At 45.8% G+C, this 288,358-nt stretch overlaps 1 protein-coding gene across 5 annotated transcripts; it reads right to left on the bottom strand.

Annotated features, from left to right (window-relative positions):
• Window positions 1-76,315: 76,315 nt before the first annotated feature.
• On the bottom strand, window positions 76,316-252,223 carry LOC141160946 (uncharacterized). Of its 5 annotated transcripts, none has more exons than XM_073645740.1 (9): window positions 252,099-252,223; window positions 246,507-246,577; window positions 217,466-217,525; window positions 192,929-192,985; window positions 184,553-184,612; window positions 161,932-161,991; window positions 131,961-132,020; window positions 103,894-104,056; window positions 76,316-77,100 (listed from the first exon to the last, which is right to left on the bottom strand). In XM_073645740.1, exons 2-9 carry the CDS (start codon window positions 246,559-246,561, stop codon window positions 76,992-76,994), a joined length of 624 nt encoding a protein of 207 aa, XP_073501841.1. In that variant the 5' UTR covers window positions 246,562-246,577; window positions 252,099-252,223; the 3' UTR covers window positions 76,316-76,991. The 5 variants fall into 5 exon arrangements, with proteins under 5 accessions (XP_073501841.1, XP_073501840.1, XP_073501843.1 ...); XM_073645739.1 differs by lacking the exon at window positions 252,099-252,223 and adding an exon at window positions 251,959-252,081; XM_073645742.1 differs by lacking the exon at window positions 252,099-252,223 and adding an exon at window positions 251,959-252,081 and having other exon boundaries at window positions 103,894-104,053.
• Between the last annotated feature and the right edge of the window lie 36,135 nt (window positions 252,224-288,358).

The following is a 288,358-nucleotide window of genomic DNA, read 5'->3' as shown; positions in this document are numbered from 1 at the left end:
TTTTACTGACCGCCCTGGGTCACGGACCGGGTCAGCTACCATGATATCCTCCAGCAACCAGAGGCCCAGCTGCCGAGTACCCCACGGCCCAGAGGGCGCGTCAGCCTTGGCGTCACAAACAGGATTCCGTGCCCATTGCCACCGGGTACTGTGTGCCGTAAGAGACTGTAATACTCACTGTGGTGAAGTTTTCCCGCCATTCCCGAGATTTCCCGCCATTGTCCGCCATCTTCCTGTCGCCGCGCGGGAAGAGGAGGGGCGTAACCGCGGGAATCGGAGAGGCGTAACCGCTGAAAGCGTGCGAAGCCCAGGACACGCCCCGCCCCTGACGTCGAACCAGGAAGCGTCAGGTCCTGGAAGGAGCCCAGAGGACGCTCTGACGTCAGACGTGAGCGACGCAAGGTCCTGGTAGAAGACCGTCGCCCGCAGAGCTGCAGCCTACCTGAAAAAGAAAGTGAAGAAGGTAGGCTCTGGTTCACTAGGGGGGCGCAACCATGGCCGACAACCAGCAAGCCGCCGGAGCACCGGTTAACGCTCCTGATGCCCAACCTGTGCCCGGCGCTGCACAGGCCGGAGTGGCCGCTCCACCAGCAGGGGTCGTGACTCCGTTGATACCCATGGCCCTGCCGTATATCCCTGGAGCAAAATGTCTTCCCCAGTATAATGGCAAACCGGACACCCTGTCCGGATTCAAGAGAAAAATATGCGGTGTGCTAGATATGTATTCTTTGACTGGCAAACAGAGAGCTGCTGTTGTGCTGGGACAATTGACTGGTGCCGCAGAGCGGGAAGTTAAAACCTGGCCAGCCGCAGACCAGGAATCAGTATCCATCATCTTTAGGAGACTGCAAACTGTGTTTGAAAACCGCACTGAGACAGATCTCCGGATGAGGTTCTACCACTGTGTCCATAAGCCTGAGGACAGTGTCCGGGACTAAAACCGGCGCTTACAGGAAGTCCAGCGGGCCCTGAAACACGTTAGTCCAGCCAGCATACAGAATGAAAATAAAATGCTGACAGAACAGTTCATCCGGGGGTTGAGGTCCCAGGAAGAGAGCAGAACTGTACGGTGGTGGGCCTTAGATCATCCAGATGCCACCTTTGACACCCTTAAGGACATGGCTATAAAGGGTCTGCAGCCCCTGGAAACATCAGACACTGCTATCCAGCGTTACCAGGGTGGGGCCACTCCAGTGCCTGCAGCACCCACTGCTCCTTCATTAATGGCTGAAACAAAGATGCAAACAGTGCCCCCTAGGGATCTGGACAGCCTACGCTCTGAAGTGGGCCAGTTAAGTAAAACCCTGGCCACTGTCCTGAGCACCCTGCAGCTACAGGAGGAGCCCAAGCCGGAAGGAAGGATACTACTCGCCGACAGCCCTGAGGATGTCCCCTGGATGAGAAGAAGAAGGAGGACAATGCCACCCCGGAGGACAGTGCCACCCCGTGGGAGGACCCACAACCAACGTCGCCCTCCAGGAGAGTTCGTCTGCTATCGCAGCCAGAAGGCAGGCCACACAGCGTGGAACTGTCCTTTAAACGAGCAAACCCTGGGGCCGAGGGCCGACACCCAGGAGTAAATCAAGCAGGCCCATCAAGCTGGTACCATCGGTTTGTGGGAGGAAGACCTTTCCTGTCCATTGTGCTGGATGGCATCGCGACACCTGCCCTGCTGGACACTGGATCTCAGGTAACCATCATGCCAGATGTCCTCTACTAAAGGTTCTGGTCCATAGACGAACTTCACCCGCAAGCTCCAAACCTTTCCGTGTATGCCTCCAATGGCCTTCCCCTTAACCTAGTCGGGGTTAAGGATGTGGCAGTAAAGGTGGGAAGAGTGGAACTGAAGGACCAGGGACTAATTGTAGTAGAGACTAATCCTGATGATACAGACTTGTACATGATACTTGGTGCTAATGTTGTTAGTAACTGTTTGGGAGAAGTTATTCTTGCTCCAACAGATGGCTGACACTGCCAAGCCAGGGCAGAGGAGGGTGCTCCAGAATGAGATCCGAGCCCTTATGTACCAGCAACAGGTAAAGCTAACAGGTGGTGAGATTGGTAATGTACGGGTGACGGACCCGATACCCATTGTGATTCCCCCGATGAGTGAAATGCTGATTTGGTGTAGGGCAGCAATAGGTCTCAAAGGACAGAACTATCAGGCGGTAGTGGAGCCCACTAGTTCGGAGCACAGACCTACACTCTTAACTGCCAGAGGGGTAGTGGATGTACGCAGTGGGAGGGTGCCCGCACGCCTCCTAAACTATGGAGAGGATGAAGTCAAATTACCACGATATGCCACTGTTGCTAGATTGTACACTGTAAATAACAGCGCTATCCACACAGTGGAGTCCTTAACCTCACCAGACAGAGTGGAGGATAAATACTCGGAAACCCAGGTGGCAGATTGGTGTCAACAGCTCCATGTTGGGACGGATGCCACTCCTGTCCACCAGAAACAGGGTGTACACAGGGTGGTTCAGGAATACGAAGGAGTATTCAGCAAACACCCACTTGATTTTTGGAGGATTAAAGGGGTACAACACCATATACCCACAGGTGACCATCCACCCATCAAAGAACGTTACAGGCCAATCCCACCAGCACACTACCAGAAAGCAAAGGAAATGTTGCATGACATGAAGAAGGCAGGGGTAATAAAAGATAGCTGTAGCCCCTGGGCAGCTCCTGTGGTCCTGGTCAGGAAAAAGGATGGAAGCATGAGGATCTGTGTAGATTACAGACAGATAAATAGCATAACACACAAAGATGCATACCCCTTGCCCCGTATAGAGGAATCCCTGGCTGCATTAAAGTCTGCAAATTACTTCTCTACCCTTGACCTCACTAGTGGGTACTGGCAAGTAGCAGTTGCTGAGGAGGACCGGGAGAAGACGGCCTTCAATACCCCGATGGGACTCTGCGAGTTCAACAGTATGCCGTTCGGACCCTGCAACGCCCCTGGAACGGTCCAGAGATTGATGGAGTGCTGTTTGGGACACCGTAACTTCGAGACCGTGCTGCTATACCTGGATGACGTGATAGTGTACTCCAAGACGTATGAGGACCATTTGAAGCACCTGGCGGAGGTATTTGAAGCATTGTCCCGGTATGGGATGAAATTGAAGCCTTCCAAGTGCCACCTGCTCAAACGGAAGGTTCAGTACCTGGGGCACATCGTCAGTCCAGAAGGAGTAGCACCAGACCTGGAGAAGGTCACTGCCATCTGGAAATGGCCGGAGCCGAAGAATCTCAAGGAGGTACGTCAGTTCCTGGGACTGGTCCGGTATTACCGGAGATTTGTGAAGGACTACACCAAGAAGGCAGTGCCTTTGCAAGATCTCCTGGTAGCAACAACAAAGGCAAGAACCCTCCCCTTCAAGTGGGGTAAAGAGCAGGCTGAGTCCTTTGCAGTGATGAAAGAGATCCTGACCGGCGAAAAAATCCTGGCCTACTCTGACTACAGCCAACCATTCCTGCTGTACACTGATGCCAGCAACGAGGGACTAGGAGCTCTGTTGAGTCATAAGCAGTATGGCAAGGAGAAGGTGATTGCCTATGCTAGCAGGAAGCTTCGCCCGACTGAGAGGAATCCGGAAAACTATAGCTCCTTCAAGTTGGAGCTCCTGGTCTTTGGTCTGGGCCATCACTGAACGATTCAAGCACTACTTGGCCTCCAGTAAGTTCACGGCTTACACTGACAACAACCCCCTGACACTTCTAGAGACAGCCAAGTTGGGAGCCATGGAACAGCGTTGGATGGCCCGGCTGTCAAATTATCAGTTCACCATCAAGTACCGGGCAGGCCACAAGAACGACAATGCCGATGCCCTATTCAGAATGTCTCACCTGTCGGACACTGAAGAAGAAGTGGATGACCTGGAAGAGATTGAGCTACCTGCCTTCCATAGGAATGGGATGGTCCACGAGCAGCGCACCTCCAGGAGGTATCGTGGTAAGACACTAAACCCTTTGCCTCATCACAGTTGGAAGGAGACCCAGGACAGCGACCCGGTTGTCAGCCGTATAAAAGAACTGATAACCCAGACAGGTTCCTCCCTGGAGAAGGACGCGTCTCCGCAAGCCAAGCAACTGTGGAATGAGAGAAGCCGGCTGTTCACCTATAGAGAGAAGCTGTGCCGAAGGTATGTCAACCCTAGGACCCATGAGATGGTATGGCAGATCGTAGTGCCCAGGACAGACATCCAGATGGTGTTGGAGGCCTACCACGATCAAGCAGGGCACTTTGGCTGGAAGAAGCTGGAGACTCTCCTGAAGAATCGGTTTGGTTGGGTTGGAATGCGGAGTTCCATAGAGAGGTGGTGCCGGGATTGTGGACCCTGTAGCCTCAGAAGAAAAGACTACAGCAGTCAGAAGGTACCCCTGCATCCATCAAGACAACCCAGCCCCTGGAGATCGTCGCCCTGGATCATGTCAACCTGTCACCCAGCAGCTCAGGCTACTCGTATGCCCTGACCATGGTGGATCACTACTCCCGGTTCCTGGTGGTAGCCCCCATCAAAGACCCAACGGCAGAAACTGCAGCAAGGACATTTCAAGCATACTTCTGCAGGCCCCATGGATACCCAGATAAGGTGCTAACGGATCAAGGCCCTGCCTTTGAAGCCGAGCTGTTCAAAGAGTTTTGCCATCTGTACAGGTGTAAGAAGCTCTGGACTACACCGTACCACCCCCAAACCAATGGGTTTTGTGAAAAGATGAATAACATAGTCATCGACCTGTTGAACACCTTACCTCTAGAAGAAAGAAACCAGTGGCCAGACAAGCTACCTGACCTGGTAGATCTGTGCAATCACATACCTGTGAGTTCCACCAATTGTACTCCAGCGTACCTCATGAGAGCAAGACCCGGAAAGTTGCCCATGGACCTGGAGCTTGGAGTGGTAGAGCCAGAAGCAGATATGACCACGGAAGACTGGGATGTGACCTGACAGGAGCAGTACAAGAGATTACAGGCCTGTGTCGAAGACAGTCTAAAGCCCCCGTCTCACATAGCGAGATCGCTAGCGAGATCGCTGCTGTGTCACGGTTTTGGTGATGCAACAGCGACCTCACCAGCGATGTCGCTATGTGTGACACTTTGCAACGATCAGGCCCCTGCTGTGAGGTCGCAGATCGCTGGAAAGTGTCCTGGACCATTTTTTGGTCGTTACTCTCCCGCTGGTCAACACACATCGCTGTGTGTGACCAGCGGGAGCAGCGATCAGGCTGGTAACTATGGTAAACATTGGGTCCCTAGGGGCACACGCGCACCTAGTAACCCGCTGTTTATCATGGTTACGAGCCTGCTAAAGTGAGCGGTAACCTCCCGCTCACTGTAGAAGAGTGGTAACCATGATAAACAACGGGTTACTAGGAGCGCGTGTGCCCCTAGTAACCCGATGTTTACCATAGCTACCAGCCAGCTCCTGCTTCAGCAGGCTTGTAACCAGGGGCAGGACATCGTGGAATGATTCTTTCCACGATGTCGCTGCTCCCCTGATCGTTGGTGAGCCTGCCTGTTTGACAGCTCACCAGCGGCCACATAGCGACGCAGCAACGATCCCTGACAGGTCGTATCGTTGTCGGGATCGTTGCAGCGTCGCTAAGTGTGACGGGGCCTTAAATAGGGTGAGAGATAAGCAGGAAGCACAGTACAACAAGAGTGCACCAGCTGAACCCTTGACACCTGGAGAAGTTGTGCTGAAACGAAAGAGAAGAAGCCACAAGCTTGACGACAAGTGGGAAAGGGAACCTTACACTGTGTTGAATTCCTGGTTCGACAAAAGGAAAACCTGTCTAATTAGCAAAGACGGAGGAAGAACAACTGCAACGGTATCAAGAGACCATCTGAAGTTGTGCCCAAGTCCGCTGAAGCCCCAGGAGGAAGTGCCTCTTATCGTACCGGAGGAGCCTAAAGAAGAAGTACTCCATACTGACTTAGGAGATTTCCCGGCAGATTGGCCTCAACTGGATGGAGCGGTAATAATACCTGTGCTACACTTCTACCAACAGCCAGAAGACTCTCCACAGCAAGTAAGACCTGTAAATGCCCCAGAAGAGCTTGCTCAGGAAGAATCCCCAGAAGAAGGATCACTGGTAGAAGCAGAGCCAGTAGGCCCAGTAAGCAGTGTACTTGCCAGTCCCGTAGAAAGGTCAACACAGTCTTGCAGTCCACTAACACATAGAGCGGAAAATAGCGCAAGCATCCACACTACACGCATTCCAGTACTACGTAGGTCATTGCGTAGCACCAAAGGCCAGACCCCTGTCAGGTATAAGGAGTAAGTTAAAAATACCTGTAGTATAAATAGTTACCCAGTAGGGTATTGCATAATGTTTATTGTATAAACTGAAAAATATATGTGTTTATTTGGTTACCCGTAAGGGTATATATAAAGGACTCGGTGGCTGAGGACTGTGAGGAGCCCAAAAACTGTCATGTACATAGTTGCACTCCCTGGAGTGCTTTTTAAGTGACCACAGAACAAAAACCCGTTTGGCGTGGCCGAAGATGTGGTCCTGCACCTGGATCACCTATGCCCTGTAGCCACGCCCAGGGCCTACGTTGAGGGTTTTCAGGTGGGTCCCTCCTGTTCTTTCATCGGTGAAATGCACACCAGGCTTACGGGACTCGCTGTAACTTTGTTGTTATTATTATACTTGTTGTTATTATAATGTTACCTGTAGCGTTCAAGGAAAGTGCCTCCCATAAAGGGAAGAAATGTTATTGTTTAACCTGTTTTGAAAAAAATGCTTCAGTCCAGGAGTACTGAGTTTTACTAGGGGGGAATGTGGCGCCCTGCTACGCATTGGTGCCACAGAACCCATAAGGGTGCATGGATGGACTTCTCCACAAGAGGCCCTCACACATTCACAAACCTCCACCCTACCACCTAAGACCAGCAGAGGGAGCCCTGATAGGGATATATAAAGGGAGGCAGGCAGCTCAGTTTCAGTTAGTCTCTCAGTCACAGAGAGGGACAGAGCTCAGAGTTGAGCAGAGAGCGTGCTGACGCTCAGAGAGCAGCGAAGAGGCAGCAAGCTGGCTGCAGTGCTTAGGCGAGCCAAGGCCTACAGCACGTGTGAAGGCCTAGTGAGGGCCTTGAGTGGGCCGAAGGTGAGAGGAGAAGGAAGAAGTAGCGAGGGGGCAGAGGAGCATACCAGGCTCACCCCAATATATATACCGGACACCGGGTCCACGCCTACAGGGACCCTTTACACTCAGTAGGAACCACCGGAACCCCTGGAGGACTACAGGTCCCAGATCTACCAAACGCTAACTACAGTACCAGGGCTAGGAGTCACGGAGGCCCCAGCGTCCAGGGAGAGTGATCTCCAAAGAGAAGGCCCTACCACCAGGTCAGCAGGTGCAAAGAGAGACAGTAACCAAGCTAGGCCTAGCTCCAGGCAGGTCAGAAGCTTAGAGAATAAAGCAACGGATCAGGAGGCCCTATACCCGCTCACTGGGGAGAGTCCAAAAGTGCGCCCTTCGCCTGGAGTACCCTGGACCATGCCTGCAACATCACCAGTAAAGGTACTGAAGCTTACCCCCGTGTGAGTGTCTGTCTTTCCTCCGGGACCGTCCTGCCGTCTCTCCCCTGCACCACCTTCCATTACACCCCACGCTGCCCTGGAGCTAGCTCTACCTGTGGAGAGCCCCACCATACCTGCTGCCATAACACCAGCTCCAGAGGACTGCTCCACAGCGGCGGCACCCCTTAGCCGCATTCCACAGGTGGCGTCACGAACTTTCCAAAACCCTTATAAATACCCCCTTTTTACTGACCGCCCTGGGTCACGGACCGCGCCAGCTACCGTGATATCCCCCAGCAACCAGAGGCCCGGCTGCCGAGTACAGCCCAGGGGGTGCGTCAATTACTCCTCACGGCCGACACACCTGGCTTGTTTGTTTTGCTAGAAGCTATTAGTACATACTGCTATATTCCAGCTAGTGGGCAACAGTGATGCTTTTAGTTTTTTTTCCATATTACCCACATAATGTATGAGGCATTACTTTTTTAGGGATATCCCATATACAGTTATATGAAAAAGTTTGGGCACCCCTATTAATCTTAAGCTTAATGTTTTATAAAAATTGGTGTTTTTGCAACAGCTATTTCAGTTTGATATATGTAATAACTGTTGGACACAGTAATGTTTCTGCCTTGAAATGAGGTTTATTGTACTAACAGAAAATGTGCAATCTGCATTCAAACAAAATTTGACAGGTGCATAAGTATGGGCACCTCACCAGAAAAGTGACAATAATATTTAGTAGATCCTCCTTTTGCAAAAATAACAGCCTCTAGTCGCTTCCTGTAGCTTTTAATGAGTTCCTGGATCCTGGATGAAGGTATTTTTGACCATTCCTGTTTACAAAACAATTCCAGTTCAGTTAAGTTTGATGGTCGCCGAGCATGGACAGCCCTCTTCAAATGATCCCACAGATGTTCAATGATATTCAGGTCTGGGGACTGGGATGGCCATTCCAGAACATTGTAATTGTTCCTCTGCATGAATGCCTGAGTAGATTTGGAGTGGTGTTTTGGATCATTGTCTTGCTGAAAGATCCATCCCCTGCGTAACTTCAACTTTATCACTGATTCTTGTACATTATTGTCAAGAATCTGCTGATACTGAGTGGAATCCATGCGTCCCTCAACTTTAACAAGATTCCCGGTGCCGGCATTGGCCACACAGCCCCAAAGCATGATGGAACCTCCACCAAATTTTACTGTGGGTAGCAAGTGTTTTTCTTGGAATGCTGTGTTTTTTTGCCGCCATGCATAACGCCTTTTTGTATGACCAAAAAACTCAATCTTGGTTTCATCAGTCCACAGGACCTTCTTCCAAAAAGAAATTGGCTTCTCCAAATGTGCTTTTGCATACCTCAGACGACTCTGTTTGTGGCGTGCTTGCAGAAACGGCTTCTTTCGCATCACTCTCCCATACAGCTTCTCCTTGTGCAAAGTGCGTTGTATAGTTGACCGATGCGCAGTGACACCATCTGCAGCAAGTTGATGCTGCAGCTCTCTGGACGTGGTCTGAGGATTGTCCTTGATTGATCTCACCATTCTTCTTCTCTGCCTTTCTGATGTTTTTCTTGGCCTGCCACTTCTGGCCTTAACAAGAACTGTCCCTGTGTTCTTCCATTTCCTTACTATGTTCCTCACAGTGGAAACTGACAAGTTAAATCTCTGAGACAGCTTTTTGTATCCTTCCCCTGAACAACTATGTTGAATAATCTTTCTTTTCAGATCATTTGACAGTTGTTTTGAAGAGCCCATGATGCCACTCTTCAGAGGAGATTCAAACAGGAGAACAACTTGCAAGTGGCCACTTTAAGTAGCTTTTCTCATGATTGCATACACCTGGCTATGAAGTTCTAAGCTCAATGAGGTTGCAAAACCAAAACAAGTGCTTTAGTAAGTCAGTAAAAAGTAGGTAGGAGTATTTAAAACAAGAAAATGATAAGGGTGCCCATACTTATGCACCTGTCAAATTTTGTTTGAATGCAGATTGCACTTTTTCTGTTAGTACAATAAACCTCATTTCAAGGCAGAAACATGACTGTGTCCAACAGTTATTACATATATCAAACTGAAATAGCTGTTGCAAAAACACCAATTTTAAGAAAACATTAAGCTTAAGATTAATAGGGGTGCCCAAACTTTTTCATATAACTGTAAGTATATTTGCCAACTTTCTAGAGGGATATTTAGCACATTCTGATGGGCAGAAAAGGGCAAGCATAACACACTGCACAATTTTTTTCTGTTATACATTTGACAATTTTGCACTGTCTGACCTATGCAATTTTACTCACAAATAGTGCATATGACCCTTTTCATCACATCCCAAAATGAATATATACCACACCCCTAAACTAACCCCAACCAGACATAAAAACTTCAGTTGCTTTATATAGTAAGTGAGGATACTGTATACAATAATAAGGATCAATACTTTGTATAATAAAGGACAATGCATTACATAATAAAGAAGAAACATAGCTATAAGTTGAGCAGAGGGTTGGGGTAAACACATCTGAATAAGATCCCAACCCAGGTTGTTTTAAGCCCTGTATATATTACTGCCATATAAGGTTGTATCCAGTTGCATATCGCTCATATAGAGCCCCCAAAGTACATACAGTGGGGCAAATAAGTATTTGATACACTGCTGATTTTGCAAGCTTTCCTATCTACAAAAAATAGAGAGGTCTGTAATTTTTATCATAGATACTCATCAACTGTGAGAGACAGAATCTTAAGAAAATCCAGAAAATCACATTGTAAAATTTTTATATCATTAATTTGCATTTTATTGCATGAAATAAGTATTTGATACCATAGAAAAACAGAACTTAATATTTGGTACAGAAACCTTTGTTTGTAATTACAGAGGTCAGACGTTTCCTGTAGTTCTTGACCAATTTTGCACACACTTCAGCTGGGATTTTGGCCCACAAGGCAAGATATTGTATGGAGCCCCAGACGGAGGAAGATTGACAGTCGTCTTGTGTGTCTTCCCTTTTCTAATAATTGTGCCAACAGTTGATGCCTTTTCATCAAGCTGATTGCCTATTGTCATGTAGCCCATCCCAGCCTTGTGCAGGTCTACAATTTTGTCCTGGGTGTCCTTAGACAGCTCTTTGGTCTTTGCCATGGTGGAGAGGTTGGAGTGTGATTGATTGAGTGTGTGGACAGGTGTCTTTTATACAGGTAATGAGTTCAATCAGATGCAATTAATACAGGTAATGAGTGCAGAGTAGGAGGGCTTCTTAAAGAAAAACTAACAGGTCTGTGAGAGCCAGAATTCTTGCTGGTTGATAGATGATCAAATACTTTTTTCATGCAATAAAATGCAATTTAATTAGTTTTATTTTTTGATTCCGTCACTCACAGTTGAAGTGTACCTGCGATAAAAATTACAGACCTCTCCATTCTTTGTAGGTGGGAAAACTTGCAAACTTGGTAGTGTGCTGCTGTCTGATTATACAGTAAAACAAAATCCTACTGACGGATTCCCTTTAATTGTACAGAAAAATGTTTTTGCTCAGTGCACATTTTTGTCCCCTCAGTCAACATGCCGTGCACCATCTCTTATCTTGACTAACAGTGCTTGCTTGCCCAGATCGAGTGCTGCCTGTTTTGAATCCCCGACCTCTGAATGTCCACACTGACACTGCAGGAGCCCAGCGAGAGCACACAGTGTATGTACAGGTGCACTCTCATTCCTCCCTCCTTTATGCAGCAGCTTATTCCAAACAATGGGAAGTGGCCATTGCAGTCAGGAGAGAGAGATAAGAACTCAGCCGCACTGACACTATGGGTATGCACATTCCTTGGGCTCCAGTATTGATTGTAGGAACATACTCACTCTGGGCAATCAAGAGAAGGAAAGGTGTGCGGCATACTAACTGAGGAGGCGGAACGGTGCGCAGAATGAATCCTCATTTGCATATGAAATAAAAAATCTTTTCTGAAAAACTAAATAAGTAAAATCTGTATAAGGCCTATATCCCTTATAAGTAATATAAGTAGTTTAAATTGAGCTTTTGCAGTGACAGACTGCACTTAAGAGTATTGTACAAACTCACTTATCTACATTGATAAACTAATTTCCTTGTTTGATCTGATTTCCACACTGAGTAAATTTTCCTGGGGCCATGGGCCAAGATGAAATTATCAGCTCCTTGGCTCCTGTTTTTAATAGACTTCTGTAGTAGCTGAACAAGTATCAGCACAGAGATACGATAGGTGTGTGTTGTGTTGTAACACTGTACTAAAAACCATAAACCTCAGTAAAGTGTTTGTCTGAGCACAGGTATTTGATAACTTATCTACAGGATCGGTCATCAATAACAGATCGGTGGGGTCTGACACCTGGCGCCCCCACTGATCAGCTGTTTTGATCCAGCAGCAGCCCAATGTAGACACATTGTATGGAGCCTCTACATTAAAAATGTAGCAGCCGTTGCCAGCTACTGCAGCGCACCTCCTGTTTTTATAGAAGCTGTGCTACAGTAGTTGACAGAAGATGGCAACACTGCACGGAGCTGCGCTCAACAGCTGCATTCAAAGTGTTAACATTCAGCAGCCCCTGGAACAAAACACAGCTGATCGGTGGGTGCCCAGGTGTCAGACCCCCACTGGTCTGCTATTCATGACCTATTATCGAATCCATATCTAAAAGCTGACAATGCTTGTACCAGGGGTGTACATACCATTGGTGCAACTTGAGTAGCTGCACAGGAGTCCAAGAGTTAAAGGGGCCCACTTGTACCTCCAAAACAGCAAGCAGCTTCTATTTCAGACACATAAAGGGTGCAATGTGATGAGCTATTGGACTGCCCATATACTGCTCATGCACATGAGCCCCCTTCTATATGTGTCCGCCCCTGACTAAAACTAAAATAAGACTATGAACTAGAGACTAGTGGTCTTATCTGGAGTTCTTGAGTTATTACTCAGATGCGCCCTCTTTAAATATTTTAAGACTTGTCGATCATATATTATAAAGGTCTTGTTGGATTCTAGCCAGTTGTAGTAGGAATCCCAGGTGTGGGTCAAGGAAAACACATCTTCTTGAACATGACAATCAGAATATGTCCCTGGATTAATGTCATATCTTTAGAAATCTAATACCCATCTCTTGTAATATTATATTTTCTAAAAAAAAAGACATCCAGTTTCTTCTTGAACGTGGTTAATTAATCAGCCATTATAGCATGGTGTGGTGGAGAGTTTCATAGTCTCAATATATTGTGATGGTGAATCCTTCTTCCTCTCCTAGAACATTGGTTGCAAACCTTTCTAATCTGGAGGCCAGATTCAGCTTGGTTTCCAAACCCATCCAGTGCCCGTTATCACAGTAGTAGCATTCAGCGCCTCCACCCTAGAGTGGTGACATCCAGAGCCACACATTTCACATTTAACGACAGCCATCCCATCTTAAACGTGGGTGGTATTCTTTCATCAATCATCCCCCACAGTGTTGCATACTGCTGTGTTATTTTAAAAGAACAGCGCAGTAGCGTTGCTATTTGCAAGAGACGCCTTTTAGATCCCTGCTTTTGATAGGGTCTCCTAGACCAGGCATTAATGCACTGAGATAGCAGATAGCCATGAGCTAAATCTCCCCCTAAGACATCTTTTTTCCCAAATAAATACCCTTAATTTTGAATCTATCTTGATGGTGCAATGCCTCCATTCTCATAATTACCTCGGTTTCCCTTCTCTGCACACAGCCCTCCAAACAATATAATGGCCCTCCACACAGTATAATGACCCTCCATATAATATAATGGCCTCCACACTCCATTCACACAGTATGATGACCCCCGCACAACTTTTCACACAGTATGATGGACCCCACACAACCCACCATACAGTATAATGGCCCTCCATACAGTATAATTATATGGCCCCCACTAACCCTCAAAACAGCAAATTACGCCCTCCAAACAGTATAATTGCACCCACACAGCCCTCCATACAGTATAATGGACTCCACACAACCCTCCGCACCGTATAATTGCCCTTATTCAGTATTATGGCCCCCACTAGCCATCCAAACACTATAATGCCCCCCACAAAGCCCTCCAAATAGTAAAATGGCCCTCACATAGCCGTTCAAATAGCATAATTGGCCCTACATAGCCCTCCAAATAGTAAAATTGACCCCCACACAGCCCTCCAAACAGCATAATTGGTCTCCACACAGCCTTCCAAGCAGTATAATGGCCACCACACAGTATGATAGCCCTGCGCATAGCCCTCCAAAGGGTGTAATGGTCCCACAAAATCCTGCAAATAGCATAAGAGCCCCCATATAGCCCTCAAAAAAGCATAATAGCATAATGGCACCACATAGCCCTCCAAATAGTACCATGGCCCCCCAAAATGTACTCATTGATTAAAAAAAGAACAACTCACCTCTCCCCATTCCCCCACATACAGGTGAGCTCACATTGTTCTAGCAAGTATCTCGGCCGTATATAAGCTATGAGAAAGTAACAGAAGATTTATATGTTTTTTTTTCTAAGATGACATACTACTTTATTAGTCAGTGGAAATTTCAATATGCTTTCCATTATGTAATACTGCAATTAGAAAACAGGAATATGACTCATTGTTTCTCATGTGATTATTTTGCCATTGTTTTAAATGGTCACTGCCGGTTCAACAACATTTGCATAAATCAATAGCACAAGGGAATATGAGAAACTTTGTAATCTATCTTATCAGATAAATATGTTTTTTTCCTTCACTTATGAGCCACTTCTCACATTCCCCTTGTCTCCCAATTTCATTATATACTCTGAAAAATAGGTGAAATCCATCTTGGTGAAAGTGAGAAGGACTACCAGCCCAAAGACGTGTGTCCTTACATGGTGTATTGAAGTCTATGGAAAAGGGAGGGTGAGAAGGAATGAGCAGCAGAGTGATAGACAGGCAGGGAAGCACACACAGATGTTCAGGAGTTAATCCCAAGCTCACTGCCTATACATGGCACCACAAGTCCCATACTATCTAACCGAACTGCTGCATTTTTGCACAGCATCACCTGCAATTAGACAGATAGCCCTGCCACATACAAAAGGCTGAAATGTTTCTTTAAAATCTCTGCCTGCCTGAATGATTGCTGAATAATAGTGTTCCCTACTAAAGACGAGTAATGGTAATGATTCTTGGCTCAAACTCTGTCAGAGTTTGAGCCAAGCATCAGTTTACTGTGGTCTAATTCTCCACAGGTGCGGAGAAGATGGAGAACTTAATTTGTCCATCTTCTCCATTGTCTGTGTCCACGTAAATCAGACTGCATGACATCCGAGTGCAGTCCGATGTTTTATATGCACCCATAGACTTGTATGGGTGCGTGTGATCTGATTTGCAGAGCCACCTGCAGCATACTGTGACTTTTTTTCTCATGCCAAATCGGTATGAGAGAAAAAACGTATACAGTATCTGCACTGCCCCATAGTATGACACTGGGCCAAGTGCTATCCAATAAAACATGAGATAGCACTTGTCCGATGTATACGCTCGTGTGAGTGAGCCCTATAGGTGTACGAGCTCTATTTTTTCATTTTTGAAGTACATATTGGGGGTTGTGGCTTCTTTCCGAGCATAGCACCCTTGTCCACTAGGCTTTAATTGTGAGCTACACCTGGCTTACTTTTCACTCCCCCCCTCATTCAGATGAGCACATTTAGTAGTTAGGTTAGGGATGTGCAGATAGAGCAGGGAGGCGGAGAATAGGGATGGCTTTTTCTTCTCATCACTGCACTCGCTGGTTATGCAGCAGGACAATGATCCAAAACACATCAGCAAGTCCACCTCTGAATGGCTTAAGAAAAACAAAATTAAGACTTTGGAGTGGCCTAGTCAAAGTCCTGACCTTAATCCAATTAATATGTTGTGGCATGACCTTAAAAAGGCAGTTCATGCTCGGAAACCCTCCAATGTGGCTGAATTACAAAAATTTTGATGAGTGGCCAAATTTCCTCCAGAGCGTTGTAAAAGACTCATTGCCAGTTATCGCAAACGCTTGATTGCAGTTGTTGCTGCTAAGGGTGGCCCAACCAGTTATTAGGTTTAGGGGGCAATCGCTTTTTCACACAGGGCCCTGTAGGTTTGGATTTCTTTTTCCCTTAATAATAAAGACCTTCATTTAAAAACTGCATTTTGTGTTTACTTGTGTTATCTTTGTATAATATTTAAATTTGTTTTATGATCTGAAAAATGTAAGTGTGACAAACATGCAAAAGAATAAGAAATCAGGAAGGGGGTAAACACTTTTTCACACCACTGTACATGTAGCCAATCGGTAGTCATTTAACGGCCGTAATCGGGCTGACTAAATGCTGCCTAAATGCCCGTTTACACTACCTGATAATCAGCAACGAGCTTTTCTAGGAACACGCGTTTCCCGATTATCCATCTGTCTAAATAGGTTGGCAATCACCCTATCAACAAACTAAATTCTATTTGAATGATTTTTAAGCCTGCTGCTTTGGGAAAAAGCCCAAGTTTCAGGCAATCCCTTCTGTTTTAACCTACACAGTACAGTCATGTTTGGAAGCTTGTGCTGCAGTGGACACTTTGTCACTTGATATATAATACTGGCTAATATCAACCGTCTTGCAAACAGTTAAACATTTTTGGTTAAAGTTTAGAGACACTGATGGATAATGTGTAATTTGTGAGATTAAGGAAATCACTGATGTTTGACTTTGCAAATTACAGAATCAAAGCTCATCATGAGGTCAGTATTTTACTAAGCAAATGGCTTGTGATGAATGTGTACTGTCACCTACAGACTCTCTGTCAAGGACAGACTGTATACTGCATGGCAAGTCATATGTTTATGCCTACCATGCCTATGTGAGGGGAATGCATATATATATGTCAGGAATCTATCCACATTATAGGTGATAAGTTTCTGATTACGCTGGATCCTGCATCGATCACAAGTATAGGTGGTCCGGATTTCTACTTTTGAACGCAGCTTGGTAGATCATCCACATTGACACTTGAACAGTGCTTGAACAGCGCTACTGCAGGAGGTGAGTATCCACTATTTTTATTCTGAAATGGGGGTCTGAAGTGATTAAGGGATTAAACAGTGGTTGTCCAGTAGAGGGCCACCATTTAATACATTGGAGGGCACAAATAAATCTCAGCAACTTTGCACACTTTTTCAGCAGCTGTTACGCCCTGTGCCGGAGGAGCTGGACTCTAATGATCGCTTCCCATGCATTGTTGAAAGCTCTCGGTTGTTGTAGAGCATTGCCGGTTATACACTCACGGTCAGGAATTGTGACTAAACAACCGCCACAAGGTGAAGAGATGAAAATGTGGGACCAAGAGGAAGGTACTGTATGTAAATGCAGGGAGCGTTGCTTAAAGTACCATTCCGGGGTATTTTTTTATTTCACCCTCAGATAGGTATCAGTAAAGCTTGTTCCCTGTGAACAGTAAAATACTTACTAGTGGCCGTCTTCTACTTTTTCTGGCTCTGCTCTGGTCCCTCTGCGCCATCTTGTGATCACAGTTGTGACTGACCGGAAGTCACTGTTAACGGTTCCACTGTCAGTATTCGGTCAGTTTTTTTTCTCCGGAGTGGGAGCCAAAACCAGGTGAGGAATAATCAGAGAAAAGGTATAATAGAAACAAGTCACCAATTCTGCATTTATCACCCACTCCTGGTTTTGGTTCCCACTCCTGAGAAAAAATACTGACCGAATACTGACCAAACACTGATAGTGGGGCCATGGCCTTACTGTAAGTCTATGAGAGCCTTGTTCTCTGGACCTACACTGATCCTCCTCCCTGATCCTCTCATGGTTGTATGCAACCAGGCTTGGACTGGCCCACAGGAGAATCCTCCAGTGGGCCACCACCCTCTTATATGAGCAGTACTTGGATAACGGAAAATAATGGGAAGCAAAAGAGCACAAAGTAGGGTCTTATTGGGTAACACAATAAAATATGAAAAGGGGAGTATTACGGTCACCTGATGTAGCTGCACATATGCAACATTTTTTTTATATGAAACAGCTGCTGCAGGACACGGGTCGAAGAGACCAAGGCATTTGTTGATCCAGGTGTGGTGTGTCTATGTCTGTGCTGCTGATGAAATCCTAGGACATCGGAAGATTTCTGCACTGGTCCAGGGGCAGCAGAGTGTGTTCTGCCCCTGGACCAGTGCAGAAATCTTCCGATGTCCTAGGATTTCATCAGCAGCGCAGACATAGACACACCACACCTGGATCAACATGAGCAGTACTTGGCACAATAAACTTGATTCACTACATAAAGACAAAGGCAGCATCTTATTAATTTAACAATTAACTCAGTTTATTGCTATAGAAATTTGTGAATGAGGGTATAGCCATATTTGCATGTAGCTGAAAAGTGGTGGAGTTGATGTTACTGGTGGGCCCTTGGCACCACAGTCCGACACTGTACCCAAGGTGGGAAGTCTTATTGCTTTACAAATAAGGTAGTATTTAGTCTCATCAGCTCATACAACTTAAGTCTACGTCTCAGCTGCCCAGTTTCTAATCTAATTTCCTTTTTGTCAATCTCATTTTCCGGTGACAGCTTCTTTTACTACTCCACATTTTTTCACAGCCGTAGTATGGAGTTGTCATTTCATTCTGGAAGAATGAACATGAACACCTGTGGATTTTTTCAGAAAAGGTGGAAAAGTTAAGCTTGACATTTGGGAAGCTCACAGCTACACGTCCTGTTTCTCTGATGGTGACAGTTCGGATGGCTTTTAGGATTTTTGGACTTTATTTTTACTTTTAACAAGAAATTACTTCTAATATGGCGTTAGGATTATATTCTGATATTCGATACATTTTCTTACATTTTTACGCTCTCTATTCTCATGAGATTCTAGAGCACCACCCAGTGGCAATACAAGTAATATACAGAACATCAATGGTATCCTAAAGGGACTGGGAATACAAGGGAAAGAAGTTAAGGGTGTAGGAGAGATATTGTCCCTTGACTTTATTTTATATCAGGGATTGTCCTACTTAAGTCGTAAGTTATAATGCTGGTATGTGCCATTACTTACTGATTAGTAGAGATCGGACTGCTGAGACAGTGACAATCAAATCACTAATCCTTCCCCACAACCTTATTGCAATCTGGCACAGTGCAGGTATTGCAACTCAGCCATGTTCACTCTATTGCGCCATTATTGTAATTCTCTTCTCATCAATTCGCAGATAAGTGCAGAAGTGACCGCTACACCTCTCTATTTCATGTACAGCGAGGGTGTCTTTGGCCAGACACCCCTTGATCTCTAGGTGATGGCATATCGTAGCGACATGCAAGTGACAAAAATTCTTAAGCAATTTTTGGCTGTGTAAGGTCACACAGGCTGAAGTGTTCCAGCAGTAAAAAAAAGTGTTCCACTGAGTGTGTGAAGTTAAAGGGAATGTGTCACGATTTTTATTTTTGTATTAATACAGGTGCATCTCACAAAATTAGAATATCATCAAAAAGTTAATTTATTTCAGTTCTTCAATACAAAAAGTGAAACTCTTATATTATATAGAGTCATTACAAACAGAGTGATCTATTTCAAGTGTTTATTTCTGGTAATGTTGATGATTATGGCTTACAGCCAATGAAAACACAAAAGTCATTATCTCAGTAAATTAGAATACTTTATAACAACAGCTTGAAAAATGTTTTTAAAATCCGAAATGTTGGCCTACTGAAACGTATGTTCAGTAAATGCCCTCAATACTTGGTCGGGGCTCCTTTTGCATCAATTACTGAATCAATGCGGCGTGGCATGGAGGCGATCAGCCTGTGGCACTGCTGAAGTGTTATGGAAGCCCAGGTTGCTTAACAGAGATAAACACTTGAAATAGATCACTCTGTTTGTAATGACTCTATATAATATATGAGTTTCACTTTTTGTATTGAAGAACTGAAATAAATTAACTTTTTGATGATATTCTAATTTAGTGAGAAGCACTTGTACCTCCACACTGTGACCAAACCACATATTGCCACCAAAGAGTGATCGATTACTACAATACTATCTACTGATCATTAATAAAAAAAAAAGCACAATACTAATATTACCATAAGTGCCATTATACACAGGAGCTCTGTACATAGTATACAGTGTATAGTGTCAGTGTACAAGTAATAGAGGGATTACCAGTGACATTATACACAGGAGCTCTGCACTTAGTGTCAGTGCACAGGTAATACAGGGATCATCAGTGACATTATACACAGGAACTCTGTTTATAGTGTACAGGTAATACAGTGATCACCAGTGACATTATACACAAGAGCGCTGTATATAGTGTCAGTGTATAGGTAATATGGGGATAACCAGTGATATTATACACAGAAGCTCTGCACTTAGTATCAGTGTACAAGCAATACAGTGATCACCAGTAACATTATACACAGTTATCTAGAGCGCATGCCCCAACTTCTACACTACGCAGCTGAATACAGACAAGCACCCACAATTAATACATAATTAGTTATTATGCAACCCACCATTCCAAATATAAATTGTAATCCACCACTGCGTCCCCACTAACTGTAAATAGCTGCTTTCCCCACCTAATAAATATATAAATTAATTAAAACCTGTACTCTTTCCCCAATTCATAACCAGTCACACGCCGTCATCCTCAACGCCCCCCTCTCCCAATTCATTATATTTACATGCCCCCCTCCACCCCAATTCATTTTGTCATGTCCTCTCTCTCTCTCTCTCACCCACACGTCTTCATCATTTACTCTCACGCACCCCCAATTCATCATCATTTGTTTTCCCCCACCCTCAATTCATTATCATTTTCTCTCCCCATCCCACCCTCAATTCATCATTATTTGGGCTCCCCCACCCTCAATTCATTATTTTCTCTCCCCCTCCACCACTCCCAATTCATCATTTGCCCCCCCCCACCCCCCATTCATCATTTGCTTTCCCCCTCCACTCCTAATTCATCATTAGTTCTCCCCACCCCCCACTCCCAGTTCATTATTTGCTCTCCCCACCCTCAAATCCCAGTTCATTATTTGCTCTCCCCACCCCCCACTCACAGTTCATCATATGCTCTTCCAGTTCATCAAATGCTCTCCCCACCCCCACTCCCATTTCATCATATGCTCTCCCCACCCCCACTGCCAATTTATCATGTGCTCTCCCCACCCCTCACTCCCAGTTCATTATGTGCTTTCCCCGTCCTCCACTCACAGTTCATCATATGCTCTCCCAGTTCATCAAATGCTCTCCCCACCCCCACTCCCAGTTCATCATGTGCTCTCCCCACCCTCAATCCCAGTTTATCCTATGCTCTCCCCACCCCCACTCTAAATTTATCATGTGCTCTCCCCACCCCTCACTCCCAGTTCCTCATGTGCTCTCACCGCCCACCACTCACAGTTCATCAAATGCTCTACCCACCCCCACTCCCAGTTCATCATGTTCTCTCACCACCCCCCACTCCCAGTTCATCATGTGCTTCTCCCCCAAGACCATTAAAATAATTCTATTAAAAATTTTCATACTTACCTCCCTTACGATCCCCTGCAGATCTACTTCTGGACTGACATCCTGGTGTTCGATGCCGGCGAGTATGCGATGATAGCGATGACATCATCACGTACGTGCCATCTCCAGTGCGTCACAGAAGAGGAGGAGGGAGTCCCTTGGAGTTGTGATGTACGGCTGACGCTCCCTGCGCTGAGATGTACAGTGCCAGCAGTGGCAAGCCAGCACGAGATAGCCCAGGGCCCGGTGAGCAGAATCACAAGAGAGGGGGCTGCGGACCGGATCCCTGCTCTTAACTGCTGTTCTCCAGGCCCCATATAGCAGTAAGGGCAGTGATGCGCTGATGGCGGCCTTGGCTGGCGCTGCGCTACTCACTGTATCACACATGATAGGATTAGATACACAGACTGTGTCACACATGATAGGATTACAAACAAATGAATACAGAAGTATTCTGTAAGCTCAAAGATGTATGCAAATATCAAATATATTACATTTTGACTGCATTACTGCTATATAGAATATATTTATAAAATTGAAGGTACCGAAAAAATGACACTACACTGTGATCATAAACTTCATGCTCCCTTATCCTTTTGCAAAACCCCTGAAGGGAGGAGTGATGTCACACACATCTGAACAGATGTCACCCACATTTATTGCAGTCATAATGCAAACTAGCAGCAAACTAGGTTTTCATAGCATATTTCGACAGCTGTCCCCCTACTGTTTAAAAGTTGAAAGCTTTTTGAATTGTTTTTCATATTCTATAATATTAAAAAATATTTATTTTTAAATTAAAACTTTTTTTTTTTTTTCGTTTTTTCAGTTGTTGAAAAAAAATATTTTCATAACACATTCCTTTTAATCTGCTACAGATGTTTCACTCTACATACAATGAAGGATTCCATCCATATTGTCAAGAGAAAGTCAATTTTACTGATGAACTTGAAGGAACTACCGTAATTCACAATTGGTAGCAGGTACATGACTTGTTAATCACATCTTCTGTTTTCAGCGGAGGCATGGGCTTAGCAGTAACATGTGACGGCACAAAGAAACATTTCAGTTACAGAATACGGCATAGATTACTTGGACCCTCCATTACAGCTATCTTTCCTTCCACACAGCAGCCAAGTTATGTCCCGGCCTGGCAAGTCCAGTCTTTCTTCACTAGCATTCCCAGGTCTGGCCTACATGTTACCTCAGCCACAAAACCACGTCTTTTGCTGTCTCAGGGTCCCCACAAATGTATCTTCTTGGGCTCCTGGTCATACCAACTGCAGCTGAGCTGTCATTTTTCTTTCCTCTACTTTCCAAGTCCTCAAGAATATCCTGGCCAAGTCTGGATCAAACTGCCCCTCAATCAGTTACTTCATGCTACTTCTCTTCTTTCTTCCACACACCCAATCTGCGGCTTATACTATCAGCTCCTCAAGTCTTCTCTCTTCAACTGTAACAACACCCAGGGGTCTATTTATATACTAAACCACTTTCTCTCCAGTTTTTTCTACATATTCAACTAATGCTCAATCATGCCTTTAATACCAACAATGAGTAGGAGATGGTGCAAAAACCTCAGTCTACAGTGCCCAGCATAGGAAACATCCACTACAGTTACAGTCTATTGTATACAGTATAATGTACACTGCAGTAACTCACTAATCAGGAAGCATTTCCCTTTTTGCACGCAAACTCCTTCCAATTACATAGATGGCCAGATGTAACTCTTAACTGCCCTGCAACCTATTCTCCTTTCGCATAAAAAAACTTACAATAAACCATAAAATTACCATAAAATCATCATACTTTGCATCAGTATAAAAGATAATGCATTGGTGTTATATAATCACATTCTCACGATTCCTCATCTTAGTGTGGTGAGTGGCAGCTCAGCCGTCCAATCTGGGGTAGGGACATACTGAGCTTTCACTATCGTGATAAATAGCTCAGCCATCCAATCTGAGGCTTGGGCGTGTTGAGCTGTCAGTTAGGTTAGTACAGTCCAGTCATCCAATCAAGACTGGGGAGTGCTGGGTTTCCTATAGGTGTCTCCAGTTTGGAATGATTCCCAGGCTATTTACCCTAGCTGGCTGGCTGTCTCTTATCTCTGCCAGTTGTAAATCTGATCAAGTGGTGTGTGTGTTTGCTCTGTGCTTTGAGTTGTAGTATTTTGATATCTGTTGACCGACCTTGGATTTGCCTCTGACAATCAGTTTGCCTAGTCCCTTTGTCTTGATCTGCTACCTTCCTGGAATTTTGACCCTGGACTTTGATCTGACTATGCCTTTGCCTCACCCCTCTGTTAATCTCCCCTCCGTACCCCTCCTGGCTTTTGAACTTAGACTACTTAACTTCCCCACCTCTCGGTATGTCTGTAAGTAGTGACTATCATCACATTACAACTGACCGTATGTGGCGCCCCTGAGGGTTCGACCGCCACAGGAATGCTGCACTACTTTAATGGAGTGTGGTGTTCCTCCTCTGAGGTAAGCCTAGTGTGATGGTAGTGACCTAGCCTTTTGCATCCAACACCATATTTCCACCAGAGGGAGCTAGTATGCACTAGGTGCTGCTCCCCTGGTTACAGGGATACTGGGGAACACAAAGTGGTAGGAACCAGTTAGTGGGTGCTGGTGGAGGAACAGTTAGTTAGTGACACTTCTAATTTCATATTTAATAGAATGCCATCTTTGATCTTGGTTCTGTTCTGTCCTGTCTTTGGTCCTTCAGTCTAGCCTTTGCTGGTCTGTCGGCTGTCACTGTGCTGTCAAAATACTGTGTGTAATGTGGCTCCCAAGCAAATGGGTCCCGGGGAGGATGCAGACGGAGCGGAGCACGCCACCTGTCCTCGCCTACCTGATCTATTCAGAGGGATTCCAGCTGCAAGAGGGGTACCGGCCCCCGACACCCGACCTCGTACTCTATGTCCAGGACGGGAAAGCCGGTTAGGCCCTGAGGATCCCGCCGGGCTTCGGATGGAGAGGAATTGCCACCCGAGCCCTACACCTGAGAGGAGCTCAGAGGGAGACCCGGCCTATCTACACACACACAGACGGGAAAGGGTAAAGTCTGTAGTGCAGGAACACTCTGGTGTAGGGATGCTACCTCACACTGGACTTCCTCGGAGGTAGTCGGACCCCCGTCCCTGGTGGCCGCAGGACTCCGCGAGGAGCAGGGAGAAGCCTTGCGCAGCTTGAGAGAACTGTGAGTAAAGCCTTGGAAGTTCATCCCTATGGCCTCCGGACTGTTCATTACGCGCCATACCACGCGACGCGGTGCCCGTACTCCCCGCACTACTAACCCCCCTCTATCCTGCCTTGCCTGCCCTGAGGCCGCGCTCCGCCTCTGGGGAGCAGCGAGAACTTTAGCCGCCATGACACTGGGCCTCAGCGGACTGTAGCGGCGCTGGTGGCCCCTTCACCAGACACCACAGGTGGCATAGTCGACAATTACCACTCAACCCGGAAAGCCCTAACATCATTTTTAATGTGACGGCCCTGGGCACGGAACGGGTCCAGGCCACGGCTGCATCCCCCTCAACATCTGACCTGGCTCTGAGTATCCCCCATCTTCCCAGGGCAGGGCTTGCGAGCGTCACACATACATTTGTCTATTTCACCAGTATGGATCCTCTTCATATGCTCTGAAACCAGGTGTCAAATCTGACGTAGATGATTCAGGATCTGGCTATGAAAAGAGTCTTGAATTGTTGCAATATCAGTTGTAGGGTCAGATAATTAGTTTAATGAAAACTCCCTATAGCTCTCCACTGCCAGCAACGGCTGTGACGTTGGTTCCTTCGAACATACAGTTGGTCTCTCCTGAACCTGTAATGGCCCTCCCTGATAAATTTTTGGGAGAGAAGAAACAGTTTAGGGTGTTCAAGGAGAGCTGTAGGCTATATTTTACCCTGCGACCTTGGTCTTCAGGAAATGAGTTCCAGCAGATGGGGATAATCATGTCCCTACTGCAAGGAGGCCCTCAGACCTGGGCATTTTCTTTGTCCCCACAAGCCCCAGAATAGTCTTCTGTTGACGTTTTTTTGACACCTTAGGTTTTATCTATAACTAATCCGACAGGATCAAGATTCTGAGACAAAGATCATGAACTTGGCACAAGGGGGCCGCACTGCTGAGGACTACTGTACCAAGTTCTGGCAATGGTCCACTGGAATAATGCAGCTCTCAGGTGCCAGTTCCGCAAAAGTTCATTCTGAGACTCTTAAGGACGCTTTTGTTCTTTATGATTCTCCTTGTTCTCTGGCGAAGACCATGACCCAGGCCATATGGATGGACTGCAGAATCCATGAGAGATGTGGTGAGCAGCAGAGTGCCTGTTATACTCCTCCGGAACACGTCCATTTACTGGAGATAGAGCCATTGGAGGTGGGAGTTGCCAGTTTTCGTGCTGTAGAGAAAAGACATAGACAAGGTCTTGGACTCTGTCTACACTGTGGTCTTGCATAACATTTTTTAAAGGACTGTCCAACTCGACTTCAAGCAAGCAAGCGATCGGGAAAATGCCTAAATCTGGTTGATTGTCAATGGAGTCACCCAGGCTTTCGGGTACCTTTTTTCCCTCAGATAAAGTACTGCTTAATATGATTTTGTCCTTCAAGAACCAGGTATTGCCAGCATTGGCTTTTATTGATTGCGGGTCTGAAGCTAACTTTATTGATTCGGACTAGTTCTGAAATTAGGATTAGCGATAGTTAGTCTGGAAAAACCTGTTCAAATTTTTGCTATTGACAATACACCGCTATTTCCGAACTTTATTAAACGGGTAACGGTGAAGTACATGCTTCAAGTGGGAGCACTTCACTCCTAATACATCTCCTGTTTTGCCTTGGATAATTTATCTGCTGTGGTGGTTCTGGGGCTTCCATGGCTGCTTCATCACAGTCCTGTTATTGACTGGTGTCAGAAGAAGATTGTTAAGTGGAGCCTCAATTGTCATAAGAAATGTCTCAGTATTCTGCCACCGATGTACGTGGGGCAATATGAGTCTGAGGGATGTGACACGGATCTCTGTATAAGCAGTGGCGGATAGCGTCAACTCACTGACCTGCGCTCCTGTTCCTCATGAACTGCACGTGGTAATCCGGAATGATGATGCAGTGATGAATTCAACAGATTTATTTACAGTTCTTGATGAGGTGAGATAAGGGAAGGTGAAGGATGAGGAAAGGGTAGAAATTGTAGGTATTAGAAGCGCCAGGTAAGGTGGTAACAAGAGAATTCTTTCTCCAGTCCTGCAGCATGTGTAGTCAAGATGGATGTGATGAAAAAGAAGGAGGTGAGGAGAAGGAGATAGGAGGAGTTACAGACCAAAGGAGTTTGTGGGTAAAACACAAGAATAATAAATGTTATAACATACAGTATTATAACAATGGCCAGTAGATGGCAGCAAAGTACAACAATACAATAATCCTGTAACATTAGGTAATACCAAAATGGCTGAAAGTCTTTCCAAACAAAAAGCTGGACAGCACACTCCCCGTCTGAAATCCCTGGATTTCACTATATTAACAGTCTTGAGGTGGAGGTGTTTTCCTGAAGTACTGAGGGATACCTCAACCTGAAAGACAAACAATGCATGCAATGCAACAATAACATATAACAAACGAGGTAGACGAATGTCTATAACAGTTCCTGAAGCAATCCAAAGGATGCCCATCTTCGGATTGGAGAAGCCACACTAGGCCAAACTGCCTCCAACCCAATTGTAATCCAGTGGTTACAGTTCTTGGAAAGTTCCTTGTGGACATAAGTAAGATGACCTCTGATATAGGCCTAATGAAAGATTTGTGGTCACCTTGCTTCGTGACTGTTACTTCCACCTTGTGCACCTTGCCATCTTCACTTGGAAAGGTTTTCGATATAAGCCCCATAGGCCATGCGTTTCTTTCTGCTTTCTGGTCTCTCATGAGAACAAGATCTCCTACTGTAAGCTAGGTTTAACTTGTTGCCATTTTCTCCGTCCTTGAAGAAGATTAAGGTAATTCCTCTTCCATCTACTCCAGAAACAGTTAGCCAGATGTTGCACGTATTTCCAACGCCTCTGATATTTGTTACCGGACACAGAGTCTTCAGGTGGATTAGGAACGGTTCCAAATTTCTGAGTGAGGAGAGTTGCTGGTGTAAGACTAGCAGGAGATTCTGAATCCGTAGATATGGGAACAAGTGGTCTTGAGTTTACAATAGCAGATACTTCTGCTTAGAAAGTGGTTAAGGTCTCATGAGTGAGTCTCGAGAGGTTTGAGTCCATCAACATAGACTCCAGTATCCGACGAGTGATGCCTATCATTCTTTCCCATGATCCGCCCATATGGGAAGTGTGAGGAGGGTTGAAGACCCATGAACAGCCATTGTTTGCCAAGAAATCCTGGACTGCTGTTGAATCTAATTGTAGTTCTGGACAGGCACCTACAAAGTTTGTTCCACAATCAGACCTTATTTGCTTGACTGGTCCTCATATGGCAAGGAGTCGTCTTAAGGCATTGATAAAACTGGAGGAATCCATTGATTCTATTACTTCTATGTGTATTGCTCGTACACTCATGCATGTGAACAACACTGCCCAATGTTTACTTTGTGCGTGTCCGCCTCTGGTCCTACGTGCAGTGACTTCCCACGGGCCAAAAACATCCAAACCAATATAGGTAAACGGTGGCTCTGTGCTTGTCCTATCAGCAGGCAAATCAGACATCTGTTGTTGTTGCAGTTTTCCTCTTGCCTTGCGACACTGAACACAAAGATGAATTAAATGGGAAACTTGTCTCTTTGCTCTCACAATCCAGAGGCCTGCAACTCTTAAGGCACCTTCAGTGAAGTGTCTGCCTTGGTGTTTGACCTTTTCATGGTAATGTCGTATTAGCAGAGTGGTGATGTGGTGATGGCCAGGAATGATTAGAGGATTCTTTTCTGCCTCCCCCAACTTGGCTTTGTTTAAACGACCACCAACTCTCAGTAAACCCTTCTTGTCAATTACGGGATTTAAGTCGACAATAGCGCTGTTTTTAGGGACATCTTGCTTTTTAAGCATACATTCCATTTCCTTGTGAAAAACATTCTGCTGCACATTACGTATCACAAACAGTTCACTCAGAGCAATGTCTTCTGCAGAGAGAGGCTTACCACAACACTCAGCGTTACTGTCCTTATTGCAGTAGCATTGTGCGATGTGGACTAACCTTGCAATAGCACGAACAAGCCTTGTCCATCTGGAGAAGCGATCAAATCGCCGACAGTCCAAGCCATCCTTTTCCTTGGAATTGGTGATGAGGGTGCTGACGTCAGGAAGGATCTCTGGGTCAACGTCTGGATCCTGAAGACTGAAGCTGTCTTCAACGGCAGTCTCTTCACACTGGCCGCAAAGGAACTCCGGTCCTGTTAACCAAGAAGAGTTTGCGAAGGCACCAACAGACACTGGCCTAGTAGCAGGGTCAGCTGGGTTAAGATGGGATGGAACATACTGCCATTTCTCAGGTTTAGAAGATTTCCTGATCCTTTCAAGGTGGTTACTGACATAGACATAGAAGTGCTTTGTCTGGTTGTATATGTAGCCCAGAACAACCTTGCTGTCTGTGTAGAATCTTGTGTCATCCACATGAATAGCTAGTTCATTCTGTATGAAGTCTGCAATCTCGATGGCTAGTACAGCTCCACAGAGCTCAAGTCTGGGTATGGTGTGTTCAGGTTTAGGAGCCAATTTAGCCTTTCCAAATAGAAATCCAACATGGGCTTCATTGTTAGAGTCTATAACCTTCAAATAGGCAACAGCTGCAATAGCTTCAGTAGAGGTGTCGGAGAATATATGGATCTCTTTCCTTTGACTCGTAGCAAGAGTTGCTGGAGTATAACAACGTGGTATGTGGATTTTATCTAAGGCACAAAGAGATTAGCTCCATGACTTCCACTTTAGTTGTTTGTCAGCAGGGAGTGGTGCGTCCCAGTCCTTAATAGACTCTGAGAGTCGCCTTAACAGAAGCTTGCCTTGTATAGTCAGGGGTGCAACAAACACGAGTGGATCGTATAGACTGTTCACCACTGACAGAACCCCACGCTTAGTAAATGGCTTTTCTGCACCACTAACCTGAAAGCTGAAGGAGTCCTTTAGCAAGTTTCATCTCAAGCCCTGACTTCTCTGTACTGGTGGGTTGTCTGAACCTAGATTCAAGTCTCTGAATTCTGAAGCATAATCATCAGAGTGAAAAGCCTTCATGACAACAGCACTGTTGGAGGCAATTTTATGCAATCTTAAATGAGCTTTAGAAAGCATACCTTGTGTCCGTTTGAGCAGATCTATGGCTTCTTCCGCTGTGGGCAGGAATTTGAGACCGTCGTCCACGTAGAAGTCCTTTTCAACAAACTGTTGGGCGTCCTTCCCGAATTCTGCTTCACCATCAGAGGCGGTCCTACGTAGGCCATATGTAGCAACTGCAGGAGAAGGGCTGTTTCCGAACACGTGCACCTTCATGCGGTATTCAACCATTTCCTTGCTGGTGTCATTGTCTCGGTGCCATAGAAAACGGAGATAATTTCTGTGATCTTGTCGCACGATGAAACAATGGAACATTTGTTCAATGTCAGCAGTAATGGCAACTGGCTCTTTTCTGAATCTCATGAGCACTCCCACCAGGTTATTAGTCAGGTTGGGACCAGTGAGGAGAACATCATTCAGAGATACACCATCATGTTTGGCGCTAGAATCGAGCACCACTCTGATTTGTTTAGGCTTTCTTGGATGGTATACGCCAAAGGAACGTAGATACCAGCATTCTTCATTGGCTTGCAAGGGTGGAGCTGGCTCTGCGTGGTCATTGCGAAATTTCTTCTCCATAAAGGCTACAGAATGGTCCTTCATTTCAGGCTTATTTCTCAATGTTCTCTGCAGTGAGGTGAACCTTGATAAGGCCTGTTCTCGGTTGTTAGGAAGCTTGGCCCTTGTAGCCTTGAAGGGTAAGGGAGCGACCCAACGGTCAGATTCGCTCTTGAAGAATCCACTGTCCATTATTTTAATAAATTCCTTGTCTTCTATGGATAAGGCGACCTTGTTGTCATCTTGTGTTGCGCGAAACACTGTTCTCCCTAAGTCGTCACCATAGGGAGTGGGAATGATGTCAGGCTCTTGGATGAAGTCAGAGAGCCTTTCTTTCACTTTGTAGTGATGAGACCATGGTTTGAAGTGAGTTGTGCGACCATTTTGAAGCACATACGTTTTAAAGGAGTTGACTTTGGATGCCTTGTGACTAGTGTTGAGCCACCCCCGTAGTGTTCGAGTTCGGTTTGGTTCGTCGAACACCCGTGTGTTCGCCGAACTGTTCGTCGAACTGTTCGTCGAACACCTTCGAACACCGTTAAAACCAATGGCAGGCAAACAAAAACACATAGAAACACATAGAAAACACCTTCAAAGGTGTCCAAAAGCTGACAAACTGCTCAGAAGACATAACTAACACATGGAAAAGTGACAAGTACATATAGTCATGCGAAAATAAAAGAGGTGGAGGAGTAAAAGGAGGGGGAGACACAGATATAGGCATGTCATGCCCTTCTAAAATCCAAAAAGTGAGAAGCCGACACGGCCAGTCCGCTCCTGCCCGTGCCACCTCCGTGTCGCCGGGTTTGTGCCAGAGCCGCGGTGAACCCTGACGGCCAGCCCCCCTCTCCCAATACTGGTGCCTGTCCGCTGGTGGGTCGAGCGAGCCCCCCTGTGGTGGAGGCAGCTCTAAGCTTTTTAATTTAAATTGTCTCTCTAATTTGAATGAATACACTTTAAATCCATTTACAAGGATCTATTGGAGGGCAAGTCTCATGCCAGCAGCCGCGGTAATTCCAGCTCCAGTAGCGTCCACTAAAGCTGCTGCAGTTAAAAAGCTTTTATAAGGATCGAGCTCGGCTGTCCACCGCAAGGCATCCTACTGCCAGTCCCAGCCCCTATGCCTTGGGGTGCCTCCTGATGCTCTTCACTAAGTATCCCATGGTCCCGAAGCATTTCCTTTGAAAAGATTAAGTGTCTAAACTACAGGTGGTGCAGCTTGCTTAACAGCCGGGATAATCCGCTCACTAGCAGACACTGCTACTAGGCACAAAGTATTTCCTGGGCTAGATGCAGTTAAAAATTTGTAATTAGATACTCTCGTTGGATGCTGAGAAAGCATTCCATAGAGTCTCCTGGCACGCCATATATGATTCTCTTAAAAAGCTTGGGGTAGGGGTCTAGGGGACCCTTTTATAGCCAAAATCACGGCCCTGTATCGCAATACGTCACCTAGGCTGAAGATAAATGGAACTGTAGCACCCTGAGGGCTCGGTTGCTACAGACGTATTGCACCTCACCCAGAGGTGTGATATCTCACTCTCAGGTAAGGATGGAGTGTGGATCAGGACCCGACACCTGCATGCATTACACCACATTGCCGTGGGGCAGGGCGACCAATATGCCCCTGAGATGGGCACGACAGTCCCTGTCCCTGGCTGGAGTGGGGGGAGGGAACACTGAGGAAGGGGAACCCTGTAGTGCAGGAGCAGGGAGGAAGCAGTTCCTGGGTGCATTGAGAAGGGAGTATAAAAGGTGGGCACCATCTTAGTTCAGTGCAGAGAAGTCTGAGCAGAAGTGGCAGGGAGCAGGGGTTCTGCATGAGCTCTGCTCCGGAGGCGGGCCTAGTAACAGAGGCCCAGGCCTGGAAGAGGGAGAAGGAAGGAAGAGGAGCGGAGAAGGCTCCAGGAACGAGGAATGAAGGGATCCCAGGGGTGCGGACGGGCGAGTCGCCACCGTACGCCCGAATCCACCTGCGTGGAGGGGTCAGGCCAAAGGGGGAGACCGGTCCCCGAACTAGTGGAGGCAGGAAACGACCCTCAGCTAGAAACCGGAGGCTCTGACATTTTATGTGGCGCAGCCCCTCGCTACACCCGCTAGGAAGGCACCACATAGGGTCAGGGAAACTGGCGCCAAGTTTACCAAGAGGAGGCCCGAGGCAGCCGGACAGAAGTGTTGGTAAGAAAGGCCAGACAAAGGACACACAAAGGGGGTCCTGTGAAGTGCTCCAAAGTTATCTGGGAGTTGTCTGAGCCCCTCACCTGGTGAGCACAGTACGACGTGGGCAGCCGTTACCTGCAGACGTGGTCTGGATAATAAGAACTGTGAGTAAAGGCTCTGAACTGCATCACTGACTCCGTGTCGTTACTGCTGCTGCCCTGCACCATCACCCCCATCCTCCGCATACACTGCCCTGAGGCTATACTCCTCCCGTGGGGAGTTATGCTACGCTCTGCTGCACCCACAACACCAGCCTCAGTGGTCTGCCCTGTAGCGGCGGTTCACTCTGACCGCAATCCACGGGTGGCGTAGTCGGACATTTAAACATGAAAACCACATAAATAGTTCCGCCACTGGTTTGACCGCCCTGAGCCACGGAACTGGGTCGCCGCCACGAAGACTACAACCACCAGCATCCACCAAAAAGGGTCCGGCTCCGGGTGTCCCAAGGCCCAGGGGGTGCGTCAGAACATTTTCATCACCTTTCACAATCACCAATGGGACAAGGCAGTGATGTCCTCTGTCCCCTCTCTTATACATCCTAGTGACGGAGCACCTGCTCTCATCAATTCGCCATAACCCCAATATTAGGTGGATTGAGGTGGGAGGCACCGAGTACAAGTGCTCTCTATTTGCTGATGATGTCCTAGTATATATCACTCAATCACATATATCCATCCATGCTGTTATGGCTGAAATAGATCACTTTGTTACATGGTAAAATTTTAAAATCAATGCAGCGAAGTCTGAGGCCCTCGATGTCTCCCTCCCCAAATCCATATAGGATTCCATCCAGTCCAACTTTCCCTTTGCCTGGCCCTCACAGGGTATCAAATACTTAGGAATTCCTATTCATAGAGACCTCTCCCATCTATGTTATCTTAATTTTGGGCCCTTTATTGAACAACTCCATACAGACCACGGTTGGCAAGTTAGAACTGTAAGATTCACTACGTGAACCACTGGTGTTTTGTGGAAAAGCACATGTACACTGCGTTCCAAATTATTATACAAAAAGTGTTTAGGAGTGATAAGGGAAGAATTTGTTTGTTTGTCAATTAAACTCATTGATGGTGATGTGTGTCAGGGCTCTTTATATCACTGTAAGCAATTGCAGACACCTGTGCTAATTAGTTTGGCAGGTGTGTCCAATGAAAGGCAAGACTACTTAAGAAGGCTCTCTCACATTATTAAGCAGCCTACATTTTCTGCCAAAATGGGAAAGAAAAAGGATGTGTCGGCTGCTGAGAAGCAACAAATTGTGGAGTGTTTAGGTCAAGGCATGACTACAATCAACATTGTGCGAATATCAGGATGAAGTGTCTTGGCAATCAAGAAGTATGTAGCTGATTCACAGTACACACGTGTGCGTGCTGATAAGGGCAAATTGAGGACTCTTTCCTACAGGCAATTACGTCAGGTTGAAAGAGCAGCGGCAAAAAAGCCTTGTCATAGCAGCAGACAAGTTTTTGAAGCTGCTTGTGCCTCCAACGTCCCCCGAACAACAAGATGCAGGGTCCTTCAGAGGTTTGCAGCTGTGCATGCGCCATCCTGTCGACCTCCTCTATCCACTTCACACAAGCAGAAACGGCTCCAGTGGGCCAAACATTACATGAAGACTGATTTCAAAACTGTTTTGTTCACGGATGAGTGCCGCGCAGCGCTCGATGGTCCAGATGGATGGAGTGGAGGATGGCTGGTTGATGGACACCCCACGCAAACACGGCTACAGCGCCAACAAGGAGGAGGTGGAGTAATGTTTTGGGCTGGAATCATGGGGAGAGAGATTGTCGGCCCCTTTAGGATCCCTGAAGGCGCTAAAGATGAACTCCATAATGTATGTGGATTTTCTCAAACAGCACTTCCTGCCATGGTTCAAGAAGAAGAACCGTGTATTTCACAGCAAGATCATTTTTCTGCATGATAATGCACCATCTCATGCTGCACATAAAACATCTGCATCTCTGGCTGATATGGGCATAAAAGGGGACAAACTTATGGTGTGACCCCCATGCTCCCCTGACCTCTACCCCATTCAGAACCTTTGGAGCATCATTAAAAGGAGTGTCTATGATGGCGGGAGGCAGTTCACATCTAAGCAACAGCTCTGGGAGGGTATTCTGTCCTCATGCAAAACAATTGAAGCAGAAACCATCCAAAACCTGACAAATTCAATGGACGAGAGAGTTCAGAAGCTCCTTTCGAACAAGGGGTCCTATGTGAAAATGTAACATCACCTAGAATAAAGTTTTCAGTTGAAAACTGTTTGATTTCAGTTTCTAACAACCTGCTAATGCTTATAATTTCAAAAATGACCATTTTTTTGGTCTTTATTAAAATGAAAAGGTTGATCGAAAAGTTTGGGGGATCTAAGAGTGTGGCAACCCAGTAGTCATGATTACTTCGAATTCTGACAATATGAGGGTCATGCTGCAGGTAGTGCAGCAAGAAGGCACTTATGTGCCTTGCGCATCTCGGAGCCCCAAAATTATTTTCCGGGCTAGATGCAGCTAAAAATTATTTTTAATTTTAAATCTGGTGAAGCTTTAGTATAGATGGCCTAATAGGATCAGTGCTGCACACTGCTACAAAGCCCAAATTATTTTCCAGTCAAGATACAGATAAACATGATTAGTAATTTGAAAGCTTAAAACGGTTGGTAGGGTGATTTTAACCAATCATCAAGCTTTTACTCTCCCCAGGATGACACAGGGGTAGAAAAGTCGTTTCGGATCCATGATTTGTTCATCTTTATGAACGTGAGTCTGTCTACATTATCAGTGGAGAGCCGCGTGCGCTTATCTGTCAGCACACCACCAGCAGCGCTGAACACACGTTCAGACAGAACGCTGGCTGCGGGGCATGACAAGATCTCCAAGGCGTAAGTGGCTAGCTCCGGCCATTTATCCAGATTGGAAGCCCAAAAAGAGCAAGGGTCCAGTGACACAGTCGTGGCTTCAATGTTTACTTGGAGATACTCCTGTACCATCGTCTCTAGGCGTTGACTATGTGTCAGACTTCTTGTCTCCTGTGGCCTTGCAAAGGATGGGCTAAAAAAGTGGTGAAATGATTCCGCAAAATTGATGTTACCAGCAGATACTGTGGTTCTGTTACGGTTTGAGTGCTGAACACTTGACGGTCCCACGGTTGGCAAGTTGGAACTGTGAGATTCACTACGTGCACCACTGGTATTTTGTGGAAAAGCACATGTAAGATTCTGCAACAGTCTCTGCTGATACTCCTGCATGCGTGCATCCCTTTCTATGGCAGGAATAATTTCGGCAAATTTACTTTTGTACCGGGGATCTAACAGTGTGGCAACCCAGTAGTCAGGATTATTTCTAATTCTCACAATTCGAGGGTCATGTTGCAGGTAGTGCAGCAAGAAGGCACTCATGTGTGTTGCGCATCCAGGAGCACCAAGTCCCTGTTGTGTTGGTGGCGAGGTAACAATCATGCTTCCTTCCTCTGTCCTCTCCCCCCAACCTCGCACAACAGAAATGTGATCAAGGTCTCCCTCATCTGATGAGTCTTCCATCAGTTCGTCCTCCACTTCTTCCTGGGCTCCTGCACCTTCCTCACTAGTTTGGCTGCTACCATGTGCCCTGGTAAAACCATCTCCCCCACCCTCACATGCCTGCCGCCTTGGTGCTGCCGACCGTCTGGACCTTGCAGATGTTAGCCCTTCCGCATACAACTCCTCCTCCTCTACTTCCTCCACCTCCTCTTGTGCCACCACCTGACTCCGAATTCTGTTTAACATGTGCTCCAGCATGTAAATCACCGGAATAGTCATGCTGATAATGGCATCGTCAGCACTAAACATCTTCGTCGCCATTTCAAAACTGTGCAGAAGGGTGCATAGGTCCCTGATCTGAGACCACTCCTCCAGTGTGATTTGCCCCACCTCTGAATCTCGTTGGCCCAGGCTATACGTCAGAACGTATTGCACCAGGGCTTGTCGGTGCTGCCACAGTCGCTGCAACATGTGCAGAGTTGAATTCCACCGGGTAGGCACATCGCATTTTAGCCGGTGAAGTGGCAGGCCCAACGACTTCTGTAGAGATGTAAGTCGCTGAGCTGCGGGATGCGAACGGCGGAAGTGAGCACACAGCGACCGTGCCCTCTGCAGAAGGCCATCTAGTCTGGGATAGTGGGCTAAAAATTGCTGGACAACCAGGTTCAACACGTGAGCCATACAAGGCACGTGTGTGACATTGCCCCGGCGAAGGGCCGCACCCAGGTTTGCAGCATTGTCGCACACGGCATTCCCTAGTTTCAGGTCCAGTGGAGACAACCATTCATGAAATTGGTTCTCCAGAGCTGACCACAACTCCTCAGCTGTGTGACTCACATTTCCCAGACATTTCAATGTAAAAACCGCCTGATGACGTTGAGCCCTACTGCCAGCATAGTAAGGAGGTGTGCAGGATCCCTTCTGCGCAGTTAGAAAGCTTGTGGCATGACCAGACAGGCTTTGGGTGCAGGTGGAAGACCGAGAGGAGGTTGAGGAGGCAGAAGCAGTGGAGGAACTTTGACATAAAGAGGATTGACGCACAACTCGTGGGGACGGCAAGACTTGGACAGCAGCCCCTTGTCCTGCTGTCACCATAGTTACCCAGTGCCCAGTCAGCGACATGTAACGCCCCTGTCCATGCCTACTCGTCCAAGTGTCTGTGGTGAAATGCACCCTGTCACACACAGAGTTTCTCAAAGAAGCGGTGATGTTGTGTGCGACATGCTGGTGGAGCGCAGGCACACCTTTCTTTGAGAAGTAGTGCCGACTGGGCATCTGGTACTGGGGCACTGCGACGGACATAAGGTCTCGAAAATCCTCTGTGTCCACCAGGCGGAAAGGCAGCATTTCTGTAGCCAAGAGCTTGCAGATGGTGAAATTCAACCTCTTAGCTTTCTCATGGCTAGGAGGAAATGGTCTTTTACTTGTCCACATCTGAGGGACCGAGGGCTGGCTATTGTGCTTAGACGGGGTTGATAAGGGTGTCCCCGGCAAACTGCCGGTCTGTGAGGAAGATGCAGGCGGACATGTTAGGTTGCCTTCATCCAAAGGTGGTGCTATCGATGTCGGACAGCGCTCAACACCAGCTGGTGTTACCACCTCCAGAGAAAATGATGACCTGCCAATCACGCTGGCTGTTGCGGGTAAAGAGGTGGCAGGTCTGCGCCCCAAAACAGGTGTGACTGCTGTCCCCCCAGTCACAGAGGATGAAGAGGCCGCGGATGCACAAGATATGGCAGACGGTGATTGGCCCGGCCGGCTAGGCCGCATTGTAGCACACTGAGCTTCCCACTGCAACTTATGCTTCATGTCCATGTGCCGGTTCATGCATGAAGTACTCAAACTATGTATTTTTTGGCCTCTACTTAGCTTTTGCTGACAAATGTTACAGATAACACGAGTTGGGTCATCTTTATCGATCTGAAAAAATGCCCAGGCTATGCAAGGCTTAGCACCCATGCGACCTGAAGAGCCACCACGACTTGTGGTGAGAGGCAGAGTTGTGTTTGAGGATGCAGTTGTTGACGTGCTTCCAGTACTACGTCTCTGTCCAGGAAGGCGCAACCTGACCTCGTCGTCACTAGCATCTTCCTCCACCTCCTCTGCTGACCTCATCTCTTGGCTGACTGTGGGTTGACAGTAAGTGGGATCTCCGACCTCATCATCATCACCCTGTGCGTTATCACACCCGTCGTCCTCAGAGCCAACCTGTTACTGCCCTGACAAAAAACTAAAGTTGTCGCTCCAATCAGGTATTTGAGTCTTATCATCGTCTTCCTCATTGTCTCCACCAACAGGAGTTACAGTTTGGGAATGAGGGTCTACATTATGGTCAGAACCTTCTGCGTCTGGTCCTGGATCCGACTCATAAAGATTCTGGGCATCAGTGCAGATCATTTCCTCGTCTGGATTCACAGAAGCGCTGGAGTCGACCTCTGATTCCCAGGCTATAGTATGAGTAAACAGCTCTGCAGACTCAACCATCTGTTCTACCTCATACTCAGACGGGCAGCTGGAGATTTGGGAGCTGTGAGGAAGCAGGTGCGATTTGGGTGACACCTTTGAGGACTGGAGTATTTGTGATGTTGAAGTTGATGTGGAGGAGAGCCCACTTAAAGGAGCACTTGATATCCGTTGAAGCACCTGCTGTTTTTGTGCCTCATCTGGAATTTGTAGCGATTGGCGTGGCCGTAAGAAAGGGATCTTATCACATTGTCCGCTAAAAGAAGTAGACATTTTAGTTTGGCTGGAAGATGGTCTTTCTTCTGCAGATGTTACTGTTGCTTTAACACCTACCCCACGGACACAACCTTTTTTCCCCTTCCCAACATGCCTATTCCCCTTTCCACCAGCAGCAGGCCTTTTTCCACTCATTTTGGTGGTTAACTAATTCACAACTCTGGAGTTGTTTGCACAAAAAAACAATGGATGGTAACCGAGCAGAGCTGAGTGGCCAAACTGTGGTATTAGGCCAAAACTATTGGCTGGGTTAGATGCAGAAAAAAATTATTTTGAATTTGCAACCTGATGGAGGTCAGTATAGATGGACTAATACAAATAGTCCCACACACTGCTAGAAGCCCAAATATTTTTTCAGAGGTACTGTAGATGCAGATAAAAATTATTTTTAATTTGCAACCTGATGGAGGTCAGTATAGATGGACTAATAGACCAAGTCCCACACACTGCTAGAAGCCCAAATATTTTTTCAGAGCTAGATGCAGAAAAAAATTATTTTTAATTTGCAACCTGATGGAGGTCAGTATAGATGGACTAATAGACCAAGTCCCACACACCGCTAGAAGCCCAACTATTTTTTCAGAGCTAGATGCAGAAAAAAATTATATTCAATTTGCAACCTGCTGGAGGTCAGTATAGAAGGACTAATAGAACAAGTCCCACACACTGCTAGAAGCCCAAATATTTTTTCAGAGCTAAATGAAGGAAAAAATTATTTTTAATTTGCAACCTGATGGAGGTCAGTATAGATGGACTAATAGACCAAGTCCCACACACTGCTAGAAGCCCAAATATTTTTTCAGAGCTAGATGCAGAAAAAAATTATATTCAGTTTGCAACCTGATGGAGGTCAGTATAGATGGACTAATAGAATGATGCTATGCCCAAAAGATTTTACTTCACTAGGTGCAGTAAAAAAATTGGTATTCTATACACAGGTGTTATATCTTGCAACACAGATAGGCTACTCCACTGACTAACACACTCTGCAATAGGCCAAAAAGGATTAGCTTTGCTAGATTCAGCCAAATGCTGTGAAAAAAACTTGCACAGCACTGGCACAGACCTGCCTGGCAAAAACTGATAGGAACTCATGTAACCTAGTCCTGAAAAGGACTCCAATTACAATTAGTCTTTACTCCCACAACCTATCTATTTAAGAGCACAGACCTCCCTGATAAAAGTCGTAGGAAATGCTGTAACCTAGTCCTTAAAAGGACTGCAATCACAACTATTCCCTACTCCCAAGCTATCTGTATATTTGTGCGAAAATTGGCTTGAAATTAACAAGGTATAGCGCACACAGCAACAGCGGTGCCGTCTAACACGCAGCTGCAGCAGTGAGAAAATGGTGGCGACGGGGAAAATGGCTTGGTCTTATAGGGCAAGGACATGTGACATACACTGCCAATGACACATGCCCTTGCTTGTGTGAAAAAAAGCACTTCGCTCCGTGTGTGCGCTGCTGATAGGCTGACAGATTGCACCTCCCCACTGCAAATGCGGGAAAGAGAAAAAAAAATGGAGATCTTCATTGTTCCTGCAGAGATCCATCCCCTGCCCCTCCCCCCACCCCGCTGTACACTCAAACTGCGTATTAACATTAATTTTCATCATTACTGAGAAAAAATCCAGTTATGATTTTGGTGCACGAACAGTTATCGAACATAACCTCGAACAGCCGAATTTTTCTCAAATTGTTCGTGTTCGCCGAACGGCTCGAACACCGCCCAAAACAGCTCGAATTTGAGATTGGCGAACAGTTCGAGTAGAACAACGCTCATCTCTACTTGTGACTCTTATCCAGACATACATTGCCCAAGATTACCCAGCCTAGGTCAAGTCTTTGGGCGTATGGAGCATCATCTGGACCATTGCATTGTTGGCGCACCTTGTGGACCCTTAGAATGTCTCTCCCCAGTAGGATTAAAATATCGGCATTCGTGTCCAGAGGAGGAATTTCGTTAGTTAGGTGCCTCAAGAGGGGATGATGAAGCGTGGCTTTCGGAGTGGGAATTTCTTCCTTGTTATCAGGTATCTGGTCACATTCAATTAAAGTTGGCAAGGGTATGTGCACATTCCCCTTGATTGAAGAGATAATGTACCCAGAGGCTCTCCTACCAGAAGCTTCAATACGACCAGAACAGGTGTTGAGGGTGTACGGAGCCGTTTGTCCTTTTACATTGAAGATCTCAAAAAGTTTTGGCTTTGCTAGAGACCTGTTACTTTGCTCATCTATTATGACATGCATTTTGGAGGCCTTGTCGGGTTGTCCTTCTGGATAGACATTCACCAGACATACTTTAGCGCAGCATTTAGGACCAGTCCCTTCTCCACATATTTCCATACATGAGGAGGAAACAGCAGTTGCAGCTGGATCAGGAACATGTGACTCCCCGTCATGCTTCTGAGCAGGATTGGGTGCTGCAGAAGGTTGTGAATTGTGTGGAGCTGGTGTGGGATGCATAGATGTAATGTGTTTGTCACTACTGCATTCGGTGCACTTAATGACAGCTTTACAGTCCTTAGCAAGGTGGTCTGAGGAGGCGCAACACTTGTAACATACCCCTAGCTCCTTGAGAGTATCTCTGCGTTCCTGCAAAGTCTTTGCCCTGAATCCACGGCATTCCTTAAGTGGGTGAGGTCTTTTGTGAATAGGGCACATATGGTTACTGTCCATAGCTTTAGGAGCAACAGCGTTTGTTTTGTTAAAAGAGGGTGCAGTAAGTAGAACGTCAGTCTTTTTCACGGATACTGTGCTCCTTAACTCTCTAGGTTTGGTGATATTGTTATCATACCTTGTAGATGATGATGATGATGATAAAGCTGGTAGAGTAGGTTCAGTGAAGTCAAAGCTGGGATCATTCTTCTTCCGAGCTTGATCACTGACAAACCTGGAAAAATAGGAAAAGGGAGGAAAAGACACATTATGCTGTCCTTTAAACCGTGAGCCGTTGTCTGCCCATTTATCCTGTATGCCCTTTGGCAACTTGAGAACTACTGGAGTCACGCCATGAGCAGTATCAAGGTAACTCAGTCCTGAAAGATGTGGGTCTAATTTTGCCAATTCTATTTCCTGTAGCAGGTCACTCAGGTCTTGCAGTTTTCGATTGTCCTTGTTAGATATTTTTGGGAAGGCTTGCAGTTTCTTAAATAAGGCACTCTATGGCTTCTGAGCTGCCGTAGGTTTGCTCCAGTCTCTCCCATGCTGCAATAAGACCTGCATCTGAATAGTCCACATGAACTGCCCTTATTGTCTTGATGCGCTCCGCTGATTCAGGACCTAACCAGTTGACAAGCAAATCTAGTTGTTCCTTGCCGGTGAGATTAAGGTCTTGGATTACTGCTTGAAAGGTCGATTTCCATGCTCTATAATTTTCGGCACAATCATCAAACTTTGAGAGACTGATGTTTATTAACTCCCTGCGAATCATATATCTGGCAAATTCAGACATGTCCGACCTCCCGGTCATAGTTGCAGGATTAACTTGTGGTATCCCTGGGGAATGTAAGTTCTCTGGCTTATATGACTGAGACGGATCAGGACGGAATGATGTGGCATGAGGGTTAAGTTGTGGTTTAGTGTCTATAGGGTCTGCTGGCTGCGGCCTAAATTGTAGGTTAGTGCTGGAAGTTACCTTGTCGGCAGTAGGTGGAGACATTTCTTGGCTTACGGGTGCATCCGTGTGGTGGATTGGAGGTGGCGCTGGTACAGATGGTAAATGTTTTAGCACATAGTCTGTAGTGCGATCAGCTGGGTCCTCAATTTCTCCTGGAATAAAGCAGTCCATATTAGCATCTTGACTTAGTGCTTGTTCAAGGACCTTCAGTTTAGCGAGGGCTGCTGCTTCTTCCCTTTCTGCTTGGAGTATTTTAATTGAGTTTCCATCTCAGCTTCCTGCTTTTTTTAATTGGGCTTCCATCTCAGCTTCCTGCTTTTTTAATTGGGCTTCCTGCTCTTTTAATTGGGCTTCCTGTTTTTTTAACTGGGCTCCCATCTCAGCTTCCTGCTTTTTTAATTGGGCTTCTACTTCAGCCTCCTTCCTAGCAAAGGAGCTTCTTACTCTAGCTTCCTCTGCAGATGCACGGATTTCCAGTATATTGTCAGACAATGTTGACTTCCTGGACTGAGCTGATCTGGAAGACCGAGATGTGATTTTGGTCGAGGTTGTACGATGTGACCTAACCTCTTGGAGGTGTGCGATGCGGAGTTCTGCCTTATCCTGGGCATCTCGCACTAATGCAGTCTTTTCTTGGAGAAGAGTCTCCCTTTCAGCCAGCTCAGCTGGGGCATCATCCATATCACAGTTACTCAGGAATGCAATGTACTTAACAGACAGTCTCTGGTAGCGATCATAGGCGGCAGATAAACTCTTCAATTTGGCGGTTAAATCTGCTGCGTCATTGTTAGCACATGGAAGAACTGCTAAATAGTGATCAACTCTGCCCCATAAATGATCTATGTTATCATGGAGCTCATCTCTGGCTGTCTCCACGTTCTCTCTGACCTTTTGTGTTGGCTTGGTTACACGTTTGGGTCATACATCCTGCTCTGCAGTGAGTGTGGACTCTGCTCCTGGAGCATCTGTGGTGTCAGGAACATGATGTGCTTCTCCCATAGAGGGATCCACTGTGCCCTTTGTAGACATGCTTTAGCTAAGATGGTGGACAGTCATAGACTTGCTAGCAGACATGCATATGCACACAGATGCTGAAGACTTAGGTCTCTTGTTACTATTCTGCCACCGATGTATGTGGGGCGAGATGTGTCTGAGGGATGTGGCACGGATCTCTGTATAAGCAATGGCATATAGCTTCAACTCACTGACCTGCGCTCCTGTTCCTCATGAACTGCACGTGGTAATCCGGAATGATGATGCAGTGATGAATTCAACAGATTTATTTACAGTTCTTGATGAGGTGAGATAAGGGAAGGTGAAGGATGAGGAAAGGGTAGGAATTGTAGGTATTAGAAGCGCCAGGTAAAGTGATAACAAGAGAATCCTTCCTCCTGCGGCATGTGTAGTCAAGATGGATGTGATGAAGAAGAAGGAAGTTCTGAGCAGGAGATAGGAGGAGTTACAGACCGAAGGGGTTTGTGGGTAAAACACAGGAATAATACATGTTATAACATACAGTATTATAACAACGGCCAGTAGATGGCAGCAAAGTACAACAATACAATAATCCTGTAACATTAGGTAATGTCCAAGATGGCTGAAAGTCTTTTCAAACCTAAAGCTGGACAGCACACTCAGATCAGTGCAAATTTGCCCCGCTAGTCAGGAGGGTCTGCCGGGGTACGTGAAAGGTTTTTGTGGGCCCCGGGTGAAAGAGTCTCAGTGGGCCCCTTTAACGCATACCACGATTCATGATGCACAGATACTGCAGAGAAATATATATACAGTATAGTACAATGCCGAAGATTTCACTTCTTACATTAAATGAGTGATATCTATTGTAAATTCTACAATAGCTCAGAAACCGGCGAATCGCTCCATACAGAATACTGGCCCCCATGTAATGCTCCATACAGGATACTGGCCCCCATATAACGCTCTATACAGGATACTGGCCCCCATAAAACACTCCATACAGGATACTGGGCCCCATATAACACTCTATACAGGATACTGGCCCCTATATAACGCTCCATACAGAATACTGGCCTCCATATAACGCTCCATGCAGGCTGTGCTCCCACATAATGCTCCATGCAGGCTGTTCCCACCACATAATGCCTCATGCAGGCTGTTCCCCCCATATAATGCCCCATGCAGGATGTCACCCCCCTAAAAATGTCCCATGCAGGATGTCACCCCCCTTATAATGCCCCATGCAGGATGTCACCCCCCTAAAATTGCCCCATGTAGGATGTCACCTCCCCCCTTTTAATGCCCCATGAAGGATGTCACACCCCCCCTCCCTTATAATTCCCCATGCAGGATGTCACATTCTCCCCTTTTAATGCCCCATGCAGGATTTCACCCCCCCTCCCTTATAATGCCCCATGCAGGATGTCACATCCCCCCTCGCTTATAATGCCCAATGCAGGATGTCACACACACACACCCTCCCTTATAATGCCCCATGCAGGATGTCACACCCCCATCTCCATTACAATGACCCATGCAGGATGTCACACACCTCCCTCCCTTATAATGCCCCATGCAGGATGTCACATCCCCCCCTCGCTTATAATGCCCCATGCAGGATGTCACACCCCCTCCCTTATAATGCCCCATGCAGGATGTCACATCCCCCCCTCGCTTATAATGCCCCATGCTGGATGTCACACACACACCCCCTCCCTTATAATGCCCCATGCAGGATGTCACACACCCCCTCTCCCTTATAATGCCCCATGCAGGATGTCACACACCCCCTCCCTTATAATGCCCCATGCAGGATGTCACATCCCCCCTTTTAATGCCCCATGCAGGATGTCACATTCCCCCCTCGTTTATAATGCCCCATGCAGGATGTCACACACACACCCCCTCCCTTATAATGCCCCATGCAGGATGTCACATCTCCCCCTCGCTTATAATGTCCCATGCAGGATGTCACATCCCCCCCTTTTAATGCCCCATGCAGGATGTCACACCCCCCTCCCTTATAATGCCCCATGCAGGATGTCACATCCCCCCCTCGCTTATAATGCCCCATGCAGGATGTCACACACACACCCCCTCCCTTATTATGCCCCATGCAGAATGTCACACCCCCCCCTCCCTTATAATGCCCCATGCAGGATGTCACATCCCCCCTTTTAATGCCTCATGTAGGATGTCACATCCCCCCCTCGCTTATAATGCCCCATGCAGGATGTCACACACACACCCCCTCCCTTACAATGCCCCATGCAGGATGTCACATCCCCCCCTTTTAATGCCCCATGCAGGATGTCACACCCCCCTCCCTTATAATGCCCCATGCAGGATGTCACATCCCCCCTCGCTTATAATGCCCCATGCAGGATGTCACATCCCCCCTTTTAATGCCCCATGCAGGATGTCACATCCCCCCTCGCTTATGATGCCCCATGCAGGATGTCACACACACACACCCTCCCTTACAATGCCCCATGCAGGATGTCACATCCCCCCTTTTAATGCCCCATGCAGGATGTCACACCCCCCTCCCTTATAATGCCCCATGCAGGATGTCACATCCCCCCCTCGCTTATAATGTCCCATGCAGGATGTCACACACACACCCCCTCCCTTATAATGCCCCATGCAGGATGTCACACCCCCCCCCTTATAATGCCCCATGCAGGATGTCACATCCCCCATTTTAATGCCCCATGCAGGATGTCACATCCCCCCCTCGCTTATAATGCCCCATGCAGGATGTCACACACACACCCCCTCCCTTATAATGCCCCATGCAGGATGTCACATCCCCCCCTCGCTTATAATGTCCCATGCAGGATGTCACACACACACCCCCTGCCTTATAATGCCCCATGCAGGATGTCACATCCCCCCCTCGCTTATAATGCCCCATGCAGGATGTCACATCCCACCTCCCTTATAATGCCCCATGCAGGATGTCACAGCCACCCCTCGCTCATAATGCCCCATGCAGGATGTCACACACCCCCTCCCTTATAATGCCACATGCAGGATGTCACATCCCCCCTCGCTTATAATGCCTCATGCAGGATGTCACACCCCCCCTCCCTTATAATGCCCCATACAGGATGTCACACACACACCCCCTCCCTTATACTGTAATGCCCCATGCAGAATGTCAAACCCTCCCACCCCACACCACTCCCCATATAATGCCCCATGCCTCCATGCAATAAAAAAAAATATCAAATACTCATCTCACTTCTCACCTGCTGCCGCTGCTCTGGGGTCCAGCGTCGCCGGCGTCTTCCCGCTCTGCGCTGTGACGGCTCAGGAGAGAGCGCGGTGTAGAGACGTCACCGCGCCCCCTGACCTGAGACGTCACAGTGCAGCAGCCGTGGAAGAGACCGGAGCTGCTGCGGAGGCATGGGGAGAGGTAAGTATTGTGCCGGCTGCCGGGGCCCAGAGCAAGCGCGGGGGGGAGCAGGTGCTGACGCTGGCACCGCACCGCTCACGGGTCCCATAGCGCGGCAGGGTGCCCGACAGCGAGTGGGCCCCCCCGCCTGCTCAGGGCCCAGGCACTTGCCCGGGTGCGCCTAGTGCTGACGCCGGCCCTGGTTGATTGCATAGTCTTTGGTGCTGCTATGTTAAACCAACAACCCTTTTTAGGGATAATTCAAATATATTCTATTCTGTAATAATATTGCTCATATCTGAAAATAATTTAGGGTTAGCTGGTGGGGTAGGTATTAGCGTATTAGAGACATTTAGGCACGTTTGATCGCGTTACAGACTTTGTTGCTGCCACGTACAAGAAAAAATACTTTCAGGGACAATTAAAATACACTCTATTCTCACATAATACTGCTCATATCTGAAAATAGTTTAAGATTATATATTATTATTATTATTAGTGCAGTACTAACCACATCCAGCAGGAGTAGAGGGCACTGTGAAATCTATTAATAGTGCAATACTGGGAATATCCAGCAGGTTGTAGTAGAGGTAATGTGCCAAAATGTCTCTAATATTATATAATAATTATAATAACCGTGGATACCTAAGGTCATCTACTGCCTGCACATGAGGTAAGTGGCATAGCGAATCAAAAATACTATACTACATTTCTAATTGGAGGTATTTGCTAATATTATTATTATTACACCTACTACATAATGGGATAGGATCTTGGAGATGGGAATACCCCTTTAATGTGGTCAGTTCTGCACCACTAATAGACTACATAGTGCCCTCTACTACCACCTGCTAGATGTTGTCAGTATTGCGCCACTAATAGACTACACAGTGCCCTCTACTACCACCTGCTGGATGTGGTCAGTATTGAACCACTAGTAGACTACACAGTGACTTCTACTACCACCTGCTGAATATGGTCATTACTGCACCGCTAATAGACTACACAGTGACCTCTTCTCCCATCTGTTGGATGTAGTCAGTACTGTGACATAGTGACTGCTTTTACCACCTTCTGAATATGGTCAGTATTGCACCACTAGTAGACTATACAGTGACCTCTACTACCACCTGCTGGATGTGGTCAGTTCTACACCACTAATAGACTACACAGTGCCCTCTACTACCACCTGCTGGATGTTCCCAGTACTGCACCACTAATAGACTACAGAGTGACCTCTATTACCACCTGCTGGATGTGGCCAGTATTGCACCGCTGGTAGACTACACAGTGACCTACTACCACCTGCTGGATGTGGTCAGTACTACACCACTGATAGACTACACCATCTACTCCCACCTGCTGGATATAGTAAGTTCTGCACCTCTAATAGGCTACACAGTAACCTCTACTACCATCTGCTGGATGATCTCAGTACTACACTACTAATATACTACACAGTGACCTCTACTACTACCTGCTGGATTATGTAAGCATTGTGCCACTAATAGACTACACAGTGACCCCTGCTACCACCTACTAGATATTCTCAGTATTGCTCCACTAATAGACTACAGAGTGACCTCTATTACCACCTGCTGGACGTGGTCAGTATTGCACCACTAGTAGATTACACAGTGACCTACTACCACCTGCTGGACAGGGGTGGGCTGGGCCGGGTGGCAGAGGGGCAATTGCCCCCAGGCCGGCTCTCCAGCAGCGGTTTTGGGCCACCTGGCCATCAGTCATCCCTTCGGCCGGATGGCCCAAACTGTGCAGCCTTACTACAATACTGCCGCGGCCACTCTCCTCTGCACGCGCCCTCCCATCAGGGCGCGCGGCCTGCTGGGAGGGCGGCAAGCGGCCTCCTGGGAGAGTGCGCGGCCTGCTGGGAGAGCGGCACGTGGCCTGCTGGGAGAGTGCGCGGCCTGCTGGGAGAAGAGTGGCTGCGGCGTTAGTGAAAGGAGGATGGTTCGTGGACCCACAGGTAAGTAGGGATCAGAGTTGGAATGGTAGAGGTGAGTATCTATTTATTTTTTTAATATGGGGCCATTATACTGTGAGGAGCACTATGCGGGGCCATATATACAGTACGGACACTATGCGGGGTCATGTACACAGTACAGAGCACTATGTGGGGCCGTGTATACAGTACGGAGCACTATGCGGGGCCATATATACAGTACGGAGCACTATGTGGGGCCATATATACAGTACATAGCACTATGCGGGGCCATGTAAACAGTACAGAGCACTATGTGGGGCCATATATACAGTACGGAGCACTATGTGGGGCCATATATACAGTATGGAGCACTATGTGGGGCCATATATACAGTACGGAGCACTATGCGGGGCCATATATACAGTACGGAGCACTATGCGGGGCCATGTAAACAGTACAGAGCACTATGTGGGGCCATATATACAGTACGGAGCACTATGTGGGGCCATATATACAGTATGGAGCACTATGTGGGGCCATATATACAGTACGGAGCACTATGCGGGGCCATATATACAGTACGGAGCACTATGCTGGGCCATGTATTCAGTACGGAGCGCTATGATGGGCCATATCTACAGTACGGAGCACTATGCGTCGCCGTGTATACAGTACGGAGCACTAAGCGGGGCTGTGTATACAGTACGGAGCACTATGCGAGGCTGTGTATACAGTACAGAGCACTATGCGGGGTTGTGTATACAGTATGGGCAGTATGCGGGGCCATGTATACAGTACGGAGCACTATGCGGGGTCATGTATACAGTACGGAGCACTATGCGGGGCCATTATACAGTACGGAGCACTATGTGGGGCCATTATACAATACGGAGCACTATGCGGGGCCATATATACAGTACAGAGCACTATGCGGGGCCATATATACAGTACAGAGCACCATGTGGGGCCATATATACAGTACGGAGAACCATGTGGGGCCATATATACAGTACGGAGCACTATGTGGGGCCACGTATGCAGTACGTAGCACTATGCGGGGCCCATTATTCTGTATGGAGGACTATGTGGAGCCATTATACTGTATAGAGGACTATGTGGGGCCATTATTCTGTATGGAGGACTATGTGGGGACATTATTCTATATAGAGGACTATGTGGGGCCCTGTATACTGTATGAAGGACTATGTGGGGCCATTATTCGGCATGGAGGACTATGAGGGGCCATTATTCTATATGGAGGACTATGTGGGGCCATTATATTGTATGGAGGACTATGTGAGGCCCATTATTCTGTATGGAGGACTATGTGGGCCCATTATACTGTATGAAGATACTGTATGGAGGTCTATGTGGGCCCATTATACTGTATGGAGCACTATGTGGGCCCATTATACTGTATGGAGGTACTGTATGGAGGACTATGTGGGGCCGTTATACTGTATGGAGGACTATGTGGGGCCCTGTATACTGTATGGAGGACTATATGGGGACATTCTACTGTATGGAGGACTATGTGGGGCCCATTATTCTGTATGGAGGACTATGTGGGGTCCATTATTCTGTATGGAGGACTATGTGGGGTCCATTATTCTGTATGGAGGACAATGTGGAGCCATTATTCTGTATGGAGGTACTGTATGGAGGACTATGTGGGCCCATTATACTGTATGGAGCACTATGTGGGGCCATTATTCTGTATGGAGGCCTATGCGGGGCCATTATACTGTATGGATGACTATGTGGGGCCCATTATTCTGTATAGAGGACTATGTGGGGCCCTGTATACTGTATGAAGGACTATGTGGAGCCATTATACTGTATAGAGTACTATGTGGGGCCCTGTATACTGTATGGAGGACTATGCGGAGCCATTATTCTGTATGGAGGACTATGCGGGGCTATTATTCTGTATGGAGGACTATGTGGGGCCATTATACTGTATGGAGGACTATGTGGGGCCCATTATTCTGTATGGAGGACTATGTGGGGCCATTATACTGTATGGAGGACAATGTGGGGCCCTGTATACTGTATGGAGGACTATGTGGAGCCATTATTCTGTATGGAGGTACTGTATGGAGGACTATGTGGGACAATTATACTGTATGGAGCACTATGTGGGGCCATTATTCTGTATGGAGGACTATGCGGGGCCATTATACTGTATGGATGACTATGTGGGGCCCATTATTCTGTATAGAGGACTATGTGGGGCCCTGTATACTGTATGAAGGACTATGTGGAGCCATTATACTGTATAGAGGACTATGTGGAGTCCTGTATACTGTATGGAGGACTATGTGGGGCCATTATACTGTATAGAGTACTATGTGGGGCCCTGTATACTGTATGGAGGACTATGCGGAGCCATTATTCTGTATGGAGGACTATGCGGGGCTATTATTCTGTATGGAAGACTATGTGGGGCCATTATACTGTATGGAGGACTATGTGGGGCCCATTATTCTGTATGGAGGACTATGTGGGGCCATTATACTGTATGGAGGACTATGTGGGGCCCTGTATACTGTATGGAGGACTATGTGGGGACATTATTCTGTATGGAGGACTATGTGGAGCCATTATTCTGTATAGAGGTACTGTATGGAGGACTATGTGGGCCCATTATACTGTATGGAGCACTATGTGGGGCCATTATTCTGTATGGAGGACTATGCGGGGCCATTATACTGTATGGATGACTATGTGGGGCCCATTATTCTGTATAGAGGACTATGTGGGGCCCTGTATACTGTATGAAGGACTATGTGGAGCCATTATACTGTATGGAGGACTATGTGGGGCCCTGTATACTGTATGGAGGACTATGTGGGGACATTATATTGTATGGAGGACTATGTGGGACCCATTATACTGTATGGAGGACTCTTTGTGGCCATTATACTGTATGGATGACTCTGTGGGGCCATTATACTGCATGGGGGACTCTTTGTGGGTGACCATTACACTGTATGGAGGGCTGTGTGAAGATTACAGTTGGAGAATCATACTGTGATGGGGGTCACCATTCTTTGTTGGTGGGATTGAGGGAGAGGGGTACAATAGGGTCATCATACTGTGAGTGTGAAGGAATTCACTGTGGGGGTGTCATACTTGGTTTGGGGGCACTTTTGTTTGCATCATACATTATTATCTTTATCATTCAAGGATTTTTATCCTGTGTTCAATTGCATATTTAAATTAGGCCTTAAGGCCATATGCTTTTTACTGCTTTTACATAACACATTATAATATTCCACTATAATTTTTAAATTAATAGTTATATTTGATAAAGAAAAACTTCCTTAATTGTAGACACTTTTTTAATAAATATTAAGGTTGGTCCGTGACTTTGTCCAATCTTTGAACTTTGACCCTCTGTGTATTTGAATTTGACATCCCTGGCTTTAAATGGAACCTGTCACGTCCTATCTACTTTCTACACTGCCCCCATAGTGTTGTTAGTGATACAATGTGCATCACTAACACGCTTTTTTCATTACAATCGGTGGTATGATAATGATTTTATAACCTTATATATACTTTGTCCTACCTGCTCGTTTTCAGTCATAGGGGTGTGATTCGCTCATTCAGTCATGGGCGGCACCGCATTCAGTCACTGCCCACATGTTTGAATATTGCTCCTGGCAAGCGCTATTATTGTGGGGCGCATGCGCATTTCTACATGTCCAGTGCTGGTCCCACTCCTGCGCAGTGAGGCTGTGCCGCTGCTCATGGGCCACTGCAGTATGCTTGCCCCCTAGGCCAATATTTGCCATCCAGCCCCTGCTGCTGGATGTGGTCAGTACTACAGCACTGATAGAATACACCGTCTACTCCCACCTGCTGGATGTGGTAAGTTCTGCACCTCTAATAGGCTACACAGTAACCTCTACTACCACCTGCTGGATGATGTCAGTACTGCACTATTTATATAATACACAATGACCTCTACTACCACCTGCTGGATGATGTCAGTACTGTGAAATAGTGACCTCTATTACCACCTGCTTCATGATGTCAGTACTGTGACATAGTGACATGTATTACCACCTGCTGAATGTGGTCAGTTATGCACCACTAGTAGACTACACAGTGCCCTCTACTACCCCCTGCTGAATGTGGTCAGTACTGCACCACTAGTAGACTACACAGTGCCCTCTACTACCCCCTGCTGAATGTGGTCAGTACTGCACCACTAGTAGACTACGCAGTGATCTACTACCACTTGCTGGATGTGGTCAGTACTACACCACTGATAGACTATACCGTCTACTCCCACCTGCTGGATGTGGAGTATTGCACCTCTAATAAGCTACACAGTGACCTCTACTACCACCTGCTGGATGTTGTCAGTACTGCACGAATAATATACTACACAATGACCTCTACCACCACCTGCTGGATTATGTCAGTATTGCGCCACTAATAGACTACACAGTGACCTCTACTACCACCTGCTGGGTGATGTCAATACTCTGACATAATGACCTCTATTACCACCTGCTGGATGTGGTCAGTATTACACCGCTAATAGACTACACAGTGACCTCTTCGCCCTCCTGCTGGATGTGATCAGTACTGTACCACTAGTAGAATACACAGTGACCTACTACCACCTGCTGGATGTGGTCAGTACTACACCACTAATAGACTTCACAGTCTACTTCCACCTGCTGGATGTGGTAAGTACTGCACTTGTAATAGGCTACACAGTTTCCAATACTACCACCTGCTGGATATTACCAGTACTGCACCACTAATAGACTATACAGTGTCCTCTACTGCCACCTGTTGGATGTAGTTAGTAGTGCACCACTACTACCACCTGCTGAATGTGGTCAGTACTACACCTCTAATAGACTAAACACAGTGACCTCTACTTCCTCCTGCTGGATGTGGTCAGTACTGCACCTTTAAGGTTCCCAGTACTGCACCACACAGCTCGCACTACTGCACCACTAATAGACTACACAGTGTCCTCTACTCCCTCCAGCTGAATGTGGTCAGTACTGCACCAATAATAGACTACACATTAACCTCTGCTTCCACCTGCTGGATGATGTCAATACTGCACCACTAATAGACTAGATGGTGAACTATATTCCCACCACTTGGATGTGGTCAGTACTGCACTACTAGTAGACTACACATTGACCTCTAATACCACCTGCTGGATTATGTCAGTACTGTGACATAGTGACCTCTATTACCATCTGCTGAATGATGTCAGTATTGTGACATAGTGACCTCTATTACCACCTGCTGAATGTGGTCAGTTCTGCACCACTAGTAGACTACACAGTTCCCTTTGCTACCACCTGCTGGATGTGGTCAGTATTGTGCCACTAATAGACTGCACAGTGCCCTCTACTACCACCTGCTGGATGTGGTCAGTATTAATCCACTAGTAGACTATACAGTGACCTCTTCTCCCTCCTGCTGGATGTGATCAGTACTGCATCACTAGCAGACTACACAGTGATCTACTACCACCTGCTGGATGTGGTCAGTACTACAGTCATGGCCAAAAGTTTTGAGAATGACACCAAAATTATATTTTCACATGATCTGCTGGCCTCTGGTTTTTATTAGTGTTTGTCTGATGTTTATATCACATACAGAAATATAATTGCAATCATATTATGAGTACCAATAGGTTATATTGACAGCTAGAATGATTTAATGCAGCAAGTCAATATTTGCAGTGTTGCCCCTTCTTCTTCAAGACCTCTGTAATTCTCCCTGGCATGCTCTCAATCAACTTTTGGACCAAATCCTGACTGATAGCAGTCCATTCTTGCATAATCAATGCTTGCATTTTGCCAGAATTTGTTGGTTTTTGTTTGTCCACCAGTCTCTTGATGATTGACCACAAGTTCTCAATGGGATTAAGATCTGGGGAGTTTCCAGGCCATGGACCCAAAATTTCTATGTTTTGTTCCATGAGCCATTTTGTTATCACCTTTGCTTTATGGCAAGGTGCTCCATCATGCTGGAAAGGGCATTGTTGGGCGCCAAACTGCTCTTGGACGGTTGGGAGAAGTTGCTCTTGGAGGACATTCTGGTACCATTCTTTATTCATGGCTGTGTTTTTAGGCAAGACTGTGAGTGAGCCGATTCCCTTGGCTGAGAAGCAACCCCACACATGAATGGTTTCAGGATGCTTTACAGTTGGCATGAGACAAGACTGGTTGTAGCGCTCACCTCTTCTTCTCCGAATAAGCTGTTTTCCAGATGTCCCAAACAATCGAAAAGGGGATTCATCAGAGAAAATGACTTTGCCCCAGTCCTCAGCAGTCCACTCCCTGTACCTTTTGCAGAATATCAGTCGGTCCCTGATGTTTTTTCTGGAGAGAAGTGGCTTCTTTGCTGCCCTCCTTGAAACCAGCCCTTGCTCAAAGAGTCTCCGCCTCACAGTGCGTGCAGAAGCACTCACACCAGCCTGCTGCCTTTCCTGAGCAAGCTCGGCACTGCTGGTAGTCCGATCCCGCAGCTGAAACAGTTTTAAGATACGGTCCTGGCGCTTGCTGATCTTTCTTGAGCGCCCTGGAGCCTTTTTGACAACAATGGAAGCTCTCTCCTTGAAGTTCTTGATGATGCGATAGATTGTTGACTGAGGTGCAATCTTTGTAGCTGCGATACTCTTCCCTGTTAGGCCATTTTTGTGCAGTGCAATGATGGCTGCATGTGTTTCTTTAGAGATAACCATGGTTAACTGAAGAGAAACAATGATACCAAGAACCAGCCTCCTTTTAAAGTGTCCAGTGATGTCATTCTTACTTAATCATGACTGATTGATCGTCAGCCCTGTCCTCATCAACACCCACACCTGTGTTAATGGATCAATCACTAAAACGATGTTAGCTGCTCCTTTTAAGGCAGGACTGCAATGATGTTGAAATGTGTTTTGGGGGTTAGAGTTCATTTTCTGGCAAATATTGACTTTGCAAGTACAGTAATTGCTGTTAAGCTGATCACTCTTTGACATTCAGGAGTATATGCAAATTGCCATTACAAAAATGAAGCAGTAAACTTTGGAAAAATTACTATTTGTCTCATTCTCAATACTTTTGGCCATGACTGTACACCACTTATAGACTACACCATCTACTCCCACCTGCTGGATATGGTAAGTACTGCCCTCTAATAGGCTACACAGTAACCTCTACTACCACCTGCTTAATGTTGTCAGGACTGCACTACTAATTTACTACTCAATGACCTCTACTACCACCTGCTAGATTATGTCAGTATTGAGCCACTAATAGACTACACAGTGACCTCTACTACCACCTGCTGGGCGATGTCAGTACTCTGACATAGTGACCTCTATTACCACCTGCTGGATGTGGTCAGTATTACACCGTTAATAAACTACACAGTGACCTCTTCGCCCTCCTGCTGGATGTGATCAGTACTGTACCACTAGTAGAATACACAGTGACCTACTACCATCTGCTGGATGTGGTCAGTACTACACCACTGATAGACTTTACAGTCTAATTCCACCTGCTGGATGTGGTAAGTACTGCACCTATAATAGGCTACACAGTTACCAATACTACCACCTGCTGGATATTACCAGTACTGCACCACCAATAGACTATACAGTGTCCTCTACTGCCACCTGTTGGATGTAGTCAGTAGTGCACCACTACTACCACCTGCTGAATGTGGTCAGTACTACATCACTAATAGACTAAACACAGTGACCTCTACTTCCTTCTGCTGGATGTGGTCAGTACTGCACCTTTAATGTTCCAGTACTGCATCACACAGTTCGCACTACTGAACCACTAATGGACTACACAGTGGCCTCTACTTCCTCCTGCTGAATGTTGTCAGTACTGCACCAATAATAGACTACACATTAACCTCTACTTCCACCTGCCGGATGATGTCAATACTGCACCACTAGTAGACTAAATGGTGACCTCTACTCCCCCTATTGGATGTGATCAGTACTGCACTACTAGTAGACTACACATTGACTTCTACTACCACCTGCTGGATTATGTCAGTATTGTGCCACTAATAGACTACACAGTGACCTTTACTACCACCTGCTGAATGAAGTCAGTACTGTGACATAGTGACCTCTATTACCACCTGCTGAATGTGGTCAGTTCTGCACCACTAATAGACTACACAGTGCCCTCTTCTACCACCTGCTGGATGTGGTCAGTATTGCGCCACTAATAGACTGCACAGTGCCCTCTACTACCACCTGCTGGATGTGGTCAGTATTAATCCACTAGTAGACTATACAGTGACCTCTTCTCCCTCCTGCTGGATGTGATCAGTACTGCACCACTAGTAGACTACACAGTGATCTACTACCACCTGCTGGATGTGGTCAGTACGGCGTGGGGTCCTCCCCATTTTTAACAACCAGCCAAGCTAATGCAGATGGCTGGGGCTGGTGTTCTCAAACTATTTCTGATAAACAGCCAAAATAAAGCTAACAGCTGGAGGCTGCAGCCCACATCTGTCAGCTTTACCTGTGCTGGTTATCAAAAATAGGGGGATCCCACATTTTTTTTGTTTGTTTATTTTACACACTGCGCCAGAGCTTAATGTACATGTATTTTTTAAATAAATAAATAATTGAAAAAAATGGCATGGGGTCCCCCTTAAATTTCCTAACCAGCTGAGGGAAAGCCAATAATGGGTTTGTGTTATTATTCTGGGAAGGGGCCAATATCCATGAAGCTTCCCAAGCTATTAATATCAGCTCACAGCTGTCTGCGTTGCCTTTACTGGTTAGTAAAGGAGGGACCCCCCAAAAAAATGATGTGGGGTCCCCATAATATTACTAACTAGCAAAGGATAAATGGACAGCTGCAGGCTGATATCCATTATATGCGCCAAATCTGGCACTTAGCCTTGGCTCTGCCCTCTTGCCCTGATGCAGTCGCAAGTGGGGTAATAGTTTTGGGGTTGATGTCAGCTGTTTTATGTCCTTTGACTCCAAGCCTAGGGTTACTTCTTAGACGGGGTTGTTGGGGTGGACTCTCCTGACTCGGTAGGGTACTGCCTCCCAGGGATAGTCCAGCTTACTTTTGGGCCATTTGGCTCGTACCAGTACATGGTCTGCTGGCTGGAGCAGTTTTTCCTGTGTTGGGGACCTGCCTGGACGATCCAGTTCTCAAAAGTTTTCCTCCAACAGTCGTCTCATTGTCTGAAGTCAGTGTCTACGCTCTCGGACCCAAGTATTCAGACTACTCCCTGGGTAGTTGTTTCTGGGTCCAGTTCCAATACGGTAATTTCTCGGCCACTCCAACCGAAAAACAGTATGTATGGTGTGTACGTGGTAGTTGCATGGATTCGATTTTTGTACACTTATATCAGTTCCGAGATAAATTTGGGCCGCCTCAGCTCTCTATCTTTCGTACCATTTGCAGTAAGTTTCTCTCAAAGTGCTCACAGGCTCAATTCCCTTCAAGGTGGTATGGTATTGTCTGAGACTTATCAATGCCGTAGAGGCAGTGCAACTCTTCCATTACCTTTCCTTGGAAGCCGGCCCCTTGATCCGAAAGTATCCTCTTCGGGTAGCCATACACACGAAAGAAATCCCGACACATGGCCTTGGCCACCGCCTCAGCTGTCTGGTCCCTGATTGGAGTCACCACTGTGAACTTAGTGAAGTGATCGGTCATCACCTAACAATATTCGTAGCCATTATGAGATGTCCCGATCATCAGATAGTCGACCATTAACAGTTCCAGGGGCGCGGAGGTCCGGATTACTTAGATAGGGGCTCTCTGCTCTGGGAGTTTGGTCAGCTCACACTCTCAACATCTTCGGCAGGTCTCTTCCACCGTTTGACATAGTTGAGGCCAATATACTTGCTGCTGCAGCCAGCAGAAGGTCTTCTCAGTACCAAAGTGGGCGCCTTTCTCGTGGGCTTCTTTGGCCAGGCTTACCGCCATCCCTTCTGTAATCACCACTTGCCAGGTGATGCCAAACTCGCTAGGTAGTTGGATTCTTCGGTATAACAAGCCATTATTCATGAAAAGCCTTTCCCACTGCCCCAGGATCTGCAAGGCACTTGCGGTCAAGACCATTCTTGCCTCCCTGTTGGGTTTCTGTCTTAGGGTGACCCATTTCCATAGCTCTGCTAATTCTGTATCAGACTGTTGTAGTTGCACTCACTCATCCCTTGGGCGTCCCAGGATCTGAGTGGGTTTGGACTCCTCTCCTGATTCTTAGGCAGCTACTACGGCTGCCACAAAACTATTAAAGTCTGGGGTTTCATCACTTTGCAGCTCTCTGTCCGCATCCCTCTTCGGGTCCTCCTGAGTCACCTGGAACTGCACATCTGCATGTGTGTTCTCAGACTTTGTCCAAGTAAAGTACAAGATCTCTTATCAGTCATTCTCGCAACCTACCACTGTTCCAGTGCACCCAACTTTGCATTCTCCAGGTGGGCGAGGGGGTTGTCACCGGTTGGTACGTGTACTTCTGATCCCGACAGGTACTCCGCAAACTTTTCAGCCTTAGCCCACACCAGCGCCAGCTATTCCAACTTGAATGATCTGAAATTATTGAGGTTCTTCTTCGAGTCCTTCAGTGATTGACTAGCGTAGGTGATCGCCCTTTCGCTCCCTTTCTGCACATGAGCCAGTGTTACGGATCCGGGAGGTGGAACCTCTGTGCTACTGTGCAAGGAGGGACCCAGAGGGGCGTAACTAAGTATCAACTCGGACCGACCCTGGTCGTATGGCGGCTAACGACTCCGTGACCAGGGAGGGACCTTAGCCGAGGGACGAGGTGCTACTCTGGGGACGACCTTGTAAGGGAGCAGGTGACTCCCACGGTACAGATGGCAGAAACTGACCGGAATAGCAGGTAGGCACAGCAGGCAGGCACAGCAGGCAGGCTGGCGAGCAGATGCCTCCAGGTAGGCTATCAGGTAGACACGACAAGTGATGGCAGGAGTCTCTAGGTGGACAGGCAGGTGGTCACGGCAAGTGACAGCAGGAGTCTCTAGGTAGACTGGCAGGTGGTCACGGCAAGTGCTTCCAGGTGAGCAGGCAGGCACGGCAAGTAACAGGCAGGCAACAGGCAAGTGCTCCCAGGTGAGCGGGCTGGCAGGCATGGCAGGTAGCAGGCAGGCAACAGGCAAGTGCTCCCAGGTGGGCGGGCTGGCAGGCACGGCAGGTAACAGGCAGGTAACAGGCAAGTAACAGGCTGGCGGGCAAGACTGGTAGTCAGGCTAGCAGCGGGACCTGAGGGCTGAAGCAGAGATCAGAAACACTGTGCAACAACTTTTGCTCGGACACCTCCATTATGGAGGAGGTGCCTAATATATGGGAGGACCCTCGGCTATTGGCCGGGGACTCCTTAGGACTGCACGCGTGGCCTCTTTAAGAGGGAGGGAGCGCGCGCCCTAAGCACAGTGCCCGGGGAGCTGAGCGCGCCCGCAGCAGGAAGAGGAGCGCTGGCGAATGCAGAGCGGGGAGCGTGGAGGTGAGTGGGACGGTGTCTCTGCCTGACACCGAAGTCATCATTGAGTTGAGTGAACATCCCTTGGTACCACTGTAGATCTTCTACCTGCCCCACTTGAATTCCATTATTGTTCCAAGAGATTGCTGCCAGTTCGAACTTCACCCTTACTCCCCTTTGTAATGAGAGACACCGACAGAGTCCACGGTTCCACTTTCACAGGAGTCAGTTGTATGGTGTTGAACCTTGAGAGATCTTCCGGCATTACGTACGATGGTTAACCCTAAACTTGTTCCACTTAGGTTGATACAGTGCTTGGGCATTCACCTTTGATGCACGGTGGCTAGGGTGTGGACAACCAACAATCCCAGAGTCACTACCCCCCCTCTGTGAGTTCAATTTGTACTTCCACCCCTTCCAACGACACATGAGCCAATACTGGCATGGTGAGTACGGTCTGTCCTACCTGTAAGGTCACCATTAGTGATGAGCGAGCACTAAAATGCTCGTTGCTTGGGTCGAGCAAATCGAAATGCTTGTGTGCTCGACCCGAGTAACGATCGCAATATAAGTCAATGGGAAACTCAAGCATTTTTCCAACAGCCCCACCTAGAGGTCTGGAGGGGGCCTAAAAATTGGTCAAATTGATATAAACAGTGCTCAAGTGACATGGGAACAAAATGGGGAAGACGCTTGAAAGCATCTCTGACTCTCAAGTCACTGCTGTGAACAATGTTGTCAGAGTATTACGCCATTTTTATGGACTCACAATAAAACATACAAAAACAAAGCCAAAATGGATTTTCATGGAAAAAATGTTAAGAAACATTCTTTCCAGGGTAACGACTTATATATAAGGCAAAATAAATAACCAAAAAGAAAAATGCTCCTCTACACCTTGGGCTATGTTCACATGTAGTATTTTTGATGCATTTTTGCACTTTTGCATTTCTTTCAATGATGAAAAATACATTCACCAGTAAAAGTAATTTTAACATTTTACTACCTTATCTGGCCATTTGGTGTGTGAGACATGATCAGACACATCCAGAATGAACATTCATTTCCAGCTGATAATACCATCTAGCACCTGTCCCTATTTAAAAGGTAGCTAACAGCGTTATCAATAGGGAATAGATTTTTTTTTAGCATGGAGTATAATACAATAATCCCTGACTAGATGCCTGTAAGACGCTATCCCTACTGCTATAGGTCACCCCACCCGTGCATGAATGTCAGATAAGAGAGGTAATATTGTACAATAAAAAATTGATTTTAACTGGCCCCAAAAAGTTTTTTTTGGATGTGGCAGCAACAAACTGTGAAGAGAAGCAAGCAACCCTGCCTGCTTTCATGAATTTGTGATTAAAGATTACCGTTAAAAAATATGAATCGGCCAACGAGTGCATGGAAAATATAAATCAAGTAATGCACTGTGGAAGAGATATAGTCGACGACAATGAACAACATTCATCTCCAGCTGATGATACCTTGTGACGCGCCCCCCTGGGCCGTGGGGTACTCGGTGCCGGGCCGGTCGTTGCTAGGGGAGATGTCACAGTGGCGGTGACCCGGTCCGTGACCCAGGGTGGTCAATAAAAGGAGATATTTACAGGGGATTTATAGTTTTATATACAGTTCGTGACGCCACTTGCGGTATGCGGCTAAAGGGAGCCGCCGCTGCGGAGCAGATCCTCTGGAGCTGTTGTTAATGCAGCAGAGTTGGTTCGGCTCTCCACAGGTAAAGCTTAGCTCCAGGGCAGTGTAGATGTTGCTGTTATGGAAGTAGCACTCATGGTGCAGTGTAGTGCAGGGGATGGCGCAGTTAATAATTAGTCCACAACTTAATGGCGGTTTCCTCTTATCTTTACTTGCGGTAGTTAGGCAGACCGGGGCATGGGTACTAGCTGGTAGTAGAGGTCCGGGCGGCCTGGAAGCAAGTTGGGGGATCCACCTAGCCAGGTGTAGTTGTAGGCTTTCCCTTTGCGCTACCTCTTTGGCCCTGCTGCGTATAGCTATTCTGCTGCCTTCGTCCCTGAGTAAAACGTCTTTGTGCTCACCCATATGGCAGGCAGCTCAGGCCTTCCTGGAGTGTCACTCCCACGTGGCGGTGCTGGGCCGTATCATGCTGCTGAGCCTCTGGGTGTCTGATGGGGCTAGGAGACCAGCAGTCTCCTGCCCTCCGGTTTCTGCTGCTGGGCTTTCGGTGCCCCACAACCTCGGACTCCGGTGTCCGGTTCTTCTGCGCGTTCCTCTGGGGTGAACTGCCATGCAGCTCCACTCCCTAGGTCTTTCCTCGTCGACGTCCTGACTTCAACTCCTCTCTGCTCTCCTCACACTAACTAACCCCGCCTCCAGATCCCAGTTGCTAAGGGGAGGAGCTCCCCTTGCTAGTCTGGAGCCAGGAAAGTGTTGCATGCTAGCAAAACCTGATTAGGGGACCCCTCCTTGCTTCCAGGCATGGCATCACCCCCTTGTGAGGGAGGCAATGCCACTGTGGCAACCGGACTCCTGGGGTGCCACATTCCCCCCTAGTTAACTTCAGTACTCCCGGACTAAGGATACCTTTTAAAATTAACAAGTAACAATAACAATTCACATTACAAACAGTTTACAAAATCTCAAAAGGCAAAAACTACAAAAACCCAAGCAAAAATGTACAGCAGTCACTGCGGCGCTTAGTCTTTACGCCACAATCCGGGGATAGTCTTTTTCCGGATAATTAAAATTTGGCTGGTGGGAACCGCATCAACTCACTTTGTGTATCGTCCCTGGCCGTGGCTTCAGGGCACTCTTTCGGTGGGCCTGATCTTCAGCTACACCTGCGGTTTATTTTCAAGGCCACTTACTAACTATTCAATATTATACTATTCAAGTATTATTATTTAATAATACTATTCAATATTGTCCTGACCACACCTAGTCCTGTGGTCCTATTGTCCATAAATTTAACAAATATATATATCCAGCATTATTTAATGATTGCAACTATATATAACATACACTTTTATTCTCTTACACTTTAGTTCCTCCAGCGGGCAGGGAGCTGACCTTTAGTACTCCGGGTTGATCTACGTAATACATTTGTTGTCACTGACCTACCCTGGTCCCTAGTGTCTACCCCTGGTGTGGTGGGTTCAGTGTGAACTGCACTACGGGTAGTCTGAGATAACACCGGTAGGCTGGGTAATCTCCTACGAATTCTTTGACTCACCCTGGGTATGACAGGTTCACTGCTAGCAGAGGGTAGATTCTCCTGATCTGCTGCTGATGAAGCATCTGTCTCTGGGGCTGACTGGGCTTCCAGATGTTCTGGAGCCTCTGCAGCTTCCGGTGAGGCTGCTTGGAGAAACGTCAGGACCGGTACCACAATTGCTCTGTTCACCTGCGTCCAAGACCAGGGAAATGCTCCAAGGAGTGTCTGGACCGTTTCTTCCACCTCTTCTGTGGGCTGAGGGCTGTCTTGGTCTTCTTCTTTGTGTTTCAACTGTTCAGGACATATCTTCAAGTGGTCTCTTGAGAATGCCGCTGAAGTTTCTCCTCCATCTTTACTGATGAGGCAAACTTTGGTGTTATCGTAATTCGAGGGTAGGATGGTGTATGGCTCAACCTCCCACTGGTCATCTAATTTATGGACTCGTCTCTTCCTCTTGAGTACCTGTTCTCCAGGTGATAAGGAAACTGCAGGTGCGTGCTGATTGTAAGTTTTCTCCTGCTTCTGTCTCGCCTGGGACAAACTTCTCTCCACACATTCTTGCACCTTGCGGTATTGTTGCTGCCGCTCTGTATCCCAATCTGCATCTGGTGATGCCGTCTCTGGTGTTAAGACTCCCATGTCTAAGTTGATGGGTAGCTTACCAGGTCTTGCTCTCATCAGGTAAGCGGGTGTACAATTGGTGGAGTTCACCGGGATGTGGTTATATAGGTCCACCAAATCTGGTAACTTCTCTGGCCACACGCTACGTTCTTCAAGGGGCAAAGTCTTCAAAAGGTCTATTACCACCTGGTTCATCTTCTCACACAACCCGTTTTTCTGGGGATGATACGGCGTCGTCCTGATTTTCTTGCAGCCGTACAAGTTACAGAATTCATGGAATACTTCTGCTTCAAAGGCAGGACCTTGGTTGGTCAACACTCGTTCAGGGTAACCGTGCGGGCGACAAAAGTGTTGTTGAAACGCTTTGGCTGCCGTCTGAGCCGTCTGATCTTTCACTGGCACTACTACAAGGAATCGGGAGAAGTGGTCTACTATGGTTAAATCGTAGACATAGCCTGACCGGCTTGGTACTAGCTTCACGTGGTCCAAGGCTACCAACCAGTTCAAGTGGTTGTTTGGGGATTATGGGCTGCAGGGGAGCTCTCTGGCTGTCACGGTCTTTCCGTCTCAGGTTGCTGGTACGCTTCTAAGACCATTGGCGCATCCCGCCTCGGGACTACCACCTGCCAGACCAGTTTGTGTGTCCGGGAGTTGATACTTCTTCGACACAGCTTTCCCTTGTAGATGAACAGTTTGCCATTCTCCTTCCACAACTGTTGGGTCTCCTGTGGAGCATCTGGATCAGGGTGCGAGTCAGCTTGTGTAAGCAACTCCTTTACCAGGCGGACAGCCGGGTCGCTAGCTTGCGTCTCTGCCCATCCATGATGGGGCAATGGGTTGAACGTGGCCTCTCTGCTGGCGGAGCACTTGTCCCTCACACAGTGGGAGCACTGGGTCACCCCATGACGATGGAAAGCAGGTAGCTCTATCTCCTCCAGATCTTCCGGGTCTTCTCCCCCATCTGGCAAGTTGGGCATCCTGGACAGCGCATCAGCATTAGCGTTTTTATGCCCCGCCCGATACTTGATGGTAAACTCGTAGTTAGACAGTCGGGCCATCCATCATTGTTCTAGGGCACCAAGCTTCGCAGTCTCCAGGTGCGTCAGCGGGTTGTTGTCTGTGAAGACTGTAAATCTGGAGGAGGCGAGGTAGTGTTTGAAGCGCTCTGTTACAGCCCAGACTATGGCTAAAAACTCCAACTTGAAGGAACTATAGTTGTTGGGGTTCCTTTCCGTAGGACGGAGCTTCCTGATGGCGTAGGCTATCACTCTCTCTCTGCCCTGCTGTACCTGGGACAGCACCACTCCCAATCCCACGTTGCTGGCATCCGTATGGAGTACAAATGGTTGGCCATAGTCGGGGTAGGCCAGGACTTCATCTCCAGTAAGAGCCATTTTCAGTCGAGTGAAAAAGATTCATCTTCTGGTTTACCCCATTTGAACGGAGGTTTCAGGTTCTTGGCCTTCTTGGACTGGCCCATTAAGAGGTCCTGCATGGGTGCCGCTATCTTGGTGAAACCCTTGATGAATCTCCTGTAGTAGCCCACCAGCCCGAGGAACTGCCGCACTTCCTTGATAGTGGAGGGTCTTGGCCAGTCCTTGATCATGGTAACTTTTTCAGGGTCTGGTGCTACACCTTCGGCGCTTACCACATGACCTAGGTACTGCACCTTGGGCTTCAACAGGTGGCACTTGGACGGCTTTACTTTCAGGCCAAAACCAAAAAGGGCTTCGAACACCTCGGCCAGGTGCTCCAGGTGGTCTTCATATGTCTTTGAGTAGACGATTACGTTGTCTAGGTACAGCAGGATGGTTTCGAAGTTTTTGTGTCCTAGTCAACACTCCATTAACCGCTGGAAGGTTCCTGGGGTGTTGCAGAGCCCGAATGGCATGCAGTTGAACTCGCTGAGGCCCATTGGTGTTGTAAACGCTGTCTTTTCTCTGTCCGCCTCTGCCACAGGAACCTGCCAGTACCCACTGGTGAGATCCAAAGTGGAGAAATAGTTAGCTGATCTCAATGCTGCTAATGATTCCTCAATTCTGGGTAATAGGTAGGCGTCCTTATGTGTAATGCGGTTAATCTGCCTGTAATCAACACACATCCTCTTTGTACCATCCTTCTTTCTAACAAGAACTAATGGAGCTGCCCAGGGGCTACAACTATCTCTGATCACCCCAGCCTCCTTCATCTCCCGTAACATTCCTTTGGCACATTGATAGTGAGCTGGGGGTACAGGCCGTACAACTCTTTAATGGGCGGATGATCTCCTGTGGGGATATGATGTTGGACCCCTTTTACCTGCCCAAAGTCTAGTGGGTGTTTGCTGAAGACTCGCTCATATTCTTGGACTACCCGGTATACTCCATGTATTTGGTGCAAAGGCGTGGAGTCAGTGCCTACTTGTAGCTTCTGACACGAATCCTCCATCTGCCCCTTGGAGCCATATTAACATTTCACTCCTAGGGGGCATTTCAATGGGGAATGGATCACTCATTCTGACACTGCCGACTTCTCCACCAGACAGTTCTACCTGTTGTCTTTTCATCAAGGCTCTGATTTCCTTCTGCAGAACTCGCTGCTGACTAGAACTGGCAGTCTCTGCGACCTGTTGCAAAAAAACAATAATTTCTCCAAGACAATTTTCTATCACATTGGTGCCTAAGGTTATCATAGGATGACTTTCTCGGCGATCAATATCAACAATAATCATTCCTTGTGATGGCAGTTCTACTCGGCCAACTTTTATAGTCACCTCTTTATACCGCACCTGAGGCAAGGGCTGACCATTGCTGGCATAGATACTAAGATGTTCATCTGGACGGCGGGTAATGTCTGAATCAGTCCAGAATTGTTTATAAAGGATATATGGCATCGTTGTCACCTGGGACCCAGTGTCCAGCAGTGCATTCATCGGGATGCCATCAAGCACGACAGGCAGGACCAGTCGTCCTCCCACGTACTTGTCTCGCCAGCTTTGTGGGCCTGGTCGTCTTACTCCTGGGGGTTGGCCCTCTGCCCCAGGAGTTGCTCATTTAAATTACAGAATTGTGCGAAGTGCCCCGCCTTTTGACAGCGGCGGCAGATGGGTTGTCCGTCCTGGTCGTAGCGATCACTGTTCCTCCCTCTGGTCGGTGGAATTCTTCTCTGCCGTCACCACGGGACGTCATCTGGACTGGAAGCCAGCTGGATTCTTTCCTTTGGAGACACTTGCATGGCCTGCATGGTTTTGGTTAACGCAGCCACACTTTTGGTCAGCTCCTGGACCTGAAGGCGTAGGTCTGCAGACGGGTCATTATCTAGAGTCTGCGCGTCAGCCTCCACAGATGCTGGGGGAAAGGACGCCACCTCCTGGTGGTATGTGATAGCTGGACGCCGGAGGGATGCAGTGCCGCCTGGGGTTGGTTCTCGTAGCACCCAGATGACTCGGTCTTTAAATTGCGCAAAGTCCAGATCAGGGTTTTGCAGAGCCATAATGCACAGCTGTGTCCGGTGAGCATTAGACAGGAGCCCCTCAATAAACTGCTGTTAGCAATCTGTCCTCATCTCGCACACTGTCGGGGTCTACCTGTTTAATGGCCCGCAGAGCTTCCTGCAGGTTTAGAGCATAGTCCCGTACACTGTCCTGAACCCTTTGTTTGCACCCATAGAACTTCATCTTAATTTCTGCTGCGATACGGGTGTCAAAGGTATCCTTCAACCGGGCCAGTATTTCCTTGACAGTGCCTTTGTCCCTGCCCGGCCAGGACTTCACCTCTCTCTGGGCTGCACCGATTAGCTGGCCTATGAGGATGCTGACTTTTTGCTCCTCAGACAGGGGGTACACTTTAAACAAACTGCGCAGTCTCTCCTCAAAGTCGTTCAGGGTGTGCGACTCCCCTGAGTACTGGGGCAACCACGCCGCCCCTGGTACATACGGCATTGATAAAGGCATTACAGTGGCGGCGGCCGAGGCCGTGGCTGAATCCTCTCCTCGGTTGGGCATCCTCCCCCCCCCCTAGTGAACCTCAGCCAGGTCCTGGGCGTCTGCTGACGTACCAGTATTCTGCTCTGCAGGTGGAAGGATCTCTTACCCGGTGGTTCCAGATCGGGGCCTCCTGCTTCCCCTTGCTGACGGCAAATGATGTGATAACACAGTTCAGTACAGTCTATGGCACACAGGACCTGGTTATACCGGGCTTCGTGAATCCTGTTCATGACGCTAAGTTGACGCGCCCCCCTGGGCCGTGGGGTACTCGGTGCCGGACCAGTCGTTGCTAGGGGAGATGTCACAGTGGCGGTGACCCGGTCCGTGACCCAGGGCGGTCAATAAAAGGAGATATTTACTGGGGATTTATAGTTTTTATATACAGTTTGTGACGCCACCTGTGGTATGCGGCTAAAGGGAGTCGCCGCTGCGGAGCAGATCCTCTGGAGCTGTTGTTAATGCAGCAGAGTTGGTTTGGCTCTCCACAGGTAGAGCTTAGCTCCAGGGCAGTGTAGATGTTGCTGTTATGGAAGTAGCACTCGTGGTGCAGTGTAGTGCAGGGCATGGCACAGTTAATAATTAGTCCACAACTTAATGGCGGTTTCCTCTTATCTTTACTTGCGGTGGTTAGGCAGACCGGGGCACGGGTACTAGCTGGTAGTAGAGGTCCGGGTGGCCTGGAAGCAAGTTGGGGGATCCACCTAGCCAGGTGGAGTTGTAGGCCTTCCCTTTGCGCTACCTCTTTGGCCCTGCTGCGTATAGCTATTCTGCGGCCCTCGTCCCTGAGTAAAACGTCTTTGTGCTTACTCGTATGGCAGGCAGCTCGGGCCTTCCTGAAGTGTCGCTCCCACGTGACGGTGCTCGGCCGTATCGTGCTGCTGAGCCTCCGGGCGTCTGATGGGGCAAGGAGACCTGCAGTCTCCTGCCCTCTGGTTTCTGCTGCTGGGCTTTCGGTGCCCCACAACCTCGGACTCCGGTGTCCGGATCTTCTGCGCGTTCCTCTGAGGTGAACTGCCATGCAGCTCCATTCCCTAGGTCTTTCCTCATCGACGTCCTGACTTCAACTCCTCTCTGCTCTCCTCACACTAACTAACCCCGCCTCCAGATCCCAGTTGCTAAGGGGAGGAGCTCCCCTTGCTGGTCTGGAGCCAGGAAAGTGTTGCATGCTAGCAAAACCTGATTAGGGGACCCCTCCTTGCTTCCAGGCATGGCATCACCCCCTTGTGAGGGAGGCAATGCCACTGTGGCAACCGGACTCCTGGGGTGCCACACTTGCATCTCTCCCTATTGTAAATGCAGCTAACAGTGGTATCAATAGGGAATAGAATAGATTTTGTTTGTTCTTGTTTTTTTGCAGCAGCAGTACGCAGTATAATGCAATAATACCTGGCTGGAGTGGTGTAATACGCTATCCATACTGCAATAGCTCACCCGTAAACGAATTTCAGATAACATATGTAATATTGTAGAATATAGAATCGATTTGAATTGGCCTTCCCATTATTAAGGAGTATGTCTCCTATACTGTTATTGCGTATATGTTATAATACCCCACTAAAAACCATCTCTGACAAAATGCTAGCAGCCAGGACCTCCAAGGCATAGAGAGACAGTTCATGCCACATGTCCAGCTTGGATACCCAATAGTTGTAAGGCAAAGAGGAATCACGGAGGACATTAGTATGGTCGCCAAGATAGTCCTTCAGCATCTTCCAAAACTTTTCCCTCCTTGTCAGAGTAACCCGTGCATCAGGGCTTGGACGCTGGGAGGGTCTGAGAAAACTGTCCCAAACCTTTGACGGCGTTTCCCTGCCTCTGCTGCATCTGCTTTGTTTCTCCCTCGCCTGTACTCCTTGGTTGTCCAAGAAACTGTGACCTCTGCCGCCAGTGTTTTCAGATGGGATTTTTTTAAATAATTCTTCAACAAGCGCCATCTGGTACTGCAGCATACAACATAGGAGTGGGTCTCCTATACTGTTATTGCATATGCAGCAAGTTCAAGGCCTGCCAAAAATTAGGACGCACTGCAATACCACTCTCAATAGATGTAGTGAAGGGCCTCAGTACTTTTTTTTTCCCTTATTAAGGAGTGGGTCTCCTATACTGTTATTGCGTATGCAGCAAGTTCAAGGGCTGCCAAAAATTAGGACGCACTCCAATACCAATTTTAAGAGAGGTAGTGGAGGGCCTCAGTAAAAAATTTATTTTCCATTATTAAGGAGTGGGTCTCCTATACTGTTATTACATATGCAGCAAGGTCAAGGGCTGCCAAAAATTAGGACACAGTACAATACCAATTGGAAGAAATGTAGTGAAGAGTCTCATAAAAGAAAAAAAACTAAATTATTAAGGAGTGGGTCTCCTATACTATTATTGCCTATGCAGTAAGTTCAAGGGCTGTCAAAATTTAGGACGCACTCCAATACCAATTTAAAGAGTTGTAGTGGAGGTCCTCATTTAAAAAAATGTTCTCATTATAAAGGTGTGGGTCTCTTATACTGTTATTGAGTATGCAGTGAGTGGCAGGGCTGCCAAAAATTAGGACGCACTCCAATACCCCTTTGAAGAGACATAGAGGAGGGCCTCATTTAACAAAATGTTCCCATTATAAAGGTGTGGGTCTCCTATACTGGTAATGCCCAAGCACTATGTGCATGGGCTTAAAAACATTTACCCATGGGGGGTATGCATGAACATACTGTATAACATACAGAATGTTAGAGGTAGGTCTCTAAAAATATTTCCTACGGGCATCATAAACACCCTTAAAAAAAATATGTAGGTGTTGCATGATGGTCACCCTGTTGATATGGTGGTGGAGGATGAGGAGAAGGAGAAGGAGGAGGGTGACATAAAATAGACAAAGTCTTGAAGCGTATACCCATGTCTGGGTGTGAAGAGGTGCATGGGAATAGACTCCCCCCAAAAATCACTGGATTTGACTATCTGTTCCGCTGCTATCATCCGGCGTTGTTGAGAAGTCTGGCCCAATCCAGCCCTTGTTCATTTTGATAAGAGTCATCCTGTCAGCATTTTCAGTTGGCAAGCAGATGTGTCTATCAGTTATAATACCCCCAACTGCACTAAAAACCCGCTCTGGCAAAACGCTAGAAGCAGGGCAGGCCTGGACCTCCAAGGCGTAGAGAGCCAGTTCTTGCCATGTGTCCAGCTTGGATACCCAATAGTTATAAGGCACAGAGGAATCACGGAGGAGGCTGGTACGGTCGGCAAGGTACTCCTTCAGCATCTTCCAAAACTTTTCTCCCCTTGTCAGATTACCTCGCGCTTCAGGGCCTGGGGGCGCTGGGAGAGCCTGAGAAAACTGTCCCAGACCTTTGACAGTGTTCCCCTGCCTCTGCTGCATCATATTTGTGTCTCCATTGCCTGTACTCCTTGGTTGTCCAACAAACTGTGACCTCTGCCGCCAGCGTTTTCAGATGGGGATTTTTTATAATAATTCTTCAACAAGGGCCTTCTGGCATTGCAACATTTTATTAGACTTCTCTGCCACGGGAAGAAGAGATAGAAAGTTCTCCTTGTTGCGTGGTTCTAGAGGTGTGACCAACCAGTAATTAGTGTTGGCCAAAATGCGTACAACGCGAGGGTCACGGGAAAGGCAGCAGAACATATAGTTAGCCATGTTTGCCAGACTGCCAACAGCCAAGACTTCCCTGTCCTGACCACGAGGACACTGTTCATGCTCTCCTCCTCGTTCTCACTCTCTTCAGGCCATCCACACTGAACAGACAGTATGAATGTTGCATGGGTAGTATTGTCTGTAGCACAGGAAACCAGCTTCTGTTCCTCCTCCTCCTCCTTTTCCTCCTTCTCCTCATTATCACCCAATCCGCATTGAGAAGAGATGAGGCTGGGCTGTGTAGCATCACTCTGTATAGTTCCTTGCTCCATCTCATCATGCTCCGCCTGCAATGCCTCTTCTTTAATTGTGAGCAGTGAGCGTTTCAGTAGACAGAGAAGCAGGATGATGATGCTAATTATGGTGTCCAGGAAAATCCATTTTGGCTTCGTTTTTGTATGTTTTATTGTGAGTCCGTAAAAGTGGCATAAATAATGCTCTGACAACATTGTTCACAGCAGTGACCTGGGAGTCAGAGATGCTTCCAGGCATCTTTCCCATGCTGTTCCCATGTCATTTGAGCACTGTTTCCATCGATTTGGCCAATTCTTAGGCCCCCTCCAGACTTCCGGGGGGTGGGGGCGCCATAAAAATGTTCGAGTTTCCCATTGACTTATATTGGGCTTGTTGCTCGGGTCGAGCACCCGAGTATTACGCTTTGTTCAACCCGAGCAATGAGCACCCAAGCATTTTAGTGCTCGCTCATCACTAGTTTCTGGCAATCACAGTTTAAAGTTTGAGGCACAACTCCAATATCTCATTAATTGGAAGGGATACAGACCAGAGGAGAGATCCTGGGTTCCAGCCAGAGCTGTTAAGACTGATCACCTGGGCCTTCCATTCTAGGTTTCCTGGGAAAGTTGAGGGTCCTCTGGCCCCCCACCTAGAAGAGGTGGTACTATCACGATTCCTCCTCTGTGTGGTGAGTGGCAGCTCAGCCGTCCAATCAGGGGCATGCTGAGCTGTCAGTATCATGATAGACAGCTCAGCCATCCAATCTGAGGTTTGGGCGTGCTAAGCTGTCAGTGTGGTGAGTACAGTCCAGTCGCCCAATCAGGGCTGGGGCGTGCTGCGTTTCCTGTAGGTGTCTCCTGTTCAGAATGATTCCCAGGCTATTTAGCTGGCTCTTATCTCTGCCAGTTGTAGCCCTGCTCAAGTGGGCTGTGTGTTTGCGCTGTGCTTTTAGTTCTAGTATTTTGACCTTTGTTGACCGACCTTGAATTTGCCTTTGACCATCAATTTGCCTAGCCCCTTTGTCTTGATCTGCTTCCTTCTTGGAATCCTGACACTGGACTGTGAACGGACTACGTCTTTGCCTTACCCCTCTGTTTAAGACATACCCTCCTGGCTTTTGACCTCAGACTCCTTGACTCCTCCATCTCACGGTATGTCTATGAGTAGTAACTAGTGTCACAAACAGTATATCATGCAGCAACAGACAAATACAGCATTACATCATAGGGCAAATCTCTTCAAGGGGTGCCTGCTATCTACCACTGCTTAACACTACCACAAGCTAACAGACCAGATGTCTTCACACACGCCCCCTCAAAATATACAGTGCCTACAAGTAGTATTCAACCCCCTGCAGATTTAGCTGGTTTGATAAGATGCAAATAAGTTAGAGCCTTCAAACTGCAAACGAGAGTAGGTTTTATGAACAGAAGCATAAATCTTACAAACCAAAAAGTTATGTTGCTCAGTTGAATTTTATTAAATTTTAAACATAAAAGTGTGGGTCAATTATTATACAACCCCTATGTTTAATATTTTGTGGAATAACCCTTGTTTGCAATTACAGCTAATAATCGTCTTTTATAAGACATGATCAGGCCGGCACAGGTCTGTGGAGTTATCTTGGCCCACTCCTCCATGCAGATCTTCTCCAAGTTATCTAGGTTCTTTGGGTGTCTCATGTGGACTTTATTCTTGAGCTCCTTCCACAAGTTTTCAATTGGGTTAAGGTCAGGAGACTGACTAGGCCACTCCAACACCATGACTTTTTCCCTCTTGAACCAGGCCTTGGTTTTCTTGGCTGTGTGCTTTGGGTCATTGTCTTGTTGGAAGATGAAATTACGACCCATCTTAAGATCCTTGATGGAGGAGCGGAGGTTCTTGGCCAAAATCTTCAGGTAGGCCGTGCTATCCATCTTCCCATGGATGCGGACCAGATGGCCAGGCCCCTTGGCAGAGAAACAGCCCCACAGCATGATGCTGCCACCACCATGCTTGACTGTAGGGATGGTATTCTTGGGGTCGTATGCAGTGCCATCCAGTCTCCAAACGTCACGTGTGTGGTTGGCACCAAAGATCTCGATCTTTGTCTCATCAGACCATAGAACCTTGAACCAGTCTGTCTCAGAGTCCTCCAAGTGATCATGAGCAAACTGTAAACGAGCCTTGACATGACGCTTTGAAAGTAAAGGTACCTTACGGGCTCGTCTGGAACGGAGACCATTGCGGTGGAGTACGTTACTTATGGTATTGACTGAAACCAATGTCCCCACTGCCATGAGATCTTCCCGGAGCTCCTTCCTTGTTGTCCTTGGGTTAGCCTTGACTCTTCGGACAAGCCTGGCCTCGGCACGGGAGGACACTTTCAAAGGCTGTCCTGGCCATGGAAGGCTAACAGTAGTTCCATAAGCCTTCCACTTACGGATGATGCTCCCAACAGTGGAGACAGGTAGGCCCAACTCCTTGGAAAGGGTTTTGTACCCCTTGCCAGCCTTGTGACCCTCCACGATCTTGTCTCTGATGGCCTTGGAATGCTCCTTTGTCTTTCCCATGTTGACCATGTCTGAGTGCTGTTCACAAGTTTGGGGAGGGTCTTAAATAGTCAGAAAAGGCTGGCAAAAGAGATCTTTAATCCACACATGTGAAGCTCATTATTCTTGGTGCCTGAACTACTTCTTAATACTTTTGGGGGACCAAACAGAATTCTTGTGGTTTGAGGGGTTGAATAATAAATGACACTCTGAATTAACTTTTAACGTTTTTTAAAAAAAAAAAAAAAAAATTTGCTGCAGTGCATTTCCCACTTCCAGGCTGATCTACAGTACAAATGTCACAATGCCAAGTTAATTGCGCATGTGTCAACCAGCTAAATCTGCAGGGGGTTGAATACTACTTGTAGGCACTGTATATATATATACTTAATCTGAGTCATAAGTATTCCTCAGTTTACTTCTGCAGAGTTTTTTTTCTTCTTTCTTTGGTTGTATATCAAGTCTTCTATTCTGGTAACTTGTCTTGTAGCTAGAAATTGCATGTTGTGTAGGTATCCTAAATTATGAAAGTTGGACTGAACTTTTTGTTCATAATAAATCAGCTGAGAGGAGTAGTGATGACGAGTTGTTTGTGAATGAACTGAGACAAAGAGCCGACTCCCTGCTGTGAACAATAGTAGCTGGCACCCTAGTGAGACCCACTAAATTCTCTTAATGGCTCTCACTGGGCATAAAACTATGATGTTCCGTGGACAAATCCCTGCTCTTCTGTGGCTCTTTTTGGTGAGCAAAGACAACTGAGCCATATCACCAAAAGAGCTGGACTGCCTATCACTAGAGAGGAGCTCAGAGGAAGGAAAGAATGAGTTATGAAGTCTCCTGTCCGAACCAACTCTCTTGCGGATTCTCATTTAATGGGGTTGCCTGATAAAAATAAGCAACTTTATAATTCACCTCTCTCTTCTCAAGAATGAAGGGACTTTTATCTCTATTGTGTACTGCTCTTTGTCTAGGTTACGGACCACCCTGCAGTTTTAGAGCAGCCTGCTACCTGGGCAAGGTGGCACTTGAAGGCTCTGTGCTTTTTTTAGCTTAGAGCCTGCTTGTGTTATGCTCAACCTGGCTGGATCTGATCAGCCTTAGTGTTCCTGCGTTTTTCCCATGCTGCACAAGCAAAGATGCTTCTGCTATCAACATGGGAGAACACTCAGTTTGGATAAGTGGTGCATCCATGCTGCTGGCCTGAACTGTAAATCTTTTAATGGAATCTGTCACCGCATTTGACCTATCTAAACTATTAATATGGGCATAAAGGTCATAGACAGCTGAAAAAGTCCTGCCTTGTTGTTGAGAAAACATCTTTCATCACTTTATAAAATTGGCCTCTTCCAGGCTCTGGGGAGTACGCTGCCTGGAAGATAACTCTGCCTCCAGAGCTTGTTTTACATGATGGGGGAGTTACCAGTCTGATGTGTAATGGCCGCTCTCTGCTCTCCTGATCTCACTGCAGACCTGTGTATTATTATACCTGACACATCTGCAGGGTCCTCTCAGCTCCAGCTTCCAGCTCACAGGCAGACAGGGTGTAGTATTGTTACAATACAGCAGAGCTGTGAGAGCTGCAGTAAATGTGTTTGCAAGAAGACAAATTTCATTTCCCCTGTTCTGTGTTAGTTACTTGTCTCACACTGGTAACTCCGCATTCATGTAATACAAGATCTGGAGGCAAAGTTACCAGTGTGAGACAAGTAACTAACGCTGAACAGGAGAAATTAAATCTGTCTTCTTGCAAACACATTTTTTGCTTCTCTCTCAGCTCTGCTGTATTGCAACAATGTTGCAACCCTCTCTGCCTGTGAGATGGAAGCTGAGAGGAAGCTGCAGATGTGTCAGGTATAATCACACACAGCTCTGCAGTGAGAGCAGGCGAGCAGAGAGCGGCCATTAAATATCACACTGGTAACTCCCCCTTCATGTAAAACAAGCTCTGGAGGCAGAGTTATCTTCCAGGCAGTGTCCTCCCCAGAGCCTGGAAGAAGTCATTTATAAAAAGTGATAAAAGATGATTTCTCAACAAGACATTAGATATGAGGCATATAGGTAGGACTTTTTTCAGTATTCTATAACCTGTATGCCCATATTAATAGTTTAGATAGGTCACATGTGGTGACAGATTTCTTTTAAGTGCGCACCACCTCTGGCAAGCAGGGGCTCAGAGGGAGGGAATCAGTGCAATTCTGAAGAATGAGCTGAGGCAAACCCTTTATCTCATTCTACAGCCTGTACAACACACAGGCAATAGAAGTCAAATGGTGCAATATTTTGAATGAAATTCAAATGCAAAAATGATTTTCAGCCAACAATACATGCAAAAAAAGTAAAGACAACTTTCACCAGGAGTCTATATTCTTTAATTATAATCCTTAAATTACTTCATAATTAATCTAAGTATTTGCAAAATTCTCCTTCATCAATATTTTGAAGCGATTTAGCCAGTGATTTAAATTTTCCAAAGAACATATAAAGTAAACTAAACAAAGAAATTTCACAATGCATTTACTTAGCTAAACCGATCACATATTCTTAAGAGCTCATACAAAGTGACTATTTTTATCATGATTTCATGTCTCCTGAAACATCAGAAAGGCTTCTGGAAAATGGCCCCATCTCTGCCAAAAACTCCCAGAAAGCAGTGCTTCTGCAAGATTCCATGTGTTTAGATGGAGCCCTTGTGTGATATTCTGGCTCAAAAATCTGGCAAGTATAATTTATATATTGACCCATACAATAACATAAAAATCTTTAGGCTAGTTCTACACGGATTCTTCAGCCACGACACAGATCACGAGGCCAAAGATCGCTCTATGCTGCTGCTACATAGCAGCTTAATAATGCAGGCTTTTTCCAACTTGTAACAATTGTAGCACCATGTGCGACCCCATTCACCTGTATAATGAAGCAGTATAGTAGCGACACAGGGCGATCTTTGGCCACGTGACTTGTATTGTTGCCAAAATTGACATATATCCACAGCTTTACATTCTTGTAGAAACTGTATTTATTCTTCATTTCTTCAAATCCTTTTGAATTTTGATATGTGATGATTGCAGCTGGGACAGTAATGGTCAACATCCTTACAGCCATCCACAATGAAAGGAATCAGGCAGCATCCTAACCAGCAACTACGAAGAAAACAGAATAAGATAATACATAAATCCATCGTTCACTGAGGCGAGGGTTCATTCCGCTGATGGTTTCAACATGTTACATATTGTTGATCAGACACACAGTGATGTTGTTATAGGGTGCTGCTACTTCACTGAAACACAGTAAAAAAATCCAAGTATGATGGATTGGTGAAAAATATTCAATTCTGCAATTGTTTTTTGAGTTTTGTTTTTATGGCGTTTATTATACTGTAAAAATTATCTAGAAACCTGATTGTCAAGGTCAATCCAATTACGGAGATACCAAACATGCATACATTTTTTTTCTATTTGGCCATGTTCACACGATCAGTATTTGTAAGGCAAAACCAGGAGTGGTTGAAAAATTCATAAGTGGTGACGTGTTTCTATTATACTTTTCCTCTGATTGTTCCACTCATGATTTTGACTTACAAATACTGATATAAAATACTGACCAAATACTGAACGTGTAAATGTAGCCTTTAAATTATGAAAAAAAAATTCAGCTTATTATAAAAAAACAAGTTTTTGCTTTGTGTCTCTATTTACCAAGGCCCATAATATTTTTATTTTTCTATTGATGAGGCTAAGTGAGATCTTGTTTTTTAGGGAGGTGAGGAGACCAAAGCCAGCACCTGCAGCAGTACAGGGAGCACCAACAGCAACAAAACCGGGAGCAGCTCTGACAACAGCAGCAGCAGATTGATTTACTCACAGGGGCGATTCGTGGCATGGCAGCAGCTCCGACCCCAATGTCGGTTGATGATTTCTCTGTCCGGAAGGCGGTGAGGAGAGCCTTGCAGAAAATGACTCCGGGTGACGACAAAGAGGCCTTTTTAACCGTTTTTGAAAGGGTCGCCGATAGGGAGAAACTCCCGCCAGAGCAGTGGGCGCCATACTTAACAGGGGAGCCACAAAAAGCCTAATATCATTTGGCCTTACAGGATGCTAAAGAATATGAAAAATTGAAAACAGAAATTTTGGCGCGCTTGGGGGTGATAATGTCTGTCAGGGCACAATGGGTCCACCACTAGGCATATCACCATGACAAACTCCCTCACTCCCAAATGTTTTATCTGCTGCACCTCGTCCAAAATTGGTTACAGCCGAAGTCCTCTACCCCAGAGCAGATGGTGGTGCAAGTTGTAATGGACCAGTTCGTGCACTCCTGATGCAGACTTGGGTTGCCCAGGGAGATCCCCGGAGCGCCAATAACTTGGTTGGACTGGCTGAAAGGTATCAGGGGTTTGACGGGTCCATGGAGAGGCAACCCATTCCATACTGGGGAGTGGAGGATAAAAAGAGGGTGGGGCATCCAAAGTTCAAGGGGGTGGCAGAGGTCATGCCAAGGTCCTCATAGGAGGATGCAATTTGCTGAAGATGTCACAGCCCAGGTCATATAGCTGCCATTGGTCCCCTGACCAATGAGCAAATGGACTGTAGCATGGGACGCTGGTGTTCATTCTACACATATACAGCTTGCAGTGTAGACTGTTCGGCAAGGGGCCCCAAACTTGTTCTGTAAAAGTGAATGGCCTGCAAATGACTGGACTACTAGACTCAGGGAGTTTGGTGACCCTCGTGAGGGCCACACTCCCTCTCCAATAGATTTTTGGGAAGAAGATTGGCGTCCGCTGCATTCACGAGGATGCTAAAGACTATCAAGTGGCCAGAGTGGTCATTAAGACAACCTGAGGAACTGAGTCCCATGAGGTCGGCGTGGTCCAGGATTTACTGCATCCAATTATCATAGATCGGGACTTTGTGTTGTTTTGGGACTTGCGGAGGAGGGGCGGAGACCTAGATCGCTCTGGTAAGAAACGGATTGGCCCTAAAAAAGTCTCAACAACCCCATAGTCTGACAAGTTTCCCTTCTGTGAAGTGGATGAAGAGGAGAAGATAGTATCCTCACATGAGGCAGAAATTACTGAGATAGGAGTAACCAGAGAAATTTTGAGTTCACGCAGCATAGGGACCTATCTCTAAAAGAAGCGTTCAATAAGGTAACGGTTATAAATGGCATAGCACAGGAGTCGGGGGCTGACACTAGGCTTCCCTATTTCATATTGAGTGGGGACTTGTTGTACCGGTTACTAAGGTGAGGGAGGAGATAGTGGAGCAATTGTTGGTACCAGGACCCTTTAGACAAAGGGTGTTGGACAGAAAGGACCCATTCACATGTCTTGGGTGGCCATCTGGGGGTGGACAAAACTCAAGAACGGGTCATGCGGTGGTACTATTGGCCCAGATGTCACAGTGAAATCCTAAAGATATTGCAAGTCATGTCCCACCTGCCAGTTAACCGCTACCACCTCTCCCTTCCGAAATCCTCTTGTTGCTGCTATCCATCAAGGCAGGGCAACAGAGAAACCAAGTTGGAACTCCCTGTTGGCTGGACAGACCAGAAGGTGACACTAAAGATGTCACCATGGCAGAGACACTGTCACCGGCCAAGAAACAACAGTGCCGAGAACTGCTTCAGTGGCACCGGGACCTGTTTTCGGAGTTGCCAAGACATACTCAGGTTGGTGAACATGGAATCCTAACGGAACCAAATGTACAGGTCAACCAAAAGCCGCACAGAATCCCGAAGCCCACCACAAGGTGACTTTGAAGGAGGGGGCTAAATTTGACCAGTATCCGATACCCTTTGATGATGAACTCATAGAGCAGCTAGGGTCAGCCAGATACATCACCTCCCTGGACCTAAGAAAAGATTACTGGCAAATCCTTCTCTCAAAGTGCCAAGAAGAAGATGGCCTCTTTTATAACTGATGGCTGCTTCCAGTATACCAGAAGCCCAGTCGGGCAGCAAGGAGACCCAACTACTTTCCAGAGAGCCATAGACCGGCTCTTAGCCCCTCACAAAAAGTATGCCGCAGTTTACCTCAACGATATTGTGATATTCAGCCCAGATTGGGGAAGTCATCTGCACAAGGTCGAGGCCGTGCAGGATGTGCTGAGAAAAGGGGGGGGGGGGGGTTACTATAAACCCAAAGAAGTGTGCCATCAGGAAAAAGAAGGGAAAATACCTGGGGTACAGTAAAGCCGCAAGTGAATAAAGTGGAGGCAGTCCGAAATTGGTCGAAACCGGTCTCCAAGGAACAGCTTTGGGCATTTCTGGGAATGGTGAGATATTATCAGCAGTGTATCCCGAATGTCACCATGATAGCCACACCCCTGACCAACCTTCTTAAGGGCACAAAGATGTCAATGGCCAAATAGCCTCTTGAACAGAGATGGCGTTCTAAGAGTGGAAACTCAGGGCTACAGCTCTTCATCTTTCATGTGGAACACAGGCCTGGGAAGGTGCACAGTAACACAGATTACCTGTTTAGACTTCCCTGTGTGGTGACTGAAGGTGCTATAACCTACGGCTTTGAGTAGAGGGGGGATATGTGACAAAGTCACTGGCAAAGTACTGCAGGGGAAATATGTAGCACTGATTTTGTTAGCTCCAGTAATATAAACATAGAAAATGTTTCAGCACACAAAGTAAAGAGAGGGGTTAATCAGTTATGTTTAGTGCTAGGGTGATTAAACACCTGTAGAGAGGGAGGAGGTCAGAGGATAAATGTCCAGCCTTGTAGTGCATTTGGTGTGGGGTGGGCCTGGAGGTACAAGTTCTGGAGCTGTATTGCCTTGTGAAGGAAAGCTAAACCATGGCTTGTTTGTTCCTGAAGCGGGCGGTTACCCGTAGCAACAAGAACTGTGCCATATGTTATGTTTTGTTTTTCATGTTAGGCCAGGAAGGCCATGTTTGTTTTGCTAACATTGACGTGGTTTATGCCTTACTCTTAATAAACCACAATGGAAGATTTAAAGAGACAGTGTTCCTGTGTCTACCTCTATGTGCAGCCGAGTGAGGCGATCCACCACAAAACATATATGCACTAACGTTCAAAGTTTGGGGTCATTTAGAAATGTCATTATTTTTGAAAGAAAAGCACATTTTTTTTCAATGAAGCTAACATTAAATGAATCAGAAATGCACGCTATACATTGTTAATGTGGTAAATTACTATTCTAGCTGCAAACGTCTTGTTTTTATTGCAATATCTACATAGGTGTATAGAGGCCCATTTACAACAACCACCACTCCAGGGTTTTAATGGTACATTGTGTTTGCTAACTGTGTAAGAAGGCTAATGGACGTTTAGAACACCCTAGAAAAACCCTTGCACAAGTATGTTAGCCCAGCTGAAAACAGTTTGATTTGAGAAGCTATAAAATTGACCTTCCTTTGAGCTAGTTGAGAATCTGGAGCATTACATTTGTTTGTTCTATGAAACTCTCAAAATGGCCAGAAAAAGAGAACTTTCATGTGAAACTTGACAGTCTATTCTTGTTCTTAGAAATGAAGGCTATTCCATGCGAGAAATTGCCAAGAAACTGAAGATTTCCTACAGCGGTGTGTACTACTCCCCTCAGAGGAGAGCACAAACAGGCACTAACCAGAGTAGAAAGAAGTGTGAGGCCCCACTGCACAATTGAGCAACAAGACAAGTACATTAGAGTCTCTAGTTTGAGAAATTGACGCCTCACAGCTCCTCAACTGGCAGCTTCATTAAATAGTACACGCAAAATGCCAGTGTCAACGTCTACAGTGAAGAGGCGACTCCGGGATGCTGGCCTTCAGGGCAAAGTGGCAAAGAAAAAGCCATATCTGAGACTGGCTAATAAAAGGAAAAGATTAATATGGGCAAAAGAACACAGACATTGGACAGAGGAAGATTGGAAAAAAAGTTTTATGGACAGACGAATCAAAGTTTGAGGTGTTTGGATCGCACAGAAGAACATTTGTGGGACACAGAACAACTGAAAAGATGCTGGAAGAGTGCCTGACGCCATCTGTCAAGCATGGTGGAGGAAATGTGATGGTCTGGGGTTGCTTTGGTGCTGGTAAAGTGGGAGATTTGTACAAGGTGAATGTGATTTTGAATAAGGAAGGCTATCACTCCATTTTGCAACGCCATGCCATACCCTGTGGACAGCGCTTGATTGGAGCCAATTTCATCCTACAACAGGACAATGACCCAAAGAACACCTCCAAATTATGCATGAACTATTTAGGGAAGAAGCAGGCAGCTGGTATTCTATCTGTAATGGAGTGGCCATCGCAGTCACCAGATCTCAACCCCATTGAGCTGTTGTGGGAGCAGCTTGACCATATGGTACGCAAAAAGTGCCCATCAAGCCAATCCAACTTGTGGGAGGGGCTTCAGGAAGCATGGGGTGAAATTTCTCAAGATTACCTCAGCAAATTAACAGCTAGAATGCCAAAGGTCTGCAATGTTGTAATTGCTGCAAAGGAAGCATTATTTGATGAAAGCAAAGTTTGAAGGAGAAAATTATTCTTTCCAATAAAAATCATTTCTAACCTTGTCAATGTCTGGACTAAATTTTCTAATCATTTTGAAACTCATTTGATAAATAAAAGTATGAGTTTTCATGGAAAGCACAAAATTGTCTGTGTGACCCCAAACTTTTGAATGATTATATTATATTATAATATATATATATATATATATATATATATATATATATATATATATATATACACACTGCTCAAAAAAATAAAGGGAACACTTAAACAACAGAATATAACTCCAAGTAAATCAAACTTCTGTTAAATCAAACTGTCCACTTAGGAAGCAACACTGATTGACAATCAATTTCACATGCTGTTGTGCAAATGGAATAGACAATAGATGGAAATTATTGCCAGTTATCAAGACACCCTCAATAAAAGGAGTGGTTCTGCAGGTGGGGACCACAGACCACATCTCAGTACCAATGCTTTCTGGCTGATGTTTTGGTCACTTTTGAATGTTGGTTGTGCTTTCACACTCGTGGTAGCATGAGACAGACTCTACAACCAACAGAAGTTGCTAAGGTAGTGCAGCTCATCCAGGATGGCACATCAATGCGAGCAGTGGCAAGAAGGTTTACTGTGTCTGTCAGCGTAGTGACCAGAAGCTGGAGGTGCTACCAGGAGACAGGCCAGTACACCAAGAGACGTGGAGGGTGCTGTAAGAGGGCAACAACCCAGCAGCAGGACCGCTACCTCCTCCTTTGTGCAAGGAGGAACAGGAGGAGCACTGCCAGAGCCCTGCAAAATGACCTCCAGCAGGCCACAAATGTGCATGTGTCTGCACTCCATGAGGGTGGTATGAGGGCCTGAAGTCCACAAATGGGGGTTGTGCTCACAGCCCAACACCGTGCAGGACGCTTGGCATTTGCCACAGAACACCAGGATTGGCAAAATGACCACTGGCGCCCTATGTTCTTCACAGATGAAAGCAGGTTCACATTGAGCACATGTGACAGACGTGACAAAGTCTGGATACGCCGTGGAGAGCGATCTGCTGCCTGCAACATCCTTCAGCATGACCGGTTTGGCAGTGGGTCAGTAATGGTGTGGAGTGGTATTTCTTTGTAGAGCCGCACAGCCCTCCATGTGCTTGCCAGAGGTAGCCTGACTGCCATTAGGTACCGAGATGAGATCCTCAGACCCCTTGTGAGACCATATGCTGGTGTGGTTGGCCCTGGGTTTCTCCTAATGCAGGACAATGCCAGACCTCATGTGGCTGGAGTGTGTCAGAAGTTCCTGCAAGATGAAGGCATTGAAACTATGGACTGGCCCGCCCGTTCCCCAGACCTGAATCCGATTGAGCACATCTGGGGCATCATGTCTCGCTCCATTCACCAACGTCACGTTGCACCACAGACTGTCCAGGAGTTGGCGGATGCTTTAGTCCAGGTCTGGGAGGAGATCCCGCAGGAGACCATCCGCAACCTCATCAGGAGCATGCCCAGGTGGTGTAGGGAGGTCATATAGGCACATGGAGGCCACACACAATACTGAGCCTCATTTTGACTTGTTTTAAGGACATTACATCAAAGTTGGATCAGCCTGTAGTGTGTTTTTCCACTTTAATTTTGGGGATGACTCCAAATCCAGGCCTCCATTGGTTAATAAATTTGATTGCCATTGATGATTTTTGTGTGATTTTGTTGTCAGTAGAGATGAGCGGTGTTCGACTAGAACTGTACGCCAATCTCAAATTCGAGCTGTTTTGGGTGGTGTTCGAGTTGTTCGACGAACCCGAACGATTTGCAAAAAATTCGGCTGTTCGAGGTTATGTTCGATAACTGTTCGTGCACCAAAAGCGTGTCCTGCATGTCTGGCGCTATTTAGAGCACCAATCATGCAGGGATTGTCTGCCACTCACTATAATGCCACAGCCATGGTGGTTGTGGCATTACAGTGATTGCCCAAATCGATGGGAACAGTGCTCACAGTGAAACATGAAAAGCCGGCAATTCATCAGCGGCATATACTGGTACCCGACAATTTAGAACAGAAAGAATAGAGAATCACACATAGATTAGATAGACAGAAACATGTCAGCCACATATATACGAAGTACAGTGACAGTGTTGCTTACTGTACTTGTCATTTAGTGTAAAGGATTTATTAAAAAATATAATAGTGTTTTCGTGCACCGTCTCTTTAAAAAAGCCGGCCGGCAATTCAGCAGCGGTACCCGACAATTTATAACAGACAGAATAGAGCTTCACACATAGATTAGATAGATAGAAACATGTCAGTCACATATATATGAAGTACTGTGACAGTGTTGCTTACTGTACTTGTCATTTACTGCAAAGGATTTATTAAAAAAAATAATAGTGTTTTCATGCACCGTCTCTTTGAAAAAGTCGGCCGGCAATTCAGCATCTGTACCCGACAATTTATAACAGACAGAATAGAGCTTCACACATAGATTAGATAGATAGAAACATGTCAGTCACATATATAATAAGTAAAGTGACAGTGTTGGTTACTGTACTTGTCATTTAGTATTAAAATAAAGGATTTATTATTAAAAAAAATTGGCGTGGGGTTCCCCGTAATTTTAGTCTCTAGCGGAGGTTAAGCAGACAGCTGGGGCAGATGTTTGAAGCCTGGGAAGGGGGTAATACCCACGGAGCTTCCCAGGCTACTAATATCAGCCCCCAGCTGAATACCTAGCCTTTACTAGCTATTAAAATGGAGGACCCCCCCCAAAAAAATGACGTGGGGTCCCCCCTAATTTAATAGCTAGCAAAGGCTAGGCAGACAGCTGGGGGCTGATATTAATAGCCCAGGAAGGGAGCCATGAATATTGGCCCCCTCCCAGGCTAGAAACACCAGCCGTCAGCCGCCCCAGAAATGGCGCATCCATAGGATGCGCCAATTCTGGCACTTAGCCTCGCTCTTCCACGCTGCCCTGGTGCGGTGGCAGGGGGTAATAGGGTTGGGGTTGATGTCAGCTTATAATGCCAGCTGACATCAAGCCCAGGTTAGTAATGGAGAGGCGTCTATAAGACACCCCCATTACTAACCCCATAGTCAAAGTTAAAAGAAAACACAAACACCCAGAATAAAGTCCTTTAATTGAAATAAAGACACATTCCTTTATTGTTCTAAATTAAACCATACTTACCGTCACGCCCATTCCAGCTGAAGCCAACGATCTCCTGCAATAAAAGAAAAATAATAAAGCAACCTGATCCTTACCTTTCCATGGTTCCCACGACAGCTTCAGCTCTGCTACATCGAGATAACAGGCTGGACCGCAGCAGAACGCTGCCATCCAGCCTGTCATCCCGCAGACACTGAGAAGCGCAGGCATGCTTGCGCTCCTCAGTGTCTCGCTGTGACGGCATAAAGATGAGACAAGCTCATGTCCAATGAACTCGGCGCACCTCATGCACGTCACTGACAGCGTGGGAGAATTCTCCTGCACTCAGCACTTCAGCGTGAGAATTCTCCCACGCTGTCAGTGACGTGCATGAGGTCAGCTGAGTTCATTGGACATGAATGAGCTCACCTCATGCACGTCACTGACAGCGTGGGAGAATTCTCACTCTGTAGCGCTGAGTGCAGGAGAATTTTCCCACGCTGTCAGTGACGTGCATGAGGTGAGCTGAGATCATTGGACATGAATGAGCTCACCTCATGCACGTCACTGACAGCGTGGGAAAATTCTCCTGCACTCAGCGCTTCAGCGTGAGAATTTTCCCACGCTGTCAGTGACGTGCATGAGGTGAGCTCATTCATGTCCAATGAACTCAGCTGACCTCATGTACGTCACTGACAGCGTGGGAGAATTTTCACGCTGAAGTGCTGAGTGCAGGAGAATTCTCCCACGCTGTCAGTGACGTGCATGAGGTGCGCCGAGTTCATTGGACATGAGCTTGTCTCATCTTTATGCCGTCACAGCGAGACAATGAGGAGCGCAAGCATGCCTGCGCTTCTGAGTGTCCGCGGGATGACAGGCTGGATGGCAGCGTTCTGCTGCGGTCCAGCCTGTCATCTCGATGTAGCAGAGCTGAAGCTGTCGTGGGAACCATGGAAAGGTAAGGATGAGGTTGCTTAATTATTTTACTTTTATTGCAGAAGACATTGGCTTCAGCTGGAATGGGCGTGACGGTAAGTATGGTTTAATTTAGAACAATAAAGAATTGTGTGTTTATTTCAATTAAAGGACTTTATTCTGGGTGTTGTGTTTTTTTAAATACTTTACTAGAAATTCATGGTGGTCATGTCTAATATTGGCGTGACCCCATGAATTTCGGGCTTAGGGCCAGCTGATAATGCCAAGCTGGCCTTAACCCCTTTATTACCCAGTGAGCCACCGCACCAGGGCCCTGGATGAGTTGGGTACAGCGCCAGAAGATGGCGCTTCTATGAACGCGCCATTTTCTGGGGCGGCTGCGGACTGCAATTTGCAGCGGGTGGGGCCCAGAAAGCTTGGGCCTCCCTGCGCTGCGGATTCCAGCTCCCAGCTGCCTAGTTGTACCTGGCTGGGCACAAAAATAGGGCGAAGCCCCACGCATTTTTTTTTTAATTATTTCATGAAATTCATGGAATAATTAAGAAAAAAAGGGCTTCCCTATATTGTTGTGTCCAACCAGGTACAAATAGGCAGCTGGTGGTTGGGGGCAGCCCGTCCCTGCCTGCTGTACCTGGCTGGACACAAATATAGTGCGAAGCCCCACGTCAATTTTTTTTTAATTATTTCATGAAATAATTTTTTTAAAAAAGGGCTTCCCTATATTGTTGTGTCTGGCCAGGTACAAATAGGCAGCTGGTGGTTGGGGGCAGCCCGTTCCTGCCTGCTGTACCTGACTGGACACAAATATAGGGCGAAGCCCCACGTCAATTTTTTTTTAATTATTTCAGGAAATTCATGAAATAATGAAAAAAAAATTGATGTGGGGCTTCGCCCTATATTTGTGTCCAGTCAGGTACAGCAGGCAGGAACGGGCTGCTCCCAACCACCAGCTGCCTATTTGTACCTAGCCGGACACAACAATATAGGGAAGCCCTTTTTTTCTTAATTATTCCATGAATTTCATGAATTTAAAAAAAAAATACGTGGAGCTTCGCCCTATTTTTGTGTCCAGCCTGCGCTTCTCAGTGTGTGCGGCATGGCAAGCTGGATGGCAGCGTTCTGCTGCGGTCCAGCCTGTCATCTCGATGTAGCAGAGCTGGAGCTGTCCTGGGAACCATGGAAAGGTAAGGATGAGGTTGCTTTATTATTTTTCTTTTATTGCAGGAGATCGTTGGCTTCAGCTGGAATGGGCGTGATGGTAAGTATGGTTTAATTTAGAACAATAAAGAATTGTGTCTTTATTTCAATTAAAGGACTTTATTCTGGGTGTTTGTGTTTTTTTTTTAACTTTGACTATGGGGTTAGTAATGGGGGTGTCTTATAGACGCCTCTCCATTACTAACCTGGGCTTGATGTCAGCTCGCATTATAAGCTGACATCAACCCCAACCCTATTACCCCCTGCCACCGCACCAGGGAAGCGTGGAAGAGCGAGGCTAAGTGCCAGAATTGGCGCATCCTATGGATGCGCCATTTCTGGGGCGGCTGACGGCTGGTGTTTCTAGCCTGGGAGGGGGCCAATATTCATGGCTCCCTTCCTGGGCTATTAATATCAGCCCCCAGCTGTCTGCCTAGCCTTTGCTAGCTATTAAATTAGGGGGGACCCCACGTCATTTTTTTGGGGGGGGTCCTCCATTTTAATAGCTAGTAAAGGCTAGGTATTCAGCTGGGGGCTGATATTAGTAGCCTGGGAAGCTCCGTGGGTATTACCCCCTTCCCAGGCTTCAAACATCTGCCCCAGCTGTCTGCTTAACCTCCGCTAGAGACTAAAATTACGGGGAACCCCACGCCAATTTTTTTTAAAAATAAATCCTTTATTTTAATACTAAATGACAAGTACAGTAACCAACACTGTCACTGTACTTATTATATATGTGACTGACATGTTTCTATCTATCTAATCTATGTGTGATGCTCTATTCTGTCTGTTATAAATTGTCGGGTACAGATGCTGAATTGCCGGCCGGCTTTTTTAAAGAGACGGTGCATGAAAACACTATTATTTTTTTTAATAAATCCTTTGCAGTAAATGACAAGTACAGTAAGCAACACTGTCACAGTACTTCATATATATGTGACTGACATGTTTCTATCTATCTAATCTATGTGTGAAGCTCTATTCTGTCTGTTATAAATTGTCGGGTACCGCTGCTGAATTGCCGGCGGCTTTTTTAAAGAGACGGTGCACGAAAACACTATTATATTTTTTAATAAATCCTTTACACTAAATAACAAGTACAGTAAGCAACACTGTCACTGTGCTTCTTATATGTGTGACTGACATGTTTCTATCTATCTAATCTATGTGTGATTCTCTATTCCTTCTATTCTAAATTGTTGGGTACAGATGCTGAATTGCCAGCCGGCTTTTTTAAAGAGACGGTGCATGAAAACACTATTATTTTTTTTAATAAATTCTTTGCAGTAAATGACAAGTACAGTAAGCAACACTGTCACAGTACTTCATATATATGTGACTGACATGTTTCTATCTATCTAATCTATGTGTGAAGCTCTATTCTGTCTGTTATAAATTGTCGGGTACCGCTGCTGAATTGCCGGCCGGCTTTTTTAAAGAGACGGTGCACGAAAACACTATTATATTTTTTAATAAATCCTTTACACTAAATGACAAGTACAGTAAGCAACACTGTCACTGTACTTCATATATATGTGACTGACATGTTTCTATCTATCTAATCTATGTGTGATGCTCTATTCCTTCATGTCTAAATTGTCGGGTACCGGTGTATGCCGCTGCTGAATTGCCGGCCGGCTTTTTTAAAGAAAGCGTCTTCTGAGCAGTTTGTCAGCTTTTGGACACCTTTGAAGGTGTTTTCTATGTGTTCCTATGTGTTTTTGTTTGCCTGCCATTGGTTTTAACGGTGTTCGACGGTGTTCTAAGGTGTTCGACGAACAGTTCGACGAACAGTTCCTCGAACATCCCGGTGTTCGACGAACCGAACCGAACCCGAACACTACGGGGGTGGCTCAACACTAGTTGTCAGCACATTCAACTTTGTGCAGAACAAAGTATTTAATGAGAATATTTCATTCATTCAGATCTAGGATGTGTTATTTCAGTGTTCCCTTTATTTTTTTGAGCAGTGTGTATATATATATTTATATATATATAGATCCACCTGATTCTGAGATTGTTTTTTCGTGACATATTGTACTTCATGATAGAGATAGAATGTCTTCTATATGACTTGCGTTACTTTGTAAAAAAATCAGAAATTTGGCGAAAATTTAGAAAATTTTGCAATTTTCAATTTTTGAGTTTTCATGCTCTTAAATCAGGGAGTTATGTCACACAAAATAGTTAATAAATAACATTTCTCACATGTCTACTTTACATCAGCACAATTTTGGAACTGAAAATTTTTTATTGTTAGGAAGTTATAAGGGTTAAAAGTTGACCAGCGATTTCTCATTTTTTCAACAAAATTTACAAAACCATTTTTTAGGGACCACATCACATTTGAAGTGACTTTCAGGGGCCTTTATGACAGAAAATACCCAAAAGTGACACCATTCTAAAAATTGCACCCCTCAAGGTGCTTAAAACCACATTCAAGAAGTTTATTAACCCTTCAGGTGCTTCACAGGAATTTTTGGAATGTGGAAGAAAACAAGGAACATTTAACTTTTTTTGAATAACATGGCGATGACAGATAGCACTCGTCTGATTTTTATGGTCATGTGCATGAGCCCTTACTGAGATAGACAACAGATGGTGCTTGTAAAGTTCTATGGAGAACTGTAAATGTTGTTTAAGGAAAACTTACAATAGAATGTCTGTGTCTGCCTCTAATTCCTCCCTCCATAGAATTTTAAAAGCACCCACTGCCCACTCCTGAGGCAATGTCTTTCTTCATTGAATACAGATTGTATCCCTAAACTGAGAGTGACTGATCAGTCCACAAGATGAAATAGCAAATTTCTATAATAAAATATATCACAGAGTTGTTTATTTTCATGTGCACTGTTGGCTTATGAAATAAAATTTAAAACGATAGATGTTCCCGACCTTTGATGTATGGGTACGTCATGGGGATCAAGAGGTACAGGAGCTGTGCCTACATGATCATCGCCAGGAGCTCAGCTTAAGCTATAGCAGAGACCTGGCTGTCACTGCCAAGAACCTTGCCCGCACCACCCTGGGGCATTTAATCCCCTAAATGCCGCAATTGATATTGAGCTAAGAGTTTAAAAAGCCTGGGAGAGGGAGGAGTCTCCCCCCTCCACCGTGATGTTATGGAAAGGGCCAAATTGTTACCAAGGCAACCTGGGTCAGCCAGCTACAGTAAGCCTGTTAGACCATGCCAGGTCTAAGAGGCTTCTGTCAGTGCAGGAATCATAGGTATAATGCATTGCACTGCTGGTGCACTGCAATGCATCATACCAGCGATCAGACTAATAAAAGTTAAAGTACCATAGAGGGACTAAGTAAAAAAATATATATATATTTTTTAAAAAATCACAAAATAGAGAACAAAAAATGAAAAAATATTATACCAATAAATACACATTTTTATGCAAATAAAAAAATAAACAAAAAAGTACACATATTTGGTATCTCCGCATCCGAAAGACCCGACCTATAAAACTGTTACAATAGTTAACCCCTTCAGTGAATGTGGCAAAAAACTATGCTTTTTCATCATACCGCCAAACAAAAAGTGTAATAAAACACGATCAAAAAGTTGAATGGAAATAATAATGGTATCACTGAAAATGCCATCTTGTCTCGCAAAACACAAGCTGCCATACAGCTCCATCAGTGGAGAAATAAAAAAGTTATAGCTCTCAGAATACAGCGATGCAAAAATAATTCATTTTCCAATAAAATAATTTTTATTGTGTAAAAGAGGCAAAACATAAAAAAAATAAATAAATAAACGTGGTATCGCGGTAATTGTACTGACCCTAAGTATAAAGCTGCCGTATGACTTTTACCAGACGGTGAACGGCATAAAGAAAAAAAAATAAAATACAAAACAATTCTTAAATTGCCGGATTTTGTTCATTCTGTCTCCCAAAATCAGAAAAGAGAGCGAGCAAAAAATGTTATCTGCCTGAAAAGAGTACCAATAAAAATGCCAACTCATCCCGCAAAAAACAAGCCTTCACATGACTCTCTCTGCAGACATAGACAACCCCTGGCAAAAATTATGGAATCACCGGGCTCGGAGGATGTTCATTCAGTTGTTTAATGTTGTTGAAAAAAAGCAGATCACAGACATAGCACAAAACTAAAGTCATTTCAAATGGCAACTTTATGGCTTTAAGAAACACTGAAAGAAATCAAGAAAAAAAATGTGGTACTCAATAAAGGTAATTTTTTTCAGACCAAGCAGAGGGAAAAAATTATGGAATCACTCAATTCTGAGGAAAAAAATATGGAATCATGAAAAACAAACACACATAAGAACACTCCAATACATCACTAGTATTTTGCTGCACCACCTCTGGCTTTAATAACAGCTTGCAGTCTCTGAGGCATGGACTTAATGAGTGACAAACAGTACTCTTCATCAATCTGGCTCCAACTTTCTCTGATTGCTGTTGCCAGATCAGCTTTGCCGGTTGGAGCCTTGTCATGGACCATTTTCTTCAACTTCCACCAAAGATTTTCAATTGGATTGAGATCCGGGCTATTTTCAGGCCATGACATTGACCTTATGTGTCTTCTTTCAAGGAATGTTTTCACAGTTTTTGCTCTATGGCCGGATGCATTATCATCTTGAAAAATGATGTCATCATCCCCAAACATCCTTTCAATTGATGGGATGAGAAAACTGTCCAAATATCTCTTCATGCAGTCATCTTTATAAATCTCATTGGAACGGCACAAAACAAAAGTTCCAGCATCATCACCTTGCCCAATGCAGATTCGCGATTCATTACTGAATATGACTTTCATCCAGTCATGCACAGTCCAGGATTGCTTTTCCTTAACCCATTGTAACCTTGTTTTTTTCTGTTTAGGTGTTAATGATGGCTTATGTTTAGCTTTTCTGTATGTAAATCCCATTTCCTTTCGGCGGTTTCTTACAGTTCGGTCACAGACATTGACTCCAGTTTCCTCCCATTCGTTCCTCATTTGTTTTGTTGTGCATTTCCTGTTTTGGAGACATATTGTTTAAGTTTCCAGTCTTGACGCTTTGATGTCTTCCTTGGTCTACCAGTATGTTTGCCTTTAACAACCTTCCCATGTTGTTTGTATTTGGTCCAGATTTTAGACACAGCTGACTGTGAACAACCAACATCTTTTGCAACATTGCGTGCTGATTTACCTTCTTTTAAGAGTTAGATAATCCTCTACTTTGTTTCAATTGACATCTCTCGTGTTGGAGCCATGATTCATGTCAGTCCATTGGTGCAACAGCTCTCCAAGGTGTGATCACTCCTTTTTAGATGCAGACTAATGAGCAGGTCTAATTTGATGCAGGTGTTAGGTTTGGAAATGAAAATTTACAGGGTGATTCCATAATTTTTTCCTCAGAATTGAGTGATTCCTTAATTTTTTCCCTCTGATTGGTCTGAAAAGAATTACCCTTACTGAGTACCACATTTTTTTTCTTGATTTCTTTCAGTGTTTCTTAAAGCCATAAAGTTGCCATTTGAAATGACTTTAGTTTTGTGCCATGTCTGTGATCTGCTTTTTTTCAACAAGATTAAACAACTGAATGAACATCCTCCGAGCCTGGTGATTCCATAATTTTTGCCAGGGGTTGTACAAAAATTATAGCTCTCAAAATATGGGGGTGCAAAAACTTGTTTTTGCAATAAAAAGCGTTTTTTAGCATGTGATAGCAAACAAACATAAAAAATTATATAAATTTGGTATCGCTTTAATCACACCGACTGGAAGAATAAAGCTATCTAATCATCTATACTGCACGAGGAACTTTGTAAAAACTATATAGAACCAATTTTTGACCTGCTGTTGATTTATTCATCTGCCTACCAAAGAGTGCAGTAAGGTTTGGCTCACATTGATCCTGCGTTCTACGCTGAGCACTTACACTGGGATTTCCGTGTAAATCTCTGAAATACATGATCTAGATGGAACCCCTGACGGAAGATTCTCTATAAGGAAGTAGATGGAGACACTGGATTCTGTCTGTCCTATGATTCGGTGGTGTTTGTCATATTAAGTGTGCATAAAAGTGCCATCGGCCACAGTTTTTTGCACCTCCAAAAAGGACACAGCTGAACAGAGGGCAGACAGAGTCCAGAGTAACTCTGCTGCCTCATTATAGTGAATGGATCTGTCGGGGGTTTCATCTGAATCATGTCATTCGGAGATTTAAATGGAAAATGTTATGTATAATGTTCCCAGCAAAAGCTTCAACTCAATCCACAAAAAAAGCAAGTCCTTATACAGGTCTGTCATCTGTTAACAGAAATATAGAGGTCTTCCACATTTAGGTCATCCAATTTAGGAAACACCCCAATTACAATTTAAAGACATAGAGATGGGCCTCAGTAACGACATGTTCCTAGAAAGGAGCAGTTCTGCTATTCAGCTATAGGGTATACAGTGAGTACAACGGCTTCCAAAATTTAGGAAAAACACCAATAACAATTTAAAGACACAGAGGTGGGCCTCAGTAACGACATGTTCCTAAAAAGGAGCAGTTCTGCTATCCAGTTATAAGGTATGCAGTGAGTACAACGGCTACCAAAATTTAGGAAAAACCCCAATAACAATTTATAGACACATAGAGGTGGGCCTCAGTAACGACATGTTCCCATTAGAAAGGAGTGGGTCTGCTATCCAGTTATAGGGTATGCAGTGAGTCCAAAGGCTGCCAAAATTTGGGAAAAACCCCAATAACAATTTAAAGACACATAGAGGTGGGCCTCAGTAACGACATGTTCCTAGAAAGGAGCGGTTCTGCTATACCGTTATAGGGTATGCAGTGAGTACAATAGCTGCCAAAATTTGGGAAAAACACCAATAACAATTTAAAGCCACATAGTGGTGGGCCTCAGTAATGACATGTTCTCAGAAAGGAGCAGTTTTGCTATCCAGTTATAGGGTATGCAGTTAGTACAACAGCTGCCAAAGTTTAGGAAAAAACCCCAATAACAATTTAAAGACAGATAGAGGTGGGCCACAGTAATGACATGTTCCTATTAGAAAAGAGTGGGTCTCCCATACTGTTCTTGAGTATTCAGTGACTGCAACGGCTGCCAAAAATTTGGAGGCACTCCAATGCCCCTTGCAAGAGACATAGATATGGTGATATGGTAGATATGGTGGTGATATGGTGGTGGAGGATGAGGAGAAGGCGGAGGACAAGAGCAAATAGACAAAATCAGGAAGCGTATACCCATGTCTTGGTGTGAAGACAGAGGTGCATTGGAATAGAGTTAGACCTTCCAAAAAAATACACTGTATTTGAGTTTATGTTATGCTGCTATCATTTGGTGGTTTTGAGAAGTTTGGCCCAATCCAGCCCTTGTTCATTTTTATAAGAGTCAGTCTGTCAGCATTTTCAGTTGACAGGCGGATGCACCTATCAGTTATAATTCCACCAGCAGCACTAAAAACCCGCTCTGACAAAACGCTAGCAGCACGGCAGGCCAGGACCTTCAAGGCGTAGAGAGCCAGTTCATGCTACATTTACAGCTTGGATATCCAATAATTATAAGGCACAGAGGAATCACGGAGGACGTTGGTACGGTCAGCAAGGTACTCCCTCAGCATCTTATGAAACTTTTCCCTCCTTGTGAGAGTACCTCGCCTATCAGGGCCTGTGCGATGGGAGGGTCTAAGAAAACTGTCCCAAACTTTGACAGTGTTCCCCTGCCTCTGCTGTATTGGATTTGTGTCTCTCTTGCCTGCACTCCTTGGTTGTCCAATGAACTGTGACCTCTGCCGCCAGCGTTTTCAGATGTGAATTTTTTTAATAATTCTGCAACAAAGGCCTTCTTGTACTGCCCCATTTTATTAGGCCTGTCCGGCGTGGGAATAAGAGACATAAAGTTCTCCTTGTAGCTTGGGTCTAGAAGTGTCACCAACCAGTAATGACTGTCACCCAATATTTGGACAACGCGAGGGTCAACGGAAAGGCAGTGTAGCATAAACTTAGCTTAGTGTGCCAGACTGCTAACAGGCAAGACTGACCATGCTCTCCTCCTAATCCTCCTCCTCCCTGTCCTCAGGCCATCCACGCTGAACAGACGGTATGACAGTTGTGCAGGTAGTACTGTCTATAGTGCAGGAAACAAGCTCCTGTTCTTCCTCCTCCTCCTCGTCCTCATTGTTACCCAATCCACGTTGGGATGAGATGAGGCTGAGCTGTGTGGTATCACCCTGTATGGTTCCTTGCTCTATCTCATCGTGCTCTGCCTGCAGTGCATCCTCTTTAATTGTGAGCAGAAAACGTTTCAAAAGACAGAGAAGCGGGATGGTGACTCTAATTATGGCGTCATCGCCGCTCACCATCTTGGTGGAGTCCTCAAAGATGTCTACTTCTGAGGTCTTATGTGTGGAGTCTGACCTGAATACCGACGGCCTTGTTGATGCTGGTAGTCAACAACTGCCCTCTTCTGCTCACAAATCCTTCCAAACATCTACAATATAGAGTTCTAATGCGTGGGGACATCGCACACCAGTCGGTGAGCTGGAAGCTGCAAACGCTGCTAAAGCACGGTAAGGGCGGCGGAAGCTGTAGCTGATTTTCTAAAGTGGGCACACACGCAGCATACTTTGTCAAGCAGATCTGGCAGATTTGGGTAGGTTTTGAGAAACCGCTGAACCACGGGGTTAAGAACATTGGCCAGGCATGGTACGTGTGTGAGCTCTCCTCGCTTCAGAGCCGCCACCAGGTTCCGGCCATTGTAACACATGACCATGCCTGGCTGTAGGTTCAGCGGTGTCAGCCACAGATCTGCCTGCTCTTTCAGAGCTGTCCACAACTCTTCAGCATTGTGCGGTTTGTCACCTAAACATATTAGCTTCAGTACAGCCTGTTGCCACTTGGCTGAGGCAGTGCTGCAGTGCTTCCAGCTTGTGACTGATGTGGTAATTTTGGAGATGGAGGCTGAAGAGGAGGAGGTGCAGGAGCTGTAGAATGTGGGGGCAACAGTTTGACCCAGGGCCCGCAATCCTCGGCGTCGGGAGGACGTGTTCCATCCCAAGGTCCAACTGGGTCCCGGCTTCCACTATATAAACCCAGTGTGCCGTCAGTGAGATATACCATCCCTTCCCACAAGCACTTTTCCACGTGTCCGTGGTTAGGTGGACTTTCCCATTAGCACTGCTAATGTTGTGGAACACGTGCTCGTGTAATGCGTGGACGGCACTCCGTGAGAAAGAGTGGAGGCTGGGGATCGAGTACCAAGGGACGGCCACCGCCATCAGGTTGCGGAAAGCTTTCGTCTCCATGAGCCTAAAAGGCAACATTTCGAATGCAAGCATTCGTGAAATGTGTGAATTTAGTAGTGTGGCCTGTGGAGCGTTGGCTGCGTATTTGCACTTGCATTCCAATAACTGAGGTAGGGACAACTGAACGCTGCGCTGTGACAAGGATGTGGACGTGGTTGCTGATTCTGCTAGTTGCGAGTGTGCAATGACAGGTGCAGGGCGGGAGGCATCTTTGCATGCGCCATGGACAGGGGATTAGTGTGCACGTACAACAGCGGAAGAAGCAGTGGTGTCATCCGCAGACACTGTTTCTGGACCATGGGGTTCGGCCCACTTAGTCGGGTGCTTTGCTGCCATGTGCCTAATCATGCTGGTGGTGATCAGGCTGCTAGTTTTGCTACCCCTGTTGATGCTGGCCTGGCAGGTGATGCAAATGGCCTTTTTGAGGTTATCGGCAGAGTCTTTAAAAAACAACCAGACTCGGGAAGACCTAACAGTTGTACTGGCAACTTCTGTCGTGTTGGTGTTACGGGGAGCGCTTTCCCGCCTGCGGCCACCACACTGCTTCTTGATGCCTGTTGTGGCTCTACACCTCCTTCCCCCCCATGTGCTGCTGTCCTTGCTCTGCATGTCCCCCTGCCAGGTTGGGTCAGTTACTATATCATCCACCACCTCGTCTTCCACTTCCGCACCCTGGTACTCCTCTTGACTTTCTGGCAATTGTGTCTCATCATCATCCACTTCTTGCGACACTAATTGCACTTTCCCATCATTGCCTTCGTGTGACCGTGGCTGCTCAAATATTTGGGCATCGCTACAAGTGTTCTCCTCTTCACCCACTTGAAGCTGGCCGGGCGAGAGGCCCGAATCTATAAATGAAAAAGTGAACAGCTCGTTTCAGTGTCCAAGTGTGGGATCAGTTGTCACCGGGCACTCGGCATGGTGGGAGGAAGGCGGAGTAGGGTGAGGAAGGAATATGCGATCCAGACTCACGGCTACTGAGACTTGACCGTATGGAAGACAGGGTGGTGGTGGCAAAGTGACTGGAAGCATTATCTGCTATCCAACCAACAACCTTTTGACACTGCTCTGTGTTCAATAGTGGTGTTCTGCGGTCCCCTGGTAATTAGGACAGGAAGGTCGAGCGACAAGATGTGGGTGTTTGTGGCACAATTTTAGCTTTCCCACGGCCTCGACCTCTGCATGCATCATCACCATCACGTCCACTTCCCCGTCTCTTGCCACGCACCTTGCCCATTTTAAATGGAGGTCAATATTTTCCACGTTCACTACAAATGGCTGGATTTGAACCACAGTTATATGTGATACGTCTTACGGAGAACCACGGTTTTAAATAGTGGGCCTGTAGTTTACTAATACTATTCGTCACAGCGACCTTGTGTGAATAGCTTCACTGACACACTGCAACAAAATGGAAATGGAAGCCAGAAATGGCTGATTTTGGAACGCAGTTATATGTGATACGTCTGACGGAGAACCACGGTTTTAAAAAGCGAGCCTGTAGTCTACTAATACTATTCTTCACAGCGACCTCTTCACTGAGACACTGCAACAAAATAGAAATGGAGGCCAATATTTTCCATGTTCAGTTCAAATTTCTGGATTTTTATTACTATAATATGGAAAAGATCTGGCTGTATTCTGCAGTGCTAACAAGCAAATGGAGCAGAAAAATTGTGTACTCTAGATTGCTTTTTAAGCAAATCATCAGGATTAAGATAAAAAAAAAATTAGCCTTGGCCCCTGATACCTGGGGCTATGTCTTCAAATATCTGTAACAGCAGGATCAGTCAAAACATGCAATGGACCCTCTTGTGCAGTGTGCACTGCAGTCTGCCACATACACTGCCTGCCTTGCTTTTTAAGCAAATAACCAGGATTAAGATAAAAAACATTAGCCCAGGCCCATGATATCTGGGGCTATGTCTACAAATATCTGTAACAACAGCAGCAGCAGACAGAACATAATATGGACCCTCTTGTACTATATGCACTGCAGTCTGCTACAAACCCTGCCTGCCTGCCTAACTCCTGCTATCACCACTGAAAATATGCAGCAGCATTAGTTCAGATGGATATATAGATATGCTGTGGAATACCTATACTAACTATAAACAAGCAAATCTCTCCCTGACTCAGCAGCAGCTCTCTCTACTCTGCCTGTTTCCGGGGTAGACTGTGACGAGCATAGTGGCACCAGGTCTTATATAGACCCGATGACGCTATGCGGCCAGACAATCACTGTAATGCCCACAACCAACATGGCTACAGCATTACAGTGCGTGGCAAGCAATCCCTGCATGTTCATTGGCTCTCTATAGAGTGCCAAGTATGCACGGCGGGGACCTGAGCTCCCGCCTGAGCAACCTGGAAATACTCCCGAGCTTGTCGAGCAGCGTGATGCTCGCGCGAGTACCGAGTAGTGGCGAGCACGTTCACTCATCACTATATCTGATATGATATCAGAATAAACTGTTCCTGTTTTAGGTCAATTAGGATTACCATAATTTTTAATATTTGACAAATGCCAGAATAATGAGAAAGAGAGAATGTTTTAAGGCATTTTTATTACTTACTGCAAAGTCAAAAGTTTACATACATTTCATTAGTATTTGGTACCATTGCCCTTAAACTGAATGATTTGGGATATCCTTCCACAAGCTTCTCACAATAGTTGGTTGGAATTTGGGCCCATTCCTCCTGAGAAAACTGGTGTAACTGATCCAGGATTGTAGGTCTCCTTGCTCGCACCTGCCTTTTCAGCTTTGCCCATACATTTTCAATAGGATTGAGATCAGGGCTTTGTGATGGCCACTCCAAAACAGTGACTTTGTTATCCTTAAGTCACTTTGTTACCATTTTGGCAGCATGCTTCGAGTCATTGTCCATTTGGTAGACCCATTTCCGCCCAAGCGTTAACTTCCTGGCTGATGTCTTGAGATGTTGCTTCAGTATTGCCACATAATCTTCTTTTCTCATGATGCCATCTATTTTGTGAAGTGCACCAGTCCCTCCTGCAGCAAAACAACCCCACAACATGATCCTGCCACCCCCACAGTTGGGATGGTGTTCTTAGGCTTCCAAGCTTTTTTTCCTCCAAATGTAACGATGATTATTATGACCAAAAAGTTCAATTTTAGTTTCATCAGACATGTCTCCAAAAATTAAGAATTTGTTCCTGTGTGCATTTGCTAACATTAATCTGGCTTTTTTATGTCTCTTTTGGAGTAATGGCTTCTTCCTGGCAGAGTGGCCCTTCAGCCCATGTTGATACAGTACTCGTTTCACTGTGGATATTGACACAAGCTTACCAGCTTCAGCCATCATCTTCACAAGGTCTTTTGCTTTAGTCCTTGGGTTGATATGCACATGTCAGACCAAAGCACGTTCATCTCTGGGACACAGAACCTGTCTCCTTTCTGAGCGGTATGATGGCTGGTCATTCCCATCTTGTTTGTACTTGCGTATAATTGTCTGTACAGATGAACAAAGCACCTTCAGGTATCTTGAAATTGTACTCAAAGATGAGCCAGACTTGTGCAAGTCCACAATTCTCTTCCTGATATCTTGGCTGATTTCTTTAGACTTTTCCCATGATGATACACAAAGAAGCAGTGCGTTTCAGGTGTGCATTAAAATATATCCACAGGTGTGTCTCTAATTAACTCAGATGTTGCTATACTAATGAAATGTATGTAAACTTTTGACTTTGCAGTAAGTAACAAAAATGCCTTAAAACATTTTCTCTCTCTCATTATTCTGGCATTTGGCAAATATTAAAAATTATGGTAATCGTAATTGACCTAAAACGGAAAAGGTTTATTGTGATTTCATGTCAGATATTGAGAAAAACATGCATACGTTTCTTTTTATATAGTGTATGTAAATTACTGGTTTCAACTGTATATGAGGTATTGCCATGTTCAGCAGACATTTTGTCTCCAGTTTTACTCATTTTCTCATGTGAAAATATAAAATCTAGGGCTAAAACTCAATTTTTGCGATAAAAATGTAATAATTTTTTTCTTCACTGGCATGAAATTCTGTGACACACCCGTGGTGACAATATGATCACTGCACCCTAGACAAATTCATTAAGAGGTGTAGTTTATAAAATGAAGTCAGTTATGGGGGTTCTGCTATTCTGGCGCCTCTGAGGCTCTTCCAGTGGGTCATGGCACCTGCTAACCAATACAGCCAAATCTGCACTACAATATGGCGCTCCTTCCTTTCTGAGCTTTCCACTGTGTCTGTGTGTTTTCAATTAGATGTAGAGGTATTGGATCACTTGGGAGAAAATGCAAAAAAAAATCTGTGAGGTACATTTTTTCCTATCAGCCCTTATAAAAATTAAAAACTTGGGGCTAAAACAACATTTTTGTGGTAAAAATTTAATTATTCTTTTTTCACCACCTAATGGTATAAAATTCTGTGAGGCACATGTGGTGTCAATATGCTGACTGCACTCCTAGATGAATTCATTGAGAGGTATAGTTTGTAAAATGGGGTAACTTGGGTCACTTATAGGGGGTTCTGCTGTTCTGGCACCTTAGGGTCTCTGCCAATATGACATGAGAACCTCAAACAATTCCAGGAAAATTTGAACTCCAGTTTGGCACTCCTTCCCTTCTGAACTTTCCACTGTGCCTCAAAAGTAGTTTTCTATCACATATGGGGTATTGGCGTACTCAGGAGAAATTACGTAACAAATTTTATGGACCATTTTCTCCTTTTATCCCTTTTAAAAGTAAAAATTTGGGGTCAAAGCAAAATTTTAGTGGAAATAATGGTAATTTTCCATTGACTCAACCCAATGTTATACAATTCTGTGAATCGCCTGAGGGCTAAAAACGCTCACAACACTCCTAGATGAATTCCTCAAGAAGTGTAGTTTCCAAAATGGTTTCTACTGTTTTGGCAGGTCAGGGGCTCTTCAAATGTGAGATGGCATCCACAATCTATTCCAGCCTAAATTGCGTTCCAGAATTCAATAGCGCTCCTTCCCTTCCGAGCCCTGCCATGTGCCCAAACAGTAGTTTTCCACCACATATACGGTATTGGTGTACTCAGGAGAAAACGCACTACATAGTTTTGAGTCCATTTTCCCTGTTACCCATGTAAAAAGGAAAAATCTGGGGCTAAAGCAATATTTTTGTGGGAAAATTGTATTTTTATTTTCACGGCTCATTGTTCTAAAATTCTATGAAGCACCTTTGAGTACAAGGTGCTCAACACACCTCTAGATAAGTTCCTTAAGGGGTGTAGTTTCCAAAATGTGGTCACTTATGGGGGATTCACGCAGTTTAGGCACATCAGGAGCTCTGCAAACGCGACTTGGTGTCTGGTATCTGTTCCATACAATTTTGCACTCCAAAAGTCAAATGGTGCTCCTTCCCTTCCAAGCCCTGCCATGCGCCCAAAAAGTAGTTTTCTGCCAAATATGGGGTATCGGTGCACTCAGGAGAAATTACACAACAAAATGCATGTCCATTTTTTCTTGTTACCCTTTTGAAAATGCTTAATTTGGGGCTAAGTCAATTTTTTGGTTGGAAAAAGTAAAACTTTAATTATTTCCTTGCATATTGCTTTAATTCTGGTGTAGCCCCCAAAAGGTTAATAAACTTCTTGAATGTATTTGAGCACTTTGAGTGGCATAGTTTTTAAAATAGTGTTACTTTTGGGTATTTTCTCTCCTATAGGCCCTTCAAAGTCATTGCAAATGGGATGTGATCCCTAAAACATTGGTTTTGTAAATTTTGTTGGAAAAATGAGAAATTGCTGCTAAATTTTTAACCCTTATAACTTCCTAGCGAAAAAAAATTATGTTTCAAAAATTATGCTGATGTGAAGTAGACATGTGGTAAATGTTATTTATTATTTATTTTGTGTGGTATAACTCCTTGGTTTAAGGGCATACAAATTCAAAGATTGAAAATTGCAAAATTTTCAAATTTTTTGTCAAACTTTTGATATTTTCATAAGCAAACACAAATCATATCGACCTAAATTTACCACTAATATGAAGTAAAACATGTCACAAAAAAATAGTCTCAGAATCACTGGGATATGTTGAAGTGTTCTAGAGTTATTACCTCAGAAAGTGACACTAGTCAGAATTGAAAAAATTGGCCTGGTCAGGAAGGTGAAAACAGGCTGGGGGGTGAAGGGGTTAAAGGAGTATTTTAGCCTAAAAATGCTATCACCTACAAATATCAGAACTTTTGTCCCATATTGTCCCATTGCCACAAGACTATGGGCAGGAGGAATTGAATTGTGTGGCCAGTAACACATGTGACTTGCCTCTTTAATAAAGTCTGTGACATGGACCAAGAAACAGTATCTATCAGCTATCGTCTGGTACTTTCAGTGTCAGAGACGTCAATAAAGAGACCGGGCGCATGCACATCCAACTGCTTTATTCAACTCCTCCTGCTTGCGGTCTTGCAGTCTGAGGAGAACTAGAAGTCCGTCATTCTGGCAACCAGTGGTGCAACCTACACTAATCTAACAGTCATCGTCTATCTATTGGATAAGTGATAACATATTTAGTCTGGAATACCCTTTAAAGGGTGCATGTCATGTCCCGTCTACTTTGTAAACTGCTCCCACTGCGTTGTTAGTGATGCAATGTGTAGAATTCAAATGCGTGAGCGGCGCCAACCGTGACTGAATGAGAGGATCACACCTCTATGACTAAACAAGCAGGTATGATATAAGTGTATAAAGTGCTGTATACTCATTATATTAGTGCCAATTTCAATGAAAAAAGCGTGTTAGTGATGCACATTGCATCACTAACAACGCAGTGGGGGCAATTTACATAGTACACAGGACATGACAGGTTCCCTTTAAAAGGAACTTTTTTATCATTCTCTTTTTTATATTATCCAGGGAGGATTAATTATTTAGTCCATTTCATTTTAGTACTACTTACCCAAGTAAAATTAGACAGCCAAAGATAAGCCACGTCAAGAGCCCTGATGTATGTTCTGTACGTGTCACTATGCTCTGGTGACACACAGGACAGGAGCATCTTACTGGCGTATCAGCAAATGATGTTCCGATGATCACATTTGGAGTGACAGGAGCTGTAACTGCTGTGAGGGAAAAGATGAAAAAATATAAATATGAAAGAATGATACTAGGATAATTGCAAGAACACAGAGCTGGCTCCAGCCACCATCGCATTATATTAGTAAGGAAACAACTGTAGGAAAAGCTTCTTCAATGGTCATAAGGAAGAACAGAAAAGAGCGAATGAACACCCCAAAGTGTGTGGACCTAAGTAAGAGAACAAATCCATCATAATCCAGTAGAAACCAAAATGGTACTGATGAAAAAGATCCTGAACTCGATAAATCAAGCATACATTTCAGGGTGCAGCAGGATCCTTAGTCAACTAAAAGAGAAGGGTGCATATACTCTAAGCTAGTGTGTTTTCAATATTCACTAAAAAGGAACCTAATTAACAAAAGACGTCAGGGCGATTTGTATATCAGGCCGAGCTACCTGTGAATGTATACACACAACAAGCGCCCCTGCCTATGAGCAAAACTACACTGCTCAAAAAAATAAAGGGAACACTCAAATAACACATCCTAGATCTGAAAGAATGAAATATTCTCATTGAATACTTTGTTCTGTACAAAGTTGAATGTGCTGACAACAAAATCACACAAAAATCATCAATGGAAATAAAATTTATTAACCAATGGAAGCCTGGATTTGGAGTCACCCCCAAAATTACAGGCTGATCCAACTTTGATGTAATGTCCTTAAAACAAGTCAAAATGAGGCTCAGTATTGTGTGTGGCCTCCACGTGCGTGTATGACCTCCCTACAATGCCTGGACATGCTCCTGATGAGGTTGCGGATGGTCTCCTGTGGGATATCCTCCCAGACCTGGACTAAAGCATCCGCCAACTCCTGGACAGTCTGTGGTGCAACGTGACGTTGGTGGATGGAGCAAGACATGATGTCCCAGATGTGCTCAATCGGATTCAGGTCTGGGGAACGGGCGGGCCAGTCCATAGCTTCAATGCCTTCATCTTGCACGAACTTCTGGCACACTCCAGCCACATGAGGTCTGGCATTGTCCTGCATTAGGAGAAACCCAGGGCCAACCACACCAGCATATGGTCTCCCAAGGGGTCTGAGGATCTCATCTTGGTACCTAATGGCAGTCAGGCTACCTCTGGCGAGCACATGGAGGGCTGTGCGGCCCTCCAAAGAAATGTCACCCCATACCATTACTGACCCAGTGCCAAACCGGTCATGCTGAAGGATGTTGCAGGCAGCAGATCGCTCTCCACGGCGTCTCCAGATTCTGTCACGTCAGTCACATGTGCTCAGTGTGAACCTGCTTTCATCTGTGAAGAGCACAGGGCGCCAGTGGCGACTTTGCCAATCCTGGTGTTCTGTGTCAAGCATCCTGCACGGTGTTGGGCTGTGAGCACAACCCCCATCTGTGGACGTCGGGCCCTCATACCACCCTCATGGAGTCAGTTTCTAATCATTTGTGCAGACACATGCACATTTGTGGCCTGCTGGAGGTCATTTTGCAGGGCTCTGGCAGTGCTCCTCCTGTTCCTCCTTGCACAAAGGCGGAGGTAGCGGTCCTGCTGCAGGGTTGTTTCCCTCCTACGGCCCCCTCCACGTCTCCTGGTGTACTGGCCTGTCTCCTGGTAGCGCCTCCAGCCTCTGGACACTACGCTGACAGACACAGCAAAACTTCTTGTCACAGCTCGCATTCATCTTGGATGAGCTGCACTACCTGAGCAACTTCTGTCGGTTGATAGTCCATCTCATGCTACCACGAGTGTGAAAGCACAACCAACATTCAAAAGTTACCAAAACATCAGCCAGAAAGCATTGGTACTGAGATGTGGTCTGTGGTCCCCACCTGCAGAACCACTCCTTTTTTGAGGGTGTCTTGATAATTGCCAATAATCTCCATCTAATTATTATTATTATTATTTATTATTATAGCGCCATTTATTCCATGGCGCTTTACATGTGAAAAAGGGGTATAATACAAGAACAATTACAAAATTGAACACAATGTGACAGCGACTGGTACAGGAGGAGCGAGGACCCTGCCCGCGAGGGCTCACAATCAACAAGGGATGGGTGAGGATACAGTAGGTGAGGGTAGAGCTGGTCGTGCAGCGGTATAGTGGAGCGGTGGTTACTGCAGGTTGTAGGCTTGTCGGAAGAGGTGGGTCTTCAGGTTCCTTTTGAAGGTTTCCACGGTAGGTGAGAGTCTGATATGTTGGGGTAGGGAGTTCCAGAGTAGGGGGGAAGCACGGGAGAAATCTTGTATGCGATTGTGGGAGGAGGAGATAAGAGGGGAGTAGAGAAGGAGATCTTGTGAGGATCGGAGGTTGCGTGCAGGTAAGCACCGGGAGACTAGGTCACAGATATATGGGGGAGACAGGTTGTGGATGGCTTTGTATACCATGGTTAGGGTTTTGAACTGGAGTCTCTGAACAATGGGGAGCCAGTGAAGAGATTGACAGAGAGGAGAGGCCAGGGAATAGCGGGGGGACAGGTTGATTAGTCGAGCAGCAGAGTTTAGGATAGATTGGAGGGGTGCGAGAGTGTTAGAGGGGAGGCCACAGAGCAGGAGGTTGCAGTAGTCAAGGCGGGAGATGATGAGCGCGTGCACTAGTGTTTTTGCAGATTCATGGTTGAGGAATGTGCGGATCTGGGAGATATTTTTGAGTTGGAGTCGGCAGGAAGTGGAAAGGGCTTGGATATGTGGTTTGAAGGAGAGTTCAGAGTCCAGGGTTACCCCAAGGCAGCGAGCTTGAGGGACTGGGGAGAGTGGGCAGCCATTGACATTGATAGATAGGTCAGTTGCGTTGGGTTGAATGAGATGGCGGAAAGATTATGAATTCTGTTTTGTCCATGTTAAGTTTTAGAAATCTGGCAGAGAAGATTTAATGTCTATTGTCTATTCCATTTGCACAACAGCATGTGAAATTGATTGTCAATCAGTGTTGCTTCCTAAGTGGACAGTTTGATTTCACAGCAGTTTGATTTACTTGGAGTTATATTCTGTTGCTTAAGTGTTCCCTTTATTTTTTTGAGCAATGTATGTATTCCAGAATTAAATAAACTGATGTCTGAGTGATTTCTACAACTATCTGAGCGATATGTAAAACTATGCTCCAAATTACAAGGAAAATTACAAGGAGCAATTGTCTAAAGTGTAAATTGTGTATTAACATCATAATGTAAAATGCCAGAGAAGACTCGCTTTTCTCAACCCTTGAAGACAAATAAAAGATTGTCCAAGCCGAGTGCTCATATGCATGGGAGTCTGGAGAGACAGCTATCTTCTACAAGGACATTCAGCTGACAGTTATCTTGTGTATAGGTAACTTAACATATTTAACCCCTTTACAACCCAAGGTGGTTTGCACGTTAATGACCAGGCCAATTTTTACAATTCTGACCACTGTCACTTTATGAGGTAATTACTCTGGAACGCTTCAACGGATCCCCCTGATTCTGAGACTGTTTTTTCGTGACATATTGTACTTCATGATTGTGGTAACATTTCTTCGATATCACTTGCGTTTATTTGTGAAAAAAACGGAAATTTGGCGAAAATTTTGAAAACTTTGCAATTTTCAAAATTTGAATTTTTATGCCCTTAAATCAGAGAGATATGTCACACAAAAGAGTTAATAAATAACATTTCCCACATGTCTACTTTACATCAGCACAATTTTGGAACCAAAATTTTTTTTTGTTAGGGAGTTATAAGGGTTAAAAGTTGACCAGCGATTTCTCATTTTTCCAACAAAATTTACAAAACCATTTTTTAGAGACCACATCACATTTGAAGTCACTTTGAGAGGTCTTTATGACAGAAAATACCCAAAAGTGACACCATTCTAAATACTGCACCCCTCAAGGTGCTCAAAACCACATTCAAGAATTTTCTTAACCCTTCAGGTGCTTCACAGGAAGGAGCGCCATTTGACTTTTTGATTGTAAAATTTGCTTGAATAATTAGCGGACGTCATGTTGCGTTTGGAGAGCCCTTGATGTGCCTAAACAGTGGAGCTCCCCCACAACTGACCCCATTTTGGAAACTAGACCCCCAAGGCACCTATCTAGATGCATAGTGAGAACTTGGAACCCCTAGGTGCTTCACAAATTGATTCGTAAAAATGAAAAAGTTTTTTTTTTTCCACTTTTTCATTTTTACGAATCAATTTGTGAAGCACCTGAGGGTTCCAAGTGCTCACTATGCATCTAGATAGGTGCCTTGGGGGGTCTAGTTTCCAAAATGGGGTCACTTGTGGGGGAGCTCCACTGTTTAGGCACATCAGGGGCTCTCCAAACGCAGCATGGTGTCCGCTAACAATTTGAGCAGATTTTCCATTCAATTTGTTAGCAGACACCATGTCGCGTTTGGAGAGCCCCTGATGTGCCTAAACAGTGGAGCTCCCCCACAAGTGACCCCATTTTGGAAACTATACCCCTCAAGGATTTTATTAAGGGGCATAGCGAACATTTTGAGCCCAAAGTTACGACACAGAATTTGATAACATTAGGTCATCATATTGAATAAGTTGTCATTACTCTTGAGCGCAAGTGCTCGCTACTTGAGTTTGCATCGGGTACTCAGGTATGCACCATGTATCACGGGTGCTCAAGTGAAATGCTCGAGTCCCCGCCCGCATGTTTCACGGTTATTAGACACCCCCAAAAAAACATGCGGGGATCGCTCGTGCATGGCAGGCAATCCCCGCAAGGTTTTTTTGGCAGCGCAGCATAAGGGGCGGAGACTTCAGCATGTCACTCAAATACCCACGATACTCAATGCATACCCGAGCACCCGATGCAAACTCAAGTAGCGAGCACTTGCGCTCAACACTAGTCGCCATATCGTCATCTTTTTTTTTTTTTTTTTTCTTTTTACATTGGAAAAAAAAAACAACCCCAACCCTAACATTAGCACAACCCCAACCCCAGCCCTAGCGTTTATTTTTTACGACGTTCCTCATGCGGTATAAGTGATGAGATTACTTTAATCTTCGGGTCGGTGTGATTACAGCGATACCAGAATCATATCGGGTTTTTATGATTGACAGCTGTCACACACTAAAAGACACATATTTTGTAAAATCTAGTTTTTGCATCGCCATATTTTGGCAGACAGAGTCATGTGATGGCTTGGTTTTTGCGGGATGAGTTGACGTTTTTATTGGTGCCATTTTCAGGCACGTGACATTTTTTGATCGCTTTCTATTCCTATTTTTGGGAGGCAGAATAAACAAAAACCAACAATTCAGGAATTGTGTTTTTTTACATTTTTTTATTCTGTTCCGCGTGTAGTAAAATTGATAAGGTAGCTTTATTCTTCGGGTCAGTACGTTTACAGCGGTACCACATTTATATATTTTTTCTATGTTTTGGCGCTTTTACACAGTAAAAGCTATTTTATAGAAAAAATTATTTTTTTGCATTGCTTTATTCTGAGAGCTCTAACTTTTTGATTTTTCGGATTATGGAGCTGTATGGCAGCTTGTTTTTTGCGGGATGAGATGACGTTTTCAGCGGTACCATTTTTATTTATATTCGTCTTTTTGATCGCATGTTATTCCATTTTTTGTTTGGCGGTATGATGATAAAGCATTGTTTTTTTGTTTTTTTTTACCGTGTTCACTGAAGGGGTTAACTAGTGGAACAGTTTTCTAGGTCAGGTCGTTACGGACGCGGTGATACCAAATATGTGTACTTTTATTGTTTGTTTGGTTTTTTTTCATAATAATATTTATTGATGGGTACATTATATTTTTATTTTTAGTGGATTATTTTTTTTATTTTTTTTTAATATTTTTACAATTTTTTTTTTTTTTTCACTTTCAGACAGTTTTTTTACTTTTTTACTTTGTCCCACTATGGGACTTTCACTTTTTTTATTCTGACCGCCTGCATGGCACAGGAATGCAGCACCATCCCTGTGCCATGCAGGCTGTCAGCGCTGGACAGGGAGAAGATAGTTTGGAGATGCACTGCGCATGTCCAAACAATCTTCCTGCTGTCTGGTGACACGGATGTTGTCATGACGACATCGGGTCATCATGGCAACACCCGGGAAGCCGCGGCAGACAGCGCTGGACGCCGGTAGAGGAGGTGAGTATCGGCGATCACCTCCCCTTGCCTTCGATCGCAGCATTGCGGGGGTTAATGTGCTGGGAGTGGTGCAGGACCGCTCCCTGCACATAGTATCGGGTGTCAGCTGTGACAATCAGCTGACACCCGGCAGCGATCACGCACGCACAGCCTGTGTGCGCGCGCGATCGCCATGACGTACTAATACGGGTCAGGCTCTTAAAGCCCAGGGCACAGACGCGTATTAGTACGTCATGGGCTTTAAAGGGGTTAAAGAAGTACTCACATTAAAATTTTTATCCTCTTCATATATTGCAGTCATCATATTATATAGCACTGTGTACTTACAAGTGCTCATTTTGCCTTTCTACCCAGTTAATTCTTCTCTTTTCCATTAGGTCTATGACATCTTGTGATTAAAAATGGACTAACTGAATCCTTCTAAACTCTATGCAGAAGGCATGAAGTCGCTTTTCCCTGTAGGAGTCATCATTGCAAAAGTCTCAAGCAAGGGAAGGAGTGAGCATCTGGGTCAGGAGTAGTGTTGAGCATTCCGATACTGAAATATCGGGTATCGGCCGATATTCGCGGTATCGGAATTCCGATACTTAATTCCGATACTTTTACAATATCGAATACCGGAATCGGAAGTTCCCATAATGCCTGCGCTCTGCAGTGTCTGTGAAGGATGACAAGTTGGATGGCAGCGCGATCCAGCCTGTCATCAGAATGCCATCCCAGCGGGGGAGAATTCTCCTGATTGTTTAAAAGCCGGCGCGTGGTAAAAAGCCGCCGGCTTTTAAACAATCACACAGCCCCATACTGCTTCCCCGCAGCCTCCCACCCCGATCCTCCGCTCCCATCGCCACCTCCAATCCCAATCGTAAATTAAGACCGGGCGGGGAGCGCAGCACCAAGGAGCGAAGGACCCGGGCAGGGAAGCCGGCAGTGAAAAGACTTCACCGCCGGCTTTCCCGTTCTGTGCTGCGCTTTCCCGCCGGTTATTTCAAATGAACAGCTGAGGTATCAGGTGATGCTGATCAGCTGTTCATTTGAAGTAGCCGCAGTGCCCTCAGAGGGTTCATGTGAGTTCATGCTTGACTGCATGAACTCACATGAACTTTCCCACGGCCGCACAGGTCAGCCTCACCTCCCAGGCCATCAGACCGGTCATGATTAGAGTGTGTGCGGGTGTCTGTGCGTGTGTGTGCGGGGTGTGTGTGCGGGGTGTGTGTGCGGGGTGTGTGTGCGGGGTGTGTGTGCGGGGTGTCTGTGCGATGTTTGTGCGGGTGTGCGCGGTGTCTGTGCGTGCAGGCAGACATAGGCCGATGTGACACTACTACTCCCATTGGCCTATGTCTGTCCCCCGTCCACTCGTGCCAGCAGGATCAGCTCGATGGGAGCAGTAGTTCCCATCAGCCTGATCCTGCTATTTAAATTGCCCTACTGTGCCCCAATAAATTTTAAATACATGTCATTGGTGGCCAGTGGTTACCTACAATAAATTAGTTCATACATTACCTGTCCCCGCCGATCGCCACCTAAAATAAAGTAAAAAATAAAAAAATACACCTATACTCACCTAGACACCTAATTCCCCGAAGCCATCGATCTCCTGTAATAAAATATAAAATAATAAACCACAACCTTATCCTTACCCCTCCGTAGTAGTCCACGAGTGTCCCACGAAGATCTCCAGTTCAGAGCAGCCACATAGAATGTGACCGCTCTGAACCGCTGCCGCCGCTAGAATGACGGGGCCGTAAGGGTTCACCGGAGTTCAGGCAGCGCTGCTCCGGTTAGCTCCTTTACGGCCCTGCTGTATCGTGAGAAATTCCCACGGTACAGCAGTGCCGTAAAGGAGGTCTCCGGAGCTGCGCTGACTGAATGCACTCCGGTGACCTCAGTCAGTGGCTCCCGCTGCCGGAAGCGGACGTGTTCCTGGCAGCGTGAGCTAACAGCAGCCATGCACAGCTGTCACCATCTCCAGATGTGACAGCTGTGCATGGGAGATCAGCGCAGGAACGTGGACAGGTAACTATTATTTTTAGCAAACTAAGAATTAAATAAAATGGTGTGTTTTATTTCAAATAAATTATTTTTTTCTGGGTGTAGTGTGTTTTTTCTTTTTAACACTTTGTAGGTTAGTAATGGGGGTGTCTTAAAGACGCCTCTCCATTACTAACCTGGGCTTGATGTCAGCTGGCATTATAAGCTGACATCAACCCCAACCCTATTACCCCCTGCCACCGCACCAGGGCAGCGTGGAAGAGCGAGGCTAAGTGCCAGAATTGGCGCATCCTATGGATGCGCCATTTCTGGGGCGGCTGACGGCTGGTGTTTCTAGCCTGGGAGGGGGCCATTATTCATGGCACCCTTCCTGGGCTATTAATATCAGCCCACAGCTGTCTGCCTAGCCTTTGCTAGCTATTAAAATAGGGGGGACCCCACGTCATTTTTTTTGGGGGGGTCCCCCATTTTAATAGCTAGTAAAGGCTAGGTATTCAGCTGGGGGCTGATATTAGTAGCCTGGGAAGCTCCGTGGGTTTTACCCCCTTCCCAGGCTTCAAACATCTGCCCCAGCCGTCTGCTTAACCTCCGCTAGAGACTAAAATTATGGGGGATCCCACGCCATTTTTTTTTTAAATAAATCCTTTATTTTAACACTAAATGACATTTGAGGAGTTAATAAAGATGCAGTCCCTAAATTATTATTTATTTTTTAATTAATTTTTCCCAAAACTTTTGACGTGGGCTTCGCCATATTTTTGTATGCCAGCCAGGTACAGCATCCAGCTTCTATGAACGCGGCATTTTCCGGGGCGGCTACGGACTGCAATTTTCAGCGGGGGGGGGGGGGGGGGGCAGAAAGCTTGGGCCTCCCTGCGCTGCAGATTCCATCCCCCAGCTGCCTAGTTGTACCTGGCTGGACACAAAAATAGGGAGAAGCTCCACGTTTTTTTTTTTTTTAATTATTTCATGAAATTCATGGAATAACTAAGAAAAAAAGGGCTTCCCTATATTGTTGTGTCCAACCAGGTACAAATAGGCAGCTGGTGGTTGGGGACAGCCCGTTCCTGCCTGCTGTACCTGGCTGGACACAAATATAGTGCAAAGCCCCACGTCAATTTTTTTTTAATTATTTCAGGAAATTCATGAAATAATTAAAAAAAATTTATGTGGGGCTTAGCCCTATATTTGTGTCCAGTCAGGTACAGCAGGCAGGAACGGGCTGCCCCCAACCACCAGCTGCCTATTTGTACCTAGCCGGACACAACAATATAGGGAAGCCCTTTTTTTCTTAATTATTCCATGAATTTCATGAAATAATTTAAAAAAAAAATACGTGGGGCTTCGCCCTATTTTTTTGTCCAGCCAGGTACAACTAGGCAGCTGGGGGCTGGAATCCGCAGCGCAGGGAGGCCCAAGCTTTCTGGGCCCCACCCGCTGCAAATTGCAGTCCGCAGCCGCCCCGGAAAATGCCGCGTTCATAGAAGCGCCATCTTCTGGCGCTGTACCCAACTCATCCAGGGCCCTGGTGCGGTGGCTCACTGGGTAATAAAGGGGTTAAGGCCAGCTTGGCATTATCAGCTGGCCCTAAGCCCGAAATTCATGGGGTCACGCCAATATTAGACATGACCACCATGAATTTCTAGTAAAGTATTTAAAAAAAACACAAACACCCAGAAAAAAGTCCTTTAATTGAAATAAAGACACAATTCTTTATTGTTCTAAATTAAACCATACTTACAGTCACGCCCATTCCAGCTGAAGCCAACGATCTCCTTCAATAAAAGAAAAATAATAAAGCAACCTCATCCTTACCTTTCCATGGTTCCCACGACAGCTTCAGCTCTGCTACATCGAGATGACAGGCTGGACCGCAGCAGAAAGCTGCCATCCAGCCTGTCATCCCGCAGACACTGAGAAGCACAGGCATGCTTGCGCTCCTTAGTGTCAGGCTGTGACGGCATCCAGATGAGCCGAGGTCATGTCCAATGAACTCAGCTCACCTCATGCACGTCACTGACAGCGTGGGAAAATTCTCCTGCACTCAGCGCTTCAGCGTGAGAATTCTCTCACGCTGTCAGTGACCTACATGAGGTGAGGTCATGTCCAATGAACTCAGCTCACCTCATGCATGTCACTGACAGCGTGGGAAAATTCTCCTGCACTCAGCGCTTCAGCGTGAGAATTTTCCCACGCTGTCAGTGACGTGCATGAGGTGCGCCGAGTTCATTGGACATGACCTCGGCTCATCTGGATGCCGTCACAGCCAGACACTGAGGAGCGCAAGCATGCCTGCGCTTCTCAGTGTCTGCGGGATGATAGGTTGGATGGCAGCGTTCTGCTGCGGTCCAGCCTGTCATCTCGATGTAGCAGAGCTGAAGCTGTCCTGGGAACCATGGAAAGGTAAGGATGATGTTGCTTTATTATTTTACTTTTATTGCAGGAGATCGTTGGCTTCAGCTGGAATGGGCGTGACTGTAAGTATGGTTTAATTTAGAACAATAAAGAATTGTGTGTTTATTTCAATTAAAGGACTTTTTTCTGGGTGTTTGTGTTTTTTTTAAATACTTTACTAGAAATTCATGGTGGTCATGTCTAATATTGGCGTGACCCCATGAATTTCGGGCTTAGGGCCAGCTGATAATGCCAAGCTGGCCTTAACCCCTTTATTACCCAGTGAGCCACCGCACCAGGGCCCTGGATGAGTTGGGTACAGCGCCAGAAGATGGCGCTTCTATGAACGCGCCATTTTCCGGGGCGGCTGCGGACTGCAATTTGCAGCGGGTGGGGCCCAGAAAGCTTGGGCCTCCCTGCGCTGCAGATTCCAGCCCCCAGCTGCCTAGTTGTACCTGGCTGGACACAAAAATAGGGCGAAGCTCCACGTATTTTTTTTTTAAATTCATGAAATTCATGGAATAATTAAGAAAAAAAGGGCTTCCCTATATTGTTGTGTCCGGCTAGGTACAAATAGGCAGCTGGTGGTTGGGGGCAGCCCGTTCCTGCCTGCTGTACCTGACTGGACACAAATATAGGGCGAAGCCCCACATCAATTTTTTTTAATTATTTCATGAATTTCCTGAAATAATTAAAAAAAAATTGACGTGGGTCTTCGCACTATATTTGTGTCCAGCCAGTTACAGCAGGCAGGAACGGGCTGCCCCCAACCACCAGCTGCCTATTTGTACCTGGTTGGACACAACAATATAGGGAAGCCCTTTTTTTCTTAATTATTTTATGAATTTCATGAAATAATTAAAAAAAAAAAATACGTGAAGCTTCTCCCTATTTTTGTGTCCAGCCAGGTACAACTAGGCAGCTGGGGGCTGGAATCCGCAGCGCAGGGAGGCCCAAGCTTTCTGGCCCCCCCCCGCTGAAAATTGCAGTCCGCAGCCACCCCGGAAAATGACACGTTCATAGAAGCTGGATGCTGTACCTGGCTGGCATACAAAAATATGGCGAAGCCCACGTCAAAAGTTTTGGGAAAAATTAATTAAAAAATAAATAATAATTTAGGGACTGCATCTTTATTAACTCCTCAAATGTCATTTAGTGTTAAAATAAAGGATTTATTTTAAAAAAAATTGATGTGGGGCTTCGCCCTATATTTGTGTCCAGCCAGGTACAGCAGGCAGGAACGGGCTGCCCCCAACCACCAGCTGCCTATTTGTACCTGGCCGGACACAACAATATAGGGAAGCCCTTTTTTAAAAAAATTATTTCATGAAATAATTAAAAAAAAATTGACGTGGGGCTTCGCACTATATTTGTGTCCAGCCAGGTACAGCAGGCAGGAATGGGCTGCCCCCAACGACCAGCTGCCTATTTGTACCTGGTTGGACACAACAATATAGGGAAGCCCTTTTTTTCTTAATTATTCCATGAATTTCATGAAATAATTAAAAAAAAAAATGCGTGGGGCTTCGCCCTATTTTTATGCCCAGCCAGGTACAACTAGGCAGCTGGGGGTTGGAATCCGCAGCGCAGGGAGACCCAAGCTTTCTGGGCCACCCCCGCTGCAAATTGCAGTCCGCAGCCGCCCCAGAAAATGGCGCGTTCATAGAAGCGCCATCTTCTGGCGCTGTACCCAACTCATCCAGGGCCCTGGTGCGGTGGCTCACTGGGTAATAAAGGGGTTAAGGCCAGCTTGGCATTATCAGCTGGCCCTAAGCCCGAAATTCATGGGGTCACGCCAATATTAGACATGACCGCCATGAATTTCTAGTAAAGTATTTAAAAAAAACACAAACACCCAGAAAAAAGTCCTTTAATTGAAATAAAGACACAATTCTTTATTGTTCTAAATTAAACCATACTTACCGTCACACCCATTCCAGCTGAAGCCAACGATCTCCTTCAATAAAAGAAAAATAATAAAGCAACCTCATCCTTACCTTTCCATGGTTCCCACGACAGCTTCAGCTCTGCTACATCGAGATGACAGGCTGGACCGCAGCAGAACGCTGCCATCCAGCCTGTCATCCCGCAGACACTGAGAAGCACAGGCATGCTTGCGCTCCTCAGTGTCAGGCTGTGACGGCATCCAGATGAGCCGAGGTCATGTCCAATGAACTCGGCTCACCTCATGCACGTCACTGACAGCGTGGGAAAATTCTCACGCTGAAGCGCTGAGTGAAGGAGAATTTTCCCACGCTGTCAGTGACGTGCATGAGGTGAGCCGAGTTCATTGGACATGACCTCGGCTCATCTGGATGCCGTCACAGCCAGACACTGAGGAGCGCAAGCATGCCTGCACTTCTCAGTGTCTGCGGGATGATAGGCTGGATGGCAGCGTTCTGCTGCGGTCCAGCCTGTCATCTCGATGTAGCAGAGCTGAAGCTGTCCTGGGAACCATGGAAAGCTAAGGATGATGTTGCTTTATTATTTTACTTTTATTGCAGGAGATCGTTGGCTTCAGCTGGAATGGGCGTGACTGTAAGTATGGTTTAATTTAGAACAATAAAGAATTGTGTGTTTATTTCAATTAAAGGACTTTTTTCTGGGTGTTTGTGTTTTTTTTAAATACTTTACTAGAAATTCATGGTGGTCATGTCTAATATTGGCGTGACCCCATGAATTTCGGGCTTAGGGCCAGCTGATAATGCCAAGCTGGCCTTAACCCCTTTATTACCCAGTGAGCCACCGCACCAGGGCCCTGGATGAGTTGGGTACAGCGCCAGAAGATGGCGCTTCTATGAACGCGCCATTTTCCGGGGCGGCTGCGGACTGCAATTTGCAGCGGGTGGGGCCCAGAAAGCTTGGGCCTCCCTACGCTGCAGATTCCAGCCCCCAGCTGCCTAGTTGTACCTGGCTGGACACAAAAATAGGGCGAAGCTCCACGTATTTTTTTTTTAAATTCATGAAATTCATGGAATAATTAAGAAAAAAAGGGCTTCCCTATATTGTTGTGTCCGGCTAGGTACAAATAGGCAGCTGGTGGTTGGGGGCAGCCCGTTCCTGCCTGCTGTACCTGACTGGACACAAATATAGGGCGAAGCCCCACATCAATTTTTTTTAATTATTTCATGAATTTCCTGAAATAATTTAAAAAAAATTTACGTGGGTCTTCGCACTATATTTGTGTCCAGCCAGGTACAGCAGGCAGGCCCCCAACCGCCAGCTGCCTATTTGTACCTGGTTGGACACAACAATATAGGGAAGCCCTTTTTTTCTTAATTATTTCATGAATTTCATGAAATAATTTAAAAAAAAAAATACGTGAAGCTTCTCCCTATTTTTGTGTCCAGCCAGGTACAACTAGGCAGCTGGGGGCTGGAATCCGCAGCGCAGGGAGGCCCAAGCTTTCTGCCCCCCCCCCCCCCCCCGCTGAAAATTGCAGTCCGCAGCCACCCCGGAAAATGACGCGTTCATAGAAGCTGGATGCTGTACCTGGCTGGCATATAAAAATATGGCGAAGCCCACGTCAAAAGTTTTGGGAAAAATTAATTAAAAAATAAATAATAATTTAGGGACTGCATCTTTATTAACTCCTCAAATGTCATTTAGTGTTAAAATAAAGGATTTATTTTAAAAAAAATTGATGTGGGGCTTCGCCCTATATTTGTGTCCAGCCAGGTACAGCAGGCAGGAACGGGCTGCCCCCAACCACCAGCTGCCTATTTGTACGTGGCCGGACACAACAATATAGGGAAGCCCTTTTTTAAAAAAATTATTTCATGAAATAATTAAAAAAAAATTGACGTGGGGCTTCGCACTATATTTGTGTCCAGCCAGGTACAGCAGGCAGGAATGGGCTGCCCCCAACCACCAGCTGCCTATTTGTACCTGGTTGGACACAACAATATAGGGAAGCCCTTTTTTTCTTAATTATTCCATGAACTTCATGAAATAATTTAAAAAAAAAATGCGTGGGGCTTCGCCCTATTTTTATGCCCAGCCAGGTACAACTAGGCAGCTGGGGGTTGGAATCCGCAGCGCAGGGACACCCAAGCTTTCTGGGCCACCCCCGCTGCAAATTGCAGTCCGCAGCCGCCCCAGAAAATGGCGCGTTCATAGAAGCGCCATCTTCTGGCGCTGTACCCAACTCATCCAGGGCCCTGGTGCGGTGGCTCACTGGGTAATAAAGGGGTTAAGGCCAGCTTGGCATTATCAGCTGGCCCTAAGCCCGAAATTCATGGGGTCACGCCAATATTAGACATGACCACCATGAATTTCTAGTAAAGTATTTAAAAAAAACACAAACACCCAGAAAAAAGTCCTTTAATTGAAATAAAGACACAATTCTTTATTGTTCTAAATTAAACCATACTTACAGTCACGCCCATTCCAGCTGAAGCCAACGATCTCCTTCAATAAAAGAAAAATAATAAAGCAACCTCATCCTTACCTTTCCATGGTTCCCACGACAGCTTCAGCTCTGCTACATCGAGATGACAGGCTGGACCGCAGCAGAACGCTGCCATCCAGCCTGTCATCCCGCAGACACTGAGAAGCACAGGCATGCTCCTCAGTGTCAGGCTGTGACGGCATAAAGATGAGCCGAGGTCATGTCCAATGAACTCAGCTCACCTCATGCATGTCACTGACAGCGTGGGAAAATTCTCCTGCACTCAGCGCTTCAGCGTGAGAATTTTCCCACGCTGTCAGTGACGTGCATGAGGTGCGCCGAGTTCATTGGACATGAACTCGGCTCATCTTTATGCCGTCACAGAGAGACACTGAGGAGCGCAAGCATGCCTGCGCTTCTCAGTGTCTGTGGGATGACAGGCTGGATGGCAGCGTTCTGCTGCGGTCCAGCCTGTCATCTCGATGTAGCAGAGCTGAAGCTGTCGTGGGAGCCATGGAAAGGTAAGGATGATGTTGCTTTATTATTTTACTTTTATTGCAGGAGATCGTTGGCTTCAGCTGGAATGGGCGTGACTGTAAGTATGGTTTAATTTAGAACAATAAAGAATTGTGTGTTTATTTCAATTAAAGGACTTTTTTCTGGGTGTTTGTGTTTTTTTTAAATACTTTACTAGAAATTCATGGTGGTCATGTCTAATATTGGCGTGACCCCATGAATTTCGGGCTTAGGGCCAGCTGATAATGCCAAGCTGGCCTTAACCCCTTTATTACCCAGTGAGCCACCGCACCAGGGCCCTGGATGAGTTGGGTACAGCGCCAGAAGATGGCGCTTCTATGAACGCGCCATTTTCCGGGGCGGCTGCGGACTGCAATTTGCAGCGGGTGGGGCCCAGAAAGCTTGGTGTTGCAATTTCCAAGTTAAGGAGTGTAATTCCCTATTAGGTTTCACTATTGATTTATTGCTTGTTTTAAATGGGACTTTAAAGAAACCCGATGATTCAGTATCTGATATCCTAAAATAGTTTTTCACATTCATCAAGCAAATTAGCCAACAGGGAAACATGTGGCAAAATAAAAAAAGAATGTACACTCTGTGCACAATTATTGGGCAATATGTATTTTTGATGATTAACAGTGATGAGCGAGAACTAAAATGCTCGGGTACTCATTGCTCGAGTCAAGCAAATTGGAATGCTCGAGTGCTCGACCTAAGCAACGAGCCCAATGTAAGTCTATGGGAAACTCAAGCATTTTTCTGCCCCTCCCCCCCCCAGAGGTCTGCAGAGGGCCTAAAAATTGCCCAAATCGATGGGAACAGCACAGGGAAGACCCCTAGAATCATCTCTGACTCCCAGGTCACTGCTGTCAACAATGTTGTCAGAGGTATTACGCCACTTTTACGGACTCACAATAAAACATACAAAAACAAAACGAAAATGGATTTTCCAGGGGAAAATGTTAAGGGACATCCTTTCCAGGGCAATGACTGGAAGGCACTATAAGGCAAAATAAATAACCAAAAACAAAAATACTCCTCCACACCTTGGGCTATGTTCACACGTAGTGTTTCTGCACTTTTGCATTGCTATCAACAGTGAAAAATACATTCAACAGTAAATGTCATTTTAACATTTTGCTACCTTATCTGGCCATGTGGTATGCGAGACATGATCAGACACATCCCGTTTCATTTATGAAGGAGGGACTCTGAAAGACACAAAGCCTATTTTTATAGGGCTATCAGGCGGCCCTTACTATTCTTAAAGGGCCATCAGTTGGCCCTTGCTATTGTTAGAGAGCCATCAGCCGGCTAAGCTTTGTTGTTCCCATTATTAACAAGCGGGTCTCCTATACTTTTATTGCGTATGCAGTGACTGCAAGGGCTGCCAAAAATTTGGACGCATCCGAATACCCCTTTGGAGAGACATAGAGGAGGGCCTCAGTAAAAAAAAAAATTTCCATTGTAAAGGAGTGGGTCTCCTATAGTGGTAATGCCCATGCAGTGACCACAAGGGCTGCCAAAATTTGGGAAAAACCCCATTACCATTTTAAAGACACATAGAAGTGGGCCTCAGTAATGACATGTTCCTAGAAAGGAGCAATACTGCAATACAGTTATAGGGTATGCAGTGAGTACAACGGCTGCCAAAATTTGGGAAAAACCCCAATAACAATTTAAAGACGCATATAGGTGGGCATCAGTAACGACATGTTCCCATTAGAAAGGAGCGGGTCTGCTATCCAGTTATAGGGTATGCAGTGAGTACAACAGCTGCCAAAATTTGGGAAAAACCTAAATAACAATTTAAAGACATGTAGAGGTGGGCCTCAGTAACGACATGTTCTTATTAGAAAGGAGTGGGTCTCCCATACTGTTCTTGCATATGCAGTGACTGCAACTGCTGCCAAAAATTCAGAGGCACTCCAATGCTCCTTGCAAGAGACGTAAAGGAGGGCCTCCTGAAAAAAATGTTCCCATTATTAGGAAGTGGGTCTCCCATACTGTTGGCCTATGCAGTGAATGCAACGGCTGCCAAAAATTTGGAGGCACTCCAATGCCCCTTGCAAGAGATGTAGAGGAAGGCCTCCTGAAAAAAATGTTACCATTATTCGGAAATGGGTCTCCCATACTGTTTGCCTATGCAGTGAAAGCAACGGCTGCCAAAAATGTGGAGGCACTCCAATGCCCCTTGCAAGAGACGTAGATATGGTGATATGATAGATATGGCGGTGATATGGTGGCTGAGGATGAAGATGAGGAGAAGGAGGATGACAAGAGCAAATAGACAAAATCAGGAAGCGTATACCCATGTCTGGGTGTGAAGACAGAGGTACATGGGAATAGAGTTAGACCTCCCAAAAAAAAGACACTGTATTTGCGTTTATGTTACGCTGCTATCATTCGGTTATAATTCCACCAGCAGCACTAAAAACTCGCTCTGACAAAACGCTAGTGGCAGGGCAAGCCAGGACCTTCAAGGCGTAGAGAGACAGTTCATGCCACATGTCCAGCTTGGATACTCAATAATTATAAGGCACAGAGGAATCACGGAGGACGTTGGTACGGTCAGCAAGGTACTCCCTCACCATCTTCTGAAACTTTAGAATGTGGGGGCAACCTTGATTGACCCAGGGCCCGCAATCCTCAGCGTCGGGAGGACATGTTCCGCTCCAAGGTCCGACTGGGTCCCGGCTCCCACTATATTAACCTAGTGTGCCGTCAGCGAGAGCTATCGTCCCTGGCCACAAGCACTTGTCCACGTGTCCGGGGTTAGGTGGACTTTCCCAGTAACTGAGTTGTTGAAGGCATAGCTAATGTTGTGGGACACATGCTCGTGTAATGCGGGAATGTCACATCAGGAGAAATAGTGGCGGCAGGGGACCGAGTACCGAGGGATGACCGCCGCCATCAGGTTGTGGAAAGCTTCTGTCTCCACGAGCCTAAAAGGCAACATCTCGTGCACAAGCATTCGCGAAATGTGTGAATTTAGAAGTGTGGCCTGTGGGGCGTTTGCTGTGTATTTGCGCATGCATTCCAAAGACTGGGGTAGGGACAACTGAACACTGCGCTGGGACAAGGACGTGGACGTGCTTGCTGATGGTGCTAGTTGACAGTGTGCAATGACACGTGAAGGGCGGGAGGCATCTTCGCATGCGCCATGGACAGGGGATTGGCGTGCACGCACAACAGCGGAAGAAGCAGTTGTGTCACCCGCAGACACTGTTTCTGGACCCTGGGGTTCAGCCCACTTAGTCGGGTGCTTTGCTACCATGTGCCTGATCATGCTGGTGGTAGTCAGGCTGCTAGTTTTGCTACCCCTGCTGATGCTGGCCTAGCAGGAGGTGCAAGTAGCCTTTTTCGGGTTATATGCAGAGTCTTTAAAAAACAACCAGACTCAGGAAGACCTAACAGTTGTACTGGTAACTTCCGTCATTATTGTCATTATGGGAAATGCTTTTCCGCCTTGTGTCTGCGGCCACCACACTGGTTGTTCCTGCCTGTTGTGATGCTACGTCTCCCTCCCCCTGTGTGCTGCTGTCCTCGCTCTACATGGCCCCCTACCAGGTTGGGTCAGTTACTATATAATCGACCACCTCGTCTTCCACTTCTGCACCCTGGTCCTCATCCTGACTTTCTGGCAATTGTGTCTCATCACCATCCACCTCTTGTGACAGTAATTGCACTTTCCCACTCTTGCCTTCATGTGACCATGGCTGCTCAAATATTTGGGCATCGCTACACGCATTCTCCTCTTGACTGCTTGAAGCTGGCCGGGCAAGAGGCCCGAATCTACAAATGGAAAAGTGAACAGCTCTTTTGAGTGTCCAAGTGTGGGATCAGTTGTCTCTTGGCATTCAGCATGGTGGGAGGAAGGAGAATCAGGGTGAGGAATATGCGTCCAGATTCACGGCTACTGAGACTTGACCATGTGGTGGTGGTGGTGGTGGTGGCAAAGTGACTGGAAGCATTATCTGCTATCCAACCAACAACCTTTTGACACTGCTCTGGGTTCAATTGTAGTGGTATGCGGTCCCCTAGTAATTGGGACAGGAAGGTCGAGCGACAAGATGTGGGTGTTTGTTATTATTATTATTATTATTATTTATTATTATAGCGCCATTTATTCCATGGCACTTTACATGTGACTTTGTGGCACAATTTCAGCTTGCCCACAGCCTTGGCCTCAGCCTCTGCACGCACCATCACCATCACGTTCACTTCCCCGTCCCTTGCCACGCACCTTGCCCATTTTAAATGGAGGACAATATTTTCCATGTTCAGTACAAATGGCTGGATTTGAAACGCAGTTATATGCGATACGTCTGACGGAGAACCACGGTTTTAAATTGCAGGCCTGTAGTTTACTAATACTATTCTTTACAGCAACCCCACGTGAATAGCTTCGCTGACACACTGCAGCAAAATGGAAATGGAAGCCAGAAATTGCTGATTTTGGAATGCAGTTATATGTGATACGTCTGACGGAGAATCATGTTTTTAAATTACAGGCCTGTAGTTTATTAATACTATTTTTCACAGTGACCTAATTTGAATAGCTTCGCTGACACACTGCAACAAAATGGAAATGGAAGCTAGAAATGGCTGGATTTGGAATGCAGTTATATGCGATACGTCTGATGGAGAACCACGGTTTTAAATTGCAGGCCTGTAGTTTACTAATACTGTTCTTCACAGCGACCTCGCATGAATAGCTTCGCTGACACACTGCAACAAAATGGAAATGGTGGCCAATATTTCCCACGTTAACTACAAATTTCTAGATTTTATCGCTGTCATATGGAAAAGATCTGGCTGTATTCTGCAGTGCTAACAAGCAAATGGATCAGAAAAATTGTGTACTCTGGAATGCTTTTTAAGCAAATAATCAGAATTAAAAAAAAAATAGCCCTGGCCCCTGACACCTGGGGCTATGTCTACAAATATCTGTAATAGCAGTATCAGTCAGAACGTGCTATGGATCCTCTTGCACTATATGCACTGCAGTCTGCCACACACACTGCCTGCCTGCCTAACTCCTGCTATCACCATTGAATATATGCAGCTGGATTAGTCGTCAGAAGGACTGTTAGTTCAGATGGATATATATTGTAGGGATTTGTACTCACTGAGCCGCGTTGGAGGTAGGCACAGGTTCACACAGTGATTCAGTCCATGGGTTCAAACAAACTGGTGGTTTATTTAGTGTCCATACACCAGTGAGGAAACAAAAGTAATAGCCTTTTCCTGGCACAAGAAGGAATAACAGAACAAAGCTCAAAATAACAAGTCCATGCAGCCGTTTAAACAAAGTGCTTTTTCTCTGCCTCCAGCAGACTCTGAGAAGCACATGCAAGGTCTGCTCACCTTGCCCAACAAACACAGACAGACTGAGACAGGCGCAGCTGTCTTAAATCAGCCTTCCAAGACCTGGACTGGAGGTACGTGAGCAGCTGTCCCCCCCCCAGCTCTTTCAGCTGCTCGTAAAACCCGGCCCTGTAATCCAGACCCATTAAATTCCTCTCAGCACTGTGTGTGCTGGAGCCTGCTTCTCTGGGTCCTACATCACCGAAGATTGGCACTTCGGGGACACATACCTCCCGTCCACGGCCTGTCTGGCAGCCACCTTACATACCCTCCCCTCTGCCCAAAGCCGGGGGCTTGGCACCTTCTGTCACCATACAATAAACCCTTGACAAGGCATCAGCATTCTCATGTTGTTTCCCAGGCCTACGCTCTACCCGAAAAACTAAAATCTTGTAGAGCCAGGAACCACCTAGTCACTCCTGCATTGTTCCCCTTCTTTTCTCGCATCCACCTCAGTGGGGCATGGTCTGACACTAACCTGAACCTTCTACCTAACAGGTAATACCTCAGAGTGTCTAACGCCCACTTAATGGCCTAACATTCTTTTTCTACAATGGAGTAGTTCTTCTCACAAGTGGAGAGCTTCCGACTGAGGTATATTACAGGGTGTTCTTCTCCGTTAATCTCCTGGGACAAGACTGCTCCCAGCCCGACATCTGATGCATCCGTCTGGACCACAAACTCCTTGGAGAAATTGGGCGCTACCAAGACTGGCTGTTTACAGAGGACCAGTTTCAATTCCTGGAAGGCCGCTTCTGCTTCCGGGGACCACTTGGCCATAGCAGACTTTGTCCCTTTCAGAATATCCGTCAGCGGGGCTGCTATCAGGGCAAAGTTAGGGACAAATCTTTGATAGTAGCCCACAATGCCTAGAAACGCCCTGACCTGCTTCTTCGAGAGGGGCTGTGGCCAGTTCAAGATCGCCTCAACCATTATTTATTTGTGGTTTTATTTCCTCTCCACCAACCACGTACCCTAGGTACTTAGCTTCCTCCATCCCCATAGCACATTTCTTCAGGTTGATAGTAAAGCCCGCCTTCCTTAGGGCATCAAGTATGGCTTGAACTTTGTCCAGATGACTTTCCCAGTCCTGGCTGAATATGACGATGTCATCTAGGTAGGCCGCTGCATACTTTTTGTGGGGTGCTAAGATACGGTCCATGGCTCTCTGGAAGGTGGCCGGAGCTCCCTGTAACCCAAACGGCATCCTGATGTATTGATAACATCCGTCTGGCGTCGAGAAGGCTGTCTTCTCCTTGGCCTCTTTGGACAGGGGAATTTGCCAATATCCTTTGGTGAGGTCCAGAGTGGTGATGTACCGAGCGTGTCCTAACCTTTCGATAAGCTCATCTACCCTAGGCATTGGGTAGGCGTCGAACTTCGAGACCTCGTTCAGCTTCCTATAGTCGTTGCAAAATCGCCATTCCCCATCTGCTTTCGGCACTAAGACTATAGGACTGGACCATCCACTTTTGGACTCTTCAATGACTCCCAGGTTAAGCATCCGCCTCACTTCTTTTGAGATCACCTCTCTGCGGGCCTCGGGGATCCGGTATGGTTTTAGATTGACGCGAACATGAGGCTCTGTGAGAACCTCATGTTCTATAACCTGAGTGACTCCTGGCAACTCCGAAAACAGGTCTTTATTTCACTGTAGCAACTCTTTGCACTGTTGCTTTTGGGCACGTGACAGTGACTCTGCCACCTTGACCTCTTTCACATCGGCCTCAGCCCCAGCCACTATACAGAGAGCTTCCAGGGGCTCTCTATCTTGCCATGGCTTAATCAAGTTAACATGGTAAATTTGGTAGGGCTTCTTCTTCCCCGGTTGGTGGATTTTATAGTTGTCTTCCCCCACTTTCTCTACCACCTCATAGGGGCCCTGCCACTTGGCCATGAACTTGCTCTCCACAGTGGGCACTAGCACAAGCACTCGATCTCCTGGGTTGAACGATCTCACCCTGGCCGACCTATTATACACCCTAGACTATGCCTCTTGTGCCTTGAGGAGGTGCTCCCTCACAATGGGCATCACGTGGGCAATCCTCTCTTGCATCTGGGCAACGTTCTCCACCACGCTCCTATAGGGAGTGGTCTCAGCTTCCCAGGACTCTTTCGCCACATTCAGGAGTCCATAGAGAAGTTCAAATGGGGAGAAACCTGTGGAAGCTTGGGGAACTTCCCTGATGGCAAACAACAGATAGGGAAGCAGACAGTCCCAGTCTCGGCCATCCTTTTCCACTGCTTTCCTCAACATTGCTTTCAAGGTTTTGTTAAACCTCTCGACCAGTCCGTCCGTCTGGAGATGGTACATGGAGGTTCTCAGTTGTGCAATCTGCAATGTCTTGCACAATTCCCTCATGACCTTCGACATAAATGGAGTTCCTTGGTCTGTTAGGATCTCCTTAGGCAACCCCGTTCTTGAAAACATGTGGACTAATTCCCGGGCTATACACCAGTCAGAGGAGTTTCGTAGTGGTACGGCCTCCGGATACCGTGTAGCATAATCTAATACCACCAGGATATACTGATGCCCTCGGGCGGACTTGACCAGAGGCCCCACTAGATCCATTGCTATGCGTTCGAATGGAACCTCGATGACGGGTAGGGGCACTAGGGCACTGCGGAAGTGGGCCACTGGGGAGGTTATCTGGCATGTGGGGCAGGAACGACAATAACTCTTTATTTCTCTATAGCAACCTGGCCAGTAGAATCTCTGGAGGATCCATTCTTGAGTCTTGTTTGCACCCAGGTGACCACCCAACACATGAGAATGAGCCATGAGTCTATAGGGCCTAACACCCTGCGTCTATAGGGCCCTGGCACCAGCAACTGTTCTATTACCTCACCCCTTGGCTTGGTTACTCTGTACAGAAAATCCCAATTCACAGCAAAATGAGGGAACCGAGTGTCAGCCCCTGGTTCCTGAGGCACCCCATTTAACACAGTAACATTTTCAAAGGCCCCTTTCAGAGATAAATCCCTGAGTTGGGCAGTTCCAAAGTTTCCCTCGGACACCTCCAGCTCAGGGATATTGGCCTCAGGGGATGTTGCCTCATCCTCATCGCCCACAAACACACACATAAGAAACTCATCTACCATGTTCTGCGGGTAAGTTTCCTTAGGGGCGATCTGGCTGTATTCCGAGCATCCAGGTGTTCCCGCTTTCCCCCATATTTCCCAGAATAATGCAAAGTCACGTCCAATTATTATCGGATGCAATAGGTCCTTAACGACCACCACTTCATGAGATGTGGTGCCACAGTCCGTATTTACATCCACCTGGGCCACAGGATAGTTCTTAGCGTCCTCATGGATACACCGGACACCCACCACCGTCCCAGGAAGCAGTCGATTAGGGAGTGTGGCCCTTATCAGGGTCACCAAACTTCCTGAGTCCAATAGTCCAGAGACTTGTGCCCCGTTTACTGACACTGAGCATGCCTGAGGGCCCTCGCCATGTTGAGGAACCGCGCTGCAGGCGGGGTAGGCAAAATAGGAGCAACGCCGGCCCATGTTGCAGTCCATTGGCTCAGAGTTTATGAGACACCGGGCGGCAATATGGCCAGGGGTATGACATCTCCAACAAACTACATTATGAGGTGGAACCTTGGGCAGCAACTCAGACCCCTCCTGAACTCTAGGACGCCCCCCAGGTGTGGCTCTATCTCCCTTCTTTTGGGTGTCGGCCGCCTTTTGGGAACCCCAGTATTGAGAGGCTACGACCCTTTGTTTTCCCAACGGACTCTCAACCGCCTTGTATCTTTCCACCAACCAAGTCATCGGCATTATGGGGATTTCCCTGGGCAACCCAGGATTTCACCGACTTCAGGAGCGAATGTATAAACCTGTCTATAACGACCTTCTCCACCATCTGTGCTGGGGAGGAAGATTCAGGTTGCAACCACTTTTGGACCAGGTGTAGGAGGTCGAACATCTGGGACCGGGGAGGTTTGTCACTGCAATAGGCCCAGTGGTGCACCCGTTGCGCCCTGACAGTCAGAGTCACTCCCAAGCGTGCCAAAATCTCAGTTTCAACTTAGCGTACTCTTTCACGTCCTGCAAGGCCAAGTCATAATAGGCCTTCTGCGGCTCGCCTGTCAAATATGGCTTTGTAACGGGTCTGGGAGGTGGAACCTCTGAGCAACGATACAAAGGGGCAGTCCTTGTAAGGAAGCGGGTGGCTCCCAGGGTAGGCGGGCAGGTAGTCACGGCAAGTGACGGGGACAGTCTCTGGGTAGAAGGGCAGGAGGTCACGGCAAGTGACGGGGACAGTCTCTGCGTAGAAGGGCAGGAGGTCACGGCAAGTGACGGGGACAGTCTCTGGGTAGAAGGGCAGGAGGTCACGGCAAGTGACGGGAACAGTCTCTGGACAGGCGGGTGGTCACGGCAAGTGACAGCTAAGCCTCCAGATAGGCTAGCAGGCGGGTAGCAGGTGGACGCTCCCAGGTGAGCGGGCAAGAGTCTCTGGACAGGCAGGTGGTCACAGCAAGTGATGGCTAAGCCTCCAGGTAGACTAGCAGGCAGGTAGCAGGTGGACGCTCCCAGGTGAGCGGGCAAGAGTCTCTGGACAGGCAGGTGGTCACAGCAGGTGACGGCAGAGCCTCCAGGTAGGCTAGCAGGCAGGTAGCAGGCGGACGCTCCCAGGTGAGCGGGTAAGAGTCTCTGGACAGGCAGGTGGTCACAGCACGTGACAGCAGAGCCTCCAGGTAGGCTAGCAGGCAGGTAGCAGATGAGCGCTCCCAGGTGAGCGGGTAAGAGTCTCTGGACAGGCAGGTGGTCACAGCACGTGACGGCAGAGCCTCCAGGTAGGCTAGCAGGCAGGTAGCAGATGAGCTCTCCCAGGTGAGCGGGCAATCAGATCCATAGACAGACTGGCAGGGCTGGTAGGCAGACTGTCGGACCGCAGAAATGCAAGTAGATAGACAAGTATCAGGCAGGTATCAAGCAGGAATCTGGCAGGTAACTGGCAGGTATCTGGTAACGGGACCTGAGGGCTGAAGCAGAGTGATAGACTATGCAACAACATTGCTCGGGCACCTCCATTTTGGAGGTGGTGCCTTATATATGGTGAGGTCCTCCGGCCATTGGCCGGGGACTCCTTAGGATGGCGCGCGCGGCCCCTTTAAGAGAGGGGGAGCGCGTGCGCGCGCGCCCTAAGCACAGTGGCCGGGAAGCAGCGCGCGCTGCCAGCAGAGCGGGAGGAAGACGCTGGGCACGGAGCGGAGAGGTGAGAGGAACAGCGTCCCTGCCTAGCAGGAGGCAGGGACGCCGATGCTACAGGCTTCAGTACCTCCGCCCACTGCTCTGGAGGCAATTTCTCCCTCTCTGCCACCCTCTCAAAGACCGTCAGGAACGCCTCAACGTCATCACCCGGGGTCTTCTTTTGTAATGCTCTTCTTACCGTCTTCCTGACGTGTGAGTCATCACCTGGATCTAAGGATGTGGCTGTCGTCCTGCCACGGATCTGCTCTGCCAAGATTTCCATTTGTCTTTGCTGCTGTTGGATCTGCTGCATCATAAGTTTATTTGTTTCCTGCTGCTGCTCCCGTTGCTGATGCAGCTGCTCCCGATGCCGCTGCTGCATGCTCTGCTGGCTCTGGTGGTACTGCTGCTGGAACTGCGCCTGCTGGGCCTGCTGTTGCTGAAGTTGCTGCTGGTGCTGCGCTTGTTGCGCCTGCTGTGCCTGCAACAGATGTTTAAGCAGGTCCTCCATTTTGTCAGGCGACACTTGCTGGCTTATGGCCGACTTCACCCAGGACATATACGTCTTCTTGTAGCATTCACACTGCCGCTTGGGATCTGTGCCTGTGCTTCTAGCACCAGTTGTAGGGATTTGTACTCACTGAGCCGCGTTGGAGGTAGGCACAGGTTCACACAGTGATGCAGTCCACAGGTTCAAACAAACTGGTGGTTTATTTAGTGTCCATACACCAGTGAGGAAACAAAAGTAACAGCCTTTTCCTGGCACAAAAAGAAATAACAGAACAAAGCTCAAAATAACAATCCATGCAGCACGGCCTCAGCCATTTAAACAAAGTGCTTTTCTCTGCCTCCTGCAGAGTCTAGGGAAGGAGCACATGCAAGGTCAGCTCACCTTGCCCAACACACACAGACAGACTGAGACAGGCGCAGCTGTCTTATATCAGCCTTCCAAGACCTGGACTGGAGGTAAGTGAGCAGCTGTCCACCCCCCAGCTCTTTCAGCTGCTCGTAAAACCTGGCCCTGTAATCCGGGCCCATTAAATTCCTCTCAGCACTATATGTGCTGGAGCCTGCTTCTCCGGGTCCTACATCACCGAAGCTTGGCACTTCGGGGACACATACCCCCGTCCACGACCTGTCCGACAGCCACCTTACAATATATATATTGTGGAATACCTATACTAACTATAAACAAGCAAATCTCTTCCTGACTCAGCAGCAACTCTCCTTACTCTGCCTGTTTCCGGGGTAGAGTGTGATGAGCATAGCGCCACCAGGTCTTATATAAACCTGATGACGGTGTGCGGCCAGCCAATCACTGTAATGCCCACAACCAACATGGCTACAGCATTACAGTGCATGGCAAGAAATCCCTGCATGTTCATGGTCTCTTTAAAGAGCGCCAAACATGCAGGGAGGGGACCCAAGCTCCCACCCGAGCAACCCGGAAATACTCGCCGAGCGCCAAGCATGTCGAGCCAAGTGATGCTCCGGCGAGTACCGAGTAGTGGTGAGCACGTTCGTTCATCACTAATTGTAATCTATTTTGTAGTTATCGGTTTTGTATATAACATTAATAAAAAACTATTTACTGTAACTTTTAAAAGGAACCTGTCACATGAAAGAACACTATTAACCTGCAGATATGGGGTTAATCTGCAGAATAATTACATTCTGAACCTGTCAAGTGCCCAAACTTAGAGCTCCGCTCAGCATTAGGGCCGGCTGTCAGTCAGTGCCGGGGGCACAGTTACAGCCACCACTCCCTATACACAGAGGGGTGACTGAACCGTGGCTGAAACTCAAACTCTGCTGGGAGGAATAAATTTCATTTCCTCCTGGCAGAGGAGCTCTAACTGCCAACGCCGGGCAGGTTCAGAACGCAAATTAACCCTATATCTGCAGGTTAATAGCATTTTTCACGTGACAGGTTCCATTTGAAGAAAACATTCATGTATGTACAGGTAATTATTGCACTATACCTGATGGTTGTACCCCTCCAACTCCATATGATGGTGTGGGTGGATAAGCTCCTCCAATGCCTATATAGAAAACCAAAATGAAAGTTTAGCAGAATCTTATAACAATCTAAACTTAATGGAGAATTCATTTCTAAATTATCAGCACATATAACCTCTCAGCACCGCTAAGAAATATAACAGATTGGTCGTTCGGATCATCCATGTTTGCAAAAAACAAATATATAGAAGATTAATTTATTCCTGTAAAATTGTAGGATAATTTCTTACATTTAATATGTGACACCCAATCTTACTGAATCTAAAAACCAACCTTTACCAATCACAACCTGCAGGGTCTGGTGTAAATGTTGACACATTATGCAGCAACAGTAGCATCTTAAAGGGGTTTCTGGCTTAAGAAATGCTGCTCCTGATTTGATTTGTTTTTAAGAATTAAACTTTTTATCTCACCCTCCCCAGGTCCAGCTCTGAGTCTCTGCCAGCTGCTGCTCCTGGTGTCTGTTATTGTCTGCTGCGCTGATGTCACATTGTCAGCCCTGCAGGCTGTCAGTAGCTCTGCCCGAGTTATTGGCATGTACACTATTGATTTGATATCAGCACTGCAGACAATGACAGACATCGGAGATTCAGCACTGCGCCCAGGGAGGGTGAGTAAAGCTCTGTTTGTTTTCGTTCCACATTAATGTCTATGGATTTAGAATCAGATGTTAAAAGAGCTCCTGTAGATATAATATGTAGGTGCTCAAATATTTCTACCCATATAGTATATATTAACCTATGTGCAAAAGTACAGACCAATAGATATTGTGTGTTAGCAATCACAACATGCACTATTCTGGTCCATTTTTGGTATGGGGCAGAATAGTGAATGAATGAATGAATGAATGAATATACATATATATATATATATATATATATATATATATCCTCCATCTTTGTATGTACTGTATGTCTCTCATCCTGGTATATATATATCCTGGTATTTTTGTCCCTCATCCTGGCCTAATCCGGGTATATATACCCCCCATCCTGGTTTGTATCCTTTATCTTGGGCCCCATTCTGATATATATATCCCACATCCTTGTATATGTCCCCTGTTCTGCCACTGTTCTTTAATGTATAGAAAAAAAAATAAACCATTATACTCACCAGGGACGTACATAGAATTCATGGGGCCCCATAGCAGAAGTATAATGTACTCCCCATAGTCCTCCATATAGTATAATGCACCACTTATTGTCATCCATACAGTATAATGCACCCTCCATAGTCCTCCCTAGAGTATAATGCACCTCTCATAGTCATCCATATAGTACAATGCGCTCCCCATAGTCCTTCATATAGTGTAGTCCAAGGATGCACATCTAGCTGAAGTATTTTCTGGTGTCAGCAGACCCCTCACCCACCGGGTCCAGTCGCTGCGGCGACCGCGGTAGTTACGCTGTGCCCCTCCATCTCCATATCATGGTGCAATTTGATAAGCTCCTCTAAAAACTATGTCACATATAAGTATGAAGGATGACAAGGGATACTTCTCTACTTACTGCCGCAGTACAGTCTTCTGCACACATCTCTGCTGGGAGCATCATCCTTGTCCTTATATAAATACATTTTAGAGCTCACTATTGGTTTATTGCTTGATTTAACTGTAACTTTCTAGAAGCCTTCTAGAATCATCCCCCTTTTTGTCCCATTAAAAATAAAACAATTAAAATAATACACATATTTAGTATCCCTGCTTTCAGAAAAACCTGATCTATCAAAATATGAAGTAAATTAATCTAATCTGTAAATGGTGTAACAAGAAAGAAAATAAAAAAGCCAGAATTAGGCTATGTGCCCACGATGCAGAAATGCTCCGGATTTTTCCTGAGCGTTTCTGCATCTCCCTGGCAGAAAAAAACGCATGCGGATTGTACATGAGGATTGTACATGCGGATTGTACATGAGGATTGTACATGCGTTTTCCTGCCAGGGACATGCGGAAATGAAGCGTTCTTCACATGCATTTCCGCATGCGGGTTGACAAGCGCTTTCCAAGTGATTTTAGCATCACTTGGAAAGTGCTTGTCAACTTGGTCACACTATATAAATCCATGCAAACAGCATGGATTTATATAGTGTGACCGTAAAAGAATGTCAAAAAATAAAAAAATAAATCTATACTTACCTTCTGATGGCCCTCGGAGTCTTGCTTCGCTCCGTTCTCCCTTGTCAGCAGATCGCGGTATACTGAAGGACCTGCCGACGTCAGCATCGCGTGACCCGTCACATGACTATGACGTCAGCGCAGGTCCTTCAGTCCACCGTGGTCTGCCGGCAAGGGAGGACGAGGCAGCGGGGGCCGCCAGAAGTTAAGTATAACATTTATTTTTTATTTTATTCTATTTTTCACAGGTTCTATGGTACCCGGGTCCGGAGGAGAGTCTCCTGTCTTCTAGACCCGGGTACCATCCACACATTGAAACGCATGGAATGCGCATCTACAGATGCAGTGATGCGGAATCCATGCGTTTCAATGCAAGTCAATGGCGGTGAAAATGCAGTGCTTCCGCCAAATAATTGGTAGTGCTGCGTTTTTTTCCGCAATGATAATCCGCAGCGGAAATTTCCGCAGCATGTGCACAGCACATGCGGATTATCATTGGGGAACATGGCAGGCCTTCAACCATGCGGTTTTTAAGCGTTTCTGCAGCGTTTTTGCCGCTGCGGAAACGCTTAAAAAACGCATAATGGGCACACAGCCTTAAGGTTTTTTTGGTCACCGCAACATTGCAATAACAGGCGATCAAAACATCGTATCTTTCCCCTAAAATGGTGTCAATAAAAACTTCAGATCTGGGTACAAAAAAAAATAAGCCCTCACCCAGGCCCTGGTCACAAAACATGAGACTGTTATGAGTCTTAGAAAACAGCGACAAATGTAAAAACTTTTTTTCATACAAATTTCAGATTTTCCCCCCCCCTCTTTAAATAAAAAATAAACTAGACATTTTTTGTATATGCGTACTCAAGCTGACCTGTGGAATCATATTACCAGGTCACTTTTACTATATAGAGAACATGGTAAATAAAAAAATAAAAAAACTATTGCAGAATTGCATTTTTTTTGCAATTTCACCACATTTGGATTTTTTTTCCGTTATCCAGTACACTATAAGGTAAATCAATGGTGTCATTTAAAAGTACAACACGACCTGCACAAAACCAGCCCTCATATGGCTATATTGATGGAAAATTAAAAAAGTTATGGCTTTTTGAAGAAAAGGAGGAAAAAATGAAAACATTTAAAATTGCCCAGGAGAAAAGGTGTTAATGGTTGTCTGAATAATGTTCTGCCACAATGAAAGTGTAGCGCCCCGAGGGTTCAGTCGCTACAGAGGTATTGCATCTCAACCAGATGTGCGATACCTCACTTCCAGGTAAGGATGGAGTGTGGATCGGGACCCTGACACCTGCATGCATTGCACCACATTTCCGGGGGCAGGGTGACCGATATGCTCCAAGTAGAGCATGACAGTCCCTGTCCCTGGCTGGAGTGGGGGGAGGGAACACCGAGGAAGGGGGAACCCTGTAGTGCATAGGAGGGAGAGAGCAGTTCCTGGGTGCACTGAGAGGAAGGTATAAAAGGTGGGCACCATCTTAGTTCAGTGTGCAGTCAGAGACAAGAAGTGACAGAGTAAAAGTCTCTGCATGGGGCTCTGCTCCGGAGGCGGGCCTAGCCTGTGAGGCCCAGCCAGCACTGAAAGACAAAGAGGAGACGAAGTTCAGTCAGTAAGAGGAGAGGACAGGGAGCAGAGGCTCAGACCGAGCTCTGCTCCGCAGGCAGGCCTGGGAGAGGCCGGGGCCTGGAGGAAGGAGAAGGAAGGAAGAGGAGTGGAGAAGGCTCCAGGAACAAGGAACGAAGGGACCCCAGGAGTGTGGACCAGCGATTCGCCACCGCACGCCCGAATCTACCTGTGTAGGGGGGTCAGGCCAAAGGGGGAGACGGGTCCCCGAAGCTAGTGGAGGCGGGGAACTACCCTCAGCTAGAAACCGGAGGCTGTGACATTTTATGTGGCGCAGCCCCTCGCTACACCTGCTAGGAAGGCACCACATAGGGTCAGGGAAACGGCACTAAGGTTTACCAGAGAAGGCCCGAGGCAGCCGGACAGAAGTGAGGTCACTGGCGGGGTATGACGGGCCAGAGAAAGGACACACAAAGGGGGTCCTGTGAAACGCTCCAAAGTTATCTGGGAGTAGGCCGAGCCCCTCACCTGGTGAACACAGTGCGACGTGGGACGTTATGACCAGCTGTAGTAACGTGGATAAAGAACTGTGAGTAAATACCCTGGACTGCATTACAGGGCTCCGTATCGTTACTGATGCTCCCGCGCGCCATCACCCCCAACATCCACACTTGCTGCCCTGAGGCTATACTCCTCCCGTGGGGAGTTATACTATCCTCTGCTGCACCCACAACACCAGCCTCAGCGGTCTGCCCTTCAGCGGCGGTTCACTTTGACCGCAATCCACGGGTGGCGTAGTCGGACATTCAGCATTTAGACTGCCATTTGGTTTGACCGCCCTGGGCACGGACCGGGTCCCCGCCACGCAAGGACTACAACCCCCAGCATCCACCACGGGTCCAGTTCCGGGTATCCCCACACACACGGCCCAGGGGGCGCGTCAAATGCACTTAGGCAAGGACATCATCAAGATCAGCTGCTGGCAACTCCCTTTGCAATTCCTGGCCAATGATGTCCTAGATCTGCTCAATGGGAGACAAGTCTGGAGATGCTACAAGCCATGCTACCACATTTGGGCTGCTCGAGCTGCTCACAGTAGCATGAGTAATATGCAACCAGGGATTGTCATGTTGAAAAACGGCTCCTGGGACACTTTAGAGACAAGGTGAACTGTTAGTGCACCTGGAATGATGACTACAGGGGTCTGGTTCATTATGCCACCTCACACCATAATACCAGGAGTAGGACCAGTGTGACATTCTCTCATTAACGACTCTTCATAGCATTGTCCACATGGTCTCATTAAGTTCAAAGAATGGCATATAGAGATCAATTCTGTATTGCAAGCAAAATTAGTCATAACATAAACATACCAAATGTTAGTCATCAAACAGTGTCTACTCAAACCATCAGAAAGATTTTGTACGACATGAGCCAGATTCTCAGTTACAGGTTTTTCATTGTCCCGCACATTGACCTGTGACTCAAAAAGCCGTCATGGTGCAGAGCAAGATGGAAATGAGGGCTTTCCTTTTCAGAAAAGAGTCCCACTTTTGTTTTTTATGCAATTTTAGTCGAAGATTGGTCTGGAGATTATATGTGCAGTTACATGAAGAGGTTTTTACGAGTAAATGTGAAAGTGTTCCAAAAGATGGTTTTCAACACGACAATACCAGGCCGCATGTTGCTCCTGCTACAGACTTATCACCCATTGAGAACATCTAGGATGTCGTTAGTTGGCAATTGCAAAGGGAGCTTCCAGCAGTCAAGAAGTCAGCAGTCAGTCAAGCAGACAACAATCAATAACCTCATTGATAGCATGGCGAGGTGTCAGTGTGGGTATTTTTGTGTGTGGCGCTCCTACTCAATACTGAAAAAATAGAGATGTTTTGAAAAAAATGTTTGTATTTCTTTATAATTTGCATTAGAGATGAGCGGAATGATCCGAGGAGGATTGACTTTCAGTTGAACTTCCTGAAATTTGCAGATCCCTGTGAATTTAAACATTCTGTGATTTGATTCAACATGATCAGTCCCCAAGAAATGTCTGATGCCATTTCACACGCTACTAACGACTCATTGAGCAGTCTAATGACATCAGGCGTGGCTGCACGGACTTCCACACAAACCCCTGCAGCTATCACATGCTGTAGCCTAGCCAATCAGGGCGGACTATTAAACTCTGTTTAAAGGATTGGGCCAGTCAAGCAGCACCACTTTAGGCTTTTCAAGTGCAAGGACAGGAGGTCAAGGTGCACAGTTCATTTCACATTAAAACTTTTTCATTTCCTAATCTGAATCATCTTGAAAATGGGAATGCAATTCCATTCTGTGAATCATAATCCAAACATTCAAGTGATATATTGAAGTGCTGTAGCTCTTCAGTCACTCAGTGTGACTGAATTGATTGAGATGTGATATACTGCTGTAACAGCACCTAAGAACACCATTGTTCTTTTTCTCCTCACACTGCAAACAAAGAGGATAGTAATGAACCCTTCAGTCCTAATTTTACTACTAAACAAAAATCTTGAGTCCAAGGCTTGTGTGTCACAGAAATTGTGAATCCTGCATTTTGAGATGGGCCAACCATAATTGTCATTCTACATTGTAAAGATAAATCTCCATAATTCAGAAACTTAAACACAAATATTTACCAGTCAAAGTGTGAGAATTGTAAAAATATATTTTTGGGGTTTTTGAACACTTTTTTTGTTGTTGAAGTCCAATATTAGATTTATACATGGCATCAAAATACCTAGGAGGCCTCAGAGTGTTGTTCATTAATATTGTGATTTGCAAATGGATTTTTTGGGGAAAATTTTGCAAACCTAGCAAATTTGAATTTCAAACGATCCATCCTACCCTGTTTGCATATCATTAGCATTTTAGGTCATCCATTTGGTTAATATAGCTTTCCAGGGAAGGATGGCACACAGTTGGGAGCCAGTCCTGCTCTCCCCTTATCTATTTGAACATCTGCTGACACATAGTGAGATGACCTACAAGAGATAGATACTGTCCCGATTGAGTACACCTGGTCGCAGTGGGATGGCTTTTATGCATTGTTGATCAAAATAGTCTTAACTAATTTCTCTATTTTATTTATATGTACCATTAATATTCACTTACTACAGTGCATTTGCTCATTTTGTTTTTATCTTAGGCTCTGTCTGTTAAACACTGTGTATACACGCCTATACACATGGTCAAAATTGTTGGTACCCCTCGTTTAATGAAAGAAAAACCCACAATAGTCACAGAAATAACTTAAATCTGACAAAAGTAATAATAAATTAAAAATCTATGAAAATGAACAAATGAAAGTCAGACATTGCTTTTCAACCCTGCTTTCACAGATTTTTTTTAAAAAAATTAACTCATGAAATAGGCCTGGACAGAAATTATGGTACCCCTGAAAATAATGTGACAAAAGGGACATGTTAAATCAAGTTGTGTCCACTAATTAGCATCACAGGTGTCTACAATCTTGCACCACACTCAACATGGACCAGAGGAAGCAAAGGAAAGAGTTGTCTCAGAAGAATAGAAAGAAAATTATAGACAAGCATGTTAAAGGTAAAAGTTATAAGACCATCTCCAAGCAGCTTGATATTCCTGTGACTACAGTTGCACATATTATTCAGAAATTTAAGATCCATGGTACTGTAGCCAACCTCCCTGGACCTGGCCGCAGGAGGAAAATTGATGACAAATCAAAAGACGGATAATATGAATGGTAACAAAAGAGCCCAGCATAACTTCTAAAGAGATTAAAGGTGAACTTTAAGTTCAAGGAACATCAGTGTCAGATCGCACCATCCGTCATTGTTTGATCCAAAGTGGACTTCATGGGAGATTCAAAAACAATCATAAAAAAGCCAGACTGGAATTTGCCAAACTACATGTTGACAAGCCACAAAGCTTCTGATAGAATGTCCTATGGACAGATGAGACAAAAATGGAAGTTTTTGGCAAGGCACATCAGCTCTATGTTTACAGATGAAAAATTAAGCATATCAAGAAAAGAACACTGTCCCTACTGTGAAACATGGAGGAGGCTCTGTTATGTTCTGGGGCTGCTTTGCTGCATCTGGCACAGGGTGTCTTGAATCTGCGCAGGGTACAATGAAATCTCAAGACTATCAAGGGATTCTAGAGAGAAATGTGTTGCCCAGTGTCAGAAAGCTTGGTCTCAGTCGCAGGTCATGAGTCTTGCAACAGGATAATTACCCAAAACACACAGCTAAAAACACCCAAGAATGACTAAGGGGAAAACATTGGACCATTCTTAAGTGGCCTTCAAGAAAAAAAGGCAACCTTCAAACACTAGACAACTGGAGCAGTTTGCTCATAAGGAGTGGGCCAAAATACCTGTCGAGAGTTGCAGAAGTCTCATTGACAGTTACAGGAATCATTTGATTGCAGTGTTTGCCTCAAAAAGTTGTTCAACAAAATATTAAGTTAAGAGTGCTATCATTTCTGTCCAGGCATATTTCATGAGTTTAATTTTTCTAAAAATTCTGTGGAAGCAGGGTTGAAAAGCAATGCCTGACTTTGATTTGTTCATTTTCCTAAATTTTTTATTTATTATTACTTTTGTCAGATTCAAGTTATTTCTGTGACCATTGTGGGTTTTTCTTTCATTAAACGAGGGATACCAACAATTTTGACCACATGTGTATACATTGCACTTATACCAACATATTCTCTGGCTCATTTTTTCTTTTATATCGTTAGCATAGTTTTGCCTCTATACAAGCCACTAGTGCGGCCACACTTACAACATTGTCTACAATTTTGGACTCCCGTGTATAAAAAGGGCAAAGCTAAACTAGAGCGAGTGCAGAGAAGAGTGACCAAGGTTATCAAAGGGAATCTGTCACTAGAGATGAGCATTGTTCGACTAGAACTGTTCGCCAATCTCAAATTCGAGCTGTTTCGGGCGGTGTTCGAGCCGTTCGGCGAACACGAACGATTTGAAAAAAATTCGGCTGTTCGAGGTTATGTTCGATAACTGTTCGTGCACCAAAATCATAACTGGATTTTTTCTCAGTAATGATGAAAATTAATGTTAATACGCAGTTTGAGTGTACAGCGGGGCGGGGGGAGGGGCAGGGGATGGATCTCTGCAGGAATAATGAAGATCTCCATTATTTTTTCTCTTTCCCGCATTTACAGTGGGGAGGTGCAATCTGTCAGCCTATCAGCAGCGCACACACGGAGCGAAGTGCTTTTTTTCACACAAGCAAGGGCATGTGTCATTGGCAGTGTATGTCACATGTCCTTGCCCTATAAGACCCAGCCATTTTCCCCGTCGCCACCATTTTCTCACTGCTGCAGCTGCGTGTTAGACGGCACCGCTGTTGCTGTGTGCGCTATACTTTGTTAATTTCAAGCCAATTTTCGCACAAATCTACAGATAGCTTAGGAGTAGGGAATAGTTGTGATTTCAGTCCTTTTAAGGACTAGGTTACAGCATTTCCTACGACTTTTATCAGGCAGGTCTGTGCTCTTAAATAGATAGGTTGGGAGTAAAGACTAATTGTAATTGCAGTCCTTTTCAGGACAAAGTTACATCAGTTCCTATCAGTTTTTGCCAGGCAGGTCTGTGCCAGTGCTGTGCAAGTTTTTTTCACAGCATTTGGCTAAATCTAGCAAAGCTAATCCTTTTTGGCCTATTGCAGAGTGTGTTAGTCAGTGGAGTAGCCTATCTGTGTTGCAAGCTACACCACCTGTGTATAGAATAACAATTTTTTTACTGCACCTAGTGAAGTAAAACCTTTTGGGCATAGCATCATTCCATTAGTCCATCTATACTGACCTCCATCAAATTGCAAATTGAATATAATTTTTTCCTGCATCTAGCTCTGAAAAAATATTTGGGCTTCTAGCAGTGTGTGGGACTTGGTCTATTAGTCCATCTATACTGACCTCCATCAGGTTGCAAATTGAATATAATTTTTTTCTGCATCTAGCTCTGAAAAAATATTTGGGCTTCTAGCAGTGTGTGGGACTTGTTCTATTAGTCCATCTATACTGACCTCCATCAGGTTGCAAATTGAATATAATTTTTTTCTGCATCTAGCTCTGAAAAAATATTTGGGCTTCTAGCAGTGTGTGGGACTTGTTCTATTAGTCCATCTATACTGACCTCCACCAGGTTGCAAATTGAATATAATTTTTTTCTGCATCTAGCTCTGAAAAAATATTTGGGCTTCTAGCAGTGTGTGGGACTTGTTCTATTAGTCCATCTATACTGACCTCCATCAGGTTGCAAATTAAAAATATTTTTTATCTGCATCTAGCTCTGAAAAAATATTTGGGCTTCTAGCAGTGTGTGGGACTTGTTCTATTAGTCCATCTATACTGACCTCCATCAGGTTGCAAATTCAATATAATTTTTTTCTGCATCTAGCTCTGAAAAAATGTTTGGGCTTCTAGCAGTGTGTGGGACTTGGTCTATTAGTCCATCTATACTGACCTCCATCAGGTTGCAAATTAAAAATAATTTTTATCTGCATCTAGCTCTGAAAAAATATTTGGGCTTCTAGCAGTGTGTGGGACTTGGTCTATTAGTCCATCTATACTGATCTCTATCAGGTTGCAAATTGAATATAATTTTTTTCTGCATCTAGCTCTGAAAAAATGTTTGGGCTTCTAGCAGTGTGTGGGACTCGGTCTATTAGTCCATCTATACTGACCTCCATCCGGTTGCAAATTAAAAATAATTTTTATCTGCATCTAGCTCTGAAAAAATATTTGGGCTTCTAGCAGTGTGTGGGACTTGGTCTATTAGTCCATCTATACTGACCTCCATCAGGTTGCAAATTGAATATAATTTTTTTCTGCATCTAGCTCTGAAAAAATATTTGGGCTTCTAGCAGTGTGTGGGACTTGTTCTATTAGTCCATCTATACTGACCTCCATCAGGTTGCAAATTGAATATAATTTTTTTCTGCATCTAGCTCTGAAAAAATATTTGGGCTTCTAGCAGTGTGTGGGACTTGGTCTATTAGTCCATCTATACTGACCTCCATCCGGTTGCAAATTAAAAATGATTTTTTTCTGCATCTAGCTCTGAAAAAATATTTGGGCTTCTAGCAGTGTGTGGGACTTGTTCTATTAGTCCATCTATACTGACCTCCACCAGGTTGCAAATTGAATATAATTTTTTTCTACATCTAGCTCTGAAAAAATATTTGGGCTTCTAGCAGTGTGTGGGACTTGTTCTATTAGTCCATCTATACTGACCTCCATCAGGTTGCAAATTAAAAATAATTTTTATCTGCATCTAGCTCTGAAAAAATATTTGGGCTTCTAGCAGTGTGTGGGACTTGGTCTATTAGTCCATCTATACTGACCTCCATCAGGTTGCAAATTCAATATAATTTTTTTCTGCATCTAGCTCTGAAAAAATATTTGGGCTTCTAGCAGTGTGTGGGACTTGGTCTATTAGTCCATCTATACTGACCTCCATCAGGTTGCAAATTAAAAATAATTTTTATCTGCATCTAGCTCTGAAAAAATATTTGGGCTTCTAGCAGTGTGTGGGACTTGGTCTATTAGTCCATCTATACTGACCTCCATCAGGTTGCAAATTCAATATAATTTTTTTCTGCATCTAGCTCTGAAAAAATATTTGGGCTTCTAGCAGTGTGTGGGACTTGTTCTATTAGTCCATCTATACTGACCTCCACCAGGTTGCAAATTGAAAATATTTTTTTTCTGCATCTAGCTCTGAAAAAACATTTGGGCTTCTAGCAGTGTGTGGGACTTGGTCTATTAGTCCATCTATACTGACCTCCATCAGGTTGCAAATTAAAAATAATTTTAATCTGCATCTAGCTCTGAAAAAATATTTGGGCTTCTAGCAGTGTGTGGGACTTTGTCTGTTAGTCCATCTATACTGACCTCCATCAGGTTGCAAATTGAATATAATTTTTTTCTGCATCTAACCCAGCCAATAGTTTTGGCCTAATACCACAGTTTGGCCACTCAGCTCTGCTCGGTTCCCATCCATTTTTTTTTTTGTGCAAACAACTCCAGAGTTGTGAATTAGTTAACCACCAAAATGAGTGGAAAAAGGCCTGCTGCTGGTGGAAAGGGGAATAGGCGTGTTGGGAAGGGGAAAAAAGGTTGTGTCCGTGGGGTAGGTGCAGAAGAAAGACCATCTTCCAGCCAAACTAAAATGTCTACTTCTTTTAGCGGACAATGTGATAAGATCCCTTTCTTACGGCCACGCCAATCGCTACAAATTCCAGATGAGGCACAAAAACAGCAGGTGCTCAGAGGTGTCACCCCAATCGCACTTGCTTCCTCACAGCTCCCAAATCTCCAGCTGCCCGTCTGAGTATGAGGTAGAACAGATGGTTGAGTCTGCAGAGCTGTTTACTCATACTATAGCCTGGGAATCAGAGGTCGGCTCCAGCGCTTCTGTGAATCCAGACGAGGAAATGATCTGCACTGATGCCCAGAATCTTTATGAGTCGGATCCAGGACCAGACGCAGAAGGTTCTGATCATAATGTAGACCCTCATTCCCAAACTGTAACTCCTGTTGGTGGAGACAATGAGGAAGACGATGATGAGACTCAAATACCTGATTGGAGCGACAACTTTAGTTTTTTGTCAGGGCAGGAACAGGTTGGCTCTGAGGACGACGGGTGTGATAACACACAGGGTGATGATGATGAGGTTGGAGATCCCACTTACTGTCAACCCACAGTCAGCCAAGAGATGAGGTCAGCAGAGGAGGTGGAGGAGAATGCTAGTGACGACGAGGTCAGGTTGCGCCTTCCTGGACAGAGACATAGTACTGGAAGCACGTCAACAACTGCATCCTCAAACACAACTCAGCCTCTCACCACAAGTCGTGGTGGCTCTTCAGGTCGCATGGGTGCTAAGCCTTGCATAGCCTGGGCATTTTTTCAGATCGATAAAGATGACCCAACTCATGTTATCTGTAACATTTGTCAGCAAAAGCTAAGTAGAGGCCAAAGAATACATAGTTTGAGTACTTCATGCATGAACCGGCACATGGACATGAAGCATAAGTTGCAGTGGGAAGCTCACTGTGCTACAATGCGGCCTAGCTGGCCGGGTCAGCCACCGTCTGCCACATCTTGTGCATCCGCGGCCTCTTCATCCTCTGTGACTGGGGGGACAGCAGTCACACCTGTTTTGGGACGCAGACCTGCCACCTCTTTACCCGCAACAGCCAGCGTGATTGGCAGGTCATCATTTTCTTTGGAGGTGGTAACACCAGCTGATGTTGAGCGCTGTCCGACATCGATAGCACCACCTTTGGATCAAGGCAACCTAACATGTCCGCCTGCATCTTCCTCACAGACCGGCAGTTTGCCGGGGACACCCTTAGCAACCCCGTCTAAGCACAACAGCCAGCCCTCAGTCCCTCAGATGTGGACAAGTAAAAGACCATTTCCTCCTAGCCATGAGAAAGCTAAGAGGTTGAATTTCACCATCTGCAAGCTCTTGGCTACAGAAATGCTGCCTTTCCACCTGGTGGACACAGAGGATTTTCGAGACCTTATGTCCGTCACAGTGCCCCAGTACCAGATGCCCAGTCGGCACTACTTCTCAAAGAAAGGTGTGCCTGCGCTCCACCAGCATGTCGCACACAACATCACCGCTTCTTTGAGAAACTCTGTGTGTGACAGGGTGCATTTCACCACAGACACTTGGACGAGTAGGCATGGACAGGGGCGTTACATGTCGCTGACTGGGCACTGGGTAACTATGGTGACAGCAGGACAAGGGGCTGCTGTCCAAGTCTTACCGTCCCCACGAGTTGTGCGTCAATCCTCTTTATCTCAAAGTTCCTCCACTGCTTCTGCCTCCTCAACCTCCTCTCGGTCCTCCACCTGCACCCAAAGCCTGTCTGGTCATGCCACAAGCTTTCTAACTGCGCAGAAGGGATCCTGCACACCGCCTTACTATGCTGGCAGTAGGGCTCAATGTCATCAGGCGGTTTTTACTTTGAAATATCTGGGAAATATGAGTCACACAGCTGAGAAGTTGTGGTCAGCTCTGGAGAACCAATTTCATGAATGGTTGTCTCTACTGGACCTGAAACCAGGGAAGGCCGTGTGCGACAATGCTGCAAACGCTTCTTGCTGCACTACCTGCAACATGACCCTCGAATTGTGAGAATTAGAAATAATCCTGAGTACTGGGTTGCCACACTGTTAGATCCCCGGTACAAAAGTAAATTTGCAGAAATGATTCCTGCCATAGAAAGGGATGCACGCATGCAGGAGTATCAGCAGGGACTGTTGCAGAATCTTACATGTGCTTTTCCACAAAACACCAGTGGTGCACGTAGTGAATCTCACAGTTCCAACTTGCCAACCGTGGGACCGTCGAGTGTTCAGCACTCAAACCGTAACAGAAACACAGTATCTGCTGGTAACATCAATTTTGCGGAATCATTTCACCACTTCTTTAGCCCATCCTTTGCAAGGCCACAGGAGACAAGAAGTCTGACACATAGTCAACGCCTAAAGACGATGGTACAGGAGTATCTCCAAGTAAACATTGAAGCCATGACTGTGTCACTGGACCCTTGCTCTTTTTGGGCTTCCAATCTGGATAAATGGCCGGAGCTAGCCACTTACGCCTTGGAGATCTTGTCATGCCCCGCAGCGAGCGTTCTGTCTGAACATGTGTTCAGCGCTGCTGGTGGTGTGCTGACAGATAAGCGCACGCGGCTCTCCACTGATAATGTAGACAGACTCACGTTCATAAAGATGAACAAATCATGGATCCGAAGCGACTTTTCTACCCCTGTGTCATCCTGGGGAGAGTAAAAGCTTGATGATTGGTTAAAATCACCTCACCAACCATTTTAAGCTTTCAAATTACTAATCATGTTTATCTGCATCTTGGCTGGAAAATAATTTGGGCTTTGTAGCAGTGTGCAGTACTGATTCTATTAGGCCATCTATGCTAAGCTCCACCAGATTTAAAATTACTAATCATGTTTATCTGTATCTTGGCTGGAAAATAATTTGGGCTTTGTAGCAGTGTGCAGTACTGATTCTATTAGGCCATCTATACTAAGCTCCACCAGATTTAAAATTACTAATCATGTTTTTCTGTATCTTGGCTGGAAAATTATTTGGGCTTTGTAGCAGTGTGCAGTACTGATTCTATTAGGCCATCTATACTAAGCTCCACCAGATTTAAAATTACTAATCATGTTTTTCTGTATCTTGGCTAGAAAATAATTTGGGCTTTGTAGCAGTGTGCAGCACTGATTCTATTAGGCCATCTATACTAAGCTCCACCAGATTTAAAATTACTAATCATGTTTATCTGTATCTTGGCTGGAAAATAATTTGGGCTTTGTAGCAGTGTGCAGTACTGATTCTATTAGGCCATCTATACTAAGCTCCACCAGATTTAAAATTAATAATAATTTTTAGCTGCATCTAGCCCGGAAAATAATTTTGGGGCTCCGAGATGCGCAAGACACATAAGTGTCTTCTTGCTGCACTACCTGCAACATGACCCTCAGATTGTCAGAATTCGAAGTAATCCTGACTACTGGGTTGCCACACGCTTAGATCCCCCACACTCTTCGATCAACCTTTTCATTTTAATAAAGACCAAAAAAATGGTCATTTTTGAAATTATAAGCATTAGCAGGTTATTAGAAACTGAAATCAAACAGTTTTCAACTCAAAACTTTATTCTAAGTGATGTTACATTTGCACATAGGACCCCTTGTTCGAAAGGAGCTTCTGAACTCTCTCGTCCATTGAATTTGTCAGGTTTTGGATGGTTTCTGCTTCAATTGTTTTGCATGAGGACAGAATACCCTCCCAGAGCTGTTGCTTAGATGTGAACTGCCTCCTGCCATCATAGACACTCCTTTTGATGATGCTCAAGAGGTTCTGAATGGGGTAGAGGTCAGGGCAGCATGGGGGGTCACACCATAAGTTTGTCCCCTTTTATGCCCATATCAGCCAGAGATGCAGATGTGTTATGTGCAGCATGAGACGGTGCATTATCATGCATGAAAATGATCTTGCTGTGGAATACACGGTTCTTCTTCTTGAACCATGGCAGGAAGTGCTGTTTGAGAAACTCCACATACATTATGGAGTTCATCTTTACCCCTTCAGGAATCCTAAAAGGGCCGACAATCTCTCTCCCCATGATTCCAGCTCAAAACATTACTCCACCTCCTCCTTGTTGGCGCTGTAGCCGTGTTTGCGTGGGGTGTCCATCAACCAGCCATCCTCCGCTCCATCCATCTGGACCATCGAGCGTTGCACGGCACTCATCCGTGAACAAAACAGTTTTGAAATCAGTCTTCATGCAATGTTTGGCCCACTGGAGCCGTTTCTGCTTGTGTGCAGTGGATAGCGGAGGTCGACAGGATGGCGTACGCACAGCTGCAAGCCTCTGAAGGACCCTGCATCTTGTTGTTCGGGGGACGTTGGAGGCACCAGCAGCTTCAAAAACTTGTCTGCTGCTATGACAAGGCTTTTTTGCCGCTGCTCTTTTAACCTGACGTAATTGCCTATAGGAAAGAGTCCTCAATTTGCCCTTATCAGCACGCACACGTGTGTACTGTGAATCAGCTACATACTTCTTGATTGCCAAGACACTTCATCCTGATCATCGCACAATGTTGATTGTAGTCATGCCTTGACCTAAACACTCCACAATTTGTTGCTTCTCAGCAGCCGACACATCCTTTTTCTTTCCCATTTTGGCAGAAAATGTAGGCTGCTTAATAATGTGGGACAGCCTTCTTAAGTAGTCTTGCCTTTCATTGGACACACCTGCCAAACTAATTAGCACAGGTGTCTGCAATTGCTTACAGTGATATAAAGAGCCCTGACACACATCACCATCAATGAGTTTAACTGACAAACAAACAAATTCTTCCCTTATCACTCCTAAACACTTTTTGCATAATAATTTGGAACACAGTGTACATGTGCTTTTCCACAAAACACCAGTGGTTCACGTAGTGAATCTTACAGTTCTAACTTGCCAACCGTGGTCTGTATGGAGTTGTTCAATAAAGGGCCCAAAATTAAGATAACATAGACGGGAGAGGTCTCTATGAATAGGAATTCCTAAGTATTTGATACCCTGTGAGGGCCAGGCAAAGGGAAAGTTGGACTGGATGGAATCCTGTATGGATTTGGGGAGGGAGACATCGAGGGCCTCAGACTTCGCTGCATTGATTTTAAAATTTGACCATGTAACAAAGTGATCTATTTCAGCCATAACAGCAGGGATGGATATATGTGATTGAGTGATATATACTAGGACATCATCAGCAAATAGAGAGCACTTGTACTCGGTGCCTCCCACCTCAATCCACCTAATATTGGGGTTATGGCGAATTGATGAGAGCAGGTGCTCCGTCACTAGGATGTATAAGAGAGGGGACAGAGGACATCCCTGCCTTGTCCAATTGGTGATTATGAAAGGTGATGAAAATGTTCTGCTGCACCCCCTGGGCCTTGGGACACCCGGAGCCGACCCCTTTTTGGTGGATGCTGGTGGTTGTAGTCTCTGTGGCGGCGACCCGGTTCCGTGGCTCAGGGCGGTCAAACCAGTGGCGGTACTATTTATGTGGTTTTGATGTTTAAATGTCCGACTACGCCACCCGTGGATTGCGGTCAGAGTGAACCGCCGCTGCAGGGCAGACCACTGAGGCTGGTGTTGTGGGTGCAGCAGAGCGTAGCATAACTCCCCACGGGAGGAGTATAGCCTCAGGGCAGTGTATGCGGAGGATGGGGGTGATGGTGCAGGGCAGCAGCAGTAACGACACAGTGTCAGTGATGCAGTCCAGGGCCTTTACGCACAGTTCTTATTATCCAGACCACTTCTGCAGGTAACGGCTGCCCACGTCGTACTGTGCTCACCAGGTGAGGGGCTCAGACAACTCCCAGATAACTTTGGATCGCTTCACAGAACCCCCTTTGTGTGTCCTTTGTCTGGCCTTTCTTACCAACCCTTCTGTCCGGCTGCCTCGGGCCTCCTCTTGGTAAACTTGGCACCAGTTTCCCTGACCCTATGTGGTGCCTTCCTAGCGGGTGTAGCGAGGGGCTGCGCCACATAAAATGTCACAGCCTCCGGTTTCTAGCTGAGGGTCGTTTCCCGCCTCCACTAGTTTCGGGGACCGGTCTCCCCCTTTGGCCTGACCCCTCCACGCAGGTGGATTCGGGCGTGCGGTGGCGACTCGCCCGTCCGCACCCCTGGGATCCCTTCGATCCTCGTTCCTGGAGTCTTCTCACCTCCTCTTCCTTCCTTCTCCCTCTTCCAGGCCTGGGCCTCTGTTACTAGGCCCGCTTCCGGAGCAGAGCTCATGCAGAGCCCCTGCTCCCTGTCACTTCTGCTCAGACTTCTCTGCACTGAACTAAGAAGGTGCCCACCTTTTATACTCCCTTCTCAATGCACCCAGGAACTGCTTCCTCCCTGCTCCTGCACTACAGGGTTCCCCTTCCTCAGTGTTCCCTCCCCCCAGTCCAGCCAGGGACAGGGACTGTCGTGCCCATCTCAGGGGCATATTGGTCGCGCTGCCCCACGGCAATGTGGTGTAAAGCATGCAGGTGTCGGGTCCTGATCCACACTCCATCCTTACCTGAGAGTGAGATATCACACCTCTGGGTGAGGTGCAATACCTCTGTAGCAACCGAGCCCTCAGGGTGCTACAGTTCCATTTATCGTCAGCCTAGGTGACGTATTGCGATACAGGGCCATGATTTTGGCTATAAAAGGGTCCCATAGACCCCTACCCCAAGCTTTTTAAGAGAATAATATATGGCATGCCAGGAGACTCTATGGAATACTTTCTCAGCATCCAACGAGAGTATCTAATTACAAATTTTTAACTGCATCTAGCCCAGGAAATACTTTGTGCCTAGTAGCAGTGTCTTTTAGTCAGCGGATTATCCCGGCTGTTAAGCAAGCTACACCACCTGTAGTTTGGACACTTAAGTTTTTCAAAGGAAATGCTTCAGGACCACGGGATACTCAGTGAAGAGCATCAGGAGGCACCCCAAGGCATAGGGGCTGGGACTGGCGGTAGGATGCCTTGCGGTGGACAGCCGAGCTCGATCCTTATAAAAGCTTTTTAACTGCAGCAGTTTTAGTGGACGCTACTGGAGCCGGAATTACGCGGCTGCTGGCATGAGACTTGCCCTCCAATAGATCCTTGTAAAAGGATTTAAAGTGTATTCATTCAAATTAGAGAGACAATTTAAATTAAAAAGTTTAGAGCTGCCTCCACCACAGGGGGGGCTCGCTCGACCCACCAGCGGATAGGCACCAGTATTGGGAGAGGGGGGCTGGCCGTCAGGGTCCACCGTGGCTCTGGCACAAACCCGGCGACACGGAGGTGGCGACGGCAGGAACGGACTGGCCGTGTCGGCTTCTCACTTTTTGGTTTTAGAAGGGCATGACATGCCTATATCTGTGTCTCCCCCTCCTTTTACTCCTCCACCTCTTTTCTTTTCGCATGACTATATGTACTTGTCACTTTTCCATGTGTTAGTTATGTCTTCTGAGCAGTTTTTCAGCTTTTGGACACCTTTGAAGGTGTTTTCTATGTGTTTCTATGTGTTTTTGTTTGCCTGCCATTGGTTTTAACGGTGTTCGAAGGTGTTCGACGAACAGTTCGGCGAACACACGGGTGTTCGACGAACCGAACCGAACTCGAACACTACGGGGGTGGCTCAACACTATCTGTCACCCCCTGGGACTTATCTGACCTCTAATATGGGCATTCAGGTGAAATGTAAATCTATACATACCTGTATGTCCCATATTAGAGGTTTGCTTTCTTTGAAATTTAAATTGATTTATTAATTCAGTTTTCACATGGTTCCCATCCGAGGGATGCAAAGAAATCCCCACCTATCTACTCAATTTCCATATTCCCCCCTCACCTGCACGTCACAGGGCCCTGTGATGTGCACTCTTCTGTGTTCACATAATAACACGAGGCACGCTTTTTTGCTCCCGGCCCCGTTTTTCCCTGCAGTGGTCTAGTGCGCAGGCGCCGGGGAGTCACTGTGACATCAGGAGCAAAAGCAGGGGCCGCGGCTGTGGCATAGTCCTGGCATGAGGAGCAGCGACTATTCCAGCAGCTCATCTCACCATGTGAGGGTGCATGGCAGTGACGGTGAGATCAGTGCTGGCAGCAGAATGGAACACAGCGCTGGAGCAGAGGGAAGGAAGGTGAGAAGAGTTGTTTCTTTTTTGGTGTGCAGCGTGATGGGGATGGGGATGGAGGTGCCATGCATACCAGGATGAGGGGGGCCATGCATACCAGGATGAGGGATGAGGGGTGCCATGCATACCAGGATGAGGGGTGCCATGCATGCCAGGAAGAGGGATGAGGGGTGCCATGCATACCAGGAATAGGGATGAGGGGTGCCATGCATACCAGGATGAGGACTGCCATGCATACCAGGATGAGGGGTGCCAAGCATACCAGGATCAGGGGTGCCATGCATACCAGGATGAGAGATGAAGGGTGCCATGCTTACCAGAATGGGGGATGAGGGGTGCCATGCGTACCAGGATGAGGGGTGTCATGCATACCAGAATGAGGCATGCCATGCATACCAGGATGAGGAGTGACATGCATACGAGGATGAGGGGTGCCATGCATACTAGGAAGAGGGATGAGGAGTACCATGCATACCAGGATGAGGGGTGCCATGCATGCTAAGATGAGGGCTGCCATGCATACCAGGTTGGGGAATGTCATGCATACCAGGATGAAAGAGCCATGCATACCAGAAAGAGGGATGAGGGGTGCCAGGCATACCAGGATGAGGGGTGCCATGCATATCAGGAAGAGGGATGAGGGGTACCATGCATGCCAGGATGAGGGGTGCCATGCATACCAGGATGAGGGGTGCCATGCATACCAGGATGAGGGGTGCCATGCATGCTAAGATGAGTGGTGCCATACATACCAGGATGGGGAATGCCATGCATACCAGGATGAAAGAGCCATGCATACCAGGATGAGGGGGGCCATGCATACCAGAAAGAGGGATGAGGGGTGCCATGCATAACAGGATGAGGGGTGCCATGCATACCAGGAAGAGGGATGAGGTGTACCATGCATACTAGGATGAGGGGTGCCATGCATACCAGGATGAGGGGTGCCATGCATACCAGGATGGGGTGTGCCATGCATGCCAGGATGAGGGAGCCGCGCATACCAGGATGAAGGGGGACATGCATACCAGGAAGAGGGATGAGGGGTGCCATGCATACCAGGATGAGGGGTGCCATGCATACCAGGATGGGGTGTGCCATGCATGCTAGGATGAGGGAGCTGCGCATACCAGGATGAAGGGGGACATGCATACCAGGAAGAGGGATGAGGTGTACCATGCATACCAGGATGAGGGGTGCCATGCATACCAGGATGGGGTGTGCCATGCATGCCAGGATGAGGGAGCCGCGCATACCAGGATGAGGGGTACCATGCATGCCAGGATGAGGGGTGCCATGCATACCAGGATGAGGGGTGCCATGCATGCTAAGATGAGTGGTGCCATACATACCAGGATGGGGAATGCCATGCATACCAGGATGAAAGAGCCATGCATACCAGGATGAGGGGGGCCATGCATACCAGAAAGAGGGATGAGGGGTGCCATGCATAACAGGATGAGGGGTGCCATGCATACCAGGAAGAGGGATGAGGTGTACCATGCATACCAGGATGAGGGCTGCCATGCATACCAGGATGAGGGGTGCCATGCATACCAGGATGGGGTGTGCCATGCATGCCAGGATGAGGGAGCCACGCATACCAGGATGAAGGGGGACATGCATACCAGGAAGAGGGATGAGGGGTGCCATGCATACCAGGATGAGGGGTGCCATGCATACCAGGATGAGGGGTGCCATGCATACCAGGATGGGGTGTGCCATGCATGCCAGGATGAGGGAGCCGCGCATACCAGGATGAAGGGGGACATGCATACCAGGAAGAGGGATGAGGTGTACCATGCATACCAGGATGAGGGGTGCCATGCATACCAGGATGAGGGGTGCCATGCATACCAGGATGGGGTGTGCCATGCATGCCAGGATGAGGGAGCCGCGCATACCAGGATGAGGGGGCCATGCATACCAAGATGGGGATGGGAGCCACGTATAACAGGAAGGAGGGGGCCATTGTTATAAGAATTGTAATAAATTTTTTGCTTATTTTAATAATCATTATTATATACACTTTTAGAAGGTATATATATATATATATATATATATATATATATATATAAATATATATATATAAATAAATATATATATATATATATTAGACTCAGTCTTATATGAACTAATTATTATCTCTAAGTGAACATCTGTGGATTTGTAGTAGAATTCCTTTCGAGTTAGCTTGTGTCTTCCCTCACTCGTTAAAATGCAATAATTAGAAGTTACAGACAGATTATCTGATTATCTGACCTTCACATAACAGCTGCATTCTTCTGTTAATTCTATTTTCCTGTACTAGAATAATTATTATGACACGCCTTTATTTTTACCTATATAACTGCCATGGAATGAAATGAGGGTAGACATTATGATTAAGCTAATGATTGTTGGCTTTCATTCTGTCTCCATGCTGCATGATCAATAAATAACAAATTATCTTACAAATTCAGGTGTGGACGATTTCTAATTGGTAAGGAAGAAAATTCCACTGACAGCCATATATACCAGAATGGGGGATATTAACAGAATTGGGGGACATTACCCCTATAATAGTGTCAGCAGCAGTCCCCCTCCCCCTTAACAGTGCATCATGACCACATTTTTTGCTTACATTTTTTCTATTTTTCTCCTCTAAAACCTAGGTGCGTCTTATGGTCAGGTGCATCTTATAGTGCGAAAACTATGGTAATTTTTTTCTCTCCTCATGCCATCTATTTTGTGAAGTGCACCAGTCCCTCCTGCAGCAAAACAACAAAACAGTGTTTCACAGTTGGGATGGTGTTCTAAGGCTTCCAAGCTTCTCCCTTTTTCCTCCAAACGTAATGATGGTCATTATGCCCAAAAAGTAACATTTTAGTTTCATTAGACCACAGGACATGTCTACAAAAAATATGGTCTTTGTTCCTGTGTGAATTTGCAAACATTAATCTGGCCTTTTTATGCTTCTTTTGGAGTAATGGCTTCTTCCTGACAGAGTGGCCCTTCAGTCCATGTTGATACAGTACTCGTTTAACTGTGGTTATTGACACAATCTTACCAGCTTCCGCCATCATCTTCACAAGGTCTTTAGCTTTTGTCCTTGAGTTGATATGCACATGTCAGATCAAAGCACGTTCATCTCTGGGACACAGAACCCGTCTCCTTCCTGAGCGTTATGATGGCTGGACATTCCCATCTTGTTTGTACTTGTGTATAATTGTTTGTACAGAAGAACGAGGCACCTTCAAGTATCTTGAAATTGTACTCAAGTATGAGCCAAACTTGTGCAAGTCCACAATTCTCTTCCTGATATTTGGCTGATTTCTTTAGACTTTCCCATGATGCTACACAAAGAAGCAGTGTGTTTCAGGTGTGCATTAAAATACATCCACAGGTGTGTCTCTAATTACCTCAGATGTTGCCAAAAAAACTATCAGAAGCTTCTAAACACATGACATCATCATATGGGCAGTCCAGAATTGTTTAAAGGCGTAGTAATTTTAGTGTATGTAAACTTTTGACTTTGCAGTAAGTAATAAAAATGCCTTAAAACATTCTCTCTCTCTCATTATTCTGGCATTTGGCAAATATTAAAAATTATGGTAATCCTAATTGACCTAAAACGGGAAAGGTTTATTCTGATTTCATGTCAGATATTGAGCAAAACACGCATATGTGTCTTTTTACATAGTGTATGTAAACTTCTGGTTTAAACTGTACATACACAAATACTGATGCAGCCCGGTTATTTTCATTAATGTACATAAGATAACAGACAAATCTCAGTAGATACACATATATTGAATTATTAACAGATCAGATTAACCCCGTCAGTACCCTCGATAGTTGTAGTAGTCTTGCAGCAACATTTTTTTTTCCTCTGGTAGAGCTGATTACAATTACAAGTATGTTACAGCCATCACCAGCTGTTAATAGCAGGCTTAGGAGCTGTTCAGTCATCAGAACAGTAAATGTAAAGTACATGCAGCCAAACATTTGTAATATAAACTACTTAAAGGGGTATTCCCATCTCCAGGATCCTATCCCAATATGTAGTAGGTGTAATAATAATAAATATTAGCAAATATTAGCAAATATCTCCAATTAGAAACGAAGTTTGTTTTTTTTTATTTGCTATGTCTCTTTCCTCATGTGCAGCCACTGCAGGACCTTAGGTATCCACGGTTACGACTACTAGCAACTAGCTAACTATCTCTCACTATATCAGTGGACGTAACTATGGATACGTAAGGTCCTGCAATTGATAAAATGGAACTACATTTCTTATTGGAGGTATTTGCTAATATTATTCTTATTACGCCTACTACATATTGGGATAGGATCCTGGAGATGGGAATACCCTTTTAAATGTTTTAGTAAAATACGGCATCTAGTAGTAAGGTTAAGTACAGTAGATCTGTAATATCAGTGCAAGATTAGATTAAACTCAGCTCAACAAAATGAGCAAATGCACTGCAGTAAGTAAATAATAGTAATAGTAAATTTAGAAAACATAGGATACTTAGTTAACACTATTTTGATCATTTGATATTTTCTCATTTGGTTTTTATCCTAGGTTATGTTTGATAATGGCCACAGTGTGAATGTACACCTATACATTGCACTTATACCAACCCGTGCTCCAGCTCATTTCTTTGGTTTAAGTAGAAAGAGTGAGTGACCAATAAAGATCTTTTAGGAGCTTGTTTCCTTCCATCCAATGACAGTTACAAAGGTCCAGTGATGGTTGGATTGAGCCTGTTGTAGTGATCAAAGATCCTGGATGATGGATACAATGTCCGTGGATAATGGCTAGAGTACTGAGTACTGTAAGTATTTTGAACTGTGTGAGGGAATATTGCATTTGTGACCAGGGCTGTGGAGTCGGTAAGCCAAACCTCCGACTCCGAAATTTCCATGACACCGACTCAAACTCCATGACTCCGACTCCCTCATACATGGCTCATGTTTAAGTGATAAATTTACTGTAGCACAGATTCATCTCAGCTAAAAGTCTAGACCCTTAGATCAGGAATAGGACAGACATTTATAGGACATTTCATAACTTTCCAAAATTCTTATGAAAAAATATTCCCCACAAACTGCATTGAACTACTGTACCCAATTTATTATATCTCCTTTAAAGCCTGGGGCGTACTAGTACGCCCTAGGCCATCACCCCCCGATTCAGTGAGGGCTCTGGTGCTGAGCCCGCACTGAACAAGGCACATGTCAGCTGTTTCTTACAGCTGACATGTGCCCCCAACAGCTGCGGGTAGAATCACGATCCACCCGCAGCTGTTAACCAGTTAAATGCCGCTGTCAATCTCTGTTGTTGTCATGTCTTGCTTGCTATGAGCGCCACCTTGTGGTCGGCGCTCATAGCACATGAGCATTTCTAATGCATACAGTCGATATGCTCATCGCCTGTATGCAGTAGAAGCAATCAGAAAACTGCTGCTTCTAGTCTCCTATGGAAACTATTGAAGCATGCAGAAAGTGTAAAAAAAATGTTTTTAAAAATAAAAAAAAAAATAAAAAAAAATATAAAAGTTTAAATCACCCATCTTGCACCCCATTCAAACTAAAATAATATAAAAATAAAAACATACGGTACTCATATTTGGTATTGCGGCATTCAGAATCTATCAGAATAAAAAAAGAATTAATCCGATCGGTAAATGGCGTGATGCATAAAAAATTCTAAACGCAACCTTGGAATAAAATTCAATAACCGGCCATCAAAACATCACATCTGCCCCAAAATGGTATCAATAAAAACATCAGCTCATCGTGCAAAAAATAAGCCCTCACCCGGCCCCAGATCCCAAAAAATGGAAACGCTACAGGTCTTGGAAAATGGCATCATTTCTTTTTTTATTCAGCAAACTTTGGATTTTTTTTTCACCACTTAAAAAACAACCTATACATGTCTGGTGTCTACAAACTCATAATGACCTGGAGAATCATAATGGCAGGTCTGGTTTAGCATTCAGTGAACGTGGTAAAAAAAAAAAAAAAAACAACAACAGTGGAATTGCATTTTTTTCGCAATTTCACCACACTTGGAATTTTTTTCCTGTTTTCCAGTATACAATATGGTAAAACCAGTGATGGCATTTAAAAGTACGACTCATCCCGCAAAAAATTAGCCCTCACATGGCCATATTGACCGAAAAATAAAAAGGCTATGGCTCTGGGAAGAAGGGAAGCAAAAAATGAAAACGGAAAAACCCAAGGTTAAGGGGATATATTTTAGGAGTCAGAGTCGGTCCATTTTATGCCGACTCCGACTCCACCAAAGTGGGCTATGACTCCACGACTCCGACTCCAACTCCACAGCCCTATTTGTGACTGTCCTGAGAGAAGACAGCCAGCAGCCCAAAAAGGAGAGGAAAAATATTCACTTATATTGAGTGTAACCTTGAGAGGAGATAGAAGACAGGGAAGAAGGGTGAATGTATGCTGCCTAAAGTAGCAATAACAGTCATAGTCCAGGTAAGCGGACCTGAAAGACAATGGAAGCGCATGCTGCGTGAAGTGGCTACTAAAGCCAAAGCCAGGTGAGTGCAGCCTGTAAGCAACAGAGAAACAGGTATCTGCACTAGTATCACGCCACTCGGTCCAAGGAAAACAAAATCGGACATGTGCCCTGCACATCCCCAAAGAATGACATGGGTACGAGTGCTATCCTTGAAAACCATAGCACTTGTCTGATATAATCGGTCATGTGGACGGGCCCAGAAGGTGAAGGACTGTAGTGCAGAAAGTGACATGATAAGAATAGTCACAAATAGTGGTGTGAGAGGATGTCTCATGGGGGAACTATGAAAGTGGTCATGTACAGGTGTTCAAGTAATAATGTGAGCTGTGGAAAATAGAGATATCTGAGACGGTACAAACATATTTTTGGGAAAAGTTCTGCTCTTGTGCAATGATAAAAATACTAGTGCCTCCATATTGGATCACTGAAAATAAAGCCATGTTGAACTGTTCCAATCATTTGTTTTTATGTCAGACAGAAAGTGTTTGCTTGATACACATTACACAGGGTGCAATGACATCTGGTCTGCCTGTGCCCCCCTTACACCAGGCCAGCAGTAAGGTTCCATATAACTGAAATGCTATGTCAATAAAAAAAAAAAAGCCACAGCATGATGGAGCCTGTTCATGTTTCATGCTCTCCATAGTTCTGACAGTATAAATTTTTTGACATGTTCACTTTATGTTTTGTCAAAATTTTGGGTGTCTACATGGAGGGAATTTTTTTCTGAGCATGGGGAGCACCATATTGGTTTCTTCAAATATTTTTTCTTTTGAAGCCACAAACAGTAGTATACTACAGGACGAGTGTCTACAACCCCATAGTAGGGAGCTATCAACCTTATCCTTGCCCCATCATAGATTACTCTTATATACAACTTTTGGTTCTTTGTTTGGAATTACACTTTTTTTATGCCTTTTTAGACCCAATGACAATCTTATTTGTATCCAATTTTTGCTAGTACTAACTCTAGCCACACTGGACTACTACGTATGTGTGATACTGCAATCTTATTTGTCTGACTTGTAAATTTAACATTTATTTATTTTACTCTATACAGCGCCATTAATTCCACAGCGCTTTACAGACATTATTGGCACTGTCCCCATTGGGGCTCACAATCTATATTCCCTATCAGTATGTCTTTGGAATGTGGGAGGAAACTGGAGAACCCGGAGGAAGCCCACCAAAACACAGGGAGAACATACAAACTCCTTACAGATGTTGTCCTTGGTTGGATTTGAACCCAGGACCCCAGCGCTGCAAGACTGCAGTGTTAATCACTGAGCCACCATGCTGCCCTTAAAATGTGTTTTTGTCTTGACAGATTGCCTTTAAGTGTTTCTATGTTACATGATTAGTGTTAATATATGCAAGTCTGCTAATTTATGCAAGTTTGTTCTTGTCTTTTGTCTAAAATGCTGAGCGTTATTTTTCTTTGTTGATGCTTTTCTAATAAAATGAAGATTTTTTTTTGCTGGGGCAATGGAGTGTTGGGAGTTTTTTTTCTATCTATCACATACTCCAGTGAAAATGCAAATGCCATGGGGGAGGGATACTCTGAAACTGTGGCCAATTGGCAACAAGTTAATCTTATATGCAAGATTTTATGCTACTAATTGTAATATTACAAACTATTGTGGGTTTAACTGTTTTGCATATGTGTTTAATAAAAAAAAAGATTTACTCTCCTAAAGGAAATCAATCATGTATGTACAGGAATTTATTGAACTATACCTGTAGGCAATTGCCTACAACAATTGCCCTCCAACTCCATGTTGTGGCGGGAGGGGTTGAGTTCCTGCAAAACCTATATATATATAAAAAAAAAAACTTTAACAGAACCTTGCAACAAACTAAATTAAACGGGGCATCAATTTCTCAACTATAAACACATAAAACCTAGCAGCACTGCCAAGAATTATAATGGACTGGTTGCATGGAATGTTCTTGTCTGCAAACACTGATATAGAAACTTTATTTATACCTGAAACATTGCTGGATAACTTTTTACATTCAATATATGCCACCTTTCCTAATGAATCCACAAAAATATCCTTTACTAACGGCAACCTGCAGCACATGGTGTAAACGTAGACTCATGCAGCAACAACGGTATCATAGTAATGTTAAGGCTATACAGCAACGTTGGCCATGACACCAGTTGTGCAACCGAAGTTAATTAGGTGTTGCTGATAGATCATAGCATATCATAAATTAATATGTTTGCAAAGTGACCCCAATGGTACTGCGACTGCTACAAGTAAGTTGTAAAAAATCTGAAGTGGTTGGACTTCTTGCAACTTGCTTCTCAAGGGCACAGTACTTTTGGGGTCAAAATTTAACTTGTATTACATTGCAATATAGCAGTGAAACCTAGCGAACTTAGGTTTCATGGCCAAAGTCACTATGTAGCCCTGTCGCTCGACCAATCTAAAATTTTCCTCATTTTGAGCCCCGAATTACAAAATGGCCACATCAGCAGGCTCTTTAGAGAGTGGCTCATGATATCATCAATAAACGAGTCCATTTCCATGATGAATGTACTGTATATTAAAGCTACAACAATTGCAAAACCAATACCCTAATTTACATCTAGCTCTTTTCATATATGCTATAGCACATTGCTACAACTCCAAGATATTATCTTTGTTTCCTGAACAAGAATGGAACTCAGAGATTAGAATTTGGTAAGAGCCTTATTACAAGGAATTACAAATGATTCCATGTCATATTGAACTATACTAACTGTGGCACTACTCCAAAGAAATGGCACTAGTTTTCTCCCAGGTCATACCACAAAAATGTAATAAATGTCTTATCAATGTGATCCTTCCTCTTAGACCTGCATCTTTCTCTGAACTGGGGTCCCCTAATCTCCCATTCCAACTGATGTCCTGGCTGCAGTAACAAGCGAGGTGGCCAGTCCACACAACACAAAAATAAGTCAAAAGCTAGAGATTCCACAATTTGCACCAAAATGCATTAAAATTTGGTTCATTTTCCACCAAAGTTGAGGTACATTTACAATAGTAAATCCAGCATTTAAGTTTAATACAATGCACATTCTTATGGTTCATCACATCCCATTACTAATTGTCATACTGCAAACTATTTTGTGTTAGGGCTCATAAAGATGAGCGTATTTTTGTCCAGGGTGATGTCTACTGTATGTGTGTAAGAGACAGAAAACGTACATCTGACTGACCTATATTTACCTAAGAACAATTACAAATGAGCGATTTTCCACATGGACTGATAGACTGTTTGGGTAATATTGCAGCATGCACTGTTCTGGTAGTTTTCTCTTTTAGAGAGCAGAATAGTGCATTAATCCGCTGGCCCAATGTTAACAATGGCTGTCTGGAACTGGCCTTATACTGTTTGTATGTTTGATGATATTTGATTTACCTCACCCCCCACTCCAAAAAAAAAAACGAGAAAAAAAAACATACTGTATGTACAAGTAATTATTGCACTGTACCTATGGTTTGTGGTCCTCCAATTCCATATGATGGTGCAGTTTGATAAGCTCCTCCAACACCTATATAAAATATAAATACAAAGGCTTTAAGAGGTTTATACAACATGGGATACTTAGTCTAATAAGCAAGGAGATTGCAGTTTATCCATATTTTCAGTTGTTTCACAGAAAAATCTTTAAATGAGGTGTGTCCAAACTTTTGGTCTGTACTGTATATATATATATATATATATATATATATATATGTATATATATATTTATATATACTAGCTATTGAACCCGTTCTACGCCCGGTGACGAGCATATGGTGTGTGTGGTACCCCGCATCCTGGTATGCATGGTCCCCTCACCCCCTCAATCCTGGTATGCGTGGTCCCCTCACCCCCCAATCCTGGCATGCATGGTCCCCTCACCCCCCAGTCCTGGTATGCATGGTCCCCTCACCCCCCAATCCTGGTATGCATGGCACCCCATCCCTCTTCCTGGTATGTATGGTACCCCTCATCCCTATCCTGGTATGTATGGTACCCCTCATCCTGGTGTGCATGGCACCCCATCCCTCATCCTGGTATGCATGGTACCCTTCATCCCTATTCTGGTATGTATGTCACCCCTCATCCCCCAATCCTGGTATGTATGGCCTTCTCATCCCCCAATCCTGGCATGCATGGTACCCCTCATCTCTATCCTGGCATGCATGGCATCCCTCATCCCTATCCTGGTATGCATGGCACCCCATCCCTTATCCTGGTATGCATGGTATCCCTCATCCCTATTCTTGTAAACATGGTACCCCTCATCCTGGTATGCATGGTGCCCCTCATCCCTATTCTGGTATGCATGGCACCCCTCACCCCCAATCCTGGTATGTATGGTCCCCTCATCCCCCAATCCTGGTATGTGTGGTCCCCTCATCCCCCAATCCTGGTATGCGTGGTCCCCTCACCCCCCAATCCTGGTATACATGGTCCCATCACCCCCAATCCTGGTATGCATGATCCCCCCAATCCTGGCATGGCACCCCATCCCTCATCCTGGTATGTATGGTACCCCTCATCCCTATCCTGGTATGTATGGTGCCCCTCATCCTGGTATGCATGGCACTCCATCCCTCATCCTGGTATGCATGGTACCCCTCATCCTGGCATGCATGGCACCCCATCCCTCATCCTGGTATGCATGGTCCCCTCACCCCCCAATCCTGGTATGCATGGCACCCCTCACCCCCCAATTCTGGTATGCATGGTGCCCTCACCCCCCAATCCTGGTATGTGTGGTACCTCACATCCTGGTATGCATGGTCCCCTCACCCCCCCCAATCCTGGTATGCGTGGTCCCCTCACCCCCAAATCCTGGTATGCATGATCCCCTCACCCCCCAATCCTGGTATGCATGGTCCCCTCACCCCCTATTGGCATGGCACCCCATCCCTCATCCTGGTATGTATGGTACCCCTCATCCCTATCCTAATATGTATGGCAGCCCTCATCTCCTAATCCTGGTATGTATGGCCTCCTCATCCCCCAATCCTGGTATGCATGGCACCCAAATCCTCATCCTAGTATGCATGACACCCCTCATCCCTATCCTGGTATGCATGGCACTCCATCCCTTATCCTGGTATGCATGGCACCCCATCCCTCATCCTGGTATGCATAGTACCCCTCATCCCTATTCTGGTATCCATGGCACCCCTCACACCTCAATCTTGGTATGCATGGTCCCCTCACCCCCCAATCCTGGTATGCATTGTCCCCTCACCCCCCAATCCTGGTATGCATGGCCCCCTCATCCCCCAATCCTGGTATGTGTGGTACCCCTCATTCTGGTATGCATGGTCCCCTCACCCCCCCAATCCCGGTGCGTGGTCCCCTCACCACCCAGTCCTGGTATGAATGGTCCCCTCACCCCTCAGTTGTAGTATGCATGGTCCCCTCACCCCCCAATCCTGGTATGCATAATCCCCTCACCCCCTAATCCTGGTATGCATGGTCCCCTTACCACCAAATAATGGTATGTGTGGTACCCCTCATCCTGGTATGCATGGTCCCCTCACCCCCCAATCCTGGTATGCATGGTCCCCTCACCCCCCAATCCTGGTATGCATGGTCCCCTCACCCCCCTATCCTGGTATGCATGGTCCCCTCATTCCCCAATCCTGGTATGTGTGGTACCCCTCATCCTGGTATGCATGATCCCCTCACCCCACAATCCTGGTATGCATGGTCCCCTCACCCCCCAATCCTGGTATGCATGATCCCCTCACCCCACAATCCTGGTATGCATGGCACCCCTCACCCCCAAATCCTGGTATGCATCGTCCCCTCACCCCCCCAATCCTGGTATGTCTGGTACCCCTCCATCCTGGTATGCATGGTCCCCTCACTCCCCAATCCTGGTATGTGTGGCCCCCTCACCCCCAACCCTGGTATGTATGGCACCCCTAATCCCTTTCACGCTGCACACACATGCAAAAAAATAAACACTTATACTCACCTTTCTTCCCTGTGCTCCAGCGCTGCTGTGTCCAGTTCTGCCAGAGGCCGGGGGAGGAGTGTGGCACCGGAGTACGCGAGTGCCTATACCGCGCTGTCTGGCGCCATTTTGCTGATGGCACACTGCAAATGTGTCTTCAGTAAAATGGCGCCGGATAGCGCTATGCGCATGCGCCGATTCCGACGCCTCACTCCTGCCTTGGTCTTCGGCGAAGAGAGGCGCCGCGGCAACGCTCCTCTCGGTCAGGTAAGTATGTAAGTATGGTGCCGGAGATCGCGGTATTAGTTCAGTGTCTACGCATACTGTGATCTCCGACGCCATACACACTCCTCTTAACTGTATAATGGCTCCATGCGTGCTTCTGTCTGGAGCCAGACTGCGTGTCGCGCTTAAGCAGTCTATAAAGGCTTCAGACAGACATACGCATCCCTGGTTATATTATATATATATATATATATATATATATATATATACTGTACAGACCAAAAGTTTGGACACACCTTCTCATTTAAAGATTTTTCTGTATTTTCATGACTATGAAAATTGTACATTCACACTGAAGGTATGAAAACTATGAATTAACACATGTGGAATTATATACTTAACAAAAAAGTGTGAAACAACTGAAAATATGTCTTATATTCTAGGTTCTTCAAAGTAGCCACCTTTTGCTTTGATGATTGCTTTGCACACACTTGGCATTCTCTTGATGAGCTTCAAGAGGTAGCCACCGGAAATGGTCTTCCAACAATCTTGAAGGAGTTCCCAGAGATGCTTAGCACTTGTTGGCCCTTTTGCCTTCACTCTGTGGTCCAGCTCACCCCAAACCATCTCGATTGGGTTCAGGTCTGGTGACTGTGGAGGCCAGGTCATCTGGCGTAGCACCCCATCACTCTCCTCCTTGGTCAAATAGCCCTTACACAGCCTGGAGGTGTATTTGAGGTCATTGTCCTGTTGAAAAATAAATGATGGTCCAACTAAATGCAAACCGGATGGAATAGCATGCAGCTGCAAGATGCTGTGGTAGCCATGCGGGTTCAGTATGCCTTCAATTTTGAATAAATCCCCAACAGTGTCACCAGCAAAGCACCCCCACACCATCACACCTCCTCCTCCATGCTTCATGGTGGGAACCAGGCATGTAGAGTCCATCCGTTCACCTTTTCTGCGTCGCACAAAGACACGGTGGTTGGAACCAAAGATCTCAAATTTGGACTCATCACACCAAAGCACAGATTTCCACTGGTCTAATGTCCATTCCTTGTGTTCTTTAGCCCAAACAAGTCTCTTCTGCTTGTTACCTGTCCTTAGCAGTGGTTTCCTAGCAGCTATTTTACCATGAAGGCCTGCTGCACAAAGTCTCCTCTTAACAGTTGTTGAAGAGATGTGTCTGCTGCTAGAACTCTGTGTGGCATTGACCTGGTCTATAATCTGAGCTGCTGTTAACCTGCGATTTCTGAGGCTGGTGACTCAGATAAACTTATCCTCAGAAGCGGAGGTGACTCTTGGTCTTCCTTTCCTGGGGCGGTCCACATGTGAGCCAGTTTCTTTGTAGCGCTTGATGGTTTTTGCAACTGCATTTGGGGACACTTTCAACGTTTTCCCAATTTTTCGCACTGACTGACCTTCATTTCTTAAAGTAATGATGGCCACTCATTTTTCTTTACTTAGCTGCTTTTCTATTGCCATAATACAAATTCTAACAGTCTATTCAGTAGGACTATCAGCTGTGTATCCATCTGACTTCTGCACAACACAACTGATGGTCCCGACCCCATTTATAAGGCAAGAAATCCCACTTATTAAACCTGACAGGGCACACCTGTTAAGTGAAGACCATTTCCGGTGACTACCTCTTGAAGCTCATCAAGAGAATGCAAAGAGTGTGCAAAGCAGTCATCAAAGCAAAAGGTGGCTACTTTGAAGAACCTAGAATATAAAACATATTTTTCAGTTGTTTCACACTTTTTTGTCAAGTATATAATTCCACATGTGTTAATTCATAGTTTTGATGCCTTCAGTGTGAATGTACAATTTTCATAGTCAGGAAAATACAGAAAAATCTTTAAATGAGAAGGTGTGTCCAAACTTTTGGTCTGTACTGTATATATATGCAGTACATATACTGTACATATTTTTAATTTTACTTTTTTTTTAAACCCAGGTCATTGGTATGAGTGACATTTTATTTTATTATTATTTTATTTTTAGTCTTTTTGTTGGTGTGAATATTACAATTATAAATTTATATAATTTTTACAACTTTTGCATTTTTGTTAAATAATTGTATATTTTTTGGTTGCCATATTCTGAGACTCATAACTTTTTTATTTTTCTTTATATTGAGCTGAATGAAAGCTTGTTTTTCTAAGACAAACTTTGCGTTTATGGTACAATTTTGAGTTACATTTGATGATTTGATTACTTTTTCTTTTAGTTTTTGGTCGGATGGATGAACAAAAAATCTATAACTGTTTTTTAATTTTATATTTTACAACATTCACTGTGTATTATAATTGACATATTGAATTTGATTTGAAATTCGATACGAATACAGTCATATCTAAATTATTTTACTGCTTATTATTTACTGCTGTTATACAAGCAGATCTCTTTTGTAAAAAAAAACATTTTATTCTCAGAGCCATAACTTTTTCAAATATGTGCCTTTATTTGGACATTTTTTTCTTCACAAATAACTACCTTATTTTTCGGACTATAAGACACACTTTTTTACTCCAAAAATTTGGAGGAAAGTGTGGGGGGGTGCGTCTTGTAGTCCAAATGTGGTGTATATATATACATACAGGTGTATCTCACTTAATTATAATATCATCAAAAAGTTAATTTATTTCAGTTCTTCAATATAAAAAGTGAAACTCATATATTATATAGAGTCATTGCAAACAGAGTGATCTATTTCAAGTGTTTATTTCTGTTAATGTTGATGATTATTGCTTACAGCCAATGAAAACACAAAAGTCATTATCTCAGTAAATTAGAATACTTTATAACAACAGCTTGAAAAATGTTTTTAAAATCCGAAATGTTGGCCTACTGAAATGTATGGCTTAAATAATTAATTAATGGATCAGACTTTTGTGGATGTGGCAATACCAAATATGTTAGTACATGTTCATTTCTTTATTTCTTTATTTTTGTGTTGTGAAAAAGGATGGGGAGATTCAAACTTTAATGTTTCTTATATATATATTATAGGTTTTAAAACATTTTTAAATTATTTTTTTACCTCTTTTGTCCCTGTAGGGACTTCTGTGATCCTTTAATCGCTTATACTATAGACTGATACACATCAGTATTGCAGTATATGGTGAAATGTACAACTTCCTATGAAAACCCAACCGCACACATTTGTGTCATGGAGATGGCCAATGAAAAACAAAATTGGCATGCCTTCAGGATCGTGACAATGGGGTTGTCAGTGATTGACAGCTGTTAAGTCAGGTGCTGGCTTCATAACACAGTATCTGCCATTTATGGAAAAGACTGATCTCTTGAACCTGCTCTATACACCCTCACCTGACACGCAGACGGGTACTAGAGCTACTTTTACATTGCATGGATGATTTTAGTCCATAAAATGGACCACAGTAGTGCATGCTGCTACCTTTTCCACGCAGACTATCAATTTGCATTAAAAATTAGCCATCAGCACTACCACACTGGCTGTAATGGGTCTGTGTTTTCTACGTGTGCTTTCCATGGTGCACACGAAAAAGCACATGGACCGATTATATGCTCATCTGAACAAACCCTCATAATAATATAGTGCTATTTCTTATGGCTTGAACATGGGAACACAAATGTTGAAGCTACAAGATATTGTGTACTAGTGCTATGCATATTTGCTTAATAAAAAAATGTATTTACTACAAAACAGTTCACAAGATTTTGCTCCAGCCGCCAAGTCTGTAGTCTGTGGCCACTGGACCCGAGCACTGCCAACTTCCTACTACTTGCATCCATCCTCTTTTGACTAGTAGGCACAAAATAACAAGAGAATGAGAGCCTACTAGTGATGAGCGAGCTTGCTCGCCACTATTCGGTACTCGCCCAAGCATCTCAGTGCTCGAGATGCTCAGTGCTCGGCGAGTAATTTTGAAATGCTCGAACGGGAGCTTGAGTCCCTGCCCTGCATGTTTGGCGCAGTTTAAACAGCAAATTAACATGCAGGGATTGCCTGCCAGTCACTGTAATGCCGCAGTCATGTTGGTTGTGGCATTACAGTGATTGGCTGGCCGCATAGCGTCATCAGTTCTTTATAAGACCCTATTCTTGTCACAGTATACCAGTCAAGCAGGCAGAGTAGGGAGAGGTGCTGCTGAATGAGGGGGATAATTGACGGTTGTTTTAGTGAGATATTCCACAGCATTACAAATCTACACCAACAGTCATTCTAAGGACGAATTCTGATGCATATTAATACTGGTGATAGCAGGAGTTAGGCAGGCAGAGTTTGTGGAGAGAGTATACAAGAGAATAGGGTCCATTGCACGTTCTTTCTGCTGGTGTTACTCATATCCATAGCCCTAGATATCAGGTCTAATAATCTTTTTGCTCTTAATCCTGATTATTTTGTTGAAAAGCAATATAATACACAATTTTTACTGCTCCGTTTGCTTGTTAGCAGCATACAGCCAGATTTGGTTGATTTTAATAGCATTGCTGTATTATGGAAGCAGAGAAACTTGTCCATCATCAGACGTGATCCTAGATTACTGTGGTAATAATCCTGACATTTTTTGGGACAAATATTCTAATCCATTTAAAGTCTGCCTGTTGTGTGTTTAAACCTATTCACACTTGGTCGTTGACCAATACCATATCTATTTGGCCACTGCCTAAAACCGTGGTTATCAGACGTGATCCTACATTACTGCGGTAATAACCCTGACATTTTGGGGAATGTGACAAATATTATACTCCATTTAAAATGGGCAAGGCGCGTAGCAAGGGACAGGGAAGTGAACGTGATGGTGATGATGCACGCAGACGCCGAGGCAATGGCCAAGATGAAATTGTGCCTGCTGAGGGAGCATAACAAGCACCCACATCATGTCACCCTACCTACCTGTCCCACCATCTAGGGGGCCGCGGAACACCACTTTTGAAGCCAGAGCAGTGTGAAAATGTTGTTGGTTGGAAACCAGATGCTTCCAGTCAGTTTGCCACCACCACTACCCTGTCTTCCACATGGTCCAGTCTCAGTAGCAGTGAGTGAGGACCAGATATTCCTCACCCTGATCCTCCTTCCTCCCACCTTGTCGAGTGCCCAGGGACAAGTGAGCCCACACTTGGACTCTTCGAAGAGCTGTTCACTTTTCCATTTATAGATTCGGGCCTCTCGCCAAGCCAGCTTGAAGTGGGGCATAAGGAGATCACATGTAGCAATGCCCAACCATTTGAGCAGCCACGGTCACACAAAGGCAATGGTGGGAAAGTGCAATTACTGTCACAAGAGGTGGATGATTATGATGAGACACAATTGCCAGAAAGTCAGGAGGAGGCCTAGGGTGCGTACGTGGAAGACGAGGTGGTGGACGATGAAGTCATTGACACAACCTGGCAAGGAGGACAGCAGTACAGAGGGGGAGGAAGGCATAGCACCACAACAGGCAGTAGCAAGCCACGGGGGCTTGTTCCTGCCAAGGGGTGGCAACAGACACAAGGCAGGCAACTGTTCCCCAGAACAACAACACAAGGGAAGTTGCCAGTCCAACTGTTAGGTCTTCCAGAGTCTGGCTCTTTTTTAAAGACTGTCCAGTTAACCCCAAAAAGGCCATTTGCAACATCTGCCAAGCCAGCATCAGCAGGGGCAGCAAAACTACCAACCTGACCACCACCAGCATGCTCAGACACATGACAGCAAAGCACCCAATGAATGCCAGGGTCCAGAAACAGTGTCTGTGGGTGACACCACTACCTGTTCCGCTGTTGTGCGTGCACTTCAATCCCCTGTCCATGGCACAGGCAAAGATGTCTCCCACCCTGCATCTGTCGTTGCACCCTTGCAATCACCACCACGTCAAGCACATCCACGTCCATGTCACAGAGCACCGTTCAGTTGTCCCTACCCCTTCCTTTGAACGTAAGCGCAAATACGCAACCAACTCCCCACAGTCCACAATACTAACCTGCCACATTTCTCGACTGCTTGCAGTCTCTCATGGAGACGAAAGCTTTACGTACCTGCATGGAGGCGGCCTTCCCTTGTTACTCGGTCCCCAGTTGCCACTATTTCTTCCGGTGTGCCGTCCCCGCCTTACACAAGCACGTGTCCCAGAACAATAGCCGTGCCCTCACCAACACAGTTACTGGGAAGGTCCACCTAAACACAGACACATGAACAAGTGTTTATGGCCAGAGACAGTACATCTCACTGGCGGCACACTTGGTTAATATTGTGGAAGCCGGGATCCAGTCGGATCCGGAGACGGAAGACGTCCTCCCAACGCCGAGGATTGTGGGCCCTGGGTCAATCAAGGTTGCCCCCACATTCTACAGCTCCTGCACCTTGTCCTCCTCCTCTTCAGCGTCCATCTCCGAAATGACCACATCAGTCGGAATCTGGAAACACTGCAGCACTGCCTCGGCCAAGCGGCAACAGGTTGTGCTGAAGCTAATATGCTTAGGTGACAAACTACACACCGCTGCAGAGTTGTTGAAAGCTGTAACAGAGCAGGCAGATCTGTGGCTGTCACTGCTGAATCTAAAGCCAGGCATTGTGTGTGACAATGGCCGGAGCCTAGTGGTGGCTCTGAGGCTTGTCAACCTCGCACATGTACCATGCCTGTCCCATGTGCTCAACCTGCCTGGAACGGCCTGAGCTGCTTGTGAAAGTATGCCACATGTGTGCCCAGTTCAGAAAGTCAGCTATAGCTTCCACCGCCCTCAACGTGCTTCAGCAGCGTTTGCAGCTTCTAGCTCACCAACTGGTGTGCGATGTCACCACACGTTGGAACTCAACCTTGCATATGCTGGAAGGATTTGTGAGCAGCAGAGGGCAGTTGTTGAGTACCAGCTTCAACACGCCCGTCGATAGTCATTTCAGCCTCCGCACATAAGAGCTGATGGGTGGGCGTGGATGTTTGACATCTGTGCCGTCCTCCAAAACTTTGAGGACTCCACCAAGATGGTGAGCAGCGATGACGCAATAATTAGTGTCACCATCCTGCTTCTCTGTCTACTGAAACGCTCGCTGCTCACAATTAAAGAGGAGGCAAAATAGGCAGAGCACGATGAGATGGAGCAAGGAACTATACAGGGTGATGCTACAAAGCCTAGCCTCATCTCATCTCAACGTGGATTAGGTGATAATGAGGAGGAGGAAGAGGAGGAGGTGGAGGAACAGGAGCTGGTTTCCTGCGCTAGAGACGGTACTAACCACACAACATTCATATCGTCTGTTCAGCGTGGATGGCCTGAGGAGAGGGAGAACGAGGAGAAGGACCAGGAGGAGGATGAGGAGGACAGCATAGACAATTCATTCTATTGGTCAGGACAGGGAAGTCTTGGCTGTTGGCAGTCTGGCACACATGGCTGACTTTATATTCTGCTGCCTTTTCCGTGACTCTCGCATTGTACGCATTTTGGCCAACACTAATTACTGGTTGGTCACACTTCTAGACCCATGCTACAAGGAGAACTTTCTAGCTCTCCTTGCCTAATAAAATGTTGCAGTACCAAAAGGCCCTTGTTGAAGAATTATTAAAAAATTTCCATCTGAAAACACTGGTGGCAGAGGTCATAGTTTGTTGGACAACCAAGGAGTACAGGTGAGGGAAACACAAACACCATGCAGCAGAGGCAGAGAAACACTGTCAAAGGTCTTGGACAGTTTTCTCAGACCCTCCCAGCACCCAGGCCCTGATGTGCGGTGTACTCTGACAAGGAGGGAAAAGTTTTGGAAGATGCTGAAGGAGAACCTTGCTGACCATACCAATGTCTTCCGTGATTCCTCTGTGCCTTATAACTATCGGGTATCCAGGCTGGACACGTGGCATGAACGGGCTCTCTATGCCTTGGAAGTTCTGGTCTGCCCTGCCGCTAGCGTTTTGTCAGAGTGGGTTTTTATTGCTGCCGGGGGTATTATAACTGATAGGCGCATCCGCCTGTCAACTGAAAATGCTGACAGGCTGACTCTGACAAGGGCTGGATAGGGCCAAACTTCTCGATACCACCAGATGATAGCAGCGGAACATAAAGTCAAATCCAGTGGTTTTTTTGGGGGGGTCTATTCCCATGAGCTTCTTCACACCCAGACATGGGTATACGCTTCTTGATTTTGTCTGTTTTATGTCACTCTCCTCCTTCTCCTTCTCCTCTTCCTCCACCACATCAACAGGGTGACCAGCATGCAGCACCCACATAATTTTTTTAAGGGTGTTTATGATGCCCATAAGAACTATTTTTCGAGGCCTACCTCCAACATTCTGCATGTTATACAGTATGTTCATGTATACAGTATGTTCATGTATACCCCCATGGGTAAATGTTTTTCAGCCCATGCACTTAGTGCATGAGCAGTACCAGTATGGGAGACCCACTCCTTTATAATGGGAACATTTTTTTTAATGAGGTCTTCCATTATATTTCTTCAAAGGTTTATTGGAGCGCGTCCTAATTTTTGGCAGCCCTTGAACTCGCTGTATATGCAATAACAGTATAGGAGACCCACTCCTTAGTAATGGAAAATACATTATTAACTGAGGCCCTCCACTATGTCTCTTCAAATTGGTATTAGAGCGCGTCATCATTTTTGACACCCCTTGAACTTGCTGCATACGCAATAACAGTAAAGGAGACCCACTCCTTAAGAAGGGAAAAAAAGTGCTGAGGCCCTTCACTACATCTATAGTGGTATTGGAGTGTGGCCTAATTTTGAGAAGCCCTTGAACTTTCTGCATAAGCAATAACAGTATAGGAGACCCACTTCTATGTTGTATGTTGCAGTACCAGATGGCCCTTGTTGAAGAATTATTAAAAAACATCCCATCTAACAACGCTGGTGGCAGAGGTCACAGTTTCTTGGACAATCAAGGAGTACAGACGAGGGAGAAACAATGCAAGTGCAGCAGAGGCAGGGGAATGCGGTCAAAGGTTTGGGACAGTTTTCTCAGACCCTCCCAGTGCCCAGGCCCTGATGTGTGGGTTACTCTGACAAGGAGGGAAAAGTTTAGGAAGATGCTGAAGGACTACCTTGGCGACCGTGCCTGTGTCCTCCATGATTCCTCTGTGCCTTAAAACTATTGGGTATCCAAGCTGGACACGTGGCATAAACTGTCTCTCTTCGCCTTAGAGGTCCTAGCTGCTAGAATTTTGTCAGAGATGGTTTTTAGTGCTACCGGGGGTATTATAACATATCAGCAATAACAGTATAGGAGACCCACTCCTTAATAATGGGAAGGCCAATTCAAATCGATTCTATATTCTACAATATTACCTCTCTTATCTGAAATTAGTTTACGGGAGAGCTATCGCTTTATGGATAGCGTATTACACCAATCCAGTCAGGTATTATTGCCTTATACTGCTGCTGCAAAAAAGAGAAAATTTAAAATCTATTCTATTCCCTATTGATACCGCTGTTAGATGGGTCGTGGCTGGGTCTTCCAGCATGACAATGACCCGAAATACACAGCCAGGGCATCAAAGGAGTAGCTCCTTAAGAAGCATTCCAAGGCCCTGGAGTGGCCTAGCTAGTCTCCAGACCTTAACCCAATAGAAAATCTTTGGAGGGAGCTAAAATTCAATATTGCCCAGCAACAGCCCCAAAACCTGAAAGATCTGGAGAAGATCTGTATGGAGGAGTGGGCCAAAAATAGGAATTAGTCCTACCAGTAATTGTGTTTCCAGCAGTCCATCATGACAGCACGGCAGGAGGTAAGTTGTACTCATCCTCTAGGGACAGGAAACACACAAGTGGTTTAAAAGTCCTCCCTCCATCTCACCCTCAGTGTTTGTACCAAGCACTACACCAGGATGGATGCAACTCAATTTTATTAAATGTCTACCAAAATGTTACTTCACATTGGCATTTATAGATCACACAATTACCAGTAGGACTAATTCCTATTTTCCCAGGACATCTCTCATGACAGCACGACAGGAGAAATACCAAATAAATGCCTTTTCAGGGTGGGACTATTGCCTGAAGGACTTTGACCAAAAGCTAACTGTTGGCCTGATAGTACATCTAGTTTGTAGGGTCTACAAAATGTGGTTAGGCTAGACCAGGTTGCAGCGCTGCATATCTGATCCACCAATTCTTCAGCTCTCTCTGCCCAAGATACAGAGATTGCTATTGTCGAGTGAGCATTAATATTAGCTCAGGGTTCTTTCCCTTCTAACTCGTATGCCAGTGCTATTGCTAATGTTATCCATCTGGCTATAGTCATTTTAGAGGCTTTCTTGCCTCTACTTTTTTATCCACGTTGAAGGAATAGATTTGAGTAATTTCTCCAAGGTTCCGTAATTTTCACATAATGAACCACGGATCTATTAACATCCAGATTATGGAATAGTCTCTCTTTGTCATTCTTTGGAGATTGGCAGAAGGATTGTAAAATTACTTCTTGGTTTAGGTTTGCATGAGATACTACCATTGGGAGAAAGGATCCAATCGGAGAACTATCCTATTGTCTAGAATTCTCAGATAAGGATCACTTACTGACAGTGCCTGAATTTCCCCAACTCGTTTTGCCGAGGTGACTGCCACTAAAAATGCTGTTTTCATAGAAAGTATTTTAATGCTGGATTCGTCTAATGGCTCAAAGGGAGACTTACATAGCGCAGAGAGCACTAGGTTTAAATCCCACGGAGGGATTTGTTTTCTAATTGTGGGTCTTAGGCGGGTAAATTGCAACCCAAGGGTGGTCAACCAGTGGGAAATCCAGGAAGACACTGAGAGCAGAGATCTGTACTCTCAGAGTACTAGGCCTTAGTCCTTTCTCAAACCCGCGTTGGAGGAAATCTAATATTTTAGCGATATGTGGATTGGCTGTCCCTGAAACAGGCTCTCCTACAAAAGAACAGAATTTTTTTCATACTTTGCTTACATAGTTGTTTTTTACCGCATCTGAAAGACCCTTAGAGCTTAGGATCTGCCTCTCAGGATCCAAGCTTTGAGATGAAGGCAGTGTCTGTCCTGATGCAAAAGAGGACCCTGAAAGAGAAGGTCTTGTCTGTCTGGAAGAAAGAATGGATCCTCTAGAGCCATCTGGTGAAGAAGCGGAAACCAGCTCCTTTTCGGCCAGTAGGGGGCCAAGAGGATTATTGTGGCCTTATCTTCTTGAATCTTTTGCAGGATTGATGGTATAAGAGGGATTGGCGGAAATGCCTATAGAAGACATGCTTTCCAATTTTGGGATAAGGTGTCCACCCTTTCTGGGTTGTCTCCTGGATTCATAGAGAAGAATCTTGGTAGTTTTGAATTCCTTCCGGTTGCAGATTTATGCAGGGGGTACCCCACTTCTGGATCAGGAGTTGAAAAATGTCCTCGTTAAGTTCCCATTCGGAGGGCTCTAACTTTTACCTGCTGAGGAAATATGCTATTTTGTTTTTTGAGACTTTCAGATATACCGTTGAAATAGAGATGACCGTCTCTTCTGCCCACTGGAAGATTTTTTCCACTAATTTTTGCAGGAGTCTGCCCTTCGGACTTCCCTGTCGACAGAGAAAGGAGACAGCTGTCACATTGTCCGTGAAGACTCTTATATGTTGTCCTTTGACTATATCCTGACACTGCTGGAGTGACTCCCAGACTGATCTTAGTTCCCTGTAGTTGGATGATCTGGTCTTCACATCCGGAGGCCATCTGCCCTGAAGGTAACGTCCTTCTACCTCTGCTCCCCAGCCACTCTGGCTTGCGTTGGAGGTAATGCATATGAAAGGAGACTGAACCCAATAAACATCTTTCTGGAGATTTGACCGGCATGTCCACCATGATAGGGAAGCCTTTAGAGCTACTGGTAATCTCATCTTTTTGTCTAGACCTGAAGGATGTTTGTTCCAAACTGACAAGATTGCCCCCTGTAGGTGTCTTGAGTGGGCCTGAGCCCATTGAATGCTTCGAATACAGGAAGTCATAACGCCCAGGATTCTCATGGCATATCGGATTGAGACTGATTTTGTCCTTTGGAAAGCCTGGAACCTGGTTCTGAAGTCTTCTTCCTTTACCATGGGTAGGGATGATCTCATCTGATGTGAATCCAGAAGTACTCCCAGAAAAACTTTCCTGGTGTCTAGATACAAGTAAGATTTTGCCCAGTTGATGTGCCACCCCAGATTTTCCAAAGTGGCGATGGTATGGGTCTGTTGTTGAATTAGAAGGGCAGTTGAATCTGCCACCAAAAGAGATTGTCCAGGTATGGGATTATGATAATGCCCTTTTGTTTTAAAAGGGCTGCCATCTCTGTCATTATCTTTGTGAATATACGAGGTGCCGTGGATAGGCTGAATGGTAGACAAGTAAACTGCATGTGATGGACTATACCATTTATTTCTAGGGCGAACTTCAGATACTGTTGATGAGAGGGATGAATGGGTACATGGTAATATGCATTTTCTATATCTAAAGTGCACATTCCCCGATATGTAATAGGCTGGTTACGTACTGCCATAGTCTTTTGGTTGCGAGGGAAGATCGAGGCCAAGTCAGTTTTTTGAGGGAAGCTGAGAAAAGTCTATTCTGTAGCCCTCTTTTATGGATCGCAAGATCCATTGATTGCCTGTTATGGATTGCCAATTTTTTAGAAAGTACAATGGGACAGAAGAAAACTGGGTGGATCTACCCCTACCCCCTTTGGGATAACTCCACCTTCCCGTTTTGCCTTTACCCCTATAATCCTGTCTGAGGGATTGTCTGAGTTTATGAAAGGACTGGTATCTTTTGGATCTATCCTCCGGGGATCCTTTTTAGTTGTCTTAGGCTCTTCCAAGGATTTCATCTAATATAGGCCCAAAGACGTGGGAGTCTGAAAATGGGATGGAGCAAAGTTTATTTTTGGAATGACTATCCCCAGACCAGGCTTTCAACCAGATAGCTCTTCTAGCTGAGTTGGATAATATGTTCGTATTGTAGGAAACCGGAATTTGCGGCCGGCGGGGACAGCATGGCACCGAGAGCCCTTCACAGAGGGAAGCAGCATTGTCAGGAGCCTCCTGACACTACCACTGACTGGACTGAGGGACAACCATCCAGTGAGGTATCAGTCTGGAGCCACTTAACAGAGGGAAGGGAAGAGATCAGTCCCCTCCGCTCCCTCTGAGCTCCCAAGGTAAATGCTCGCGCTGCTGTGCTGATCTTGCGTCCTGTCCTGCTAGGGACAGGAAAAACACTGAGGGTGAGGTGGAGAGGGGGGGGCTTTTAAACCTCTTGTGTGTTTCCTGTCCCTACAGGATGAATGGGACTTACCTCCTGTCATGCTGTCATGAGGGACATCCTGGGAAATCCCTGCTGCAGAGTGTGCAAACTTGGTCAAGTACTACAGGAAAAGTCTGACCTCTGTAATTGCAAACAAAGGATTCTGAACCAAATATTAAGCTTTGTTTATCAATTGTATCAAATACTTATTTCATGCAGTAAAATGCTAATTATTTATGTAAAAATCATATAATGTGATTTTCTGGATTTTTTTTAAATTCTGTCTCTCACAGTTGAAGTGAACCTATGATAAAAAATTACAGACCTCTCCATTCTTTGTAGGTGGGAAAACTTGCAAAATCGGAAGTGTATCAAATACTTATTTTCCCCACTGTAGCTGGTGTGGTGCCATGCTGTGCATCGGTGCCACAGAACCCAGAAGGGTGCATGGATGGACTTCTCCACAAGAGGCCCTCACACATTCACACACCTCCACCCTACCACCTCTGACCACCAGAGGGAGCCCGTTAGGGACATATATGAAGGGAGGGTGGAGCTAGGCAGCTCAGTTAGTTGGAGTTCAGTGTTCAGAGAGGAACACAGCTCAGAGTGAGCAGAGAGCATGCCGACGCTCAGAGAGCGGTGAAGACGCAGCACGCCAGCTGCCGAGTAGTGAGGGCCCCGAGTGTAGTCAACGGCGAGGAAAAAAAGAGAGTGGAGCTAAGGGGGCAGAGGAGCCTAGTAAGCTCACCCCGTTATACAAACCGGACACCGGGTCCGAGCCTACAGGGACCCTTTAGACCCAGTAGGGATAACCGGAACCCCAGGAGGACTACAAGTCCCTGGCAAACCTGAAGCTAGACACCTACAGGACCAGGAACCACGAAGGCCCCGACGTCCAGGGAAAGTGGTTACCAACCAGAGGTCCTACTTCTGAGCAACAGGTGAAGTAAAGCAGGACGCATAGTCTAGGCTCAGTTGCAGGCTGGCCAGGAACATACACAGAGACAGACACGGATCAGGAGGCCCTATACCCTCTCACTGGGGCAAAGTCCAAAATTGCGCCCTTCACCTGGAGTACCCTGGACCGTACCTAACAACAGCACCAGTAAAGGTAACGAAGCAAATCCCCTGTCTCTGTCCGTTACTTCTGCTGCGCCATCGCTCCCCCCTGCACCACAATGCCCAGTGCAACCTGCATCGTTTTCACTGCCCTAAGGCCTGCTCCACCTGTGGGGAGCCGTTCCATCTCAAGCTGCCCTAACACCTGCCTCAGAGGACTGTCGCAGCGCTGGTGATCCTCACCAGACACCACAGGTGGCGTCACGACAAATCCCCTATAAATATCCCCTTTTTGCACTGACCGCCCTGGGTCACGGACCGGGCCAGCCACCGTGATCTTCCCCGAAGGCAGCCATAAGGCCCGGCTGCCGAGTACCCCACGGCCCTGGGGGCGAGTCACTGGCATCTGCTTGTAACAAAAATGGCAGGAGTGAGCTCTATTCGCTGCTGTTAACCATTTAGATGGCATTGTCAATGACTGACAGCAGGATTTAATTAACACGATTGCTGGGAGCTGATGGGTTACCAATACAGACTGCTGATGGCTGCCATCTTAGTTCACCTGTGCAGCTCAGTCACAGGCTAAGCTTCAAAGGAGAACCATAAGTACTCCATATACTGCAGAATGGTAGTATTGCAGTATATTGTATAAGTGACCAAACAATCACAGGTTTCCGTTCCCTATGGAACTTAAAAAATGAAGTAAAAAAAGAGTGTTTTAGAAATATAAACAGTTATATATTTATATTATTTTTACATATTTTTATATAATTAGATATTTATAAAAAAAAAGCTTAAATTACCACACTTTCCCCATTCAAAAATAAAGAAACTAAAAGATGAAAAAAATTTAACATATTTGGTATTGTCATATCCAAAAATTTGCAATCTATCAAAATATAAAAGTAATTAAACCATATGGTAAACATCAAAAAAAGAAAAAACAAAAAACAAAATTCCAGAATTGCAGTTTGATCGTTTCACATCCCTAAAAATACAAGAAAAAGCAATCAAAATGTTATACAGTATGTACCCCAATATGATATGAATAAAAACTACAGCTAAGAATACAAAAAACTAGCCCTCATCCAGCTCCATTGGAGGAAAAATAAAAAGTTACGGGTCTCATCAAATGGTAACACAAACAATTTTTTTGTTGTAACGTTCAGAATTTTTTAATACTAAAATGAAAAAAAAAAACTATAAGTTTGGTGAGGTTGTATATGTACCAACCTGGAGAATCACGTAAGCAGGTTATTTTTATTGAACAAATGAACGCCGAAAATACAAAGCCAAAAAACGAATGCCGGAATTCTTTTTTTTCACCATTTCACCTTACTTTGAATATTTTGTCCCATTTTCAATTCATTATGTGGTAAAATAAATGACATTGCATGATACTATTTTACATGTAGCATTTGCACACAGCTATACAAAACTTCTGGGAATAAATAACCTGTGTTGAATGCCATCATGTTCACAGAATCAAGCATACATACCTAACATAGCAATGTCATTCTATCTCTTCCCCCACCCTTGTGAAACCTGTTCGAATCTCTCATTTCAAACTTGAAAGAATGGAAAACCATATAAAAACATATAGATATCCAGGTAGAAAATAATCTTGCATTCCCGTATTTAACGTGCCCCACGTCTTTCAGGTTACTTTTACAAATAAGCTGTCATGTTTGTACATGAGAAATATCAATATTTCTGGCCATTATATGACAATTATCCTGCTGTTTTCCCCAGTTTTCTCCTCTACAAGCTCTATCTTTGATTTTCAGTTGCCTCTTACCTAGTGGGGGAAACTAACTGCTCATATATCCATCACACAACACACATAGGGAGAAGGAATCCTGATCTTATTTCTCTGTAACACACCAATGGAAGCAGCAGCAGCTTATTAAAGCAGTACTGAGCTATGTGGCTGTGAATTCAACATTAAAGTATAATATATTTGCTGAAAGCTGCAGCATGATCTGCCTGTGTCTGCCTGGTCTCTCACTGTGCCGAGTGTGCCACTGATTTCTTCTCCCTCTTTCTTCATCGTGTCACGGGTGTGGCAGAAGTGACAGACAGTCGCCCTGCAGCTGGTTGCAGGAGATCTCTACGTTTGTCATTACAGACATCTTCTTGAGGCTGTCTCTAGGACCCAGTGGCTACCTCTCTCTGGCTAATTAATTCCCTGGCCTGGGTGTATAAATACCTGGTGTGTTCTAGAGGGAGGTGCTGGTGATATACATTACTACTTGTGAAGGCTTTAGCTAGAGCAGTACTTTGTCCTCTCTGGAGCTTGAGGACGTTTTTGCATTTGTCTGAAGTCATCTAAAGCTAAGCTATTTCCCCCTGTTTGTCCTTCCTTGTTGTCTATAGTGTTTAGTGGAGATCGACTAGTGCTCATCTCCTCCCTTCCCTAACCTTAGCCAAACGCCAGGGAAAGAAAGGGCGAGGTATGCGTGCAGCGATTGGTTAAGAGCCAATACAGGGACCTTAAGGGAGACAGGGTGACGCTAGATCAACCTAAGAGGTCTCCATTTCTCCCCTTTTCCTAGAGTCGGGGCTCCCTTTCCCTCTTCCCTTTGTGTTGCACTAAGTCTTTCTCACACCTTGCGTGACACATAGGCTTCAATATGCTGTTCAATCACACACCTTACACTGCTGGCAGTCTGTCAAGACAGTATTATTTTTTTCCACAGTAGTTGGTGAGTTCAGTAGGCAGTTGAGAGTGGAAAAAATGGCTCATACATGGAGAAAGAAGCTAATTACTGTGATAACATGTATTAATAAGTTTCTTATCTTTATCTGTACTATTGATTGATGCAAAGTGTTTTGAACCTATAGTGACCATTTGATATCACCTTTATTCCTGGCAGCTACTGGAGGAAGAGGACAAGTTGAAATTTTTATGAGCCCTTTCTATTATTCAGCATTGTGATAAGTTAATAAGGCACAATATATCACAAATCAGCTCAACAGCAAAGGCCTCTCTTTTCAGGGAGCCCCACTATGCAGACATTATTCAATCTATTGTGGTTTTCCACATCTTGTCTTCTGGCTTGAAGGGTTTCTTCTTTTTGTTGCAGTTTGTAGAGTTCAAGTTTTCCTGTAAATGGTCAATTTTTGCCATCTGCTAGACCTGAAAAGCTGCTAAAGCCATTATAATTTTGACAGTATCTGGGGCATCCACAACAGACAGCTCTTCCTTCCACAAATATTTGATCAGCATGGATCATAGTGTCTGCAGTTGTTTTAAGAATTGTAGTCTGTATAGTAATAAGTCTAGTCCCATTCGGATCGCTGATGCAAACTCCAGACCACAGAGTAATAAAGCAGCTGCTCCATCACATTCTCACAGGACCCACTTGATTGCAGCCCCACAAGATCACAATTATTTGAGCTTATGGTCTCGCTTACACCACCGTATAAATCGGACGAGTGCTATCTGATCTTTTATTGGATAAAAGACCAGACCAATGTTATTCATTGGGGCAGTGCTGATGATCGATTTTTTTCTCTGACAGAATCTGTATGTGAAGAAAATCACAGTATGTTGAGATTTCACTCTGAGATCGGATGGGTGTGAGAAAAAAAATTGGATGCAGTACACAGTAAAGCATCCCATTTTTACCGATACTTTACAATTCTGTAACAGGAAACTGTAAATGGTCCTGTAAATGATTAATAACTGCAGTGCGGAGTAACAAAAAGGATTACATATAGACAGCACATGGATGAGAAGTGAAAAAAAAATCCTCCAACTTTTCTTGATGCAGATCGGACAGATTTTTTATACGCTCATGTGACCCTTTCATATTTTCTTTGTTTTATATTGTGCCCTGCTTCAATTTATCTTCTACACCTGTGAGCTGATGAACTTGTTAGTTTATCTCATGTGGTCAGGTGACCTGATTGTCCCAACCTGGGTTCTCCAAGCATCTTCATGGGTTCAGTGTTGGGCAGTGAATCAACTCTGTATTCCTCCGGTTGGAGCCACAGTTCTTTTGTTGTTATCCTGTAGAGTCTCTGGAAACAGAGGCATAGCCCTCTTTTCAAAGTCTATAGCTCTTATTCAGGCCATTATCCACAGGTTTGGGGGGGAGGTGGGAGGAGGTCATCTCTCATTGTTCCAGTGCTCAAATAACATGCATATTTTGTTCCTTAATGTTTACAGAACAACAAGCCGCAAGGACTGATACAATAGGTAGTCAGCAGGCATTAACCAAATTAACAAACATCAATTGTTCAATTAACCTGCGCCTTTGTCCCTCAAGGATGTTGGAGGAAGAAAAAGAAATGCCACACATGGGGATCTCTAAACAAATAACATGATTTTATTACTACATTTAATGAACCAAAACACACAAGCAAAAAAGATTAAAAACAATTAAAACCAGAAACAGTACAAACAAGTCAAATACCCCATAATAGGATTATGACAACCCTACAACACCCAGCTGAACAGACCACAGGCTAAGAAATAATCACAGAGAAGGAATAAATGTTGTCATAATAACAGATGAAAACACAATCCCAAGTTAATAATACAGAGCTGAGAGCCACATGTAAACCATAAGAGAAAATATCTCCAAAGTGCAAGTGCATGGGGAAGGAAAGAGACCTGAATGGCCAAAAGCTGCCAAAATATGGACTAATAAGAGAGGGAAATGGTGTAATCTCACTAAATTATGCATATGCAGCGTAACATGTAAACTTCCCAGCACTATTGCCAATAACGGTGAAGCTAAGGAGTGAAGCAAAACCTGCTCAATGAAGACAAGCACCAGCCCTGGGATGAGCTGATGACAATGCAACAAATACTATGCCTGAGTCTGCAACACAAGATCATGGGTGGGTGGAGGAAGGAGGCCCCACGTGTATCGCCATCAAGATGGTTTCATCAGGGGAAAGAAAGTGTCCCTCAAGGATAGCAGAACAATAAGCTTCAGGGACAGATACAATAGGTAGTCAACAAGCATTCAACAAATCAACAATCAATTCAAGAGTCAAAGTTCAGGCTCATATGAACAATGGCTTATGTCTCTTGACCTACTGAAAAATACATCTGGCATAATTAAGAATAAAGGCTGTGTCATCACAAAGCCATAAAGAGTATTTTATATGGTCAATATAGATGGAGAGCATGTGTCCCAGTGACAGCTCAGATTTGCTCTGCTGTGCCACTAGGCTGATTTAGTATCAGTAATTGTCCCCAATGAATCACAAGTCTGGACAGGCTGAAGAAGTGACCCAACATGCTCCAGTACACTTCGCTCATCACAGGACTCGAGTGTCACAGGATGTAGGACACAATTGGAGCAATATTAAACGGGGCACAGCAGTGTTTCTTCACTTTCACTCATTCAAGGCAATTTTGAAACATGAGATAAATAAAAAAGGATACTTGTTTTGCAAAGATTTGCTATGAGACAGCATTGCATCCATGTAACAAGTACATGTTAACATTTACATAAATACAGTAAGGTACAAATTGGTTTATTATTTGTGCACTGCATTACATTTTATTTGAGCAAAGAATATCATGTTATCTGTGTTCGTTATGGCATAATATTTAGATGATCATTTGAATACAGTGTGGTATATTATCTGGGTACAATATGATATTTTGGGGAACTGATTTCTATTATTTGGGTACAATATAGTATAATTATTGCATACCTGGGTTCTGTGCCCCTCCAACTGCATATGGTGGTGAAGTCTGATAACCTACTCCAACTCCTGTATAAAAAATAAAAGTGAATATTGAAGACTAGACAAAAAAGGGTTACTTATACTGACATAACATGTTTAGGGATTCTGCAAATTCCCATTGAAAGTCTCCGGATTATCCTAGGAAGGAATGCAGCACAGCCTCAAAACATTAAAATGTACACAGCTCAAAAAATAAAGGGAACACTCAAATAGCACATCCTAGATCTGAATGAATGAAATATTCTCATTGAATACTTTGTTCTGTACAAAGTTGAATGTGCTGACAACAAAATCACATCACAGAAATGGAATAACTTCATGGGTACATAAAAATATCTAACATCAAAGAAAAACCCATTAAAAAATAACCTTTAATAGATAATAGTAAAATATTGCCTTGAGGCACACATCAAATCCTACATGACGCAGAAATAGGCATATAAATGATATTAGAAAAATGATCCAATGCTGTCAATGTAAATAGATACTCAAAATATTAAGCAATAGGCTATAACGTCTAACAAGGCGACATGCAGACTAAGGAGAGACCCAAAGGTTAGATGTCTCTCAGAGAAGCCTATCCTAATATAACAGTCATGGATCACAGTAGCAAGATAAACCACTAGGAGTACAACTAATAGATATTACTCGTCTACTGTAGTTCCAAAAAGATTCCCGGTAAAGATGGTGCTAGAAACATAAATAATGGTTCTTAAATCCCCTCATTCATCTCAATATACCATCTAATACTGTCATGTGGATATACCTACTCATTTGCTGCATTTAGCAAGACAGTTACCAGGCAGGAATAGTACTCCAAAATGACAATATAAATGAATAATTCCCCAAACTGAGGCACAACGGCAGGTACCCTCGCAAAATAAGTCATAAGATAAGAAGCATGTACAGATAATGCAATACCTCCTATCAATTTATATACTTTAGATAAAGTGCATGAAGGGTTAAAGTGCATAAAGGGTTACTCATCTCAATGTGCAGAGATCCTGCCTCCCCAGTATACTCGACGCGTTTCCCCGTATGGTTCCAGGTTCATCAGGAGAAAAAATAGGATAGAAATATTGTAGGGTATCCTGCTGATGATTTGCAGTCTATCCTAAGCTGCCACTTGCCCTCTTTATATACCCCATCAAACATGATTGATCCATGCTTACTTCCCTAATCAAGTGGTAAAACCTCCATTGGTACAATCATGAAAAATTGTCTCCTCCTAGTGCAGCCCGCATGTCAATCGGGCCCACATCCACTAAAGGTCTTAGGAGTGTACTGCACTCCAATAACACATCCTAGATCTGAATGAATGAAATATTCTCATTGAACACTTTGTTCTGTACAAAGTTGAATGTGCTGACAACAAAATCATACAAAAATCATCAATGGAAATCAAATTTATTAACCAATGGATTTCGAGTTACTCCCAAAATTAAAGTGTAAAAACACATTACAGGCTGATCCAACTTTGATGTAATGTCCTTAAAACAAGTCAAAATGAGGCTCAGTATTGTGTGTGGCCTCCACGTGTCTGTATGACCTCCCTACAACGCCTGGGCATGCTCCTGATGAGGTTGCGGATGGTCTCCTATGGGATCTCCTCCCAGACCTGGACTAAAGCATCCGCCAACTCCTGGACAGTCTGTGGTGCAACGTGACGTTGGTGGATGGAGCGAGACATGATGTCACAGATGTGCTCAATCAGATTCAGGTCTGGGGAACGGGCGGGCCAGTCCATAGCTTCAATGCCTTCATCTTGCAGGAACTGCTGACACACTCCAGCCGCATGAGGTCTGGCATTGTCCTGCATTAGGAGGAACCCAGGGCCAACCGCACCAGCATATGGTCTCACAAGGGGTCTGAGGATCTCATCTCGGTACCTAATGGCAGTCAGGCTACCTCTGGCGAGCACATGGAGGGCTGTGCGGCCCTCCAAAGAAATGCCACCCCACACCATTACTGACCCACTGCCAAACCGGTCATGCTGAAGGATGTTGCAGGCAGCAGATCGCTCTCCACGGCATCTCCAGACTCTATCACGTCTGCCACATGTGCTCAGTGTGAACCTGCTTTCATCTGTGAAGAGCACAGGGCGCCAGTGGCGACTTTGCCAATCCTGGTGTTCTGTGTCAAGCATCCTGCACGGTGTTGGGCTGTGAGCACAACCCCCATCTGTGGACATCGGGCCCTCATACCACCCTCATGGAGTTGGTTTCTAACCGTTTGAGCAGACACATGCACATTTGTGGCCTGCTGGAGGTCATTTTGTAGGGCTCTGGCAGTGCTCCTCCTGTTCCTCCTTGCACAAAGGCAGAGGTAACGGTCCTGCTGCTGGGTTGTTGCCTCCTATGGCCCCCTCCACGTCACCTGGTGTACTGGCCTGTCTCCTGGTAGCACCTCCAGCCTCTGGACACTACGCTGACAGACACAGCAAACCTTATTGCCACAGCTCGCATTGATGTGCCATCCTGGATGAGCTGCACTACCTGAGCAAGTTCTGTGGGTTGTAGAGTCCGTCTCATGCTACCACAAGTGTGAAAGCACAACCAACATTCAAAAGTGACCAAAACATCAGCCAGAAAGCATTGGTCTGTGGTCCCCACCTGCAGAACCACTCCTTTATTGAGGGTGTCTTGATAATTGCCGATAATTTCCATCTATTGTCTATTCCATTTGCACAACAGCATGTGAAATTGATTGTCAATCAGTGTTGCTTCCTAAGTGGACAGTTTGATTTCACAGAAGTTTGATTTACTTGGAGTTAAATTATGTTGTTTAAGTGTTCTCTTTATTTTTTTGAGTAGTGTATAAATCATCGGGTCAACCTGTAAGTTTGACCTCTATAGTGGGCAAGTAGACTTTAGTTGGGCACAAGAACATAAAGATGAACACTGTCATAAAGGAACAGAAATGGAATTCAATGGCTCCATCAGGGGCACATCTAATATGAATAAGGCCTTATTTATACATCAGCATTTAGTCAGTTTTTTTGCATCAGTATTAAATGTTAGCCCAAATCAAGAGTAGAACCTACAGAAAGAAAACCTATAACTGAAAGAGTGAAAGAGTCACAAACTTTTCTGCATTTTAGAGCCTATCCTGGTTTTGACTTAAAAATTTGGATGAAAAATACTGACTTGTGATTAATAGACCTTATCCTGATACGCAGAGGTAGGATCAATTAGGTTCTTGTGCTTGGCAGACAGAAAGGCCATAATTAGGTAACTAACACAGTGTTGGTAACAGAACACATCTACTCTTTTTTTTCTGTGGGTTGGGGCCCCTATACACAGCTTTGAATAGGGAACCATGTAGCTTGCCGAGCACTCCATAGTAGGACACCACAGTGATTCTGGATTTTTCTTTTGTGTACTAGATTTCCGCAAGGTCTGAATGTGAGACAGGATCTCATTTTACAATACACTTAGTCTCACGTATTTATGTTCGACAGTACTTTGATAATATATTTCCTTTGTGGTCTTAATAGAATGCACTGTCTAACTGTTTAACTGCTTTATTGTTCAATGCTTATATTTATGACTTTTGCATCCTTGTTCCATAAAATTTTTTTTTTTTTATAGGACTACATATACTAACTATATTTATACTCTAATGGTGTTTAAACAGTCATGCTCACCAGACATAAGGGGTGATTATTATGATCATTATTATGTGTTTTACTGCTCCACGGCATAAAAGATCTTTTTGTTTTTGTTTCTGCATGTATCTCTCACTCATTTTGTATTTCCACTAATTTTGTATTCCATTCTATCTCATGTCCAATTTTATGTAGTTTTTGTGCTTTTTTGCTGTAGTTAATTTTAGCTGCCAATAATGGGTTAATTCTCCTCTGGGCTGTGGTCCAACACCTGAAGCAATCACCAAGAAGTGTGTTTTATTTAACTTTAGCTAGTAGGCTTAGTTCTCACATTATTCCATGAATAAGGTTTAGCCGAAACGCGTTGGAATGTGCTGTACCTAAGAGCCGCTATATTGCTCATTCTGTAACTCATCCTTGGCTTTTACAATTTGAAATTAAAAGTGAAGTTTTAACAAGATATATACAACCCTGGTCCTGCTGGAGACATCTTTGCTTGCTTTCTTATCACAGTGATTGTGAGTGCTGGTCTTCAGCCTCCTGCTCACAAATCTGCAAGCGTCCTTATAGTCCAACCTTCATAATTACCTGTTGGATCCAATTATGGGTTCATTGTTTGTTTTATCAAACTTTACACCACCTCTTGCTTCACTTACTTTTAGGCCTATTTTTGAAACCAAATTTTGGAGTATATTGACATATCCTAAAGGGACTGTCAGCACAGAATTATAGTTCAAACCAAGTACAGGAGCTCAGTACTTAACGGCGGGGAACATTAATTTAAATGCACCTTCCAGCCTGCTTGGTTTTCATCTTTCTCCACCCTTCTCTGACTCTATGAAGCCAGATCCGTCAAAGAAGAGGGGGGGGATAGAGAGAAAACAAGCAGTTGTATATAAATGATTAGCCCCACCTTGAAACACTGAGTGGCAGGACTTAGTTTTGAACAGTCATTCTGTGCTGACTGTACCACCGGCGTCTCAGCCTCTTACCCGCATTCCCCGGCAGAGACGCCGATCCCCTTACCATTGCGGCCCTTGGCCGGAGGGTCCTGCTCCGGCGTCCTCCCTCTATTCAGACACAGCCCAGGGTGCACGCACGGCAGCAGATCCCCGGGCACTGTGCTTAGGGCGAGCACGCGCGTTCCCATCCTCTTAATGGGACTGTGCGTGCACCTTCCTAAAGTGTCCCCGGCCAATGGCCAGTGGACTCTGGCAATTTAAGGCACCTCCTCAAATATGGAGGTGCCTTTGCAACTTAATTGGTGTTGACACTTTCTGTAGTTCCAGGTCCCAGAATATGTACTATCAGCCGTGTCTGTCTGTGTCTGCCTCCAGTCGTTGGGGGTCAGCTGCCTACCATCCGAGGTCAGTTCCGGAGTAGCACCTGGTCCACCTTCCCCGTCCCTCCTTGGATCATGGAGTCATTAAGCCACCGTGGATCTAGGGTTGGATTCGGTGAGGCACCTAGTTACGCCCCTCCGGTGTCTCCTTGCACCAAGGTACAGTGGTTCCACCACCCGCCCCGTTACACTGACAGAGTCCCTTTAATCCACGTCAATCTGCACTAAGTCATATTCCCTCTTCAACAGAGTCAAAATACTTTTTTTTAATCACATAAGCAATAGTACTAAAGCTAGATTCATTTACAGTAGACAATTTAATCTATTATGAAAATATAGTCCAAAATCTTATGGCTCATATGGGAACACTAATGATACTGTACTTCAAACTAGTAAACAAAGCTGAAAAAAAGAACTAAAAATATTCTTTATTCCAATATTCGTTAAAATTATTAGGAATAAATAGACAATATAAATAAACATACACAAATAATAACTGAGGTTAAAGAGTGAAGGGTAAGAGATGTGCTCTAAAGTCACTAATGGAATCGTATTTTTTCCCCTACCTGGTCACAGAGGTTGGCACCCTAATATAAGTGATATGGTGCCCCTTCTCAATGTTAAGAGCCCCTTAGTTTATTCTTTTTGGTTTTCCTGTACTTCAAACTATCAAGTGTTATACAGAATATTTTATTTGCTCAATAAATAATTATTTTCTACTTCCCTCAAACAAAAATTAATTGTATAACAATTTTTTTTGACTATATCTATGGACTTTGCTCCAATTGGATAAGCTTGTTCTACACCTGTATGACAAAACAAGATTTTTAAGACAAGTAATGAAAAAAAGCATACTTAAGATGAAATACAATCATATCCATGTAACAACTGCATTCATATTTACATACATATTTTTTTATTTCTGCACTGTATCACATTATATTTAGGCATATTATGTATCTATGTAAAGTAAGACATAATATTTAAACATTATATATAGTATGAATTAGGGGGCATCTAATATGCTGTATTATGAAGGCTTGTTATATCGTATGATTTGATTACAGTGTGGCATATTATGGGTACAGTATGATATTTTTGGTCACTGATGTTTTGAACTTGTTCACACACTCATACAGGTAACACTTGAAGGAAAGGACTTACAAAGAGAGATGTCGTATCTGCACCCAACTGGTCCCTGTACAGACTATAAAAGTCCCTAACCACACAACTAAAAACACACCTCCTCAGACCTGGCTCCCTAAAAGTCTGTGGAGGAGTTTCTCGTACCTCCTGAGGAACCAGAGGGGAGGTCGCAACACAAATTCTACAAAGGAAAAGGAGAGTGTGCAGGAATACACGAGAACCCAGGGTAAGAAATTAAACACGTTCCCACAGAATAGACAGGGATAAATACAGAGAACCAAAAAATAACCGGACTAAGTGAAAAACCTCCCAGAACCTCACACATAAAAGAAAGGGAAGGGTGCTGGGAGGGAGGACTCACAGACAGACTGCTGGAAAAACAACTGGGATTAATTGAGAAAGATAATTCCGAGTTTAGGAGCTGGACCTCCTAACACCATCTACATACAAGTATAGCCAGCAAAGGAAGGCAATGAGAGGTGATTATATAAAGTCCATCCTAAAATGTGATAGGAAAGAACCAAAAGAGAAAATGTAAAACACCGGAAGAGAAGTAAATACTTTTATGCCCAAAATGACAAAAGTATTCTCGGAGTGATACCTTTATTGGCTAACCAGAAAAAAAATATATATGCAAGCTTTCAGAGCACAGAGGCTCCTTCGTCAGGCAATATTACAAATTAATTCAAAAGATACAAGGCACAACATTTGAGAGATGTTACAGCAAACATTTGTTCATGAGGTGTAAGGGGTGATGCCTCCTACTGATAAGTCAAGGAGATCAAATTAGGATTTTTTGTTGCAAATGGAGAAGAGGCTCTAGGAATGTTTAATTATCTGGAGGTGTGAATTGTGTCCATGTAGTGAGTCATAAACCCAGGTGTTAGATTGAGTCCTGTTGTTAAGGAATTGAACATCCTTATCAATTTGAATTCCCAGATTTTTCTCTCCCTGTCATCCATGAAATTACCTTTCAGTATTAAGACTTTTAAATCTGTCATACAGTGTCCCAGGCTAGAGAAATGTTTTCCCACAGGCGTGTCCAGTTCATTCTTAATTATATGTCTGTGTAAATTCATTCTCGTTTGCAGTTTTTGCATAGTTTCTCCAATATACACACCTTCCGAGCACATTGTACATTGCATCATGTATACCACATTGAAGGATGTACATGAAAAGACATCCATGATTTTGTAGTTTGGTATACGGACAGAATGTGATGGTAACATGTGGGTACAAGTTTTGCATTTTTTGGTTTTACATGGGAATGTGCCCATCACTGATGGTGATGAGAGGACACTTCTGACAAGGAGATTCCTTAAGTTAGGGGCTGTTTGTAGGAGAGAAGTGGTAGTTCTGGGAATATTTCTTTCAGTTTCTGGTCTCTGTGGAATATGGGTTCGAGATCAGCACCAATTTTCCTTAGGATGTTCATGTGGGGGTTGTATGTGACCACAAGAGGTACTCTGTTGTTGTCCTCCCTCTGTCTGTAATCCAGGAGGCTGCTTCTTGGTATCCTTGTGGCTCTGTGGTTCTGTTCATCTATTACCAGTGGATGGTATCCTTGTTGTAGGAAAGTATTCCTCAGTGATAGCAGCTGCAGTTTTCTGTCCTTGCTGTCTGAACAGATTCGAATGTACCTCAGAGCTTGACTGTAGATGATGGATTTTTTTGTGTGTCTAGGAGGAAAGCTGTTCCATCTAAGATATGCCGGATGCCCTGTGGGCTTATGGTAAATTGATGTTTGTATGGTGTTGTCTTTGGTGTATATGGTCGTGTCCAGAAAATGTATTTGGAATTTTGAGAAGTTGAGGGTGAGCCTGATGGTTGGGTGGAACCTGTTGAAGTTATCGTGGAAGGTCAGCAGATCATCTTTTGAGCCTGTCCAGATTTTTAGCAGATCATCAATATAGTGGAAGTATGCTAGAGGTTTAATAAAGCAAGATGACAAAAACTCCTCTAGTTTAGCCATACATAGATTAGCATATTGTGGGGACAAGGTACCACAATATAACTTTGTATTGTACATCACCGGAAGAGAAGCAAACCAAGAAAATGAAAGCAAGGACAAAATAACCATCAGAATTTGGACAGGGACAAAGTGGGCTGTGGCTCAACAGAGTTGGAAACAGACCACACAGCAAAGGTCACGGGATTGAGTCCAAAAACTGATTTCTAATACTTGGCTACAATGTGGTATATTATAACAAAAGAAATCATATAAGTACAAGTAACTATTGGTCTATACCTGGGTGAGCCCCTCCAAATCCAGATGGTGGTGAGGTTTGATATCCTGCTCCAAAACCTGGAGAAAAAATAAAAATGACATTTTTCATAAGTCAGGCCAACTAGGGATATTTATGCTGAGATGACATGTTTATGAATACCATTTAATGTTGCCTAACTTTACCTAGTAAGAAGTATAGTGCCCCCTCAAAAACACTATTATAAAGGAATCTGGAAAGATAAATCGCACAATAGGGTCTTATCCCGGTTAAAAAGAGGATCAAAGGATGAGGAAATGGTCACCTGGCGAGATTGTGAAAGTCACAACCCCAGTATTAGTTACTTAATTTATAGGCTGCTGCAGATCCACAATGGTATGTCATGTAGAAGCTGAAGAAAAAGTGGGGATAAATCCATTCTGCCAGCTGTATCAAATGTAGAGAGAGGGAATAGAAATTCAAATGTATTTTTTATGCAATGCATTTCGAAGCACACCTGCTTCTTCCTCAGGACAAACCACAGAGAGAAAAAAAAAAGAAAGAAGCAGGTGTGCTTTGAAACGCGTTGAATAAAAACGGCATTTGAATTGCTTCATTGACTCTCTACAGTTGATACCGTTGGCAGTGTGGATTTACCCCCACTTTTTCTCCAGCTTCTGCACCGCAAAAACACTAAAATAAACAAATCACTAGGTACAGATGGCCTTCACCTTTAAGTTCTGCAGCAGAAAGTACCATGATAGAAAAATCATTGATTTTAACATTTAAGAATTCTATAAATAGAATATAAATTCTACAAATAGTGGAATGCATTGGACAAGGTATGAAAACATTAGATATTTCACAAAAACGTAAGCGTCATCATCGTACTATTAAGCGATTTGTGTCTGATTCAGAGCACAGACAGGTTTGTGCAGATAAAGGCATAATGAGGAAGGTTTTTAACAGACAAATTAATCAGATTAAGAGAGCAGCTGCTAAAATACCTTTGCAAAGAAGCAAACAGGTATTTAAAGCTGCTGGTGCCTCTGGAGCCCCGGAAACTGGATCCTCCAGAGGCTTGCAGTTGCACATAAATCTACTATTTGGGTCCCCATAAACAGTGCTCAAAAGCAAACATGGTTGCAGTGGGCAGAGACATATTTGAAGACTAATTTTAAAACAGTCGTGTATACTGATGAGTGCCATGCAACCAGGGATGGTCCAGATGGATGGAGTGGTGGATGGTTGGTGAATGGTCAATGCTGGGACGTCAGCAAGGAGGTGGCAGAGTCTTGTCTTGGTCCAGAATCTTGAGGAAAGAGCTTGTAGGCTCCTTTAGGGTCACAGAAGGTGAGAAAATGACGTCGGAAAAGTATATAGAGTTCTGACTGACCAGTTTCTTCCATGGTACAAAAAGAAGAACCATGCCATTTGTAGTAATATCATCTTGATGCATGACTGCAAAAAATCTAAAAACTCCAAAAGTTCAATGAATGCAAGAATTGTCAAAGTGATAGAATATGTCCTACGTAACTTGTTAATATGTACAGTAACTTGCCCTGTTAAGATGTTTTTGCTTGAAAAAGCTTTTGATTTCAGTGAATATGATCTCTTAATGCTGCAAATTCAACAAATGACCATTTTCCGTTTTTTACAGCCAATAAAATGGAAACTGTGCTGTGCATAATAATTTGGAACAGTGCATTTTGAGTATTTTTTATCTTTGAAAAATTTTTTGTTATCATTGGGAGATTTGTCCAATAACATGTGATTTATACTCTCTGTTGACGATTTGAACATTATACTGACTCATTTGCATCGACCCTTTAGATAAATCAGAGAAAAATAGCATTTGCATAATAACGTAGTGTATGAGGAGATACTGTAAGTTTCAGACTTAGCCAAGGTAAGGCTGTTAAAAGGAACCTGTCACCATGAAAATGCAGTCCAATCTGCAGGCACTATGTTATACAGTGGGGAAAAAAAGTATTTAGTCAGCTACCAATTGTGCAAGTTCTCCCACTTAAAAAGATGAGAGAGGCCTGTAATTGACATCATAGGTAGACCTCAACTATGAGAGACAAAATGAGAAAACAAATCCTGAAAATCTGTCTGATTTGGAAAGAAATTTTTTTCAAATTTTGGTGGAAAATAAGAATTTGGTCAATTACAAACAAGCAAGATTTCTGCCTCTCACAGACCTGTAACTTCCTCTTTAAGAAGCTCCTCTGTCCTCCACTCATTACCTGTAGTACTGGCACCTGTTTGAACTTGTTATCAGTATAAAAGACACCTGTCCGCAACCTCAAACAGTCACACTCCAAACTCCAGTATGGTGAAGACCAAAGAGCTGTCGAAGGACACCAGAAACAAAATTGTAGCCCTGCACCAGGCTGGGAAGACTGAATCTGCAATAGGCAAGCAGCTTGGTGTGAAGAAATCAACTGTGGGAGCGATAATTAGAGATGAGCGTTGTTCTACTCGAACTGTTCGCCAATCTCAAATTCGAGCTGTTTTGGGCGGTGTTCGAGCCGGTCGGCGAACACGAACAATTTGAGAAAAATTCGGCTGTTCGAGGTTATGTTCGATAACTGTTCGTGCACCAAAATCATAACTGGATTTTTTCTCAGTAATGATGAAAATTAATGTTAATACGCAGTTTGAGTGTACAGCGGGGCGGGGGGAGGGGCAGGGGATGGATCTCTGCAGGAACAATGAAGATCTCCATTTTTTTTTCTCTTTCCCGCATTTGCAGTGGGGAGGTGCAATCTGTCAGCCTATCAGCAGCGCACACACGGAGCGAAGTGCTTTTTTTCACACAAGCAAGGGCATGTGTGATTGGCAGTGTATGTCACATGTCCTTGCCCTATAAGACCAAGCCATTTTCCCCGTCGCCACCATTTTCTCACTGCTGCAGCTGCGTGTTAGACGGCACCGCTGTTGCTGTGTGCGCTATACCTTGTTAATTTCAAGCCAATTTTCGCACAAATATACAGATAGCTTGGGAGTAGGGAATAGTTGTGATTGCAGTCCTTTTAAGGACTAGGTTACAGCATTTCCTACGACTTTTATCAGGCAGGTCTGTGCTCTTAAATAGATAGATTGTGGGAGTAAAGACTAATTGTAATTGGAGTCCTTTTCAGGACTAGGTTACATCAGTTCCTATCAGTTTTTGCCAGGCAGGTCTGTGCCAGTGCTGTTCAAGTTTTTTTCACAGCATTTGGCTGAATCTAGCAAAGCTAATCCTTTTTGGCCTATTGCAGAGTGTGTTAGTCAGTGGAGTAGCCTATCTGTGTTGCAAGATATACCACCTGTGTATAGAATACCAATTTTTTTACTGCACCTAGTGAAGTAAAATCTTTTGGGCATAGCATCATTCTATTAGTCCATCTATACTGACCTCCATCAGGTTGCAAACTGAATATAATTTTTTTCTGCATCTAGCTCTGAAAAAATATTTGGGCTTCTAGCAGTGTGTGGGACTTGGTCTATTAGTCCATCTATACTGACCTCCATCAGGTTGCAAATTAAAAATAATTTTTTTCTTCATTTAGCTCTGAAAAAATATTTGGACTTCTAGCAGCGTGTGGGACTTGTTCTATTAGTCCATCTATACTGACCTCCAACAGGTTGCAAATTAAAAATATTTTTTTTCTGCATCTAGCTCTGAAAAAATATTTGGGCTTCTAGCAGTGTGTGGGACTTGGTCTATTAGTCCATCTATACTGACCTCCATCAGGTTGCAAATTAAAAATAATTTTTTTCTGCATCTAGCTCTGAAAAAATATTTGGGCTTCTAGCAGTGTGTGGGACTTGGTCTATTAGTCCATCTATACTGACCTCCATCAGGTTGCAAATTGAATAAAAAAATTTTCTGCATCTAGCTCTGAAAAAATATTTGGGCTTCTAGCGGTGTGTGGGACTTGGTCTATTAGTCCATCTATACTGACCTCCATCAGGTTGCAAATTAAAAATAATTTTTTTCTGCATCTAACCCAGCCAATAGTTTTGGCCTAATACCACAGTTTGGCCACTCAGCTCTGCTCGGTTACCATCCATTGTTTTTTTGTGCAAACAACTCCAGAGTTGTGAATTAGTTAACCACCAAAATGAGTGGAAAAAGGCCTGCTGCTGGTGGAAAGGGGAATAGGCGTGTTGGGAAGGGGAAAAAAGGTTGTGTCCGTGGGGTAGGTGCAGAAGAAAGACCATCTTCCAGCCAAACTAAAATGTCTACTTCTTTTAGCGGACAATGTGATAAGATCCCTTTCTTACGGCCACGCCAATCGCTACAAATTCCAGATGAGGCACAAAAACAGCAGGTGCTTCAACGGATATCAAGTGCTCCTTTAAGTGGGCTCTCCTCCACATCAACTTCAACATCACAAATACTCCAGTCCTCAAAGGTGTCACCCAAATCGCACTTGCTTCCTCACAGCTCCCAAATCTCCAGCTGCCCGTCTGAGTATGAGGTAGAACAGATGGTTGAGTCTGCAGAGCTGTTTACTCATACTATAGCCTGGGAATCAGAGGTCGACTCCAGCGCTTCTGTGAATCCAGACGAGGAAATGATCTGCACTGATGCCCAGAATCTTTATGAGTCGGATCCAGGACCAGACGCAGAAGGTTCTGACCATAATGTAGACCCTCATTCCCAAACTGTAACTCCTGTTGGTGGAGACAATGAGGAAGACGATGACAAGACTCAAATACCTGATTGGAGCGACAACTTTAGTTTTTTGTCAGGGCAGGAACAGGTTGGCTCTGAGGACGACGGGTGTGATAACGCACAGGGTGATGATGATGAGGTCGGAGATCCCACTTACTGTCAACCCACAGTCAGCCAAGAGATGAGGTCAGCAGAGGAGGTGGAGGAAGATGCTAGTGACGACGAGGTCAGGTTGCGCCTTCCTGGACAGAGACGTAGTACTGGAAGCACGTCAACAACTGCATCCTCAAACACAACTCTGCCTCTCACCACAAGTCGTGGTGGCTCTTCAGGTCACATGGGTGCTAAGCCTTGCATAGCCTGGGCATTTTTTCAGATCGATAAAGATGACCCAACTCGTGTTATCTGTAACATTTGTCAGCAAAATCTAAGTAGAGGCCAAAAAATACATAGTTTGAGTACTTCATGCATGAACCGGCACATGGACATGAAGCATAAGTTGCAGTGGGAAGCTCAGTGTGCTACAATGCGGTCTAGCCGGCCGGGCCAACCACCGTCTGCCATATCTTGTGCATCCGCGGCCTCTTCATCCTCTGTGACTGGGGGGACAGCAGTCACACCTGTTTTGGGGCGCAGACCTGCCACCTCTTTACCCGCAACAGCCAGCGTGATTGGCAGGTCATCATTTTCTTTGGAGGTGGTAACACCAGCTGGTCTTGAGCGCTGTCCGACATCGATAGCACCACCTTTGGATCAAGGCAACCTAACATGTCCGCCTGCATCTTCCTCACAGACCGGCAGTTTGCCGGGGACACCCTTATCAACCCCGTCTAAGCACAATAGCCAGCCCTCGGTCCCTCAGATGTGGACAAGTAAAAGACCATTTCCTCCTAGCCATGAGAAAGCTAAGAGGTTGAATTTCACCATCTGCAAGCTCTTGGCTACAGAAATGCTGCCTTTCCGCCTGGTGGACACAGAGGATTTTCGAGACCTTATGTCCGTCGCAGTGCCCCAGTACCAGATGCCCAGTCGGCACTACTTCTCAAAGAAAGGTGTGCCTGTGCTCCACCAGCATGTCGCACACAACATCACCGCTTCTTTGAGAAACTCTGTGTGTGACAGGGTGCATTTCACCACAGACACTTGGACGAGTAGGCATGGACAGGGGCATTACATGTCGCTGACTGGGCACTGGGTAACTATGGTGACAGCAGGACAAGGGGCTGCTGTCCAAGTCTTGCCGTCCCCACGAGTTGTGCGTCAATCCTCTTTATGTCATTTTTCCTCCACTGCTTCTGCCTCCTCAACCTCCTCTCGGTCTTCCACCTGCACCCAAAGCCTGTCTGGTCATGCCACAAGCTTTCTAACTGCGCAGAAGGGATCCTGCACACCTCCTTACTATGCTGGCAGTAGGGCTCAACGTCATCAGGCGGTTTTTACATTGAAATGTCTGGGAAATGTGAGTCACACAGCTGAGGAGTTGTGGTCAGCTCTGGAGAACCAATTTCATGAATGGTTGTCTCCACTGGACCTGAAACCAGGGAAGGCCGTGTGCGACAATGCTGCAAACCTGGGTGCGGCCCTTCGCCGGGGCAATGTCACACACGTGCCTTGTATGGCTCACGTGTTGAACCTGGTTGTCCAGCAATTTTTAGCCCACTATCCCAGACTAGATGGCCTTCTGCAGAGGGCACGGTCGCTGTGTGCTCACTTCCGCCGTTCGCATCCCGCAGCTCAGCGACTTACATCTCTACAGAAGTCGTTGGGCCTGCCACTTAACCGGCTAAAATGCGATGTGCCTACCCGGTGGAATTCAACTCTGCACATGTTGCAGCGACTGTGGCAGCACCGACAAGCCCTGGTGCAATACGTTCTGACGTATAGCCTGGGCCAACGAGATTCAGAGGTGGGGCAAATCACGCTGGAGGAGTGGTCTCAGATCAGGGACCTATGCACCCTTCTGCACAGTTTTGAAATGGCGACGAAGATGTTTAGTGCTGACGATGCCATTATCAGCATGACTATTCCGGTGATTTACATGCTGGAGCACATGTTAAACAGAATTCGGAGTCAGGTGGTGGCACAAGAGGAGGTGGAGGAAGTAGAGGAGGAGGAGTTGTATGCGGAAGGGCTAACATCTGCAAGGTCCAGACGGTCGGCAGCACCAAGGCGGCAGGCATGTGAGGGTGGGGGAGATGGTTTTACCAGGGCGCATGGTAGCAGCCAAACTAGTGAGGAAGGTGCAGGAGCCCAGGAAGAAGTGGAGGACGAACTGATGGAAGACTCATCAGATGAGGGAGACCTTGATCACATTTCTGTTGTGCGAGGTTGGGGGGAGAGGACAGAGGAAGGAAGCATGATTGTTACCTCGCCACCAACACAACAGGGACTTGGTGCTCCTGGATGCGCAACACACATGAGTGCCTTCTTGCTGCACTACCTGCAACATGACCCTCGAATTGTGAGAATTAGAAATAATCCTGACTACTGGGTTGCCACACTGTTAGATCCCCGGTACAAAAGTAAATTTGCAGAAATTATTCCTGCCATAGAAAGGGATGCACGCATGCAGGAGTATCAGCAGAGACTGTTGCAGAATCTTACATGTGCTTTTCCACAAAATACCAGTGGTGCACGTAGTGAATCTCACAGTTCCAACTTGCCAACCGTGGGACCGTCAAGTGTTCAGCACTCAAACCGTGACAGAACCACAGTATCTGCTGGTAACATCAATTTTGCGGAATCATTTCACCACTTTTTTAGCCCATCCTTTGCAAGGCCACAGGAGACAAGAAGTCTGACACATAGTCAACGCCTAGAGACGATGGTACAGGAGTATCTCCAAGTAAACATTGAAGCCACGACTGTGTCACTGGACCCTTGCTCTTTTTGGGCTTCCAATCTGGATAAATGGCCGGAGCTAGCCACTTACGCCTTGGAGATCTTGTCATGCCCCGCAGCCAGCGTTCTGTCTGAACGTGTGTTCAGTGCTGCTGGTGGTGTGCTGACAGATAAGCGCACGCGGCTCTCCACTGATAATGTAGACAGACTCACGTTCATAAAGATGAACAAATCATGGATCCGAAACGACTTTTCTACCCCTGTGTCATCCTGGGGAGAGTAAAAGCTTGATGATTGGTTAAAATCACCCTACCAACCGTTTTAAGCTTTCAAATTACTAATCATGTTTATCTGTATCTTGACTGGAAAATAATTTGGGCTTTGTAGCAGTGTGCAGCACTGATCCTATTAGGCAATCTATACTAAAGCTTCACCAGATTTAAAATTAAAAATAATTTTTAGCTGCATCTAGCCCGGAAAATAATTTTGGGGCTCCGAGATGCGCAAGGCACATAAGTGCCTTCTTGCTGCACTACCTGCAGCATGACCCTCATATTGTCAGAATTCGAAGTAATCATGACTACTGGGTTGCCACACTCTTAGATCCCCCAAACTTTTCGATCAACCTTTTCATTTTAATAAAGACCAAAAAAATGGTCATTTTTGAAATTATAAGCATTAGCAGGTTGTTAGAAACTGAAATCAAACAGTTTTCAACTCAAAACTTTATTCTAGGTGATGTTACATTTTCACATAGGACCCCTTGTTCGAAAGGAGCTTCTGAACTCTCTCGTCCATTGAATTTGTCAGGTTTTGGATGGTTTCTGCTTCAATTGTTTTGCATGAGGACAGAATACCCTCCCAGAGCTGTTGCTTAGATGTGAACTGCCTCCCGCCATCATAGACACTCCTTTTAATGATGATCCAAAGGTTCTGAATGGGGTAGAGGTCAGGGGAGCATGGGGGTCACACCATAAGTTTGTCCCCTTTTATGCCCATATCAGCCAGAGATGCAGATGTTTTATGTGCAGCATGAGATGGTGCATTATCATGCAGAAAAATGATCTTGCTGTGAAATACACGGTTCTTCTTCTTGAACCATGGCAGGAAGTGCTGTTTGAGAAAATCCACATACATTATGGAGTTCATCTTTAGCGCCTTCAGGGATCCTAAAGGGGCCGACAATCTCTCTCCCCATGATTCCAGCCCAAAACATTACTCCACCTCCTCCTTGTTGGCGCTGTAGCCGTGTTTGCGTGGGGTGTCCATCAACCAGCCATCCTCCACTCCATCCATCTGGACCATCGAGCGCTGCACGGCACTCATCCGTGAACAAAACAGTTTTGAAATCAGTCTTCATGTAATGTTTGGCCCACTGGAGCCGTTTCTGCTTGTGTGAAGTGGATAGAGGAGGTCGACAGGATGGCGCATGCACAGCTGCAAACCTCTGAAGGACCCTGCATCTTGTTGTTCGGGGGACGTTGGAGGCACAAGCAGCTTCAAAAACTTGTCTGCTGCTATGACAAGGCTTTTTTGCCGATGCTCTTTCAACCTGACGTAATTGCCTGTAGGAAAGAGTCCTCAATTTGCCCTTATCAGCACGCACACGTGTGTACTGTGAATCAGCTACATACTTCTTGATTGCCAAGACACTTCATCCTGATCATCGCACAATGTTGATTGTAGTCATGCCTTGACCTAAACACTCCACAATTTGTTGCTTCTCAGCAGCCGACACATCCTTTTTCTTTCCCATTTTGGCAGAAAGTGTAGGCTGCTTAATAATGTGAGAGAGCCTTCTTAAGTAGTCTTGCCTTTCATTGGACACACCTGCCAAACTAATTAGCACAGGTGTCTGCAATTGCTTACAGTGATATAAAGAGCCCTGACACACATCACCATCAATGAGTTTAACTGACAAACAAACAAATTCTTCCCTTATCACTCCTAAACACTTTTTGTATAATAATTTGGAACGCAGTGTACATGTGCTTTTCCACAAAACACCAGTGGTTCACGTAGTGAATCTTACAGTTCTAACTTGCCAACCGTGGTCTGTATGGAGTTGTTCAATAAAGGGCCCAAAATTAAGATAACATAGATGGGAGAGGTCTCTATGAATAGGAATTCCTAAGTATTTGATACCCTGTGAGGGCCAGGCAAAGGGAAAGTTGGACTGGATGGAATCCTATATGGATTTGGGGAGGGAGACATCGAGGGCCTCAGACTTCGCTGCATTGATTTTAAAATTTTACCATGTAACAAAGTGATCTATTTCAGCCATAACAGCATGGATGGATATATGTGATTGAGTGATATATACTAGGACATCATCAGCAAATAGAGAGCACTTGTACTCGGTGCCTCCCACCTCAATCCACCTAATATTGGGGTTATGGCGAATTGATGAGAGCAGGTGCTCCGTCACTAGGATGTATAAGAGAGGGGACAGAGGACATCACTGCCTTGTCCCATTGGTGATTGTGAAAGGTGATGAAAATGTTCTGACGCACCCCCTGGGCCTTGGGACACCCGGAGCCGGACCCTTTTTGGTGGATGCTGGTGGTTGTAGTCTTCGTGGCGGCGACCCAGTTCCGTGGCTCAGGGCGGTCAAACCAGTGGCGGAACTATTTATGTGGTTTTCATGTTTAAATGTCCGACTACGCCACCCGTGGATTGCGGTCAGAGTGAACCGCCGCTACAGGGCAGACCACTGAGGCTGGTGTTGTGGATGCAGCAGAGCGTAGCATAACTCCCCACGGGAGGAGTATAGCCTCAGGGCAGTGTATGCGGAGGATGGGGGTGATGGTGCAGGGCAGCAGCAGTAACGACACGGAGTCAGTGATGCAGTTCAGGGCCTTTACTCACAGTTCTTATTATCCAGACCACGTCTGCAGGTAACGGCTGCCCACGTCGTACTGTGCTCACCAGGTGAGGGGCTCAGACAACTCCCAGATAACTTTGGAGCACTTCACAGGACCCCCTTTGTGTGTCCTTTGTCTGGCCTTTCTTACCAACACTTCTGTCCGGCTGCCTCGGGCCTCCTCTTGGTAAACTTGGCGCCAGTTTCCCTGACCCTATGTGGTGCCTTCCTAGCGGGTGTAGCGAGGGGCTGCGCCACATAAAATGTCAGAGCCTCCGGTTTCTAGCTGAGGGTCGTTTCCTGCCTCCACTAGTTCGGGGACCGGTCTCCCCCTTTGGCCTGACCCCTCCACGCAGGTGGATTCGGGCGTGCGGTGGCGACTCGCCCGTCCGCACCCCTGGGATCCCTTCATTCCTCGTTCCTGGAGCCTTCTCCGCTCCTCTTCCTTCCTTCTCCCTCTTCCAGGCCTGGGCCTCTGTTACTAGGCCCGCCTCCGGAGCAGAGCTCATGCAGAGCCCCTGCTCCCTGCCACTTCTGCTCAGACTTCTCTGCACTGAACTAAGATGGTGCCCACCTTTTATACTCCCTTCTCAATGCACCCAGGAACTGCTTCCTCCCTGCTCCTGCACTACAGGGTTCCCCTTCCTCAGTGTTCCCTCCCCCCACTCCAGCCAGGGACAGGGACTGTCGTGCCCATCTCAGGGGCATATTGGTCGCCCTGCCCCACGGCAATGTGGTGTAATGCATGCAGGTGTCGGGTCCTGATCCACACTCCATCCTTACCTGAGAGTGAGATATCACACCTCTGGGTGAGGTGCAATACGTCTTTAGCAACCGAGCCCTCAGGGTGCTACAGTTCCATTTATCTTCAGCCTAGGTGACGTATTGCGATACAGGGCCGTGATTTTGGCTATAAAAGGGTCCCCTAGACCCCTACCCCAAGCTTTTTAAGAGAATCATATATGGCGTGCCAGGAGACTCTATGGAATGCTTTCTCAGCATCCAACGAGAGTATCTAATTACAAATTTTTAACTGCATCTAGCCCAGGAAATACTTTGTGCCTAGTAGCAGTGTCTGCTAGTAAGCGGATTATCCCGGCTGTTAAGCAAGCTGCACCACCTGTAGTTTAGACACTTAATTTTTTCAAAGGAAATGCTTCGGGACCATGGGATACTTAGTGAAGAGCATCAGGAGGCACCCCAAGGCATAGGGGCTGGGACTGGCAGTAGGATGCCTTGCGGTGGACAGCCGAGCTCGATCCTTATAAAAGCTTTTTAACTGCAGCAGCTTTAGTGGACGCTACTGGAGCTGGAATTACCGCGGCTGCTGGCATGAGACTTGCCCTCCAATAGATCCTTGTAAATGGATTTAAAGTGTATTCATTCAAATTAGAGAGACAATTTAAATTAAAAAGCTTAGAGCTGCCTCCACCACAGGGGGGCTCGCTCGACCCACCAGCGGACAGGCACCAGTATTGGGAGAGGGGGGCTGGCCGTCAGGGTTCACCGCGGCTCTGGCACAAACCCGGCGACACGGAGGTGGCACGGGCAGGAGCGGACTGGCCGTGTCGGCTTCTCACTTTTTGGATTTTAGAAGGGCATGACATGCCTATATCTGTGTCTCCCCCTCCTTTTACTCCTCCACCTCTTTTATTTTCGCATGACTATATGTACTTGTCACTTTTCCATGTGTTAGTTATGTCTTCTGAGCAGTTTGTCAGCTTTTGGACACCTTTGAAGGTGTTTTCTATGTGTTTCTATGTGTTTTTGTTTGCCTGCCATTGGTTTTAACGGTGTTCGAAGGTGTTCGACGAACAGTTCGACGAACAGTTCGGCGAACACACGGGTGTTCGACGAACCGAACCGAACTCGAACACTACGGGGGTGGCTCAACACTAGCGATAATTAGAAAATGGAAGACATACAAGACCACTGATAATCTCCCTTGATCTGGGGCTCCACAAAAGATCTCACCCCGTGGGGTCAAAATGATCTCAGGACTGGTGAGCAAAAATCCCAGAACCACACGGGGGGACCTAGTGAATGACCTGCAGAGAGCTGGGACCAACGTGACACAGGCTACCATCAGTAACACACTACGCCGCTAGGGACTCAGATCCTGCAGTGCCAGACGTGTCCCCCTGCTTAAGCCATTACATTTCCGGGCCCATCTGAAGTTTGAAAGAGAGCATTTGGATGATCCAGAAGAGTATTGAGAGAATGTCATATGGTCAGATGAAACCAAAGTAGAACTGACAGAGGTCAAACATTTTCTGTAAGTCTTTACAAGGTTGGCACATACTGTTGCTGGTATGTTGGCCCATTCCTCCATGCAGATCTCCTCTAGAGCAGTGATGTTTTGGGGTTGTCGCTGGGCAACACGGACTTTCAACTCCGTCCAAAGGTTTTCTATAGGGTTTAGATCTGGAGACTGGCTAGGCCACTCCAGGACCTTGAAATGCTTCTTACGAAGTCACTCCCTCATTGCCCTGGCGGTGTGTTTGGGATCATTGTCATGCTGAAAGACCCAGCCATGTTTCATCTTCAATGCTCTTGCTGATGGAAGGAGATTTGCACTCAAAATATCACGATACATGGCTCCATTCATTCTTTCATGTACACGGATCAGTCGTCCTGGTCCCTTGGCAGAGAAACAGCCCCAAAGCATGATGTTGCCACCCTCATGCTTCACAGTAGGTATGGTGTTTGGATGCAACTCAGCATTCTTTCTCCTCCAAACACGCAGAGTTGTGTTTCTACCAAACAGTTTTACTTTGGTTTCATCTGACCATATGTCACTCTCCCAATACTCTTCTGGATCATCCAAATGCTCTCTAGCAAACTTCAGATGGGCCTGGACATGTAATGGCTTAAGCAGGGGACACGTCTGGCACTGCAGGATCTGATTCCCTGGTGGCGTAGTGTGTTACTGATGGTAACCTGTGTAACGTTGGTCCCAGCTCTCTGCAGGTCATTCACTAGGTCACCCCATGTTCTTTCCAAATCAGACAATGTGATTTTCAGGATTTGTTTTCTCATTTTGTCTCTTATAGTTGCGGTCTACCTATGATGTCAATTACAGACCTCTCTCAACTTTTTAAGTGGGAGAAGTTGCACAATTGGTGGCTGACTAAATACTTTTTTCCCCACTGTATATCACCCATGACTATAAGATTCCGGAGCTGGGATGTTATTCTACGGATAGACACCTTGTAGGATTTTTGCCTTCCTCTGGGTAAATTTGTTAGGGTTGAACTCAATGTATCTGTGTCTTTTTTAAACCTTAAAAACTTTAAAACTTTGTATACTGAAATACAAGCGCATCATATTTATGTAACAATTGAATGATAAAATTTCCATATCCTATGCAATAAATTATGGTACTGTATGGTTTATTATTTGGGTGTAGTATGGCATATTATTTGTGACGCGCCCCTGGGCCTGTGTCGCGCTGCGTTGCGCACGCGGGAGCTTACCCGGAGCCGGATCTCTTGAGGGTTGTAGTCTCGTGGCGGTGACCCGGTCCGTGCCCAGGGAGTCAAACTGAGCGGCGATGTAACAGCGTTAGATGTAGGACGACTACGCCACCCGTTGAATGCAGCTATGGAGCTGCCGCTGCAGGACAGTCCGCTGAGGCCGGTGGATGGATGGTGCAGCGTAGATGGTATAACCCCCAACGGGAGGGGTATGGCCTCAGGGCAGCAGATGTGGATGATGGGGGTAGCAGGAACCACTCAGAGACGGTGCGGTGTAATTCAGGGTCTTTACTGGTAACAACGATAGACCCTCCCGGAGTACTTGCTAGTGAACGGGGCCTGGTCAGTCCTTGAGCAGATGGGATCTCCCCTGGCCAGGCGGAGTTGTAGGCCTCCCAAACTGACTGTACTCTTCTGGCTACCTTGCTAGAAGCGGATATAAGTAGCCCACGTCCCTGAGTGTACCGTGTGGTGCTCACCCGTATGGCCGGTGACTCGGGGCCTTCTAATGGCTTCCGCTCCACGATGGCGGTGCTGGTCCCACGCGTGTGACCGTGCCTTCGGGTTTCTGGGCCTGAGGACCTGAAATCCCCTGCCGGTCGGCTTCTGCTGCTGGGTAAGAGTTAGTCCCCACAGCCTCGGACGCCGGGTCCGGTAAGAAAGCTTCTCAGTCAGGGCGAGCTCTGCAGCTGCCAGCCCCTGACTCGTAGTAGTATTGCTTCTGCTGTTTCTTGTCTCTACTCTCCTTGACTCCAGGCTCAGGCCCCTGGACAGGGCCTGCCTGTGGAGCAGAGCCCATAGAGCAGCTCTGCTCCCTGTCTTCTCCTCTCAGAACTCCCTACCCTGCCTCAGCCCCAGGTTTATATAGGGGAAGTCCTTCCCCTCCCAAGACTGGGCAGGAGGTGTGGCATGCACAGGATCCCTGACCAAAGGACCTCCCACCTGCTCTCAGACGTAATATCTCTATCACTGTGGCAACCAGACCCCTGGGGTGTCACATTCCCCCCTAGTGAAATTTAGTACTCCGGGACTAAACATATTTTTTAGAAAAACATAACAAGGTATAGCAATAACAATACAACAAGAAAAACACATAAGATGGTTACGGCGTGTCCGCAACCGGGTGCAGTTTTGAAAAGCAAGGTGTCCATTTCACCAAAACAGGGAGACGTAACCAGGTAGGGGCCTGTCCTGCCCCGAGTCCTTAACAGTCTTTAGTCCATCCTGGGTTATGCTCCAACTATGTACAAGGATTCCCGGTAAATCCACCAAGGACTCCTAAAAAGAACTAGAAACACAAAATTATACACAAGCAACTATAAACAAGTAAACATTATAAGATAGCTTAAACATTTAGATCCTCCAACGTGCGGGTAGCTGGCCTCTAGTGGCCCTAGTGGACCTACGGAGCTGACTGTCTGGCCCTGAACTACAGGGTGTAGGAGCTGTCAAGGGTAAACTGGGCAGCTGTCTATGGGCCCTCTGGCTCACTAGGGGTATGGCAGGCTCACTATAAGCAGAGGGTTGACTTTCCGGGTCTGCTTGTGTAGAGTCTTCTGCCTCCTGGACCGGCTGTTCTTCCAGCTCTACCGGTTGCTCCGTAGGTTCTTGGGATGATGGTTGGAGGAAGGTGAGTACGGGTACCACAACTGCACCATTGACTTGAGTCCAAGACCGAGGGAAGTCCCCGAGCACGGTACTAACCATATCTTCCCTTTCCTCTACGGGTCGATGGTCTTCTTGTTCCTCTTCAGGATTCCTCAGTTGTTCGGGACACTTCTTCAGGTGGTCCCGGGATACAATGGCTGTGGTTTCCCCTCCGTCTTTACTGATGGTACAGACCTTCGGGTTTTCGTGGCTTGAGGGCAGTACGGTGTACGGGTCCTTCTCCCACTGGTCGTCCAACTTGTGGAGCCGTCTCTTCCTCTTCAAGACCTGCTCTCCGGGTACCAGGGGAACAGCGGGAGCATACTGGTTATAAGTTTTCTCTTGTCTTTCCCTAGCCTGACAGAGACTTCGCTCCACGCTCTCCTGTACTCTCCGGTACTGCTGCTGCCTCTCTGTGTCCCAGTCTGTTTCTGGTGAAGTGTCCTCGGGTGTCAGGACTCCCATTTCCAGGTCAACAGGTAACTTACCAGGTCTTGCCCTCATTAGGTAAGCCGGGGTACAGTTGGTGGAACCTACCGGGATGTGGTTGTATAGGTCCACCAGATCGGGCAACTTTTCAGGCCACAGACTGCGTTCTTCCAGGGGCAACGTTTTTAGAAGATCCATTACCACCTGGTTCATTTTTTCACAAAGTCCATTAGTCTGCGGATGGTAGGGTGTCGTCCTTATCTTCCGGCAGCCATACAGATTGCAGAATTCCTGGAAGACCTCCGCTTCAAAGGCAGGTCCCTGGTCCGTCAGCACTTGGTCCGGGTACCCGTGTGGACGGCAAAAGTGCTGCTGGAAGGCTCTAGCTGCTGTTTGAGCCGTTAAGTCCTTGACGGGGACGACAACCAGAAACCGGGAGTAATGATCCACGATGGTTAACGCGTAGACGTAGCCACTTCTGCTTGGGGTCAGTTTTACATGATCCAAGGCTACCAGTTCCAACGGTTGCCGGGTGACGATGGACTGCAGGGGAGTCTTCTGGCTGGCGCGGTCCTTCCTTCTCAGGTTGCACGGGCCACAATCTCTGCACCACTTCTCAATGGTTCCCCTCATGCCTACCCAGTGGAATCGCTCGCGCAGCAGGAACTCCAGCTTCTTCCACCCGAAGTGTCCAGCTCCGTCGTGGTATGCCTCCATCACCATGGCTGCGTCTCTTCGTGGCACCACTACTTGCCAGAGTAATTCATGCGTCCGGGAGTTAACCATTCTGCGGCACAACTTCCCTTTGTAAAGGAACAGTCGACTCTTCTCTGCCCATAGTTGTTTGGCTTCCTCCGGAGCGTCTGGTTCAAGGCGAGCCTCCGGCCGAGTCAGCATCTCCTTCACCAGTCGGACGGCAGGGTCGCTGTCTTGCGTTTCCGCCCAGTTATAGTGAGGTAAGGGGTTCAACGTAGCAGCCTGCTTACTCCTTACCCGGTGGGAATACTGGATAGTCCCATGACGGTGGAACGCAGGGAGTTCAATTTCTTCTAGTCCCTCCGGATCTTCTCCTTCGTCCGGCAGGTTGGGCATCCTGGACAGGGCGTCCGCGTTAGTATTGGAGCGCCCTGCCCGATATTTGATTATGAACTCGTAGTTGGACAGACGGGCCATCCACCTCTGCTCCAGGGCACCGAGTCTTGCCGTGTCCAGGTGTGTCAACGGGTTGTTATCCGTGTACACGGTGAACCGGGAAGAAGCAAGGTAATGCTTAAAGCGCTCAGTGACTGCCCATACCACGGCCAGGAACTCTAGCTTGAATGAGCTATAATTCTCGGGGTTCCTTTCAGTGGGTCGCAGTTTTCGGCTGGCGTAGGCGATTACTCGTTCTTTCCCCTGCTGGATCTGGGACAGTACGGCTCCTAGCCCGATGTTACTGGCGTCAGTGTAGAGGATGAAGGGCTGGCTATAATCCGGGTACGCCAAGATTTCATCCCCCGTGAGGGCCATCTTCAGCTGGCGGAAGGACTCTTCTTCTAGCTCTTCCCATTTGAAGGGCGGCTTCTGGTTCTTGGCCTTCCGGGACTGGCCTATCAGGAGGTCCTGCATAGGCGCTGCCTTTTTGGTGAAACCGGGAATAAACCTTCGGTAGTAGCCTACCAACCCGAGGAACTGCCGCACTTCTTTTACGCTGGAGGGGCTTGGCCATCCCTTAATTGCGGTGATCTTATCGGGGTCGGGAGCCACTCCGTCAGCGCTCACCACGTGTCCCAGCTACTGCACCTTTGGTTTCAGGAGGTGACACTTGGAGGGTTTCACCTTTAGGCCGTAACTCGCCAGAGCTTCGAACACCTCCGCCAGGTGTTTCAGGTGGTCCTCATAAGTTTTGGAGTATACAATGACATCGTCCAGGTACAACAGGACCGTCTCGAAGTTTCTGTGGCCCAGACAGCACTCCATTAATCGTTGGAAGGTTCCTGGGGCGTTGCAGAGTCCGAACGGCATGCAGGTGAACTCGCTAAGTCCCATCGGGGTGGTGAATGCGGTCTTCTCCCGGTCCGCCTCTGCTACAGGAACCTGCCAGTACCCGCTAGTGAGATCCAAGGTAGAGAAGAAGTTAGCAGACCTTAAAGCAGCCAATGACTCCTCTATCCTTGGTAAGGGGTACGCATCCTTGTGTGTGATACGGTTGATTTTCCGGTAATCTACACACATCCTCATGGTGTTGTCTTTCTTTTTGACTAAAACTAGCGGGGCTGCCCAGGGGCTACAGCTATCCCGGATTACCCCAGCCTCCTTCATGTCTCTAAGCATCCCCTTGGCGTGTTGGTAATGTGCAGGGGGTACGGGTCGATACCTCTCTTTTATGGGAGGATGATCTCCCGTGGGGATGCGGTGTTCTACCCCCTTGACTCGCCCGAAGTCTAACGGGTGTTTACTAAACACTCTCTCATACTCTTGAACCACCCGGTAGACTCCCTGTTTCTGGTGGGAGGGAGTGGAGTCAGTTCCCAAGTGTAGTTGCTGACACCAATCCTCCATTACTTTCTTAGAGCCGTTACCTTCCTCCGGGTGAGATGGAGGCAAGGGTTCCACAGACTGTATAGAGTTTTGGTTGATGGTATATAATTTTGCTAGCGTGGCATACCGGGGCAGGTACACTTCCCTCTCCCCGATATTGATTATGCGAACGGGCACCCTCCCATGGCGTACATTGACCACCCCCCGTGCTGTCAAAATGGTGGGCCTACTGTCTGAGTAAACTGGTTCTACCATTGCCTGGTAATCTCTACCTCTCAGACCAATAGCTGCCCGGCACCAAATCATCATTTCACTTTTTGGGGGCATGGCAATAGGGAAAGGGTCACACATTCTTACGCTACCAATCTCACCGCCGGAGAGTTCCACCTGTTGCCGTCGCATCAGTGCCCGGATCTCTTTCTGGAGCACTCGCTGCTCGCCGGAGCTGGCGTTCTTGGCAACCTGCTGTAGAAGGAAAATCACTTCTGCAAGACAATTCTCAATTACATTAGTTCCTAGAGTTATTTTTGGGTGGCTCTCATGTCTGTCAATGTCTACAATGATCAGTCCCTGTGCTGCCAGTTCGACTCTACCGATTTTGATGGTCACCTCTTTAAATCCGATCTGTGGCACGGGCTGGCCATTGCTGGCGATGATACTCAAGTCGTCGTCAGGGTAGCGGGTAATATCCGAGTCATTCCAGTACTGCTTAAAGAGCACGTACGGGATGGTGGTGACCTGTGACCCGGTGTCCAGTAGGGCACTCATGGGAATGCCATCCAGTACCACAGGCAAGACTGGACGTCCTCCCACATATCTGTCGCGCCAGTTCGATGGGCCTGGTGATCTTTTTCCTGGGGGTTGGCCCTCTACCCCAGGTTGTGCCCGTTTAAAGAACAGTACCTTTCCATATGTCCGGGTTGATTGCAGCGGCGGCAGATGGGTCGTCCGTCCTCGCTGTATCGGTCACTGGGTCTTCCTCTGGCCGGTGGGGTCCTCCTTGGTCGACGCCACGGGCTGTCCTCCGGTCCGGATGCCAGCTGGATCTTCCCTGGGGTGGAAACCTGTAAAGACTGCACAGTTCGGGTTAGCGCAGCAACGCTCTTAGCTAGCTCTTGGACCTGATGGCGTAGGTCTGGAGCCGGGTCATTGTCCAAAGCCTGCGCATCAGCTCCCACAGGCCCTGCCGACAAGGGCGCCGCCTCCTGGTGGTAAGTGATAGCTGGGCGCCTGTGGGTCACAACGCCACCCGGTGCCGGTTCTCGGAGCACCCGGATGGCTCTGTCCTTGAACTGTGCAAAGTCCAGATGGGGATCCTGTAAGGCCATTGCCCGCAACTGGGTTCGGTGGGCATTGCAATATAAACCCTCTATAAATTGTTCAGTCAACAGCCTGTCCTCGTTTCCCACCCCATCAGGGTCGGTCTGCTTTATGGCCCTCAGGGCCTCTTGTAGGTTTAGTGCATAGTCCCTTATACTCTCATGCGCTCTCTGCTTGCACCCGTAGAATCTAAGCTTAATCTCGGCTGAGGTGCGGGTATCAAAGGTGTCCTTCAGCCGGGTTAGTATCCCTGCGACAGTCTTCCTCCCAGGTGGCCAGGATTTTACTTCCCTTTTGGCTGCCCCAGTTAGTTGGGCCACCAGGATGCTCAATTTTTGCTCTTCTGTGAGGGGGTACACCTGGAAGAGGCTATCCAGCTTTTCTCTAAAGTCATGCAGGGTATGTGACTCCCCTGAGTACTGGGGTAGCCAAGCTGCTCCCGGGATATAGGGCATGGTGAAGGGCATAACTGCAGCAGCGGTGGCGCTGGCGGGGGTTGAGGCAGTGAAGCTCTCCTCCGTATCCGACATCTTCCTCCCCCCTAGTGGACCGTGGCCTACCTTGCGATGATCCTGTTCCGTAGGCCGCGGCTCCGCAGTGGATCGTCAGGGTTGAGGACCTTCCGTCGCGCTCCGGTGACGTCGGCGTCTGCTGGGCTCCTTCCAGGACCTTACGCAACGTCCGGACGTGAGGCGGGGCTTCAGTTCTCGCGCGCTTTCGGAGTCCACGCCCCTCTTCTTCCCGTGCGGCGTCCTCAAGATGGCGTCCAATGGCGGGAAAACTCCACGGATGGCGGGAAGAAGGTCGAAGATGGCGCCGGATGGCGGGAAAACTTCGCGGATGGCGGGAAGAAGGTAGAAGATGGCGCCGGATGGCGGGAAACCTCCACGGATAGCGGGAATCTTCACCACTGGTAAGTTTGAACAGTCTTTGTTTTTCAGGCACGCAGTACCCGGTGGTTGCGGGCACGAAATCCTGCCGACTACGCCAAAATTTGACGCGCCCCTGGGCCTGTGTCGCGCTGCGTTGTGCACGCGGGAGCTTACCCGGAGCCGGATCTCTTGAGGGTTGTAGTCTCGTGGCGGTGACCCGGTCCGTGCCCAGGGAGTCAAACTGAGCGGCGATGTAACAGCGTTAGATGTAGGACGACTACGCCACCCGTTGAATGCAGCTATGGAGCTGCCGCTGCAGGACAGTCCGCTGAGGCCGGTGGATGGATGGTGCAGCGTAGATGGTATAACCCCCAACGGGAGGGGTATGGCCTCAGGGCAGCAGATGTGGATGATGGGGGTAGCAGGAACCACTCAGAGACGGTGCGGTGTAATTCAGGGTCTTTACTGGTAACAACGATAGACCCTCCCGGAGTACTTGCTAGTGAACGGGGCCTGGTCAGTCCTTGAGCAGATGGGATCTCCCCTGGCCAGGCGGAGTTGTAGGCCTCCCAAACTGACTGTACTCTTCTGGCTACCTTGCTAGAAGCGGATATAAGTAGCCCACGTCCCTGAGTGTACCGTGTGGTGCTCACCCGTATGGCCGGTGACTCGGGGCCTTCTAATGGCTTCCGCTCCACGATGGCGGTGCTGGTCCCACGCGTGTGACCGTGCCTTCGGGTTTCTGGGCCTGAGGACCTGAAATTTCCTGCCGGTCGGCTTCTGCTGCTGGGTAAGAGTTAGTCCCCACAGCCTCGGACGCCGGGTCCGGTAAGAAAGCTTCTCAGTCAGGGCGAGCTCTGCAGCTGCCAGCCCCTGACTCGTAGTAGTATTGCTTCTGCTGTTTCTTGTCTCTACTCTCCTTGACTCCAGGCTCAGGCCCCTGGACAGGGCCTGCCTGTGGAGCAGAGCCCATAGAGCAGCTCTGCTCCCTGTCTTCTCCTCTCAGAACTCCCTACCCTGCCTCAGCCCCAGGTTTATATAGGGGAAGTCCTTCCCCTCCCAAGACTGGGCAGGAGGTGTGGCATGCACAGGATCCCTGACCAAAGGACCTCCCACCTGCTCTCAGACGTAATATCTCTATCACTGTGGCAACCAGACCCCTGGGGTGTCACATTTGCGTATGGTATCGCTTGAAATTTAGACAGTGTCTGTAATATAAGTTAGGATCAAATGCCGTATAAAATGGTACAGGAAGGTATATTATTTTGGTTACATATGACTCTTTAGGCACTTTTCTTTAATTTGAGTACAATGTGGCAAATGTTTTGTTAATTGGATGCCATATTAGTTAGATTATATATAGCATATTAGTTGGGTGCACTAATATACAGTATATATTGTTTGCACATTGAATACCATAACATTTGGCACTTAAACTGTGTTGCATTTTTGGGAAGTTTGGTATTATATAGTAGAATTAATAAAAGAAAATCCCTCTCTATGCCTATGGAAGGCTAAGTACGCAGTTACCGTTCTGGTGTTTATTTCGCTATGTTTTGTGCTGTAAGCAGTCCCAAAATCGAGATGTCACATATGTCAGCATTATTTTTGCAAACATTTTTTCAATGTAACTTTAGCTGTCAGCGTGGCCTTCATTGCTTTTCCTCTTCACTTTAAAAGGGAAAAAATATATATTGAGAAAAATTTATTAGCAAAGCAAATGAAGACAGCCATAATAAATAAGGCATGTAGTGACTGGCCCCCTGGGCCGTGGGGTACTCGGAATCGGGCCTTCTACGGTGCTGATGGGGGTAGTAGTGGCAACCCGGTCCCGTGGCTCAGGGTGGTCAGACCAAATGCAGTGACAGTCTATTTATATGGTTTGCAATGTCCGACTACGCCACCCGTGGATTGTGGTCAGAGTGAACCGCCGCTGCAGGGCACACCGCTGAGGCTGGTGTTGTGGGTGCAGCAGAGCATAGTATAACTCCCCATGAGAGGAGTGTAGCCTCAGGGCAGTGAGCGTAGATGGTGGGAGTTGTGGTGCGGGGCGTCCCAGTACCGTTAGTGCTGGCGCGGTAAGAAACACAAAGACAACGTGTTGCAGTCCAGGGTCTTTTACTCACAGTTCGTATACTCCAAGCCACTTCTGTACAGGTAATGACTGCCCAAGCAGTGCTGCGTCCACCAGGTGAGGGGCTCGGTCAACCCCCAGGCAATTCAAGAGTATGGCACAGGACTTCCTTCTGTCCTTTCTCTGGCTCATGCCCCACCAGTGACCAAACTTCTGTCCAGCTGCCGCGGATCTATGCGGGCAAACGTGGGCCCCGTTTCCCGTTTTCCTATATGGTGCCTTCCTAGCAGGTTTGGCGGGGGGTCGCACCAATAAATGATCACGACCTCCGGTTCTTGGCTGAGGGATGATTTACCTCCACCAATTTGGGATCCGGTACCCTTATTCTGCCTGACCCTTCACCCGTTATCTCGTGGGTTCTTAGGGTCCCTTCTTCCTTCTAGTTTCTGAGCCTTTCTACTTCTCGGTCTCCTCTCCTTCTTTCCTGTTCCTTCTTCTCCCCCTTTCCTCGGCCTCTTCTCCAGGCCTACTTCTCCTTCCTTCCTTCCTCCTTTCTGGCCCCGGCCTTTTCTCTAGGCCTGCCTCTGAGCAGAGCTCCTACAGAGCCTCTGCTCCCTGCCACCTCTCCACTGAACTTCTCTTCTCTCCTCCTAGAACTAAGATGGTGCCCGCCTTATATACCTCCTCCTCTGTGTGTGAGCTCAGGTGACCTGCACCCAATGAGCTCCTACCTATGCTCAGAAACCGTCCCCTTCTGCTCCTACACCACTGGGTTTTCCTCCCCCCTCCCCACTCCAGCCAGGGACATAGTCAGATGTGCCTGCATATATATATATAAATGGGAGCACCGTAGAGCTGTCCCCCGGAAATGGGGTGTGTGTGGTGTATGCAGCTAACTGAGCCCTGGTCCATACTCCATCCTTACCTGGGAGTGAAATATCACACCTCTGGTTGAGGTGCAATACCCCTGTAGCAACCGAACCCTCGGGGCGCTACAGTAGCAACATATGTTTTTTCAGCTTACTAATGCATCACAGCTGAAATTGAAAAGTACGCCCAAGTCCTGATATAAATGACAGAGCCAATGAAAGATGCTGTATATGAGAGAGATTCTCACTTACAATATTACTTATTGGTTGCCATGGAAAATTCTCAAAAATTTTTTAGGATTCTTATGAAATCTGAGGTATACAGACTGTGGTAGATCGCTCACTCAGCTGCACATGGAGGACGCAGGAATGCCGTTCCTTTAAATTTTTGAGTGGTTTATTAAAAACATGGCATAAACCACTATCAAGTCCTTCAAAACAAACAGGCCTATCTTGGCATAACGGGTAAACAGAAGAAAATAAGTTAGTGCAGTCCATAGGCCTGTGGGGTTTGGCTCGCACAGGGTTAGCACAGCAGACACAGTTTAGGAAAACAAACACAAGCCCCTCTCTGGAGCTAGCTTCTCCAGACACTGAACACTGAATGCCTCAGCAGGCTGAGTATTTAAACCCCAGATCACACACTGAGGTGGAGATATGAAGAACAACCTCTCTGCTCTATAGTTGTTCTCATAAAAACACGCCCTTTTGCAAAGGGTGATTTAACCCCTCTCAGCATATATATCATGCTGGAGGAAACTTAACGGTTTTAATTCACTGAAGCTAATAGCTTCAGGGAAACATATCTCCCCTCCAGCACTTTACCAGTGACTTTGTCACAAGACTTCCAGCAAAACCCTATATATGTCTATGAAACTTATAGTAAATACATATATTTTTAGGAGGAGCACTAAATATGGTTTTGCATAGGGAGCCATGTTCTGTGCAGAACACCAAAAGTAAAATTATTCATATCTGTACATGTAAGTACTGCACTATACCTGTGGACTGTGCCCCTCCAACTCCATATGGTGGTGGGGGTGGAAGAGCTCCTCCGGCATCTGTATAAAAACAAAAATGACAAGGATATTTACAATGATATGTTAGGATTTACAGTCAGATGGCATCATATCCATGATACGATAAAATATTGATATGTTCTTATGTCCTCCTCCCTGCACACATTGGAATATCTTTCACATCACTGTGAGTTTAATAATAGTGCAATGCTGGAATGAGTGGAAGTGGTGTCAGACTAGTCCAGATATGCCGCGTTCAACTTCTATTTTACAATAACTGCAGCAACACTTAAAGGGAATCTGTCAGTAGGATCAACCTCCCTAAGCTGTTTATATGGGCATTCAGGTCATGGGAAGCTGAATAAAATGATACTTTGATATCTGCAATCTTATATCTTATTCCTGAGAAATTCACATTTTTCTTATATGTAAATGATCTGTTCCAGTCTATGGGGCAGGAAGTCCCTGAGAATCTGCCTCCAGGGTTTATTTTAAATGAAAGGGAGAGTTACCAGTGTGAGATGTGTAACCAATAGTGTTGAGCGATACCTTCCGATATCAGGAAATATCGTATCGGATTGGATCGGACCGATACTCAAAAAGTATCGGATATCGCCGATTCCGATACCGGAAACCAATGCAAGTCAATGGGACACTAATATCGGAATGAAAATAAACCCTTTCTTTCCTTGTAGGTTAATTCTACATGAAGTAAAACAACTAAGAATAATGTAGAATGTATTACGCGAAAAGCCGGCAATTCATCAGCGCATACACCGGTACCCGACAATTTACAACAGAAAGAATAGAGCACCACACATAGATTAGATAGATAGAAACATGTCAGTCACATATATATGAAGTACAGTGACTGTGTTGCTTACTGTACTTGTCATTTAGTGTAAAGGATTTATTTAAAAAAATAATAGTGTTTTCATGCACTGTCTCTTTAAAAAAGCCGGCCGGCAATTCAGCAGCGGTACCCGACAATTTATAACAGACAGAATAGAGCTTCACACATAGATTAGATAGATAGAAACATGTCAGTCACATATATATGAAGTACAGTGACAGTGTTGGTTACTGTACTTGTCATTTAGTGTAAAGGATTTATATAAAAAAATAATAGTGTTTTCATGCACCGTCTCTTTAAGAAAGCCGGCCGGCAATTCAGCATCTGTACCCGACAATTTAGAATAGAAGGAATAGAGAATCATACATAGATTAGATAGATAGAAACATGTCAGTCACATATATATGAAGTACAGTGACAGTGTTGCTTACTGTACTTGTCATTTAGTGTTAAAATAAAGGATTTATTTAAAAAAAAATTGGCGTGGGGTTCCCCTTAATTTTAGTCTCTAGCGGAGGTTAAGCAGACAGCTGAGGCAGATGTTTGAAGCCTGGGAAGGGGGTAATACCCACGGAGCTTCCCAGGCTACTAATATCAGCCCCCAGCTGAATACCTAGCCTTTACTAGCTATTAAAATGGGGGACCCCCCCAAAAAAATGACGTGGGGTCCCCCCTATTTTAATAGCTAGCAAAGGCTAGGCAGACAGCTGGGGGCTGATATTAATAGCCCAGGAAGGGTGCATGAATATTGGCCCCCTCCTAGGCTAGAAACACCAGCCGTCAGCCGCCCCAGAATTCTGGCACTTAGCCTCGCTCTTCCCACTGCCCTGTAGCGGTGGCAGTGGGGTAATAGGGTTGGGGTTGATGTCAGCTTATAATGCCAGCTGACATCAAGCCCAGGTTAGTAATGGAGAGGCGTCTATAAGACACCCCCATTACTAACCCCATAGTGAAAGTTAAAAAAAAAACACAAACACCCAGAATAAAGTCCTTTAATTGAAATAAACACACAATTCTTTATTGTTCTAAATTAAACCATACTTACCGTCACGCCCATTCCAGCTGAAGCCAACGATCTCCTGCAATAAAAGAAAAATAATAAAGCAACCTCATCCTTACCTTTCCATGGTTCCCACGACGGCTCCAGCTCTGCTACATCGAGATGACAGGCTGGACCGCAGCAGAACGCTGCCATCCAGCCTGTCATCCCGCAGACACTGAGAAGCGCAGGCATGCTTGCGCTCTTCAGGGTCTCTCTGTGACGGCATCCAGATGAGCCGACAATGAACTCGGCTCACCTCATGCACGTCACTGACAGCGTGGGAGAATTCTCCTGCACTCAGCGCTTCAGCGTGAGAATTTCCCCACGCTGTCAGTGACGTGAATGAGGTGAGGTCATGTCCAATGAACTCAGCTCACTTCATGTACGTCACTGACAGCGTGGGAGAATTCTCACGCTGAAGCGCTGAGTGCAGGAGAATTTTCCCACGCTGTCAGTGACGTGCATGAGGTGAGCTGAGTTCATTGGACATGAACTCGGCTCATCTTTATGCCGTCACAGAGAGACACTGAGGAGCGCAAGCATGCCTGCGCTTCTCAGTGTCTGCGGGATGACAGGCTGGATGCCGGCGTTCTGCTGCGGTCCAGCCTGTCATCTCGATGTAGCAGAGCTGAAGCTGTCCTGGGAACCATGGAAAGGTAAGGATGAGGTTGCTTTATTATTTTTCTTTTATTGCAGGAGATCGTTGGCTTCAGCTGGAATGGGCGTGATGGTAAGTATAGTTTAATTTAGAACAATAAAGAATTGTGTCTTTATTTCAATTAAAGGACTTTATTCTGGGTGTTGTGTTTTTTTTAAATACTTTACTAGAAATTCATGGTGGTCATGTCTAATATTGGCGTGACCCCATGAATTTCGGGCTTAGGGCCAGCTGATAATGCCAAGCTGGCCTTAACCCCTTTATTACCCAGTGAGCCACCGCACCAGGGCCCTGGATGAGTAGGGTACAGCGCCAGAAGATGGCGCTTCTATGAACGCGCCATTTTCCGGGGCGGCTGCGGACTGCAATTTGCAGCGGGTGGGGCCCAGAAAGCTTGGGTCTCCCTGCGCTGCAGATTCCAGCCCCCAGCTGCCTAGTTGTACCTGGCTGGACACAAAAATAGGGTGAAGCCCTACGTATTTTTTTTTTAAATTATTTCATGTAATTCATGAAATAATTAAGGAAAAAAGGGCTTCCCTATATTGTTGTGTCCGGCCAGGTACAAATAGGCAGCTCGTGGTTGGGGGCAGCCCGTTCCTGCCTGCTGTACCTGGCTGGACCCAAATATAGTGCGAAGCGCCACGTCAATTTTTTTTTAATTATTTCATGAAATAATTTTTTAAAAAAAGGGCTTCCCTATATTGTTGTGTCCGGCCAGGTACAAATAGGCAGCTGGTGGTTGGGGGCAGCCCTTTCCTGCCTGCTGTACCTGGCTGGACACAAATATAGGGCGAAGCCCCACATCAATTTTTTTTTAATTATTTCATGAATTTTCTGAAATAATTAAAAAAAAATTGACGTGGGGCTTTGCACTATATTTGTGTCCAGCCAGGTACAGCAGGCAGGAACGGGCTGCCCCCAACCACCAGCTGCCTATTTGTACCTGGCCGGACACAACAATATAGGGAAGCCCTTTTTTTCTTTATTATTTCATGAATTTCATGAAATAATTAAAAAAAAAAATACGTGGAGCTTCGCCCTATTTTTGTGTCCAGCCAGGTACAACTAGGCAGCTGGGGACTGGAATCTGCAGCGCAGGGAGACCCAAGCTTTCTGGGCCCCCCCCCCCGCTGCAAATTGCAGTCCACAGCCACCCCGGAAAATGGCGCGTTCATAGAAGCTGGATGCTGTACCTGGCTGGCATACAAAAATATAGCAAAGCCCACGTCAAAATTTTTGTGAAAAATTAATTAAAAAATAAATAATAATTTAGGGACTGCATCTTTATTAACTCCTCAAATGACATTTAGTGTTAAAATAAAGGATTTATTTAAAAAAAAAATTGGCGTGGGATCCCCCATAATTTTAGTCTGTAGCGGAGGTTAAGCAGACAGCTGGGGAAGATGTTTGAAGCCTGGGAAGGGGGTAATACCCACGGAGCTTCCCAGACTACTAATATCAGCCCCCAGCTGAATACCCAGCCTTTACTAGCTATTAAAATGGGGAACCCCCCCAAAAAAATGACGTGGGGTCCCCCCTATTTTAATAGCTAGCAAAGGCTAGGCAGACAGCTGGGGGCTGATATTAATAGCCCAGGAAGGGTGCCATGAATATTGGCCCCCTCCCAGGCTAGAAACACCAGCCGTCAGCCACCCCAGAAATGGCGCATCCATAGGATGCGCCAATTCTGGCACTTAGCCTCGCTCTTCCACGCTGCCCTGGTGCGGTGGCAGGGGGTAATAGGGCTGGGGTTCATATCAGCGCCAGCTGCCATGAAGCCCAGGTTAGTAATGATGGGCGTCTATAAGACACCCCCATTACTAACCTACAAAGTGTTAAAAAGAAAAAACACACTACACCAAGAAAAAAATAATTTATTTGAAATAAAACACACCATTTTATTTAATTCTTAGTTTACTAAAAAAAAATAGTTACCTGTCCACGTTCCTGCGTTGATCTCCCATGCACAGCTGTCACATCTGGAGATGGTGACAGCTGTGCATGGCTGCTGTAAGCTCACGCTGCCGGGAACACGTCCGCTCCCGGCAGCGGGAGCCACTGACTGAGGTCACCGGAGTGCATTCAGGCAGCGCAGCTCCGGAGACCTCCTTTACGGCACTGCTGTACCGTGGGAATTTCTCACGATACAGCAGGGCCGTAAAGGAGCTGACCGGAGCAGCGCTGCCTGAACTCCGGCGAACCCGCTTATGCAATGACGGGGCTGCTTTACGGCCCCGTCATTCTAGCGGCGGCAGCGGTTCAGAACGGTCACATTCTATGTGGCTGCTCTGAACTGGAGATCTTCATGGGACACTCGTGGACTACTACGGAGGGGTAAGGATAAGGTTGTGGTTTATTATTTTATATTTTATTACAGGAGATCGATGGCTTCGGGGAATTAGGTGTCTAGGTGAGTATAGGTGTAGTTTTTTATTTTTTACTTTATTTTAGGTGGCGATCGGCGGGGACAGGTAATGTATGAACTAATTTATTGTAGGCAACCACTGGCCACCAATGACATGTATTTAACATTTATTGGGGACACAGTAGGGCAATTTAAATAGCAGGATCAGGCTGATGGGAACTACTGCTCCCATCGAGCTGATCCTGCTGGCACGAGTGGACCGGGGACAGACATAGGCCGATGGGAGTAGTAGTGTCACATCGGCCTATGTCTGCCTGCACGCACACACCCGCACACATCACACAGACACCGTGCACACCCGCACACATCGCACAGGCACCGCGCACACCCGCACACATCGCACAGACACCGCACACACCCGCAGACACCGCACAGACACCGCACACACCCGCAGACATCGCACAGACACCGCGCACACCCGCAGACATCGCACAGACACCGCGCACACCCGCACACATCGCACAGACACCCACACATACCAATCATGACGGGTCTGGGAGGTGAGGCTGACCTGTGCGGCCGTGGGAAAGTTCATGTGAGTTCATGCAATGCAGTCAAGCATGAACTCACATGAACCCTCTGAGGGCACCGCGGCGACTTCAAATGAACAGCTGATCGGCATCACCTGATACCGCAGCTGTTCATTTGAAATAACTGGCGGGAAAGCGCAGCACAGAACGGGAAAGCCGGCGGTGAAGTCTTTTCACTGCCGGCTTCCCCGCCCGGGTCCTTCGCTCCCCGCTCCTTGGTGCTGCGCTCCCCGCCCGGTCCTAACTTACGATCGGGATGGGAGGTGGCGAGGGGAGCGGAGGATCGGGGTGGGAGGCTGCGGGGAAGCAGTATGGGGCTGTGCGATTGTTTAAAAGCCGGCGGCTTTTTACCGCGCGCCGGCTTTTAAACAATCAGGAGAATTCTCCCACGCTGGGATGGCATTCTGATGACAGGCTTGATCGCAGCTGAGCGCTGCCATCCAGCTTGTCATCCTTCAGAGAAACGGCAGAGCGCAGGCATCATGGGAACTTCCGATTCCGGTATTCGATATTGTAAAAGTATCGGAATTAAGTATCGGAATTCCGATACCGCGAATATCGGCCGATACCCGATATTTCAGTATCGGAATGCTCAACACTAGTAACCAACAAAGAACAGGAGAACTGAACTTGTCTCATAGCAAACACTTTAGCAGCTTCAGCTCTCACAGCTCTGCTGCAATGCAAAACTAATGGCTGCCTGTGAGATGGAAGTGGAAGCACTGAGAGGAACCTGCAGATGTGTCAGTTATAGTCACACATTGTTCTACATAACACCCCCTTTTATTTAAGATAAGCTTTGGAGGTGGAGTCTCATGCAGATCAGTGTCCTGTCCATAGACCTGAACAGCACAAGGTGTCACTTTATTCAACTACCTACGTGCCAATATATAGACGGCTTAGGAGGGTAGATCCTACTGACAGATTCCCTTTAATGGACAGACAATGGAATATGGCTACCCTCCAATTCTAGACTATTATTGCTAATCAACTTATGTGACATTCCCTCTTAGTGTTGCAGAATCAATCCATATGCAAATAGCCTCTTATGCCACCTAATGGATGTAGCAATCCTAAATATCAATAATGACCCTTTAACGAGCCTTGCTTCATGATTTAGAATAAGAAGCCAAACCAAAAACTCCATTGCTGTTTGCCACTCCTCAGTGCACAGTTCTCCTGTTGACTTGGCTGAGTGAGAGGTCTCTGACATGGGATCTTAAGCCCCCGTCTCACATAGCGAGATCGCTAGCGAGATCACTGCTGAGTCAAGGTTTTGGTGACGCAACAGCGACCTCACCAGCGATGTCGCTATGTGTGACACTTTGCAGCGATCAGGCCCCTGCTGTGAGGTCGCTGATCGCTGCGGAATGTCCTGGACCATTTTTTGGTCTTTGCCCTCCCGCTGATAAACAGCGGGTTACTAGGGGCACACGCGCACTTAGTAACCCGCTGTTTATCATGGTTACCACTCTGCTACGGTGAGCGGTAACCCGCTGTTTATCATGGTTACCAGCCTGCTCCTGCTTCAGCAGGCTGGTAACCAGGAGCAGGACATCGTGGAAAGATTCCCCTGATCGCTGGTGAGCCTACCTGTTTGACAGCTCACCAGCGACCACATAGCGACGCAGCAAGGATCCCTGACAGGTCGTATCGTTGTCGGGATCGCTGTAACGTCGCTAAGTGTGACGGGGCCTTAAGGGACGATGTTTATCTTTTTCTAGAGTGCCAAGTCAACCTATAAGTCTCCTTATGCGGATTTAGCCCTGACTTACTGTAGCATTTGAGTGAGACTCTTCTGACAGGAAGTCTAAAGGGTAATTACTTATAACTTATTAATAACTTAATATTGTATAAAGGAATAGCACACAAGAATAGGCACAAAACAGAATGTTTTTTTTAATGCTTTTAATTTTACACCCTTATATCCAAAAAAAGTTATTACGCCGCAAAGTAAAGTATGGAAATGTTTTGGGTAATATGTACCCTTCGTTAGAGTCAGACCATGAATAGGGTATATGTGGAATGTTTTTCCTGGGCAAATAAAATGCAGAATACCCACATTCCATTCAAACCGGATTCCTCTATATCCCTTGCATGTTGTACCACTCGGTCCCCTCTCCTATGGACAATAGTCATTTCCACTCTCTCTCTCTGGATCCTTAGACAGGCTAGTGATTACATCCCTTCATATACTGGTGTAAGTGGATATTCTGCATTTTTCGTATAGGAAAGATATTCCATAAACCCAACATACCCTATTCATAGCCTGATGAAGAGTACATTACCCAAAATGTTGCTGTGTTTCACTTTTCTGTGTAATAACTTTTTTCTTATATATATATGAGGGCAGAAAATTAAAAGCATTCAAAAAAACATTCAGTTTTGGCCTATTCTTGGTGTGCTATTCCCTTATACAATATTAATTTTCTGACAAAGTCAGCAGTAAAGTAGCCTGCTCCATTGGAATTAGCCATCTTTTGTCTAAAGGGTAAACTTATCTTTGTGGAGAGTGCCAACTCAGCCTATAAGTCTCCTTATGCTGACTTGACACTCTTTACATAGTTAATCCAATAACTTAAAGGGGATATCCAATTTTCCGATGAAAGTCTGCAGTTACTCACGCCGTTAGGATTATCCTGTTTTGCCGGAGAGAGCGATCGGTCACGTGACTGCAAGTATGCGATTTCCCCATTTGTTGATAAACCCTAGCACTATACTTAGCATATCTATGTCTGCGTATGGGATCAAGATTATGTATAGAACAGGAATCCTTAAAACTGGGCCAAAATGTGCTAACTATATCTAAAGTCTTAGTGTATGTGAACGACCTAGAATTAGCTTATAAGGTTTTCATGAGATGGTACTTTGTTCCCTTGTGGACAGCAAACTATATCCTCAGCTACATCTCTTCTTGTTTCATGGAGTGGAGTAATTCTGGAGACATGTTACACATTTTATGGAGCTGTGGTTAGGTTCTGGTCAAGAATTTATGCAGTGAACGTTTCTTTTCTGCATTTGGAAGTCCATGAACTTCCAATCTCATGAACTTAATTCTGACTTTTTTTAATCTGTGGCCAAACATTTGCCCAGTCTTGGAAAAAAATGTCCCTCTACAAGAGTTCAAATCTAGGATGATGGGTTCTTCATAGATGAAAACTTTTCAATATTGATGGCTAACCACCAAAAATCTGCATTGATTATTAGAGATGAGCGTTGTTCTACTCGAACTGTTCGCCAATCTCAAATTCGAGCTGTTTTGGGCGGTGTTCGAGCCGGTCGGCGAACACGAACAATTTGAGAAAAATTCGGCTGTTCGAGGTTATGTTCGATAACTGTTCGTGCACCAAAATCATAACTGGATTTTTTCTCAGTAATGATGAAAATTAATGTTAATACGCAGTTTGAGTGTACAGCGGGGCGGGGGAGGGGCAGGGGATGGATCTCTGCAGGAACAATGAAGATCTCCATTTTTTTTTCTCTTTCCCGCATTTGCAGTGGGGAGGTGCAATCTGTCAGCCTATCAGCAGCGCACACACGGAGCGAAGTGCTTTTTTTCACACAAGCAAGGGCATGTGTGATTGGCAGTGTATGTCACATGTCCTTGCCCTATAAGACCAAGCCATTTTCCCCGTCGCCACCATTTTCTCACTGCTGCAGCTGCGTGTTAGACGGCACCGCTGTTGCTGTGTGCGCTATACCTTGTTAATTTCAAGCCAATTTTCGCACAAATATACAGATAGCTTGGGAGTAGGGAATAGTTGTGATTGCAGTCCTTTTAAGGACTAGGTTACAGCATTTCCTACGACTTTTATCAGGCAGGTCTGTGCTCTTAAATAGATAGATTGTGGGAGTAAAGACTAATTGTAATTGGAGTCCTTTTCAGGACTAGGTTACATCAGTTCCTATCAGTTTTTGCCAGGCAGGTCTGTGCCAGTGCTGTGCAAGTTTTTTTCACAGCATTTGGCTGAATCTAGCAAAGCTAATCCTTTTTGGCCTATTGCAGAGTGTGTTAGTCAGTGGAGTAGCCTATCTGTGTTGCAAGATATACCACCTGTGTATAGAATACCATTTTTTTTACTGCACCTAGTGAAGTAAAATCTTTTGGGCATAGCATCATTCTATTAGTCCATCTATACTGACCTCCATCAGGTTGCAAACTGAATATAATTTTTTTCTGCATCTAGCTCTGAAAAAATATTTGGGCTTCTAGCAGTGTGTGGGACTTGGTCTATTAGTCCATCTATACTGACCTCCATCAGGTTGCAAATTAAAAATAATTTTTTTCTTCATTTAGCTCTGAAAAAATATTTGGGCTTCTAGCAGTGTGTGGGACTTGTTCTATTAGTCCTTCTATACTGACCTCCAGCAGGTTGCAAATTGAATATAATTTTTTTCTGCATCTAGCTCTGAAAAAATATTTGGGCTTCTAGGGGTGTGTGGGACTTGGTCTATTAGTCCATCTATACTGACCTCCATCAGGTTGCAAATTAAAAATAATTTTTTTCTGCATCTAGCTCTGAAAAAATATTTGGGCTTCTAGCAGTGTGTGGGACTTGGTCTATTAGTCCATCTATACTGACCTCCATCAGGTTGCAAATTAAAAATAATTTTTTCTGCATCTAGCTCTGAAAAAATATTTGGGCTTCTAGCAGTGTGTGGGACTTGGTCTATTAGTCCATCTATACTGACCTCCATCAGGTTGCAAATTGAATAAAAAAAATTTCTGCATCTAGCTCTGAAAAAATATTTGGGCTTCTAGCGGTGTGTGGGACTTGGTCTATTAGTCCATCTATACTGACCTCCATCAGGTTGCAAATTAAAAATAATTTTTTTCTGCATCTAGCTCTGAAAAAATATTTGGGCTTCTAGCAGTGTGTGGGACTTGGTCTATTAGTCCATCTATACTGACCTCCATCAGGTTGCAAATTGAATAAAAAAAATTTCTGCATCTAGCTCTGAAAAAATATTTGGGCTTCTAGCGGTGTGTGGGACTTGGTCTATTAGTCCATCTATACTGACCTCCATCAGGTTGCAAATTAAAAATAATTTTTTTCTGCATCTAGCTCTGAAAAAATATTTGGGCTTCTAGCAGTGTGTGGGACTTGGTCTATTAGTCCATCTATACTGACCTCCATCAGGTTGCAAATTAAAAATATTTTTTTTCTTCATTTAGCTCTGAAAAAATATTTGGGCTTCTAGCAGTGTGTGGGACTTGTTCTATTAGTCCTTCTATACTGACCTCCAGCAGGTTGCAAATTGAATATAATTTTTTTCTGCATCTAGCTCTGAAAAAATATTTGGGCTTCTAGCGGTGTGTGGGACTTGGTCTATTAGTCCATCTATACTGACCTCCATCAGGTTGCAAATTAAAAATAATTTTTTTCTGCATCTAGCTCTGAAAAAATATTTGGGCTTCTAGCAGTGTGTGGGACTTGGTCTATTAGTCCATCTATACTGACCTCCATCAGGTTGCAAATTAAAAATAATTTTTTCTGCATCTAGCTCTGAAAAAATATTTGGGCTTCTAGCAGTGTGTGGGACTTGGTCTATTAGTCCATCTATACTGACCTCCATCAGGTTGCAAATTGAATAAAAAAAATTTCTGCATCTAGCTCTGAAAAAATATTTGGGCTTCTAGCGGTGTGTGGGACTTGGTCTATTAGTCCATCTATACTGACCTCCATCAGGTTGCAAATTAAAAATAATTTTTTTCTGCATCTAGCTCTGAAAAAATATTTGGGCTTCTAGCAGTGTGTGGGACTTGGTCTATTAGTCCATCTATACTGACCTCCATCAGGTTGCAAATTAAAAATAATTTTTTTCTTCATTTATCTCTGAAAAAATATTTGGGCTTCTAGCAGCGTGTGGGACTTGGTCTATTAGTCCATCTATACTGACCTCCATCAGGTTGCAAATTAAAAATAATTTTTTTCTGCATCTAGCTCTGAAAAAATATTTGGGCTTCTAGCAGTGTGTGGGACTTGGTCTATTAGTCCATCTATACTGACCTCCATCAGGTTGCAAATTGAATAAAAAAAATTTCTGCATCTAGCTCTGAAAAAATATTTGGGCTTCTAGCGGTGTGTGGGACTTGGTCTATTAGTCCATCTATACTGACCTCCATCAGGTTGCAAATTAAAAATAATTTTTTTCTGCATCTAGCTCTGAAAAAATATTTGGGCTTCTAGCAGTGTGTGGGACTTGGTCTATTAGTCCATCTATACTGACCTCCATCAGGTTGCAAATTAAAAATAATTTTTTTCTGCATTTAGCTCTGAAAAAATATTTGGGCTTCTAGCAGTGTGTGGGACTTGGTCTATTAGTCCATCTATACTGACCTCCATCAGGTTGCAAATTGAATAAAAAAATTTTCTGCATCTAGCTCTGAAAAAATATTTGGGCTTCTAGCGGTGTGTGGGACTTGGTCTATTAGTCCATCTATACTGACCTCCATCAGGTTGCAAATTAAAAATAATTTTTTTCTGCATCTAACCCAGCCAATAGTTTTGACCTAATACCACAGTTTGGCCACTCAGCTCTGCTCGGTTACCATCCATTGTTTTTTTGTGCAAACAACTCCAGAGTTGTGAATTAGTTAACCACCAAAATGAGTGGAAAAAGGCCTGCTGCTGGTGGAAAGGGGAATAGGGGTGTTGGGAAGGGGAAAAAAGGTTGTGTCCGTGGGGTAGGTGCAGAAGAAAGACCATCTTCCAGCCAAACTAAAATGTCTACTTCTTTTAGCGGACAATGTGATAAGATCCCTTTCTTACGGCCACGCCAATCGCTACAAATTCCAGATGAGGCACAAAAACAGCAGGTGCTTCAACGGATATCAAGTGCTCCTTTAAGTGGGCTCTCCTCCACATCAACTTCAACATCACAAATACTCCAGTCCTCAAAGGTGTCACCCCAATCGCACTTGCTTCCTCACAGCTCCCAAATCTCCAGCTGCCCGTCTGAGTATGAGGTAGAACAGATGGTTGAGTCTGCAGAGCTGTTTACTCATACTATAGCCTGGGAATCAGAGGTCGACTCCAGCGCTTCTGTGAATCCAGACGAGGAAATGATCTGCACTGATGCCCAGAATCTTTATGAGTCGGATCCAGGACCAGACGCAGAAGGTTCTGACCATAATGTAGACCCTCATTCCCAAACTGTAACTCTTGTTGGTGGAGACAATGAGGAAGACGATGATAAGACTCAAATACCTGATTGGAGCGACAACTTTAGTTTTTTGTCAGGGCAGGAACAGGTTGGCTCTGAGGACGACGGGTGTGATAACGCACAGGGTGATGATGATGAGGTCGGAGATCCCACTTACTGTCAACCCACAGTCAGCCAAGAGATGAGGTCAGCAGAGGAGGTGGAGGAAGATGCTAGTGACGACGAGGTCAGGTTGCGCCTTCCTGGACAGAGACGTAGTACTGGAAGCACGTCAACAACTGCATCCTCAAACACAACTCTGCCTCTCACCACAAGTCGTGGTGGCTCTTCAGGTCGCATGGGTGCTAAGCCTTGCATAGCCTGGGCATTTTTTCAGATCGATAAAGATGACCCAACTCGTGTTATCTGTAACATTTGTCAGCAAAAGCTAAGTAGAGGCCAAAAAATACATAGTTTGAGTACTTCATGCATGAACCGGCACATGGACATGAAGCATAAGTTGCAGTGGGAAGCTCAGTGTGCTACAATGCGGTCTAGCCGGCCGGGCCAACCACCGTCTGCCATATCTTGTGCATCCGCGGCCTCTTCATCCTCTGTGACTGGGGGGACAGCAGTCACACCTGTTTTGGGGCGCAGACCTGCCACCTCTTTACCCGCAACAGCCAGCGTGATTGGCAGGTCATCATTTTCTTTGGAGGTGGTAACACCAGCTGGTCTTGAGCGCTGTCCGACATCGATAGCACCACCTTTGGATCAAGGCAACCTAACATGTCCGCCTGCATCTTCCTCACAGACCGGCAGTTTGCCGGGGACACCCTTATCAACCCCGTCTAAGCACAATAGCCAGCCCTCGGTCCCTCAGATGTGAACAAGTAAAAGACCATTTCCTCCTAGCCATGAGAAAGCTAAGAGGTTGAATTTCACCATCTGCAAGCTCTTGGCTACAGAAATGCTGCCTTTCCGCCTGGTGGACACAGAGGATTTTCGAGACCTTATGTCCGTCGCAGTGCCCCAGTACCAGATGCCCAGTCGGCACTACTTCTCAAAGAAAGGTGTGCCTGCGCTCCACCAGCATGTCGCACACAACATCACCGCTTCTTTGAGAAACTCTGTGTGTGACAGGGTGCATTTCACCACAGACACTTGGACAAGTAGGCATGGACAGGGGCGTTACATGTCGCTGACTGGGCACTGGGTAACTATGGTGACAGCAGGACAAGGGGCTGCTGTCCAAGTCTTGCCGTCCCCACGAGTTGTGCGTCAATCCTCTTTACGTCATTTTTCCTCCACTGCTTCTGCCTCCTCAACCTCCTCTCGGTCTTCCACCTGCACCCAAAGCCTGTCTGGTCATGCCACAAGCTTTCTAACTGCGCAGAAGGGATCCTGCACACCTCCTTACTATGCTGGCAGTAGGGCTCAACGTCATCAGGCGGTTTTTACATTGAAATGTCTGGGAAATGTGAGTCACACAGCTGAGGAGTTGTGGTCAGCTCTGGAGAACCAATTTCATGAATGGTTGTCTCCACTGGACCTGAAACCAGGGAAGGCCGTGTGCGACAATGCTGCAAACCTGGGTGCGGCCCTTCGCCGGGGCAATGTCACACACGTGCCTTGTATGGCTCACGTGTTGAACCTGGTTGTCCAGCAATTTTTAGCCCACTATCCCAGACTAGATGGCCTTCTGCAGAGGGCACAGTCGCTGTGTGCTCACTTCCGCCGTTCGCATCCCGCAGCTCAGCGACTTACATCTCTACAGAAGTCGTTGGGCCTGCCACTTCACCGGCTAAAATGCGATGTGCCTACCCGGTGGAATTCAACTCTGCACATGTTGCAGCGACTGTGGCAGCACCGACAAGCCCTGGTGCAATACGTTCTGACGTATAGCCTGGGCCAACGAGATTCAGAGGTGGGGCAAATCACGCTGGAGGAGTGGTCTCAGATCAGGGACCTATGCACCCTTCTGCACAGTTTTGAAATGGCGACGAAGATGTTTAGTGCTGACGATGCCATTATCAGCATGACTATTCCGGTGATTTACATGCTGGAGCACATGTTAAACAGAATTCGGAGTCAGGTGGTGGCACAAGAGGAGGTGGAGGAAGTAGAGGAGGAGGAGTTGTATGCGGAAGGGCTAACATCTGCAAGGTCCAGACGGTCGGCAGCACCAAGGCGGCAGGCATGTGAGGGTGGGGGAGATGATTTTACCAGGGCGCATGATAGCAGCCAAACTAGTGAGGAAGGTGCAGGAGCCCAGGAAGAAGTGGAGGACGAACTGATGGAAGACTCATCAGATGAGGGAGACCTTGATCACATTTCTGTTGTGCGAGGTTGGGGGGAGAGGACAGAGGAAGGAAGCATGATTGCTACCTCGCCACCAACACAACAGGGTCTTGGTGCTCCTGGATGCGCAACACACATGAGTGCCTTCTTGCTGCACTACCTGCAACATGACCCTCGAATTGTGAGAATTAGAAATAATCCTGACTACTGGGTTGCCACACTGTTAGATCCCCGGTACAAAAGTAAATTTGCAGAAATTATTCCTGCCATAGAAAGGGATGCACGCATGCAGGAGTATCAGCAGAGACTGTATCAGAATCTTACATGTGCTTTTCCACAAAATACCAGTGGTGCACGTAGTGAATCTCACAGTTCCAACTTGCCAACCGTGGGACCGTCAAGTGTTCAGCACTCAAACCGTAACAGAACCACAGTATCTGCTGGTAACATCAATTTTGCGGAATCATTTCACCACTTTTTTAGCCCATCCTTTGCAAGGCCACAGGAGACAAGAAGTCTGACACATAGTCAACGCCTAGAGACGATGGTACAGGAGTATCTCCAAGTAAACATTGAAGCCACGACTGTGTCACTGGACCCTTGCTCTTTTTGGGCTTCCAATCTGGATAAATGGCCGGAGCTAGCCACTTACGCCTTGGAGATCTTGTCATGCCCCGCAGCCAGCGTTCTGTCTGAACGTGTGTTCAGCGCTGCTGGTGGTGTGCTGACAGATAAGTGCACGCGGCTCTCCACTGATAATGTAGACAGACTCACGTTCATAAAGATGAACAAATCATGGATCCGAAACGACTTTTCTACCCCTGTGTCATCCTGGGGAGAGTAAAAGCTTGATGATTGGTTAAAATCACCCTACCAACCGTTTTAAGCTTTCAAATTACTAATCATGTTTATCTGTATCTTGACTGGAAAATAATTTAGGCTTTGTAGCAGTGTGCAGCACTGATCCTATTAGGCCATCTATAATAAGCTTCACCAGATTTAAAATTAAAAATAATTTTTAGCTGCATCTAGCCCGGAAAATAATTTTGGGGCTCCGAGATGCGCAAGACACATAAGTGCCTTCTTGCTGCACTACCTGCAGCATGACCCTCATATTGTCAGAATTCGAAGTAATCATGACTACTGGGTTGCCACACTCTTAGATCCCCCAAACTTTTCGATCAACCTTTTCATTTTAATAAAGACCAAAAAAATGGTCATTTTTGAAATTATAAGCATTAGCAGGTTGTTAGAAACTGAAATCAAACAGTTTTCAACTCAAAACTTTATTCTAGGTGATGTTACATTTTCACATAGGACCCCTTGTTCGAAAGGAGCTTCTGAACTCTCTCGTCCATTGAATTTGTCAGGTTTTGGATGGTTTCTGCTTCAATTGTTTTGCATGAGGACAGAATACCCTCCCAGAGCTGTTGCTTAGATGTGAACTGCCTCCCGCCATCATAGACACTCCTTTTAATGATGCTCCAAAGGTTCTGAATGGGGTAGAGGTCAGGGGAGCATGGGGGTCACACCATAAGTTTGTCCCCTTTTATGCCCATATCAGCCAGAGATGCAGATGTTTTATGTGCAGCATGAGATGGTGCATTATCATGCAGAAAAATGATCTTGCTGTGAAATACACGGTTCTTCTTCTTGAACCATGGCAGGAAGTGCTGTTTGAGAAAATCCACATACATTATGGAGTTCATCTTTAGCGCCTTCAGGGATCCTAAAGGGGCTGACAATCTCTCTCCCCATGATTCCAGCCCAAAACATTACTCCACCTCCTCCTTGTTGGCGCTGTAGCCGTGTTTGCGTGGGGTGTCCATCAACCAGCCATCCTCCACTCCATTCATCTGGACCATCGAGCGCTGCACGGCACTCATCCGTGAACAAAACAGTTTTGAAATCAGTCTTCATGTAATGTTTGGCCCACTGGAGCCGTTTCTGCTTGTGTGAAGTGGATAGAGGAGGTCGACAGGATGGCATATGCACAGCTGCAAACCTCTGAAGGACCCTGCATCTTGTTGTTCGGGGGACGTTGGAGGCACAAGCAGCTTCAAAAACTTGTCTGCTGCTATGACAAGGCTTTTTTGCCGCTGCTGTTTCAACCTGACGTAATTGCCTGTAGGAAAGAGTCCTCAATTTGCCCTTATCAGCACGCACACGTGTGTACTGTGAATCAGCTACATACTTCTTGATTGCCAAGACACTTCATCCTGATCATCGCACAATGTTGATTGTAGTCATGCCTTGACCTAAACACTCCACAATTTGTTGCTTCTCAGCAGCCGACACATCCTTTTTCTTTCCCATTTTGGCAGAAAATGTAGGCTGCTTAATAATGTGAGAGAGCCTTCTTAAGTAGTCTTGCCTTTCATTGGACACACCTGCCAAACTAATTAGCACAGGTGTCTGCAATTGCTTACAGTGATATAAAGAGCCCTGACACACATCACCATCAATGAGTTTAACTGACAAACAAACAAATTCTTCCCTTATCACTCCTAAACACTTTTTGCATAATAATTTGGAACGCGGTGTACATGTGCTTTTCCACAAAACACCAGTGGTTCACGTAGTGAATCTTACAGTTCTAACTTGCCAACCGTGGTCTGTATGGAATTGTTCAATAAAGGGCCCAAAATTAAGATAACATAGATGGGAGAGGTCTCTATGAATAGGAATTCCTAAGTATTTGATACCCTGTGAGGGCCAGGCAAAGGGAAAGTTGGACTGGATGGAATCCTATATGGATTTAGGGAGGGAGACATCGAGGGCCTCAGACTTCGCTGCATTGATTTTAAAATTTTACCATGTAACAAAGTGATCTATTTCAGCCATAACAGCAGGGATGGATATATGTGATTGAGTGATATATACTAGGACATCATCAGCAAATAGAGAGCACTTGTACTCGGTGCCTCCCACCTCAATCCACCTAATATTGGGGTTATGGCGAATTGATGAGAGCAGGTGCTCCGTCACTAGGATGTATAAGAGAGGGGACAGAGGACATCCCTGCCTTGTCCCATTGGTGATTGTGAAAGGTGATGAAAATGTTCTGACGCACCCCCTGGGCCTTGGGACACCCGGAGCCGGACCCTTTTTGGTGGATGCTGGTGGTTGTAGTCTTCGTGGCGGCGATCCGGTTCCGTGGCTCAGGGCGGTCAAACCAGTGGCGGAACTATTTATGTGGTTTTGATGTTTAAATGTCCGACTACGCCACCCGTGGATTGCGGTCAGAGTGAACCGCCGCTACAGGGCAGACCGCTAAGGCTGGTGTTGTGGGTGCAGCAGAGCGTAGCATAACTCCCCACGGGAGGAGTATAGCCTCAGGGCAGTGTATGCGGAGGATGGGGGTGATGGTGCAGGGCAGCAGCAGTAACGACACGGAGTCAGTGATGCAGTTCAGGGCCTTTACTCACAGTTCTTATTATCCAGACCACGTCTGCAGGTAACGGCTGCCCACGTCGTACTGTGCTCACCAGGTGAGGGGCTCAGACAACTCCCAGATAACTTTGGAGCGCTTCACAGGACCCCCTTTGTGTGTCCTTTGTCTGGCCTTTCTTACCAACACTTCTGTCCGGCTGCCTCGGGCCTCCCCTTGGTAAACTTGGCGCCAGTTTCCCTGACCCTATGTGGTGCCTTCCTAGAGGGTGGAGCAAGGGGCTGCGCCACATAAAATGTCAGAGCCTCCGGTTTCTAGCTGAGGGTCGTTTCCTGCCTCCACTAGTTCGGGGACCGGTCTCCCCCTTTGGCCTGACCCCTCCACGCAGGTGGATTCGGGCGTGCGGTGGCGACTCGCCCGTCCGCACCCCTGGGATCCCTTCATTCCTCGTTCCTGGAGCCTTCTCCGCTCCTCTTCCTTCCTTCTCCCTCTTGCAGGCCTGGGCCTCTGTTACTAGGCCCGCCTCCGGAGCAGAGCTCATGCAGAGCCCCTGCTCCCTGCCACTTCTGCTCAGACTTCTCTGCACTGAACTAAGATGGTGCCCACCTTTTATACTCCCTTCTCAATGCACCCAGGAACTGCTTCCTCCCTGCTCCTGCACTGCAGGGTTCCCCTTCCTCAGTGTTCCCTCCCCCCACTCCAGCCAGGGACAGGGACTGTCGTGCCCATCTCAGGGGCATATTGGTCGCCCTGCCCCACGGCAATGTGGTGTAATGCATGCAGGTGTCGGGTCCTGATCCACACTCCATCCTTATCTGAGAGTGAGATATCACACCTCTGGGTGAGGTGCAATACGTCTGTAGCAACCGAGCCCTCGGTGCTACAGTTCCATTTATCTTCAGCCTAGGTGACGTATTGTGATACAGGGCCGTGATTTTGGCTATAAAAGGGTCCCCTAGACCCCTACCCCAAGCTTTTTAAGAGAATCATATATGGCGTGCCAGGAGACTCTATGGAATGCTTTCTCAGCATCCAACGAGAGTATCTACTTACAAATTTTTAACTGCATCTAGCCCAGGAAATACTTTGTGCCTAGTAGCAGTGTCTGCTAGTCAGCGGATTATCCCGGCTGTTAAGCAAGCTACACCACCTGTAGTTTGGACACTTAATTTTTTCAAAGGAAATGCTTCGGGACCACGGGATACTTAGTGAAGAGCATCAGGAGGCACCCCAAGGCATAGGGGCTGGGACTGGCACTAGGATGCCTTGCGGTGGACAGCCGAGCTCGATCCTTATAAAAGCTTTTTAACTGCAGCAGCTTTAGTGGACGCTACTGGAGCTGGAATTACGCGGCTGCTGGCATGAGACTTGCCCTCCAATAGATCCTTGTAAATGGATTTAAAGTGTATTCATTCAAATTAGAGGGACAATTTAAATTAAAAAGCTTAGAGCTGCCTCCACCACAGGGGGGCTCTCTCGACCCACCAGCGGACAGGCACCAGTATTGGGAGAAGGGGGCTGGCCGTCAGGGTTCACCGCGGCTCTGGCACAAACCCGGCGACACGGAGGTGGCACGGGCAGGAGCGGACTGGCCGTCTCGGCTTCTCACTTTTTGGATTTTAGAAGGGCATGACATGCCTATATCTGTGTCTCCCCCTCCTTTTACTCCTCCACCTCTTTTCTTTTCGCATGACTATATGTACTTGTCACTTTTCCATGTGTTAGTTGTGTCTTCTGAGCAGTTTGTCAGCTTTTGGACACCTTTGAAGGTGTTTTCTATGTGTTTCTATGTGTTTTTGTTTGCCTGCCATTGGTTTTAACGGTGTTCGAAGGTGTTCGACGAACAGTTCGACGAACAGTTCGGCGAACACACGGGTGTTCGACGAACCGAACCGAACTCGAACACTACGGGGGTGGCTCAACACTATTGATTATATTCTCATTTTTCCTCCTCTTATGCTGCCCTGCCTAATACACTGACTACGGTATACATGCCTCAATTTTGCTACAATACCCTGCCTAGGATTTTGCTACAATCGCCTATCTCCATTCCGTTTTTTTTCCCCCTAAGGTTGAGTTTAGTTGGCCGTATTGGAAATTGGACCAGTTGTGTGTGTGTCTGTACTGCGAACGCTTGCAGGAGCTGTTATTACATTGCATGCATTATTCTGGGCCACAAAATGGACCAAAGTAGTGCATACTGCAATTTTTTCCATGCAGACAGTCCGTGTGCTCTTTGTATGTAGTCCGTGGCACACATGGACAGCACATGGACTGATTTTTTTGCTTGTCTGAATGAGCCTAGAGCTCCTTCGTCTTGTGAATTTTCTGATTGGTCACTCTTTTTTCAAGAGGTTCTGTACCTAACAATTTACCAAGTTCATCTTTTACAACATTAGAATATTTTGCCATTCAGATACTATTTAGAAGACATCTAAGGCTATGTGCCCAGGATGCAGAAATGCTCCGGATTTTTCCTGAGCGTTTCTGCATCTCCCCTGGCAGAAAAAACGCATGGGGATTGTACATGCGTTTTTCCTGCCAGGGACATGCGGAGTGAAGCGTTCTTCACATGCATTTCCGCATGCGGGTTGACAAGCGTTTTCCAAGCGATTTTAGCATCACTTGGAAAGTGCTCGACAACTTGGTCACACTATATAAATCCATGCAAACGGCATGGATTTATATAGTGTGACCGTAAAGAATGTTTAAAAATAAAAAAATAAATCTATACTTACCTTCCGATGGCCCCCGCAGTCTTGCTTCCCTCCGTTCTCCCTTGCCGGCAGATCGCGGTACACTGAAGGACCTGCCGACGTCAGCATCGCGTGACCCATAACATGACTATGACGTCAGCGCAGGTCCTTCAGTTCATCGCGAGCTGCTCACAAGTGAAGACAAGGAGAGCGGGGGCCATCAGAAGGTAAATATAACATTTATTTTTTATTTTATTCTTTTTCTCACAGTTTCTATGGTACCCGGGTCCGGAGGAGAGTCTCCTCTCCTCCACACCCGGTTACCATACGCACATTGGAACACATGGAATGCGCATCTACATATACAGTGATGCGGAATCCATGCGTTCCAATGCAAGTCAATGGCGGCGAAAACGCAGCGCTTCCGCAAAATAATTGGTAGTGCTGCGTTTTTTTCCACAATGATAATCCGCAGCGGAAATTTCCGCAGCATGTACACAGCACATGCGGATTATCACTGGGGAACATGGCAGACCTTCTACCATGCATTTTTTAAGCATTTCTGCAGCGTTTTTGCCGCTGCGGAAACGCTTAAAAAACGCATCGTGGGCACACAGCCTAAAAGGCATTTCTTTACTGTTGTTACATCATAATAAAGCAAAACTACATCAGCAACAAACTACAATTCTCCAGCATTGCTATTTTGAATATTTGATAAAACAGACATGTTAGGAAAGTTCAATCCTTATAGTGGCTTGCGAAAGTATTCACTACCTTGGCTTTTTACCTATTTTGTTAGGTTACAACCTGTATTTAAATATTTAGTAATCCAATTGGTGAAGTGAGGTGAAGTGAGAAAAATTCAGGCATAAATTCAATTTATGGGATCAAATAACTAAAAATTGGCATGTGCATATGTATTCACCACTTTTGCGATGAAATCTCTAAAAATTTCTGGTGCAAGCAATTACCTTTATAAGTCACATGCTTAGTGAAAGGAAGTCCACCTGTGTGCAATCTAAGTGTTACATCCTCTGTCAGAAAAAAAACAAACCTTTTTTGAAAGGTCATAGAGGCTGCAACACCATTAACCACTTCGCGCCAGAGCCTGTTTTTGCCTTCGTGACCGGGCCAATTTTTTCAATTCTGACCACTGCCAGTTTATGAGGTAATTACTCTGGAACGCTTCAATGGATTCCTCTGATTCTGAGACTGTTTTTTTGTGACATATTGTACTTCATGATAGTGGTAAAATTTCTACGATATCACTTGCGTTTATTTGTGAAAAAATTGGAAATTTGGCGAAAATTTTGAAAATTTTGCAATTTTCAAACTTTGAATTTTCATGCCCTTTAATCAGAGAGATATGTCACACAAAATAGTTAATAAATAACATTTCCCACATGTCTACTTCACATCAGCACAATTTTGGAACCAAATTTTTTTTTTGTTAGGAAGCTATAAGGGTTAAAAGTTGACCAGCGATTTCTCATTTTTACAACAAAATTTACAAAAACATTTTTTAGGGACCACATCTTATTTGAAGTGACTTTGAGGAGCCTTTATGACAGAAAATACCCAAAAGTGATACCATTCTAAAAACTTCACCCCTCAAGGTGCTCAAAACCACATTCAAGAAGTTTATTAACCCTTCAGGTGCTTCACAGGAATTTTTGGAATGTGGAGGTAAACAATGAACATTTAACTTTTTTTCACAAAACTGCTACTTTAGCCTCAAATTTTTAATTTTCACAAGGGCAGCCAGAAAAAATGGACCCCAAAATGTGTTGTGCAATTTCTCCTGAGCACGCTGATACCCCATATGTGGTGCAAAACCACTGTTTGGGCGCACGGCATGGCTCGGAAGGTAAGGAGCGCCATTTGACTTTTGGAATGGAAATTTGACTGGAATCGATAGCGGACGCCATGTTGCATTTGGAGAGCCCCTGAGGTGCCTAAACAGAGGAAACCCCCAACAAGTCACCCCATTTTGGAAACTAGACCCCTCAAGGAACTTATCTAGATGTGTGGTGAGCACCTTGAACCCCCAGGGGCTTCACAGAATTTTATAATGTTGAAGTGTGAAAATAAAAAAACACATTTTTAACACAAAACTGCTACTTTAGCCTCAAATTTTTAATTTTCACAAGGGCAGCCAGAAAAAATGGACCCCAAAATGTGTTGTGCAATTTCTCCTGAGCACGCTGATACCCCATATGTGGTGCAAAGCCACTGTTTGGGCGCACGGCATGCCTCGGAAGGTAAGGAGCGCCATTTGTCTTTTGGAATGGAAATTTGACTGGAACCGATAGCGGACGCCATGTTGCATTTGGAGAGCCCCTGAGGTGCCTAAACAGAGGAAACCCCCAACAAGTCACCCCATTTTGGAAACTAGACCCCTCAAGGAACTTATCTAGATGTGTGGTGAGCACCTTGAACCCCCAGGGGCTTCACAGAATTTTATAATGTTGAAGTGTGAAAATAAAAAAACACATTTTTAACACAAAACTGGAAACCCCCAACAAGTGACCGAATTTTACAATCTACTCCTCTGTATAAATTAATCTAGTGGTGGGAAAATAAGTAGATAGGTAAATGGTCACTAAACCCATAGATGAATTCCCACAGAGGTGTCATTTCCATAATGGGGTCACTTCAGGGGGGATTATGCTGTTCTGGCACTTTTCAGAGTACCAGAGCTAAAGAATCCCCCCTGAAGGGACCCCATTTTGGAAATGACACCCCTCTGGGAATTCATCTATGGGTTTAGTGACCATTTTAACTCAATGGATGATTTCCGGAAACAAGCACACAATGGAAGGTTTAGATTCTGGAGAACCCCCCCTGGAAATTAAGTGAGCTCTACTCGAATGTGTCATTCACTAAATGAACCAAATGTTTGGATGACAAATTGGGATACATTTTTACAGTTTAAAAACGTGGTTCTGTGTGGAAGATTTTAAAGCAGTCAGTGACGCATAAGGCTGGCAATGATGGGCATTGTGGGCAAGAGTAGCGGGTATCACGCCTCATTCCTCTCTTAGTACATACACAACATCTTTTCTGGGGGTTCCTTCTTGTTTCCGTTGCTGGAATAAGTGCAATAAAATGTCGCTCAGTGAGTCTTTTCACATCCTCAGATTCTAATGGATGAGCAGGGCTAACACTTTGAAAGACAAGATTTTCAATTACCTTTTCTTGATAATCAAGAAAAGGATCTGAATTTCCTGCTTTTTTGTACAACACAAAAGAATTGTATGTGGCCACCTGAAACAAATAAATAACCAACTTTTTATACCAGGTATAGGACTTTCTTGATACCTGGTATGGCTGTAGAACCTGGTCTGCAAGGTCCACACCCCCCATGTGTTTGTTGTAGTCAATGACTGACACAGGTTTTTGCTTCGGAGTGGTGGATCCTAGTTCTACAGTGGCCCTTGTGGCATCTGTGTGGATCGAGCTGAGGACAAAAATATCCCTCTTATCCCTATATTTCAGGGCAAGCAGCTCTCCGTTGCGTACAGCCCCTGACTGCCCCTTTTGAAACTTTTGGTTGACCAATGGTTGTGGAAACCCCTGACGGTTTTTACGGATGGTCCCACAAGCCCCGATGTTGTGTTCAACCAGACTTTTAAATAGGGGTATACTGGTGTAATAATTGTCCACATATAGATTGTAGCCTTTTTGAAAAAATGGACTTATCAGCTCCCAAACAATTTTTCCAGATGTCCCCAGATAAGTAGGGCATCCTGGTGGGTTTAGTTGGCTATCTTTCCCCTCATATATGCGAAAAGCGGATGTGTATCCAGTTGAACTTTCGCACATTTTATAGAGCTTTATTCCAAACCTTGCCCTTTTAGATGGGATAAATTGCTTGAGGTGCAGTCTTCCTTTGAATTTTACAAGGGACTCATCTATAGAAATATTTTGTGTTGGGGTGTAGAGGCTTAAGAATTTTTCTGACAAATTTTCAATGATGGGTCTAATTTTATATAACCTGTCATGTTCTGGGGCATTTCTGGGCAGGCATTGACTATTGTCGTTAAAATGCCAAAACCGCATGAGCATTTCATAACGGGTCCTAGGCAGAACGACTGAAAACATAGGGGTGGCTTGAACAGGGTGGTTGGACCAGTAGGATCGAATGCTCGGTTTTTTAACAAGCCCCATGGCAAATGTAAGTCCTAAAAATTTTTTTATTTCCGGGACATTAGTTGGTGTCCATAAATTTGCCCTAGCATAGTAAGATCAGGGATTCTGGCTTATGAATTGGGATGCATATAAATTTGTTTGCACGACAATATGCTCTACCAAGCTGTCTGTAAAAAACAAATTAAAAAAATGAATTGGTCCAAAATCTTCCACCTACACATTTATACCAGGAATGGCGTTGAAATCAGGGCTGAATGGAGCAGCCGAATCCGAAGCCTCCCATCTGGGAAATGCTAGATCATGTGGCAACGCCCCTTGTACACTGGCGTGCGCCAATTCACTAGTAGCAGGGACAGCGCTTGTACTGGGCAGTGTTCCCTGATTTGGAGACGTTTCTCCAGTAGCGCTATTTGCCCCTATTGCTGTACTGGTCCTTGGGCTTGAGGATGGACCAGAATCACTGCTCATTTCTGAGCTCTCAGTGTCGCCGCTACTAAAGCCCTCAAAATCCACATCTCCATCTGAGATTGCACTGTCGTCACTGTCAGAACATAGCAGGGCATACAACTCCTCTGCGGTATAAGTCTGACAGGCCATTTTATTTTTATATTTTTGGACTGGACTGAACGGACCGGACTGAACGGACCGGACTGAAAGGACGGGACCGGACTGGACTGACCGGACTGGACTGACCGGACTGACTGACCTGACAGGACTGACTGATCTGACAGGACTGACTGACTGATCTGACAGGACTGACTGGACTGATCTGACAGGACTGACTGACAGGACTGACTGATCTGACAGATCTGACAGGACTGACTGACTGGACTGATCTGACAGGACTGACTGACTGACAGGACTGACTGATCTGACAGGACTGACTGACTGACTGACTGATCTGACAGGACTGACTGACTGATTGATCTGACAGGACTGACTGACTGACAGATCTGACTGATCTGACAGGACTGACTGACTGACTGATCTGACAGGACTGACTGACTGACAGATCTGACAGGACTGACTGACTGACAGATCTGACAGGACTGACAGATCTGACAGGACTGACTGATCTGACAGGACTGACTGACTGACTGATCTGACAGGACTGACTGACTGACAGATCTGACAGGACTGACTGATCTGACAGGACTGACTGACTGATCTGACAGGACTGACAGATCTGACAGGACTGACTAACCCTAACTCTTACTTTCTTTTTTATTTTATTTTTTTTTTTCACTTTTACTGTGGCAAGGCTGACAGCTCTTGTCACAGTGTTTCTCCTCTGCTCTCTCACTGAGATCGGAGGAGAAACAGTGTATTTATCAGCCAGATCGCCCGGGAAAGTTTGTTGCTAAAACAAACTTCCCTGGTGATCTCTCTGATTGGCTGGTGTGACGCTGACATCATCGAGACCTGAGCCAATCAGGTCTCGATGATGTCAGAGGTCACAGCACCGGGATCCCCGCCACTGGCAGGTATGTGGGGGGTCCCGATCGCCGACCACCAGCTGTCACTATCTTTTAAATGCCGCGATCGCTATGGATCGCGGCATCTAAAAGATAGGAACAGGTTAACATCATGGGGACCTGATCCAATCAGGTCCCCATGATGCCACATGTCAGAGCTATCGCTCTGAACCGGTACCGCAGCGCTAGCAGGACCCTGGGGGTCCTGAGCGCTGCAGGACCACCCACCGTTTTTAAACGTCGGCGCTGCACAGAGCTTAGGCAGCGCCGACGTTTATGTACAGTGGGCGGTCGGGAACCGGTTAAGCAAGAGGAACCACTAACCAAACAACACCATGAAGACCAAGGAGATCTCCAAACAAGTCAAGGACAACGTCTTTGAGAAGTACAAGTCAGGGTTGGGTTATAAAAAAATATCCCAATCTCTGGTGATCCCCCGAAATTCATCATCATCAAATGGAAAGAACATGGTACCACAACAAACCTGCCAACAGAGTGCCGCCCACCAAAATTCTCAGCCCTGGCAATTAGGGCATTAATCAGAGAGGCAGCACAGAGACCAAAGGTAACTCTGAAGGAGCCGCATAGTTTCCAAGCAAAGACTGGAGTATCTGTCCATATGACCACAATATGACCACAATAAGCCGTACACTCCACAGAGGTGGCCTTTATGGAAGAGTGGGCGGAAAAAAGCCTTTACTGGCACACAAAAATTGTAAGGCTCATTTGGAGTTTTCCAAAATACATGGGAGACTCCCCAAATGTATAGAGGAAGGTGCTGTGGTCAGATGAGACCAAAATTGAACTTTTTTTGCCACCAAGGTAAACAATATGTCTGGCGCCAAACCAACACAGCTCATCACCCCAATAACACCATCCCCACAGTGAAATTTGGTGGTGGCAAGAGGAAGATAGAATGGTGTGAAATACAGGGATATTCTTGAGAAAAACCTGTTTCAGTCTGTCAGTGATTTGAGACTGGGATGGAGGTTCACCTTCCAACAAGATAATGACCCAAAGCATACTGCTAAAGCAACACTTGAGTGGTTTAACCCCTTTCCGACATGTCGGGTCTCTCCCTTCAGCGCAGGCTCCGGCGATGAGCCCACACCTTTCTGGGGATATGACAGCTGATATGATCAGCTGTCATGTGCCCCTAACAGCCGCGGGTGGAATTGCGATATCCCTGACGAAGGACACTGCAGTCCGAAACGCACGTCGGGGCTCCTTCTGTGATCCCTCCATCACTCCCTATAAACAGGTATGTCAGTCCTTGGGTTCTCTGCTTAATATTATGTACATCAATTGGTTAACTATATATACCACTACATTTGGCTTTCGGTATTATTATTTCATCTTTCAGAATAGCAGTAATTCCACCCCAATACAGTCACATTAATATATGGATTATTTAATTCCTCTTATATACAAAAAAATGCTCTGTTTATGATGGGGTATTCTCTGGTTCTGACATACTTATGAATTCTATCTTGTTTCTTGTGGACTTATAGTACATACATATATTGTGACATTACTTTCCACAATGTTGCATTCTATATTTTGTATTTTGTGATATGGTGGATTCTCATGTGTTTGTAGCACCACTTTGACCATTTCCAATAAAGGTCTGTTTATATGCATATTGGTTTATGTCTCTTGTATTTTGACCTGGACATTAGGTTCTCCTATCTCCTGTGTTCTTAACCGAATGGTCTGCCATTTATTTCGTCCACACAGTATAGACAATCTATTAATTGTTGCTGGGCTGTTCATATTGACCCACGTGTCTCTATGACATATTCCCATTTTTGGTTGTGGATGTTCCTAAGTGTATCATTGCGCTAATGTTGTGAGGTAGCAAAACATGAAACATGCCAAGGGGGTGAATACTTTTGCAAGCCACTGTTACTGAATGTAACACTGGACCCCTTCCCGATTGGGCTTCAATCGTCCAGTGCTTTATTTCTTTGACTATGAACAAAGTTGCCCTGAAGGATAAAAAAACATTGTCTTTTGACCTTGCCAAGCAATTTTTGTCAGTAAGGATAAAAAACAACAAAAAAACAAACTAAAGATGATCTTCAGTTTTTGGAGGTGCAACAAAAAAAACATATCTCAGCTTCTTAGAAACATGTGAGTGTGTACTTACAGTTGAAAGAATGTTGATTTTGATATTGATTGAGTTTTCTGAAATCTTGCCTAAATTTTTAGTCTCCGATTCAAAATAGACTTTTATGACACCAAAGCCTGTGAGGAAACACTTAACTACTATTCACTCCTTCTTATCCAAAAAATGTGTGCAAAATATTAGAGCTGAAATAAATGCTGGAAATAGTTACCACTAATAAACCCACCTTGTTGTGAGTAGACTGGAGCAGATGGTGGGTATCCTTTTCCATGCTCATACATGATTATTTATTTTCATCTACAGAGAAGAAAAATAAGATTTTCAAAAATCATCATTCCATTTTTTCAAATTGTCAACCCCCATTTATAATGTTGCTGATCACTAGGATATGTCATAGATACAGAAAGTACTTTTTTTCAAGTAATTTTATGGCACAGTGAGTGAGGGGTTAAACTATACTTGATATAGAACACAATGAAATCACTAGAAAATAGTGATCTGATTTCACTGAAGTAGGACCAGTCATGAGTAAACTTTGGTTAAAACTATTTAAAACTAATATCTCTTAAAGGTTAACTTGGTTGGACAGCTGATCAGCTGGAAAAGATGTGGGCTCAGCGCTGGAGCCCTCATTAAAGGGGGACGGGGGGGAAGACCTATGATATATAGATACATCATAGGTCGTAAAGGAGCTAGAAAGTTGTCAATTATTGTTCATTCCATATTTGCCCAATAATTAGTGACTTTTTTAAAAACTATTTTTCCCCTCCTACAAAACTTTTCTTAAAAAATTGATAGGGCTTAGTGTAAGGATATCAAGCAACACATGGCATGACAAATATCCTAAAATTTACTCTAGAATTTGATGCAAATTATTATAGTGCAAATCTACTCCAGTCCACAGCTGATCTAGATTTCATTTTCTGGCACACGCACAGCAAGAGATACACCTAAATTACTAAGAAGCATAACCCTCTTAATAAATTAGCGGCATCACACTCCAGCGGGCTTCTTATTAACCCCTTTACCCCCAAGGTGGTTTGCACGTTAATGACCAGGCCAATTTTTACAAGTCTGACCACTGTCACTTTATGAAGTAATTACTCTGGAACGCTTCAACGGATCCAACTGATTCTGAGACTGTTTTTTCGTGACATATTGTACTTCATGATAGTGGTAAAATTTATTCGATATCACTTGCGTTTATTTGTTAAAAAAATGGAAATTTGGCGAAAATGTTGAAATTTTTGCAATTTTCAAACTTTGAATTTTCATGCCCTTAAATCAGGGAATTGTGTCGCACAAAATAGTTAATAAATAACATTTCCCACATGTCTACTTTACATCAGCACAATTTTGGAACCAAAATTTTTTTTTGTTAGGGAGCTATAAGAGTTAAAAGTAGACCAGCGATTTCTCACTTTTAGAACATAATTTCCAAAACCATTTTTTTAGGGACCACATCACATTTGAAGTGACTTTGAGGGGCCTTTATGACAGAAAATACTCAAAAGTGACATCATTCTAAAAACTGCACCCCTCAAGGTGCTCAAAACCACATTCAAGAAGTTTATTAACCCTTCAAGTGCTTCACAGGAATTTTTGGAATGTGAAATAAAAAAATTAACATTAATTTTTTTTCACAAAAATGTTACTTTAGACCCTAATTTTTTTTTTCGCAAGGGTATCATTAAAAAATGCACCCCAACATTTGTTGTGCAATTCCTCCTGAGCACGCTGATACCCCATATGTGGGAGAAAACCCAGGGGAAGGGAAGGAGGGAAGGAGCGCCATTTGACTTTTTGTAAAATTTGCTTGAATAATTAGCGGACGCCATGTCGCGTTTGGAGAGCCCCTGATGTGCCTAAACAGTTGAAACCCCCCACAAGTGACGCCATTTTGGAAACTAGACCCCTCAAGGATTTTATCAAGGGGTATAGTGAACATTTTGAACCCAGAGGTACGACACAGAATTTGATAACATTAGGTCATCATATTGAATAAGTTGTCATTATTCTTGAGTGCAAGTGCTCGCTACTTGAGTTTGCATCGGGTACTTGGGTATGCACCATGTATCTCGGGTGCTCATTTGACATGCTTGAGTCCCCGTTCCGCATGTTTCACGGTTATGAGACACCCAAAAAAAACATGAGGGGATCGCTCGTGCATGGCAGGCAATCCCCGCGAGGTTTTTTCGCTGTATAAGGGTATGTGCCCACGTAGCGTTTTTCAAGCGTATATGCTGCAGAATTTCCGCAGCGTAAACGCTTGTGAAACGCTATGTAATCCGCCCCTCATGGTCCCCAAGGGGATTCCGCAAGTTTAATGCCCATGCTGCGGATTTTTCCGCTGCGTTTATGATGCGGGGAAAAATCCGCAGCATGTCAATTAATTTTGCGTTTCTGCAAGCGGAATTGCCTTTGCAATGCAATAAAAAACGCAAGGCAATTCCGCATGTGGAAATCGCGCGATAAACGCATGATAAACGCGTGCGGAATTCCGCATGCATTTATCCAGGAGAGGACATGCAGAAATGAAGCAGAAAATTTCTGCTTCATTTCCGCAGCGTGGGCACATAGCCTAACAGCTGCAAAACATATGGGGCGGAGACTCGAGCATCTGCAATACTCGTTGCATACCCGAGCACCCGATGCAAACTCAAGCAGCGAGCACTTGCGCTCAACACTATTCGCCATATTGTCGTCATTTTTTTTCTTTACTTTTGTAAAAATCCCAACACCAACACAACCTTAACCCCAATCCTAAGACAACCCCAACCCTAACCCTAGCCCAACCCTAACCCTAGCACAGCCCTAACAATAGCCCAGCACTAGCCCAACCCTAACCCTAGCCCAACCCTAACCCCAGCACAACCCTAACCCCAGCACAACCCTAACCCCAGCACAACCCTAACCCTAGCACAACCCTAACCCTAGCACAACCCTAACCTTAGAGTTTATTTTTTACGCCGTTCCTCATGTCCTATAAGTGATTAGACGACTTTATTCTTCGGGTCGGTGCGATTACAGAGATACCAGAATCATATCGGGTTTTTATGATTGACAGCTGTCACACACTAAAAGACGCTTTTTTTTACAAAGACTAGTTTTGCATCGCCATATTTTGAGAGCTATAATTTTTCCATATTTCGGCCGACAGAGTCATATGATGGCTTGTATTTTGCGGGACAAGTTAACATTATTATTGGTACTATTTTCAGCCACATGACATTTTTTGATCGCTTTCTATTCCGATTTTTGGGAGGCAGAATAAACAAAAACCAACAATTCCAGAATAGTTTTTTTTTATGCTGTTCCGCGTGTGGTAAAATTGATAAGGCAGCTTTATTCTTCGGGTCAGTATGTTTACAGCGGTACCACATTTATATATATTTTTTTAATTTTTTTTATGTTATTTTAGAAAAAATAAGTTTTTTTGTATCGCTTTATTCTGAGAGCTACATCTTTTTTATTTTTCGGTTGATGGAGCTGTATGGCAGCTTGTTTTTTTGTGGCACAAGATGACGTTTTCAGCGGTACCATTTTTATTTATATTCGTCTTTTTGATCGCGTTTTATTCCATTTTTTGTTTGGCGGTATGATGATAAAACAAAGTTTTTTATATATATATTTTTTTACCGTGTGCAGTAAAGGGGTTAACTAGTGGGACAGTTTTATAGGTCAGGTCGTTCCAGGCGTGGCGATACCAAATATGTGAACTTTTATTGTTTTGTTTTGTTTTTTTCATAATAAATAAATATTATGTGTACAATATATTTTTATTTTTTGGGGATTATTTTTTTCATTTTTTTTATATTTTTACTATTTTTTTTCACTTTCTGGCACTTTTTTTACTTTTACACTTTGTCCCACTATGGGACTTTCACTTTTTGCAGCCTAATCGGCTGTATAGCATAGGGAGCAACAGCTCCCTATGCTATGCAGCCTGTCAGCGCTGCACAAAGGAGAAGATACTTTGGTCATGCACTGCGCATGACCAATGTAACTTCCTGCTGTCTGGTGACCCGGATGTTGTCATGACGACATGGGGGTCACTATGACAACATCCGGGAGCCGCCGGTGACAGCGCGGGAGACCGGCAGAGGAGGTGAGTACCGGCAATTACCTCCGCAATGCAGCGATCTACTTCGATCACAGAATTGCGGGGGTTAATGTGCCAGCAGCGATGCGGGTCCACTCCTGGCACATAGCACCGGGTGTCAGGCGATTGCCCCGCACCGCTTGTGTGCGGGCACGATCACATTATGCGTAATAGTACGTAACTGGCCCATAAGGCCCAGGGTGCAGCTATGTACTATTACTGACAAGGTCAGAAAGAGGTTAAAAACAATTAAAATAATACAGTAGTGTTCCTGAATAACTAAGCGTCGACAGCCTGATAAATGCACAGACCCGAAACCCTTTTCACAGAAAGGTAGCAAAGGAGGTATGCTAGCACTGTGAGGCCTATCTGGGTTATTCTCATCGGTATTGGCTGACCTTTGGTAGAACAGAGAGCGTTGACTCACAACTCTATGACTCTCCATTTGTGAGATAAGGAATCATTCACACGTCAGTATTTTTGCATTAATATTTGTATGCCAAAACCAGAAGTGTCTCCAAAACACAGAACAGGTGTCAATCTGTCAATTCTAGCTTTTCTCTGTAAGTTCCACTCCGGGCCTTGGCATACAAACACTGATGCAAAAATACTGATGTGTGATTGAGGCCTAAGTAGAAGCTTTAGGCCTGCAGCGTGTAGGACTTCAAGGCATGCATAGGACGTCAGCTATGAAGCACAGAAGATGCAATGACTTCCTTAGTTGAACTTGATGGACATTTGTCTTGTTTTCACCTGTCTTAATTACGTAATATCGCTCTGCCTGCACTTGGACACCAATAACATACTGTAGAAGAGGACTTGGCTGTTGCTTTCCTCTGCATTAAGACCGGCTTAAAAAATAATCAAAAGAAATCTCCTCAGCAGTGTGTTGCAAATGAAACATGACAATTACAAACTGTCCATTGGCATAACTTGCCCTTGCATGGCAAGTACAATGTGAATCCAATATGTAGCCACTAGATGAACAGCCATGGGAAATTACATAATACTACTCTAATATAAAAACAATATGATATGGAAGCCCCTCATTAAAATAACATTTATCGATGTTGTAAGCCACGAGAAAGAAAACACCAACTCCGTTGCATTGAGCATCATTATAAATTCTTCATAACTGATTTCAATAATTACAATTTTAGTTACATTAAATACATAGCTAAGCACCATCAATCACAAAAAAGGAAATAGTAACAACAGATTAAATAATAAAGCTCTGTCAATCACATATAATAGGTTAAATCATAACTATGGGAGAGGTATTTACAATACCCTTACTTTAACACATCAGCTAAAATAAACTAGAAACTAAAGCAAGCGACACAAGTGACTACACACCATGTCGGGTATTATTTCTACACCCTAAGAAGGGTTAAGGAGCTTGTACATACCAAAATTAGGGAGACGATTCAACCCTCATGTAGTTTCATAACTTCTTTATCATATAACAAAACAACATTTTGCAACAGTCAGTATAAAAGCATCTGTGTCTTCCAAACCCCATTAACAAACGCAAATAAAATAAACATTAAGCCTATAAAATTATTTACATGAATACCTGCAAAGACCAATTCTTGCTGCTGAACTTCCTTGTACTGACAATTGTGAACTTAAACTTCAACTATAAAAGATTATAATGCGGTATAGATGAAAAACAGGTCAAACAAGAGGAGTGCATAGAAAAATAAATTTACATACAATTTGCCGTAAGTTGTCTTGTGGCTCTAAGGCATCTGTGAGTTAAAGCAGTAACTTCCGTGTCTCCTACTCTTTCCCTGAATAGCAGCAATAATTTCCCCTTCCTTGTTCCCTTCCCTTTTTGGCGTACCTCCTCTCTCTCGAGTACCAGCAGAGCTCTCCTTTCTCATCAATGTCCATAGCAGTTACTACAGTGTCTCCTCCTCTTTTATATACGTATAGCAAAGGTGACTGAGAACATAATAAAAAGAAAAGATAAAGTTTCGTATATTTTTCTCCAGTTTTTGATTTGCACCATTTTCATTTTTTCATTTTCATCTTTTTTAATGTCACTTTTTTATGTGTTCAGTTTAGGCTTTCCAGATGTTTTCACCTGTTTCATTATTTGCGACCTTTCCAAAAGTCACAATTTTTGTTTGTAATTGTGCTCCTTTATCAAATTTTTGCAATCTTTTGCGAATTGTGCAAAAAGTGGCAGAAGGAGTTAAAGACAAAAATAAAGATGATTTTTTTGACCTGGCACTAAATTTATGATTCATGTGCCTCATTGGCGCAAAATACATTAAAGAGTAACCCAAAACAAAAAAGAAAAAGGGCCTTAAAAATGCAAATGATGAATTGGGGCCAAAGAAAGTTCTTAACTTTCAATTTTTAAAAGACTGTTCACAGACTAAAAAAATTGTAGAAGAATGTGTAGTAAAATAAAATAAAAAAATAACATCACTCATATTATAAATCCACTTCTGCTCAACTGCCAATGATCTGGTGGTATCAGTAATTTTTGTTTAGGGGTGAATCTAGTAGGACTATTACTTGGCCACTGATGAGTGGAAACAAACACGACTTGGAGACCACAGGAGCAGTTGGCTATAAAGCAGGAGATTTGAAGGGGTATGTAATGAGACTTTTTAAAATAAAATTAAATATGCTCTAGCCAGTTTTTTAATAGTTTTTGTTACATGCACGCCTCTTTTGGATGAACCGCTTAGTGTATACATGTTATGTTAAAATATTTGTTACCCCTTTAACCCCTTCACGACATGCGCCGTATTGATACGGTGCATGTCGTGTCTCCCTCTTTGATGTGGGCTTTTCCCGGCACATGATAGCTGATCTGATCAGCTGTCATGTGCCTCTAACAGCCACGGGTGGAATCGTGATCCACCCACGGCTGTTAACTTGCTAAATGCTACTGTCAAACTCCGACAGCGGCACTTAACATGGCTGTGCTGGAAGCACGCCATAACACCCACCCATCAGCACGCCCATCACATAATCGCGGGCTGCCGATGGCTTGGCTTGACAACCCGGGTTCTGCAGGAGACCCCTGTGGATGTCGTTGCCAATCTGCTATGAGCGCCACAGCAGTCGGCGTTCATAGCTGGTGAGCATTTTTGTTACACATAGCAGGGCTGAAACCCTGCTATGTGTAGTACAGGCGATCAGATGATCGCAGCTTCAAGTCTCCTATGGAGACTACTGAAGCAAGTAAAAAGTAAAAAAAAAAATGTTCTTAAAAATATTAAACAAATTTAAAAAATATAAAAGATCAAATCACCCCGCTTTTGCCCCATTCAAAATAAAACTATAAAAAAAATAAAAAATACACATATTTGGCATTGCCTAGTTCAGAATCGCCCAAACTATCTACTATATAATTGTCTTATCCCGTCTATCTGTCTGTCTGTCTGTCTATCTGTCTGTCTTTCTGTCTGTCCAGGAAATCCCGCGTTGCTCATTGGTCCGGCAGCCGCCAATCAGCGCCGCGGGATTTCAGAAAAAAGATGGCGGCCGTTAGCGGCTCATCTGCAGGACGGAGCTCAGCGGCGTTGCAGCCGGGAGATGAGCGCCGCGAGGCGCTCATCTCCCAGCCGGTACCAGCAGAAGGACCCCGACCGCCGGACCCATCTGCGGGACGGAGATGCAGCCGGGAGATGAGCGGCGCGAGGCGCTCATGTCCCGGCCGGCAGCAGCGGAAGGACCGCCGGCGTCGCTGACATCCATGCAGAAGGGAGGACCGGGGAGCGGCGCTGTGGGTCGGGATACTTCTGCTGCGAGCGCCCGCTCATGTCCCGGGTTCTCGCAGCGGAAGTAGCCGCACAGGCAGCGCCGCTCCCCGGTCCTCACCAAGACGATTCGATGATTGGTCGCGGTCTTCGGACCCGACCAATCACTGATCTTAGCGCAAAAGTTAAATACCGCTGTGCTGATTGGTCGCGGACGCTGCCCGCGACCAATCACCGATTTGGGCGCCAAATTTAAATATCGGCCGCGACCAATCAGCACAGTAGTGGTTAACTTTAGCCGCAAGATCAGTGATTGGTCGCGGGCCAAGACCGTGACCAATCACCGATTTGTGCGGCACATTTAAATAGCGGCCACGACCAATTGGATGTCAGCGCCGCTCCCCGGTCCTCCCTTCACACCCTTGCCGCATGGATGTCAGCGGCGCTGCCTGTGCGGATACTTCCGCTGCGAGAACCCGTGACATGAGCGGGCGCTCGCAGCAGAAGTATCCCGACCCGCAGCGCTGCTCCCCGGTCCTCCCTTCACACCCTAGCCGCTGATGTCCCCACAGTATCCGCATGGTGTTACAGAGATCCGGACATTTGTGTTAAAAATCGCTGATTGGTCGCTGGCGGTGCCCACGACCAATCACCGATTTGGGCGCCAAATTTAAATATCGGCCGCGACCAATCACCGATCTTGGCTCCACATTTAAACACCGCTGTACTGATTGGTCGCGGCCGCTATTTAAATGTGGCGCCCAAATCGGTGATTGGTCGCGGGTAGCGGCCGCGACCAATCAGCAGAGCGGTGTTTAACTTTAGCGCCAAGATCACTGATTGGTCGCGTGCGGAGAGCGCGACCAATCAGCGAATCATATTGGTGAGGTGCGGGGAGCAGAATCGTATTAGTGAGGACCAGGGAGCGCCGCTGCCTGTGCGGATACTTCCACTGCGAGAAGCCTGGAGATGAGCGACTGCTCGCAGCAGAAGTATCCCGACCCGCAGCAGCGCTCCCCGGTCCTCCCTTCACTCCCTAGCCGCTGATGTCCCCACAGTATCCGCATGGTGTTACAAAGATCGGGACATTTGTGTTAAAAATCGCTGATTGGTCGCTGGCGCTGCCCGCGACCAATCACCGATTTGGGCGCCAAATTTAAATATCGCCGCGACCAATCAACACAGTGGTGTTTAAATCTGGAGCCAAGATCGGTGATTGGTCGCGTCCGATATTTAAATTTGGCGCCCAAATCGGTGATTGGTCGCGGGCAGCGCCTGCGACCAATCAGCGATTTTTAACACAAATGTCCGGACTTTAGTAACACCATGCGAATACTGTGGGGACATCAGCGGCTAGGGTGTGAAGGGAGGACCGGGGAGCGGCGCTGCCTGTGCGGATACTTCCGCTACGAGAACCAGGGACATGAGCGGGCGCTCGCAGCAGAAGTATCCCGACCCGCAGTGCCGCTCCCCGGTCCTCCCTTCACTCCCTAGCCACTGATGTCCCCACAGTATCAGCATGGTGTTACAAAGGTCCGGACATTTGTGTTAAAAATCGCTGATTGGTCGCTGGCGCTGCCCGCGACCAATCACCGATTTGGGCGCCAAATTTAAATATCGGCCGCGACCAATCACCGATCATGGCTCCACATTTAAACACCGCTGTACTGATTGGTCGCGGACGCTATTTAAATGTGGCGCCAAAACCGGTGATTGGTCGCGCCCAGCGTCGGCGACCAATCAGCACTGCGGTGTTTAAATGTGGAGCCAAGATCGGTGATTGGTCGCGGCCGATATTTAAATTTGGCACCCAAATCGTTGATTGGTTGCGGGCAGCACCAGTGACCAATCAGCGATTTTTAACACAAATGTCCGGACCTTTGTAACACCATGCGGATACTGTGGGGGAGATCAGCGGCTAGGGTGTGAAGGGAGGACCGGGGAGCTCATGTCCCGGGTTCTCGCAGCGGAAGTAGCCGCACAGGCAGCGGCGCTCCCTGGTCCTCACTAATACGATTCCGCTCCTCACCAATATGATTCGCTGATTGGTCGCGCTCTCCGCACGCGACCAATCAGTGATCTTGGCGCTAAAGTTAAACACCGCTCTGCTGATTGGTCGCGGCCGCTGCCCGCGACCAATCACCGATTGGGGCGCCACATTTAAATAGCGGCCGCGACCAATCACCGATCTTGCCGCCACATTTAAACACTGCTGTGCTAATTGGTCGCGGACACCAGCCGCGACCAATCAGCGAGCTTGGCGCCAAATTTAAACAACGCTCTGCTGATTGGTCGCGGACACCAGCCGCGTCCAATCAGCGAGATTGGCGCCAAATTTAAACAACGCTCTGCTGAATGATCGCGGTCGCTGGCCGAGATCAATCAGCAGTATTGGCGCAAAATTTAAACAACGCTCTGCTGATTGGTCGCGGCCGTCAGCCGCGACTAATCAGTGATTTTGGCGCCAAATTTAAACACCGCTCTGCTGATTGTTCGCGGCCGGCGACCAATCAGCGATTTTGGCGCCAAATTTAAACCCCGCTCTGCATCGCTCTGCTGATTGGTTGCGGTCGCCGGCCGCGACCAATCAGCAGTATTGTCGCCAAATTTAAACACCTCTTTGCTGATTGGTCCGGACATTTGTGTTAAAAATCGCTGATTGATCGCTGGCGCTGCCCGCAACTAATCAGCGATTTTGGTGCCAAACTTAAACACGCTCTCCATTCCTCACTAACACGGTTCGCTGATTGGTCGCGACCGCCGCCCGCGACCAATCAGCGATTTTGGCGCCAAATTTAAACACCGCTCTGCTGATTGGTCGCGGCCCCCATCCGCGACCAATCAGCGAGATTGGCGCCAAATTTAAACAAAGCTCTGCTGATTGGTCGAGGCCGGTGACCGCGACCAATCAGCAGAGCGATGCAGAGCGGGGTTTAAATTTGGCCCCAAAGTCGCTGATTAGTCGCGTCTGACGGCCGCGACCAATCAGCAGAGCGTTATTTAAATTTTGCACCAAAATCGCTGATTGGTCGCGGCCGGCGATTTTGGTGCCAAATTTAAACCCCGCTCTGTATCTCTCTGCTGAGAGATCAGCAGTATTGGCACCAAATTTAAACACCGCTCTGCTGATTGGTCGCGAATAATCAGCGATTTTGGTGCCAAATTTAAACACGCTCTCCAGTCCTCACTAACACGGTTCGCAGATTGGTCGCGGCCGCCGCCCGCGACCAATCACCGATATTGCCGCCAAATTAAAACACCGCTTTGCTGATTGGTCGCGGTTGCCTAACGCGACCAATCAGCGATTTGGGCGCCAAATTTAAACGCCGGTCTGCTAATTGCGCCCCGTCGGCCGCATACCTATTCTAGAATACCCGATGCGTTCGAATCGGGCCACCATCTAGTCAATATATAAAAGTAATTAATCCGATCAATAAACGGCATAACGAGAAAAAAAATCAAAACGCCAGAATTAAATTTTTTTGGTTGCCGTAACATTGTAATAAAATGCAATAACAGGCGATCAAAACATCGTATCTACCCCAAAATGGTATCAATAGAAATGTCAGCTTGGTGCACCAAAAATAAGCCCTCATCCAGCCCCAGATCCCAAAAAATGGAGACACTATGGGTCTCGGAAAATGGCGACATTTTTTTTTAACAAACTTTGGATTTTTTTTTCACCACTTAAATAAAAAAGAACCTATACATGTTTGATATCTATGAACTCATAATGACCAGGAGAATCATAATGGCAGGTCATGTAGAATTAATAGTATTAGGATGGAGATGGTGCCGAATCAGGATCGGGCTCCTCCGAGATGAAGAATTGTGCCGAGAGATTGTATGATAGCCCTTCGCTACATATGTTTACTTGAGTTGTGCATTACACAACCCTCAAAGGTGAGCATTATTTATTTTACCTACATGGGTGTTGTTGGATAACAGTGCCATTTGCGCCCCTGTCTCTCTACTTCTTTCAATGGCAGGTCATGGCATTTAGTGAACATGCTCAAAAAAAAACAAGAAACAATTGTGGAATTGCACTTTTTTTTGCAATTTCACCGCACTTTGGATTTTTTACCGTTTTCCAGTACACTATATGGTAAAACCAATGGTGTCATTCAAAAGTACAACTCATCTTGCAAAAATCAAGCCGTTACATGTCCATATTCAAGTCAGTGCTACATGTGAATATGTGAAATGTGCCCAAAGGCTGCATAACAAAGACATGTGTTGTACCAGGAATGGATTAAAGGGGTTGTCCACTACTCAGATAGCTTTTTATCAATTGTGTAATTGATTCCCTATGTAAAATCATAAAAGCCTATGCTCACCACTAGTGATGAGCGAGCATGCTCGACACTGCTCGGTACTCGCCCGAGCATCTCACTACTCGGGATGTTCGGTGAGCGGGAGCTCGGGTCTCGGCCCTGCATGTTTGCCGCTCTTTCCAGAGCCAATGAACATGTAGGGATTGCCAGTCAGTCACTGTAATGCCGCAACCATGTTGGTTGTGGGCATTACAGTGATTGGCTGGCAGCACAGGGTCACCTCGAGTATTTAAAACCAGGCGTCGCCATCTTGGACACAGTCGCTCCAGATCAGACGGCGTAGGGAGAGTGCTGCTGAGTTAGGGAGAGATTTATACTGCGAAATAGGTAGTGTAGGGTCTCTAAAGCCTGCAAAATCAAACAAACAGTCCTTCTCAGGACTAATATCCATCCCAGATATCAGGCAGGCAGGCAGGCTGTATAGGAGACCCAGTGGTTATACCAACAAACACTGCATTACAGTCCTGTGTGCTGCTTCTCAAATTGCTAGACTTAGCCCCAGGTCTCAGGGGCCAGGAAAAATCCTTTTTTTTCATCTAAATCCTCTTTTTTTTTCTTTCCTCAGTCAGACTGTACAAATACCATCTTATTAACCTTTTGGTATTCCCTCCCCCCAAAAAAAAAAAAATTGAGTGTGTCTGTGAGTGTTCAGACACCAATATATCTGTTTAAAAGAGTCTGATGTAGGGCAGATAACTAGAACTGTGGTTTTGCAGTTCCACGGTTCAAATCTCTGTATTATCCACTTTTTTGCCTTTTTTCCATAAAAAAAAACATTTTGAGTGTCTCGCTGACTGTTCAGACACAAATATGTCGGTTTAAAAGAGTATGGTGTAGGCCAGATAACTAGAACTGTGGTTTTGCAGTTCCACGGTTCAAATCTCTGTATTATCCCCTTTTTTGCCTTTTTTCCATAAAAAAAAACAAATTGAGTGTCTCGCTGACTGTTCAGACACAAATATATCTGTTTAAAAGATACTGGTGTAGGCCAGATAACTAGAACTGTGGTTTTCCTCTTCCACGGTTCAAATCTCCTTTTTATTACCCTTTTGCCATTGATAGTGTGAGTGTAAGCTATTTTACTTCATTTACAATGGGCAAGGCGCGTAGCAAGGGACGTGGAACTGGACGTTCTGGTGATGGTGCGTGCAGAGGACGGGGCCGTGGCCAAGGTGAAAATGTGCCACAGCCAACAGCCACATATTCTCGCTCCCAGTTCTTGACCGAAGTACTAGGGAAGCACACAACAGCACCACTATTGCGAACTGATCAGTGTGAACAGGTTATTAATTGGATAGCAGATAATACTTCCACTCACCTGGGCACCACAACCTCCGGTCTGTCTTCCACACGGTCAAGTGTTAGTAGCCGTGAGTCTCGACTGCATACTTCTCCTCACCCTGATGCTCCTTACTCCCACCATGCCGAGTGTAGTCAGACAGCAACTGATCCCACAGTTGGACACTCTGAAGAGCTGTTCACTGGTCCATTTCCATATTTGGGCCCCTCGCCTGCTCCGCTTGAAGTGGTGGAAGAGGAGATCCCATGTAGCGATGGCCAAATATTTGAACGGCCACGGCCACAGGAAGGTGACGCTGGCAATTTGTCACAAGAGGTGGACAATGACGAGACACAATTGTCACGAAGTGAGGAAGAGGACCGTGGTGCAGAAGTGGAAGAGGAGAAGGTGGTGGATGATCTAGTAACTGACCCAACGTGGCAGGAGGACACGCAGAGTGAGGCCAGCAGCACACAGGGGGAGGGAGGCAGAGTACCCCAACAGGCAGGAAGAAGCAGTGTGGTGGCCGCAGACAGTAGGCGGGCAACCGTTCCCCGTAACACCAACACGAGGGACATTACCAGTACAACCGGTAGTCTTCCAGAGTTTGGATTTTTTTTAAAGACTCTGCTGATAACCCCAATAAGGCCATTTGCACCACCTGCCAGGCCAGCATCAGCAGGGGTGACAAAACTACCAGCCTGACCACCACCAGCATGATCAGGCACATGTCAGCAAAGCACCCGACTTTGTGGGGCGAACCCCAGGGTCCACGACCAGTATCAGCGGGTGTCACCACTGCTTCTTCCGCTGTTGTGCATGTAAGAGAACCCCCTGTTGTGCATGCAAGGCAATCCCCTATCCATACTGCATGCAAAGATGCCCCCTCCTCTCAGTCTTCACTTGTTATGGCAGTTTCTCAAGAAACAGCATCATGTCCACGTCCACGTCCCACCGCAGCGTTCAATTGACCATATCCCAGAGCTTTGAACGAAAGCGCAAATTCGCAGCCAACGACCCACAGGACACAGTCCTAAATTTGCACATTTCACGGCTGCTTGCGTTGGAAATTCTGCCTTTTATGCTGGTGGAGACGGAATCCTTCCGCAACCTTATGGCGGTGGCCGTCCCACGGTACTTGGTCCCCAACCGACACTATTTTGCCCGGTGTGCCATCCCCGCACTACACAAGCACGTGTCCCAAAACATCTGCCGTGCCCTCAACAACGCAGTTACTGGGAGAGTCCACCTGACAAAGGACACGTAGACAAGTGCTTGTGGCCAAGGACGGTACATCTCTCTGACGGCACACTGGGTAAACATAGTGGAAGCCAGGACCCAGTCGGACCTTGGGACGGAACACATCCTCCCCACACCGAGGATTGCGGGCCCTATGTCAGTCAGAGTTGCCCCCACAGTGCACAGCTCCTGCGCATCAACCTCCTCCTCCTCCTCATGTTCAGCCTCCATCTCATAAGCTTAGGTGATAAACCTCACACTGCTTGTGAGTTGTGGACAGCTGTGAAAGAGCAGGCAGATCTGTGGCTGAGACCGCTTAACCTACATCCAGGCATAGTCATTGGTGACAATGGCCGTAACCTGGTGGTGGCTCTGAGGCGAGGCAAGATCACACACGTACCATGCCTGGCTCATGTGCTTAACGTCGTGGTTCAGCGGTTTCTTAAATCGTACCCCAAGTTGCCAGATCTGCTCATCAAAGTACGCCGCCTGTCAGCTCATTTTCGGAAGTCTGCTACAGCTTCCGCCGCCCTTGCTGTGTTGCAGCAGCGTTTGCAGCTTCCGGCATACCGACTGGTGTGTGACATCCCCACACGTTGGAACTCTACCCTCCACATGTTGCAAAGGATTTGTGAGCAGAAAAGAGCAGTTGTGGAGTACCAGCTGCAACAAGGCCGTCGATATTCAGGTCAGACTCCACACATAAGACCTCAGGAGTGGACCTGGATGTCTGACATATGTACCATCCTTACAAACTTTGAGGAGTCCACCAAGATGGTGAATGGCGATGACGCCATCATTAGCATCAGCATCCCACTTGTCTGTCTTTTGCAACACTTTCTGCAGAGAATTAAAGAGCAGGCATTGCAGCCAGAGTATGATGAGATGGATCAAGAAGCCGTAGCGGGCGATTACACACAGCCCAGCCTCATCTCATCCCAATGTGCACTGGGGGACAATGAGGGAGAGGATGAGGAGGAGGAAGAACAGGAGCTGGTATCATGCGCTGTAGATGGTAGTACCTGTACAACTGTTATACCGTCGGTTCAGCGTGGATGGCCTGAGGACAGGGAGGAGGAGGAGGAGAAGAGCATGGTCAGTCGTCATCTTGGTGAGGACATGGAAGTCTTGCCCATTACCAGTCTGGTACGCATAGCTGACTCTATGTTATGCTGCCTTAACCGTGACCCTCGCGTTGTCAAAATGTTGGGTGACAGTCATTACTGGTTGGTGACACTTTTAGACCCCATCTACAAGGAGAACTTTCACTCTCTTATTCCTGAGGTGGAGAGGTCTACAAAAATGGGGCAGTACCAGAAGGCCCTTGCTGCAGAACTGTTAAAAAAATTCCCATCTGAACACGCTAGCGGTAGAGGTCACAGTTCGTTGCCCAGCCAAGGCGTACAGGCAAGAGAGTCGCAACTCCAATCCAGCAGAGGAAGGGGAACACTGTCAAGGTTCTGTCAACAGTTTTCTGAGACCCGCCCAGCTTACAGGCCCTGAGGCCCGGGGTACTCTCACAAGGAGTGGAATGTTTCAAAATATAGTGAGGGAGTACCTTGCCGACCGTACCATCATCCTCCGTGATTATTCTGTGCCTTTTAATTATTGGGTATCCAAGCTGGACACTTGGAATGAACTCGCTCTGTACGCCTTGGAGGTCCTGGCCTGACCTGCCGCTAGCGTGTTATCAGAGCGTGTTTTTAGTGCCGCTGAGGGTATTATAACTGATAAGCGCACTCGCCTGTCAACTGACAATGCTGACAAGCTGACCCTTATCAAAATGAACAAGGGTAGGATTGGGCCAGACTTTTCATCACCACCAAATGACAGCAGAGTAACATAAAGTCAAATCCACTGTGTTAATTCGGGAGGTGTATTCCCATGCACCGCTTCACACCCACACATGGGTATACGCTTCCTCATTTTGGCTGTTTTTGCTCTTCTCCTTATCCTCAGCCTCCACCACCACTATACCACCAGGGTGACCGTGGTCCGTGTTGCCAGCATTGCAAGTTCCTCCATCCTAATTTTTGGCAGCATTTGCTTGGAAGGCATAGGCAAAGACTATGGGAGACCCACTCCCCAATAATGGGAATAATGTTTTTAATATGCTGTACTGCATGGCTCTTGTAAGGGGCATTGCAAGTTCCTCCGTCCTAATTTATGGCAGCTTTTGCTTGGAAGGCATAGGCAAAGACTATGGGAGACCCACTCCCCAATAATGGGAATAATGTTTTTAATATGCTGCAGTGCATGGCTCTTGTAAGGGGCATTGCAAGTTCCTCCGTCCTAATTTTTGGCAGCTTTTGCTTGGAAGGCATAGGCAAAGACTATGGGAGACCCACTCCCCAATAATGGGAATAATGTTTTTAATATGCTGTACTGCATGGCTCTTGTAAGGGGCATTGCAAGTTCCTCCGTCCTAATTTATGGCAGCTTTTGCTTGGAAGGCATAGGCAAAGACTATGGGAGACCAACTCTCCAATAATGGGAATAATGTTTTTAATATGCTGTACTGCATGGCTCTTGTAAGGGGCATTGCAAGTTCCTCCGTCCTAATTTTTGGCAGCTTTTGCTTGGAAGGCATAGGCAAAGACTATGGGAGACTCACTCCCCAATAATGGGAATAATGTTTTTAATATGCTGTACTGCATGGCTCTTGTAAGGGGCATTGCAAGTTCCTCCGTCCTAATTTTTGGCAGCTTTTGCTTGGAAGGCATAGGCAAAGACTATGGGAGACCCACTCCCCAATAATGGGAATAATGTTTTTAATATGCTGTACTGCAAGGCTCTTGTAAGGGGCATTAAAATCATCTTGTTAAGCTACTGTGACCTCCACGTCTCTTCCAAGGGTCATTGATATTGTCTTTTTATTCCACTGTAACCTCCACCACTCTTCCAAGGGGCATTGATATTGTCTTTCTATTCCACTGGGACTTCCACGTCTCTTCCAAGGGGCATTAAAACCGTCTTGTTAAACTACTCTGAACTCCACGTCTCTTCCAAGGGACATTAAAGCCATCATGTTAAACCACTCTGAACTCCACGTCTCTTCCAAGGGGCATTAAAACCGTCTTGTTAAGCTACTGTGACCTCCACGTCTCTTCCAAGGGGCATTAAAACCGTCTTGTTAAACCACTCTGAACTCCACGTCTCTTCCAAGGGGCATTAAAACCGTCTTGTTAAGCTAGTGTGACCTCCACGTCTCTTCCAAGGGGCATTAAAACCGTCTTGTTAAACCACTCTGAACTCCACATCTCTTCCAAGGGGCATTAAAACCATCTTGTTAAGCTACTGTGACCTCCACGTCTCTTCCAAGGGGCATTAAAACCGTCTTGTTAACCACTCTAAACTCCACGTCTCTTCCAACGGGCATTAAAACCGTCTTGTTAAGCTACTGTGACCTCCACGTCTCTTCCAAGGGGTATTAAAACCATTTTGTTAAACCACTCTGGACCCCACGTCTCTGCCAAGGGGCATTAAAACCGTCTTGTTAAGCTACTGTGACCTCCACGTCTCTTCCAAGGGGCATTAAAACCGTCTTGTTAAGCTACTGTGACCTCCACGTCTCTTCCAAGGGGCATTAAAACCGTCTTGTTATTTCACTCTGAACTCCACGTCTCTTCCAAGGGGCATTAAAACCGTCTAGTTAAGCTACTGTGACCTCCACGTCTCTTCCAAGGGGCATTAAAACCGTCTTGTTAAACCACTCTGACCTCCACGTCTCTTTCAAGGGGCATTAAAACCGTCTTGTTAAACCACTCTGACCTCCTTGTCTCTTCCAAGGGGCATTAAAACCATCTTGTTAAGCTACTGTGACCTCCACGTCTCTTCCAAGGGGCATTAAATCCGTCTTGTTAAACCACTCTGAACTCCACATCTCTTCCAAGGGGCATTAAAACCGTCTCGTTAAACCATTCTGTACTCCACATCTCTTCCAAGGGGCATTAAAACCGTCTTGTTAAGCTACTGTGACCTCCACGTCTCTTCCAAGGGGCATTAAAACCGTCTTACTAAACCACTCTGACCTCCATGTCTCTTCCAAGGGGCATTAAAACCGTCTTGTTAAACCACTCTGAACTCCACGTCGATTCCAAGGGGCATTAAAACCGTCTTGTTAAACCACTCTGAACTCCACATCTCTTCCAAGGGGCATTAAAACCTTCTTGTTAAGCTACTGTGACCTCCACGTCTCTTCCAAGGGGCATTAAAATCGTCTTGTTAAACCACTCTGACCTCATCGTCTCTTCCAAGGGGCATTAAAATCATCTTGTTAAACCACTCTGTGACCTCCACGTCTCTTCCAAGGGGCATTAAAACCATCTTGTTAAACCACTCTGAACTCCACGTCTACTCCAAGGGGCATTAAAATCGTCTTGTTAAACCACTCTGAACTCCACGTCTCTTCCATGGGGCATTAAAACCGTCTTGTTAAGCTACTGTGACCTCCACGTCTCTTCCAAGTGGCATTAAAACCGTCTTGTTAAACCACTCTGAACTCCACAGCTCTTCCAAGAGGCATTGAAATGTTGTTTTTAATTACCTCTAACCTCCACGACTCTTCCAACGGGCATTGCATTTCCTCCTAATTTTAGTCAGCTTTTGCTTTTCAATGCATAGGCAAACACTGAGGGAGACCCACTCCCCAATAATGGGTAGAAGGTTTTTAGTACGCTGTAATCCACGTCTGTTTCAAGGGGCATTGCAGTTCCTCATAATTTTTGGAAAGCCTTCCATTCACTGCTTAGGCCAACAGTGTACAGGAGACCCAGTTGCTATAAATGGAAAAAACTGTTTAGTTAAGGCCCTCTGACCTGCATGTCACTTCCAAGGGGCATTGGAGTGCCTCGAAATTTTTGGTTGGCATTGCACTCACTGTATGCCCTATAACTGAGTAGCCGAACCGCTCCTTTTGGTTCACAAAAATATCGTACAAGACTTGTGTGGTTGACTGGCCTGATATTGATGTGAATTGTCCCTGTTCCTCCTGCTCTCTCTCCTTTCCCACCACCTCATTCATCATTCATCACCTGAAGCTTTGTTTTAACGGGAGTCATAGAACTGGGATAGTAGCAGGAATACATCCAGCAATCCACGGAGGAGGTAGGATATGCGCCAAAACGCTGACCACCTCAGGCCTAGCCGCTACTACATACATGGACTTGCATTCCAAGGAACAGAAAGCTAAGGAGATGGATGGCCTCATCATCATGAATAATTTACTCGTTGTGTAGGAGGCCGACCACTGCTGCTGTCTACCTTCTGAACTTTGTGTTGAAGCCTGATTGGCCCAGGACCCGCAATCCTCTATGTCTGGAGGACGTGTTGCATCCCAGTGTCCAACTGTGTCCCGACTTCCACAATATTAACACAGTGTGAAGGCGTCAGTGAGATGGACCATCCCTGGCCACATTCACTTGTCCACGTGTTTGTGGTTAGGCTGTCCTTCCCACTAAATGCACTGGGGAGGGCACAGGTAATGTTTTGGTATGCGCGCTTGTGTATAAGGCGCACCGGGACAAATAGGGGTGGCTGGGGACCGTTTATGGACACCCGGCCGCCCCCAGGTGGCTGAGGACCGTGTGTGGGCACCCGGTCGCCTCCTGGCGGCTGGGGACCAAGCGTGGACACCCGGCTGCCGGGCGGCTGGGGACTGAGTATGGATACCAGGCCGCCGACGCAGCCATGACGTGGTGGCCAGAATCCGCCTCCACATGCCTAAAAGGCCCAATTTCAAGTGCAAGCAAGCAAGCAGTATGGTATTGCAGCCTGGGGGTGGGTGGCAGGCTGCATACTTGCGCTTGCATTGCAAGGAATGGGGGAGGTACAATTGAACACTGCCCTGGGACAAGGACTTGCACGGGGATAGTTGCAAGTCTGCATCTTCTGATGCGGCAAGGATCACTTCTGATGGGCACACTTTTAGGCAGTGACCTGGGTGTCAGACATGCTTCCAGGGGTCTTCCCCATGCTGTTCCCATGTCTTTTCAGCACTGTATGCATGTGTCACACGGCACATAGCCAGATAAGGTTGTAAAATGTTAAAATTACATTTCCCGGTGAATGCATTTGTCACGGTTGAAAGCAATACAAAAGTGCAAAAACGCATAAAAAATGCTACTTGTGAACACAGCCCAAGGTGTGGAGGAGTATTTTTGTTTTTGGTTATTTATTTTACCTTATACACAAGTCTTTACCCTGGAAAGGATGTTCCTTAACATATTTCACAGGAAAGCAGTTTCAGTTTTGTTTTTGAACGTTTTATTGTGAGCCCTTAAAAGTGGCTTAATACCTCTGACCACGTTGTTGACAGCAGTGACCTGGGGGGCAGAAATGCTTCCTGGAGCAATCCCCATGCTGTCCCCATGTAATTAGAGCACTGTCACTATCGTTTTGGGCACTTTTTAGGCTTTCTACAGACTGCCGGGGGTGCTGCCGCAAAAATGCTCGGGTCTCCCATAGACTAACATTGGGCTCGTTGCTCGGGTCGAGCACCCGAGTAGCACGGTGAGCTCGGACCGAGCTTCGAGCACCCGAGCATTTTAGTGCTCGCTCAACACTACTCACCACCAGTGATGGTGCCGATCCAGCAATGTCAGTTCCTGGTCTTTGGGTCTCGTGTGACGTAGTTATGTCACATGAGCTCTGCAGCCAATCATTGCCCACTTCACAATCACCACCTTCAAACAAAACTGACATCCAAAAGAAATCAGAGAGCAGTAGCAGTTCTCACTTCTTCCAGGTGTCAGTTTCGTCTGATATTGGTGCTGGGTCTCGCGAGACATTGTTTTGTCATGTGAGCCCTGCAGGTAATCAGAGGCCTCTAATGGGCAGCTTCGCTCTCACTTCCTTCCAATGAAACTGACTTCTGGAGGAAGTGAGAGCTGCTGCTGTTCTCTGACTTCATCCAGTTATCAGTTTCTTCTCAATGAAGTGAGAATGAAGCGGCCCATTAGCGGCCTCTGATTGACTGCAGGGCTCATGTGACATTATGTGTTTTGAGCTTTGGGAGACTCAGTATTGACATTGCCAGAATAGCGTGGGTACCAGAGGTGAGTATAGGCTGTTATTATTTTACATGGGAGGATATTGTAATTGAGAAGGGGCTATCTGAGTAGAGCACAACCCCTTTAATTATTAGTAGGAGGATACTGCCAAAGACGGTGATTAATATATTTTTTACCCTCTAAGTATTCTGACAGCCATATTTGTTTTTTGTTTTTTCCCATTGACATCAATGTATAATGTTTTGGTTTTGGTAAAGTAATTTGTATTTTTAACCCCTTCATGACCTTTCATGCATAGATATGTCAAGGGTCATGTCCCTGGCTTTGCACTGAGCCCGCATCTTTCCCCGCACATGACAGCTTATTTGATCAGCTGGCCGAAAGCACAAGTCCCACCCATCAGCGCCCCTGTCACGTGATTGTGGGGCACAGATGGGTTGTCATGACAGTCGGTGTTCTGCAGAAGATCCCCGTGTCTGTCATTGTGAATCTCCTATGAACGCCGGTTCATGGACGACATTCATAGGAGATCGTGATTTTGTTACACATAACAGGGCTGAAACCCTGCTATGTGCAGCACAAGCGATCGGATGATTGCAGGTTCAAATCTACAAAGGGGACGATTGAAGCCAGTAAAAAGTAAAAAAAAAAAGGTTTTAAAAAATATTTTAAAAATAAAAAAACACAAGTTCAAATCACCCTTCTTTTGTCCCATTAAAAATAAAACAATTTAAAAAATTTTAAGTAAGTTAATCAGATCTTTAAACGGCGTGATAAGAAAAAAAAATTGAAATGCCAGAATTAGGGGTTTTTGGCACCGCAACATGGCAATAAAATGCAATAAGAGGCGGTCAAAAAATTCTATCTACCTCAAAATGGTATCAATAAAAACGTCAGCTCACGGCAGAAAAAATAAGCCAAGGCCCAGCCCCAGACCATGAAAAATGGAGAAGCTACAGGTCTCGGAAAATTGCGACATAAGAAAATAATTTTTTCTTACAAATTTCGGATTTCTTTTCACCACTTACATGTACATGTTTGGTATCTGCGTACTTGTACTGACCTGGGGAATCAAATTGCAGGGTCAGCTTTAGCATTTAGTGAACATGGTAAATTAATAACCCCAAAAAACATTGTGAAATTGCATTTTTTATACAATTTCATCACACTTGGAATTTTTTTCCCCTTTTTCCCAGTACAGTATGCTCAGTGGCGTATCGCAAATGGCTGCAGGCCATGCGACTGCTATAGGGCCCATGAGTCAGGGGCCCCATAGCAGTCGCCATCAGCAGAGATCTGAACCTGCAGGTTCTCGGGGAGCCCACAGTCTCTCTCGTTAGCTGGGGTGCTAGCAGAATGAGTGGGATTTCAGCATAATTAAATGGATTGTCCACTACTAGGAAAACCCCTTCTCATTCTTTAGCCTCGTTAAAATAACAACACTTATGCTCCCGTCCCGGCGCCGTCCCAGCAGTGTCAGCACTCGCGCTGCCAGGGCTTATGTGAGGTTATATCAATGCCGTCGCCTTCAGACATATTGAATATCATCAGGGCTGCAGCTGGTCTCACTTCCTCTTGATGTTCAATTTGTCCGAAGGCAGACACAGTGACGTCGGTACTCATTGGGTGCTGGGCTCATGTTTCAACCTCACATGAGCCCCAGGAACGTGAGTGCCGACACCGCTGGAACGCCACCGGAGGTGAGTATAGGTGTTTTTATTTTAACAGGGCCAAACATGAGGAATTAGAAGGGGTTGTCTAAGTAGTGGACATCCCTTTTAAGCACCTATACACAATAGACTACCGCCAGGTTTAGCCAAGAGTCTGTTATGTATGGGGACTCCGACAGATGATGTGGTGGCGATTAGGGTCCAGTGTGTCTCTTTTGGACTGCAGATTCCCCCGAGACATTCTTCCAGCGTCTCTCTTAGAGGACACAGGAGCGCTCGGTGGATGGGCCACTGATGTGTATGGGAGAGTTTGGCAAGATATCTGATGGACTAGCGATAATTAAAGGGATTATCCGGCACTATATTAATTTTTTTACTTTGGACCTAAGAGCTAACAGGCAGGCAGTTGCTAATTACCTGCCTGTTGTCCCCAGCCCTGATCTCTGCCGGGTCAAAGACTGCTCCTACTGGCGATTCAGTGGCCTCTGTTGATGTCAAGTGAACAGAGCAGCTTCTTCTCTTCTGCTCTGTTGACAGGATGTGACTGCCGATGTCATGCTAATTGACATCCAGCTCTCCACTGTATAACTGTTCGAAGCCGGCCGTCAATGAGCATAATGCCAGCAACCACACGCTGTCGACAGAGCAGTCCAGAAGAGGAAGAGCTACTCTATTAACGTGGAGCAGCTGAATCGCCGTCAGGAGCGGTGAGTGACAGCTGAGTCAGCGCCAGGTTGAACAGCCAGGTAGTTGCCTCTGTTACCAACCACTTACCTGTTAGTTTCTAGGCTCATAATAAAATAAAATGCTCATGGGCAACATCTCTTAAGTAGACAGCCATCTAATGTGTATGGGGGCTTTCTGTACTAATGGGTTCTCCACCTGCATTATACTGTGTGGAGGACCATGGGGAGTGCATTATACTTTGTGGAGGACTTTAGGGAGTGTCTAATACTATGGGGAGTAAGTACATTATACTGTGTGGAGGACCATGGGGAGTGCATTATACTGTGTGGAGGACCATGGGGAGAGTATTGTACTCTGTGGAGGACCATGGGGAGCACATTATACTGTGTGGAGGACCATGGTGAGTGTCTAATACTGTGTGGAGGACCATGGTGAGTGTCTTATACAGTGTGGAGGACCATGGCAAGTGCATCATACTGTGTGGAGGACCATGGCGAGTGCATTATACTGTGTGGAGGACCATGGCGAGTGTCTTATACTGTGTGGAGGACCATGGCGAGTGCATTATACTATGTGGAGGACCATGGCGAGTGCATTATACTGTGTGGAGGACCATGGCGAGGGCATTATACTGTGTGGAGGACCATGGCGAGTTTATTATACTGTGTGGAGGACCATGTTGAGTGCATTATACTGTGTGGAGGACAATGGGGAGTGCACTATACTGTGTGGAGGACCATGGGGAGTGCATTATACTGTGTGGAGGACCATGGGGAGTGCATTATACTCTGTGTAGTGTCAAGGTTTGTGTGGGGGCCATTATACTGTATGTAAGCCCATTGTACTACATGGAGGGCTATGTGGGGGTCGCAGTTGGGGGATCATACTGTGTTGGGGTCACCATACTTTGCCTAGGGAGTTGAGGTGGGGTACAGTAGGGTCACTATACTGTGCATGTGGAGGCTAATGTGGAGGAATTCACCATGGGGGTTTCATACTGTGTTTGGGGACACTTTTGTTGGCATCACACTTTATGGGGCAATGAAAGAGGAACTTAGGACTTCAGCAGGAGGAAAATTACTATGTAAAGGCTGGAAAGTTGTGAGATATGCTCTTCTGTGACCCCGACAAATATTTTCATTTTTTGGGGGGGTGAAGGGCAATTAGAACTTCTGCTATGGGGCCCCATGATCCCTATGTTCGCCCCTGAGTATGCTATATGGTAAAATCAACAGTGTCATTCACAAGTACAACTTGTCCCCAGGGGTGGATTAAGAGTAGCAAGGGCCCCGGGCAGTTTAGAAGGCGCGCCCCCCCCCCCCCCCCACACACACACACACACCTGATGTATCACGTGACATGTCACATGATCCCCTGTGATAGATCATGTTATAGTTCATGTGAAATTAATTTGGCACAATATTAATTATAATAATTTTTTTAGGCTGTGTGCCCACTATGCGTTTTTTAAGCGTTTCCGCAGTGGCAATTCTGCTGCAGAAACGCTTAAAAACGCTTGGTAGAAGGTCAGCCATGTTCCCCAATGATAATCCACATGTGCTGTGCACATGCTGTGGAAATTTCCGCTGCGGATTATCATTGCAGAAAAATCCACAGCACTACCAATTATTTTTCGGAAGCGCAGCGCTTTCGCCGCCATTGACTTGCATTGGAACACATGGAATCCGCATGACTGCATCTGTACTTGCGGAATCCAAGCGTTTCAATGTGCGGATGGTACCCGGTCTGGAGAAGAGGAGACTCTCCTCCGGACCCGGGTACCATAGTACCTGTAAAAAAAAAATAAAAAAATAAATAAATATTATACTTACCTTCTGATGGCCCCCGGTGTCTTTATCAGATGCGTCCTGGCTTGCCGGCAGCTCGCGATGGTCTGAAAAGGACTTGCCGTGACGTAATTTAGTCATGTGACGGGTCACGCGACGGCTGACGTCGGCAGGCCATCAGAAGGTAATTATATATTTATTTTTTACCATTCTTTTACGGTCACACTATATAAATCCATGCCGGTTGCATGGATTTATAAAGTGTAACCAAGTTGTCAAGCGCTTTCCAAGTGATGCTAAAATCGCTCGGAAAGCGCTTGTCAACCCGCATGCGGAAATGCATGTGAAGAACGCTTCACATCAGCAAGTCCCTGGCAGGAAAATCGCATGTACAATGCGCATGTACAATCCGCATGCATTTTTTCTGCCAGGGAGATGCAGAAACGCTCAAAAAAAATCCGGAGCATTTCTGCATCGTGGGCACATAGCCTTACATTAATTGTATGACTCAATATTGAGCACACATAGCCATCTATACACAGCAGGAGGCCGCACATAGCCATCTATACACAGCAGGAGGCCGCACGTAGCCATCTATACACAGCAGGAGGCCGCACGTAGCCATCTATACACAGCAGGAGGCCGCACATAGCCATCTATACACATCAGGAGGCTGCACGTAGCCATCTATACACAGCAGGAGGCCGCATGTAGCCATCTATACACAGCGGGAGGCCGCACGCAGCCATCTATACACAGCAGGAGGCCGCAAGTAGCCATCTATACACAGTGGGAGGCCGCACGTAGCCATCTATACAGAGCGGCAGAGCGGGAGGCCACACGTAGCCATCTATACACAGCAGGGGGCTGCACATAGCCATCTATACACAGCGGGAGGCCGCATGTAGCCATCTATACACAGCAGGAGGCCGCACGTACCCATCTATACACAGCGGGAGGCCGCACATAGCCATCTATACACAGCGGGAGGCTGCACGTAGCCATCTATACATAGCAGGAGGCCGCACGGTGCCATCTATACACAGCAGGAGGCCGCACGTAGCACTTTATACACAGCGGGAGGCTGCACGTAGCCATCTATACACAGCAGGGGGCCGCACATAGCCATCTATACACAGCAGGAGGCCGCACTGTGCCATCTATACACAGCAGGAGGCCGCACGTAGCCATCTATACACAGCAGGAGGCTGCACGTAGCCATCTATATACAGCAGGAGGCCGCATGTAGCCATCTATACACAGCAGGAGGCCGCACGTAGCTATCTATACACAGCAGGAGGCCACCCATAGCCATCTATACACAGCCGGAGGCCGCACGTAGCCATCTATACACAGCAGGAGGCCGCACGGCGCCATCTATATACAGCAGGGGGCCGGACTGTGCCATCTATACACAGCAGGAGGCCGCACGTAGCCATCTATACACAGCAGGAGGCCGCACGTAGCCATCTATACACAGCGGGAGGCCGCACGTAGCCATCTATACACAGCAGGAGGCCGCACGGCGCCATCTATACACAGCAGGGGGCCACATGCAGTCACACACATCCACAAACATATACAGACATATACATACACGCATAAACACATTTGAAACACAAAAATACATATAAACAGACATCACACAATGATATCTGCCTGAACACACACACTCACTCTCACACACACTCTCACACACACACACACTCACACACAAACTCACACACACTCACTCACACACACACTCTCACACACACACACACACACACTCACCATCCCCCGGCTCGGCTCCTGTCCTCCAGCTCCTCTCCGGTGCAGCAGTGCAGGCCGGGCGCGCACAGTGTGACGTCACACTAGCAGACACGACTGCGCACAGGGCCGTGTCTCCTAGCAGTGACGCGGCCGGACCAGCACACAGGGAAGTTAACAAGTGCAGTGCTGGCCCAGCCGAAGAAGAAGTAGCGGCCGGGTGCTGCTGCTGGGGGAGCGGTCCGGGGGCCCCCCCGCCACTGTCTGCTGGTATGTGCCGTGGCGCCGCACATATTATAATGAGGGCAATCTGGCCATGGACCCCCCGGAGCCCCGGGCCCCCTGGAGCCCTGGGAGATAGCCCAGATTGCCCTCATTATAATCCGCCTATGTATCTGACCTCTAATATGGGACTACAGGTGATAGAAATGTAAATCTATACCTTCCTGTATGCCTCATATTAGAGGTCTGGGTGATGTCAAATTGCTTTTTATTCTTTCAGCTTTCTAATGCTTCCAGGCCCGGGGTCCGCAAGAAATCCCCACTTACTGTATTGTGGAGGAGAGAGGAGGTGAGTATAATTGTTTGTTTTTTTTCTGTGCAGTGTGAGGGGGATCAGGGGGTGCCAAGCATACCAAGATGAGGGGGCCATACATACAGGGATGAAGGGTGCCATACATACCAGGAAGAGGGATGAGGGGGGCCATACATACCGGGATGAGGGATAAGGGGGGCCATACATATAGGGATGAAGGGTGCCATACTAACCAGGTGCCGCGCTGCAGGCACAGTGTGCCGCCTTTTAAGGGAAATTAATACTCACTGCTCCCCACGCCCATGGGCGTGGGGAGCAGTGAATATTCATTTTCTTTAGTAGCGGGCACAGTGTAGGCTGCAGCAGGCGGATGCCACCTCCTGTGCCCCGCTCATCCCCCGCTGCCGCTCTCCCCCAGCTCCCCCACCACCCACAGCCACAGCCAAACTTATGTTCGGCCTATAAGACGCACTCCCCACTTTCCTCCAAAATTTTAGAAGAAAAAAGTGCGTCTTATAGTCTGAAAAATACGGTACTTTGTGAATTACAATGTTTCCCCCCTCCCCTGCACGTCATAGTGCCCTGTGACGTTCACGCACGCGCACATCACCTTTCACGCAAGGCGCACTTTTTGCTCCTGTCTATGTACAAGAGTTGGAGCCAAAACCAGGAGTGGGTGATAAATGCAGAATTGGTGACTTGTTTCTATTATACCTTTTCTCTGATTGTTCCTCACCTGGTTTGGCTCCCACTCCTGAGAAAAAATAATGACTGAATACTGGCCAAATACTGATAGGGGGCTGTGGCCTAATATTTCAAACTCTGATTTGTCACAGTTCCTATGGCTAATAGTCTAATCACTATTCATCTGTCTGCAGTCCTATAAATTTACTTTAAAATTTTCATTTTGGCAGAGAAAACCCTTTCAGCCTAGGGCTATGTGGTGACATGTGTTGTGTGACAGCAATTCTCAGGAAACTGGTGGTAAAAAATGTTTCTTACTAATAACATCTTAGAAATGTAATCTTCCTATTACTGTTAAACAATGTTTTTTTCCGTACAAAGAAGAATTCACAGAAAAATGCATGAAAAATGCAAAGTGTAAGCAAACCCTAACAATGGCTGAATAATCATTTTTGAAAATTTAAACTCAATCTCTGCCTATCTACTCTAATTGACAAGCTGCACAGTGCCCCTCCTCCCTGCTCTTGCAGAAACTGTGCACTGCTCAGCACAGGCTGCAGCTGTCAATCAGGCTGGTTGTGCGGATTAGGGTTCACTCACATCTGCGATAAACTCGCTGAGATTCTCAGCCAGAAAAGTTGGCAAGTGTCAGGTTAGTGTCATGCATTCTTTTTCCCACCAGTATCTCATGTGCCAGTATACTTATCTGCCTGCTTTCGTAAACTACAAGGACGGGTTTTCTCTGTTCTGGTGTTAACAAGTGCAATTTAAGCAAAAGTTAGATACTCACACCTCTCTGCCTGGAAGACCCTTTGCCGGCCTGAGTCAACCAAAAGAGGTGTGGCCGCGTTTCCAGCCTCTCTCGCTACGCTTGCCAGGCTTCTCCCTCCGCCTTTTAAAGCCTCTTTGCTACCAGGCTCACAACGTTTTCTTCACACCCTTGTAGATAACTCATGTAGAGGTTTCTTCTTGGTTGCACATATATTTTTATAGTCCTTCGCTTTTGGAGTTTTCTTATAAATTCGCTCCACGAGAGGTCCTCTATCCGGCTGGCTTACTTTGAGCGATTTAAATGTGGCGCCACGCTTTTTCTACCCTTCCAGTCTCTAGCTCCTCATCTACAATCCTCTCCTTTGGTTCTTCTGAAGGCAGCTCTCCTGAGCCGCTCCTCTTGGCTGTCTGCGCCAATTGTAAGAAAATCCTTACTAAGAGCTGAAAGAGCCTGGAAAACAGTGTAAATAATTCTTCAAAGCAGAAAATGAAGTTTATTCAGAGGTACGCGGCAGAACAGTTCAGAATGTGACGCGCCCCCAGAGCCGTGGGGTACTCGGCAGCCGGGCCTATGGATGCTGGTGGGGGATATCACGGTGGCTGGCCCAGTCCGTGGCCCAGGGCAGTCAACAAAAAGGGGAAATATTTATAGGGGATTTGTAAAGTTCGTGACGCCACCTGTGGAATGCGGCCAAAGGGAGCGGCTGCTGCGGAGCAGTCCTCTGGAGCTGATGTTACTGCAGCAGGGATGATGTGGCTCTCCACAGGAAGAGCTAGCTCCAGGGCAGTGTAGATAGTGTTGTTGGTTGCGCTGGGCGTTGTAGTGCAGGGGGAAGGTGGCGCAGCTGAAATAATGGACGGAGGCAGTGCGGTGCAGTCATCCGAGTCTTTACTCACAGTTGTTAAGTTCCTTAGGTTGTACTGTCCAGCTTACAGCCTCCCACGTCACTCTGCGTTCACCAGAACGGGGGTTCAGCTCTTCCTCAGGTAATTTAGGAGCACCTGACGGAACCCCGCTTTCTTGTGTTCCTCTCTAGGCCGTCTTCACGCTGGGTCTTCTCCCTCCTGCCCTGCGTTCCCCACTCACAGTCCCGCTTGGGTGCTCTGAAGTCCCTCCTGTGTAACCGGAGTTCCCAGACCTGCTTGACCCTCACGGAAATTAGGATGAGGCTTTGGCAACTGGACTATGAAAGCCAGAAGCCTCCGGTTTTTCCAACAGAGACTTGGAGTAACACGACTGGTCCAAGGGCCAGTCCCCTTCTTGCGGCCTACGATCCCACTGTCTTCTGACAGATTCGGGGCGTACGGGTGCCGTCCTGCACTCGCCGTACCCCCTGGGATCCCTTTACTAAAACGGAGCCTGTTCCTCTGGTCCCCTCCTGGGCCTCTAGAACTGGGCCCTACTTGTGGAGCAGAGCTCCTAAAGAGACTCTGCTCCAAGACTGACTGTCCTCTCTCACTCCTCTCACTGACTGATCTGCCACCCTAAAATGGCTTCCCTCTATATACCTACTGTAGCATCGGCGTCTCTGCCTCCTGCTAGGCAGAGACGCCGTCCCTCTCACCTTCCTGTTCAGCGCACAGCGTCCTCCTGCGCTACTTCCCTCGCTGCTACCGGCGCGCGCTCCTTCCCGGGCACTGTGCTTAGGGCGCGCGCGCGCTCCCCCTCTCTTAAAGGGGCCGCGCGCGTCGTCCTAAGGAGTCCCCGGCCAATTGCCGGAGGACTTCCCATATATAAGGCACCTCCTCCAAAATGGAGCTGCCCGAGCAAAGTTATTTGCACTGTGTCTCACCTGTGCTTCAGCCCTCAGGTTCCGCTGCTAGCCTGACTCCTCGTCCTGCCTGCCAGCCTGTTACCTGCCTTGCCTGTCAGACCGCTCACCTGGGAGCGTCCACCAGTTACCTGACTGTTCCTGCCTCGTCTGTCAGACCACTCACCTGGGAGCGTCCACCAGTTACCTGCCTGTTACCTGCCTCGTCTGTCAGACCGCTCACCTGGGAGCGTCTGCCAGTTACCTGCCTGTTTCCTGCCAGCCTGCCTGGAGATCCTGCCATCACTTGCTGTGACCATCTTCCTGGTAAACCTAAAGACGGTTACCTGCCCCGCTTCCTCGAACTGTTACCACCTGCCAGCTACCAGAGACTTCCGCCTGCTTGCCGTGTCCATCTGCCATACCGGTCAGTCCCAGCCATCTGACCCGTGGGAGCCAGCTGCTCTCTTACAAGGTCGTCCACAGAGTAGCACCTGGTCCCTCAGCCCAGATCCTCCCTGGTCACAGTGTAGTTTGCTGCCGTACGACATGGGTCGGTTCGGGTGGATACTTAGTCACGCCCCTCTGGGTCCCTCCTTGCACCTCGGCACAGAGGTTCCACCACCCAGCCCCGTAACACCTACTGTCAAAGTGCTCCACTAAACTGCTTCCTCCACCCACACCCACTACTGGTTCCCCCTACCTCTGGGCTCCCCCCACTCCTGCCAGGGACAGCCGGCCTGGAGCAGTGTAGTGTTGAATGTGAGTGTTGGGGTTCCGGGTAGCACTCCCTCCTTACCGGAGAGAAGTGGATACCACACCTCTGGGTGATGTGCAGTACCTCTGTGGCGACTGAACCCTCAGGGGCGCCTCAAATGCAGGCAAGGAAAATACACTTGACACTCGCAGGTGTCTAGATAAGCAAAACAGCATTGAGATATCTGGCGATGGTCTTGCAATGGTGTGGCTTCGGTCTGGCGATAGTGTGGCCTTGGCGATGGACTGCCTGTAGACTGGTTATAGAATGGCGAAAGAATGGTCCCGAACAACAGTATCAGAGCCTTTTTATGCATAGCTTAAACAAAGGAACTACATATTGCGGCAAAAGGCGTATACATGTTAACATCATACTGCAGGGAAGACATGCATTTTAGAACAACAATGTGATAATGCAACATGACAATATTTATGAGTATTTTTTACCAAACTCCATTAAATCCATAAATCTCCTTGTCCTTACTTAAAAAATTACATATTGACAACTATATTGTCCTAATTTCTATACCACAATTACAAAAACATTATTTACTACCCTATAACACCACTTATTTACTCTCACATTGACCTGCAGCTGCGGCTATTAACCTTTGTGTATACTAACCATACTTGCTAATGGCACTGACATCATTTTATCGCTCCATTGTGACTAGAACACGTGTAGGACATGCATCTCATTAGCTGCAAAACTCAGTTCTCAAACTTCTGAACAAGATGGCTGCTAGGTTTAACATGGCTGTTCAGAATATTAGGGCTTCTCATTCTCTTACAACTGGTACAGGAGGAAAGAGGACCCTGACCGCGAGGGATAATTCTCTATATTATTTAAAGCTAGCTTTCTAACTAATAAAACAATCTTATATTCAGATATAGATTAGATACATACATACATACAACAATACATAGAGGTCAGTGATATATGTAATCAGTGCTTTGCATATGTACTTGTTTTAGCTAATAAATAAAGAAAAAAATGTCGTAGGGTCCCTCTTACTTTTAATAACCAGCTAAGTGAAGGCAAACAGCTGGGGGCTGCTCTTAATAGTCTGGGAAGAGGCCACTATCCATGCATCTTCCCAGCCCATTAATATAAGCTCACAGCTGTCTGCTTAGCCTTTACTGGTTATTAAAAAGAGGGGAACCCCCGAAAAAATGACATGGGCTCCCCCCTATTTTTAATAACCAGCAAAGGCTAAGCAGACAGCTGCGGGCTGATAATAATAGGCTAAGAAGGGGCCATGGCTAAGCAGACATCTGGCACCTTCCCAGAATAATAACACCAGCTCATAGCTGTCTGCTTTCCCTCAGCTGGTTATTAAAAATAAGGGGGACCCCACACCAATTTTTTTATTTATTATCTAAATATAAGTACACAAAAATACACACGCAAATCACTGATTATTAATATCACTGACATCTTTCTATCTATTCTGATGGTTCATATGGTGAATTTACTGTACTTGGCTGATGAAATGTCGGTAAATAATTAATGGAGAAAAAATGAAAAGTGGCACTCACCACGAGCTGCAATTTTAACAGTCCCTTATTTCAGCATACATGTCCGGAGGAGCGGTTGGCGAGGAGTGTGGAAAAATGGTCGATGGCTGTTTCTCACTAAAACCAGCACTTCTACCAGTCCAACTGTCCAACATTAATTATTTATGTAAATGCCTACTGTGAAGCGCCACCAAAGACTGCTATATGTTTCGTATAAGAGGATTGCTGATAAAAATGAGATAGGACTGGTGCCTACGGAGCTTCACTTCTATACTATATGATAACATGTTGGGTTTCTTATGAGATGTGTGCATAAAAATCGGACGGCACACGCATGGTTCGTGTGCCGTGCAATTTTTTTCTCGCACCCTTTGACTTGCATTAGTGAGTCTCAGCTTGTTACGTGGCCATACACAGCATGCTGTGATTTTTTTCCGCACCCCAATTCCAGCGTGAGGAAAAACTCGCAGATGAGCACTGCCTGATTGAATAACATTGGTGCAAGTGCAATATGATTTTTTCTCACATTTCACTCGCTGATTTTATATGCAGATGTGAGTGAACCCTTATGTGCATTTTACTGTGTTTCTGCTGCAGAAATGCAATAAAAACTCATATGCATTTTTTTTATCTGCGGATTTTCCACATTTCATTCAAGTCTTTGCATCTAATGATTTCCTAATGAATTCTCATGGTGTCCTGCGACCCACTGCGACAGCGATACAAATGCTCCCAAATGTGTCAGGTTTTCTGTCACTGGTCACAAGTCACACGTGACTCACTTACCAAAGACATCAATATAAGTCACATTCGACTTGCTTGCAACTTATCTACAATTTGGCTATGTTATATGCACAAATGTTTTTGATCTTGACTCGCGCGACAAGTTACCATATAGTTCCAGCATTATAAATGCATTTTTTTTGCATATGAGACAATCACTGCTAAAAATTTGTGTGGGTAATTTTTTTACAGCATATTCTGTTTTTAGCTGTGCTTTGTTTTTTTCAGGTTAAGGCCTCATTCAGAATAATTAAAAAAAACAGACTGATTTCCAACAGTATTTTGGATCAGATTTTCATCAGTGTTTCGCTCATTGTTTCCATTTTTGACATCAGTTATGGTGAAACGGACACACTGATAAAAATAGCGACAGCTGACCAAACGTTGATGAAAATCCGTTCCTAAACACTACTGAAATTGGTCTGGTTTTTTTTTTTTAGATATGTGAAAAAAAGGACATCTGACATTCAGATGTCAATAATTTTTCTTGCATAAAAAAAAAAGTATGAGGTTTATCAGTTATTTTGACCAGATTTGCACTAGTGTTTGGTCAAAGTATCAGTTTTTACCATCAGTTTGGTTAAAGTTTCATTAGTTTTTCTCATATGAAAAAAAAACTGATGGAGGTTACTCCAGATGACATCCAAGTGCTATCCTATTTTTCCATGGTCTTGCATTGTCAAAAGTGGACATGTCTCTGTGATTTTGTGAGGACCACTTGATACACAAAGGTATACGAACATGTGAACAGCCCCATAGACTATTAGGCCACGTGCACAAGTTGAGTGTTTGGTGAGTTTTTTACATCAGTATTTGTAAGCCAAAACCAGGAGTGGGTAAAAATGCAGAAGTGGTGACGTGTTTCTATTATACTTTTCCTCTGACTGGTTTTGACTTACAAACACTGAGGTAAAAAAACTCACCAAATACTCAACGTGTAGATGTGGTTTTAGGCCACGTTCCCACGATGAATTTTTGGTGTGTTTTTGAAGTTACAAACAAAAACGCAGCCGCTTACAGTTCCAGCAAAGTGGAAGGGATTTATAGAAATCTCATGTCCACTGTGCTTCTTTTTAACTCAATGTAAACTGACCTGCGCATTTCAAATCCGCAACATGTCAGTTTCTCTTGCGAGTTTTTTTGTGAGGATTTTCCCCATAGACTTGTATTAGATGGGGAAATTCCACAGGTAAAAAACGCACTTGCTTTTTTAGTGCGTTTCCACAGTGGAAACACATCAAAAACACATGTAATTCGCACCTAAATATATCAATAAAGTTTTGTCAAAGCCAAATACCAGGAAGTATCAAAAACGGAGCAGCTTTATTTAAAGCATAACAGACCAATAAGAGACAAAAAATGCATGCTAAAAAAAACACATAAAACTGAAATGAAAAAATGCAAGTCACCTAATTAAAATAATAGGAGCAGAAATTCTGCAGTGTCAAAAATTCAGCATGGGAACGTAGCCTAAGGCTGTGTGCCCACAATGCGTATTTCATGCGCTTTTGGTGCGGAAATTTCTGCAGCGTAAACGCATGATAAACGCATGGTAAGCCTTCTGCCATGGTCCCCTATGCAATTCCGCACTTTCAATGCCCATGCTGCGGATTTTTCCGCAGCGTTTATGCTGCGCTCAAAAATCAGCAGCATGTCCATTAATTTTGCGGAAGCGCCGCGTTTTCGCCGCCATTGACTTGCATGTGTACTTGCGTAATTGGCGCGTTCTAATGTGCGGATGGTACCCGGGTGTAGAGGAGAGAAGACTCTCCTCCACACCCAGGTACCATAGAACCTGTAAAAAAAAGAATAAAATAAAAAATAAAGATTATATTCACCTTCTGATGGCCCGCGCTGCGCTCCTTCTCCTTTGCCGGCACGTCGCGTTGGACTGTAGGACCTGCGGTGACGTCACAGTCATGTGACGGTAGGTCCTTCAGTACACGGCATCATGATATCCCGGCAGCAAGGAACGAGCGCAGCAGCACACCCCTGGCCATCGGAAGGTAAGTATCAAGGTTTATTTTTTTATTTTTAACCATTTAAAGGTCACACTATATAAATCCATGCTGTCTGCATGGATTTATATAGTGTGACCTAGTTGTCAAGCACTTTCCAAGTGATGCTAAAATCGCTTTGAAAGCGCTTGTCAATCCGCATGCGGAAACGCATGTGAATCCGCATGTATTACGCAGGGAAAACGCATGTACAATCCGCATGCGTTTTTTCTGCCAGGGAGATGCAGAAATGCTGCAGAAATGTTCTGCTTCATTTCTGCATCGTGGGCACAAAGCCTAAGGCTGCGTGCCCACTATGCGTTTTTCAAGCGTTTCTGCCGTGGCTGTGCACATGCTGCGGAAGTTTCCGCTGCGGATTATCATTGCGGAACAATACGCAGCATGTCCATTAATTTTGCGGACACGCAGCGTAATCACCGCCATTGACTTGCATTGAACCACGTGACATCCGCATCACTGCATCTGCACAAGCGGATATCACACGGTTCAATGTGCGGATGGTACCCGGGTTTGGAGAAGAGGAGACTCTCATCCAGACCCAGGTACCATAAAAACTGTCAAAAAAAGAATTTAAAATAAAAAATAAAGATTATACTTACCTTCTGATGTCCCCCGGCCTCCTCAGCGATGCATGCGATGTGTTGGGCGGCTCGCGGTGGTGTGAGGACGTGACATGACGTCATTGAGTCATGTGACAGGTCACGCGACCGCCGACGTCAGCGTCACATGACTCAATGACGTCATCGCAGATCCTTCACACCACCACGAGACACCGGGGAGACCGGACGGAGCGGAGAAGGAGACCGCGGGCCATCGGAAGGTAAGTATAATCTTTATTTTTTATCATTCTTATTCTTTTTTTTTAAACTATTACTTGGTCACACTGTATAAATCCATGCCGGTTGCATGGATTTATATAGTGTGACCAAGTTGTCAAGCACTTTTCCAAGTGATGCTAAAATCGCTTGGAAAAGCGCTTGATAACCCGCATGCAGAAATGCTGCAAAAACACTTGACAAACGCTTCTACCTGGCGGGAAAAACGCATGTAAAAAACGCATGCATTTTTCCTGCCTGGGAGAAGCGTAAAAAATATGCAGCATTTCTGCATCGTGGGCACATAGCCTTATAAGTACGAATTCTATGCCTGAAAAACACGGATAGAACTGGTACTTGAAAAACTGATGCCCTTAGGCCAGATTCGATGCAGATTTTCCATTGCGTATCTGCAGTGTTTCCGCAGCATATCAGCTCTGTTTTGCAGATTTTGCTGTGAATTTCATCCTATCCATTACCACTGTGAAAGCCACAATAAAATCTAAAACCAAAAAATTGACATACTGCGGATTTTAGAATCTGTATAGCAGGTCAATTATGTGCGGAAAATGTTGCCAGTGTGTAGATGAGATTTTTAAAATCACTATAACTTAGCTGGTACTATATTACATATTGTATTGTTTTTCCACACAGAAATTTGAATGGAAAATCTTCATTGAATCTGGAACATGTGGATCAGGCATTTCACTGAAAAAAACAAAGTAAAGACAAAAACAGAATCTACTTAAAAAAAAAATCACCCAAAACAAATGTGGATCTGACCATTGGCTAATTGGCTTGAGCAGTAACCCACTAGACACCTGTGAGAAGCCCTACAAGTTAGAAGGAGTTTTGGCTCAAGAATATCAGGGGACCTGAATATAAAGGTTTGGTTACATTTTTTTTTTTTTTTTTTTAATGTGGTCTTGTAGAAAGTTTTTCAGAAAGACTTCAGAATGTTAATGCTCTTGTGCATTTTAGATTATCAAAAGTTCTTATTGCATTTTGTAGGGATGAAGAATCAGATCTCCACTGCCCACATTAAAGTAAAGATTACATTTCAATCTTATGGCAAGAATTGTAGCTTAAATCTTTTCTTTCCTGTTTAGTTGCACAATGTTACACACTGCGTTTGTTTTGCTGTGTTTTTATGGCTTGTATTTTTTAAGTGGAGAGGTAAAAAAGAACAAACTGTGCCTAGCTGTTACTCAGTTTGAATATTGCCCCAAAAATGAATTGTGCAAACAAATCTTTCATAAAAAAAGTGAATTAGATGATGGAGTGGTTGTGTCGTGACTTTGGGCATGTGACCTAGAGACACATTGGGGGAGAGGATGAGGGTGGACAGAAACTACTTTACTGTGAGTGGCCCCATAGCAAACCCTAAAATCCAACCACTACGCCGGAATAAATCTCTTAGGCCACTTTTACATTGTTGAATTTACCAATCAAACCCAAGAAAACTTGCACCACATTATTATTATATTTTTTTTTTTTTGGCTTTTGGACGCACTCTATATTTTAGCCAAAAAATACTGACTATTGCCTTAAACTACATTCACACAGTACAGAAAAATAGCTCCTGTAGTTTTGTTGTCATTTTAAAAAATGTTCAGCATAAAAAAAAAAAAAAAAGACTTTGACCGCACAGTGTGAATATACGCTTAAGGATTAGGGATAAGCCCTATACACACAGCTTTTATGGCTGACCCTGAAGTCTATAAGGCCGCTTTAGTGTGTAAGCAAGTTTTGTCAGATTCCATAGCCCCTATTTATTAAGACTAGGGTTTTGTACATCAGTCGTAATGAAAGTAGCACTGGAGTAAAATGCACCAAATTCATTAATAGGTGTGCGCCTCTTTTTTAATTAATTTGCAGCAGCTTTCAACTACCATGTGCAGCTTCCAGAAATGTATTTCCGGCAATAGACAGAGTTTTTAGAACATGAACCTGCTGTTGGGTACTGAATTATCCAGGACTACTATATTCCTTATTGGTTGCTGCAGAAATACCATCTGGTTAGCTCGGCTATTGTTTCTATGCAAATGCCATTGTTAGTACATTTATGACAATCCTATGAGATTTAGTGGTGGGGTCCCTGGAAACTTTGGGAATATGCAACAAAGTAGCGGTTTAGTAGTCTGAAGTATCACTAGTCGACGCATTGGTTTTAGTTTCCATGATGACTACTTGGTGCGTTTTTGATGTTGCAGCCTTTCTGCACAAATTAGGTTGTGTGTTTGGGGTCTTTTTTTTTTTTTTTTTTTTTCTCCATTTGGTATGTTATGTTTTGGATACTTCCTGTTAGCGTTTGATAAAACTTTGATAGTCATGTGCAGATTACAAGCGTTTAATCTGTGGATTTTCCTCCTCTTATTCAAGTCTATGGGGAAAACTCGCAAATAAATGCATATTTCCTGAAAAAGAAATTGACAAGTTGCAGATTATAAAAACGCACCTCCACAGCATTAAAAAAAATCAGTAGTCATAAGATCTATAGAAATTCCATATACTTTGCTTGAACTGATATATTTATTTTTGTGCTACAGAGCAGGAAAAAAAAATCGCCAAAAAACTCCTAGTAATGATCATGGCTTGGTCAGAGTAGGGGTTTGCGTTTGGGTGCAGCGTCATGCCCCCTGAGGCTTAAATGCAAGGACTTTCCTGCCAGTAGATGTTAAACCACATGAGGCAGAAGTTGTCCAGCACAGGGAAATGCCTGGGCCATAACTGGATAGCAAGTGAGTAGCATTCGCTATGAGACCACGTTGAGTATTTGGTCAGTATTTTACATCAGTATTTGTAAGCCAAAATCAGGAGTGGAACAATCAGAGGAAAAGTATAATAGAAACACGTCACCACTTCTGTATTTATAAACCATAACCAAGAGTGGGTGAAAAATACAGATGTAAAATGGTGAATGTGGCCTAAGGATATGTTCCATTAGTAAAGGCTATTATAATTTAATTTGTGGGTGCAGATAGATGAGGAGCAATAACTGTCTGAGGGAGCAGCGCATTATAAGTCGGGACAAAGAATTGGCATGGCAGGAATGAGCCCCAAAATCGGGATGGTCGTGCTGAATCTAGGATGGTTGGGAGCTATGTATGGGGCACTAAGAAGAGCACTGTTGCCATGCCACACAACAGTTGCAGTAATCTGTATTAATATGGCAGCAACATGCTCAGCATTGGTGTATAGACAGCATGGAGCATTTGTGCAGGTTGGGAATAGTTGGATGGTGCTGAAATGTGACGTGTAAATTGTCTTTAAAAACTACAGACAAGTCATGACTGGAAAAAGTTATGTCTGTCTGGGTCAGATGGGGAAAAGACTGGCTAAGTGAATGATTCTACCAGAAAGAACCTACTGTAAGCACATAATCTATAACTGTGCTGCAATCTCAACATGTTCTGAAGAACTGGTAGCTACTAGCTAGCAATATGGTAATCATATGGTGGTAATATGTCTTGGTATAGGTTTTGGTTTTGGTTTTTTATTTTAAACATGTAATGTTTGCGTAATCCACAGCATAAATTCACATGTTGCAAATCTCAATTCTGCAGCTCTTGTTAACGCTGTGCATAACTTTTCCAGTGCGAGTTTTCGTAAAATCTCATGGACTAAACTGACACTTTAAAACTCTCCAATAGAAAATACACAGTGAAATACTCAAATTAATTTGATGCATGGGAACTTGCTCCTATGCTTTCATGATAGATATGTATGTATGTATATATTTTATTAGTTTGCTCAGACCCTGATCAAAAGTTCATACCCTGGTGATTTTGGCCTGATAACATGCACAGAATGTGACACAAATGGGTTTGAATGGCTACTAAAGGTAACATCCTCACCTGTGACCTGTTTGCTTGCAATCCATGTGTATACATAAAAGTTGAGTGAGTTTCTGGAATCCAGACAGACTCTTGCATCTTTCATCCAGCCACTGACTATTCTGGATTGTGAGTCATGGCAAAAGAATTGTCAACGGATCTATGGGAAAAGTTAGTTGAACTGTATAAGGCTGTGTGCCCACGATGCGTTTAAGCGCTTCCGCAGCGGCAGAAACGCTTAAAAAATGCATGGTAGAAGGCCTGCCATGTTCCCCAATGATAATCAGCATGTGCTGTGCACTTGCTGTGGAAATTTCCGCTGCGGATTATCATTGCGGAAAAAAACACAGCACTACCAATTATTTTGCGGAAGCGCTGCGTTTTTGCTGCCATTGACTTGCATTGGATCGCATGGAATCTGCATCACTGCATCTGTACATGCGGAATCCATGCTTTCCAATGTGCGGATGGTACCCGGGTGTGGATGACAGGAGACTCTCCTCCGGATCCGGGTACCATAGAACCTGTGAAAAAAAGAATTAAAATAAAAAATAAATATTATATTTACCTTCTGACAGCCCCCGCTGCGCTCGTCCTCCCTTGCGATGGACTGAAGGACCTGCGCTGACGTCATAGTCATGTGACTGGAGGTCCTTCAGTGTACCGCGATCTGCCGGCAGCCAGGATGGAGCAAAGCAAGACTCCGGGGGCCATCGGAAGGTAAGTATAGATTTATTTTTAACCATTCTTTGGGGTCACACTATATAAATCCATGCCGTTTGCATGGATTTATATAGTGTGACCAAGTTGACAAGCACTTTCCAAGTGATGCTAAAATCGCTTGGAAAGCGCTTGACAACCCGCATGTGGAAATGCATGTGAAGAACGCTTCACATCCGCATGTCCCTGGCAGGAAAAATGCATGTACAATCCGCATGTGTTTTTTTTTCTGCCATGGAGATGCAGAAACTCTCAGGAAAAATCCGGAGCATTTCTGCATCGTGGGCACATAGCCTAACACAGGAAAGGGAT

Source organism: Phyllobates terribilis, unplaced genomic scaffold (genome assembly GCF_046119375.1).
Source record: "Phyllobates terribilis strain yellow unplaced genomic scaffold, ASM4611937v1 Scaffold_9__5_contigs__length_417890890, whole genome shotgun sequence".
Lineage (NCBI taxonomy): Eukaryota > Metazoa > Chordata > Amphibia > Anura > Dendrobatidae > Phyllobates > Phyllobates terribilis.
Note: the sequence above shows the minus strand (reverse complement) of the source record. Positions and strands in the feature narration are given on the sequence as shown.

Bases quoted from the DNA above. Each gene is read 5' to 3' on its own strand.
- LOC141160946 (XM_073645740.1), bottom strand. From the start codon at position 246,561: ATGTATGAGCATGGAAAAGGATACCCACCATCTGCTCCAGTCTACTCA. The intron at 161,992-184,552 runs GTATGCAATAAT...TATTTTATATAG, and splicing joins TGGAGGGGCACAGAACCCAG to GTGTTGGAGGAGCTTATCAA. The intron at 132,021-161,931 runs GTACAGTGCAAT...TTTTCTATATAG, and splicing joins TGGAGGACCACAAACCATAG to GCATTGGAGGAGCTTATCCA.